General features: G+C 68.7%; 23 protein-coding genes across 32 annotated transcripts in view; 10 read left to right on the forward strand and 13 right to left on the reverse strand.

Moving 5' to 3' along the window:
* Positions 1-4,904: 4,904 nt before the first annotated feature.
* On the reverse strand, positions 4,905-13,316 carry MAP1S (microtubule associated protein 1S). The gene is made up of 7 exons (XM_062179448.1): positions 13,193-13,316; positions 12,231-12,332; positions 11,285-11,367; positions 10,170-10,310; positions 7,502-9,812; positions 5,354-5,589; positions 4,905-5,110 (listed from the first exon to the last, which is right to left on the reverse strand). The coding sequence occupies exons 1-7, from the start codon at positions 13,314-13,316 to the stop codon at positions 4,955-4,957; spliced, it is 3,153 nt and encodes a 1,050-aa protein (XP_062035432.1). The 3' UTR covers positions 4,905-4,954.
* A 4,018-nt stretch (positions 13,317-17,334) lies between these two features.
* Positions 17,335-54,498, forward strand: UNC13A (unc-13 homolog A). Of its 4 annotated transcripts, XM_062178050.1 has the most exons (44): positions 17,335-17,356; positions 26,686-26,715; positions 26,961-27,060; positions 27,968-28,085; positions 28,908-29,031; positions 29,398-29,471; positions 29,791-29,845; positions 30,442-30,477; positions 30,801-31,008; positions 33,140-33,634; positions 33,844-33,952; positions 34,317-34,363; positions 34,509-34,587; positions 35,024-35,029; positions 35,274-35,345; positions 35,434-35,653; positions 36,219-36,446; positions 36,655-36,796; positions 36,875-37,044; positions 37,712-37,827; positions 38,040-38,203; positions 38,541-38,691; positions 38,896-38,964; positions 39,204-39,293; positions 39,542-39,676; positions 41,415-41,548; positions 41,799-41,884; positions 42,420-42,546; positions 43,067-43,163; positions 43,339-43,482; positions 43,961-44,044; positions 44,451-44,528; positions 44,840-44,928; positions 45,255-45,407; positions 45,840-45,963; positions 46,933-46,938; positions 48,213-48,251; positions 48,767-48,796; positions 49,746-49,802; positions 50,079-50,159; positions 50,369-50,516; positions 52,835-52,927; positions 53,890-54,049; positions 54,198-54,498. In XM_062178050.1, exons 1-44 carry the CDS (start codon positions 17,335-17,337, stop codon positions 54,496-54,498), a joined length of 5,091 nt encoding a protein of 1,696 aa, XP_062034034.1. The 4 variants fall into 4 exon arrangements, with proteins under 4 accessions (XP_062034034.1, XP_062034032.1, XP_062034033.1 ...); XM_062178048.1 differs by lacking the exons at positions 35,024-35,029; positions 46,933-46,938; XM_062178049.1 differs by lacking the exons at positions 35,024-35,029; positions 46,933-46,938 and having other exon boundaries at positions 43,961-44,041.
* A 5,421-nt stretch (positions 54,499-59,919) lies between these two features.
* Positions 59,920-70,076, reverse strand: COLGALT1 (collagen beta(1-O)galactosyltransferase 1). Its single transcript, XM_062178659.1, has 12 exons — positions 69,783-70,076; positions 68,560-68,670; positions 67,757-67,874; positions 66,437-66,571; positions 65,873-66,077; positions 65,469-65,588; positions 64,717-64,793; positions 64,451-64,557; positions 63,655-63,787; positions 63,064-63,191; positions 61,713-61,919; positions 59,920-61,459 (listed from the first exon to the last, which is right to left on the reverse strand). Exons 1-12 carry the CDS (start codon positions 70,049-70,051, stop codon positions 61,192-61,194), a joined length of 1,878 nt encoding a protein of 625 aa, XP_062034643.1. The 5' UTR covers positions 70,052-70,076; the 3' UTR covers positions 59,920-61,191.
* Positions 70,077-72,711: 2,635 nt separating this feature from the next.
* Positions 72,712-76,415, reverse strand: PGLS (6-phosphogluconolactonase). The gene is made up of 5 exons (XM_062178240.1): positions 76,113-76,415; positions 74,664-74,771; positions 74,482-74,583; positions 74,136-74,276; positions 72,712-73,945 (listed from the first exon to the last, which is right to left on the reverse strand). The coding sequence occupies exons 1-5, from the start codon at positions 76,398-76,400 to the stop codon at positions 73,808-73,810; spliced, it is 777 nt and encodes a 258-aa protein (XP_062034224.1). The 5' UTR covers positions 76,401-76,415; the 3' UTR covers positions 72,712-73,807.
* Positions 76,416-77,621: 1,206 nt separating this feature from the next.
* Positions 77,622-89,403, reverse strand: SLC27A1 (solute carrier family 27 member 1). The gene is made up of 13 exons (XM_062179013.1): positions 89,305-89,403; positions 88,271-88,438; positions 83,067-83,461; positions 82,306-82,467; positions 82,143-82,212; positions 81,501-81,592; positions 81,190-81,299; positions 80,525-80,734; positions 79,982-80,108; positions 79,761-79,898; positions 79,390-79,554; positions 79,121-79,267; positions 77,622-78,783 (listed from the first exon to the last, which is right to left on the reverse strand). The coding sequence occupies exons 2-13, from the start codon at positions 88,435-88,437 to the stop codon at positions 78,626-78,628; spliced, it is 1,941 nt and encodes a 646-aa protein (XP_062034997.1). The 5' UTR covers position 88,438; positions 89,305-89,403; the 3' UTR covers positions 77,622-78,625.
* A 272-nt stretch (positions 89,404-89,675) lies between these two features.
* NXNL1 (nucleoredoxin like 1) lies at positions 89,676-91,468 on the forward strand. The gene is made up of 2 exons (XM_062179449.1): positions 89,676-90,520; positions 91,174-91,468. The coding sequence occupies exons 1-2, from the start codon at positions 90,195-90,197 to the stop codon at positions 91,466-91,468; spliced, it is 621 nt and encodes a 206-aa protein (XP_062035433.1). The 5' UTR covers positions 89,676-90,194.
* Positions 91,469-92,478: 1,010 nt separating this feature from the next.
* Positions 92,479-95,259, forward strand: TMEM221 (transmembrane protein 221). Its single transcript, XM_062179038.1, has 4 exons — positions 92,479-92,783; positions 93,309-93,394; positions 94,194-94,424; positions 94,837-95,259. The coding sequence occupies exons 1-4, from the start codon at positions 92,479-92,481 to the stop codon at positions 94,890-94,892; spliced, it is 678 nt and encodes a 225-aa protein (XP_062035022.1). The 3' UTR covers positions 94,893-95,259.
* Positions 95,260-96,443: 1,184 nt separating this feature from the next.
* Positions 96,444-99,351, reverse strand: MVB12A (multivesicular body subunit 12A). The gene is made up of 9 exons (XM_062179153.1): positions 99,211-99,351; positions 98,999-99,097; positions 98,816-98,912; positions 98,500-98,626; positions 98,051-98,170; positions 97,853-97,968; positions 97,670-97,731; positions 96,899-96,955; positions 96,444-96,698 (listed from the first exon to the last, which is right to left on the reverse strand). Exons 1-9 carry the CDS (start codon positions 99,301-99,303, stop codon positions 96,636-96,638), a joined length of 834 nt encoding a protein of 277 aa, XP_062035137.1. The 5' UTR covers positions 99,304-99,351; the 3' UTR covers positions 96,444-96,635.
* Positions 99,352-104,994: 5,643 nt separating this feature from the next.
* On the forward strand, positions 104,995-107,499 carry BST2 (bone marrow stromal cell antigen 2). The gene is made up of 5 exons (XM_062178297.1): positions 104,995-105,342; positions 106,308-106,383; positions 106,478-106,538; positions 106,817-106,951; positions 107,235-107,499. Exons 1-5 carry the CDS (start codon positions 105,043-105,045, stop codon positions 107,269-107,271), a joined length of 609 nt encoding a protein of 202 aa, XP_062034281.1. The 5' UTR covers positions 104,995-105,042; the 3' UTR covers positions 107,272-107,499.
* A 2,441-nt stretch (positions 107,500-109,940) lies between these two features.
* Positions 109,941-111,905, forward strand: CCDC194 (coiled-coil domain containing 194). Its single transcript, XM_062179450.1, has 3 exons — positions 109,941-110,246; positions 111,453-111,549; positions 111,769-111,905. Exons 1-3 carry the CDS (start codon positions 109,941-109,943, stop codon positions 111,903-111,905), a joined length of 540 nt encoding a protein of 179 aa, XP_062035434.1.
* A 7,914-nt stretch (positions 111,906-119,819) lies between these two features.
* Positions 119,820-128,284, forward strand: PLVAP (plasmalemma vesicle associated protein). Its single transcript, XM_062178468.1, has 6 exons — positions 119,820-120,233; positions 122,853-122,949; positions 123,046-123,758; positions 124,448-124,505; positions 124,620-124,704; positions 127,780-128,284. The coding sequence occupies exons 1-6, from the start codon at positions 119,877-119,879 to the stop codon at positions 127,784-127,786; spliced, it is 1,317 nt and encodes a 438-aa protein (XP_062034452.1). The 5' UTR covers positions 119,820-119,876; the 3' UTR covers positions 127,787-128,284.
* Positions 128,285-130,983: 2,699 nt separating this feature from the next.
* Positions 130,984-134,072, reverse strand: GTPBP3 (GTP binding protein 3, mitochondrial). 2 transcript variants are annotated; one of them, XM_062178270.1, is made up of 9 exons: positions 133,982-134,072; positions 133,540-133,781; positions 133,373-133,459; positions 133,078-133,280; positions 132,791-132,863; positions 132,559-132,702; positions 132,296-132,461; positions 131,476-131,754; positions 130,984-131,351 (listed from the first exon to the last, which is right to left on the reverse strand). In XM_062178270.1, exons 1-9 carry the CDS (start codon positions 134,032-134,034, stop codon positions 131,126-131,128), a joined length of 1,473 nt encoding a protein of 490 aa, XP_062034254.1. In that variant the 5' UTR covers positions 134,035-134,072; the 3' UTR covers positions 130,984-131,125. The 2 variants fall into 2 exon arrangements, with proteins under 2 accessions (XP_062034254.1, XP_062034256.1); XM_062178272.1 differs by lacking the exon at positions 133,078-133,280 and having other exon boundaries at positions 133,398-133,459.
* A 1,493-nt stretch (positions 134,073-135,565) lies between these two features.
* ANO8 (anoctamin 8) lies at positions 135,566-143,903 on the forward strand. Its single transcript, XM_062178888.1, has 18 exons — positions 135,566-135,662; positions 136,224-136,334; positions 136,457-136,589; positions 136,716-136,854; positions 136,943-137,039; positions 137,460-137,576; positions 137,689-137,816; positions 137,946-138,107; positions 138,276-138,428; positions 138,532-138,658; positions 138,749-138,804; positions 138,904-138,978; positions 139,573-140,382; positions 140,543-140,734; positions 140,833-140,964; positions 141,091-141,201; positions 141,661-142,384; positions 143,208-143,903. Exons 1-18 carry the CDS (start codon positions 135,566-135,568, stop codon positions 143,573-143,575), a joined length of 3,732 nt encoding a protein of 1,243 aa, XP_062034872.1. The 3' UTR covers positions 143,576-143,903.
* A 1,191-nt stretch (positions 143,904-145,094) lies between these two features.
* On the reverse strand, positions 145,095-151,023 carry DDA1 (DET1 and DDB1 associated 1). The gene is made up of 5 exons (XM_062178889.1): positions 150,931-151,023; positions 146,965-147,045; positions 146,797-146,848; positions 146,109-146,170; positions 145,095-145,712 (listed from the first exon to the last, which is right to left on the reverse strand). Exons 1-5 carry the CDS (start codon positions 150,931-150,933, stop codon positions 145,602-145,604), a joined length of 309 nt encoding a protein of 102 aa, XP_062034873.1. The 5' UTR covers positions 150,934-151,023; the 3' UTR covers positions 145,095-145,601.
* A 1,177-nt stretch (positions 151,024-152,200) lies between these two features.
* MRPL34 (mitochondrial ribosomal protein L34) lies at positions 152,201-152,983 on the reverse strand. Its single transcript, XM_062178708.1, has 2 exons — positions 152,850-152,983; positions 152,201-152,756 (listed from the first exon to the last, which is right to left on the reverse strand). The coding sequence occupies exons 1-2, from the start codon at positions 152,912-152,914 to the stop codon at positions 152,561-152,563; spliced, it is 261 nt and encodes an 86-aa protein (XP_062034692.1). The 5' UTR covers positions 152,915-152,983; the 3' UTR covers positions 152,201-152,560.
* A 1,360-nt stretch (positions 152,984-154,343) lies between these two features.
* ABHD8 (abhydrolase domain containing 8) lies at positions 154,344-160,460 on the forward strand. Its single transcript, XM_062179186.1, has 5 exons — positions 154,344-154,475; positions 155,437-156,175; positions 158,255-158,425; positions 158,926-159,142; positions 159,944-160,460. Exons 2-5 carry the CDS (start codon positions 155,445-155,447, stop codon positions 160,115-160,117), a joined length of 1,293 nt encoding a protein of 430 aa, XP_062035170.1. The 5' UTR covers positions 154,344-154,475; positions 155,437-155,444; the 3' UTR covers positions 160,118-160,460.
* Positions 160,461-160,633: 173 nt separating this feature from the next.
* ANKLE1 (ankyrin repeat and LEM domain containing 1) lies at positions 160,634-165,303 on the reverse strand. The gene is made up of 9 exons (XM_062179451.1): positions 165,242-165,303; positions 165,011-165,163; positions 164,572-164,677; positions 164,366-164,450; positions 163,681-164,316; positions 163,387-163,564; positions 163,035-163,194; positions 162,815-162,944; positions 160,634-162,582 (listed from the first exon to the last, which is right to left on the reverse strand). Exons 1-9 carry the CDS (start codon positions 165,301-165,303, stop codon positions 162,410-162,412), a joined length of 1,683 nt encoding a protein of 560 aa, XP_062035435.1. The 3' UTR covers positions 160,634-162,409.
* Positions 165,304-165,959: 656 nt separating this feature from the next.
* BABAM1 (BRISC and BRCA1 A complex member 1) lies at positions 165,960-169,495 on the reverse strand. The gene is made up of 9 exons (XM_062178268.1): positions 169,374-169,495; positions 168,929-169,271; positions 168,265-168,323; positions 167,983-168,103; positions 167,567-167,645; positions 167,251-167,275; positions 166,723-166,852; positions 166,550-166,636; positions 165,960-166,277 (listed from the first exon to the last, which is right to left on the reverse strand). The coding sequence occupies exons 2-9, from the start codon at positions 169,235-169,237 to the stop codon at positions 166,092-166,094; spliced, it is 996 nt and encodes a 331-aa protein (XP_062034252.1). The 5' UTR covers positions 169,238-169,271; positions 169,374-169,495; the 3' UTR covers positions 165,960-166,091.
* A 1,270-nt stretch (positions 169,496-170,765) lies between these two features.
* USHBP1 (USH1 protein network component harmonin binding protein 1) lies at positions 170,766-175,748 on the forward strand. Its single transcript, XM_062178865.1, has 13 exons — positions 170,766-170,835; positions 171,225-171,280; positions 171,400-171,527; positions 171,850-172,189; positions 172,521-172,646; positions 172,774-172,910; positions 173,075-173,215; positions 173,295-173,450; positions 173,601-173,850; positions 174,068-174,298; positions 174,909-175,006; positions 175,177-175,299; positions 175,553-175,748. The coding sequence occupies exons 2-13, from the start codon at positions 171,227-171,229 to the stop codon at positions 175,746-175,748; spliced, it is 1,980 nt and encodes a 659-aa protein (XP_062034849.1). The 5' UTR covers positions 170,766-170,835; positions 171,225-171,226.
* A 2,851-nt stretch (positions 175,749-178,599) lies between these two features.
* Positions 178,600-185,003, forward strand: NR2F6 (nuclear receptor subfamily 2 group F member 6). Its single transcript, XM_062178828.1, has 4 exons — positions 178,600-179,406; positions 181,487-181,581; positions 182,827-183,423; positions 184,235-185,003. The coding sequence occupies exons 1-4, from the start codon at positions 179,123-179,125 to the stop codon at positions 184,507-184,509; spliced, it is 1,251 nt and encodes a 416-aa protein (XP_062034812.1). The 5' UTR covers positions 178,600-179,122; the 3' UTR covers positions 184,510-185,003.
* Positions 185,004-186,212: 1,209 nt separating this feature from the next.
* On the reverse strand, positions 186,213-188,502 carry OCEL1 (occludin/ELL domain containing 1). Its single transcript, XM_062178986.1, has 5 exons — positions 188,038-188,502; positions 187,518-187,694; positions 187,200-187,399; positions 186,811-186,976; positions 186,213-186,678 (listed from the first exon to the last, which is right to left on the reverse strand). Exons 2-5 carry the CDS (start codon positions 187,593-187,595, stop codon positions 186,532-186,534), a joined length of 591 nt encoding a protein of 196 aa, XP_062034970.1. The 5' UTR covers positions 187,596-187,694; positions 188,038-188,502; the 3' UTR covers positions 186,213-186,531.
* An 8-nt stretch (positions 188,503-188,510) lies between these two features.
* Positions 188,511-191,105, reverse strand: USE1 (unconventional SNARE in the ER 1). Of its 2 annotated transcripts, XM_062178988.1 has the most exons (8): positions 190,946-191,104; positions 190,712-190,761; positions 190,376-190,454; positions 190,126-190,281; positions 190,012-190,021; positions 189,662-189,689; positions 189,111-189,267; positions 188,511-188,937 (listed from the first exon to the last, which is right to left on the reverse strand). In XM_062178988.1, the coding sequence occupies exons 1-8, from the start codon at positions 191,084-191,086 to the stop codon at positions 188,755-188,757; spliced, it is 804 nt and encodes a 267-aa protein (XP_062034972.1). In that variant the 5' UTR covers positions 191,087-191,104; the 3' UTR covers positions 188,511-188,754. The 2 variants fall into 2 exon arrangements, with proteins under 2 accessions (XP_062034972.1, XP_062034971.1); XM_062178987.1 differs by lacking the exon at positions 190,012-190,021 and having other exon boundaries at positions 189,662-189,710; positions 190,134-190,281; positions 190,946-191,105.
* A 1,088-nt stretch (positions 191,106-192,193) lies between these two features.
* The window catches only part of MYO9B (myosin IXB), a 64,481-nt gene continuing 33,405 nt past the window's right edge, over positions 192,194-223,269 (reverse strand). The window contains exons 3-39 of one of the 5 annotated variants that reach the window (XM_062178043.1): positions 221,230-221,292; positions 220,790-220,889; positions 219,818-219,918; positions 218,577-218,706; positions 218,059-218,148; positions 217,776-217,892; positions 217,283-217,417; positions 214,957-215,078; positions 213,090-213,231; positions 212,389-212,593; positions 211,552-211,630; positions 209,785-209,898; positions 208,384-208,423; positions 207,686-207,808; positions 206,059-206,139; positions 205,204-205,314; positions 204,058-204,180; positions 202,464-202,780; positions 201,010-201,873; positions 200,330-200,390; positions 200,076-200,200; positions 198,828-198,958; positions 198,569-198,729; positions 197,697-197,795; positions 197,439-197,615; positions 197,272-197,313; positions 196,432-196,543; positions 196,270-196,343; positions 195,975-196,167; positions 195,769-195,897; positions 195,569-195,674; positions 195,330-195,461; positions 194,732-194,855; positions 194,349-194,396; positions 194,019-194,158; positions 193,505-193,632; positions 192,194-193,427 (exon numbers count right to left, since the gene is read on the reverse strand). In XM_062178043.1, the coding sequence (XP_062034027.1) occupies positions 193,030-193,427; positions 193,505-193,632; positions 194,019-194,158; positions 194,349-194,396; positions 194,732-194,855; positions 195,330-195,461; positions 195,569-195,674; positions 195,769-195,897; positions 195,975-196,167; positions 196,270-196,343; positions 196,432-196,543; positions 197,272-197,313; positions 197,439-197,615; positions 197,697-197,795; positions 198,569-198,729; positions 198,828-198,958; positions 200,076-200,200; positions 200,330-200,390; positions 201,010-201,873; positions 202,464-202,780; positions 204,058-204,180; positions 205,204-205,314; positions 206,059-206,139; positions 207,686-207,808; positions 208,384-208,423; positions 209,785-209,898; positions 211,552-211,630; positions 212,389-212,593; positions 213,090-213,231; positions 214,957-215,078; positions 217,283-217,417; positions 217,776-217,892; positions 218,059-218,148; positions 218,577-218,706; positions 219,818-219,918; positions 220,790-220,889; positions 221,230-221,292 (5,437 nt within the window). In that variant the 3' untranslated portion in view covers positions 192,194-193,029. Of the gene's footprint in view, positions 193,428-193,504; positions 193,633-194,018; positions 194,159-194,348; positions 194,397-194,731; positions 194,856-195,329; positions 195,462-195,568; positions 195,675-195,768; positions 195,898-195,974; positions 196,168-196,269; positions 196,344-196,431; positions 196,544-197,271; positions 197,314-197,438; positions 197,616-197,696; positions 197,796-198,568; positions 198,730-198,827; positions 198,959-200,075; positions 200,201-200,329; positions 200,391-201,009; positions 201,874-202,463; positions 202,781-204,057; positions 204,181-205,203; positions 205,315-206,058; positions 206,140-207,685; positions 207,809-208,383; positions 208,424-209,784; positions 209,899-211,551; positions 211,634-212,388; positions 212,594-213,089; positions 213,232-214,956; positions 215,079-217,282; positions 217,418-217,775; positions 217,893-218,058; positions 218,149-218,576; positions 218,707-219,817; positions 219,919-220,789; positions 220,890-221,229; positions 221,293-223,269 lie in introns of all 5 variants that reach the window. The other 4 variants (XM_062178042.1, XM_062178046.1, XM_062178045.1 and 1 more) reach the window with 4 other exon arrangements.

Consider the following 223,269-nt stretch of genomic DNA (forward strand, 5'->3'; position numbering starts at 1 on the left):
CGCCCCCGCCCCGTCAGCCCACTCTCCAGGCCGACACACTGAGGCCCGAGGCCGGCCAGGCAGCGTCGAGGGTCCCCCAACCCCACGGCCCCAACCACCCCCAGCGTCACTGGTGTTTGGACAGAATGAGATCCCAGCGAGAGACGGGTGGGGGGTGGGCTCCCAGCTGTGCCGCGCACGCCGCAGCCCCCAGTCTCAGCACAGAGGAACCCAAGGCCCAGGGAAGGTGCCCTCCCCTGCCCAAGGTCACGGGCGAGCCAGGCCCCCAGGGCGGCCGGGGCAGGCAGCCCGGGGGGGGGGGTCTGAGGCTGGGGGGACTCCCGGTTCGCACCCCCACCCCGGCCCCCGGACCAGGCCCCCACCCCGGCCAGCACCCCCCACCCCGACCCCAGCCCGCACCCTGGTCCCTGGCCTGCATTCCGGCCCCCCCGCCCCCACCCCAGCAGAACGCCGGTTTCCCGCGTTTATCTCCATCCCCGCCAACCGATGCTCGCAGACCCCCTCCCCGATAACAGGGCTCCCCCACCCCCCAGTCCAGGCTTCTGGCTGGGCCTGGCGGCCGCCTGCCATACACAGGACCCCTCAGGGACCCTTCCCCCGGAATGCCAACCTCGGGGTCCGGCGCCGAGGGCCCCGCCCCAGCCCACCCTGGCAGCGCGGGCCTGGGAGTGCACGGCCTAGAGGCGGGGACCGGGGTCAGGGCGCGTGGGGTGCTCGTCGGGGTCCCTGGGGGTCTGAGGGCCGGAGACCGAACGCGGGACATTGAGAAGCTAGGGGCTCGGCTCGGACACGCAGGGCTACGGCCAGAAGCGAGCGGCGCCCCCATGTTTGCAGCACCCCCAGAAGCCAGGCTTAGAATAAAGGGATGTGGGAGGGGTCTCGCGTCACGGCCGTCCCCCGCCCTGAGCGCTGCGGGTCTCCGCCAGGAGGCGGGGGGCTTGGGAATGGACCCGCGCCGCACCCCCCTGGGGACCCCCCCCCCGTGGCCGGCGCCCCAGGCTGGGACGCCCCCTGCAAAGCCCCGCGCCCGCCGCCCCGCGCCCGCAGCCTCGGCTCCAGGCGCGGTGTGCGCGCGGGCCCGGCCCGGCCTGGGGCGCCGCGGGCCCCCGGGGCCGGCACTCACCTCCGAGCCCGCCCGGCCCCGCGCCCGCCGCCACCTGCGGCTCCGTCGCGGACACCCGAGCCCGCCCTCCCTCCCTGCGCGGCTGCGGCCGCCGTCTGGCTCCGCCCCCTGGGCGTGGCCCGCAGAGACCCCGCCCCGCGATGGCGCCCGGAGCCAGGGGCGGGCTCTGCCGGCCTCGCGCGCGGATTGGCTGAGCTGGAGACTGGCGCCTTTCAATCTCCCCCTGGACACCGACGTGCGCGCGCGCACCCCCCGCCACCCGCAGTTCATTTGCATAATTTAAAGAGACAGCAGCGCTCCTGCCAACCCGAGACCCGGTGGGAGAGTGGTGATGACTGGCAGTTCTCTGACCAAGGCCCACTGGGCGCCCCCTGTCGGCCTTTGCGGGGAGCAGCACGGGCCCCTCCGGGCCAGGAGCTCTGAGCCCCGGAGAAGGTCAGGGAGGCCGAACAATTTTTTTTTAATTATTATTAATTTTTGTTTACTTAAGACAGAGAAAGAGAGAGAGAACGTCCATCCGCTGGGTCGTTCCCCATGTGGTCACAACGGCCAGGGCTGGGCCAGGCCGGAGCCAGGAGCTCTATCCGGGTCTCCCACGCAGGTGCAGGGCCCCAGCGCTCGAGCCGTCACTGCTGCCTCGTGGGGTGCGCAAGCGCAGAGAGCTGGCGTCCAGCACAGAGGCAGGACTCGAACCCAGGCTCCTGATGTGTGATGCGGGTGTCCACGCGGCACCCAGGGAAGCCCCGGACCGCAAACACATCTTCCAGTTCCGTAGTTTTTCCCATGAGTGTCTGGAAGGGTCCTTACCCATACACACCTGTTGTTAACCGGATTCTCCCGGGACTCCAGAGCCACAGCCCTGGGCCCTGTCCTCACCCCTCCACTGCCTCCAGGGAGCCCTCCGTGTGCCGCCCACCACCCCTGCCCTCACCCCTCCGAGACCCCAGGGAGCCCCCTCTGCGCCGCTCACCGCCCCCTGGCAGGCTGGGCCTGGACAGTGACGGAGGCCCAGGCCGAGGCTGCTGGGCGAGGTCTCCCAGGCAGGGCCGGCAGCAGGTGCACCTGTGTCTGGCGCCCCTGGGGCCGAGCTGGGGGGCGGGGCCGGATAAACAGTCCGCGGGCGCCCCCTGGAGGCCGGCCGCCGTCCTTTTCCTGACGAGGTCTTAGGGCACAGGCCAGTCCCCGAGCACCTGCTGTGTGCCGCCGGGCGCCATGGTCCTCGGAGGCCCAGCCGCGAACCCCAGAGAGCAGGCGCGGCTCCCCGGGGCCCACCATGGGAGGGATAGAGACACCACACACACACACACACACACACACGCACACGATAACGCACACACGGTTGGGGGGGGCCGGCGGGGCCGCATCGAGGAAAGGCGTGCGCGAGCGCCACCTGCCGGTGGGCACAGCGATGTGTTCCAGGGGCTGCACCAGCAGGGCTGGGAGCGGTGCTAAGGAGGCGCGGAGGGCTTCCAAGCGCCCCACCTGGATCCCTCCGCCCTCAAGTCTCCCCCCAGGCTCACGCCCTGGCTCCTCAGCCCTTTAAGGGTCAAGTTTCCCGCCGCCGCCCCCGCGCAGCCGCACCGCCCGCCCTCCGCCTCCTCTGGAAGTTTCTATAGCATCGGGCTCCTCTCGGTTCCTCTTGCAGTGCAGACCGCTGCCCCCCGCCGCACCCCCCAGCAGGCTCTTGCCGGCGGCCCTGGCTGCGTCCGCCACGTGGTGGCCAACGGCGGCCCGCGGGCCCGGCAGGTGCTGGGCCAGGGACGGATGGAGGGAGGGCGGAGGTCGCGGCCAAGGTCGGGCGCGCACTGGGCTCCTGCACCTGCTCCAGGGCCCCCAGGTGCATCGCGGCCGCGGAGATATTTTTAGTACAAGCCCCAGCGGAGGGGGCAGAGGCTGGGCCGAGCAGCTGCCAGGAGGGACTTGGTGTGTGTGGGGGGAGACAGAGAGAAAGAGAGAGGGAGGGAGGGAGGGAGAGAGAGACAGAGGAGGGGGGAGAGAGAGAGAGAGAGAGACAGAGAGAGAGAGAGAGAGGGAGAGAGAGAGAGAGAGAGAGAGGTCTCCCATCTGCTAGCTCATTCCCGAAATGGCCCCAACAGCCAGCGCTGGGCTGGGCCACAGCCAGGAGCCAGGAGCTCCACCCGGGTCTCCCATGTGGGTGCAGGGGCCCAGGGACTTGGGCCGCCTTCCACTGCCTCCCCAGGCCACAGCAGAGAGCTGGACCGGAAGCGGACCGAGCGTGCGGCCAGGGGTGACAGGTGCTTCTGGGCCTCCTAGAGCGCAGCCCAGACGCCTGCTCCGCGAGCTGGCGACGCTCCCGTGATGCCAATTAAGACGGCCAAGGGCAGGCACTAGCGCAGCTGTTAGGATGCAGGGCGGCCCCTGAGCACTCGCACCCCGCGTGGGAGACCCGGGTGGGTCCCCCGGCTCCCGGCGCAGCCCTGGGGGCCACAGGCAGCTGCGGAGGACGGGGTGAGGTGAGCGGCCGCCCTCGGCTCCGGGACGGCCGGGGCCTGTGTGGCCAGAGCGAGCGGGAGCGGAGGCGACCCCAGGGCCTCCTCCTAGCACCTGAGTCCCAGGCGGGCAGAAGCGAAGGTGGTGGCGAGGAATGGGCGGCTAGAGCCGGGAGAGGGCGCTGGGACGGAGGGCGGAGCCCACGGGAACCAGACCCGGCCTCGGAGACGTGCGGGCCGGGCTGAAGGCATTCGGACAAGTCTACCGCTGACCGTGTCTCCAATTTTTAATACATTATGTGAGAGGGAGCTGCAACAGCCAGGGCCGGGCCAGGCGGGGCCAGCATGGCCGCCTCCTAGGCCCTCAGCAGGGAGCTGAGCCGGCAGCGGGGGTTGGGGGTGGGGCCCGGACTCCTCCGGACCTGGCCGGGGCTGCCCAGCAGGGCCTTGACCACCGCGCCACACGACCTGGCCCCGCCAGCTCGGATTTTGAGGATGAGGGCATCTGGCGCAGGCGCACCAGGAACGGGGAAGTGAAATCTGCGAGGGCGGGGCCTGGCCGTGGTGGCCACTGGGGGGGACCTGCTCCGGACTGGGCCAGGGGGCGGGGTCCCCGAGGCTTCCGACGGAGGGGCAGAGACCAGACAGATGGGGGGCCCAGGCAAGGGCCCAGCACTGTACCGCAAAGGGCCATACCGCAGCAAACTTCCCAAGATTTACTGGTTTGGGAGGCGGGGAAGCGGGGGGGGGGGGGGCGCGGGTCTTGCATCCCTCAACACTGCAACAGCCAGGGCTGGGCCAGGAGCTCCATCCGGGTCTCCCACGTGGGGGGGCGGGACCTGGCAGGACCCTCCCCACCCCTGCCCTCCCAGGGTTCGCACGTGCAGGGAGCCGGGTGGGACGTGGAGCAGTTGGATCTCGAACCCAGGTGCTCCAGTTCGGGCTGTGGGAGTCTGGGGGGGCACTGAGCCCACTGCGCCCCCCACAGCGCTGACTGGTTCCCCTGGGGTGCACCTGCCCTGTGGCCGTAAACCCCCCCAGACCTGCTCCCCCTCCTCTGGCTGCCCGCAGAGGTCCACGCCCGGCTGACCCCTGCTGTGTGCCCCCATCCCCACGCCCCACGCCCCAGTCTCCAGTGGAGCCTCTCCCAGCGCCGCTCGCCCGGGGCCCAGAACCCAGCTGGGCTGCCCCCTCCCAACCCCCTCTCGAGGGCCTTGGTCACCACCAAGGGGCGACGGCAGCCCCTCTGTTGTTACAAGGCCTGGGGAGGAGGCCGATGAGGCCTGGGGTCCCGCTGGAAGAAGCGAGTCCAGGCCGGGGTGGGGGTGCGCAGGGGCTTTATTTCCGGGGGCAGGGAGGGGGCGGGGCGTGCGGGGCGGGGCTAGAACTCGACCTTGCAGGCGGGGAAGGCCTCGTCCTGCATGGACACCATGCTGTTGCTGCCCAGCACCGTGACGCCCAGCGCCTGGTGCCGGCCGTGCGTGTCCTCGTACCAGCGGTGCATGGCCGCTGAGTCGAAGGTGGGGATCAGGGTCACCTGCGGGGGGACAGTACACGGTCAGGGCGCCCCCTCCCTCCCGGCCCCGCCCCTGCCGGGAACACAATGTCCGGACCCTGCGAGGCGGAGCAGAGGGGGGATGGGGAGGAGCCCGACCCTCAGGGGTCCCCTCCGCCAGGAAGCCGCCTGTTCCCGCCCCACGAGGGAGTGGCCAGGAGCCCAGGGCAGGGGCCCGGCCAGCTTGGCGTCCCCACGGGGGCCCAGGGCGGGGGCGGCGCGCACCTGCAGCTCGCGGTCCCACCGCTCCTTGCCGGCCAGCAGCGCGTCCAGCACGGCGCGCATCCCCTCCTCCCTGCGCTGGTCCTGGCCGCTGATGACGTAGCAGAGCGCGCGCACGCGCCGGAAGAACTCCTCGTCCACCAGGCGCGCGCCGCTCCCGCTGGGCAGGTAGGCCAGGTCCAGGTAGACTGGGGAGCCGGGTGCGGCGGCGGAGCCACCAGACCGGCTGCCGGCGGGGCCTGCGGGCAGGAAGCGGGTCGGCGGTGAGCGAGGGCGCCCGGGGCTCCAGACCCTCAGCGGGCTCAGCGGGCTCGCCGACCACAACGATCCTTTAGTCAGTCAGCAAATGCCAGGAGCTGAGCCTCAGGGGCCACTCACAGGGTCAGAGAAAGAGAGAAGTCAATCAGGGAGGGCTACCTGGGGGAGGCTGCCTCCCGGAAGTGGACACTGCTGTGTGGCGTCCACCCATCCACTCTGGGGGGAGCGCCAGGCCCGGGAGTCACACGGACCAGGGAGCAGCCCAGCCCCCCCACGCTGATGCGGAGCCGTGGCCTTGGCAGTCACACGGGAAGACCCTAGGAGGTTCCGCCCCTCCACCCCTGGACAAGGCCCTGAACTCCCGACCCCAGGCTGCACCCCCGCCCTGAGGGTGAATAGGCCAAAGGAGGGGCTGGCGCCGGGGCTCAGCGGGTGAAGCCGCTGCCTGCCGTGCGGCATCCCACAGGGGCGCGGGTTCGAGTCCTGGCTACTCCACTTCCAGTCCAGCTCTCTGCTGTGGCCTGGGAAAGCAGTGGAGGACAGCCCGCGTGCTTGAGCCCCTGCACCCTCGTGGGAGACCAGGAAGAAGCTCCTGGCTCCTGGCCTTGGCCTGGCACAGCTCTGGCAGTTGTGGCCATCTGGGGAGTGAACCAGTGGATGGAAGACCTCTCTCCCTCTAACTCTGCATTGCAAATAAATTAGTCTTAAAAAAATGCAAAAAGAGCGATTAAGGTTGGGCCCGCACGTGAGCCCACAGCGACGCACAGACCCGACCAACCCGGGGCGGCCCTGGAGACTGGAGCCTGGACTCACCAGCGGCTCAGGGGCAAAGCGGGGACGTCACTGCCCAGGCTCCTGAGCCACGCACGGCCAGGCCTGGAGCCAGGTCGGCAGGGGGTGGGGGTGGGGTGGGAACAAACACCCACAGGCACAAAGGTGCTGAGTGGAAGAGACACCCCAGAACACCAGCGTCCCGGGTGACGGACGCAGCGAGCCCTGACCCTGGCTGCGGGACGAGGAAGCGACCAGTACAGGGCCGGGACTGGCGCCGGCATCCCACGTGGGCGCCGGTTCAAGTCCCAGCCACTCCACTTCCAGGCCCACTCCCTGCTGTGTCCTGGGAAAGCAGTAGAAGATGGCCCTAGTCCTTGGGCCCCTGCACCTGCGCGAGAGACCCGGATGGAGCTCCTGGCTCCTGCCTGGTCCAATCCCAGCTCCTGTTTGGGTACCGAACCTCTATGCCTTGCAAATAAAAGAAAGCGCGGGAGAAGATGCCGGAAGTCAACACCGCAGTGAGCTGCCCCCGCCCCCTGAGCGTAGGGGCCGCTGTTTAACTAAATAAACAAACCAGAAAATGAACGCCGAGCAGGACACTGGGCGCCCACTGCCCCTGCCCAGCGCCGGTGGGAGCGCACAGCCCCAAGGCTGAGTGACACCTGCTCCGGCCCCGCCACTGGAGGACAGGCGCCCGGGGGTCCCCAGCAGGAGCGCAGCCTGGGCGGCAGGACCCGCACCCCGGGGCGGCACCCACCTTACAGAGAAGGCGGCGCCGACAGCCACGGGAGGACCAAGCCCAGGGCGATGGGTGTAGCTGCCGCATGGGGCGCCGGTCCGGTCCGGCCCAGCCACCGGACACCAGAGCCTCTAGGAGCCCCCGCGGGGCATGGTTTCAAGCGCCTGCCACTCACACGGGGACCGCTTGGGTCGAGACCTGGCGCACGGAGGTCCCGGCCAGGGCCCCCACTCCCGGGACTCTGCCTTTCATCCAAATACAGATTGCCGGGCACCCATGGCAGCCGCCTGTATGCACGAGGTATACAGTCGCTTTCTGGGGCTAACGCCGCGGGAGGACTGACTCTGCGGATGAGGGGCCGCGGGAACGGAGGTACTCACCGGTAGGGGCGCGGGTGGCCGTCTTGGGGGCCGAGGACTTCCTGGCCAGGGGCGCCCGACCTCCCTTGTCGCTGGGCTCGCTGCGGGCGCTGAGCGGCCGGCCGGCGCGCTCCCCGGCCGCCAGCCCCTTGCTCTTGGCGCCGGTCGCGGGTGTGGCCTTGGGCGCGGTGGTGCGGGAGGCTGGCCGGGCCGGGGCCTTGCGCGCGCGGGCCGCGTCCTCCGGCGGCCGGGCCGACCTGGGCGGCAGCGTCTCGGGGTCCACCATGCAGAGGCTGGGTGGGTTGGGCAGCGGCAGCGGCACCTTGAGCGGCTCGGGCAGAGGGTCGCGGCGAGGGCCCGCCCCCAGGCCCTCCGTGTCCTCGTCCGAGTCGGCGGCGCCGGGGGCGGCGGGCAGGGGGTCCGAGTCGGACAGCGTGGGCAGGGACTCGCTGACCGAGGTCGGCGGCGTCTCCTCGGCCCCGGGCGCGCCCGCACGCTCCTGGGAGCGCGCGCTGCTGTCGTTGGAGCTGCCCGGGGAGGGCGCCAGCGGCACAGCCTTGCGGTGCTCGAACTCGCAGGGCGACACGAGGCATAGGTCCACGTCGTGCGGGGAGGCCGAGCGGCGCGCGAGGGGCCCGCGCAGCGGGAGACTCAGCCCCGCCTCGCCCGGCGCGCTGGCCGGCGGCAGCGCCTGCTCAAAGGACACGGACAGCGACTCGTCCACCTCCGTGGAGTGCGGGGAGCCCACCTCCGCGGGCAGCGAGGGCGTGGTCAGCGTGGGCGTGGTCACGGTGGGCGAGGCGTCGGGCCCCGCCTCCCCAGGCCGCAGCGGGCTCAGCGACAGCCGCGCGCTGCCCTCGGCCGGGCTCGCGTGGGTCTCGGCGGGCGAGGGCGTGCGCGGCCGCGGGGAGCCGGCGCTCAAGGGCAGCTCCAGCGGCCTCTCCTCGGGGGCCGCGCTCAGCTCTAGCTCCAGGCTGCTGCTCTCCCGGCTGGGGACGGCGGACGGCGGCGGGGCCGGGGAGGGGCAGGCCGGTGCGGGCGGGGGGCTGCTGGCCTCGCCGCCGCCGCGGGCGCTGTGGGGTCCGTTCTGCAGTGGCTGGGGCGCGTGGGCGGCGCGGCGCGGCTTGGGAGCCGCCTGGGGTGTGGATTTCTTGAGGCCGGGCGCGGCGGAGGCGGCCCGGCGCACCTCCCGGGGCTGGGGCTGCGGCCTGGGGCCCGCGGCCTTGAGGTCCTTCTTGGCGTCTCGGGCGGGCCTGGCGTCCTTCTCCGCCCTGCGCGGGGCCGCCGCGGGGCGCTCCGGGCCGGGCCGGCCGTCGCGGGCGCCCAGGCTCTCCCTGCTGGCGGCGCGCGGCGGCCCGTCCAGGTCCTGAGGCGTCACCACAGGCTCGCGCAGGAAGCCCAGGTGCTGCAGGCGGCCCAGGCCGTCGAGCACGCGGGCGGGCGGCGTGCAGCCCGGGAAGAGCACGCGCACCAGCTTGTCGGCGGGCCCGGCCGGGTGCCACACGAGCAGGGCGCACACGGAGGCGGCGGCCGGCGCGGGCTCGGCGGCGGGCGGGTGCAGCACGTACAGGTCCAGGCGGCCCACGCCCATCTTCTCGAACAGCACCAGCGGCTTGGCCGGCAGCGGCCCGCGGCTCAGTGCCAGCGGCGTCACGCCCAGCTGCGCCAGCAGGCTCAGCGCCTGCTCCGCCTCGTCCACACCGCCCACCAGGCGCGAGGCGGCGGCGCGCGCGTTCAGGAAGACCACGCCCAGCGCGGGCGAGATGAGGCGGCGCAGGCGGTCGTCCCAGGAGCCCGCGGCGCCGCCCGCCGCCGCCCCCTCGCGCCGCTCGGCCAGCTTGCGGCGCAGCAGGCTGTTGAGGCCGGGCAGGCTGTCGGCGCCCGCGTGCGTCACCAGCACGGCGTCCACGCGGTCCAGGTGCCGCACCAGCTTCCAGAAGGTGGCTTTGGGGTTCGAGCCGCCGTTCACCAGCACGGTGAAGCCGTTCACGGCGAAGAAGGCGGCGTCGCCCAGGCCGCCGGGGAACACGTAGCAGCAGGGCCGCGCAAGCCGGAGGAAGCCCCCGGAGGACGGCGGCTCCAGCAGCTCGAAGGGGGACGGCGGCTCCAGCGACTCGGCCAGGTAGTCCAGGAACTCGCGCAGGCCCTCGGAGGCCGGCGGCGGCGGCGGCGGCCCCGGCAGCGGCGGGTTGAGCCGCAGACGCAGCCGCAGCGCCCCCTGGAGGCCCGGCAGCGCGGGGGCCAGCCGCACCCAGTCCCCGAAGGTCGGGCAGGTGACCGTGAGGGTGGCCGGGTCTACAGGCGGCGGCGTGGAGGCCAGGATGTCTTGGATCTGCCGCGGGCGGGGCGGGGGCAGGCGGGCACTGAGAGCCAGGCCTCCTGGGGCTGCTCACCCTCCAGCCAAAACCCGGCCCCATCAGGCCCAGGAAACCCAGGTCCGGCCTCACCAGCTCTGCCCCACCCCCACCCAATACCGCCCTGCTCCAGGGCCTCTGCACCTGCTGCCCCCCCTGTTGCCAAGAGCAGCTCCCACACCCCTCCCCCATCTCCCTGCAGTGCCCACCCGGCCTGGGGGTCCAGGAAGGGCCCCGCTGGGACCGGATTCGGGGCACCATCCCACCCAGGCCCGGTCTCCAGCACAGCACGGGGTAACCACGCCGGCCCAAGAGCTGAGAGGGGCGGGGCCTACCTCTTTGTCTTCCAGGACCTGGAGGAAGTGGTGGGGCGAGAAGCCCCCCGTCTGCAGCAGCAGCTCCCCGGTCTCCTCCAGGCAGGGCCCGGCCAGCACCAGCAGCTTGTGCGGGGCGGGGTCCAGCAGCAGGTTCCGGAGCTGGAGGGGGCGGAGCCGCTGAGGAACTTCTGGGGCGGGGCCTCCACGGAGGGAGCCACCCTCTGGGGGCTGCGCTGCTCAGGGCCTCAGAACTACACACCCGGCCCCCAGCCCCGCACCCGGCCCTGCACCCGGCCCACACTCAGGCCCCCTCCCCCCACCCCGCTGTGGCCCAGCCCCGTGGCCGTGGGGGGTCTGAGTCCGGCTCTGGCTCTGCAGCCCCGGAGGGAGTCGAGGGAGCACGTCAATGGAAGGTTTTTTTCCATGTTGGAAGGCCCAATGGCAGAGAGAGACCGGGGGGGGGGGGAAGGGGGAATCCTGCACCCACCGGGCGACTCCCCGAATGCCCGCAACAGCTGGGCGGGGCCGGGCCGAAGCCAGGAGCTCTGTCCGGTCCGGGTCTCCCCAGGGGTGCAGGACCCGGGCACCTGCATCTCCTGCCGTCCCCAGGGCGTGCTAGCAGGGAGCTGGACCAGAATGGGGGCGGGGCAGACACAGGAAAAGCCCCGGCCTGCCGAACCGGCAACCACACAGGCGCTGGTTTGAGTCCTGGCTGCTCCACTTCCCATCCAGCTCCCTGCCATGGCCTGGGAGATCAGTGGAGGATGGCCCAAGTGCTTGGGCCCCTGCACCCGTGTGGGAGACCCGGATGGAGCTCCTGCCTCCTGGCTTCGGATCGGCGCAGCCCCTGCCGTTGCAGCCACCTGGGGAGTGACCAGCGGATGGAAGACCTCTCTCTCTCTCTCTGTCTCTCCCTATGTAACTGCTTATCAAATAAATCAATCTTACAAAACAAGCAGCGTGTCGAAAGCCTCCCAGGAAGCAGCAGTGGTCTGAGCACGGCCCCAGGGCCCTGTGGTCCTCATCCTTCCGCACAAGCGAGGGCAACCTGAGCGCCCCCCACCACCGCCACCCCAAGGCAGGAGGAGACAGACAGGGCTGGGGGCGGTGTGAGTGCGGACGCCCCGCCCTACCTCATCGCACAGGGACTTGTCCGAGGGGTTCAGGAGCACCAGGGTCTCCAGGGCATCCCCGCGGTGATGCAGGCTGCGCTGGCCTGGGGGGGGGGAGCGAGGGTCAGCGCTTGCGCAAAGGGACCCGGCGCACGGGGGACACCAGGCACTGGTCCGCATACAGCAGAGTGGGCGGGCCAGCCCAAGGGGCGGGGCAGCACTACGAGGGGCGGGGCAGTGCGAGGGGCGGGGCAACGGGGGTTGGCCTGGCGAGGGGGGGTGGGGGGCCGGCCCAAGGGGCGGGACAGTGTGAGGGGCGTGGGAAAGGGGCGGGGCGGCAGAGATGAGCGAGGTGGCGCAAGGGGATGGGTCAGCCCAAGGGGCGGGGCACCACAAAGGGGCGTGGCAAGGGGCTGGGATAGGCCTAGGGATGAAGCATATGAGCCTGGCGAGGGGCGGGGTAGCGGAGTGGGCGGGCCAGTGGGTGGGGCAGCCCGAGAGTGGGCCAGCCCAGAGCCGCTGGTTTTGGGACCCCAGAGCCTGACCTGGCGGCGGGTGGCTGGACAGGCAATGGCCGCGCCCTGGCCGCTGCTGCCCGTGTCAGTCACCCCACCCGGCACGGGCCCCACGCAGGCGGGGTCAGGAAGCCACGGCCGAGACAATGAGACCAGCGGACACTTCCTTCCCCTTGGCTCCGGCCGGGAGCTGACTCAACGGTCTCGCGGCCAGGGGGGACGGGCACAGGAACACAAAGGCGCTCATCCCGGGCCGGCCCCGAATCCCCGAGGATGCTCTCCCAGACTCCCCATCTACCGAGCGCCTACTGTATACTCAGGAAGGACAAGACCCAGCGGGACCTGTGCGCGCTGACCCTCGCCCCGCCGCCCAGAAGCTGTCCCACTGCTGGGCCCGGGCCCCCCCAGGCCCCAGCAGGTTCGCCCGGCGCGCGCGGTGGAGGGCGCCTCACCCTTCACGATGCTGGAGAAGGTAGCCGAGTGCCGGGACACGAAGACCTTGAGCTCCTCGTCCAGGCTGCGGACGCCGCCATCGGCGCCCCAGGACCGGATGCCTGTGGGGCGGGGGGGGGGGGCATCCAGGCAGGAGTTCAGCCCCAGGGCCGGCCCTTCCCCAGCAACGAGCCGCCCACCCTCCCCATGCACCTGCGCCGGGCCTGGCTGGGGGCACTGTCGGGACCAGGGACCGCCCAGCGCTTCTCGGACAAGCGCGGGGGTCAGCCCCGGACCCCACCCCTCCCCCACCCCGAGGACTCAGCTCGGCGCCAGCTGTCGGCGCGGCCTCTCCACCTGTTCCCTGGGGCCGCCCCTCGGAGCGCTCCTGACCTTGGAGCCAGGTCCCCCCCTCAGCCGCGCTACAGCCTGGGAGCCCCCGGGGGCCGCCTGGCTGACCCCGCCCCGTCTTCGCAGCTGAGCCCCCCGCACTTGCCCAGGCCCCAGGCCCCAGGCCCGCGCTGAGGCCCACACGGAAACAAACGCCCTCGCGGTCCGACCCGCCGGTACCGTCGTGCCCCGCGGCCGCAGGTGAACCCCACAGGTGCACCTGTGACTCACCTGCGCTGTGCCAAATCCCCCGGGCGCGCCGCTCCCGCCCACGCCCCAATTAGCAGCTCGGGGTGCAGCGGCACAAAGCGGGCCCCGGGGCGTCCGGCGCGGCCGCGCCTCCTGGGAGCCCCGCCCTCCGCAGGGACGCGACCCCCGCCCGGCCCAGCATCCCGCGCGGGGTGGGGGCAGGGGCGCGCGGGCCCCGCACCCAGGCCCGGGCGGCAGAGCCGGGGCCCGGACACCTAACGGCGAGCGGAGAGCGAGGCCCGGGCCCCCGGAGCTCCCGCAGGGCCTCGGCCGCCCGCGCCGCGGACCCCACCCCCAGCCCGACCCCAGGCCCCGAGCGCGCGCGCCCCCGCGCCGGGCCCACCTCGCTCCAGCTCCTCCAGGACGTAGGCCAAGAGCCCCGGGGACCCGCACTCGCCGCCCACCACGAGCAGCAGCGAGCTGGGCGCCCCCGCCGCCGCGGACCCGGCCGCCGCCGCCGCCGCCATCTTCGCGCCGCCCGGACGCTGGGAGCCGCGCGCCCGGCCCCGCCCCCGGCCCCGCCCCTTAAAGGGGCCGCGCCGGAAGCGCCAAGACCCCTCCCGGAAGTCCCGCCCCGCGCTCGCGGGAGCCCCTCTCGGCCCTTTGGGCCCGCGCGGAGTTGGGTGATGCGGATGTCGAAGGGGTCGGCGGACGTCGGGGTGTCGGCTCTGGGCCGCCTCCGAGAGGAGCAATCATTCATTCATTCATTCAGCAAGCCCTGGCCACATGCCAATCAAAATCCCTGCCCCTGGGAGACACAGCCTGTCACGGGCCCGGCCAAAGCCAAGAGCTCCATCCGGGTCTCCCACGAGGGGGCAGGGGCCCAAGCACTTGGGCCATCTTCCGCTGCTTTCCCAGGCAACAACAGAGAGCTGGATGGGAACTGGAGCAGCCGGGACTCGAACCGGCGCCCGCACGGGACACGGGTGTCTCGACCGAGCAGCTTCACGGAGGCGCCACCAGGGGGCGCTCCCGGCGCCCTCACCGAGCGCTGGGGAGGAAGGCGGAGCCGCAGCGCCGGGTGTCAGTCACGGGGTGGGGGCGGGGCTGGGGTGGGGGTGGGCGTGGGCTCCAGGCTGCCCTGGCCGCCGGGGATGCAGGGCCGCCCGGCCGGCGACAGGGGGCGCCCTCGTCGCTCCATCCAAGCGCGGTCCCAGCAAATCCGATCAACTCCGAGTGGATGAAGGCCCCGGCCCCTCCCCATCCGTCCGCGCCAGATTTGGGGGGACCGGGCCTGGCCGCGGGCGCACACCCAGGCTGCTCCCCAAGCTGGAGCAGGTGCGGCGGCGAGGTTCGCGGAGGCTGAGGGGCGGGCGGGGCGTGGGCTCCAGGCTCTGCCGCACATCATTCATTCATTCACTCACTCAATCCTCCGGCGCCAGCAGCCGGTGGGGTCTCTGTCCTGGCCCCCAAGGAGCGATCCAATGCCCCCAGCCCTGTGGAGTCAGGGCTGGCCTCAAGGGTGACTCTGGGGCTTAGTGGCTTTGTCTGGGGAGCCCGGGAAGGTAGCCTGGACGAAGGGGCACGGGAGCTGGGGTTTTGAGGAGTGCCTAGGAGTCCAGCAGGCAGCGGATGCCTTCATTCACTCAATAAACACGCAGCCAGTTTCCTCTGCTGACATCACCCCAGGCTCAGAGACAGAACCACGGACAGACACTGAGAGGGGCGGAAGTGGAGTGGAGGGTGAAGCGGGATCTGGGGCGCCCCCAGAGCACAGGGAATCCGCACTCGGTGTCTGTGGCCGCCGCCGGCGACGCTGAGACCCGAGCGAGCTCCGCTTCCACTCAGCCCCCCATGGAGACGGCGCAGGTCCTGGGCGCTGCACCTGCGCGGGGACCCGGATGGAGCTCCTGTCCCCGCCCTGGCCCCCCAGCGCCCTCTGCCGCAGTCGTAGACCCCAGGAGCCGGGCTCTCCGCCGTCTCCCTAGGACCCTGGGTGCTTGTCTGACCCGGGCACAGTCGGGGGTGGGGGCTGGGGGCCTCCTGTCAGGGCTCGGAGGGGGGGCTGGGGCAGATCGGGGGCCTGGAGTGTTGCACAGACAGACAGACACGGACAGACACGGACTGACAGATGGACACGCACACGCACATGCGAGCCCCACTGCTTCCCGGATCCCAACCTCGTGCGCCCCCTGCTGGTCAGGCCCGGGACTGCTGTTTTGGAACCCCGCCCCTCGCTTTTGGCCAGGCCAATCCTGCTCCTCTGCCTCCGGTATGTCCCGCCCAGGCCTCGTCTGCTGGACCAATCCAATTGCTCCCTTTTCCCTCTCGGGCCAATCCGGCCCCTTGCCATCATGGGTTTTTTGGTCCCGCGCCCAGGGGCAGTGAGGTCCCCGGAGGCCGCTCTGGGCAGTCCTGTGGGCGAGGAACCCCGGGTGCCCCCAGGATCTCCGGCCCAGCCTCGGGCAGCCCCAGGACTTTTGCACCTGCGCTGCCTGCCGCTCCCGCCCCCGGGAGCCTTCCCCGCACCTGCTGGGGGGGGTCCCTAAGCAGACGCCCCACTCGGCATTTAAAAAATGCTTATTGATTTTTTCTACTTAAAAGGCAAAGTAGGCCGGCGCCGTGGCTTAACAGGCTAATCCTCCGCCTTGCGGCGCCGGCACACCAGGTTCTAGTCCCGGTTGGGGCGCCAGATTCTATCCTGGTTGCCCCTCTTCCAGGCCAGCTCTCTGCTGTGGCCCGGGAAGGCAGTGGAGGATGGCCCAAGTGCTTGGGCCCTGCACCCGCATGGGAGACCAGGAGAAGCACCTGGCTCCTGGCTTCGGATCAGCGAGATGCACCGGCCGCAGCGGCCATTGGAGGGTGAACCAATGGCAAAAAAAGGAAGACCTTTCTCTCTGTCTCTCTCTCACTATCCACTCTGCCTGTCAAAAAATAAAAAAAATTAAAAAAAAAAAAGGCAAAGTAGCAGAGACCCTCCCTGTGCTGGTTCACGCCCCAGTGCCGGCAGCAGCTGGGGGAGGGGCCCATCCGGGGCTCCTGCGTGAGTGGCAGGGCCCCAGCACCTGCTGCCTCCCAGCGTGCGCATGTGCAGTGAGCTGGCGTCGGGAGGCTGAGCCAGGACTCGAACCCGGGCCCCACAGTGCCCTCCCACCGGCACCCGGGGCCCCCACGGCCCCCTCCAGGACAAAGCCCAGGGGTCGCCACGCACGCACTAACGCGGCCACATTGAGAGAGCGCCTGCTGTATACCACCTCGGCCCTCAGCCCCGCGTGCTCACCCGGCCCAGTGCAGCTGCGGATACGGGGAGGGGGCGCCCAGGCCCACCTGCTGACACCCTAGGTGCTGTGCCCATCCCCCACGCCACCCTGCTCCGGTCTCAGGGCCTTTGCACCTGCTGTCGCTGACTTCCAAGCCCCCATTGCTTCTCCCCAAAAGCCCACAACAGCCCGGGCTGGGCCAGGCCGGAGCCAGGAGCTCCATTCGGGTCTCCCAGGCAGGTGCACGGGCCCGGGCACTGGGGCCCTCACTGCTGCCCCAGGGTGCGCATGCGCAGGGAGCTGGCGCCGGGCACCGCAGGCCCTCAGACATGGGCTGTGCACCCCCCATCGCCAGCCGGAATGAGGATGGGGAGCCGGCCCTGGCGGCCATTGCTGCCGGGCAGGGGGCGTGAAGAGCGCGGGGGAGGCGCACAGGGCCCCGGGCGGCTGCAGGGGAGCTGGCCATCGCCTCTCACTCGCCCTGCGCTCAACCCGAACCGGCAGCGGGAGCCCCGCAGCCCCTTGGATCCCCTCGGCTTCTGGATCCTAGGAGGGGCGGGTCTTGGTGTCCCCCCCCCCCAATTCTGCAGACGGGGAAACTGACGCCCGGAGCAGCGGGGGGACCTGCCCAGCGCCCAGGGTATCCAACAGCGGCCTTGCTCCCAGCGAACTCCCCACACACCCTGCGTTTGTTGTCCCGCGCCGGGGATCCGGGGCCCCGTGGGGTTCGGCCCCTGGGCTGTTTAAAGGCCCTGGCCGAACGTGGGGATCAGACTCGCAGGTGCACGTGCAGGGGTGGGGAGTCAGGGAAGACTTCCTGGAAGAGGAGGCGCTCAGACTGGGTGTTCCCGGATGGATAGGAGTTCACCAGTTCTATCCACGCACCCAGGCACCCAGCGTGTGCGCAGCGACCCTCGGGCCGCTCGGGAGGGGACAGGGCAGGGCGCAGACACGGAGAGGCGGGGGCCGACACCAGATCCGGAGCCGCTGCGGGGCCCTGCAGCCGGGGAGACCCCGCCCCGCGCCCGCCTGGCTCTTTAACGCCCCCCCCCCCGCCCGCAGCGCCCCCGCCCCTCCGGCGGCCCCGGCTCCGCCCGCCCGCGCGCCCCGCACCGCGTCAGGAGCTGTCCGCCCCGCCGGTGCTGAAGCAAGATGGCCGGCGGCCGGGCCCCGGCGTGAGCCCCGCGCTGCCGCCCGGCGATGCCCCGGCCCAGCGGCCGCTGACCGCCCGCCCGAGCCGGCCCGCCGCCCCCGGCCCGCCGGAGACCCCGGCCGCCCCGGCGACATGTCGCTGCTCTGCGTCGGAGGTGGGAGGCGCGGCCGCGGGTCGGGGTCCGCGTGGATGCGGCGGGGCGCTTGGGGGGGGATCCGCGTAGACGTGGCTCCTGCTTCGGAGCGGGGTGGGGGGTCCGTGTGGACGCGGCTGGCCGCGGAGGCCCGTGTGGACGAGGCGGGGCGGGAGCGTTCGATCGGGAAGCGGTCTGTGTAGACCGGGTGGTTGGGGAGGGGGCTCCGGGTGGCGGCGGCTGGGCTGGGGGCTGCAGGGCATAGGCGGGAGGGGTCCCGAGGTTTGGGGGGGCTCGGCTGTCCGGTCAGCGCCCCCCAGCCCAGGCGGGAGGCTAAGGACCCCTCCCCGCCCTCGGCCCGGCGGGGACGGCGGCTTGGGGTCTGGGGGCGCCTTTCCCCTTAACTCTCTGGCCTCGCGGTGAGGGCGGGGGGCCGGCCGGGGCCGCCTCTCCCCGCCCGGAGCGGCCGTGTCCACCCGGCCCGTCCTCGCCCGCTTGGGGCTGGAGGGGGGGAGGGGGAGCTATTTTGGGGACAGAAACGGGGCCCACGCCCAAGCCCACGTTTGACGTTGGGGTGGGGGCAGGGAGGGAGGAGCGAGCGGGGCCGACCCCCGCCATCGCCCCACGCAGGACCCGGGCATCCTGGGCACCGCAGCGAGACCTCAGGCTCCGGGAGACCTCGGGCGGCGGGGGTGCGGCAGACGCTCAACTCCTCGGTCTTAGGGACCCGGCCCCCCCACGGCTACTCGATTCCAGACGGCTGGGGTGGGGGGAGGGGGGCGCAGCCTGAGACCCCGGGCTCCGGGAGACCTCGGGCGGCGGGGATGTTAGCGCTGCCGGTGGGGCCCTGTGAGCCCCAGCAGCCGCCTGGACCCCCGGGGTGGGCAGGGCCGGGAGGGAGCCGGGCCCCGCCCCCGCCGCCCCTCCCCCGCCGCCGCCGCTCCATTCACAAACCCAGCCCCGCCCGCCCGCTCCCCGCCGCGCCTGGCCGGGCTGGCGTGGACCCGGGTGTTCTTAAAGGGGCAGGCCCTCCTTCTTCCTTGGAAGTGGGAAGGGGCCCTGAGGTGAAAGGTCAACGCATCCAGCCCCGGGTGTCCGGGCCTGTGGAGTTAGGGGGCCCCCAGATCCCCCCCAATCTAGGCCTCAGCAGGAGGCGGAGGTGGGGGTCCGGACCCCTGCTGACCCCTCCCCCTCTTGCCTAGGACCCGAGCGGGGGGCTCTGGGGCCTGGGGTCCCCCCACCATGGGCGTCCTGGCTCCCTCCCGACCCCCCCAGCCCCCTCGCACCGTTCCCAGTGAGACTTCCCAGCGAGTGGGGGGCGGGGCGGGATCTCGCCCTGGGCCGTGACGCAAGCAGGAGGCTCGGCTGCGGGGGCGGCGTGGGGGGGGCGGAGGTTTCCAGAAACCTGGCCCGGACGCGGGCGGGAGTCGCCGGAGTGGGAGGAGCCGCTGGGAGGGGCCGGCTGGGCGCTGGGCTCGGGGCTGGGGGTCCTGGGGGGGCCGGAGCCTGGGGGCTGGGGGGCTGGGGGCCGCCTGGGGGGCTGAGGAGGGCTGGGGTCCGGAGCCTGGGGGCTGGGGGGGCTGGGGGGGCTGGGGGCCGCCTGGGGGGCTGAGGAGGGCTGGGGGCCTGGAGGCTGGGCTGGGGGGCTGGGGGCGCTTGTGGGGATGGGTGCCGGGCCCGGGCAGTCTGGCAGGAGGGAGAGGGGACGCGTGGGCGGGGTGGGGCAGGAGTAAGGGCGGGGTTTCCGCGTGGGTCTGCCCCTCCCAGCCAGAAGCCCGCCCACGCGCGCCGGTTCCTACACACGCGGTCCAGATGGGTCCTCGAGCGCGCAGGGACGCTCCGCACACACCCCTGCCTGGGGCGGCCCACGCGGCGAGGTGCGCATGCGTGCACACGCGCGCGTCTGCCGCCGCCGCCTCAGGTGTGCGGTGTCAGCAGGTGCACGGCTGGACGGAGCCGCGTGGGTTTCCGCCTGGCCCCGACACCCAGGCCGCCCGAGGCTCCCCTCGCACCCTGACGTTCAGGCGTGGACGCAACGGGGACGGCCACAGCAGAGAGCTGTACCGGAAGTGGAGCAGCCGGGACTCGAGCCCGCTCTGATACAGGGCGCTGGTTGTGGCTTCGCCCACTGGGCCTCGGTCGGTCCTCTCCCCACCCCCAAGCCTTAATCCACTTCCCCATGTGCGTGACTTGAGCACTTCCTGCATGCCAGGCCCTGTGAATCCACAGCCCCCGAGGGGACAGAGTGGGAGGCTGGTGGAAGGGCAGCTGGACGGAGCCCTCCTCCTCCGGGAAGCCTGCCTTGACTTCCCCCGCCCCACTTGCTGCGTCTCGGAGCTGAGCAGAAGGGGTTCAGGGGCACAGCGGGGGCCATGGCGGGGGGGGGGCTCACTTCCCTACCTCCCATCTCCCTTCAGCCTGTCGCTGGCCCCACCCAGCACCGCTGACCCCCACCCCCACCCCAGGAGGTCTCACAGGTCCTCCACTCGAGGTCACTCAGTGCCCCTGCCCCCCTCCCCCCGTGTCGGCCTTTCTCACCTGAAACGCCTCGCCCTTGGCTCATCTTCCAGCTGCAGGCTGCCCAGCGCGTTCACTTCCCCTCCACACCCGGGCTCGAACCCCTAAACCCGCCACCTCCCGTTTCCCCCGCGTTCCCCGCTCATGCCCATCTGTAGAATGGGCACGTTCGCCCGTCTCCGAGCGGCCCCTGCTCCTGCCCCATCCGGCGAGGTGTTTGTCAGGGACTCGGCCCCAGTCCATCGTGGCAGGGGGGGGGGCTCTGAGGTTCCCTCTCCCGCCTCCAACACCACAGGAAACCGGGGCCCAGGAATCCAGTTCTGGACTCTGTGTGCCACACACCGCCCCCATGGCGAGGGCGGAGACACAGGGACTGGGTGGGGGAAGGGAGACGCTGCCCATCTGCTGGTTCCTCCCCCGGTGCCCAAACGGTCCCCGGCTGGGCGGGACAGGGGCCTCCCCTACTGCGACTGCCATCGGGGTGCCCCACGCCATCCGGGGTGCCCCACGTGGCTGCCTCCCCAGGGTGCACATTAGCAAGGCTGGGACTCCAGGAGGGGCCACGCGGTGAGTTGCGCATGCTCCTTCCGGCCCCTGGACCACGTGGAGCAGGGGCGCGCTCAGAGGCATCCCGGGGAGGGGGAGAAGCCTCTCCCCAGCTCCTCGCCCCCACCAGGCAGGTCCTGGCCCAGCGCCCCCCAGGCCAGGGTCCCCCGCAGTGGGAATCCTGGAACCAAGGCTGGGGCGCCCCCAGCACCCGGAGAGGTCATGGCAGCCAGGCCGCGGGCACTGACGCAGAACAGGACAGAGGAGAGGCCAGTCCCCCCTCCCCGCATTCCCCAGATGCAGAAGCTGAGCCCCACCCCCCAGCGCGACCCCTGCCCCAGCCTCCCCGCCTGCCCCTGCCCACTCTGCCACTGGCCGCCTGCACCCACTGGGCCCGGAGCCCTCACGGGATGAAGAGGGGACACCGGCGGCCCGGCACCCTGGGCACGCGTGGGACTCTACACCAGACCTGGTGTGGGGCCGAGGGAGGGGGCAGGAGGCGACGGCGGTGCTGACCACACACTGACCCGCGGGAGGGGACTGGGAGGACGCCTGGCCGCTCTCCCCCCGGGCCCCTACCCGTGGGTCCACCCCAGCCCAGCCCCGCCCCCTTCCTGACCCCGCCCCCGGCCCGTGGTCCCTGTCCTTCTTCTGCCCTGGCCCGTCCCCTGGGCCACGTGTCCACGTGGGGAGGGAGCTCAGACAACCGCGGGATAAGGGGCTGGGGGGGTGGGGACTCGGCTGAGAGCTGGAGGGGGCTGGAGGGAAGGGGCGCTGGCTGGGGCCGGGTCTGCATCCAAGGGAGGGGCCTTGGGGCAGCGAGGATGGAGGAGGCCTGGAAAAGCGGGAGAGAACCCCCGCTAGGTGGGGGTCACACAGCACTGGCCGGCCGCGCTTCCCCCACCACCAACCTGCACCTCAGGGCCCCCGCTCAGGGCTGCGCCTTCAGAGCCGGACCACGCACAGCCGACCTAATGCCTGGTTCACCACAGCCGAAGCTCAGGCCTTTAAGGCCGCTGCCCACGGGGTCACCCATGTGAGGGACAGACAGGACACAGACAGGGCACAGACAGGACACAGGACACAGGGCACAGACAGGACACAGGGCACAGACAGGGCACAGGACACAGACAGGGCACAGACAGGACACACACAGGACACAGACAGGGCACAGACAGGACACAGGACACAGACAGGACACAGACTGGACACAGGACACACACAGGACACACACAGGACACAGGACACACACAGGACACAGGACACACACAGGACACAGACAGGGCACAGACAGGACACAGGACACAGACAGGACACAGGACACACACAGGACACACACAGGGCACAGACAGGACACACACAGGGCACAGACAGGACACAGACAGGACACAGACAGGACACAGGACACAGACAGGGCACAGACAGGACACAGACAGGGCACAGGGCACAGACAGGACACAGACAGGACACAGACAGGGCACAGACAGGACACAGGACACAGGACACAGACAGGGCACAGACAGGACACAGGACACAGACAGGGCACAGAGAGGGCACAGACAGGACACAGACAGGACACAGGACACAGACAGGACACAGGGCACAGACAGGACACAGAGAGGGCACAGACAGGACACAGACAGGACACAGGGCACAGACAGGGCACAGGACACAGACAGGACACAGACAGGGCACAGGGCACAGACAGGGCACAGGACACAGACAGGACACAGGACACAGACAGGGCACAGACAGGGAAGAAACAGGGCATAGACAGGACACAGACAGGACACAGGACACAGGAACCCAGACAGGACACACACAGGACACAAGGCACAGAGAGGGCACAGACAGGACACAGACAGGACACAGACAGGAGACAGACAGGACATAGATAGGACACAGGGCACAGACAGGGCACAGGACACAGACAGGGCACAGACAGGGCACACACAGGACACAGACAGGGCACAGACAGGACACAGGGCACAGACAGGACACAGACAGGACACAGGACACACACAGGGCACAGACAGGACACACACAGGGCACAGACAGGACACAGGACACAGACAGGGCACAGACAGGACACAGACAGGACACAGACAGGACACAGGACACAGTCAGGACACAGACAGGGTACAGACAGGACACAGGGCACAGACAGGACACAGGACACACACAGGGCACAGACAGGACACACACAGGGCACAGACAGGACACAGGACACAGACAGGGCACAGACAGGACACAGACAGGACACAGACAGGGCACAGGGCACAGACAGGGCACAGACAGGACACAGACAGGACACAGACAGGACACAGACAGGGCACAGACAGGACACAGGACACAGGGCACAGACAGGGCACAGACAGGACACAGGACACAGGACACAGGACACAGGGCACAGACAGGGCACAGACAGGACACAGGACACAGACAGGGCACAGAGAGGGCACAGACAGGACACAGGACACAGGACACAGAGAGGGCACAGACAGGACACAGACAGGACACAGGGCACAGACAGGACACAGACAGGACACAGGACACAGACAGGACACAGAGAGGGCACAGACAGGGCACAGACAGGGCACAGGACACAGACAGGACACAGAGAGGGCACAGACAGGACACAGACAGGACACAGACAGGACACAGGGCACAGACAGGACACAGAGAGGTCACAGACAGGGCACAGGACACATACAGGACACAGGACACAGACAGGGCACAGACAGGACACAGGACACAGACAGGACACAGGCAGGGCACAGATAGGACACAGACAGGACACAGACAGGACACAGGGCACAGACAGGGCACAGGACACAGACAGGACACAGACAGGGCACAGGACACAGACAGGACACAGGACACAGACAGGACACAGACAGGACACAGACAGGACACAGGGTACAGACAGGGCACAGGACACAGACAGGACACAGACAGGGCACAGACAGGACACAGAGAGGGCACAGACAGGGCACAGGACACAGACAGGACACAGGACACAGACAGGACACAGACAGGACACAGACAGGGCACAGAGAGGGCACAGACAGGACACAGACAGGACACAGGACACAGACAGGGCACAGAGAGGGCACAGACAGGGCACAGGACACAGACAGGACACAGGACACAGACAGGGCACACACAGGACACAGACAGGGAAGAAACAGGGCATAGACAGGACACAGATAGGACACAGGACACAGACTGGGCACAGACAGGACACACACAGGACACACACAGGACACACACAGGACACAAGGCACAGAGAGGGCACAGACAGGACACAGGACACAGGACACAGACAGGGCACAGACAGGACACAGACAGGACACAGGACACAGACAGGACACAGAGAGGGCACAGACAGGACACAGACAGGACACAGGACACAGACAGGACACAGAGAGGGCACAGACAGGACACAGACAGGGCACAGACAGGGAAGAAACAGGGCATAGACAGGACACAGACAGGACACAGGACACAGACAAGGCACAGACAGGACACAGACAGGACACAGGACACAGGACACAGACAGGGCACAGGACACAGACAGGACACAGACAGGGCACAGACAGGACACAGGACACAGACAGGAGACAGACAGGACATAGATAGGACACAGGGCACACACAGGGCACAGACAGGGCACAGACAGCACACAGACAGGAGACAGACAGGACATAGATGGGACACAGGGCACACACAGGACACAGGACACAGACAGGACACAGGACACAGACAGGGCACAGACAGGACACAGAGAGGGCACAGGCAGGACACAGACAGGACACAGGACACAGACAGGACACAGGCAGGACACAGACAGGACACAGGCAGGACACAGGCAGGGCACAGACAGGACACAGGCAGGGCACAGACAGGACACAGGACACAGGGCACAGGACACAGGATACAGGGCACAGACAGGACACACACAGGACACAGACAGGACACACACAGGACACAGACAGGGCACAGGACACAGACAGGGCACAGACAGGACACAGGACACAGACAGGACACAGACAAGAGACAGACAGGACATAGATAGGACACAGGGCACACACAGGACACAGGGCACACACAGGACACAGGACATAGACAGGGCACAGACAGGACACAGACAGGACACAGGACACAGACAGGGCACAGACAGGACACAGGACACAGGCAGGGCACAGGACACAGGGCACAGACAGGACACAGGACACAGACAGGACACAGGGCACAGACAGGACACAGACAGGACACAGGCAGGGCACAGACAGGACACAGGACACAGACAGGGCACAGGACACAGACAGGACACAGGACACAGACAGGGCACACACAGGACACAGGACACAGACAGGGCACAGACAGGGCACAGGACACAGACAGGACACAGGACACAGACAGGGCACAGACAGGACACAGACTGGGCACAGGGTACAGACAGGGCACAGGACACAGACAGGGCACAGACAGGACACAGGACACAGACAGGACACAGGACACAGACTGGACACAGGACACAGACAGGGCACAGACAGGACACAGACTGGGCACAGGGTACAGACAGGGCACAGGACACAGACAGGGCACAGACAGGACACAGGACACAGACAGGACACAGGACACAGGCAGGGCACAGACAGGACACAGGACACAGACAGGACACAGGACACAGACAGGACACAGACAGGACACAGGACACAGACAGGGCACAGACAGGACACAGACTGGGCACAGGGTACAGACAGGGCACAGGACACAGACAGGGCACAGACAGGACACAGGACACAGGACACAGACTGGACACAGGACACAGACAGGGCACAGACAGGACACAGACTGGGCACAGGGTACAGACAGGGCACAGGACACAGACAGGGCACAGACAGGACACAGGACACAGGGCACAGACAGGGCACAGACAGGGCACAGGACACAAACAGGACACAGGCAGGGCACAGACAGGACACAGGACACACACAGGACACAGGACACAGACAGGGCACAGACAGGACACAGGACACAGACAGGGCACACACAGGACACAGGGCACAGACAGGGCACAGGGCACAGACAGGGCACAGACAGGACACAGGACACAGGGCACAAGGCTTCTGCTTTGCACCCACCTCATTGCTCTGGTTGACATCAAATAGCAGAGTGGTGGGGGTGTGGGCACAAGCAGGTTAAGCTCCTTCCCCTGCCGCCTGCTGCATGTACCACATCCCCTGTCAGCGCGCTGGTTCGAGTCCCGGCCCCGGCGCCTGCGCACGCGCACCCTGGGAGGCGCAGGTACAGGGCTCCTCTGCCCACGCGGGGACCCGTGTGGAGCTCCTGGCCTGGCCCCCGCCATTGCAGCCATTTTGGGGGTGACCCAGCAGATGGCAGCTCTGTCCCTGGCCCCCGCCCCCCCGCCCCAGGTCTCAAATACAAATTCAAATAAAAGGAGGGGTTTATTTCGGTGCGCGGATTTTGCATTTCTGTGGGTTTTTTTTGAAGACCCCCCTAATCATCTTTTGGCTGCGGTGCCTTTGTCAAATGTGCCTGCCGAGGTGGGGGCGGGGCTGGGAACAGGTGCAGGGGATGCGGGTGGGCGGGGCGGGGGCGAGGCCAGGAGCAGGGGGCGGGGCTTGGTCGAGGTGGGGGCGGGGCCGGGAACGGTGTGGGGCGTGGGAGGGGCCTCGGGCATGGCGGGGGGCGTGGGCGGGGCCGAGAGCAGGTGCAGGGGGCGGGGCGTGGGCGAGGCGATAGCGCTAGATGCAGAGTGGATCGCGGGGTGGGGGCTCTGAGGCCCAAGGCTCGGCCCTGGGGCCCTGGAAAGTATTCGGGTTCACCTCCCCGCCTTGGAGCGCCCTCCGGCCGCCCCGGGGACCCTTGGTGGGACGGACTCAGACCCTCAAGGACCGCGTCTCCTCCCCCTGACAGGGGACCACGGGAGAGCATCTCTCTTCCTCCTCGATGCTCCTCTTCCTCCTCCCTCGGGGGCAATCCTGAGGACTCCCTGGAGGAGGCCCAGGACTCCTGCTGAATGGTGTGGGGGGGAAGGCTGCAGGGGGGCTCGGCGGGCGGGGCAGCATCCCACCCCCTCCTGCCCCGGTGCTCGCTGTCTGATGGCCTGTGTCTCTCTCTCCCCTCCTCTCTGCCTCCGCCCCTCTCCCTGTCCTGTTGTTTCTGCCTCTCCCGGGGGTCTCGCGCCCCCTCTCCTGTCCGGATGTCGGGGTCTCCATCTCCCTCCCGCCTGCTCCCTTCCCTGCCTCTGTCCACAGTCAAAAAAGCCAAGTTTGACGGTGCCCAAGGTGAGTGCCGTCTTCTGTCCTGCGCTGTCCATCTGTCCGTCTGTCGGGGAGGCTGGGGGCGGGCCTGAGCGAAGACTGACAGCTGGCCGCTGCACCTGCTGCGCGCGCGGAGGGGAGGGCAATGGGGACCCAGATCGCCCTGAGCCAGGGTCCCAGCGGTGCCGGGTCGGTGCTGGCCAGGGCGGCCCGGATGTGCAGGAGCCCGCTCCCCAGGCCCGGCGCTGACCCCGCTCTCCCGGCCGCAGAGAAGTTCAACACCTACGTGACGCTCAAGGTGCAGAATGTGAAGAGCACGACTGTGGCGGTGCGCGGGAGCCAGCCCAGCTGGGAGCAGGACTTCATGTTGTGAGCGCCCGCCCCGCCAGACCACGCCCCTCCCCAGGCCACGCCCAGCCCTGCCTCCTGTGCCCTCCGCCCCCACAATCTGCTCTCTGGGCAGCCAGGGGCCTAATTTAAAACCTGCAGTCCTAGCCCACTGCTCCCGACCCAGGCCTGGCTGCAGCTCCTGGACCTCGGGCGGTGGCCAGAGCCCTCCGTACGCCCCACGCGCCTGCTCGCCTGGGGCCCCCTTGCCTCCTGCACCCGCCCAGCTTGAACCCGCCCCAGGGCTCCCGCACACCCTAGCTGGCTCCTCCCCAGGGAAGCCCACCCTGACTGCTGGCCCCAAAGTGTGATTTTTTAAAAAAGATTTATTTATTTGAGAGGCAGAGTTAGAGAGAGACAGAGACAGGCAGAGCCTCCGTCCACTGGTTCACTCCCCAGATGGCCGAAACGGCCGGAGCTGAGCTGATCCGAAGCCAGCAGCTAGGAGTTCCATCTGGGTCTCCCACGTGGGTGCAGGGGCCCAAGGGCTTGGGACATCTACTGCGCTCCCAGGCCACAGCAGAGAGCTGGATTGGACGTGGAGCAATCAGGACTCGAACCGGCGCCCCTGCGGGACACGAGCACTGCAGGCGGTGGCTTCACAGCCCGGCCCCAGCGCCGGGCCCTGCTGTGGGTCTCCGTGTTCTGAGTTCGCCCACCCTCGGGGTCTCCCACTCCCCAGGCCTCCACCTGGGCGTCATTCCAGGGAGAAGCCAGCAGGGGGAGTGCTCGAGCCACGGGCGCGCCTGGTGGCCCTGCTGGGGTGCTGGGGCCTCTTCCCGACCCGCCCAGCAGGGGGAGGCGCCCGCTGGGCTCTGCTGTCTTCGGGGACTGGGCTGACCTCTGAGCCTCTGTCCCCTCCCCTGGGGGGCCTCCCCTGTCCCCACAGCGAGATCAACCGGCTGGACCTGGGGCTGACGGTGGAGGTGTGGAACAAGGGCCTCATCTGGGACACCATGGTGGGCACCGTGTGGATCCCGCTGCGCACCATCCGCCAGTCCAACGAGGTGGGCACAGGGCCCGGGGGCTCCTGGCCTAAACCCTGCATTCCACTCAAGGGGCAAGGCCTCACGTTCTGGTCAAGGGTCCAATCGGCAAGCTCGCTCCTGGGGGCCGAAACGTACATACGTGGTCCCCCTCCGGCTGCAAGAGACTAGGGACACGCAGCCGCAGCTAGGCGGCCCTGGACCCTGCTCCGACGAGTTACGGCCCCAGGGGAGTAAGGGGCCACGTATCGCGGGCCCTGGCTGGGCAGCAGGTGTTGAGCCAGAACCTGTCAGTCACCTCCCCGCCCCCACAGGCCAGTCCCTGGGCCTCGGCCCTCCAAGCCCTCTTCACCCCGGCGGGGTCCCCCTTGTGAGATCCTGCACACACCTGGCCCCCTTGGCCACGCCCCCACTGCATCCCTCTGTGCCCTCTCCTCCAGGAAGCCCCCCAAACTCCCCCCTGGGTCCTCCAGCCCTCCCCCTGGCCTGGCCTGGACCTCCCAGGCCTGGGGGTTGCCTGTGTCCACTCTGGCTCCTCCCAGCTCAGGCTGGGGCGCACGGAGGAAGTGGGTGCGACACTCCAAGCGAAGCCTTCGCGGGGACCCGGGGTTCCTGGTACCCAGAGAGACAGAGATGCCGAGGGTCAGAGTGGCCCCGTCTGCTCAGTGCCTCGCTGGCCCTGAACCGGGAGGGGGGTCCTCCATGCACGGTGGGAGGAGCCAGGCTCCCCCACCCCCTCCTTTGAGGTGGGCGTGGTCATGCCGGGCTGGGGCCCCTGGGACTGAGTCCTGACCTGGGCCGCCAGGTGCAGCAGGTGCACACCCCCCACCCCGTGTCCCGCAGGAGGGCCCCGGGGAGTGGCTGACGCTCGACTCCCAGGTCATCATGGCCGACAGTGAGATCTGCGGCACCAAGGACCCCACCTTCCACCGCATCCTGCTGGACACGCGCTTCGAGCTGCCCCTGGGTCAGTGCCCGGGGCGCGGGAGCCCTGCCTCTCGGCTCACCTGCCGCTCTAGGGGGGCACCCAGGGTGCGGTGGGGGTTTAGGGTGAGCCCCAGAGCTGGGCCAGGTGGGGGCGGGGCCAGGATCGGGCGGGGCCAGGCCTGGGTGGGGCCAGGCCTGGGGGCAGGGGCAGGGCTTAGCCAAGCTGTGGTCAGGACTGGGGGCGGGGCCGGGGCTCAGTTGGGGTGGAGCCAGGCCTGAGGGCGGGGCCAAGGGCTCAGCTGTTGCAGGGCCAGGTGGGGTGGGGGTGCAGAGGCTCAGGTCGGTTGGGGCTTGGGCGGGGCCAGGCCAGGGGCGGGGCCGGGCTCACCAGTCACTTTGCTCGCAGACATCCCGGAGGAGGAGGCGCGCTACTGGGCCAAGAAGCTGGAGCAGCTGAACGCCATGCGCGACCAGGACGAGGTGGGCGCTGGCGGCCGGGCGGGGGTCCGCCGGGTCTCCCCGCCCCCTCCACTCGCTGGCCCTTGTCCCGGCTCGGCTCCGCGTCACCCTCTGCGGGCTCCCAGATCCGGCCACTGCGGCTCCTGGGCCCTCACCCACCACTTCCCCAGGCCACAGCAGGGCGCTGGGTCGGAAGTGGGGCAGCCGGGACTTGAACCAGCGCCCCCCGGCCCTACCCGCTGCACCTGCACCCTTGTCCGGAGGGGAGGCTGGGACAGGCCCCGGGGCCAGGAAGCCCGCAGCCTCCCGGCCGCCCCGCGACAGGCGCCCTCTCCCGCAGTATTCGTTCTCGGACGAGCAGGATAAGCCGCTGCCCGCGCCCAGCAACCAGTGCTGTGAGTGTGTAGGGCCCCGCCCCCTGGCCTCGCCCCGCCCCTGGCCCCGCCCCGCCCCACAGCAACTCGGGGGTGACACGTGGCCCCCTGGAGGGGCTCCCAGGGGGCCTCCCGCGCCCCCTCCCCAGCGCACAGGGCCGTGGGGAGGGGGAGACCCGGGCAGGTGCACTGGAGCCAGAGCCCCCGAGCCCAGTGTCCGCGCCGGGCAGGGTCCCTGGGCTGCCGCGGGGGCCCTGCCCACAGGGAGTGGGTCCTCTCCACGGTCCCTGCCTCCCACGCTGTGCACCTTCAGGCTGCTGGCCGCCCCTCGCTGGGCCCCAGGCGGAGGCTGGAGGCTGAGCGCTCCTAGGCTGGGGGGCGCTGGCCTCGGACCCCGAAGTCAGAAATCCACGCCCCCCCTTTGTGTCCACCCCGAGGCGCCTCGTGGCCTCATGGGAAATCGGGGATTCCCCCCCCCCCGCCTTCCTCCCCAGCTGCTAGCGAAGGGTCAGAGTGGAGGGGAGGGGTCAGGGTGGAGGGGAGGGGCTCGCGGCCGGCGGGGGGGGGGGCGCCCCTACGCCCCGCCCCGCCGTTCACCGCCCTCCCCTTCTCCCCAGGCAACTGGAATTACTTCGGCTGGGGCGAGCAGCAGAGTAAGTTAGGCTCGGGGGTCTCAGCGCCACCCCCACCCCGCGGGAGCCGGGGGCGAGGCCGGGCCGGGGCTTGTCCGGCAGCTCGGGTGGGGGCGTGGCTCTGCCTCTGGGGCCAGGCTGAGGGCTCAGCAGACCGCGCGACCCCTCCTTGGCCCCCTCCCCGTCCTCACCCCCCTCCCCATCCTCACCCCGCCCCTCTCCATCCTCACCCCCCTCTCTGTCCTCACTCCACCCCTCCCCGTCCTCACCCCTCCCCGTCCTCACCCCGCCCCTCCCCGCCCCCTCCCCGTCCTCACCCCGCCCCTCCCCGCCCCCGCCCCCAGACGACGACCCCGACAGCGCCGTGGACGACCGCGACAGCGACTACCGCAGCGAGACGAGCAACAGCATGCCGCCGCCCTACTACACCACGTCGCAGCCCAACGCCTCGGTGCACCAGTACGCCGTGCGCCCGCCGCCCCTGGGCTCGCGCGAGTCCTACAGCGACTCGGTGCCCAGCTACGACGACTTCTCCGAGCCGCGGGCGCTCAGGTAGCGGCGGCCCCGCCTCCCGCCGTGGGCGTGGTCCGGGCGGCCTCCCGGTGGGCGTGGCCTACAGTGTGGGCGTGGACCCGCACCCCACGGCCCTGGTCTTACAATGTGGGCGTGGCCTCCCTGCCCGGTGGGCGTGGTGTCCTCCAGGTGGGCGTGGCCTCCGCCGTTCTCGCCATGCACCACCGGACCTGGGTGACTCAGGGGCGGCCCCAGGTTTACCCAGCGACCGTCTCCACTCCCTTGAATCCGGGTCTTCTGGCCCGTGTGGGCCGGGCACTGCCCGGCGCTGGGCTGCTCCGTGAGCCTGGAGTCTGCTCCGGCCCCCCGCCCCCGCCCGCCCTGGCCGCATGGGCAGGTTGGACACTGAGCAACGCGGTCTCAGGCAGGCCGAGTGTTCGGAAGGCACCGGGCTGTGTCCCGCAGTGCTCGCAGGGGAACAGGTGGCGCCCGGAATGGGCTCCCTGTGCTGTCGTCGGCTTCTCTGTGGTTAGACAGAAGCCGAACGGGCGCCCAGAGAGGGCGGGGACGAGCCTTCGCAGGTGCTCAGCAGGGTGCGCTGTGGGGCTGGCGGTAGCGCAGACGCTGGGTGATTGACGTGTGTGGGCCCCCCGGGGGGAGTCTGCCCGCGCTAACATTTCCCGGGAAGGAGTGGGGGGCAGGAAGCAGGCCCTCAGCTGACCCTGGGCCGTGGCCATGGGTGAGGGAGACCGTCCAGGCTGCCCGGCACTGGACTTTGCTGGGGGAGACAGGCCAGACACGGACACGCTCCTCCCGCTCCGCGGGGCTCAGCTGGCGGGAGGCCTCCAGAGGGCTTCCTGGAGGAGGGTGCATGGAAGCCCACCAACGAGGCCTCCCCAGAGGGAAAGCGAGTTCCAGCGTGAGGCTGGGGGGCTGGATGGCGCTGGGTCATCCAGGAAGGACCTGGGGGGACCGAGGACCGAGGAGCCCGGGGGAGGCCCCGACTGGATCAGGTCCCCCAGTCTTGGAGACCGCTTGGTCTCAGGTCCAACCCCAGGGAAGCAGGCCCCGCCCAGCCCGGGGGCCGGTGACACGGCCGGTGTGCACTCTGAATTTTCACCAGCAGGGGGAGCTGCGTCCCTTCCTGCCTCCTAGCCTGTTCCAATGCGCTTTGAATTTTCACCAGCAGGGGGAGCTCTGGTCCGTTCCTGGCTCCCAGCTGTTCTTAGGGGCAGCCCAGGACCAGAGGGAGACCTCCGCCCCACCCCACCCCCGCCGGTCCCTATAGTATCCTGGCGGCCAGGGGACCGGGTCCACAGCCTGGGGAGGTTTTTTTTTTTTTTTAATTTTTATTTGAGTGGCAGAGTTATAGAGAGAGAGGGAGAGAGAGAGAGTGAGAGAGGGAGAGAGAGACAGAGAGGTCTTCCATCCACTGGCTCACTGCCCAAATGGTCTCCACGGCCAGAGCTGAGCCGATCTGAAGCCAGGAGCCAGGAGATTCCTCCGGGTCTCCCACACAGGTGCAGGGGCCCAAGGTCCTGGGCCATCTTCTCCTGCTTTCCCAGGCCACAGCAGAGAGCTGGATAGGAAGTGGAGCAGCCAGGACTCGAACTGGTGCCCGTGTGGGATGCTGGCACTGCAGGCTGGGGCTTTACCCGCTACGCCTCGTGGCCCCAGACGGGTGGTATTTTTAAGAGCGGTGGTGATAATGTTGGTTGAGTGACTGGAGGGTGGCCCCGGGTCACCCTGGCCGTGCTCGGGGGCGGGGCCTGAGCTGGTCGGGGGGGTGCAGGAGACCCCTGAGTACATGACGGTGCATCGGGTACAAAGCCTGTGTGGGAGGTCGGCAGGTGAAGCAGGGGCAAAGGCCCGGGGGTGGGCTCTGGGGGAGCGTCAAGGACACTGGAGGGGTGCGGTGAGGGCAGTTGTGGGGGGACGAGGGGGAGAGGCCGGTGGCGGCCTCCGAGGGGAGTGTGGGGACCCCCACCCCACTCCACTCATGATCGGCGCTCTGTCCACGGGGCGTGGGCGGGGCGTGGGCGAGGCTCGGGCGGCCTCACCCCCACTGCAGGATCGGTGCTGTGTCCACGTGCGTGGGCGGTGCTGGGCGCCGGTGGGGGGGCTTTAGCGGCCCTGCCCCCACCCCTGAGCCCCCGCCGCCTTCCCGCAGCCCCACGGGCAGCAGCCGCTACGCCTCCTCCGGGGAGCTGAGCCAGGGCAGCTCGCAGCTGAGCGAGGACTTCGACCCCGAGGAGCAGAGCCTGCGGGGCTCGGAGCTGGGCGACGAGCGGGACCCGGACTCCTACCACTCGTGCCACAGCTCGGTGAGCTGCAAAGACTCGCCGCGCTGGGACCAGGATGAGGAGCTGGACGAGGACCTGGAGGACTTCCTGGAGGAGGAGGAGCCGCTGCCCGAGGAGGAGGAGGAGGAGGAAGAGGAGGAGGAGGAGGAGGAAGAGGAGGAAGAGGTGCCGGACGACGTGGGCAGCTACGCCCAGCGCGCGGAGGCGGCCGTGACCGAGCCCAAGGACTTCAAACGAATCAGCTTCCCGGCGGCCGCCCCCTGCGAGGACACGGCCCCCGCCCCGCCCACCGAGGCCACGCCGGCCGCGCCCGAGGAGCTGCCTGGAGCCCAGCCGGCCGAGCCCCCCACAGCTGAGGAGAGGTAGCCGCGGGGGCTGGGGTCTGGGGAGGTCAGAGGTCAGGGACGGGTCCCAGGGCTGGGGCGGGAGGTGGGGTCAGGGCGGCAGGGCCAGCCAGGAGGGGGCCGCGGTCCCGGAGGGAGGGGAGCCGAGGGGCTGGGGGGGGAGGGGCGGGGGCCCAGGCCGGGAGGCGCGGAGAGCCAGCCCGGAGCTTGCGCGGCCCCTGCCTCAGTTTCAGGCCCCGAGAGGACGAGGAGGACCGGCAGGGCCAGGACTCCATGTCCAGGGCCAAGGCCAACTGGCTGCGGGCCTTCAACAAGGTGCGGCTGCAGCTGCAGGAGGTGAGCGAGCGCCCCGGCCCCGCCCCCGCCCCGCCCACTCCAGCCAGGCCCCGCCCAGACCAGCCCGGCCACACCCAACGTTCCTTCCACGGCAGCATGGCCACACGTATGCCCAACACCACACCCACCCAAGCTATGCCACGCCCAGTGGCCACCCTGGCCACGCCCAGTGCTCTGCGCACACCCTGCCTCTCCCAGCCTGGCCCTGCCCGGGGCTCCTTGCGCACGTGCCAGCCCCAGTCCCATCGATCCCTGGCCACGCCTACACCCCGCCCACACCGGGCCGGCCCCGCCCCCGCCCTGCCCCTCCTGCGCCCGGGCTGTGGCCACGCCGACCATGCCTGTCCGTCTGTCTGTCCCGCAGGCTCGGGGGGCAGGAGAGATGTCCAACTCCCTGTGGTTCAAAGGCGGGTGAGTGACGGCCCCCGGGCAAGGGTCGAGGGCAGCGCCCCGCCCACCCCGCGATGCCCGCCTCGAACCAGCGTGGGGTCCTGGTGCTGGTGCGCGGGGCAGTCGGGTGCGGCCGAGCCTCAGGCAGGGCCCTGGGTCTCCGCAGCCCCGGGGGCGGCCTGATCATCATCGACAGCATGCCGGACATCCGCAAGAGGAAGCCCATCCCGCTCGTGAGCGACCTGGTGAGCGCCGTCGGCCCGGGTGGGGCACAGGCCCCCCCACTGCAGGGGCGGGTCAGGGGTGGGGGGCCGGGCGCGAGGGGCTGACCTGGGGGCTGGGGGCAGGCCTGGGGGCGAGGGGCGGACCTGGAGGCTGGAATGGGTGGGGGCTGGGGGCCGGGGGTAGCCCTGGGGGCCGGGGGCAGGAGGCAAGGGTGAGCCTGTGGGCGAGGGGCAGACCTGGGGGCCGGGGTGGGGGGCTGGGGGCGGGGGCCGGGGTGGGGGGCTGGGGGCAGGGGCCAGGGGCGAGGGGCAGACTTGGGGGCTGGGGCTGGCTGGGGGCTGGGGTAGACTTGGGGCCTGGGGGCGGACCTGGGGGCCGCAGGCCTGGGCTGGCCAAGCCAATCTCCAGAGCTAATGCGGTCTGACTTCTGCCCCGTGTGCTGCGTGGACCCTTCAGGCCATGGTGAGTGACCTGGGCACCCAGGGTCTTCGCCCACCACAGACCCCTCCATGCAGCCCTGACCCACCCGTGGGCTCTGGGAGGACCCCGCGGGGAGGGGGCACCCAGGACCCCCTCTGACCAGGATCCTCTGTCGCCTCCTGTTCCGACGCTGCCCCCGGCGGGCGGTCGTGGCTGCGAATGCGTCCTGCGGCCTCGGCGGCCCCTTCGTTGCCCGGAACCCCCCGGGTGCCTGCGGCCCGCGCAGTCCCTGGTGCAGTCCCGGAAGGCGGGCATCACATCGGCCCTGGCGTCCAGCACGCTCAACAACGAGGAGCTGGTGCGTGGGCCGCGGCGGGGTCGGCGGGCTGGGACCCCTCCCCTCCCCCGGGAGCGCCCGGCACCAGCCCACCCTCCCTCCCCCGCAGAAGAACCACGTGTACAAGAAGACCCTGCAGGCCCTGATCTACCCCATCTCGTGCACCACGCCGCACAACTTCGAGGTGTGGACGGCGACCACGCCCACCTACTGCTACGAGTGCGAGGGGCTGCTGTGGGGCATCGCGCGGCAGGGCATGCGCTGCACCGAGTGCGGGGTCAAGTGCCATGAGAAGTGCCAGGACCTGCTCAACGCCGACTGCCTGCAGCGTGAGCGGGGCGGGGCCGCGGCGATGGGGCGGGGCCGGGGCAGGGTGGGGGTGGGGCCTGGGCGGGGCCCGAGGGTGGGGCGGGGTGGGGCGAGGCCGGCAGCTCGGGGCAGTGGCAGTGGGGCGGGGCAACAAGGCAGAATGGGGCTGGAGGGGCAGAGCGGGGCGACGGGGCGGGACCACTCAGAGGGGCGGGGCGGGCCTGGGGCAGGGCGGGGGTGGGGCCAGGATGGGGGCGAGCCCTGGGCGGGGCCATGGCCATGGGGCAGGGAAGGGCCAGGCCAGAGGGGCTGGGCAGTGTGAGTGGGACAGGGCGGGGCCTGCGGGGCTGGGGCAGTGGCAGTGGGCAGGGTTGGAGGGTGGCTAGGCGGGGTCCTCGGGGCGGGGCTGGTGGTGCCCGGGACAGTGAGGCCGTGTCCGCAGGTGCCTCGGAAAAGAGCTCCAAGCTTGTGGCCGAGGGGAGGGGCCGGAGAGGTGGGGGCGGGGCCTCGGTGGGGGGCCTTAGTGTGGGCGGGGCCCTCGGGGCGGGGCTGGCAGGGCCCGGGACAGTGAGTTCGCGTCCACAGGTGCCGCGGAGAAGAGCTCCAAGCACGGGGCGGAGGACCGCACACAGAACATCATCATGGTGCTCAAGGACCGCATGAAGATCCGCGAGCGCAACAAGCCTGAGATCTTCGCGCTCATCCAGGAGGTGTTCGCCGTGAGCAAGAGCGCGCACGCGCAGCAGATGAAGGCCGTGAAGCAGAGCGTGCTGGACGGCACGTCCAAGTGGTCGGCCAAGATCAGCATCACCGGTGCGCGCAGCGGCCAGCAGGGGGCGCGCCCGCCCAGCCCCGGTGTCCGCGGGCGGCGCTGAGCGTGATGGGGCCGGCAGGGGGCGCCCTGGGCAGCGGGGACTCGGACCTCTGGGGACCTCGGGCCCAGGGCATGCGGCGAGGGCTCCCCGCCCAGCAGGCCTCGTCCCCGTGCCTAGCCCCGGCCCCTGTCCTGTGTGTGTTCCAGTGGTCTGTGCCCAGGGCCTGCAGGCCAAGGACAAGACGGGGTCCAGTGACCCCTACGTCACGGTGCAGGTCGGGAAGACCAAGAAGCGCACGAAGACCATCTACGGGAACCTGAACCCTGTGTGGGAGGAGAATTTCCACTTGTGAGCGCCCGGCCGGGGAGGGGGTGGGGCGCCGGCGGCCCCGCCCCCGCCTGACCACGCCCCGCCCCGCCCCCGCAGCGAGTGCCACAACTCCTCCGACCGCATCAAGGTGCGGGTGTGGGACGAGGATGACGACATCAAGTCTCGCGTGAAGCAGCGGTTCAAGCGCGAGTCCGACGACTTCCTGGGGCAGACGATCATCGAGGTGCGCACCCTCAGCGGCGAGATGGACGTGTGGTACAACCTGGGTGAGCAGGGGGCGGGGCGGGCGGGGGCGGAGCCCGGGAGGGCGGGGCGGAGCCTAAGGAGCCAGCCAGAGGTCAAAGATCATGTGTGGTACAACCTGGGTGGGTAGGGCGGGGCCGGGAGTCAGGGCAGGGCGGGGCCCAAGGAGCCAGCAGAGGAGTCTGGCGGGGGAGTCGAATCGGAGGGTGGAGGCCAAGCCTGTGACTCCCAGCCCGAGGGAGGAGGCAGTCTCCGAGCCCCAGGCTGCTGTGGGCAGGAGGTGTCTGGGCTTAGGGAGCCCAGGACACTCTGAGTTCTGGTGGGGCAGGGGGGCTCACCGTGGTCTGAGGGGGGAGGCACGGACCCCGGTCTGAGGAGGGAGGCGCAGGCCCTGCACTGAGCCTGGTCTGAGGTGGGAAGCGAAGACCCCGGTCTGAGGAGGGAGGCCGAGACCCTGGCACTGACCCCGGTCTGAGGGCAGAGCGCCTAAGACGTTCTAGTCCGAGGGAGGAGGCACAAGGCTGGGAGCTCAGCGAGGTGAGGACTCAGAGTCTGATTCCAGGGATCGGAGGGGCCGTGGAGCTTCACACGCGCGTGCACGCAGACTCACGTGCACACACGCACGCACACACACGCACACGGAGGCCTCCGGGCCACAGACCTCACGTGCCCCCATGCCCTCGCCCTCAGACAAGCGCACGGACAAGTCGGCCGTGTCCGGCGCCATCCGGCTGCACATCAGCGTGGAGATCAAGGGCGAGGAGAAGGTGGCCCCGTACCATGTGCAGTACACCTGTCTGCACGAGGTGAGCCCCGCCGGCCGCCGCCCGGGCCTCCTGTCCACGCACAGGAAGCCCCCTCCGCCGGGCAGCCCGCCCCAGCTGCAGCCCTATCCCGGGACTCGGGTCGTTGATGGGTGGCTGGAGCATCCCGGGTGGACGCGAGGCTGCACGGACGTGAGCTGACGGACAGCAGCGCCGGCGCCCGTGGCCGTAACCGCCCTCCCCCGTGGCCGCAGAACCTGTTCCACTTCGTGACAGACGTGCAGAACAACGGCGTGGTGCGGATCCCGGACGCCAAGGGCGACGACGCCTGGAAGGTTTACTACGACGAGACGGCGCAGGAGATCGTGGACGAGTTCGCCATGCGCTACGGCGTGGAGTCCATCTACCAAGCCATGACGTAAGGGGCGGGGCCAGGGAGTGGGCGTGGCGGGGGTGAGTGACGGCTGTGAGGCAGGGCCAGGGGAAGTGGGCGTGGCGGGGAGTGAGTGACAGCAGTGAGAGAGGCGGGGCCCCGGAATGAGTCCATCTGCCAAGCCATGGCGTAAGGGGCGGGGCCAGGGAGTGGGCGTGGCGGGGTGAGTGACGGCTTGAGAGGCGTGGTCAGGGGCAGTGGGCGTGGCGGGGTGAGTGACAGCGGTGAGGACCTGTGCTGGGGGCGCTGCCCTGGGCGCCGTGCTGAGGCCGTCTCAGAGGCCCCGCCCCGGGCCCAGCGCCTGCCGCCCCCCCCCTTGCAGCCACTTCGCCTGCCTGTGCTCCAAGTACATGTGCCCCGGGGCGCCGGCCGTCATGAGCACGCTGCTGGCCAACATCAACGCCTACTACGCGCACACCACCGCCTCCACCAACGTGTCCGCCTCCGACCGCTTTGCCGCCTCCAACTTCGGGGTCAGTGTGGGGCGGGGGACGGCCTGGCCCGGCGCCGCGCTCCTGGGTCCCCCGACCTTGCTGTGTGGCTGCACCCGTCACCGCCCTGTGGACTGGGATTGGGATGTGGGGAGGGCCCAGTTCAGTCTGCAGTAAGCCCCGCCCAGCCACCGCGGCGGCCCCGCCCCCCAAGCCCGCGCCCACCACGTCCGCCTCCACCCGCAGAAAGAGCGCTTTGTGAAGCTCCTGGACCAGCTGCACAATTCGCTGCGGATCGATCTCTCCATGTACCGGGTGAGGACGGGCGCAGCCGCGTGCCCGGGTGCGCGAACGCAGGCGCGTGCACGCGTGTCCCTCTGCGCATGCGTGCGCACCTCTGCGCCACGCCAGCTCCCAGCGTGCGCCCTTGCAGCCAAGCGTGACCGCGCAGCTGGGGGAACTTGGGGGACCCTGGCAGCCCCCGACCACCGCCGAAGCCACGTCTCTACCCACTCTCAGCCTGTGTGATCCCAACTCCCCACCCCTCCCGACAGAACAACTTCCCCGCCAGCAGTCCCGAGAGGCTGCAGGACCTCAAGTCCACCGTGGACCTGCTCACCAGCATCACCTTCTTCCGGATGAAGGTAGGGGAGGGAAGGAGACCCCGGCCCATCGTCGCCCACCCCACCCCCACCCTCACGGAGGCGGCGCCGGGGCTCCCGGCACGGGTCATGGGCCCCATGGCTTTGGGACCCTCTGCCTGCCCCATGGAGGTGGCGCCAGAGCTTCCAGCCCGGGTCATGGGGGTCCCATGGCTTTGCAACTTTCTGCCCGCCCCCACCCCCGGAGGCCTGGGCCCCTGCCCACGCCCGCCTGTGCCGCCTCCCGGCAGGTGCAGGAGCTGCAGAGCCCGCCCCGGGCCAGCCAGGTGGTCAAGGACTGTGTGAAGGCTTGCCTCAACTCCACCTACGAGTACATCTTCAACAACTGCCATGAGCTCTACAGCCGGGAGTACCAGACGGACCCGGTGAGGGCCTCAGGGCTTCGTTCTGTACCGCGGGGCTGTGAGCCACAGCAGTGGGCGCGTGTGGCACTCTGCCTGGGATGGGGCACTTGTTCAGGGCTCGCCAGGGTAGACCTGCGGCGGCACTGAGGTCGGTTCCACAGGAGTCTGCGCCGTCCCACTCAATTCTGCTTGGTTGGTTTCAGTGCCGATTGTCCTGGACGTAGCCGCTAGCAGACGGCTGGGCTGAGACCTGGTTGTTGGTGTCTGGGTGGAGGTAGCTGGAACCAAGGGGACTGGGTGGGTGAAGTAATGCGATTCACTTCAGTTCTGCTGGGCTTGTTCCCTAAGTACACTGATGATCTAGGACTGGGTTCGATCCGCCTGAGTCGGTTGGGTTCAGTTGAGAAAGGTGGAGTTGGGTGGGATTGACTTGGATTGAGTTAAATTAAGTTGCACTGGGTTGAGTTGGGTTGGGCTGTGTTGGGTTGGACTGTGTTGTGTTGGGTTGAGTTGGGTTGAGTTGGTTTAGTTGGGCTGGGCTGGGCTGGGCTGGGTTGGGTTGAGCTGGGTTGAGTTGGGTCAGGTTGGGTTGGGTTGGGCCGGGTTGAGTCGGGTCGGGCTGGGTTGGGTTGAGTTGAGTTGGGTTGGGTTGGGGTTCAGTTGGGTTGTGTTGGAATGGGTTGAATTGGGTTGGGTTGGGTTGGGTGGGTTGGGTTGAGTTGGGTCAGGTTGGATTGAGCTGGGTTGGGGTGGAGTTGGGTTGGGTTGGGTTGGCCTGGGTTGGATTGGGTTGGGTTCAGCTCAGTTCACTTGGGCTGGGTTGGATGGGGTTGGGTTGGGTTGAGTTGGGTTGAATTGAGTTGGGTTTAGTTGGGTTGAGTTGGGTTGGGTTGGGTTCGGTTCAGTTGGGTTGGGTTGGGTTGGGCTGAGTTGGATTGGGCTGGGTTGAATCAGGTTGGGTTTTGTTGGGTTCAACTCAGTTCAGTTGGACTGGGTTGGGTTGAGTTGGGTTGGGTTGGGTGTAGTTGGGTTGAGTTGGGTTGGGTTGGGTTGAGTCGGGTTCAGCTGGGTTGAGTTAGGTTGGGTTCAATTCGGTTCAGTTCAGTTGGGTTGGAATGGGTTGGGGTGGAGTTGGGTTGGGCTTGGGTGGGCTGGGTGGAGTTGGGCTGGGTTGAATCGGGTTGGATTGGGTTGGGTCCAGCTCGGTTAAGTTGGGCTGGGTTGGGTGGAGTTGGGTTGGGTCGAGTCGGGTCGTGTTGGGTTCGGTTCGGTTGGGTTGGGTTGGGTTGAGCTGCGTTCCTTTGTGCTGGTTGAGTTCTGGTCGATTTATTTCCCTTGCTTCAACTGAGGCTGGTGCTGGCCTGGGGCAGTTGATTAGGTTCATGCCAGGCGAGTAGGTTGGGGTTGAACTCCGCCGCCTTCGTTGCGGTTGGCCCGAGTTGAGTTGCATGGAGTCACCGCTCCGGAGCTGGCTCCTGGGAGCCCAGCGAGCTTCATGTGCATTCACTTCCGGCCCGTTTGCTGAGTGACACTGGGTGTGCTCAGTGAAGTCTAGTCCCGTTCACTTCCATTCACTGCTCGGAGCTGAGCTGGGCCCGGGGAGTTGGGTTCGGGTTTTTCGCTCTGGCTCTTCCTACATGGACTCCGGCCTGGGCCACAGGACACGGGCATGTGGCCCTCCCTTGCCCAGCTACGAGCCAACCGAGACCCCCAGCCAGGGCTCCTCATAGCCAACATCTCCCCCCCCCCACCTCCCCAGGCCAAGAAGGGGGAGGTGCCCCCCGAGGAGCAGGGCCCCAGCATCAAGAACCTGGACTTCTGGTCCAAGCTGATCACCCTCATCGTGTCCATCATTGAAGAAGACAAGAATTCCTACACCCCCTGCCTCAACCAGTGAGTCTGCCTGTGTGGGCTCCCCCGTGGGGGGGCGGAGCTCTGTGGGCTGGGCGTGCAGGTGGTCACGGCTGATGGGATGGGGACATAGACTCCTGGGGTGGCCCGCACACGTGACCCCTGGTATTTCATCTGCGTGAGTGACTGCCTGGGCAGGGTTTTAGCAGGAAGCAGCTGCACTGCCCCCTGGCGGACAGGAGGACAGAGCCGCCTGCACCATCCGACTTTTGTCGCCCCCGACCTCTGCCAGGTTCCCGCAGGAGCTGAACGTGGGTAAAATCAGTGCCGAGGTGATGTGGAACCTGTTTGCCCAAGACATGAAGTACGCCATGGAGGGTGAGGCCCCACCTACCTCGGGCCTGGCTGCAGAGCCTCAGAGCTCCTCCCAGGCTGCGGGCGGCATGCTGGGCTTGCACCCTTGGCCCTCGATGGCCCTGGGCGGGGATGAGGCGGGACCACCGCGAGGGTGAGGCTGGAGGCAGGGCGGGGCTGGGGTGCGGGGCTGGGCTGGGACTGGAGGCGGGGCAGGGCGGGATGTGGGGCAGGGCCGGGTCAGAGGTGGGGCCACGGCCTTGTTTGGGACCAGGGTCGGGTGCAGGGTGGGGCCAGGGGCGGGGTGCGGGTGGGGCAGGGCTAGGGCCGCAGTGGGATTGGATGTGGGGCCAGGGTGGGGCTGGGCTGCGAGTGGGCCGGGGTGTAGGGCGAGGCCATGGCTGGGGCTGGGTGGGGCTGGGGCGGGGCCGGGGCGGGGCTATGGCGGGCAGGGGCAGGCCAGGGTGGGCCAGGGTGCAGGGCAGGGCGGAGCCTCTCCTCAGAGACCCGACTGTGGCCGATGCTCTGGCCGAGCCGCCCTCTCTTCCACCCCGCCCAGAGCACGACAAGCATCGCCTGTGCAAGAGCGCGGACTACATGAACCTGCACTTCAAGGTCAAGTGGCTGTACAACGAGTACGTGGCCGAGCTGCCCGCATTCCAGGACCGCGTGCCCGAGTACCCGGCGTGAGTACCGCGGCGCGGGCCGCACCTGCCAGCGCACGGAGACCGGCGACCTGGCTGGGGGGCGCGGGGACGGCTGCGGGTGTCGCCGGGGGGTCGATTCCTGGGCCCCGCCCCCCGCAGATACCGAAGTCCACGGGTGCGCAGGTTTCTCGATAGCGTTAATTAATTAGTCTCCCTGACTTCCAGCGCCTGAGCCGACGGGGGCGCTGTGTGCGTGACGCTGGGTTCTCTAGGGAATCAACCCCCACCATGCGCCTGGCCAGGACGAAGGCACCTCCCCCCGCAAAGAGTTCTAGTCCACGCTGGCTGGATCCGCGGAGAGGGTGCCGCTCAGGCACAGGAAGCGAGACCCCAAAGAATAAACCCGCTTCTCACGGGCGGTCATGCAAACCAGGGCTCCCGCCAGTCCTGCCCCGGCGCTGTGTGCCCGTTTCCCGGGAGGAGCAGCCGAGGCCCTGCGGGGGGCGGGTAGGGGAGCGAGCCCCAGGGCCGGGGTCACCCTGGCCGCACTCCGTTCCAGGTGGTTCGAGCCCTTCGTCATCCAGTGGTTGGACGAGAATGAGGAGGTGTCCCGGGATTTCCTGCACGGCGCCCTGGAGCGGGACAAGAAAGACGGGGTGAGGACTCGGCGGGGCGCGGCTGCCCCTCGGCTGCCCCCTAGCGGCGGTGGCGGCCGCGGCAGGGAGGGGCCGCTGAGCTCTGGCCTGGGCGGGGGTGGGGGGACCGGGCACATCCCCTGCCCCTGCCCTCGCCGCCAGAGGCTGACCCCGCTCCCTGGCCCGCGCCCCGCAGTTCCAGCAAACCTCGGAGCACGCGCTGTTCTCCTGCTCCGTGGTGGACGTGTTCTCCCAGCTCAACCAGAGCTTCGAGATCATCAAGAAACTCGAGTGCCCCGACCCCCAGATCGTGGGCCACTACATGAGGCGCTTCGCCAAGGTGCGGGGCGTGGCCGGCGACGTCATCGAGGGCGGGGCGGGACTGGGGGGATGTCGCCGAGGCTTGGGTTCAGGTTAGACCTGGGGTTACGGTGGAGGGCGGGCTGACGTCAGAGTGGGCGTGGATGACGTCACTGAGCGGAGGGCAGGGCGGAGTCGAGGCTGGGGGTGGGCGGGTTCCGGGTTGAGCTTTGGCCTGGCGCTGGGGATTTCTGTAGGCTGAGGCCGGGTCCGGCGTGAGTCTGCGGTGCGGGGGCCTTGGGTGGGGCTTGGAGTCCACGGTGCTCTGCTGGGTGACCCTCGGGCCCCTCGTGCGGGAGCTGACAGTGGACGGGGACCGGAAGGGCCGAGGCAGGATCTGGGTTAACCCGCGGCCGACACTGCGCTTCCTCTGCCCCTGGGGGTAACGGCCCTGGGCGGGGTCGAGGTTCATCCCGGGCCTCCCGCGGCCCCGCCCCTCACCCCCGTGTCGCCCCCAGACCATCAGCAACGTGCTCCTGCAGTACGCCGACATCATCTCCAAGGACTTCGCCTCCTACTGCTCCAAGGAGAAGGAGAAAGTGGTGACCTGCGGGGCCCCGCCCCAGATACAGACCCCGCCCCCAAGCCCTAGACCCGCCCCCGCCCCGCCTGGCCTGGGCCCTTACCCCTGGCCTGAGTCTGCCTCCGACCGTGGGGCCTCAGTCAGCGCGTCCTAGGGCAGGGGTGCGGCTGTGCGTGGTGCGCCTGCGCCGGCCGGGGTGCGTGTGCATGCATGGGGGTGCGTATCGGGCCGCACACTGTGCCAGTGTGCGTGTCTGGGGGTGCATGTTGGGCCGTGCACCCAGACGCTATATCCCATTCTCCCGTGTCACATGAGACCCCTGGTCACCCAGACCAGATCCTGAAGCCCTCCCGGGGGGCCCTGGTGGTGGGAGGGGGCGGAGCCCCTCATGGACGCCCTGGGCCTGACCCCGCCCTGCCCCCCAGCCCTGCATCCTCATGAACAACACCCAGCAGCTGCGCGTGCAGCTGGAGAAGATGTTCGAGGCCATGGGAGGGAAGGAGGTGAGGCAGGCGGGGGTGGGGCTCGGGGAGGGTGGGGCTGGAGGAGGGCGGGCGGGGGCGGGGCGGGGGCAGGTCGGGAGGAGAGTGGGGTAGAGCCGGGGCTGGACGGAGGGCAGGGCTGGATGGGGTCGGGGCTGGAGGAGGGCGGGGCAGGTCCAGGGCTGGAGGGAGGTCACGGCCCCAGCTGCCCACCCAGGGCTCACTCTCAGGCCCCGGGATGGAGGCCAGCTTTCAACGCCAGGCAGCAGCAGCACCGGCTGCGCCTCAGTTTCCCCTCCAGCCCCCGTCCCGCCGGTCCTCTCCCTCCTCAGCTGGACGCCGAGGCCAGCGACATCCTGAAAGAGCTGCAGGTGAAGCTCAACAATGTCCTGGACGAGCTCAGCCACGTGTTCGCCACCAGGTAGGGGGCGGAGCCTGAGGGGGGCCGCCCTGCCCCGCCCCGCCCCTCCCAGCCCTGTCCCGCCTGGCTCAGCCACGCCCTTCCCCACCCGGCCACGCCCAGGCCACGCCCATCCCAGCCCTGCCCCACCCGGCCCAGCCACACCTTGCCCCATCCCGCCCCCAGACCCACCCTGGGTCCTCTCCACCCCACCAGACCTGCCCCCAGACCCGGCCCCTGGGTCTGACCTGAGCCTCCCCTCCGCCCTGGGCTCCGTCTGACCTGAGCCCACCCGGCCCCGCCCCCTCCGCCCCGCCCCTCTATCTGACCTGAGCCTCCCCGCCCAGCTTCCAGCCGCACATCGAGCAGTGCGTGAAGCAGATGGGGGACATCCTGGGCCAGGTCAAGGGCACGGGCAACGTGCCGGCCAGCGCCTGCAGCAGCGTGGCCCAGGACGCCGACAACGTGCTGCAGCCCATCATGGACCTGCTGGACAGCAAGTGAGCGCGAGGGGAGGGGCGGGACCGGGGCCAAGCTGCAGGGGCCAGGGCGGGGTGGGGTGGAGGCGGTGCGGGCCCGCCGGGATCCGGGGCGGGGCGGGGGCATTCAGGGCAGGGCTGGGGTGGGATGGGGAGGGGTGGTGCAGGGCCGCCTGGACCCAGGGCGGGGCCGGGGCGGGGCTGTGGGGACACTAGGCGGGGCTGCGGGGGCTGGGGCGGTGCCAGGGGGACCCAGGGTGGATGGGGGCTTCCAGGGCGGGGCTGGGGTGGGGCCGGAGCGGGGCCTTGGGGACCCTTGGTAGGGCTGGTGAGGGGCTGCTGGGGGCTGGGGCGGGGCCGGGGCGAGGTCGTGGGAACTCAGGGCGGGGCAGGGCGGGGCCTGTTGCGGGGCTGCCCGGACCCTCTCTCCAGCCTGCCCCTGCCCGCCCCCAGCCTGACCCTCTTCGCGAAGATCTGCGAGAAGACAGTGTTGAAGCGGGTGCTGAAGGAGCTGTGGAAGCTGGTCATGAACACCATGGAGAAGACCATCGTCCTGCCGCCGCTCGCCGACCAGACGGTGGGCCGGGCGGGCGGGGGCAGACAGGGGGCTGGGCGGGCTGGGGCGTGGGAGGGGGCCAGGGCGGGCAGGGGGCCGGGCGGGGGGCCTGGGGTAGGGGCTGGGGGCTGGGGGAGCCCGGGGCTGGGGGAGCAGGGCTGGAGGGACTGGGGGGGCAGGGGCTGGGGGAGCCCAGGGCAGAGTGGCCAGGGCCTGGGGGTGGGGGCTGGGAGAGCCCCAGGGCAGGGCTGGGGCGGGGGGGAGCCCCGGGGTGCAGGAGACTTGGGGGAGCCCTCAGGGCAAAGGGGACTTGGGGAGCCTCCCTGGGGGAGCCCCCAGGGCAGAAAGGATGGGGGACCTCCCTGGGGGAGCCGAGTCCTTGGTGCCCAGAGCCTAGGGAAGGGACCAGCGCTCAGAGAGGCTCCAGGGCCACCCAAAGGTCACAGAAGTCACCCAAGGTCAGAGAGGTCACACATGGTCGAAGGTTATCGAAGGTCACACGGGGGCTAGTTGAGATTGTCCCAAGGACAAAGAGGTCAAGTGAAAGTCTGGAATCAAAGGACCCCCGAGGTTGCCGTGGGTTGAGGGGTCTATGCTGAGGTCACGCAGAATACAGGGGTCAGCTTGGGTCAAGGCCGTCCTCGGGTCACAGAGGTCATAGGGGTCAGCGGACTTGACCAGGGTGTTGGGGGTTGTCCAAGGAGGGAAAACGCTGGGGAAGTCCGAGCTCCCAGGGGTCAGCCAGGGGTCATGGAGGTTGTCTAGGAGAAGTCAAGGGTCATCGAGAACCCATGTCGCCTTTGGCGTCCCTGTCTGGGCGCCCTGAGTGGCTGGGGAGGACCAACCGCGGTGGGCTGAGCGCAGGGTGGGGGACTTCCCTGGTGGGCGGGGCTCCCTCGCCCTCTGGCCGCCCCCACCCCCACCTTCCCAGGAGACTCACGGTGCCTTGTTCCCCCTCCCCCGCCGCTCCGCCCCCACTGCGGCTGACAGATGATCGTAAGTAGCAGCCCGTCTGTGCGTCTGTCTGTCCATCCGTCCGTCCGCTCTGTGTCTGGACTCCAGCCCAGCGTGTGGCTGCACCCCTCCCCCTCCCCAGTGGCTCCCGACCTCTCTCCCCCCTAGATGTGCCTGTGTCTGTGTGGGGCGGGGCTCGCGTCGGGGGCGGGGTTCGGGAGGGAGGCCACGCACACAGACCGTCCCCCGCCCCCACTCTGCGGTCCCCCTTTGGCCTGCGCGGGAACCCCGCCAGGATACGTGGTCCGGCTCCACGCTGGGAAGAGGCTCAGAGCCTCTTCGGGATCCGAGCTCTTAGAGCGTCCATCTCCCGCCCAAGGCCGGCCCCTGCCGGCTGGGCCCCGACTAGGCACACCCCCGAGGTCCCCGGTGCCCACACCCCCCTCCCGCCTGCAGACCCCATGGAGTCCAGCCACGCCCTGGGGCCGGGCATGGGGCGGGGGAGCTGGTCCGATGGCTTCGGCGTGGGCAGCCTCGGTCGCTCTATCTCCGTGGCCTTGGGCAGTCACCGGGCCTCGGCGTCCGATCAGGGTCCGAGCTCCACGCGGGCTTGGGGCGCCGGGCGGGCGGGAGGAGCCCGAGGCAGTGCCCGCTGCCCGCAAGCACAGGGCAAGCGCAGCCCCAGACCGCTGGTGGCCTCCCGCCGGCGGACCCCGCCCTGCCGGAGACTCGGGGGCTGCAGCCGGGGTCTCTCGCGGTCCCCCCCGCCCGCCGCGGCCAGCGAGGCCTTCACACACCGGCTGCCCCAGCCCAGCCTCGGGCGCTGGACGCGTTGTTCCCACGCTGAGCGGCAGTGGGCAGAATCTCAGGGTCCCCCTGCCCAGGACCTGCGGGAAGCAGGATTTGAACTCAGGTCCGCTGGATTGGAGGCCTGGGTGCTGCCTGTTGGCACAGAGCCAAGAGCCCGGTGTACAATAAATACGAACGAGTTCTGTTTCTGCACGATCAACGCCCCTCCCACCCCTCCCCTCCCCCTCCCTCTGTCTCCCTCCTCCTTCCCTCTCTCTCCCTCTCTCTCCCTCTCTCTCTCCCTCTCTCCCTCTCTCTCTCCCTCTCTCTCCCTCTCTCTCTCCCTCTCTCCCTCTCTCTCTCTCTCAACCCCTCCCCATCCATCTCTGACTCACGCCTGTCCGAGTCCGCCTCCGAGGCCCCCCCTTCCATGCAGCCCCGCCCCCAGCCCCCCTGGCGTTCTCCACGACCACGCCCCAGCACCCCGGGCCGGCCGCGTCAATCACCCTGTGACGTTGTCTCTGCAGGGCACGCTCTTGAGAAAGCATGGCAAGGGATTAGAGAAGGTAATGGCCTGGCCTGGCTGTGGCCCGGGCTCGGCTCTCCGGACGTGCGTGCGTGTGCGCGTGTGCACCTGTGTGCGTGCGTGCGCACCTGTGTATGTGTGTGTGCGTGCGTGTGTGCGCGTGTGCAGGAAGCTCAGCGGGGGTCGCGGAGGTCCGAGGAGAGGCGATTGTGCAGGGAGAAGGGCGCGCAGTCGACGTGCCCAGCGCCACATGGGTGTGGGTGCACCCGCGTGTCCTGCACATGCGTGTCCGTGCCTCCTCGAGCAGGCGTGGGGTGGGTCTTGGCAGTGCGGGGGCGCACGTGTAGCTTAGCGTGTGAGTTCTGTGTTTCTGACCCGCCCACGCGTGTCTGTGTCGGAGGAGCCGAGCACTTCCTGCTCCTGCGTCTCCCGCGGGGTGCACCCCGCTGGGCGGGCGGGGGTGGGGCCGGCAGAGGGCCCCGCACGGAGGAGGGGCGCGCGTGAGTGTCCAGGGGCGGCGGCCCCCCCGTGACCCCCGCCTGGTTCTCTCCACAGGGCAGGGGGAAGCCGCTGAGCCACTCAGACGTAAGGCCGCGCGCTCGCTGTCTGGCTCCCTCCCCGCCCCGCCTCTGTGGTCCGCGCGCCGTGACCTTGTCTGTGGATCTCTGTTTCTTGTTTTGTCCGTCTGGCTTGCTCCCCGGGCCGGGGAGGGGCGGTGGGGTGGGGTGGAGCAGGCAGGGCAGAGAGGGCGCCCCCGCGCCGGGCTGCAGCCGGGTGCAGCGGGGGAGACTGAGGCCCGGCCAGGTGGCCCACAGGGCGACTGCGAGTGACCTCGGGGGTCACGGGGTAGTGCTAGGAGGGGCTGGGGGTGGAGGGACACAGGCGGGAGGCCTGCAGGGACTCAGGGTGGTGCCCGCGTCCCAGCTGACGCCCCGCCCCCACTTAGCCCCACCCACCAAATCTTCCTTAACACAGCCCCGCCCCTCGCGTGGCCCCACCCCCGGGCCCCAGACTCACTCAGGCCTCACCAGTCCTCGTACCTGCGTCCCCTGGGCGGAGTGGAGGCCCCGGGACAGATGGGACTGTGCCTGGGTTGCCCCCTTGGTGCGGGGGGGCCGAGACCCTGCGCCCCAGTGCCAATGCCTCGGACGCTGGGCAGACCCAGCTGGGTCACGGCTGAGCCCGGGGTGAACGGGCTTCCCGCAGGCCAGAAGAGGGAACCAGGCTCAGAGAGGCTGAGTGACTTGCTCAGGGACACATGGCAGAGCCGAGATTCGAACCCAGGCCCGGCCGGCTTCTCGGAGCCTGAGCCGCGCCGCCATCTTGCCGGCGTCTGTTTTTGGGGGGACAATGGAGGACAGAGGTCAGGGCCCCCCACTCCCTCCTCTACAGAACCATCCCCGAGCCCCCAGCCCTGCCCAGGGGCTCCTCCCACCTGCTGCCCCCCCAGCCCAGGACCTGCCCTCAGCTCTCTGAGGTCTCCGGGGAGACCCCTCCCCACCCTCACCCCTGCTGTGCCCGTTGTCACCTGCAGGGGACGCAGATGATATTCAACGCCGCCAAGGAGCTGGGGCAACTCTCCAAACTGAAGGTGAGGCCGGGATGGGGCCGCAGGGGCGCCTCGTGGGGGCAGGGTCCCGCCGGGAGACAGATCCCCGGTCGCTGCCACTTGCTGGCTTCAGCACCGGGTCTGTGTTGGAAAGATGCCTGTGGTCAGCTTCAGGTACAACTGGGTCAAGGCGCAGCCCGTCTATTCCAGACACGCACAGCGCACCTGCTGGGCGCCGACCCCAGGGCTGGGTGCCGACCCCAGGCACGAGACCCCCCGGGGAGGTCCTGAAGGCGAGGCCTCTCCCTCACCCCCCAGGACCACATGGTGCGGGAAGAAGCCAAGAGCCTGACGCCCAAGCAGTGCGCGGTTGTGGAGCTGGCCCTGGACACGATCAAGGTGAGAGAGGCCGCCTGGGCAGTGCGTGGGCGGCGTGGATGTGGCCCCGGCCCAGGCTTGTCCAGGCTGGCGGGGGGAGTGGGTAGTTGGCTGGACTGGACACGGAGAGGCTTGGCTCTCCGAGGCTGGGCCTGGGATAGGGGCCTGGGGAGCCCATGGCGAGTGGGTTTTGAGGCATGCATAGGAGCTCGCCAGCCATGTCCCCGCAGCAATACTTCCACGCGGGCGGCGTGGGCCTCAAGAAGGCTTTCCTGGAGAAGAGCCCGGACCTGCAGTCGCTGCGCTACGCGCTGTCCCTGTACACGCAGGCCACCGACCTGCTCATCAAGACCTTCGTGCAGACACAGTCGGCCCAGGGTGAGGCGCGCGGCCGCCCGGCCCCTCCGTGACGTCACGGGGGCGGGGACTCTGGGACGACAGCTCGTGGGGCCAGGGCGCCCTACAGCCAAGGGCCAGGAGGTGGGAAAATCGGTGACCTCAGGACGCCAAGGAGTGCCGGCTCCTAGGGGCAGGGACCCGGCGAGTGACTGACAGCTTTGCGGGAGGGGGCGGGAGAGCCAGTGATTGACAGCTAGGGATGCGCTGGACAGCTGGTGTCACGGGGCCGGGACATGATTGGCAGTTCCAGAGGCGGGACCTCTGATGCCATGGGCCCGGGGCGTGGTTGAACCCGCTGGGGGCGGGGCTCAGGGGTGATGGACAGCCCAGCGCCTGGCGCGACCCCGGCCTGGGGGTGCGGGGGGTGCGGGGCGGGGCGGCCGGGGAGGCAGCTCCCGGTCCCAGGTTTTTCTCTCTGTCTTTTGCTTCCGTCTCGCGTCCCTGTCTGAGCGCACACAGAGCAGCGGGGGGCCGGGGGCGGGGGCCGCCGAGGGCCCGCCCCGCCCCGCCCCCGCCGCCCTCAGCGGCCCCGTCTGTCCGTCCGTCCGTCCGTCCGTCAGTCTGCAGCTCACTTTTCTCTCTCTGTCTCTCCTCCCCCGCCACGCACACCCCCGCCCCGCCCCGCCCGCCCCTGCCCACGAGTAGTTCATGGTGGAAAGGGGACTAGGTTTACCCTTAGCGAAGACACTTATCCTGACAAGGGTACGTGCCTCTGCGCCCGCGCCTGGCCGGCCCCGGGCCGAGGGGCGCGAGGGGGGCGGGCGGCTTGCTGGTTCCACGGGGGTCCCGAGGGCGGGGGGCACCGACCCCAGCTCTGCGGGTGCGGGCGGGGCGCGAATGCACCTGCTGGACCTCAGGGTGTGCATCCGCAAAATGGGACGACCGCGGGCCCCCGGGAATTTCTGGGGGAGCCTGGGCCTCCCCTGGGTGGGGTGGGGGCCCTGGATTTCGGGGGGTGGGCAGGAGTGGGCTCGGGACAGAGAGTCCCTTCCCCGTGGAGCCAGCAAACCGCGGAGTAGGGGCGCCCAGCACGGCCCCCTCCCCCCCTCACTAGCTTTGGCCTTGGTCCGACCCCACACCTCCCCCACCACGGTCCCCCCCCGCGCCCCAGTCTGGCCTGGATTGAGCTTTGCTGTGAAGCATTGGCCTGAGGGAGGGGGCGGGAGGCTGAGCATGTGACTGGTGGGGGGGGAGGGAGCCTGAGACGGCCAGGCAGGCGGCCCGGGGCGGGCTGACGGGGAGGGGGCGCGGGGATCCTCTGCCGACCCCCCCCCCGGCCCAGTCACGTCCTGTGCAGCGGGAGGTGACCCGGATGCAGCCCTGAGCACCCCGGGTCCTCCACCCACACCTCCGACTTCCCCTCCTCCCTCCCCGCCATGCATGGGGTGCTCCAGGAGTGGGGGGCTGCCTGGGGGGGCTGGGGTGGGGCCTGGCAGAGTGCTGGCGGTCCCAGGTCCACACTGAGTCACCGGTGGGGGCCGCTGGACCGCAGCTCCGGCAGCAGCACGGGGCGGGGCTACAACAGACCAGGGGGTGCTGTGGCCTCTGGAAGCTGACAGGTTACTGAAGGGATCAGCATCAGGGATAGCTGGATCCAGGAGTCCCTGGGGGCGGGCTCTCCCCTCGGTGGGCAGAGACAGCGGTGAGTCTACTGACCACAGCCTAAGTCCCAGGGCCAGCTCCTATTGGCCCAGCTCAGGTCACATGGCCAGCACTGACCAATCCCTGCAGCCCTGGGCAGGGAAGCAGACTTCCCTAACAACCATAACCTAAGTCCCAGGGCCAGTTCCTATTGGCCCAGCTCAGGTCACATGGCCAGCGCCGACCAATCCCTGTGGCCCTGGGAGGGGAAGCAGACTCTACCCTATTAGTCACAGCCTAAGTCTCAGGGCCAGCTCCTATTGGCTCAGCTCAAGTCACATGGCCAGCCCCAACCAATCCCTGCAGCCCTGGGCGAGGAATCCCGGATGGGATGGTGGCGCTGAGCCTCGAGGTCCCAGCGAAGGGGCAGTGGGAAACTGAGACCCTGTAGGGTCTCCCGCGCCTGGGGAGGGAGGTCGGGGTCCGCCTAGAGACCCCCGGGGAGGAGAGGGTGACAGGTGCGTGGGATGAAAGTCAGAAAGGGACACAGGCACGGCGCTGAGGCAGGTGCACTCGAACCCAGAGCCTCAGGGCCCCCCCCCGGGAACCCCCGGCCCCCGCCCCGTTCCCCGCCGGCAGGGCCGCGGACCTGGTGCCGCCAGCGCGCAGTGGGCGGGGCGGGACGGAGCTCACGCCCAGCCCCGCCCTGCCCCCAGGCTCCGGCGTGGAGGATCCCGTAGGCGAGGTCTCCTTGCACGTGGAGCTCTTCACCCACCCAGGGACTGGGGAGCAGAAGGTCACGGTGAAAGGTGAGGGGCGGGGCTGGGGCTAGGGCGGGGTTGCGCCTCACGTGGGCGGGGCGGGGCTGGGGCAGGGTTGTGCCTCGGGTGGGCGGGTCTGGGGTGGGGCTGGGGAGCAGAAGGTCAGGATGAAAGGTGAGGGGCAGGGCTGGGCGTGGGTGGAGCCTCAGCTGGGTGGAGTGGGGCTGGGGGCTGGGGCGAGGCTGGGGGCACTGGGGCGTGGTTCGCGCCTCATCTGGGCAGGGCTAGGCAAGGCTGGGGGGGACTGGGCGAGGCTCAGCTGGGGGCTGGGCAGGGCTGGGGTGCTGGGGTGGGACTGGACTGGGGGGGTGCTGGGCGGGGCTGGAGCGCTGGGGCAGACCTAGATTGGGTGTGCTGGGGGGCTAGGCGAGGCAGGGCTGGGGCGGGGCTGGGGGCCTGGGGCTGGGCGGAGCAGGGCTGGGGCGGGGATGGGGGCCTGGGGCTGGGCTGGGAGTCTGGGCGAGGCTGGGCGTGGGTCGCGCCTCCACTGCGAGTCCCTGGAGCCGATCAGCGGCGGCTCCGCCTTCAGGCACGGCTGGATCCAGGAGCCAGGCCCGCTGCATCCAGCTCGCAGCTGTGCCCCCAGGTGTTGGCCGACGGAGAAGTACTTTTCCTACAGAAGCCGTCTCGAGAGCGGCCAGCCTGAAGCCGAGCATCCCAGCTGCGCGCTCAGGGCCGTACTTTGGCCCTTCGTGGGTTTTTGTCCTCCGTGGGGTCTTAAACACTCAAACCCCTCCGCCCCGCGCGGCTTCATCCGGACCCTGGCTGCCCCGACCCTGGAGTGGCCGCGTGACTTCCCCTCTCACCTCATTGGCCAGAGCTCAGTCACGTGTACTCATGGGCCCTGCTGCTGGGGCCTTGTGGGAAATGTAGTTTTTAACCTCAGCGCCTCGGGGGTCCCGGGCGGCCCCGCGCGCTCCCTCACGGTCTGTCCCCCGCCCCCCACCCAGTGGTGGCTGCCAATGACCTCAAGTGGCACACGTCCGGCATCTTCCGGCCGTTCATCGAGGTCAACATCATCGGGCCGCAGCTCAGCGACAAGAAGCGCAAGTTCGCGACCAAGTCCAAGAACAACAGCTGGGCCCCCAAGTACAACGAGAGCTTCCAGTTGTGAGTGGGGAGGGGGCGGGGCTATCAGTGTGGGCGGGGCCTCGCTGTGTGGGCGGGGCCTCGCTGTGTGGGCGGGGCCGGGCGGGGCGGGGCGGCGTGGGCGCGGCTCGGACGGGGCTCTCGGCCTCACGCCCCCGCCGCCCCGCAGCACGCTGAGCGCCGACGCGGGCCCCGAGTGCTACGAGCTGCAGGTGTGCGTCAAGGACTACTGCTTCGCGCGCGAGGACCGCACGGTGGGCCTGGCCGTGCTGCAGCTGCGCGAGCTGGCCCAGCGCGGGAGCGCCGCCTGCTGGCTGCCGCTGGGCCGCCGCATCCACATGGACGACACGGGCCTCACGGTGCTGCGCATCCTCTCGCAGCGCAGCAGCGACGAGGTGGCCAAGGAGTTCGTCAAGCTCAAGTCGGACACGCGCTCGGCCGAGGAGGGCGGCGCCGCGCCTGCGCCCTAGGGCGGGGCGGGTTGGGCGGCAGGGCGCCTGCTCGGAGAGGGGCGGGCTGCAGGGCGCCTGCGTGGAGAGCGGAGACGGGACGTCCGCCCCTAGGTGCGCGCATGCGCAGAAAGCGAGCAAGCATGCCCCCTGGAATGGGCGCCTGCTCATGGGCCACTGTGAGTGGGCAACGCCCCGCCCTCTCGGGAGGCCACGCCCCTCACCCGAGGCCACGCCCCAGCGTCTGGGGGCAGGAACCTTAGGTGCCGGGATGGGAGGAGGCCTCGCCCCTACGGAGAAGGCGAGATTCCCGGCCCCGCCTCCTGTCCCCCGGAAAAGCCATAGCGGGTCCCCAAGTCCCCGGGGCCCGGGACCCATTGCCAAGTCGGGAACGCAGCTCCTAGGCTGGGGGCTGGCTCCCGGGAGCGCCCCCTCCCCCAGGTGGTCCGCGGGCCGTGGGGACCCGGATGCGGGGGGGGGGCGGAGGGAGGGGTTTAGGCCCACCCCAGGCTCCTCTGATGTTTGCAAAAACTACACGTGGGCCAGGGGCAGAGCGGGACTTCCAAAGCACACGCGCCCTTGGGTGCCAAACACTCGCGGGGGCGGCTCCGGGGCTCCCCTGCACCCCCGCCCCCCACGGGGCAGGGCTTGCCTCCCCCCCTCCCCGGCACACCCAGTCCTCACAGCGCGGGAGCGTTACTCGCTCTTTGCACCGACAGCCAAGCGGGGGCTTGGGCTGGGGTCGGAGGCCCGGCCGCGGCGCCCCATTGCTGCTATCTCCTTCCCCGGGTGGGGGTCCCGGGCCTGCCCTCCCAACTCCGGCTGCCAGGCGAGACCCCTGCCTCACGCCTTCCTGGGGGCCGGGGGCGCCTGGCGTCGCTGGACCTCCCTCAGAGAGAGAGATCGAGGACTCGGGGATCTGGGGTCGCTGGGCGGACCCTGCCCCCTGCCCAGGGCCCCCGGGCGGGGAAGAACGGGAAGGGACCAGGAATGCTAGGGGTGTGTGTGCGCCTGCGCGCGGGTGCACCTGCGCGTCCGTGTGAGGCGAGGCTGGGCGGCCAGGTACAGTTGCCTCAGTCGCACACTGATCCAGGGCTTGGTCTGGCTTCCTGCCGTGTGGGCGTCCCCTCGGCTCGGGCCGGGTTGAGTGATAGCAGTGTGGACACGGGTTAGAATGCAGGGCCAAGGCGGAGCCTGGATTCTCCGTCCGAGGGACGGGAGTGGGAGCGCAAGTTTGGAATCCTATTTTCCAGAATATTCCTTGGGAGTCTTTTCAGCCAATCCTCCAAGAGCAGGTGTGTGCGTGCGTGAGTGGCGGGTACCCCAAGACTGACCCCGGGACCGAGGAGGGCCAGGGCTTTCCCCGCAGGCCCCAGCAGGTGGACGTGAGCCCAGCCAAGGGCGGGGGAGGGGGACCCCGCTGGATTCCCGCCGGCTTGGGCTCACCCGGTGGGCCCAGGTCCTGCCCACTTCCGGCACGAATCGGCCCGGGTTTCTGCGGCCGAGGGGGCGACACGGAGGGTCGGGGCGGCCCCGCCCGGGGGTGGGGGGGACGGGGAGAGACTCAGGGACAGAGGCCGGAGGACCAGGGACGCCAGGAGGAGGTGCCCCCCGCAGGCCCCGCCCCCGCCCCGTGCCCCGCCCCCATCAGACATGCAAAAAACTCAACACCGAACTAGAAATCCTCTCTCTCTCTCTCTCTCTCTCTCTCTCTCTCTCTCTCTGTCTCTCGGCTGGGATCTCAGCGCCCCCTGTTGCCCCCTCCCCTGCTGCCCGCGCCCGCGCTGTCCCCCCCCCAGCTCGGTGGGGAGGGGCGGGCTGGGCCCCCGACCCCGGCCGCGTCTCCCCTCCTCCCCCACCCCTCCTGAGAATCCCTAAGGACCAAAGTTGTGTTCGCGGGGCTCCTGTTGATTCTTGGCTGCGCCTTTTTATTTTAATTTAAAAGACGGAAGTCAAGGTGACAGGTGGCCAGGGAGACCCCTCGAACGCACCCCCCACGTCCCCTGCCCAGAAGGGGGCCCAGGACCACGCCCCATCCCAGCCAGGGGGCCCAGGACCCCACCCCATCCATACCCACCCCAGGACCCCGCCCTGTCGCCGCCCACTCCACAGGGGCCCGGCCCCGCCCACCCAGCGCCGGCCCCAGTCCCCGGAGGCCTTGCCCTCCGTGCGCCTGCTCCCAGCATGCGGTTGCAGGCGTAAAGTCAAACGTTGTTGGTTTTCTGATTTCGGGGGCTTTTGTTTGCTTGGATTCCGCCCGGGCTGCGCCTGCGCCGTGGCCGCGGGACCCGGCGCGCGGGAACCGCTCATGGGTGCATGGTGTGGACACGTTTTGCACTTCTCTCTCTTTTTGGTCTCTGTAAAAATATTTTATTAAAAGCAGACATTAAAAAAAAAGAAGAAAGGGCCTCGGACCTCTCGCGAACTCCTTCCCGTCTGGGCAAAAAGGAAAAAAATCAAGAAAATCCCCACGGAGCCCGGGCTGCGGGCAGACGCCTCTGCCGGGGAGGGGCGGGGTGGGATTCGAACTTGCGACCCTGGAAGACAAATTCCAGAGGAACACCACAGATTCAACCCGCACCCCGCTGGCCACTCCCCCAAGTGTCCACAGCAGCCAGGGTGGGGCCAGGCCGAAGCCGGGGCCCAGGGCCGCGCGGGGGGTGGGGCGGGAGGGGCGAGCACCCGGTCATCCCGGCTGCCTCCCCGGGTGCCAAGGCCGCCTTTGGGGAGCGAGCCAGCGCAGGGCAGCTAGGTCACTCCTTAACTTCAAATAAATGAATCACTCTTTGAGGGGGCAGGGGGACCGCCCCAGCCGGGGGCTCCGAGGTGGCCCAGGGGCGCCTTCCCACCGCTGGGGTTGATTTCGGCTCCGCAAAGGCCCCGGGATGGGGACCCCGGACCCTGACATCGGGCGGCGGAGCCAGGACGGCGCCTGGGCGGTCAGAGGCCGAGACGGGACAGAGCCAGCGGGCGGGGGCCAGGGCGGCTTCAGAGCCCACGCGGGGGACGGGAGGGGGCAGAGAGAGAGGAGAGAGGTGGGGCCGCCACGCAGGCGGGAACTCCAAGGACACGCCCCCAGCCAGAGGACACGCCCCTACTCAGAGAGCACGCCCCCAGCCAGAGGACACGCCTCTAATCAGAAAACTCGTCCCTACCCAGAGGACACGCCCCTACTCAGAGGGCACGCCCCTACTCAGAAAACACGCCACCAGCCAGGAGGCAGGCCCCCAATCAGAGGACATGCCCCTACTCAGAGGACACGCCCCTACTCAGGGAACACTCCCCCAGCGAGGAGGCAGGCCGCTAGACACACCCCCAGTCAGAGGACATGCCCCAACCAGATGCCACGCCTCTGGCCAGAGGGCCCGCCCAGCAGAGGCCACGCCCCTGACCGGAGGGCCCGCCCCCTCAGAGGCCACGCCCCTGAGCAGAGGCCACGCCCCGGCCCTCTAAGGCCCTCCCGCGGGCCCACCAGGACCCGGTGCGGGTGTGGGGATTTCGAAGCAGGCAGCTGAGGTGACGCGGGTGCCTTGCGGCCCCGCCCCGCAGGGGAGCCAGATGAGCGGCGGGGACAGCTGGGACAGGCTTCCCGTGTTGCGACACTCGGACACGAGACTTTCACTGCGTACAGCCCCGGCCCCCAAAGTTTTGGGAAAAGGAATAGAGACGAGCAGTTCCGGGCCGGTGCTGTGGCACAGTAGGTAAAGGCGCAGCCTGCGGGGCCGGAATCCGCACGGGCACCGGTTTGAGTCCCGGTTGCTCCACTTTTGATCCAGCTCTCTGCTGTGGCTTGGTGGAGGATGGCCCAGGTCCTTGGGCCCCTGCACCTGCGTGGGAGACCCGGATGGAGCTGCTGGCTCCAGCCCTCTCTGTTGCAGACATTTGGGGAGTGACCCAGCGGATGGGTCTCTCTCTCTCTCTCTCTGTCACTGCCTTTCAAATAAATAAGGCACACCGTGTGCGACTCCCTGGACGACACGTGCAGAACAGGCAAATCCCCAGAGATGGGAAGCAGTGGAGTGAGGGGCTGCGAGGGCTGGGGGGGGGGGGGCAGGGAGACGGCGTGGGGGGGCAGAATGTTCTGGAACTACACCAACGCGGCCGCCGGGCCACATCCTCTGCTGCTTCCCCCAGGGCGTCTCAGCGGGGAGCTGGACCAAAGGCTGAGTGCCCAGGACTTGAACCCGCGCTCTGATGTGGGGTGCCGTTGTCGCTGGCACAGCGCCAGCCCCTTCGGCCTCCACCCCATTTCCACTCCCCTAATCCGAACCCCGGTCCACCTGGGCCTCCAACCGCCAACCCAGCAGGCAGAGTTGCCCCCGGGACCTGGCCTGCGGGCCACCTGGAGGCCTCGGAGCCCGAGACCCAGCCTGCCCCTCCCCTGACTCCGCCCACCAGCCCTCCCGGCAGGTGCACCTGGGCCTCGCCCAGCGGCTTCCCCAGCCAGGCGCACCTGCGGGCGTGGGCGGGCTGGAGAGACTGGAGCTGTCTTCCGACGCCAGCAGCCAGCCTGGGAGCAGCTGCGAAGGGAAAAGCTTTATTTTTTAAAAAAAACCAAACTTATTTTACTTATTTGAGAGACTGAGTTACAGAGAGAGAGGTCTTCCACCTGCTGGTCCACTCCCCAGATGCCCGTATCCGGATCTCCCGTGGCCCCGGCTGCTGTGGTGAACCAGCAGATGGAAGGAAGATCTCTCTCCTTCCACGAACATAGTCTTTCAAATAAATAAATGTTTTCTAAAGATGTATTTTAAGCAATAGGTGGTTTTATCTCAAGTTTGTGAAATAAGTGTGTTTAAAAAAAAAAAAAAAGCAATTGCAGGCTGCCAGAGTTCGTGGAAGACAATGAAATATGTATATGCGAGGCCGGCTTCCCATAGGGGTGCTGGTTCAAGTCCTGGCTGCTCCACTTCCGGTCCAGCTCTCTGCTGTAGCTTGGAAAAGCAGTGGAGGATGGCCCAAGTCCTTGAGCCCCTGCACCCGCGTGGGGGACCCGGATGGAGCTCCTGGCTCCTGGCTTCGGATCAGCGCAGCTCCGGCCGTTGCAGCCGTTTGGGGAGCAGATGGAGGACCCCCGTCCTGTAACTCTGTCTTTCAAATAAGATAAATAAATTTGTCATAAATGTGTAGAAGCTGGAAGTCAGCAGCTTGGAGGGTCGGAAAGCGGCTGCACTGAATGGTTGAGAGCCGGGGTCTCCGTTTGCTTTCCTGGGCTCCATTCTCACATTTCCCGCTCTGACCATGGCCACCGTCCAGTCCGATGGCAGTGGCCACGACCCCTCGCAGCCTCCGGGGATTGGACCCTGACGACACACAGGCTGTCTGGGGCTAGCAATGCCCGCCCCCGCCGCCAGGGGGCGGCTCTGCAGCGCCGCTGGGCTTCTCTCCTACGGGCGCTGTCGGCTCGTTGGCGCCCCCTGCAGGGCTCTCCCCCAGCTGCATCGCATTTCCTCCCCTTCCCGGGGCTCACGCCCTGGACACGCCACAGCCCCCCTCCTGGGGTGTTTTGGGGGAACCCACACCAGGACAGCCTTCTCCTCGTTCAGTCATTGGACACCCCTCCCGTTGGCCCCACAAGGCAGAGCGGGCTCTGCGGTAGCCCCAGTTACATGGAGGGACGTTTATGGGGTGCGCGGGGACCTGGAACCCCGTGCAGCCCGCGGTGAGGGGCGAGGGGTGGAGAGGGGGCTTTGGCAGCCACGCAGACCACAGACTTTGGTTAAAACCAACCAGAAACATTTAATAAAAAAATAAGCAAGTTATCCAGGTCTGCCCAGCACACCGAGGTCTCCCAGAGCGGGTGGAGGCCGGGGCGTCGGGTCTGGGCTGGGCCCCTCGGACACGCGGCCGCGGCAGAGGCCGGCACGGAGGCACCGCGCCAAGCAGGCAGGGGCCACACCTGAGACCAGGGCGGGACAAGGGAGACCCGGCCTCCTGCCCCACCCCAGGCCCCCTCTGGCGCGGGCCCGCGGATGCCCCCTGCAGGGGAACAGCGACTCTCGGTGGGCACACAGCTCAGCTTGGGGAGGAGGGGGGGGCCCGTGAGGCCTGGCACACAGGGGGAGCCCAGGACATCCGGGGAGCCACCGCGCCCCTTTCCCCAACCCAGCACTGGGCGTGCAGCCCGGCGAGCAGGTGCCGATACTGGGGGACACCGGCCCCCGCCTCTGTGTCCCCGCGGCTCGCGACAGTGCTGGCGCGCAACAGGCACCTTGCTGTGCTCCAACCCGAGTGCCTCGTTCAGATCCGGCACACAGCAGGCGCTCAATCCATGCGCGAGTGTGCTGAGCACGCGTGGGTGCTCGAAAGCTTCAGGAAGTGAATGTAACCGCCCAGAGGCCCGCAGGGTGCCCTGCGGGGCAGCCACTCGCAAACCCTGGGCATGAGGTCATTCAAGTAAAGCGCTCGGCCCAGGGCCAGCGCTGCGCCCCTCCTTTGAATCCCGGTACACACAGGCGCCTAATGATTGCAGCTTGGCCCCGCCCAGCCCCCCCATGCTAAGCCCAGTCCCTGGTACACAGTAGGCGCTCCATTCATGCTGCCTGCGTGCAAGTGACTGCGTGGAGAGCCGTGTGCGGCCCGGCCCGGGGGGCAGCAGGTGGCCCCGCCGGATGCGGACGCCCCTGGGGGGGGCAGCAGGTGGCCCCGCCGGATGCGGACGTCCCGGGGGGCAGCAGGTGGCCCTGCTGGACGCGGAGGCCCCGGCCGGCGCCCTCACAGCTCGTCCCGGGCGGCGCTGTCCAGCGGGGACTGCAGCACGTCCGAGTTCTTGGCCTCGCGGCTCAGCGCCTGCTGCTCCCGCATCTTCTGGGACTTGGCGCGGTCCCAGTCGGTCTTCACGTGCTCATTGTTCCACACCACCGAGGTCTCCGTGTCGCTCACGTAGCCGTCGTCCCCCGTGTAGTGCGTGGGGTACACGAGCAGCGGCTCCACGGAGAAGGCGCGCAGGTCGCGGCGCGAGAAGTGGGCCTTGTACTCGGACCTGAGGGGGAGGGGCGGCAGTGAGTCGGGGGGTGGGGCAGTGAGTTGGGGCGGGGCAGTGAAGTCGGAGTCAGATGTGGGGACAGGGGCGGGGCAGTGAGTGGGGGCAGGGACAGAGGGAGCAGCCACTGTGCAGGCGCAACAGAGCTCAGGGAGGCAGAAGGGGCGGGCCCCCGATGTGGGCGGGGCCGGCATGGGGAGGAGGTGGAGATGCCCAGGGCCTGCCCCCCCCACCGCCGTCACAAGCCCCTCACACTGGGTGCTTGTCGAACATGACGGGCAGGAACTCGTCCACGGGCAGCATCTTGGAGAGCGGCTGGGCGGCCAGCAGCTTGCGGGCGCCTTGCAGGGAGATGACGTAGGCGAGGGTCCAGTAGGAGTAGTCGGCCTCCACCAGGTTCCTCACGCGGGGCACGGCCTTCTCGGGCTGCTCCACCTGCATCCGCTTACGGCCCACATAGCTGTGGCGTGAGACCGGGGCCGGGGACGTGAGCCCGGGACCCGGGGTGGGTGCCGCTTTGGTGCGCGCAGCAGCCACACGAGGCAGGTCTATAGCCAGGAGCTCTGGCCCCACCCCCACACTCAGGCCACGCCCATAGACTGCCAGCTCCGATCTCCCCCACGTCCCAGCTCCAGGAGCCCCAGTCAGGCCTGCAGGCTTCGCACCGGGTCTCTGGATTCCCGTCACCCCTACAGGGCACCGGCCCACAGGCCACGCCCCTGACGGTGCTCACAGGCCCAGGGACCCCGTGAGCCCTCTGCCCAGCTCCTGAGAGTTTGTGATGATACTCTAGGTCACGGCTGTGCCCCGGCCACGCCCCCATGTCTGACCACACCCCCCAGAGGCGGGGCTTCATGCTCAAGCCCCAGACCAAGCCTCTTGTCCGGGCCACACCCCTAGGTCCCACCATTGGCCATGGCCACACCCCCAGGCCCCTATTCTTGGCTTCAGCCAAACCCCAGGTCTCTCCTCCTGGTCTGGGACACACTTCCAGGTCCTATCTTGGCCCCAGCCACACCCCTAGGTCCCACCTCTTGGCCCTGACCACGCCCCCAGGTCCCACTTCTTGACCCTGCTCATGCCTCTTGGTCCTGACCAAGCCCCCAACGTTCCACCTCATAGTCCAGGCCACGTCCCCAGGCCCCACCTCCTGGCCCCAGCCATGACCCCTGGACACGGCCACGCCCCAGGTCCCTCCTCCTGGCCAAGCCACGCCCTTAAGTCCCACCCCCTGCCCCGGCCACGCCCCAGGTCCCTCCTCCTGGCCCCAGCCACACCTCCAGGCCCAGGTCACGGCCAGGGTAATGCCTCCTGGCCCTGGCCACGCCCCAGCCACACCCCAGGTCCCTCCTCCTGGCTCGGATCACGCCCCAAGTCCCACTTCCAGGTCCAGGCCACACCCACAGGTCCTATCTTGGCTCCAGGAATGCCCCAGCCATGCCTCAGGTCCCTCCTCCTGTCCCCAGCCATGCCTTTCAGTCCCTCCTCCTGGCCTGGGTCACTCCCCAGGTCCCGCCTCCTTCCTGGCCCCAGCCACACCTCCAGGCCCGGGCCACGCCCCCGGCCCCGCCTCATGCCCCCAGCCACGCCCCGACCGTGCTCACATGAGGTCCCAGTCCAGGCGCTCGCGCTCCACGTCGCGCATGAGGTTCATCAGGCGCCTCTTGAAGAAAATCTCGAAGCGCAGGTCGTCCTCGAACACCAGCGACTTCTGCAGCCCCCGCTCCACGACCTGCGGGGGCGCCCCAGAGCTCACGGCGAGGGGTCCGCGGGCGCCCAGAACACCCCGCCCCCCGCCCGCGCCCAGCCTGCGTGCCCCGCCTCCCCGCCATCCTGGCTCGCGGCCCCCAGGCGCCCCCAGCGCCCGCCCCGCCCCTCGCCCGCGCCCCAGCCTGTGTTCCCTGCAGTTCCCCGCCGTCCTGGCTCGCGGCCCCCAGGGGCACCCCGCCCCCCGCCCTTGCCCCAGCCTGCGTGCCCCGCCGTTCCCCGCTGTCCTGGCTCCCGGCCCCCAGGGGCACCCCGCCCCCCCGCCCGCGCCCCAGCCTGCGTGCCCCGCCGTCCTGGCTCGCGGCCCCCAGGGGCCCCCAGCGCCCGCCCCGCCCCTCGCCCGCGCCCCAGCCTGCGTGCCCCGCCTCCCCGCCGTCCTGGCTCGCGGCCCCCAGGCGCACCCAGCGCCCGCCCCGCCCCTCGCCCACCTCCGTCCAGATGCGGTAGTGGCTGAGGAAGCAGCCCAGCTCGCCCTTGGTGAGGGGCCGGCCGTGGTAGGGGTCCTTGTAGCCGGGCAGCATCTGGATGCCCAGAGCCTCCACCTGGCTGGCGTTCATGGCCCTGGGGGGGGGAGGGCGGCTCACGTGGCGCAGCGGCGGGGTCGGCCGCCCACGCGGGCGCCGGAACCAGTCCCGGCTGCTCCACTTCCCATCCAGCTCCCAGCTGTGGCCTGGGAAGGCAGTGGTGACGGGCCAAGTCCTTGGGCCCCTGCACCCACGTGGGAGACCCGGATGGAGCTCCTGGCTCCTCCTTTGGCTTGGCCCAGCCCTGGCCACTACAGCCACTTGGGGACTGAGCCAGCGGATGGAAGAGCTCTCTCTCCAGCCTCCCTCCCTCGCTCTAACTCCTTCAAATAAATAAATAAATCTTAAGTGAAAAATCTTTAAAAGCAGGAAGTGGAACGGGGTCCGAGGCACTGTCTACACCCGCGGGCAGCCCTGCCTCGCTCTGACCTACTTCCCCCTCCAGGGCCCCCCCAACTGCGTCCACACCAGCACCAAACCTGCCTGACTGCTCCAGACCACCCCCCCACGGCCGCCACCGGAACGGTCTCCACTCGCCTCCCCCACGCCCGAGTCACTTCTTCTCCACGCCCCCCCCCGCCCACACACACACAGGAGGACCAATCCCGGCTCCGACTCCCTGCGCCAGGACTCCCTTCCCAGCCGTGGCCCCGCCCCCAGCGCAGCCCCACCCGGCCCCGCCCCGGCCCCGCCCACTCACTTGCCGTCCACCGCCTCCAGCAGCCGCACTTGGATCTCCTGCTCCTGCAGCGCCCGCAGCATGCGCTCCCGCCGGTCCCGCCGCCGCTTCAGGTTGATCATGAACACCTGCGGGGGCGCTCAGTGGGACCCCGCCCCCCACCCTGTCCCTGCAGCCCCGCCAGGGAAGGCCCGGCCCCGGCCCCGCCCCCACACCTTCGCCATCCCTGCCAGGGAAGGCCTGGCCCTGACCCGGCCCCACCCCCAGGGAGGGAGGGCCCGGCCCACCTCGTCAAAGCCCATCTTGTCCGGGGTCTTGGCGGGCACGGAGACGTAGCGCGAGGGCTCGGGCGGCGGGTGCTTCACTGGGGGTGGGAGGGGCAGGGTAGCTGGGGCCCCTCCCCCTGCAACCCTCCCCGCACACCCCTCCCCCACCCCCACCCCCAGTGTCCCAGTGCCGCCTGCTGCAGCCCCAGGCCACCAGCATCAGCTGTCAGCTAGGACGCCTGGGGGGACCAGGCCGAGCCAGGCGCCTCCTCGGGCCCCCACCCCACACACACACACCCACATTGCAGCCCACCCCCATCCTGCTGGCCCAGGAAACACCCGGTGCGTGGGCTCACGTGGAGTCCCCAGAGCCAGCACGAGATCCACTGCCCCGCCTGGCTGAAGGCAGGTGCCGTGACCTTGCGGTGCCCTTGAACCCCTCATCCATGAGCTGGACTAAAGGTACCACCCGGGGGCAAGACGGTCCGGAGATTCGAAGGGAGCCGAAAAATCTCTTACAGCGCTGTGAGAGCTCATCCACCAGGGGGCAGCACTGCTCGCCAGTAGGGGTGGCAGTGGCGTGGGACAAACGCCAGGGTGCTGTCCATCTACCCAAGGACAGGAGGGGCCGGCGCTGGGGCGAGGCGGGTGAAGCCTCCACCTGCGGTGCCGGCTTCCCATGAGGGCGCCGGTTCGAGGCCCGGCTGTGCCACTTCCGGCCCCGCGCTCTGCTACAGCGCCTGCCTGGGGGGGGGGTGCGCGAGCACACTCACCCATGACCTCCAGGTGCACGTGCAGGAAGCTCTCGGCCTCGTCCTGCAGGGTGCTGTGGGCCCGCAGCGGCACGGGCAGGAAGCCGTACACCTCCTTGTTGCACACGAACATCTGCACCTCTGTGGCCCAGGAGAGAACGCGGATGGGGAGGGGGCAGTGCGGCCGCAGGCAGCCCAGCGCGGGCCGGGGGCTGCGGGGCCGCCTATGCTCCCGGCGTCCGGCAGGGGGCGCTCCGCAGCCGCGCCCACCTCTGCTCCCAGATGGAGCTCCTGGCTCCTGGCTCCGGATCAGCCAGCTCCGGCTGTTGCGGCCCATTGGGGAGTGACCAGCGGATGGGAGACCTCTCTCTCTCTCTCTCTCTCTCTCAACTCTCACTCCTCCCCACCCCGGCCCGGGCACGCACCTGCCCGCCGGCAGGAGGAGGCGAACACGATGATGTCGTCGAAGGCCCAGGTGTAGTCGCGGTGCGGCGGGTAGAAGGCCAGCTGCCGCGACGCCGCCTTGCGCAGGTCCACCAGGAAGGTGGAGTGCACCATGGGCACCGGGAAGCAGCCGCGGCGCTCGCGCTTGCGGATGGGGATGTAGGCAGGCGTGCGCCGGTAGTAGCCCTGTGGGGGGAGTGGTAGGGCTGGGGCACAGTGCGCACGCGCGGGGGGGGGCGGACACCGCCCTGAGCGACAGGTGTAGCCCTGCGGGGGGGAGTGGTGGGGCTGGGGCGCAGTGCGCATGCTCGGGGACACACACACACACACACACACACACACACACACTCTCTCTCTCTCTCTCTCTCTCTCTCTCTCTCTCTCCCCCCACCCCCCGCGCGCACCACTCTGAGCCTGCCCAGCCCTGGGCACAGCCCAGGCTTGGGCTGGGGTCACCCAAGGGTGGACAGGACGATCAGGGACGGCTGGATCAAGCCGCACCTGAGGCCGAGTCCTGCGCGCCCTCCCTCCGGGCCCCGCCCTACCTGCGCCGTCATCCCGCACCAGAAGTTGGAGTAGGCGGCGCGGGAGTCCAGCATGGGCGCCACCACCGTCTTGTTCTCGGCCATGAGCAGGCTCAGCGTGTCCGGGTTGAGCAGCAGGTTATCGGCGTCCACAAACTGCGGGACAGCAAGACGCGGCCATGTGCACCTGCGTCCCTCTGTGCCCCGGATGCTGGCGCCTCCCAGGCCGCAGGGGCAGGGCTGGACCGGCCGGGCGCTGAGGACCTGTGTGCCGGCCCCGCCCCGAGGCATCTCTGGGCCCACAGAACTGACCGCCGGGGGAGCCCCGGGCAGGTGCGTGGACTTGAACTTGAGAGTTCACAGCCGCCGAAGCGGCAATGGACGCACATGGCCGGGCCCACCAAGCCCGCGGCGCAGGTTTCAGCCCCGGGAAGGGAGGCAGTGACCGGTGCTATCACAGTGCCGAAGCCCCAGCCCGCGACCGAGGGCCCGGGTTCGAGTCCCGGCGCTGCTCCCGAGGCCAGCCCCCTGCGCATGCGCACCCTGGGAGCGCAGTGGAAGAGTGCTGGGGTCCCTGCCACCCACGTGGGAGACCCGGATGGAGATGCGGGCGCCTGGCCTCCGCCTGGCCAGGCTTTAGATATCGTGGGCATCTGGGGAGTGAGCCCGCGGATAGAGGACCTCTCCCCCCCCCCCCCTGTAATGAACAAGAAATAAAGAACTACAAGGAGAGAAGAGAAACAGCCAAGCGTTCTCGTCCCTGGAAGCGCACAGCGGAGGAAGCAGGAGCCCGGCCCGGCCAGCGGCCCCCACAGCGAATCGGCGCTGACCGTGGGACTGGGGCGGCACCAGCGCCTGCACCGCGCAGTGGCCCGAGCCGGGTGCCAGGCGCCGGGGACCGCTGGGGACAGGACTCAGAATCCGGACCCAGGACGCACGGACCCCAGCTTCTCCGCCAGCCGCGGCCCCCCCCCGCCCCCAGTCGTGCCCCTGACGCCCCCACAGCCGTCCAGCGCTGACCGTGGGACCAGGGGCAGCGCCGCGCAGTGGCCCGAGCCGGGTGCCAGGCGCCGGGGACCGCTGAGGACAGGACTCAGAATTGGGGCCCAGGACGCACGGACCCCAGCTTCTCCGCCAGCCGCGGCCCCCCCCCGCCCCCAGTCGTGCCCCTGACGCCCCCACAGCCGTCACAGCCATCCAGCGCTGACCGTGGGACCAGGGGCAGCGCCGCGCAGTGGCCCGAGCCGGGTGCCAGGCGCCGGGGACCGCTGGGGACAGGACTCAGAATCCGGACCCAGGACGCACGGGCCCCGGCTTCTCCGCCCCCGCCGAGACCCTCACCAGCACGTAATCCGCCCACATGTCCCGGGCCGACTTCAGGGCCGCCTGCCGCAGCTTCATGACGTGCTCGTAGCGCGAGTCCGACCAGTGTTTGGGGCCCTCCTCGTCCGGGTAGGACCTGCGAGAGGCAGCACGAGTCCCCAGGGGTGGTCCCCGAGGGCTTCCTGGAGGAGGGACCAATCCACTGACGGCTGGGGGGTGGGCATCACAGCAGGTGCAAAGGCCCGGGGGAGGGCCCAGTGTGCGGCCCAGTGGGTGAGTCGCAGCCTGCAGCCTGGCCTCCCCTAGGAGCTTGGGTTCGAGTCCAGGCTGCCCCACTTCTGGTCCAGCTCCCAGCTGTGGCCTGGGAGAGCGGCAGAGGACGGCCCAGTGCGTGGGCCCTTGCATCCTCGTGGGAGACCCGGAGGGAGCCCCCATCTCAAGTGGCCCAGCCTGGATGGACGGAAGCTCCGCCCCCTCTGTCTCTTGCCTTCCAGGGAGGGGCAACGGTGTGGGGCGGGGACTGGGCGGGCAGCCAATGGAAAGAAGAGGGAGGGTCTGGATGGGCGGGGTCAGGCAGGGCAGAAATTAGGCGGGCAGCCAATGGGAGGACGAGGGCAGGGCCGACTGGGCGGGGTCAGGCGGGGATTGGGCCCAGGCTTGGCGCTGGGGGCGCAGTCACGCGTGGGTGCGGGCGACGGGGCTAGATGGACCGGGTCAGGAGGCAGGGGAGGGTCGGGGCGGGGACTGGGCCCAGGTGTGGCGCTAGGGACACGCGTGGGTGCGGTCGCGCGTGGGTGCAGCGATGGGGCTGGGCCGCGCACCTGGGCTCCTCCGCCGGCCGCCACTCCACGGAATGGTACAGGCTCTGCACGGCCACCAGCCACTCGCGCAGCACTGCCGTCGTGTTGTCCGCATTGTGGTCCGTGGCCACCCTGCGGGCACAGGGACGCCCCGCACGGTTGGGGAGACTGAGGCAGGCCCATGCCACCCAGACCGGCCACAGCCAACCTCATGTCCGGCCTCTAGGGCCCCAGCCCAGGCCTGGTGTCAAGAACCCGGCGCCTCCGAACCCACACCCACAGCCCCATCCCTGCTCGCCATCACGCAGTCGGTCGGCAAACGCTCGCCGGGCACCAGCGGTGCGCCTGGACCCCGCGGGGCCCCCGCCGGCTCTGCCCACTCGGGGGCCGCTCAGCTGGGAAACCACGCCACGGACTGAGACCCCCGCCCTGTCCACGGAGGGAACCCCGCCCTCGGGGCTCGCACAAGCTCTGGAAAAGTCCAGCTAACGCGGGGCTGGCGGGTAAAGCTTCGGCCTGCAGTGCCCGCATCCCATAGGGGTGCGGGCTCGAGTCCCGGCTGCTCCTCTTCCAGGCCAGCTCTCTGCTGTGGCCCGGGAAGGCAGTGGAGGATGGCCCAAGTGGCTGGGCCCCTGCACCTGCGCGGGAGACCCGGATGGAGCCCCTGGCTCCTGGCTTCGGATCGCCCCCCTCCCCCGGCTGTCACTCTGCCTGGGTGGGAGGGAAGCCCCGGCTGCTGCATTCCGGGCCTCCGCCCTCGCGCTATTCTCCATTCAAGGAGCTGAGGCAGGGGCTTCCCCGCCCCGCCCACGGCCCCTCCCCCCTCCCAGCGCCGGGCGGGGGTTCAGCCCTCACGGGACCCCCCCACACCCCACGGAGCAGGCAGGCGGCCCGGGTCTGGCTGGACCGAAAGTATGGCGGCGAGGGGACCCAGGCCGCCCACGGGGGCGCGCGGACCCGCGTGGACCCGCAGGATCCGGGGCGTGGAACTGCGTGGACCTGCATACACCCGCGTGGACCCGGGACCGGAGCGTGGACCCCTTGGATCCTGGACATAGGACACGCGTGGACCCGTGGGGGCAGGAGACAGGGGGTGCGCGTGAACTCGCATAAACCCGCGCGGACCCCCGGATCCGGAACATAGGACCCGCGTGGCCCGCATACACCCGCGCGGACGCGCGGACCGGGACATACTACCCGCGTGGACCCGCACACACCCGCGTGCGTCCGCCGCCCACGCTCACCACAGCGCCGTGCGCTCCCGCGGGTGGCGCAGCCGCTCGAGCGCTCCCAGCGTGGACGGCAGCGCGTGGGCCGCGTTCCGCGCCAGCAGCGCGATGACCACGCGCGGCGCCTGCAGCGGCGACTCCGGGCTCCAGCGCTCCTCGGGGAAGTAGGCGGCGGCACCCGGCGGGCTGCCCGGAGGCGGCGCCAGCAGCAGCAGCAGCAGCAGCGGCAGCGGGCCCAGGAGCGGCCGCGCGCGCCGCCGGCACGCGCGTGGGGCCATCGCCATCGCGCCACGCGTCGCCTTTAAGCCGCTTTTCTGCCGGCGGACGCGAGCCGCGCCTTAAAGGGGAGGAGCTCGCGCAGCCGGAAGTCAGCCGCCAAGGCCCCGCCCCCGCCCGCCTTAAAGGCGCTGGCATCTCTCAGCCTCCGACAGCGCCTGCGCGGCCTCAGTGACGTCAGCGGCTACTCTCCGCTCCCCGCCTGCCTTAAAGGCACAGTACGCCCCGAATGCTGGGCCGCTCTGGAGCTGGGACCAGAGCCGCGGATCACTGGGTCATGCCACCCGGAGTCCCTGGGCGCGGAGGTCGCGTGGGGGCCGAGAGGGGGGACAGGGAGAGGGGTCGCTCGCTTAGTCCGGGGCGGCGCCGACGGCGACGGCGGGTAGCTCCTGGCTCCGGCCTGGCCTAGCCCTGGCCATTGCGGCCATCTGGGGAGTGACCCAGAAGATGGAAGATCTCTCTCCGTCTCATAAATCTTAAAAAAAAAAAAAAAAAAAAGTCAAGAAAAGTAGAAAGGAAAAAACCATGAACAGGAAACTCACTGCAAATCTAAATAAATAACGCAATAAACGCGACTTCCAGTCCTGCTGAGTTATCATAGCACCGCAAACCGACCAGACGCGGGTCCGGTTTTTATGCGGAGCCCGCGCAGCCTGGAGTCCGAGTCAGGGTCTGGCCCAGGAGTTTCCGGCGGCGCGGTGGGTCCGCGGTGGTCGAAGGGCGGTGGGCGGTTGTGCACCTGAGGCCATCGTCAGCCGCCGGAGATTCGCTCCGCCGCTCACCCCGGCCTCAGTTTGCCCCTCTGTAAGATGGGCAGACGCTCATCCGGCGGCGATGAGAGGAGCTGAGCACCAACCCCGGCTCCGGTCAGGAGGCTCGGGGCGGGCGGGGCCCCCAGTGGGCGCCGCTGGGGGGGCGGGGAAACCTGAGACCCCCACGGCGAGGCGGGGGAAGGGGGAGATCCGCCTCAGCTCCTGAGCCTGCACCTGCCATCTCCCAGGGTGCGCATGCGCAGGGAGCTGGGGCAGGGAGAGGGCGGGGGCGCCCGCGGACCCCCAACCCCTGATCCGGTGCCGCTTAGGGAAGCTCGCGAGGAGAATCCACGCCCGCCGCACTGCACACGGACGCAGCTGTATTTAAAGTCTTGGCGCCGGGGTGGCTGGAACCCGCAGGTGCACGGGCCGCAGTCAGCCGCGCGCGGGAGAGACCAGGGCCGGATCGCCAGTGGGTCACGGTCCCGTAGGCCCCGGGGTCCACCCCGTACCCCCCACCGCCCACCCCCGCCCTCTGTGACCGGAACCCGCAAGGTCCCGCCTGCCCCCTCAGCACAGAGGCCGCCAGCTGCCCGCGGGAGCAGGACAGGAAGTCCCCCAACAGGGCGTCCACCCGGGCTGCGGGACAAGGGGACAGTGCGGGCGTCCACTGAGCCGCAAACGACCCCACGCAGGCGGCAGAGACCTCGGTACCGTAGCCATCGCCAATGCTTCCCAGGCCGTGCCCGGACTTGAACCCAGGTGCTCTGACCCGCGAGCGCCTTGACCCCTGCACCCAGCGCCCACCCGGCACCACGTGGGCTGATGGGGGGTGTCCTGTATCCTGAGCCAGGAGAAACCCGCAAAGCTGTTTGTGTAAGGTTGTGCACGGGGCTGTGCAGACAACAGACTTCACGTTTTCCTGCCTGGAATGTCGGCCTAGCGGCTGGCGCTGTGGTAGCTGTTCTGCACCATTGTTGGGAGGGGCGGGGCTTCGGGCCTGCGGCAGAGCCACGGGTGGAAAGCAGCGGCCAGAATGCCCCAGCAGGGCCGGGCTAAGCCACTACAGTAACAAAATCAAAACGAGAAAAAAAAAAAAAAAAAACGGAGTGCCATCGGCTTCTCCAAGGCTGTTCCCCTGGCCCAGTGCGTCCCTGCGTCTCCTCGCGGACAGCCCCGGCAAGGCCGCCTTCTCGCCCTCCAACTCAGGGTGGAGGGAGGGAGGGAGAGAGAACTTCCATCCGCTGGTTCACTCCCCAATTGGCTGCAAAGGTTAAGGCTAAGCCAGGAGCCAGGAGCTCCATCTGGGTCTCCCACGCGGGTGCAGGGGCCCAAGGACTTGTCCCATCTTCCACGGCTTTCCCAGGCCACAGCAGGGAGCTGGATGGGAAGTGGAGCAGCCGGGACTCGAACCGGCGCCCCTGTGAAATGCCAGCGCCACAGGTGCAGTTCCCAGCAGCCCCGCGCCCCCCACTCACGGCTCTGCTGCTGCTTCTGCCACCTGTCCAGGGGCCCTGAGAGCCGCCCACCCATCCTGCGACTGCACGGAGCCCGGCGCTGCTTGGGAGCCCACCGGCTAGGCAGAGGCTAGGACGCCGCCTGGCCCCGGGTGGGGGACGCCCCGCCCCGCTGCCCCCAGCTGGGGGTTTCAGTGCGGGCCCCAGGAGGCAGGGGCATGGAAGCGAAACGGCCTTGGAGGAGTCACAGGGGGACCCCCGGCAGGAACTGGGGGCGATCAGGGAGGTCTTCCCCGCCCCTGCACTGGGCGACCCTTGCTCCATGGAGCTGGCCCCCCCCCTTAGGAGCCCCAGGTTGGGGAGACCGCCCCCCCCAAGGACTCCCGCCCTCCCTGGAGCCCAGCGTGCTCAGTGCATGGCCTGGGAGACCCCTGGCCCCCCAAGTCACCACCCCAATGCCACTTTTCCAAATTTTATTTGACAGGCAGAACGACAGTGACCGAGGTTTGCGGGGTCACCCCCAGGGGTCCCCGACAGCCACGGCCTCCATCCAGGGCCCCAGCCTGCAGGTGGCTTAGCCGAGACTTGAACCCAGGCACCCGGAGGGTAGCAGCTCCCCAAGGCCCCCTCCCCAAGTTTGTTGAGTGAATGACTGACTGGGGGCTGACCCCCGAGGCCCAGGGGAGGGGGCACCAGGCAAGACCCCGCTCTGGCCTGGGGTCACGTGGGGACCCTTTCTGGAGGAGGAAGGGCAACTCCCCAGAGCCTGGAATGTGCACACAAACGGCTGGACCACAAGCAGCCACGGTGGACCCCGAGGTAGGCCCACTTGGTGAGGCGGGGGCGGCCAGGTCCGTGAGGACGATGCCAGGTTCTTCGCCGAGCCCGGGTGGGGTCGCCCCGCAGGGATGGCACTCAGTGTCCCAGTCAGGCTGCCAGGACACAAGTGGGATTCTTGTTTCTTCTTCTCACGCAGCCGGTGAGCACTGGTCAGCCGGACCACTCGGAGGGCAGGGGAGGGGGCGCTGCCCCGGCCCGAGGCCAGGGCTTTCCTGCCCCTGGGAGGGCCCTGCCGTTCCCCGCCCTTGGGCCCAGCCAGCTGCTCCTCGCTGGCTCCGCCCCCCAGGGACCCCCAGGAAGCCGCGCGCTGTGGTTTCTGCTAGGAGCTACCCCGGCCCTGGGTTTCAATTCCCGCCTCACGCTCCTCGGCTCCTGCCCGGCAGAGGGGAGGGGGACCCTGGCGGCCTGGGGGAAGGGGGCAGCTGCAGGGCGGACGAAATGGGGAGGGGTCCCCCGCCCCCGCGGTGGGCACTGGGGGCGGCGCCCGGAAGCGAGGGCATGGGTCCGAGTCCCAGCTCCCGGCTAACGCGCCCGGGGCCCCGGCGTCCGTCTGTCCATCCGCCCCCTCCTCTGGCCGGGACCCCCTCCGATGGCCCGCAGCCGTCAGGGACCAGGACAGGGCGGCGGCCCCGGGCGATGCGCTTTACTGCGGGGTCCGGCCCGGCCCGGCGCGGGGATGGAGTGGTTCGGTTCGGTCCGGCCCGGCGCGCGGCCGCTACAGCGCGGAGTGCTTCTCCACGGGCACCGTGAGCAGCCGCGCCGCGGCCTCGTCCAGGAACCAGCGGAGCGCGCCGGCGCGGGGCTGCACCAGGGCGGCCGGCAGGGGGCGCGGCTCGCGGGCCTCCAGGATGCGCTGCGGGCGGGCGGAGCGTCAGGGACCCCCAAGGCCCGGGACCCCGACGCCGCCCCGCTCAGACTCCGGAATGCTCTGGAACATCCGCACTGGGCCATTCCTGGGGCGGGGTCAGCAGGTTCCGGCCCCGCCCCACCCCCACCATCCCATTCCCCACCCCCAGCTGCAGACCCAGGCCCCGCCCCCTCACCTTCAGCACGGCGGCCTTGCCTTCCCCGGTGGCCACGAAGACGACGCTGCGGGCCGCGTTCAGCACGGGCAGCGTGAGTGTCACGCGCTGCGGCGGCGGCTTAGGGGAGTCGCTGATGGGCGCCACGATCCTGTCCCGCTCCTGGGGAGGCCACAGGACACGTCACTTGCGCCGCCCGCGCCCCGCCCCTGGGCCGTCACGCCTCCGTGGTTGGCTGTGTAAAGCCCCGGGCCCCAGATGGGCAGGCGGCGCGTCCAATGGGCGGGCCGCCCCGCCCTGCCCCGCCCCGCCCCGCCAGGCCCTCCTCGCGCGCTGGCGCCGGGTCTCCTCCAGGGGGCGCGCTCACCTGCAGCAGGGGGTGGTCCGGGAAGAGCGAGCAGGTGTGGCCGTCGGGGCCCACGCCCAGGATCAGCAGGTCGAACACGGGGATGGGGTCTCCCTGCAGGGCCTGCGCGGCGGGTGGGGGGCGGCAGGTGAGAACGGGGCTGCGGCGGGGTCCCCGCCCTGCGGCCGCTCCCGGGGGCTCACCCGTCGCAGCTTCGCGGCATAGTCGTCGGCCGCGGCGTCCAGGGGCAGCCCGGGGTCGATGGTGAGCACCTGGCTGGCCGGGATGGGCAGACTGGGGAGCAGCTGCGCCTGCGCGGACGGAGGGGGCGCGGTCAGCGGCGCCGGCACAGAGCGGGGTGGCGGACGCGGGAGCTGACCACCCTGCACGCTGGCCCGAGGCCTGCGGGGAGCCAGGGAGGGCCCTAGGCCAGGGCTGCCCCTTTGTCCCTGTCTTGGTCAGTGCACAAGCCACACCACCGTCGCTCCTGCCCCCGCGCTCTCCCGTAGGACGCTGCTCCCACTCAGGGCGCTCGCCTCTGGGTTCAAGTCCTGGCTCCGGGCCCCAGCTCCCTGCGCATGCGCACTCTGGAAGGGAGCAGCAGTGAAGGCCCCAGCGCAGGGCCCCCACCCCCAGTGGAGAGACCCGATGGACAGGGGCTCAGACCCAGGCCACGGGCTCCCCGCCCTCCTCCCACTCCAGGACTCCCCAGGGACCATGGGCCAGCGTCAGGATCGCTGGTGCCTCTGGGGGCGTGGCTGCGGCGGTCCCAGCGGATCCTCCGCCGGCCCCCGTGCAGGCGCCCCTGAGTAGGAGCAAGTCCCGCGGAGGGCTCTGTCCCCGGGGAGGGGCCGGGGGAGAGGACACCTCTGAGAAGTTTGTTTATTTCCATCCAGAGAGAGAGAGAGAGGGACAGAGCCCCTCCACCCGCTGGTTCCCACCCCAGAAGCCAGCAGCCCCGAGCTCCATCCGGGTCTCCCACGCAGGTGGCGGGGGCCCAGTGCGGGAGCCCAAGCAGAGGGGCGGGGACGGACAGGGGGTGGCAGGGCCCCGCGGGGACGGACGGGGGGTGGCAGACCCCTGGGGGGATGGACAGGGGGTGGCAGGGCCCTGCGGGGACAGACGGGGGCGGACGGGGGTGGACGGGGGTGGCAGGGCCCCGCGGGGACTGACGGGGGACGGACGGGGAGTGGCAGGGCCCTGCGGGGACAGACAGGGGCGGACAGGGGGTGGCAGGGCCCCGCGGGGACGGACGGGGGGTGGCAGACCCCTGGGGGGACGGACGGGGGTGGCAGTGCCCGGGGGACCCCGCTGCCCCCCACGCCCAGCTGGTGCCCGGCCTCAGACGCGCAGGCTCCGAGCTCCGCACAGCGCTGCCCGTGCCGGCCACGGGGGTCGCGGCTCCCGGGGGAGAGGGGGCGGCACCAGGACCAAGTGTGGCCGCGACTTCCTCCCTCCCCCGGCCGCGCCCTTTCTGCGGTTCTGAAACCGGGGACCGACCCTGACTCCTGGGGACCGGGGGTCCCACGCCCGGGAGACCGGCGAGACCACTCTGACCCCCGGGCTTCGCAGTAGGCGTAGCCAATGGGCGTGGCCCGGCTGCCCCGTGGGCGTGGCCCCGCGCCCGACCCCGGCGGCCCCGTCGCGCTCACCCGGTACAGGCCGTACGTGCTCTCGGCGTGCTCGAAGGGCACCAGGCGCTCATCGCAGAAGCCCAGCGTCCAGCGCGCCAGGCTGTCCGGCCCGGCGGCGGCGGCGGCGGCGGGCAGGTCGCGGGCCAGCATGGACACGAGGCTGCCGCCCGACAGCCCGAGCGCGAAGCGGGCGCCGGCCCCCGCCAGGCAGCTCGCGGCCTGCTGCGCCACCAGCTGCGCGAGCGACGCGCCCAGCTCCTGCGGGCTGGAGAACACCGAGACGAGGCCCGGGGCCGGCGTGGCCATGGCGGCGGCGGCGAGGCGGAAGAAAGCCCGGCCGTCGCCAGTGCGCGTGCGCGAAGCCCGGCCTCGCTCCTGCGGGGCATGCGCAGTGCCGCCCGTGAAGCCACGCCAGGGCCCGGCCCGGTCCTGCTTTGCCCTATTGCGCCTGCGCGCCGTCTGAGCCGCCGGGTGTCTGAGCTCCCAATGGGGCCTTGTTGCAGGTGGAACTCGGGTGCTGAGCGGAGTCGGGAAGGCTTTTTGGAGGAGGAAGCGTTCAGAAATGGAAAGTAGGCGATGAGACTCAGTGAGCTTGCTGTGTAGACGGTGCCAGCCTCCAGATGCCCACGAATCCCACAACGGAGACCGCGCTGGCCCCAGCTGGGGCCGGGACCCCGCGGTGCTCACCGAGGAGGACCCCCGGGGGTAACGCCCAGGACCGCGGGCGCCCGCGGCGGGGAGGCAATGCGGGGCCTTAGCCGGTGGGCGTGGAGGCCGCAGAGCCCTCAGTCCCCGCCCCTCGGGACACGTTCCCTGGACACGCCCACTCCCTCACCGGGCCGCTGAGCGTCCTCAGGGACACGCCCACTCCCTAGCCTGGGCCACAGCCCTGACTCCCTGCCCCCTCAGGACACACCCCCATGGGACACGCCCACTCCTCCCCGGGGCCCCGCAGTCCTCAGTCCCCGCCCCCTCGGTAAACGCCCCCTCGATGACACGCCCCTGAACACGCCCACTCCCTAGCCCGGGACCGCAGTCCTCAGTCCCCGCCCCTCTGGACACGCCTACTCCCTCACCTGGCCCTCAGAGCATCCACAGTTCCTGCCCCTGTGGGACACGCCCCCTCGGTGACAGGCCCCTCCCTCGCCAGGCTGCAGTCCTCAGTCCCCGCCCATCGGGACACACGCCTCAATGACACGCCCCTGGGCACGCCCACTCCGCTCCTGGCCGCTGAGCCTGTGCAGAGCCCTGGTCTCCCGCGGGGCCCAGGCTGGGGAGGGGGCTTCACACAGAGGGTGCGGGGCGCTGGGGCTCACGCAGCTCCCGCTAACGGCCCGGGACAGCAGTAGACAGCAGCCCAGGTGCTCAGGCCTTGCACCCACCTGGGAGACCTGAGGAAGCTCCCGGGGCAGCTGCAGCCATCATGGGCTTGTGCGGAGCGACCCCGCGGATGGGAGACCCCGCGCTCTCCCCTATCTAATCTGCTTTACGAATAAACAGATCACACGCCAAATGAGCGTCCCCGCCGAGGGCCTGCCCGGGCCTGGCCCCTCTACGCCCTGCGGGCTGGACAACAGATCACGGGGCCGGCACTGGACGCTGTAGGTTTATTTCTGAAAACCAGCCAGGAGACCAAGACCTCACGGGTAGGCGGACTCCGCAGGGGACCGCGCGGCCACTCACTGCCGACCCTGTCCCGTGCCGGCCAGGCCAGGCCAGCGTCCGTGTCCGAGCCCGGATCCGTGTCCGAGCCCGGCATCCGTGTCCACTCTCAGATCCGTGTCCATGCCCGGCGTCTGTGTCCATGTCCGAGCCCGGATCCATGTCTGGGACCGGCGTCCGTGCCGTGCCCAGGGTGCATGTCTGAGCCTGGCGTCCATGTCCGAGCCCGGCATCCATGTCTGAACCCAGCGTCTGTGTCCATGTCCGAGCCTGGATCCGTGTCCGTGCCCGGCATCCGTGTCCCAGGTCGGCGTTCCTGTCCGAGCCCAGCATCCGTGACCGTGTCCGAGCCTAGCGGGGCCAGCGCCCGTGTTCAGGCACCGCCACAGGGGGGCGCTGCGGCAGCCGGAGCCCCTGGGTTCCTCCAGCCACCTCCAGCCGGGCGCGATGGGGCCGGACACCCAGGGGCTTCCGTCCACATGGGCGGACCACACGGGTGGCCAGGCTCCGTGGAGACCACAGTGCATTCTGGAAGCTTCCAGGGCATGGAGAAGGCGGGGCCCAGGACAGCACAGTGCAGAAGGCACCTGGCTCCGCCCAGGGGAGTTTCTGGTTGACCTCGGGGGGGGGGGGGGGTCCTCGCTGGGCCGGGCCGAGGGCACCGGGGACGGAGTGACAATGGCTGGCACCCAGCAGCCACGAGGGCCAGACTGGGGCTCTTAAGGCACCGCGTGGAGGGAGCTGGGGATGATAGGGTGACTGGGGAGGGACGAGGCCGGACAGGGCGGGAAGGGGGCAGATGGAGACTCCTGGGGGGAGTGCGCCTCGGCCAGGTGGGCGGGTGACCCCAGGGCGAGGCTCGGCCGGGCTCAGAGGCCCGAGGCCCCCGAGCAGATGCGAGCGTGGATGCCCTCATCCAGGGGCAGGTAGGCGCCCCGCTGCGGGTCCAGAAAGAAGAGGCGGTCCGAGGTCCGGCGCGGGTCGAAGCCCTCGTGCTGCAGTCTTGTCTTCTGGATCTTGAAGGTGCCTGCGGGAGGGGTAGGGGCACGGGCTGGGCAGGGGGCAGCCAGCACTGCTGGGCCTTTGCTGGGCAGCCCCTTCCTCCAGAGACTGCCACGTTAAGAGGCGGCTGGGCCTTTAAGAGGCGGGGACTAGCACATGGTAATAAGGTCGATCGTGCTGTGCTCCCATTGGCTGTGACTGGCCCCGCCCCATCTGCGACTTCCAGTCTCTCCCAGTGCACTGCAATGCTGTGCCTCCAGGGGGCGCTCGTGCAGAGTTCCACCTGGGCCCCCGCCACCCACGGGGGAAACCACACGGGACAGGAACCCGACAGGGCAGCGGGGGCGGGGCCGAAGCCTCACCTGTGGTGTCCACGCACGGCAGGAGACGCAGGAAGACGGGCCGGGCGTATGGAGCCAGCACCTTCTGCAGCTCCTGGTGCAGGGCGTTAGGGTCCAGCCGGGCCTGGGGGTCAGCGATGGCTGCCATGCCCGCTTTCCCTTCGACCCCTGGGGACGGAGAGGCAGCTGAGACCCCCTGCCCGCCCCAGGAGCCGCTGCCTGCCTTGTGCAGCTGCCCAGGTCGTGCACTGCTCCAACGCCTCCCCGCCCCCTCTGCAGTCCCAGCGTGCCTGGCACCGCCACCCCGTAGACGGCCACGTCCGTCTGGCCCAGCAGGCGGCTCAGCACAGCCTCCACCTCCGTGGTGGACACGTTCTCCCCTCGCCAGCGGAAGGTGTCCCCGCCGCGGTCCCGGAAGTACATGTAGCCCAGCTCATCCATCACCAGCACGTCACCTGGGGGGCGGGGGCGGGCGGGGCGCTGGGGCCGGGGCTCCTCTGCTCCAGCCCCGGGCGCACCTGACAAGTAGGTCCCCACCCCCACCCCACCCCCGCCCCGGGCGCACCTGACAGGTAGGTCCCCCACCCACCCCCACCCCCCGCCCAGGGTGCACCTCACAGGTAGGTCCCCCACCCACCCCCACCCCCCGCCCAGGGTGCACCTGACAGGTAGGCGCGGTCGCCCCTGCGGAACACGCTGTGCACGATCTTCTGGCGCGTGGCGCTCTCGCTGACGTAGCCGTCGAAGCGGCGCAGGGGGTCCTGCTGGTCGATTTGGCCCACGAGGAGGCCGGGCTCGCCTGGGGAGGGGGGCGGCGCTCGGGCTGAGCCGGCGGGGCGGGGTACGGGAGGGGAGGCCCCGGCCGCAGCTCCCTTGGCTCACCGGGCTCGCAGGGCACACAGAGGCCGCGCGCGTCCCGCAGCGGCTGCAAGGAGTCCTCGTCCACCCTCACCAGCCGGATCGGGTACACGCGCGGGAGGATGCGGCTGTTGAAGCCGCAGGCGCCGACCTGGGGGCGGGAGAGGGGCCTGGGGCGTGGCCGGGGGGCGTGGCCGGGGGCTGCCCGCAGCCCCTGTCCCCCCACCCCCGCCCCACTAGGAGACTCCATTTAGCTCCCAGCCCGCCCCGGCCAGGGCAGACGGGAGGGCGGAGGTCTCTCCCGGGCACCCGGGGACGGGGTCTCCCCGGGCCCCATCTTGCCGTCCATGGGGTCTCTCCCAGGCCCGGGCGGGAGGGCGGGTCGGGGGTGTCTCCCGGGGCCCCCGAAGGCGGGGGTCTCTCTGGCAGTCTCCCCAGGCCCCACTTGCCGTTGAGGGCGGGGGTCTCTCCCGGGCACCCAAGGACAGGGTCTCCCCGGGCCCCACCTTGCCGTTGAGGGCGGGGGTCTCCCTGGGTCCCTGGGGGCGGGGTCTCCCCGGGCCCCACCTTGCCGTCCATGTTGGCGATGCTGCAGTTACACTCCGTGGCGCCATAGAACTCCCCGATCTGCCGCACCCCGAAGCGCTGCGCGAACTCCTCCCAGAGGGCGGGGCGCAACCCGTTCCCCACGGCCAGGCGCACACGGTGGCGGCGCTCAGCCTCCCGCAGCGGCTGCCTGAGCAGGTAGCGGCAGATCTCACCGATGTACTGCACCACCTGGGGGCGTGGGCGGGGGCATGGTCGGGGGCGAGGTCTGGATGGGGTGTGGTCAGGGTGGGGCGTGGTCAGGGCCGGGCAGGCCCCAGACCATGCCCCGGGTAGCAACAGATCTCACGGATGTACTGCACCACCTGGGGGGGGGGGGGCAGGTGTGGATCGGGGCGGGGTCGGGGCGGGGCCTGGAGAGCCTGTCCCTGTGGGGGGCACGGTCCCAGCTCGCTCTGGGCTCCTCCCTCGGCCCACCTGCCCCTCCGCAGCCCCAGCTGGGGCTCAGGCGCCGCCCCCCCCAGCATCTGGACCCTACCTGGAAGCCCCTGGTCCCCGCGGTGGGCCTCACCGCGCAAGCCTCTGTGGCCCCGCCTGCAAAATGGGCGCGCGGCCCATGGGGATCTCGGCGAGTGGGTGCCGGCCTGGGCGGGGCCCAGAGCGAAGGACAAAGGACGGGGCCTCACCGTGCACTCGTACTGGACGCAGTCGTCCCAGAAGCGGCTGGCCGAGAACTTCTTGCGGAGGACCACGGTCATCCCGTAGAGCAGGCACTGGCCCACGCCCATGATGTTGCCTGCGGAGGCAGGTGAGTGGGCCGGGAACCGGACCGCCCCAGGCCCCGCCCGTGGCACTCCGGCCCCGCCCAGGCCATGCCCCACACACCCGCCCCTGGCTCCGCCCAGCCACTATGCAGCAGCCAGGCCCCGCCCCCGGACCCCACCCCGCCTCCAGCTCTGCCCTGACATCGCCCCTGCCAGGCCTCCCACTGCCCTACCTGCTGAGTGGTACAGTGGCAGGCAGTCGTACAAGACGTCGGTTGCCCGCATGTTGTAGGCGTGGTGGCCAAAGGCGGCGATACGGTAGTACCTGCGGGGGGGTGGGGGGCGGGGAGGCAGGGGCTGCGACCCGAGTCCCCTCCCCCCCCCCGAGATGGGTAGAGTGGTTGGGCCGTCGTCTTGGGTGCGGACCCAGGCACAGCGAAGCCCGCGGGGCTCCCAGGCTGGCCAGAGCAGGGCGGGCAGCAGGTACAATGCCTCCCACTGCCAGCTGGGTGCCCCCGCGGAGGGGGGGTCAAGATCTGAGACCCAGCAGGAGGGCGCTGGCGGGGCATAGCAGGTGCAAAGGCCCAGAGGCAGGTGTGCGGAGTTCGAGGGTTCAAAGGGGAGGGGGTGGGGGAGGAGGAAGATGACACTGCAGGGGTCGTGTGGCCCACAGCAGGTGTGGGGAGGGGCTTTCAGCTCTGCTGTGGTTTGCAGAGGGGGCCGGCGCTGTCAGGAGGCCGGATCGGGGGTCCGGGCCGTGGTGGAAACAGGAAGCGCCGACAGGCCCTGCTCACGGGCCGGAGGTGGGGACCCGGGGCGCGGGCTATGGGGATCACGGTGCTCAGGAGCATGGGGCAGGGCGGCCTGGGCCTCACCTGCTGTGCACGATGATGGCGGCCTTGGGCAGCCCCGTGGTCCCGGACGTGTAGATGTAGAACAGCCGGCCTGTAGGAGACCCGCGTGTTGGGGACCGGGGCCAGGGCTGGGGCGCGGGAAAGGCGCAAGGGTGGGGGTGGGGTGGGGGCGGCCTGGACTCACCGTCCATGCCCGCGCTGGGGGCTGGTGGCAGTGGGGCGGTGGAGGCCTCGGGCAGCAGCCGGTCCAGGAGCTGCGTGTCTGGCAGCACAGCGTCGGGCCCCGCGGCTCCCAAGCAGAACTTCACCAGGCTCTTGCCCAGCTGTGGGCTCACCTCGGCCACGGCTGCGGCTCCGTGGGAAAGGCCCGGTCACGGCCAGGGAGGGGTCCCTGCAGCCCCCGGCCCCACCCACGCACGGCTTCCCCGCCCAGGGCAGCCCCAGGCCTCACATCTCAGAGCACACCCCCAGGGCCACATCCCCAGCATACTATACTAGGCCCAGAGGGCCACACCCCAGCGAGCCACACCCCACATACTACAGTGGGCCACACTCACAGCATGCCACACCCACAGCTACTATACAAGGGCATGCCCCCAGCAGGCCATACACCCCCGCATACTACAGTGGACCACACCCACATTATACTATCCCAGGCCACACCCCCAGCAAGCCACACCCCCGCGTACGACAGTGGGCCACACCCCCAGCATACTATAGCAAGCCACATCCCTGCATACTGTGGGCCACACCCCCAGCAAGCCACACTCCTGCATACTACTGTGGGCCACACCGCCAGCATACTATAGCAGGCCACACCCAGCGGGCCACACCCCTAGCCGGCCACGCCCCGCATACTACAGTGGGCCACGCCCCCAGCAGGTTACCACTCAGCCAGTGCTCCCCGCCTCCGCCCCCCGCTGCCCGCCCCGGGCCCAGCCTCACCCGCCGCCAGCTCCCCGCCGTAGACCAGGGCCTTGGCGCCCGAGGTGCCCAGGCAGAAGGCCAGCGGCTCACGCCGGAGGTTCACGTTCAGCAGCGCGGCCACCACGCCCGCCTTGGCCAGGCCCAGCCACAGCCCCACGAACTCGGGCCGGCCCTCCACGAAGAGCGCCACCACGTCGCCCGGGCCGAAGCCGAGCTGGAGGAAGAGGTGGCCCACGGCGTTGGAGTAGGCGTCCAGCTGCGCGAAGGTCCAGCGCGCGCCGCTGCCCGCGTCCACCAGCGCCAGGCGCTCGGGCTGCTGCTGCGCTACAGCCTGGAAGATGAGTGGCACCGTGTGGCCGGCGCGCTGGTGGCGACGCAGCTCCAGGCGCACGCGGATCAGCACGGAGAGGCCACTGCGGGGAACGCAGAGGGTGCGGGTCAGGGGCCTGGCCACTGGGGGACCACGGGGGACGCAGAGGGGGCGGGTCAGGGGCTCCCTGTCCACCGGGGAACCGCGGGGCAGGCAGAGGGGCTGGTCAGCGGCGCCCTAGCCATCCCGGGACCCCCAGAGCTCCATCTTCCCTATGGGGGGGTCCCAGGGAAGCCAGGGGGCGCTGCCAGGTTGATGGTTAACCCTTGGGTGCCGGGGGGAGGCAGAACAGGGGCCAATCAGCCAAGGGATCCAGGGCTGCGAACCCCAGCAGCCCTGTGTGTCTGACTCTGCCGGGCTCGGCCCTCTGCAGGAGCCCCCCCACACACCGTGGGGCATCCCAGCGCCCAGCACGCGCCCTCTGCCCCCTCAGCCTCCCACCCGCGTTTCTGACCGCAGTGATGAAGAGGCAGAGACAGACAGGGCTTCCGGCTGCGGGACCGCCCCCCAAATGCCTGCAGCAGCTGTGGGGGTGGGGGCCGGGCCAGGCCGGTGCCAGATGGGCGGGGAACTGAGCCGCCGCCCGCGATGCTGGCTCCAAGTCCCCGCCGCTCCTGCGCATGCGCCTGGGAGGCGGCATTTGACGGCCCAGGTGCTCGGGCCCCTGCACCTCCACAGGAGACCCGGATGGAGCCCCCGGCCCCCGGCTTCAGCCCGGCCCCGCCCTGGGCTTGTCTCTGACCAGCAGCGGGCCCTGCCCTGACCCACAGCCCCCACGGCTCCCGCAGCCCCCGCCTGTGGCCTGCCCAGCCCTGGCTTCAGCAGCCTGAGGTCCCGGCGAAGGGAAAAAACCTTCATTCATGCATCATTCATCACTCAGCCACTCCATTCATAACTTCATTCATTCATCCATTCATTCATTCATGCAAGCGGCCATTGCACCCCGGGGCCTGTTGCTCTGGGCTCCCGCCTGGGAGGGACCCGCCTTGTGTGGCGGGAATCAGATGCGGGGAGCCGAGGTGGAGGGGCCCGCGGGGCTCAGCGAGGGAGACAGGAGCTCCATCTGGGTCTCCCCCGTGGGTGGCGGGGGCCCAGAGCCTTGAGCCCTCACCGCGGCTCCCAGGGAGCGCGTGCGCAGGGAGCTGGAGGCAGGCGCTGTGACTTGGGACGCGGGCTGGGGCGGAGCGGCCTCGCCCTGTCTCCCTTCGGCCTCTCGTGGGAAGCCCCTGCACACAGGGACAGGGCCGGGGTCCCCGCGCTCTGCGTCTGCCAAGGGGCCCGAGCCGGGCGTCCCTGGCCTCCCTGAGACCCAGCAGGGCTGGAGCGAGACCCTCCCCCTCCTCCTCCCTGCTCACCTCTCCAGCCACGCCCGCCCTGATGCTTCAACCATGCTCCCACCCCAGGGCCTTTGCACGGGCTCTGCAGCATCAGCATGACCCCCCCGCCGCAGGCCTTGGCCCCCTCCTGCCTCCCCACCGCAGGTGCAATCAACTGGTGCTCCATCTCCTCGCCTGTCCCCAGAGGGCAGGGACGCATGGCTGTGACGCTGGGAACATGCGGGTGGCGGCAGCGGCGGCAGACCAGGGCCTCACCCACCAGGGGTGTGGGGAGAGGAAGTTCTGGCTCCTGCAGCTGGGGCAGCCGCCCCGCCCCCAAGCCTGCTCCGTGGAGAGGGCGGGGCCTCAGCCGTGGGCGGGGTGTGGGGGGGCGACCTCGCTCTGCAGAGGTGCCAGGGCCAGCAATGGGGGAACAGGAAGGAAGGGGCCCGGCGGGTGCCTGCCCCGCGGCTCACAGGCAGCTGCGCACCCCCAGCTCCCGCGAGGGGAGAACATTCCAAAAAACATAAATGAGGCAGCCGGCCTTCACCCTGGTGCTTAAGAAGCTCAGGTTCTGGGGCCGGCCCTGGGGCCTAGCAGGTAAAGCCACCGCCTTTGGTGCCGGCATCCCCTGTGGACGCTGGTTCGAGTCCCAGCTGCTCCACTTCCCATCCAGCTCTCTGCTGTGGCCTGGGAAAGCAGTAAAAGATGGCCCAAGTCCTTGGGCCCCTGCACCCGCGTGGGAGACCCAGAGGAAGCTCCTGGCTCCTGGCTTCGGTATGGTGCAGCCCTGGTTGTTACCAACATTTGGGGAGTGAACCAGTGGGTGGAAGACCCTTCTCTCTCTCTCTCTCTCTCTCTCTCTCTCTCTGACCTCTCTGTAACTCTGCCTTTCAAGAAAATAAATCCATCTTAAAAAATAAAAATCCTGGCCGGCGCCGTGGCTCACTAGGCTAATCCTCCGCCTTGCAGCGCCGGCACACCGGGTTCTAGTCCCGGTCGGGGCACCGATCCTGTCCCGGTTGCCCCTCTTCCAGGCCAGCTCTCTGCTGTGGCCAGGGAGTGCAGTGGAGGATGGCCCAAGTGCTTGGGCCCTGCACCCCATGGGAGACCAGGAGAAGCACCTGGCTCCTGCCATCGGAACAGCGCGGTGCGCCGGACGCAGCGTGCTACCGCGGCGGCCATTAGAGGGTGAACCAACGGCAAAGGAAGACCTTTCTCTCTGTCTCTCTCTCTCACTGTCCACTCTGCCTGTAAAAAAAAAAAATAAAATAAAAAATAAAAACCCTGCTCATCCATCCGATGAATAAGCAGTCGCAAGGTGAGCGTGATCAGCAATTATTGAGCACTTGCTGAATACTGCGCCTTGCGCCCCCTATCGGTCAGCGGAGGACTCGGGACTCAGCGAGGGGAAGGAACTCGCGGAACAACCGCACCGGAGCCGCTCCCGGCCGCAGACGCCAGCCGTCGGCGCACACAGCAGGCACTCAATGCATGCACCGCCAACGGGGAGCGCTGCTCAGATGAAGGAAAGGAGCCTCGGACCCTAACCAAGCGCCAAAGCCACCAGGGCCAGGCCGGCCGATGGCGATCGGCTCCTCGCGTCTGAGCGCCTACTGTGTACCCCACTCGCCCCTGCGAGCAAACTCAGCCCAAGGCCCCCGGGAACGCGGGAGGGGGCCCTAGAGGGGGCGGTGAGGGCAGCAGGCCAGGAAGAAGCCCGGGTGGGTGTTGGTGCCCAGAGCAGGGGGCAGGAGCGGGGAGAGTGGTTCCCAGGACACCCTGGCCCCCCGGGACACCCTCGCCCACCCAGGACACCCTCACCCCCTGGGACACCCTTGCCCCCCGGGACACCCTCGCCCCCGGGTCCTGCCCTCGCCCCCAGGGCCTCCCCCGGGGCAGGCTCTGCACCCGCCGCTGTCCTCTAGCCGCATGCCCGGGCGGCCCCCGCTGGCCACGGCCCAGGCCACCCCCGGCCTGCACACAAAGAGCCCAGTGTGCGGCTCCGCGCCCTTCCTGGGGCCCCTCCTCGACCCTCCCCTCCCGACTGTGGGGCAGGAAGCGGTCACTGAGCACGGACTCTGGGCCAGGCGGGGCGGGTTAGGAGAACCGGGCCGGCGCTCGAATCTTTCCCGAACCTGGGGTCCAAACGATGCCCCTACTCCAGCGCTCAGACGGCGGACACCGTGGCCCCTCCCACTTGGGCCTCCATGCAGAGTGGGGACCTGTTAGGTGCCCTCCCCAGAGAAGCCGTGCGACTCTCTCAGAGGCCCCCCCACTCCCGGCTGGGAGCCACAAACACCGATCAGGTCGCAGCCTCGGGGCCCACACCGGGTAGGGTATAGGGGCACGTGGTTGGTGCAGCAGCGACGCCCGAATCCCAGGTTCGAGTCCCCGCTCTGCTTCTGGCCCAGCTCCCTGCGCATGCGCACCCTGGGAGGCGGCTGGCACTGGCTCCGTACTGGGGCCCTGCACCTGTGTGGAGGAGCTCCTGGCTCCCGGCTTCCGATTGGCTCAGCCCCGGCCGTTGAGGCCAATTGGGGAGTGAACCAGCGGATGGAAGACCTCTCTCTCTCTCTCTCTCTCTCTCTCTCGCTGTCTCCCACGGGGCAAACAGGTCCCCAAGCTCCTGAGGCCCTGCGCGGAGTGGGGGGCAGGTCCACACGAAGGCTGACCACAGACCACAGATGCGCCTATGTTCAGAGCCTGGGCTCCGGCCCCGCACCCTCTGTGTGTCCTGGGAGAAGCAACGCGGCCGCACTGCGCCTCCGTTTGCACATCTGTGAAATGGGCACAGGGGTTGTCTGGCTCACGGCCAAGAAATGCTCTGCAGCGGCGGAGGCGCTGAGAACCGCTGGCCAGCGTGGCCTTGGTCTCCTCACCCTTGCAATGGGCACACTCCCCCCTCCCAGGAGCCGGGGACAAGCCAGGGGCGCCCCCGTTCCTCAGCTCTGCCCCCAGCAACTCCACCTTCACCCCCCAGGCTGTCTAAGCCGCCCCCCTGAGCCGCGCTCGGGGCCCGGGATCGCCCCCCACCCAGGCCCCGAACAAACCCCAAACCCTCACAAAGCGGCCCGGCCACTGAAAGTCCGGCAAATGGCCCGGTAGGGACAGAAGCCCTGGATAAAGACCCTTAAAGTCCTCAACCCCTACCAGCCCCTCCACGGGCCCAGAGATCACTGGACCCCCCTCAGTCACCACGGCCCTCACGGAGAGTCCCCCAGCCCGGGGGTTCGCTGTGACGTCAACGCCACCCGGGACCCTCGGGCGGCCTCTCTGTCTCCTCGTCTCCCAAGCAACTCCTGGGCCCCCAATCACCTTGGAACCTCCCCCTCGCCCTCCAGGAGCCTCCAAGGTGTCCCCTGCGACCTCCCCTCAGGACCCCCCCATGCCCATGCAGACCCCGTCCCCGACCTCAGGCACCCCCGCATTCGGCCTCCGAGCCCCGAGCCCCCGCGCAGAGCTCAAACCCCGGCCCGGACCCGTGCAGACCCCGCCCCGCCCGCTGACCCCGCCCCCGCCCGGGCCCCACTCACAAAAGGTCGCGCCGCGCGGTCTTGCACACGATCCGGAGGAAGCGCCAGCCGCCGCCGCCCACGTAGACGCCGAGGGCCGCCGCCGCACTCCAGGTCCACGGCAGCCCCAGCAGCCAGAGCAGCGCCCAGGAGGCCACGGAGGCCGCGCCCGCACCCGGGGCCCGCATCCTGGGAAGCGCAGGAGCTCGGGTCGCGGACGCGGCCCCGGCCCCGCCCACCTCCGCCCCCAGGCTCCGGCCCCGCCCACCTCCGCCCCGCCGCGGCCGAGCTCCGCCCCCAGGGCCCGGCCCCGCCCACGCCGAGCTAGACCCCGCCTCTACCTCTCAGCGGCTGCCCCTCATCGGGGACCCCGCCCTCGCGGAGCCAGGCCCCACCCACTCCGAGCTAGGCCCCGCCCCCCGAGCGGGGCCCCCTGCAGCCTCGCGCCCGGATCCGGCCTGGTTGTTTCGCCCTCTTCCCCGCTTTCTGGCTCCAAAGACCATAGAGAACCGCCGGGCCAGAGAGGCGACGCCAACGAGACGTGCGGCCTAGAGCGGCCCGCCGGGCGGGGCTGTGAGACCGGTACTGTCCCCATGGCAACGCCTACTCGCCCCGCCCTCCTCCGGCGGGGGCGTGGCTCCGGGGGCGGCGGGCCGAGCTCTGGGTGGCGTCTGCGAGCCGTGGCCCTGGGGCCCGGAGGGCCCAGGTCACCTCCAGGGCCTGGTTAAGCGGGTCGCTGCCCTGCGGTTCAGGGCGTGCGCCTGGAGGGGCCGCGGGGAGTCCGAAACGCGAGCCCTCAGGGCCCCAGAAAGCGCCAGAGCGCGGCCTGCGCAGGCTCAGACGTGGGATCCGCGCGTCCTAGATGCACCTGCCCGGAGCTCCCGGCCCCGCCCCCAGAGCCCAGGCCCCGGCCGGGCCCCCACCCCGCTGACCTGCACCTGCTCAGAGCCCCCGGCCCCGCCCCCAGAGCCCAGGCCCCGGCCGGGCACCCACCTCACTGACCTGCACCTGCCCAGAGCCCCCGGCCCCGCCCCCAGAGCCCAGGCCCGGCTGACCTGCAGCTGCCCGCAGGCGCAGCCCTGTCCCGGGGTCCTGGAGCTCCTGCTAGTCTCCGGGGCTGTGCGTTTCTGTGGACCCCGGGGGGCTCTCCCCGCGCCGCGCCCGGTCCCGCCCGCCCGCTGGCTCGTCCCCTGCCCTGCTTGGCCGACCTCGGCGCTGTGCTGGGCGGCGGCCAGGGCCCACTTCCAGCGCCACTCGGAGCCCAGGGCCCGGCCAGCTCTCAGCGCCCGCCCTGCCAGGCCTGCTGGGGCGGGCGGGCGGGGAGGGAGACCCCGAGGGCGGGCACCAGCCAGCCGCTGGCTTGGATCCGCAGGGCCGGGCCGGGCAGAGAGGCTGCCCGGCTGCAACCAGAGCGCTACACCGGGCAACGAGCAGGACGGAGCTGAGGTTCATTCGTTCATTCCTTCCTTCATTCATTCAATCCTGAGCGGCTGATGCTGGAGATCAGTTACCCTTATTTTTTTTTTTTAAAGATTTATTGATTGATTTGAAAGAGAGAGAGAGGTCTTCCATCTGCTGGTTCACTCCCCAGATGGCCACAACGGTCAGAGCTGGGCCAATCTGAAGCCAGGAGCCAGGAGCTCCATCCGGGTCTCCCATGCAGGTGCAGGGGCTCAAGGACTTGGGCCATCTTCTACTGCTTTCCCAGGCCACAGCAGAGAGCTGGATGGGAAGTGGAGCAGCCGGGACTCGAACCCGCGCCCCATGGGATGCCGGCGCTGCAGGTGGCACAGTGCCCCCCCCCCACTGCCCTCTCTCCCGGGAAGCGCAAGGCCAACCCCCACCCTGACCTTGGCCGCCCTGCAGCCTTAGGCTGATTAGCGGGGGCCTTAAGCCGCCGTCCTAAAGGCCCCGCTTCGCCAGCCCCGGGTACCCAGAGCCGGCCATGGCCGCCTTGTTCTCCGGCCGCGTCTTGATCCGGAACAACAGCGAGCAGGACGAGCTGGAGACGGACGCGGAGCTGAGCCGCCGGCTGGACAACCGGCTGCTGCTGCTGTTCTTCGGCGCGGCCGCCTGCCCGCGCTGCCAGGCCTTTGCGCCCGTGCTCAAGGACTTCTTCGTGCGGCTCACCGACGAGTTCTACGTGCTGCGGGCGGCGCAGCTGGCGCTGGTGTACGTGTCCCAGGACCGCACGGAGGAGCAGCAGGGCCAGTTCCTCAAGGACATGCCCGAGAAGTGGCTCTTCCTGCCCTTCGAGGACGCCTGGCGGAGGTGAGCCCGGCGGGCTGCCTGGAGGAGGGGCCCTCTCCCGGGAGAGGAATCATCTTTAAAAAGATGTATTTATTGGGGCCGGCGCGGTGGCGCAGCGGGAAAAGCCACAGCCTTTGGTGCTGGCATCCCAGAGGGACCCTGGTTCGAATCCCGGCTGCTTCACTTCCGGTCCAGCTCCCTGCTATGGCCTGGGAAAGCAGTAGAAGATGGCCCCAGTCCTTGGGCCCCCGAACCCGCGTGGGAGACCTGAGTGGAGCTCCTGGCTCCTGGCTTTGGATTGGTGCAGCTCTGGCCGTTGAGGCCCCACCCTGACTTTGGCTGCCCCTGTAGCCTAAGCCCAGAGCTTGGAGCTCCATCCGGGTCTCCCCCGTGGGCGAAAGGACCCACAACACTTGGGCCGCCATTGCTGCCTCCCCTGGTCTGCGTTGTCGGGAATCCGGGCCTCTGCCACGCGGGATGCACCCATGGAACCGCTGGGCCCCACGCACAGCTGTCCATGCACAGCAGGTGCAAGGGTCCTGTGGCGAGAGCCCGCCCTGGGTGTCCCAGAACAAGACCTGCAGTGCACACAGCAGGCGCTCAGCAAGGTGCAGGGAGCGGGCTGGGGGCACTCCCCGCCCCGGGGCCCGCACTGAGCCGCGCCTGCCCCGCAGGGACCTGGGGCGCCAGTTCTGTGTGGAGCGCCTGCCGGCCGTGGTGGTGCTGAAGCCGGGCGGGGACGTGCTCACTCGGGACGCGGCCGCCGAGATCCAGCGTCTGGGCCCCGCCTGCTTCGCCAACTGGCAGGAGGCGTCCGAGGTGCTGGACCGCAGCTTCCTACCGCCCGAGGACCTGGACGACCCCGCGCCGCGGAGCCTCACCGAGCCCCTGCGCCGCTGCAAGTACCGCGTGGAGCGGCCGCGGCGGGGCGCGGAGGCCGCGGGGGGCGCGGCCTGGGGGCTGGACTGAAAGCGCCAGGGGTGGGGGCGTGGGGGGTGGGCAACGGCGGAGCAGGCGGGCGGCACCCGCGCTGAGACCCGCACCCTGGGTTCGAGCCCCGCCCCGGCCCAGCCCCTGGCCCTGCCGCTCCCCGCCCCCGCCCCTGGCTTCCCCTTAGCTCGGCCCCAGCTGCGGGCGGGGCGTGTGCGGGGGTGCGGGTGGGGTGCATCCGCGCGTGGGTGTCTGTCCCTCGAAGTAGTCAACACATCGTTTACAAATAAATTCGATTTCCTTCAAGCTTCTGTTCCTCTTCATCAACATCAGGTGCTCAGAGCCACACACAGGTTTAGCAAGGTCTGGGGGTGCTGGGTCCAAACTCCAGGCTCCGCCCTTCCCGCCAAAGGCCACGCCTCCACCCAGGCTTCACCACAACCCTGCGAAGATCACGCCCCTGCCGGGCCACGCCCCTCACAGGATTCACCCGCCCATCTGAAGGCCACGCCCCTCCCAGACCTCACCTCCGCCTGGCTGAGATCAGGCCTCTGCCCGGGCCACGCCCTCCCAGGATTAGCCACGCCCCTCCAAAGACCACGCCCGCCAACGGCCATGCCCTTTCCCAGGCTTAACCCCGCCCCTCTAAAGGCCACGCCCCTCCCAGACCTCACTCCAGCCCTGCTGGAGAGCGCACCTCCCCAGGGACACGCCCCTCTCAAGCTTCATCCCGCCCCACCAAATGCCAGGCCACGCCCCTCCTAAGACCACGCCTCTGCCCGGGCCACGCCCCCTCTAGCCCCCACGACCTGAGCTGTTGCGCGGGCCCCGGAGAAAAAGGACTTCTCCCAGGCTTCAGGGAGCTCAGGCCGGCTCCCCGGACCCCCGGACCCCCGGTCCCGCGACCCCACCCCAGACCCCTGCCCCCCGTCCCGCGACCCCACCCCGCGGCAGCCCTCCACCCAGCCCCGGGCCCGCCCTCCGGGGGTCCCGCCGACGCCCCCATCTCCTTCCCACCCCCCCGGGACCCCTGGACGGCGTCCCCGGCCATGGCCCGGTCGTACGGCGGCCGGGTACTGGCCGCGATGACTCTGCTGGGCATCCCGGCCGCCGTGCTGGCGGCGCTGGGCGCGCAGCTGCTGTTCCAGCTGCAGGCGGGGCGCGCCGAGCTGCGGGGGCCGGACCCCGAGCCGGCCGCCGGCCGCGGGCTGCCCGAGGACGCGGCGGGCGCGCTGCTGCCGCTGGCCGGGGCGCTGGCCGCGCTGGCCCTGGCTCTCGGCCTCGCCTGCCTGCTACTGGCCGCGCTCTGCGGGCACCTGGGCGCCGAGCTGGCCCGGACGTCCGGCTCCCGCAGGTAGGGGCAGGGGCGAGTCTGGGCCCCTCCGCACGTCGGTGGATTCGGCAGCAGGTGCGAGCCCTGCCCGCCGGCGCCGGGGCCCCGGGCGGCCCCTGTGTCGCTGGCCGCTGGCCCTGGAACCTGACACAGGGCCACGTCCTCGGGTTCTCCCAGCGGGAGGGGGCATGGTAGGACTTGAACTTGATCCGGCCAGCACCCGGCCTGGGCTGCCGGCCCGTCCGTCCTCAGCAGCGTCAGGGGCTCTAGCATGGACTCCACCCAGACCGAGCTGCCACCCTCCAGGGGCCACAGCGATGCGAGCAGGGAGCTGGGCTGGGACTGGGCGGGGGTCTCGCTGGACCCTGGCCGCCCTTAGCTCCTGGGGCCGCCGGGAACGGAGAAGCAGAGTAGACCTAGGGCACAGGGCACCGGGACGGCCCGGCTGGAGGCGGGAGTGGCAGTGCAAAGGCCCTGGGGCAGGTCAGGCTGGGGGTTCAGAGGGGACTGGATGCCCGGCTGACATCCGGGTCCTCCCCGGCCCAGGTCCGACGGCTTCCTGTACGACTGCCGCGGCCTCCGACACGCGGCGCTCGGGCTCCTGTGCTGCGGGGTCTCTGTCTACCTGGCAGGTATGTGGTGCGGGGCCGGGGCGGGGCCAGGGGCAGGGCCCTGAGACAGTCACGGGCTGGGCGTGGGGGCGTACTGGGGCGGGGCCCGGGCACGGGGGGGGGAGGGGCGGGGCTCAGGACCGAGGGCGGAGCCCTGACAGTCAGGGGCGGGGCGAGGGAGGAGCTAGCCCAGACCGGGGCAGGGTCTCCCTCTCCCACCCACAGAACCCCAGCCCGGCCGTCCCAATGGCCGAAGCGACAGTCCCAGGGCCGACTCTGATAGGCTGAGCTCGGGGCACGGGACATGCCTCCACCAATCACAGCCAGGGGCAGCAATGCTGCGATTGGCCGAAGCCTAGCAGTATTAGCATAGCGCTGACGTCAAGGAGGCGGGGCCTGGAGGCTGCGGTAGTGCACCGGCTCCTTGTGCAGATGGGTACACTGAGGGCGGGGGAGGCTGTGCGTCCGCCCAGGGGCAGAGCCACCCTCCGCCGGGGCAGACAGGTCCCGCATGAGCGAGCGGTCTCCTGGCCTCAGCCCTGCCTCCCTTAGCCACGCCCTCCTGGCTCCTGCCCCAGGACCTTTGCACAGACCGTGTCCACGGGCTCCCGGGTTCCCCTCTCCAAGCCTCCTCTGCGGCAGGGTCCCTGCTGGCTGTCCCCTGAGGACAGCACCCAGCGGCTCTGAGAGCAGCCTCCAGGCCCAGCCCCTTGGGTTCAGGCCACGCTCCGCCATGGCATGGCATCGAAAACACATTTGTTGATTGAATCAATGACAGCTGCTTGTTGACAGAACAAGTGACAACCATCTCCTCTCCCAGCGCTGTCCATCTATGCACTGCTGCTTTTTGAGATCGAGACGGGCGTGGCCACTGCCTCCATCCTCGGCGTGGGGGCCCTGGTTCCAGCGGCCGCGCTGACCCACACCCTGCTCCGGGCCTCTCGGGCTGCCCGCCGCGGCCTCCGGGATCCGGGCCCAGCCTCCTTCGAAGAGGACCCTGCCCACCCGGCTGAAGCCTCCAAACACGGCCACAGGACGCAGCCCCGGCAGGGTACCTGCCGCCGAGCGCCCCATGCACCCCGAGCTTGGGCCCTACTTCCCCCAGGGGAGGCCGGGAGAGCAGCCTGCCTGGGTCCCACGGCCACCGGGGGGCCCTGGGCCGGGGCGGCCTCTGAGACGCGCAGCATGCTGGGCCATGAGGGCAACAGTAGGATCTGACTTCTCCCCCACTTCCCAGCCTCCTTGGGTGCTGTCCTTAATGGTGCAGCGTGGTTGCCAGGGCTCCAGCCTTTACCAGAATCTCTCAAAAGGAAAGGCAGAGGCCAGGGCTGGAGCCCCGGGGACCCTCCTCCCAATGTCCCGGTGGCCAGAGTAGCGCCCCATACCCCCCCCCCGGGAGCGGGGACTGTGCTAGATGAGTGTCGGACCCGCGGCGGCTCTAAGCCTCTCCCTCCATTTCACAGATGAGAACACGGAGGCCCCCGGAGAGGCCGGGGCTCGGCCGGGGCCCCAGTGCTAAACGGGGATCCCACCTGGGTCCCGCAGGCCGCCTGCTGCGACCCCCGGCTGCGACCCTCAGCAGCGACCCCCAGCGGGGCTGCGCCCTTGACCGCGGCTGCGACCCTCGCCTTCCCCTGGGGCCCACCTGTCAATCATTTCCGGGCCGGGGGCGCCGGGAGGATTCTGGGGCTCACAGGAGGGGGCCCCGGGGGTTCTGGGTGAGGGTTGGGGTCGGGGTCAGGGTCGGGGTCAGGGCCGGGGCTCCCGGGGAAGGAGGCCGGGATGGGTCCTCACCCCCCTACCTGGAGCCACCCTGGAACCCGAGCCCCGCGCCCGCAGTCGGGGTGACCCGAGAACAAAGGGGCTTTGTAGGCGGTGGCGCCGGAATCTGGGGCGTGGGGGTTCGGGACGGCCAGCTGGGGGCGGGGGCGGGGAGGGACAGTGGGGGGGCGGTTTCGGATTCCCGGGCAGGAGCCAGGGGCGGTGGGGGGGGACCAGCAGGTGCAGGCGGGGCGGGAGAGGGAGGGGCACGGCCGGGCAGGTGCTGGGGGCGGGGCGTGTGGGGTGGGGGCGGGGCCTGGCAGGTGCAGTCGGGGCGGGGCGGGGCGGGTTCACCTCGCAGGGCCTCCCCTCCCCCACCCCCGGACCACCTGGCGCGGCCACCGCCGCAGCGCCCGCAGGACCCCGGCCCGGAGCCCGCCCCGTCTCGGCCCCGCGCAGCACAGTCTTACCCAGAATCCCCCTGACCCCCGCTTGCCAATCATCCGGGGCCCGGAGGGGTTGGGCTTCCGCAAGGCCCCGCCCACCTGGGCGTGTCCCCCATTTCCCAACCCTGACCCCACCCCCCGGCTCTGTACCGAGCGTCCCCCGTGTTCAATAAACCAGGATTCATCAGACTCGGCGCCTGAACCGCGTCGGGGCGTCTACACCGCGAAGGCCCCGCCCCCGGCGCCCCGCCCATTGCGGCCAGCCAATGAGGCGATGCGTGGGCGGGGCCTGCCGTGGCACCCGCACTGGCCAATGAGCGGCGATCCCAGCGGCCCGTCTGGGTACTTCGGGTCGCGGCCGCCCCCTGACCCGGAAGTGAAGACCCTGCACCGGGTGTCATGGTGGCCGGCGTCTGTGGCGACGGCGGCCCAGGCACGGGTGCACAGCGCCCCCTGGCGGCCGTAGGCGGGGGGACGCCAGGCGCTGGGTGCCCGGATCCGGGAGCCGGGGTTCGAGTCCCCGGTCCGCTACCCGTGCAGCTCCCTGTGGGGTGGGGGCAACACGCGGTGGGCCGAGTCGTTGGGGCCCTGCCGCCCGCGTGGGAGACGTGGATGGAGCTCCGGGCCCCTGGCTTCAGCCCTGGGGACACAGCAGAGCACGTGGGACAGGCAGAGCCCCCCGCCGACCAGCTGGGGGGGGGCAATGCGGGTGGATGGCCGGGCTGCGTGCACTGAGGCCGCGGCTTGCAGACACCTCTCCTGCACCTGCGACCCCGCTCTGCCACTCTGAGCCTCAGCCTCAGCTTCCCGCGCCGCGCAGTGCACGCCCCGGCCCGGCCCGGCCCCGGCCACGCAAGCACAGCCCGAGTCGTAGTGTTTATTACACGGGGCTGCGCTGCCGCCGCCAGGCACCCGGCGGTTTTGACACAAAAGTCGAGAAGGCACTGATTTCCGTATGGGGGGCTCGGCCCGCCCCCTCCGCCCCCGCCCTGCAGGGCCCCGGGCTGGGAGACCCCACGCCGAGCCCCGGCCCCAGGGCAGGAGCGGGGAGGGGGCTAGGAGACGCTGGGCGGCAGGCGGGCGGCCGCCGTCTTCTCCACCACGAAGCCGTAATTGTACTGGGGGGGGAAGAGTGGCGGTCAGGGAGGGGCGAGGCGGGCGCGGCCCCGGGACTGGGGGAGCCACGCCAGGAGGGAGCGACCCCGGCCTGGGGAAGCTGGGGCGAGGGCGCGCGGGGGAGGAGAGTTGGGGGGGGACTGGGGCAGCCCCGAGCGGGCAGCGGGGGAGTCCCGTGACCGCACCCCCACCCCGTACCCACCTCCTCCTCGATTTCCGCCAGCGACTTGATGGTCAGGTCCGCGAAGGCGGAGAAGGCCTGGAGGCGGGCGGATCCGGGCCTCATTCTCAGGGTTTGTAGGGCCCCGCCCCCTGCCCCGGCCCCGCCCCCGCCGGCCCCGCCCAGCTCTGGGCGTGGCCAGGGTGTCCTGGCTCCCTTGGAGCTTGCCCCACTGAGTCATGCCCCGCCCCGCCCCCAGCTCCACCCAGACCCCTGGACGGCCCCACCTCAGGTCCACCTAGGGCATGGCCTGCATGTCCCCACCCCTTCTAGCTGCCACCCCCCGCCGAGTCCCTGCCCCCCCATCCCCACCCAGTCCAGGGTGTGGCCCCTTCTAGCTGCACCCCCCGAGTCCCCGCCCCCGGCCCCGCCCTCACCACGCCCAGGGCATGGTCTGGATGCCCCCCTTCTAGCTGCCCCCGCCCAGGCCCCGCCCCCCGCTACGCCAAGCCCCCGCCCAACCATGCCCAGGGCGTGGCCTAGATGTACCCCCACCCCTTCTAGCTGCACCCCCCCCCGCCGAGTCCCTGCCCCCCATCCCCGCCCAGTCCAGGGTGTGGCCCCTTCTAGCTGCACCCCCCGAGTCCCCGCCCAGTCCAGGGTGTGGCCTGGATGCTCTTCCCCTTCTAGCTGACAACCCCGCCCAGTCCAGGGCGTGGCCTAGATTCCCCCACCCCTTCTAGCTGCCCCCCCCCCCCCCGCCGAGTCCCCATCCCCAGCTCCGCCCAGGCCCCCTCCAGCGCCCCGACTCACCAGGGGGCCGCAGCTCTTGCCTTCGAACCGGGGGTGCAGCGTGAAGGGCACCCCGTCCATGGCTGGAAGATCAGACGCGGGGTTCAGCCGCCACCGTGGCTCTGCCCCATCCGCGCGCCTAGGTTCAAGCCCCGGCTCCCGCTGTGACCAGCCACCCACGGGTGCCTCAGTTTCCCCGCTCACCTGAGATGCCATAGAGGCTGGACGCCTCGTAGATGGAGTCCTTTCTCCCCAGGGTGGACGCCCGCGAGCCCAGCCTGGACAGCGTACGCTCGGGGGGGCCGCCCTTGCCGGCAGGACTGGAGGGGACACAGCTGGGTTAGGCGCCCTGAAGTCCCCCCACCCCCGCCACCCGCCCCGCCCGCGGGCCCTGCCGCTCACCTGGGCTGGCTCCGCGCCTCCAGGGAGAGGCCCTGCAGGTCCCGGCTGAGCCCGCGGGGCTTGGGCACTGGCCTGGGCACCTTGGCTTTCTTGCACCAGACGGCGAAGCCGCCCATGTCCCTGCGGGCGGAGGGAGGAGACAGCATCTGGGCCCGGGTGGGGCCGACCCCGTGGCTGGGGGAGCCGGCAGTGGCGAGGCGCAGAGGGGCTGGGCCTAAGGGCTAGTGGCTAGAGGCTGGGGGCTGGGACCCGAAGGCTGAGGGCTGGGGGCTGGGAGCTGTGGGCTGGGACCCGAGGACTGGGGGCCGGGGGCTGGGGGCTGGGGGCTGGAGGCTGGAGGCTAGGGCTGTGGGCTGGGGTCCGAGGGCCGGGGAATGGGGACTGGGGGCTGGGAACCGGGACTGGTGCCGGGGGCTGGGCCCGAGGCCAGGACGGCGGCGCGCTCCTACCCCACGCGCAGGTATCCGGGCACAGACTTGGACTTGCCGCTCAGGCGGACGTCCACCACGGCCGTGTCAGCCGCCCCCAGGGGCGCCAGCCTCACGCACAGGCGCTTCTTCTTGGACACGGAGGCCTCTGGGCGTGGGGAGGGGGCGTGAGAGAGGCCAGCGGGGAGGGGGCCGGGGTGGCTGAGGGGGCGGCCCCCGCCCCACCCCAGGGGCTCCATCCCGGGAGGGGGTTCCCCGCGGCCGGGGTGGGGTGGGGGGACAGGGGCGAGCTGTGCGGGACCCCGCCGGCCCGAGGTCAGACCCCAGCCCCACTCACTGCTGTCCTGGGGGTCGCAGACGGCGACGAACCCGGGGGGCGGGGAGCTCTTGTCCACCACGATCTGCACGTCGACCACCACGTTGTCCTGCGGGTTCTGCGGGGTAGGGGGGCAGCGGAGAGGGTCAGCCCCCCACCACCCTCACCCCCAGCAGGGGACCCCAGAATGGGGGCGCCGCACACCTCCAGGCCGCCCAGGGCGTTCAGGCACAGGAAGTAGCCCGACTTCTGCGCGAAGCTCTTGCCGAAGCTGGCGGGGGCGCCCTCCACGGTGCAGGAGATCTAAGGCGGGGAGAGGCGCGCGGGTCAGCGCGGTCAACGCCGGGACCCCCCCGCCCCCCCGCCGCCGCCGCCGCCGCCGGTATCGTCCACCCCCGCCCCGCCGGCCGGCTCACCGCGCTGAACCCGCGCGGCGGCGGCGCCGAGGCCGCCGACCACGCCAGGCCGGCCAGCGGCAGCGCCGCGTCCGCGCCGGGCCCCGGATCCATGCCGCAGAGCCGCCCGCCGAACGCTGGCCGCGGCCTGGGCACCCCGGAGCTGGCCGCGGCGCCCCGGAGCGAGGACGGGAATGCGGACTACAACTCCCAGCAGGCGCCGCGAGGGCGACGGCGGGGACCCGGAAGCACTGCTGGCCAATCGGGTGTGGAGGCGGGGCCACGCCCCCTCGCCTCGCCCTGGGAGTGACGTTTGCGGAAGGAGGTCTCGCGGAGTGTCCCGCCCAGCCACTTCCGCCAGCGATGGGGGCCAGGACTACGTTTCCCAGAATTCCTTGCAGCCTCGGCCTCGCCTGCGGAGGAAAAAATTGTGCGTTTCCTGGCCGGATGGTAGAAATAAAGAGGCACGGCGCATTTGCAAAAGTAAAGGATCCTGAAAAAAATTACGGAGAGAGGACCTGGGAGAGGCGTTGGCAAAAAGACCGCTGGGCAGGGTCCGATTAGAGCGGCTGACCTGGGGCCACTCGCTCCCGGCCAGCGCCTCCCAGCGAGTGTGTTCCCGGTAAAGGCGAGAGCGCTGGGCTCTGAGCGGGTGGCAGCCACCAGGGTCGCGTCCGAGGTTGGTTTGCACAGAGCAGTGCTGAGAGAGGGCCACAGGCGCGCTGGCCCTGAGCACGGGCGCCTCTTCTGCTTCCCTGCAAAACATTTCGCCATTCTTTAAATAAATAAATAAATAAATAACCTACGGGGAGAGGCACAGTGCTGTGGCGGGTAAAGCCACCTCCTGCAGCGCCGGCATCCCATAGGGGCGTTGGTTCGAGTCCTGGCTGCTCCACTTAGGATCCAGCTCTCTGCTGTGGCCTGGGAAAGCAGTAGAAGATGGCCCAGGTCCTTGGGCTCCTGCACCCACATGGGAGACCCGGAGGAAGCTCCCGGCTCCTGGCTTCAGCCTGGCCCAGCCCCGGCTGCTGCAGCCACTTAGGGGGTGAACCAGCGGATGGAAGATTCCTGTCGCTCTGTATCTCTCTCTCTCTCTCTCTCTCTCTCTGTAACTCTTCCTTTCAAATAAATAAATATTTAAAATACAGTGAACCTATGGGGACATCAAAGGCTGAGGGCGGGCGGCGCTCTGAGCGCCAATGAGGCCCAGACAGGAGCGGGGGATGGGTGCTTTGTTCTCGCCGACAGGGGCTGCCTGCCCACCAGCCCCGCGGGAAGCTGGCCTGACACTCGGACACCAGCGGCCGCCGGTGCCCCCACCACGGCGGGCACAGGAGCTCCCAGCGCGATCGCTCAGGCCCGACACGGCCAGGCTGCACCTGCGTCAGCGCTGCGGCTGGGATTTGTTTATTGTGAAGCTCGTAGCCAGATCAGCTTTGCCCAGGCCTTGGGTCAGCTTGACCCGGCAACAACACCGCAGATTCGCCCTCCGCTCCCTGTGGCTTTGAGCTTCGGGGTTGAGAGAGAGAGAGAGAGAGAGAGAGAGAGAGAGAGAGGTCTCCATCTGCTGTTCACTCCCCCAAATACCCGCAATGACCAGGGCTGGGCCAGGCTGAAGCCAGGAGCTCCATCCGGGTCTCCCACGCAGGTGCAGGACTTGGGCCATCTTCCACTGCTTTCCCAGGCCATAGCAGAGAGCTGGATTGGAAGTGGAGCAGGCGGGACTCGAACTGGCATCCCTATGCGATGCTGGCCCTGCTGGCCCGGGCTTTAACCCACTGCGCCGCAGCAGCGCCCGCCCCAGCTCCCAAGGTTTCACCCCCATTGTTTTCAGACTGGGGCGCCCACCTGGGGGTGGAAGATGGTGGGGGAGGGGCTGGGACCACCCCTAAAGCTATGGCGGCGCAGGCAGGACTGTGCTGTGTAAAGCCGCCCACGTCCTGCGCAGGCTTCCCGCATCCCCGTCTCACTCACAAGCCCAGCAGGACCTGCGCAGGCTCCCCGCAGCCCCGAGACCCCAGGCTGGGGGCTGTGCAGGGCAGCGGGTGCGGAGCTCCGGCCTGCGTCTGATTGGTCCCCAGGGCAGGTGGCTGTCCTGGGAATGGTCGGGGCGGGGCGTGTGTTTATTGGGAACGGGAATGCGGGCTCCCGAGTGTCTGGGTCGAAGAGTAGCCAGGCTTTACGACCTTGTTTTCCAAGGCGCTGAGTTCCTGGAAAACATCTCCAGGATGGCGACACCGGAGCGCCGGCTGTGAAGGGGCGGGGGGGGGGGGGACCCCAGGCTGGCCTGGGAGCTCCCGGGACCAAGAGCTCCCAGGGGCTTGACGTAGGGTGCAGCGGGCTGAGCCTAAGTCCCTGTAGGCGCTGAGTCCCGGCCGCTCCAATTCGGATCCAGCTCTCTGCTTTGGCCTGGGAAAGCAATGGAAGATGGCCCAAGTGCTTGGGCTCCTGCACCCGCGTGGGAGACCCGGATGGAGCCCCTGGCTCCTAGGTTTGGCCTGGCCCAGCCCCGGGCTTTTGTGGCCAAAACCAGTGACCCATCGCATGGAGGATGGAAGAGCTCTCTCTCTTTTTCAAGTAAACAAATAAGCACATTTTAAAAAATAAAGCGTCGTGCCCGAACGGCCGATCAGCCCAGTTAAGAACCAGAAGCCGCGGCTGACGCAGACGCCCAAGTTTTAGTTCAAACTCAAGTTTGGCCCGAGTGCGCACCAGGCGCTGCGGGCCAGGTCGGCGGCCCCCACAGTGAGGTCATCCGGGTTTTTACACAGTGAAGCAGACAAGTTCGGCTACACAGCATCTGCTAGGCTTGTGTTCGCAGTTCACACTCCCCCTACGGTTGGCTGCCATCCGAGCAAGCAGCAGTTGGTTTTTGTTTCTGATGCACAGGGTCCGTTCTGCCTGGCAAGCACTTAGCCAGTGAGTTCAGTACAGGGTCAGGGATGTTGGGGTTCTCTTATGGAAGCATCCTCTAGGCCCGGCCACCTGGTCTTTTTTTTTACAGGCAGAGTGGACAGTGAGAGAGAGAGACAGAGAGAAAGGTCTTCCTTTTTGCCGTTGGTTCACCCTCCAATGGCCGCTGCGGCTGGTGCACTGTGCTGATCCGAAGGCAGGAGCCAGGTGCTCCTCCTGGTCTCCCATGCGGGTGCAGGGCCCAAGCACTTGGGCCATCCTCCACTGCACTCCTGGGCTACAGCAGAGAGCTGGCCTGGAAGAGGGGCAACCGGGACAGAATCCGGTGCCCCGACCGGGACTAGAACCCGGTGTGCCGGCGCCGCTAGGCGGAGGATTAGCCTGTTGAGCCACGGCGCCGGCCTACCTGGTCTTTACCTTGTTGGCTGGGCCCATGCGGGGCCCAAGCACTTGGGGCATCTTCTGCTGCTTTCCCAGGCCTTTAGCAGGGAGCTGTGGTCAGGAGCCGGAGCCGGGACTCAAACTCAGGCACTCTGACTGTGGGGCCAGAGCTCCCCCTACAGGAGGCTCAGGGCACTGCGCCACCGCTGATTGCTGGTTGTCCACCAGTTCCGGGCGCTGCAGCCTCGCCTACTGCTATGGCTGTGCGAGCCTGGCCGGGGTCCTGTGTCGTTTTCTCGTGCCCTGTCCAAGAGTTCGCATCCCCAGGCACTGGCTCAACACCAGGGCCCCTTTTTGGCCTCCCACTCCACGTTGAATTGTGGTTCCGAAGTTGTCCTTTGTGGCGTAGAAGGTTAAGCTTCCGCCTGCAGGGCCGGCATACCATACAGGTGCTGGTTCGAGTCCCAGCTGCCCCACTTCCAACACAGCTCTCTGCTATGGCCTGGGAAGACAACAGAAGATGGCCCAAGTGCTTGGGCCCCTGCACCCGCGTGGGAGACCCGGAAGGAGCTCCTGGCTCCTGGCTTCAATCTGGCCCAGCCCTGGCCGTTGTGGCCATTTGGGGAGTGAACCAGCAGATGAAGAAATTGTTCTCTGTCTCTCTCTCTCTCTCTCTCTCTCTCTCTGTAACTCTGCCTTTAAAATAAACTAATAAATCTTTAAAAAGAATGGAATAAGGACACCAGGGGTCTGAGTCGGCCGGACGCTGCTCTGTGAATGCCCTGGGGTCAGTGCCCAGGACCCTGCACCCAGGAGAGGAGCTGTCTGCTACAGGACACGAGGGCAGCGTAGGAACATGACCAACGAGCCCAGGGTCTGCGTGATTGATGGATCCATTGTTTGCTTCTTCCTGCATGAAGACGGGGGGAGGGGCCGGGAGGCACAGGAGCCGGGCCCAGACCCCCCCACCCATGCAGCCTGCACCTCTGCGGCGTCCCCACCCCAGGTAGGACAAAGCCAGTCAGGTTGCTGGCCGTGGCCCGTGGTGAACGTTAGTGAGCGCACCATCGGCCCTGGCTGCCTCACTCTGCGGAGGAAGCTCTCTCCTCCCCAGCGGGGAGGTGGGCGGGGAGAAAACCCCAGTCGTCAATCACTTGAGAGACAGCAAGGATTTTCGGGGACGGGGACCCTGAGCATGAGCCGCTCGACCTCTGCCCCGGCACCAAGGGGGCCGCCGGGGCTGTGCCTCTGCATCGGTCAGTCCGCGCGGCTCCAGCAGGGCTGGGATGGGTGACCGCAGGCCTGGAGGCGCTCACCCTGCCTCCGCTCTGGCCCAGAGGAACACAAACACTGGAAGTGACCAGCCCAGTGGAAGCCGGGCTGTGGTCAGGGTCAGGGTCGTGGCTGCGGGAGCCGCGGGATAAACACGCAGTTGCCTTCTGGCTGTCACTCCCAGGAGCCGGCGCCAGGAACAAGGCCCACTCCCCCCCCCCCCCGCAGGAAGCGCTGCCCGACGCCCGCACCCCCCACCCCGTCTCCCCCCGTCTCCCCCCGTCCCCCCGCCCCGGGGCCCCCTGCCCCCCCACCCCGGGGTCCAGCCCCCTCCTGGGCCTCCCCGGCCCCCCGGACGTCTCCGCAGGCCCTTTGCGTCCAACTGGAACCCGAGCGTCTCATCCCCAAACGTGCATCTTCCCTGGTCGCCACTTTTCTCCTGCTACCCATGTGCCCTGGGCGCATCCATTGAGCGCCTGCTGAATACCCAAGCACTGACGCTTCGCAGGGGCCACTCTTGGAGAGCCCGGTCTTCTTACTGGCCCCCTCCTTACCGATGGGGCTCCTGGTGAGGGCGGGGGTCGCAGCTGTCCATTCTGGTAGCAGGAGCTGGTGCCCCTACTGGGCGCCCAGGCAGGGGCCTGGGAGTCCCGGGTTGTAGCCCAGGCGGCCCCTGGTGGCCAGGTAGTGAACTGCAGCCTGGGCCACGAGGGCCCATCGAGGCTGGCCGCCCGCCGGTCACACGACCATTTCCCATGCTCCCCTCCGTGGGGGGCGGGAGGTGCTAGATGAACCCTTGCGGGGTCAGCATGACAACCCTGAGACACATAACTCGGCCTCGGGCTTCAGCCCCGCCCCCCAGTCCCCTAGCTCAAGCTGGTCACCTGGGGTGGTGGCCTCTGCCCCTCCGGTGGGCGCCAAGTGACCTCCGGGCTGGCAGGCACAGGCGCTTAGGCACCTGCAGGAGCGAGGCAGGGGGGCTGGGGCCGGAAGTCCCAGGCAGCCTGCGTTCCCCTCCCCCATGCCCAGCCCGGGTCTGGTGGGACAGCTCCTGGCCGAGGAGGGAGTGACCTCTCAAACCACACTTTTTCCGGGAAACCGAAACCAAATACTCGCAACTGGCAAATGACCAGAGCAGTCTGTAAGCTGCAGGTCAGGGGACTTCCTGCACGCTGTGATTGGCGGAGGAGCCTCTGAATATTCACGAGGGGGCGGGGCCTCGGGAGACAGTAGTTCCTCTTAACTCCCGTCCAAAGCCCCGCCACCCAGAGGGAGAGGGCGCTCCGCATGGCACCCACGTTTTACCACTACCTGCCAGTGCCTATGGACCTGAAGGTACAGCAAGACCCGGAGCGCTGCCGCTGGTGGCTCCCGGCCCTGGTGCTGGCGCTGCTGGCGGCGGTGGTGGCTCTCTCGGCCGCTCTGGGCATCTTCGTCCACAAAGCCCACAGCCCTGCCTGTCTGGAGGGGCTCCGGGCAGAGCAGGAGTGTCACAGCGCCACCAGTGTCCTGCAGCGCCAGCTGAGCCGGGCCCAGGAGGGCATGAGGCAGACTGAGACCCAGGCCGCCAGGTGCAACCACACGGTGGTAAGGAGGCACCGTGGCACCGGCTAGGGGGAGGCTTGAAACTCCCACTGTGGGGGTGGGGGGAGGCCTTGAAACTGCCCGGGGGTTGCTTGCGTGTATGTGGGGACTTTTTTATTTTTTTTATTTTTTTTTATAAATGAGTGGACAGTGAGAGAGAGAGACAGAGAGAAAGGTCTTCCTTTTTGCCGTTGGTTCACCCTCCAATGGCCGCCACAGCCGGCACGCTGCTGCCTGTGCACCGCGTTGATCCGAAGCCAGGAGCCAGGTGCTTCTCCTGGTCTCCCATGGGGTGCAGGGCCCAAGCACTTGGGCCATCCTCCACTGCCTTCCCGGGCCATAGCAGAGAGCTGGCCTGGAAGAGGGGCAACCGGGACAGAATCCAGCGCCCCGACCGGGACTAGAACCCGGTGTGCCAGCGCCGCAAGGCAGAGGATTAGCCTAGTGAGCCGCGGCGCCGGCCGACTTTATTTTTTAAAGATTGATTTATTTATATGAAAGGCAGAGAGGGATAAATCTTCCACCCGCTGGTTCGCTCCCCAAATGGCCACAATGGCCAGAGTTGGGACATTCCAAAGCCAGGAGCCAGGAGCTCCATCCGGGTCTTCCACGCGGGTGCAGGGGCCCAGGCACTTGGGCCATCTTCCACTGCTCTCCCAGGCCATAGCAGGGAGCTGGATCGGAAGTGGAGCAGCCGGGACTCGAACCGGCACCCATGTGGGATGCTGGCACTGCAGGCAGTGGCTTCACCCAGTTCCGGCCCAACACCGGCCCCAATCTGGGAATTTCTAGCAGGGTTTGAGTACAGACAGCCCCTAAGTCCCCTACACGGGGGACCTCAAAACTCACATTGTGGGGGTCGCACCCTGATGGGGGCCCTGGGAGGGGCGCGAGATTGGTTTCCAGGTTGGAGTCGGAGGTGCAGGGAGGGGGCCAGCGCCCGGCCCTGAGCCTGCTCTCTGCCCCAGGCGAACCTGACGGCCTTGTTGGAGGCGGCCAAGGCTAAGGACCTGCAGAAGCAGGTGGAGGTGAAGGAGCTGCAAGGTGAGAAGTGCGGGGGGGCCAGGGCTGGGGCCGGGGCGGGGCGCCGCCACGTGGAGACACGCCCCCCAGCCCTGTCCTCCCCGCCCCCCCCCAGGCGAGATCCTGCAACTGAACGTGAAGCTGCAGGACTCCTGGGCGCAGGTGGAGCGCCTGAGGTCAGAGCGCCTCCCCCATCACCCAAGGCCACGCCCGCCGCCCTTCCCCCCAAACCCAGGACCCCCTCCTTGGCTCCCCACTGTCCCGAGGGAGAAGCATGGGTGGTCCCGAGGGTCGCGCAGCCCCGCATAGCCCCCTCCCCCACCCCGCCCCGGTCGCTGCCCTCCCCGGTGGCTCGGGCGTGGGCCCGGGGTGACGGACCCTCACCGGGGGCTTGGGCGGGGGCTCGCGGTGACGGACGCGGGCGGCAGCAGCCTGAGCCGCCCCCTCTCCCCAGGAAGGAGAACAGCGCCCTGAGGGACCAGCACAGCGGGGCCCAAGCCGGGGCCGCCTCCAGCCGCGGGGCGGCCGCCCCTCTCCTCTTGGGCCTGGGCCTGGCCGCCGCGCTGCTCGGAGCTCCGGGGGGCAGCTGGTGAGGAGCGGGCGCCCCGGGGGTGGGGCCTGGGGTGCCGGGCCTGGGAACCGGGCTGCGGGCGGAGGCGGGGTCGGGGGCGTGGCTAGTGAAGGGCGGGGTTTAGTAGAGGCGTTAGGCGGGCGGGGTTGGTGTGGGCGGGGCTCAGTGGGAGACGTGGTTTGCAGAGGGCCGGGCTTTGGCGGCTCTTATGGGGCGGGGCTTTTTAGAAGGCGGGGCTCTGGAGGGGCGTGGCCTGTTCCCTCTGCCTCCTCTCTATCCTGAGTCGGTCTTATTGTCTCAGCTGGCAGGTGCACCTGGCCGGTACCAGCGGCTGCTGACGCATTGGGAGGGGACCGCGGGGGCGGCACGACTGCGAGGGGGGCGGGGAGCGGGGATAGGAACAGTGCGGGTGGGGGAACTCCGTGCTGCCTCCCCCACCCCACCCGCCACACTGGTGGGGCCCTCTCCTCCCCACTGCACCTACTTTTTGCTGTAACGGTTTCTGTCGCTTTGTCCTTGAGTCTTTGAGCTCTAAAATAATAAAGGTTTTACTCAAGTTCCTGGAATATCTTCTTACTTTTAATGTTTAATTATTTGAAAAGCCCGGTCACAGAGAAAGTCTTCCATCCACGGGTTCACTCCCCAGATGGGCAGGGCCAAGCAGAAACCCAGAGCCAGGAGCCTCATCCGGGTCTCCCACACAGGTGCAGGGGCCCAAGCACTTGGGCCATCTTCCACTGCTTTCCCAGGCCACAGCAGAGAGCTGGATCGGAAGTGGAGCAGCCGGGACTCGAACCGGTGCCCATGTGGGATGCCAGCGCTGCAGGCAGGGGCTTCACCCGCTGCGCCACAGCACCGCCCAGGGCTGAGATTTGCACTCTGTTGTGCAGACGCCCACGGGAAGGTTCTCTACTCCCCTGTTTCTCCGAGTGTCTGGGCGCCCGTCCAAAGCCAGGGCTCCGCCCCACAGACCCTTCACCCAGATCTGTCAGCCGCGCAGGACCATCACTGGCTTCCTCTCCGTTATCTGCTTTCTGGGACCCATCTATTGTCTGCAGTTTCCTGCCGGTGGCCCTGGGGCCAGGAGTCTTTTTTTAAAAAAAGATTATATTTATCTGAGAGGCAGAGTTACAGACAGAGAGAGGTCCCCCCAAATGGCCACAACTGCCGGGGCTGCGCCGATACAAAGCCAGGAGCCAGGAGCTTCTTCTGGGTCACCCACATGGGTGTAGGGGCCCAAGGACTTGGGCCATCTTCCACTGCTTTCCCAGGCCACAGCAGAGAACTGGATTGGAAGTGGAGCAGGCGGGACTCGAACTCGCGCACATGTGGGATGCCGGCGCTGCAGGCGGTGGTTTTACCCTCTGTGCCTGGGGACTCTGCATTGTCCTCAGGTCCCTGATGGTCAGCAGAGTGAAGAGCGCCCCTCCCTCCTGGGGACACCCGGCCTCCCGGGGCTCCTCTCGCCTCCCTTCCGCCTGCTCACCCCACAGCACAGCGGTCCTCTGCCTACCAAACCCACCAAGCGCTTCCTGCCCCAGGACCTTTGCCCATGCTCTGCCTGGAGCACCTGTTCTCCGCTTTCAAGGTCAAAGGCAGGGCCCCCTGCACTGCTGACTCCTCAGGGCACGGGCTCTGGTCTGCCATGGCCCATGGCCGTGGACCGTGGCCGTGGCGTCCGCCCCAGAGGTGCCCGGAGCCTCCCTGTCTCCAGGTTGTCAAAGCAACAACAAATGCCTTCAGCCAGTTGACAGCGCCCTCCGCCAATGAGCATGGCTGCTCCACTGGGTGGGCCCGCCTCCTCCTCCTCCCCCAACCTTGGGCTACTGGGTGCCCCACCACCTCCTGCCTCTACTGCTGCCGCTCTGCCCAGTGCGTGACCTTGACCTCGGCCCACAGCCAGGCTCCCTCCACCCAGGGGCTGGAGGCCCCAACCCCAGGCCCCACAGGGATAAAAACCTTGACCGTGGCCGGAAGGGGTTGCAGCACCGCTGGTTGTAGGACCCTGCGTGGCACACTCACATCCCACTCCTCTTGTTAGAGTCCTGGCTGCGCCACTTCCGGTCCAGCTCCCTGCTGTGGCCTGGGAGAGCAGTGGAAGATGGCCCAAGTCCTTGGGCCCCTGCACCCACGTGGGAGACCCGGATGGAGCTCCTGGCTCCTGGCTCTGGCCTTTCTCTCCCCATCTCTCTGTTGCTCTGCCTTTCAAAAAAAAAAAAAAGCAGTAACCATCAACCCACTGACAACTTTGCCATCCACAGTCGCAAACGAGCGCTGTATCGCCGACCAATCGTAGAAGGGGCCACAAGCTCTGCAGACCAATCAGGGCCGTGCGCGCGAGATGACCACGCCCCCTCTCCCACGCGAGTTCCCTCCGTGAGGAGGGAGGAGGGAGGAGGAGCCTGGACCCTGCTCCTGGGCGTCAGCCCCCGGCAGGGTCACTCTCGGCTCCCTTCGGCCTGGGCAGGGGCGGCGGCGAAGGTTGGAAACCAGGGTGCTAGCGATTCGCGTTGTGCTGTCGCCCCCTAGCGGCCGCATGGAAAATGTCCAGGGAGCTGGAGGTCGCTCCCCGACCCGGGCCTCCATCCTCGCGCCCCACGGCCATTCACAGGGAATGGGGGAGGGGGCAGCCGGAGCCAGGCCGGCATCGGCTGACTGACAGGTCTCGCATCTCCCCGCCTTGGTTTTCCCATCCACAGAATGGGCCCAACAAAACCCCAGCCCTAACTGGAACACCCTGGGGGTCCCCACCACCCTCTGCAGTGGCGGCTGCTGTCCCCATTTCACAGAGTGGGGAAGCTGAGGCTCCGAAGGGCACCGGGCGGTCGCAGAGGCACCGCTGGAACCCAGGGCCATCCCCCACCCCGGCCCGCCCCAGTCCCTTGGGGCCCAACAGCCTGGGCTGGGCCCTGGAGCCGATCCATGGCCGGGCGGGGCGGAACCGTGGGTGTCTCTGCAGCCCCAAGATGCCAATTAAACACTCGTGGCCGGAGCTGCGGACGGCGGCATGGCCGAGCCGGGGCTGGAGCCCGGGCGCGCCTGGCGGGGGCTCGCCCTGTGCGGGGCCGCCGTGTTCCTGGCCGCCGCCGCGGCCGGCGGGGCCCTGGTGGCTTGGAACCTGGCCGCCTCGGCCAACCGGGGGCCTGGCTGCCCAGAGCCGGGGCTCAACGCCACGGCGCCGCCGCCGGGGGACCCGGGGCCCGAGCTCCAGGATCTGCAGCGCCGGCTGGCCAAGGCCATCGAGCAGCGGGACCGGGCCGAGCGCGGCCGTCGCACCTTGGAGAGTGAGCTGAAGACCTGCCAGACCCAACAGGTGCGTGGGCGGGGCTGGGGGCGGGGCTCCGGAAAGCCCAGGGCTCCAGTGTGCCTCAGTTTCCCGGCCTTCCAACACCCAAAAGGTCGGGTCACCCTGGACTCTGCCTTTGGATGGCCCAGGTACCCTGCTCTGTGCCAGGTCATTGGTGGCGGTAGGAACCCCAGCCCCGCCCTGAGCCGACCCCGGGAGACCCTAGGCTAACCCTGGCCAGGCGTCCACTCAGCCCCTCCCCCAGCCGGCCCCCGCGGCCCTATTTGGAGACAGGGACCAGGGATGCTCCTGTCACCTGTAATTAGGCAGCTAAATAAAGTGGCCTCCCTCGTGGGAGAGGTCCCAGCCAGGTCCTCCGGCTTTCTCCGCTCTTTCTTAACCCTTTCTAGCCCCGAGCCTCAGAGAGAGAGTATCCTCAAAATCCCGGGCTTGTGCATTCATTGAGTGACTGCTGTGTACCTCTGGATACCCTATCCAGGAGAGGTTGGGCAGTGTCGACATTTTTTTTTAAATTTTTTTTTTTTTAATGGAAGATCACTCTGCTGGGTAAGACAGGACCAGGTAGAGCAGAATCGTGGGTTTTGTTTTTATGTTTATTTATTTTCATCTACTTGAAAGGCATCCGCTGATTCACTCCCCCAAAGCCTGCACCAGTCAGGGCTGGGCCAGGCTGAGCCAGGAGCCTGGAGCTCCCTCCGGGGCTCCCACTGGGGCCACGCCTGCTGCTTTCCCAGGGCCATTAGCAGGGAGCACTCTGAGCCGGGACTCCATCACCCTCGCAGCATCTGAACTTTTAAAATCCCAAGGGGCCCCTCCCGCTCTGTCCACGGAGAAGGGCCTGGGGCAGGCCAGGTCCCGAGCACCTGCTCCGGGTTCGAGCGCTGGCTCTGCCCGCCCCCCCCCCCCGCCTGGAAGCTGCTCTGAGGGATTCTGCGGAATTCTCCCCAGGGACCCGCACAAACCCCAGCGGCCATCAGCCACACGGAGCACGGAGCCCGCTTGCCGCTGGTGGCCTGGGGTCGGGGAAGAGTGGGTGTGAGCAGAGACGGCCCTCCAGGGAGGCAGCTGGTATCCCAGGCCCCAGAGGTCGCCGCCACTAGCTCCCAAAGGGACAGAGGAGCCCGTGTTCTCCCTCCCCCCGCAGAGGGCCAGTTCACCCCCTCCCTTCTCTCCCCTCCCTCCCCGGCCCGCCCCCTCCTCTCCACTCCACAGAGCCAGCTTCGGACTGAGCTAAAGACGCTGAAGGCGGAGCTGGACGAGGTCAAGGCGCAGCGGACCCAGATGGGGGCCAAGAACGGGGCGCTGGCAGGTGTGTATGGGGGGGTGCGAGGAGATGGGCGGGGCTCATCGGTTCCTGGCTATGCAAATGCAAGGCACAGGTGCAGACATAACGCCCTAGGAGCGGAAGGCGCGCGTGTGGGTGGCACCTGTGCCTAGGGCCTGGGACAGGGATGCAACCCCGTGCAAAGAGCGCGCGGGGCAGGCGGACTCGCGGGCTGCCCCCTAACCCCACCCCCTGCGCCCGCAGAAGCCGTGGCGCGCTGGGAGGCCGTGGCCGCAGACTCCGCCCGACGGCTGGACGAGGCGCAGCTGCGCGCAGGCGCGGCCGAGGCCCAGAGCGGAGCCTGCGCCGCCCGCGAGGCGGCGCTGCGGGAGCGCGTGTGAGCGAGGGGCGAGCCCGGGGGAGACGGGGCGGGTGCGCGGCCAATGGCTGCGCAGGGTTTCGTTCTTGGGGCCAATCAGCGCTCGGGGCGCAACTGGAAAGGGGAGGGCGAGGCTAGATGGCAGGGAGGTGCGAGGGGCGGGTCCCGGAGTGAGACCCTACAGGTGGGAGGCAGTGGCTGGGGGGTGCCTGGGTCGGACGCAGGTGGGAACTCCGGGGCGGGACAAGGGTGTGAGCCGGTCTGGGGGTCCCTTGGAGGGGTCCTGAGGATGGCCATGGCGGGGCAAAGATGGGGTTCCTGAGGGGCGGGAGACCCGGGGGGTGGGGGCGCTGGGAGTGGGGGACCAAGGGGATGGGTGACCCTGGGGGAGGGGCGACCCTGGGGGAGGGGGGGACCCTGGGGGCTGGGAGACCCTGGGGAATAGGGGACCCTGGGGAGTAGGGGACCCTGGGGGAGGGGCGACCCTGGGGGATGGGGGGACTCTGGGTGATAGGAGACCCTGAGGAGTAGGGGACCCTGGGGGTAGGAGACCCTGGGGGAGGGGCAACCCTGGGGGATGGGGGACCCTGGGGGGTGGGGGGGCCCTGGGGGAAGGAGGCTTTGGGGGATCGGGGATCCTGGGCATGGGGTCAGGGATTGGAATCCTGGGGGTAGAATTCTCGGGAAAGGGCGCCTGGGCGGATGAGGACCGGGGGTCTCTAGGGACGGGGGTCCAAGTGCTGACGGTGTGCCCCCTTCCCGGCAGGAAATCTCTGGAAACCGGAACAGGTCCCCAGCGCCAAGCACCACGGCCCCGCACGCGCTCCAAGTCCCAGACACGTTCAGGATCCCGGGGCCGCCCCAAACAATCGGGGGGCTGCCGGCGGCCCTTGCATACCAGGGCGAGTGAGCCCCCGGCAGGGTGGGAAGTTGGGGCAGCGCGGACAGATCCCGCGGAGACGCCCAGGGGACCCCCGTCCTGAGCTGAAGCTGTACGCAAAGGAGACTCAGCCCTGCCCCCTGTGACCCATTCCACAGATGGGGAGACTGAGGCCCCGTGGGTCGCACAGGGAGACAGCGCTGAGCAGGGCACCTCAGTTCCCCTAGGGTGACAAACACAGGACTGGAGAGCCAGCCCCGGCCGGGAGTGGCCTTGGAGGGGTCTGGGTTGACCTCGGCGTGTAGAATGGGTGATTGGAGAGTTGGTGGCAACAGGAAGTGACACAGACAGGACAGACCTGGGGGGAGGGTGCAGGGCCCCCGGCTGGGGTTTTAACAAAGAGAACAAAGTACCAGGCTTTTAACCAACGCTGCAACCTAAGGGAATTATCCGAGATGGGGTGGGGTGGGGTGGGGGGCGCTTTATTCCCACGGGCGGGAACGCCAGCCGGGCTCCGGCATTGCTGTTGCGGGAGCAGGCGCCGTGAGATCAGACAGCCACGAGCGCGAGCCACAGCGCGGAGAGCGAAGGCCCCCCAGGAGGCGCTGTTGGCCCGGGTCAGCCGCGACGGAGCGGCGACAGTGGCACAGAGCTCAGCTTCGCAATGTTTTTATGTTTCTTTTTGACTTTAAAAAAAAGTCTCCCTTTCAGGGCGGGCGCTGTGGCGTGGGGGGGGGGGTGAGGCCTGCGGTGCAGGTGCACAGGTGGAGTCAGGATGGAGTGGGTGTGGCTAGGAGCTAAGGGCGTGGTTTGTGAGTGAATGGGTGTGGCTAGGACCAAGGGCGTGGTTTGTGAGTGGGTGTGGCTAGAAGCTAAGGGTGTGGTTTGTGAGTGGGTGTGGCTAGAAGCTAAGGGTGTGGTTTGTGAGTGGGTGTGGCTAGAAGATAAGGGCGTGGTTTGTGAGTAGGTGTGGCTAGGAGCTAAGGCGTGGTTTGTGAGTAGGTGTGGCTGGGAGATAAGAGCGTGGTTTGTGAGTGGGTGGGTGTGGCTAGGAGATATGGGCGTGGTTTGTGAGTGGGTGTGGCTGGAAGCTAAGGGTGTGGTTTGTGAGTGGGTGTGGCTGGGGGCTAAGGGCGTGGTTTGTGAGTAGGTGTGGCTGGGAGATAAGAGCGTGGTTTGTGAGTGAGTGGGTGTGGCTAGGAGCCAAGGGCGTGGTTTCCCACCTCTGTGAGCTCCAGTCCTGCCCGTCCTGCGAGGCTGTGTGGGGCCACGTCCGGCCCAGCCCGGTGCTCTGCCGGAGACTAGAGAAGGGGCCTGCACGTCTCCCACACTACACCCTGGGCCTGCTGACCGCATAGCAAGGCTTTCAGACCTGTGAGCCCCCCTGTGAGCTGGGTAACTCGGGTGGGGCCGCACTCTGCCTCTCGAATAAAATGTTAGCGCGTGGCTGTCACTGGGCTCTGTCGCTTCGTGTTCTAGGGAACGCGTGGGTGCGGCGTCGGCATCCCATAGGGGCACGGGTGCAAGTCCCGGCGGCTCCACTTCCGGTCTCTTTTCCTACCCCGTCCCGCTGTTGCGCCCAGGGCCCCCCGTGTGTCTCTGAACCTTTGAGAGGCCGCACCTCTGTCCCGCTAAGTCCTCCAGCCATGTTCCCCTACAGAGCCAGGCTGTGACACCATCAGGAAACGCGCTGATAAGGCTGCTGTCTAATCTGCAGCCGATGGCCCCGGGACGTCCATCACCACCCGAGGATCTCGGCTCCCTGGTGGCCTTGTGGCCTTGTCCTGCATCTCCTCTGTTCTGGAATGTTCTGGAACCTCCTCCGGTCCGTGTTTGCCTCTCACGTGGCCAGCATTTCTTCCAGCCTCCAGCTGATGACTTTGTGAATGGCTCCCCATTGTGGGCTCACATCCCACTGCTTCCTGGTGGCATCGAGGTTGGCATTTAAAGATTGATTTATGTATTTGAAATTCAGAGTTACAGAGAGAGGAGAGGCAGAGAGAGAGAGTCTTCCATCTGCTGGTTCACTCCCCAGCTGGCCACAATGGCCGGAGCTGCGCCGATCCGAAGCCAGGAGCCAGGAGCTCCATCCGGGTCTCCCACGTAGGTGCAGGGGCCCAAGCACTTGGGCCATCTTCCAGTGCTGTCCCAGGTCACAGCAGAGAGCTGGATGGGAAATGGAGCAGCCGGGACTTGAACCCGCGCCCCTATGGGATGCTGGCACTGCAGGCTGCGGCTTCACCCGCTCCAGCGCGCTCCAGCCCCTGAAGTCTGCACTTTTAAAACCACGCGCACACATTGCGATGCAAATCATTAAGAACCACAGTTTGCTTTTTAAAGTTTCTAGAGTCCGGTGCTGGAGGGAGAGGGGACGCCCTTGGAACTCGGCTCCCTTATCGGGGCCTGGGGCGCCTGGCCGCACCCCCGCCTGGCCGGGGCTCCGCTAGCCCAGCTCTGCCAGCGCACACCCTGGAGGCAGCGCGGTCTAGGTGCTGAGTTCCTGGGTCCCGCCACCCTGCTGGGACACCCAGATGGAGTTCCGGGCTCCCGGCTTTGGCCTGGCGCAGCCCCAGAGCGCGCCTGGGTGCTGCGTTCCGCAGGCGGCCAGCAGGGGGCGCCGAAGCTTGCAGCTCCAACTGTCGCCCCCTGAAGACCCCAAGGTTTGCCTGGCTGAAAGAGGGGGTTTGTGACCCCCAAAATCCTGACGCCAGCAGCAAACGGCTGCTCGGCCGGAGTCAGCCGGAGCTGGAGGCGGGGACACTGCCCTGGCCCCTGCTGTAGCCCCAGGGACCTGAGGCCCCTCCCAGGGCAACTGCGGGGGTCCAGGGCCTGATCCGTGTCAAGGGCGGCACGTGGGACCGAAAACATCCCCGCTGTCAGCATTGTTCATCTTATTCCCTCCCCCGCGCAGCTTCAAGATCCTTGAAAAGCGTTTATGGGGGTGCAGGGCAACAGGGAGCCATGGCAGGTTCAGGAGAGAGAGGGTGCGGCTGGACCCGAGGGTGTTGGGGAGGGAGGGAGGCAGGGCAGGGGCTTGGTCCCCAGGGGTTTCCTGGAGCCCCCCAGAACCTTTCGGGGGGACCTGCGCCCCAGTGCCCACCTGCCCCCCACAGGCCCACCGCTGGCCTGTCCTCCCTCCGCCTCTCCTATCTGCACACCCTGTGGGTCATCTCCAGTGTCGTCTGTGTGCCCCACCTGTCCCCACACCGGCCACAGCCGGTCCCCCTGGAGCCCCCCATCCCTGCCCCCCCTTAAGGCTGCAAGGACAGAGAGAGTAGGGGGACAGCCACGGGGTCCCAGGGGATGCACAGGCAGGGAGCGGGTGGGACAGCAGCGCCCCCTGGTCCCAGGCCAGGAAGCGCACGCCCATTCTGCAGCCCGGAATACCGAGGTCTGTGAGCAGCGGCTGCCCCATCACCTCCGAAAGCCCCAGGGGAACCCAGCCGATGCAAAAGCCGAGGGTTCTGCTTGTTTATTTGTTTGTTTGTTGCTTTAACTTCTCTGAAACCTTGGGCAATGTAAAACAAACCCCAGGCTCAGACCTCAGGGACCACCCCCAAATTCCCTTCCTGGGGCGGGCAGGGCTCCCTCCTCCAGCTCCCCGGTGGTTAGCAGGGGCTGAGGAGCCCAGGGCACTTTGGTGACGAGCCCTAAGGCGGCTCGGGCCGTGGCAGAACTATTTCCTGTGAAGATGACAAATGGTTTTCAGGAAAAACACAAAGGCTCACCTCAGCCCCGGGGGCCGGCGGCGGCTGACCTCGTGTGAATTCTCCCTCCTCCCTCCTGGACAATCCGGCCAGAGCCAGGGCAGGCGCGGAATGTTTGCAGAATGTCTATTTTTAGGGAGTTTTAGCCACTGCAGGGACAATCTCTCGGCAGCGGCCACCGAAACGTGCAATGTGCCTTTCACTTCTGGACGGTTGATTTGATTTATTTTTTAGATTTATTTATTTGAAAAGTAGAATTACGGGGATGGGGGGGGGGAATCTTCCATCTGCTGCTTCAGCCCCTCCCCCAGTGCCCATAGCAGCTGGAGATGGGCCAGGCTGAAGCCAGGAGCCAGGAGCTCCATCCGGGTCTCCCACGTGGGTGCAGGGACCCAAGCTGGTGGGCCCTCAGAGCTGCCTCCCAGGGTGCGTTAGCAGGGAGCTGGATGGGAAGTGGAGCAGCTGGGACTTGAACCGGCGCCCCTATGGGATGCAGCGCTGCAGGCGGTGGCTGTAACCTGCTGTGCCACGGAGCTGCCTCCTCAAAATTCGATTTCCAATTTTCATTCGCTCATGAAAACCAAAACCTCAGAGCCGACCTACAAGCCCGTTGGTAATGATTAGAGCAGAGGGATCCGCAGATCTCCGACACCACGTGGAGAGGCGGTTCCAGGATTGCAATTCTGTAGAAAAAAAAAAAAAAAAGCCTGGCACGTAAATCAAACTGTTCCTAAAAGAACCATCGGCAAGAAGGGATCAGAACAGGAACGCTGCTAAGGTTGAGGCAAAGACGTGAGAACGTGAGAACCGATCCTGTCAGCGTTCTGTTGCTACATTGTAACAGTTGCTCAGAACTGTAGCACAGCAGAAGAGCAGCCGGGATTCGATCCAGCGCTGCAGAGGGAGGTCTGCCCTCTCAATAGCTAGGAACAGCCAAGACTTCCCAGCAAGCTCATCCCCTCCCCTGGCAGGGACCCAGGCACCGTCCCCTGCCGGAGCCCCTTCGCTGACTCTCGTTGCCCGCACTCCACCCCTGTCAAGCCCAGGGCACCGGGACTTGGCAGTGCCGGCCCCTGTGTCTCACTTCTGCTGGCACATGACCCCCACCCCCTCCCACCTCAAACCAACCCTGTGAGTGACCAACCGAGCACAGGGGCCGGGGCTGTAGTACAGCAGCTTAAGGCTCTGCCTGCCTGCATCCCTCAGGGGCGCCGGTTCGAGTCCTGGCTGCTCCACTTCTGATCCAGCTCCCTGCTATGGCCTGGGAAAGCTGCGGAAGGTGGCCCACGTGCTTGGGCCCCTGCACCCATGTGGGAGACCCGGATGGAGCTCCTGGTTCCTGGCTTTGGCCTGGCCCAGCCCTGGTCGTTTGGAGCAGCCATTTGGAGCATGAACCACGGATGGAAGACCTCTCTCTGCCTCTCCTCTTTCTGTAACTCTGTCTTTCAAATAAACAAAACATTTTTTTTTTTAAGCCTGAGCCTGTGTGGTTGGAAGCAAACCCAACAGACCATCAAGACAAAGAGTGGTGGGACATGGAGTTAAAGGTCGGCTTCTTTTTGGTGCAAACACAAGATGCGACATCCAGGGAGGCGGGAGGTCACTTCCCCTGGGGTCACACAGCTGTTGGATGCCACGGCCAGGGAGCAAAGCCAACACCCCAAGTGTTGGAGCCCCGCCCCTTAAGGGAAGACACCCCCCTGCCCTCCCTGGGGGGCTCTTGGGGGGCCCTGGCCAACCTGGAGGCGTAGCTGGTTGGGCACGGGCTCCAGCCCCCAGCCCCGGCTTGTTGCAAAGGCCAAAGGTCAGACGGGGTTTCCTGCCCGCCCCTGGGCACTTCCTCCTCCCAGTGCACAGCCAGGAGGACCCCACCCCACACGGGAGGCGGCAGGTCCCTGGCGCCCGCATTCTACCCCAGGAAGGTGGCGAAACAGGAAATTAAAAGATGCCTTCATTTTGGGGTGAAACTGTGCAGGATCCACGCATCAGAGCGGCTTTCCGAATGTTCCCCTTTTGAAAGAACCGTGCGTGGACTTGCGAAAAAAATTCCTTTTTTTTTTGCACCCAAATAAAGGCGCCTTTTCTTCTTTTTTTTTAATTAATTAATTAATTAATTTTATTTTTGACAGGCAGAGTGGACAGTGAGAGAGAGAGAGAAAGGTCTTCCTTTTGCCGTTGGTTCACCCTCCAATGGCCGCCGCGGTTGGCGCGCTGCGGCCGGCGCACCGCGCTGATCCGATGGCAGGAGCCAGGGGCTTCTCCTGGTCTCCCATGGGGTGCAGGGCCCAAGCACTTAGGCCATCCTCCACTGCCTTCCCGGGCCACAGCAGAGAGCTGGCCTGGAAGAGGGGAAACCGGGACAGAATCGGTGCCCCGACCGGGACTAGAACCCGGTGTGCCGGCGCCGCAAGGCAGAGGATTAGCCTAGTGAGCCCCGGCGCCTGCTAAGGCGCCTTTTCATTGCACGTTCTATAGACGCCCTCTCAGGGGTCACTCCGGCCCCTCCCTCCTGCCAGCCCGGGGCCTCTAGATCTGCTGTCTGTGGCAATGTGGTTGATGTCTCCTGGGGTCCTGGTGCCACCCAGCATGGACCAAGCCAGCCGGGCACCCCAGGGGAGCTCCTGATGGTGGGGGGGTGGCGGAAGAGCAGGGAGACATCACCCAGAACCACCCCCCCCAGCACCCACCAAGGAGCTCCATGGGCTTTGTGGGCTCAGACATAGGAAACCCAGCCCCCCGGCGGGGGACCCACTCTCCCCATTCGGCACCCACGGGGGCCCCGAAATGTCGTGAGCACGCCGAGTCCCAGATCCACAGCTCCAAGCATGGGGTGGGGGCGGTTGGGGAGCTGGGGGGGCATCTCACGGTGCGCAGGGAGGCCCAGGCAGCCTCTGCCCTCCTCCCAGCTCACCTGGGGATGGGGGCGGGGTCAGGCTCATGGTTTTCTGGTACAGCTGTGGGCCCTGCTGTGCAATTACTGAGTGCCTACTGTTTGCAGGTGAGAGGCCAAGGAGGAGGGGGACCTTGGGCCACCTCCTGCCTCAGTGTCCTCTCCGATCCCCTCCAGGCCTGGCCGAGTCGATTCAGTGAGATTCCAGGTCACCGGGGCGGGGAGTGGGGGGCAGGGGGGTGGCAGGGAGATGGGGGGGGTGCCGGTTGCAAACGGAGACTCCTGGAGCCCGCGGAGGGGGGCGAGGGAGCGCAGCCAGGGCCCCGCCCAGCCCTTGTCGCCCGCCACATCCCCACCCCCACCCCCACCGCCACCCCACGCCCCGCCCGGCCCCCAGTGGGAGTGTTGTGATAACCCGCAGTCCCGCTTCCTCCCGGGCCAGGAAGGAGCCTGGCCGAAGGAAGTACTAAGAGGAGTCATCCAAACAGAGCCCCCGCAGCCGCAGCCGCAGCGAGCATGGAGCGCGAGCGGCCGTACCTGCGCGCGGGGGGCCGCCCGCACGGCTGCTGGTACTACCTGCGCTACTTCTTCCTCTTCGTGTCGCTCATCCAGTTCCTCATCATCCTGGGGCTCGTGCTCTTCATGGTGTACGGCAACGTGCACGTGAGCACCGAGTCCGACCTGCAGGCCACCAAGCGGCTCGCCGACGACCTGTACCGCCGCGTGGTCGAGCTCACGGCCACGAGCGGCAACCTCAGCAAGGATCTCAACGTGACGACGCGCGCCAAGGACGCCATCATGCAGATGCTGCTGGGCGCGCGGCGCGAACAGGACCGCATCAACTCCAGCTTCCGCCAGTGTCAGAGCGAGCGGGTGAGGCCCTCCCCCGCCCCGACTCCGGGCCTCGGTTTCCCCCTGGAGGAGACAGGGGCAGCCCCAGCCCCTCTCGTTCTAGGCCACGGCGATTTCGCTGCCTTTCTCTTAGGGGTCATCTATGGGCAAGGCACAGAGAGAGAGGGAGAGGGAGAGGGAGACAGAGACAGAGACAGAGAGAGAGGGGTGGGAGAGAGGGAGGGATAGGGAGGGGGGAGAGAGAGAGGAGACAGAGAGAGAGAGACAGAGAGAGAGAGAGGGAGGGAGAGGGAGAGACGGAGGGATAGGGAGGGGGGAGAGAGAGAGGGAGAGAGAGAGACAGAGAGAGAGAGAGGGAGGGAGAGGGAGAGGGAGAGAGAGAGGGAGGGAGAGGGAGAGGGAGACAGAGACAGAGACAGAGAGAGAGGGAGGGGGGGAGAGAGGGAGGGATAGGGAGGGGGGAGAGAAAGAGGAGACAGAGAGAGAGAGACAGAGAGAGAGAGAGGGAGGGAGAGGGAGAGACGGAGGGATAGGGAGGGGGGAGAGAGAGAGAGGGAGAGAGAGAGACAGAGAGAGAGGGAGGGAGAGGGAGAGGGAGAGGGAGAGAGAGAGAGGGAGGGAGAGGGAGAGGGAGAGGGAGACAGAGACAGAGAGAGAGGGAGGGGGGGAGAGAGGGAGGGATAGGGAGGGGGGAGAGAAAGAGGAGACAGAGAGAGAGACAGAGAGAGAGAGGGAGGGAGAGGGAGAGAGGGAGGGATAGGGAGGGGGGAGAGAAAGAGAGGAGACAGAGAGAGAGAGAGAGAGAGAGAGAGAGAACACGCGTCCATCCTCTGGGTCACTCCCAGATGGCCACAGCAGCCAGGGCTGGGCCAGGCTGGAGCCAGGAGCCAGCAGCTCCGTCCAGGTCTCCCCCATGGGTGGTGGGGACCCCAGCACCTGAGCCGTCTCTACTGCCTCCCAGAGCGCGCATGCGCAGGGAGCTGGGGCCAGGAGCCAGGCTGGGACTCGAACCCGGACCCTCCCGTGTGGGTCAGCTACCTTCACTGCTACGCCGAGTGCCTGGCCCAGAGCTACCTCTGAATTCACTTGCTCTCCCCCGCCCCCCATGGATCTCTGAGGCTCCCTCGTGGACCCCGCGCCGTATTTGGGATGTCCTTAATCATTTTTCAAAAATGTCTCCTTGCCTGGGCCTGGCTGGTTTCTGTTCCGATAACAGAAGCTTCCAGCCCAGGTGTATAAAGTATACGGGGAGAGCAGGGCTTCAGGACACAGAGGCTCAGGGCGAGGCACCGCTGGCCCCGGGAGAGCTTGACTGGCAGTCACCAGCCGATCCTTGAACCTGGGGCAGCGGAGGGGGTGGGGGTGGGGTGGGGGTTAGCCCTTCCCAAGGGTGGACATTCTGCCCCCCGCCCCCTGCCCAAGGCCCCACCTCCTCACCCCGCTGCCTCCTTCTTTCCCACGGCAGCTGCGAAGGCTGTTTGGTTGGTTTCTCAAATCCCAGGAGGTAGGGGTCCCCCAGGGGGGCAGAGACAGGAGGCCTCAGGGGCAGCGGATGGGGGCCGCAGGGGGGACTGGGGAGCCTTAGCTTGTGTCCCACGCGCTCGGCTGTCACCCGTGTCCCGCCCCACCCCACAAAGTGGACCCGAGTCCCCTTCCACCAGGCGCCCAGGGCGGGGCAGGGCAGGGCTGGGTCTCCTCCCTCCTGAACCTCAGCCTGGGAGCCTTCCTGCCCCCACCGTTGGGCAGGGCTGCGTCTATGCCTCCGAGCCCCCCAAGCAGGGCCCCCCAAGACTCCCAGGTGGGACAGGTCCTCTCCCAGACCCCTGTCATGGGATCCATCTCCCTTCAGAACCCTAAAACAAAGTCAGTGCCCAGCTCCAAGGATAAGTCCCGACCTCCGCCCTCAGACTACAGGAGGGCCGTGCCTCAGCCCTCAGACCTCCAGGGTGGGTCTCTGCCCCCTCAGACCCTCTGCAAAATGAGGTGATTCCTCCACAAGACCCCAAATCAGACCAAGCCTCCACCCTCAGACTCCGGATACGACTGTCTCCTCCCCCCCCAAAGCCTGAAGGTGGGGCTATGTCTCCCACCCTGGAGCCCCGGATGAAGCCCTGACTCAGAGCAGAGTCTTGTCCCCCCGAATGGGTGACCCCCATCTCCCCAGCTCGGACGGGGCCCCTCTGCCTTCCCATTTTCCCAAAAGCGTGGGAGCCGACCCCTGCCAGGGGCTGGAGTCAGGGGCAGAGAGCTGGCGGGGGGTCCCGGCCGTCCCATCCGGGGTGGGAGCCTCTAAGCAATATCTTAGCTACTGTGCCCAACGGCCCCCACCCCGAAAATTCTGCAGTCCTGGGGTTGGTGCAGAGCTACATTGGGTACAGCTGCCGCCTGCAGCGCCGGCATCCCATACAGGTGCTGGTTCGAGTCCCGGCTGCTCCACTTCCCATCCTGCTCCCTGCTATGGCCTGGGAAAGCAGTGGAGGACAGGCCAAGTGCCTGGGCCCCTGCCACCCCCGTGGGAGCCCCGGAGGAAGCTCCTGGCTCCAGCCTGGCCCAGCCCCGGCCGTTGCAGGCTTCTGGGGAGTGAACCAGTGCCAGGGGCCGGGCGGTCACCTCTGTCCTGTGTCCCCGTCCCGCAAACAGCTCATCTACATCAACAACCTGCGCTACATGGCCGCCATCATCCTGAGTGAGCAGCAGTGCCAAGACCAACTGAAAGAGCTTAATAAGAGCTGCAACAGTGAGTGGCTGCGGCCGGCGGGGTGGACTCCTTGTCCAGTGCTCCCGGCGCCGTCCAACCTGCCTGGGTTCCCTTCCCCTTGTCCTGTCGCTACAGCTTTGATGGCTGAACTGCGCCAGAAAGCCAACCTGCTGGAGCTGGAGCTGACCAAGAAGAACAACTTGTTCACCACGGACAAGCAGAACCTGGAGAAGGACAAGCGGATGAAGGAGGAGCGGCTGGGAGAGTGTGTGAAACTGCAGGAGCAGCAGCAGCTGGAGCGGCAGCTGGCGGAGCAGCGGCTGCAGAAAGTGCAAGACATGTGCCTTCAGTTCGACAAGGAGACGTTCGCGACGGAGGTGCAGAACCTCTGGAGAGACTCCATCATCTCCCGCGCCCTGGGCAACCTCAACTACAACTTCTACAACCCGCTGGGCCTGGACCTGGCCACCATCCACAGGACTTGCGAGCAGCTGCCGGCCATCGTGGCATCCAAGGTGGAGGAGCTGGTCCGGAGCCTGCGGCTGCGCATCGAACACGTGGCCCGTGAGAACACGGAGCTGCAGCGCCAGAAGGCGGAGGTGGAGCAGGCCCTGAAGGCCGCTCAGGCGGCCGGGGAGAAAGCAGAGAAGGAGGCGCAGGGCCGGGAGGCCAAGCTGCAGGCGGAGAGCACCCGGCAGACCCAGCTGGCCCTGGAGGAGAAGGCGGCCCTGCGCAAGGAGCGAGACGGCTTGGCCAAGGAGCTGGAGCAGAAGAAGCGCGAGGCGGAGCAGCTCAAGGTGCAGTGGGACGTCAGCAACACGGCCCTGGACACCTGCATCAAGGCCAAGGTAGCCGGCAGGGCCGGGCGGGGCCCAGACCCGGGACTCGGGCTCAGCAGGGGCGCGTGGGGCTGGGGGCCGGGGCGGAGGGCCCAGGGGCCTGTCTGGAATCCACGTTGGAGCGCACGGCGCAGTCAGGGCCTGGCGTTTGGAGCAGTGGCTAAGACCCCCCCCCCCCACTTCTCACGGGGGGGGCCTGGGTCAGGTCTCAGCTCCGCTCCCCGGGGAGGCAGCCGCGATGGCCACCCCACCTCCATGGGGAGACCTGGATGCAGCTCCCAGCTTCAGGCTTTGACCCCGCCCAGCCCCGGGTGAGGGGCACCCCAGCGGACGGCGGCTCTCTCGGCCTGGGTCTTGGCGACTTCCGAACCCATGAAGATGTTTAAATGACAGGTGGATAAGGACGCAGTCGTCTGGGGTCCAGGATTGGCGGTGGGCTCAGGGTTGTGAGTGGTGGGCGTCTGGGGGCTGGGGGGGCTCCCCTCGGCTTCCAGAACAGGTTGGCTTCGGTCAGTGGGGGTGGGGGAGGGGCCTGGGCTGGCACCCGGGGCCTGTGGGGGGTGCTGGGGTGCTACAGCCATCACCACGCGCGTCCTGCCCCACGGGGGTCTGTTACAGAGGGGCGCACCCTCCCCTCAAGGCTGCCCGAAGTCAAGGGCGGGGGCTCTGCCCATCTCCCTCCACCCTTCTTCCCACAGTCCCAGGTGGTGCTTCCGCCGAGACCCCCGGGTCCCTCCTCCAACATCCAGCCCATCGGTGAGTGACAGAGGGCACCCCCGGACCCGGGCCGTGGTGGGGGTGGGGCTTGTCTACCTGGGACCCCGCCCCTGCCCGGCTGGAGGTCAAGCCGCCCCCTCCCTCTCCCTGCAGACAAAGCCAGCCTGGAGGAGTTTAAGAAGAAGATCCTGGAGTCCCATGGGTCCTCTGTGGGCAGCGTCATCGTCGTCCCGTCCAAGTAAGGCTCAGGGCCGGCTGAGGGAGGCAGCTCCCGCGAGTGGCTGCTGCCTTCATTGAGCGCCTGCTGTATACCAGACCTTGGGGGCGGGGGTGGGCATGGAAGGAACCAAGACAGGGCGAGCGATGGATGAACGGGTGGGCCGTGACCAGAGGAACCCAGAGCCTGCAATTGTTAGGCACCTACTGGGAGCCCCGCACGGTTCTAAGGATTGTGCGCGGGTCACTCATTTCATGGTGACAAGCCCGAGAGGCGGGTGAGCTCCTTGGAGCCCCGCCCACCTCCCAGAGCGCCAGGCGGTGTTGGGGAGACCATGGGCGGCCGGGCTCTGAGCCCATGTCACCCCCGCCTGGGGCCTGGGCTTCCGCTGGACGTCGCCCTGTGCGTGCGTCATAGGAGAAGTGACTCAGGCCAGGGCCCCGAGGGAGCCCTGTGCTCCTTCCAGGGTGGGGTCGGGGGGGGGTGGCATTTCACACACACCCCTCCCCCCGACCCCGTGACCATTCACCTGGTGCCAGGCAGCCTGGGGTCATCACCGATTCCAGGGTCAACACAGGTTCTGCTTGCATACCCCCTCTGACGGGGAGCTCACTCCCTCGCAAAGCGGCCCTTTCTCCTCCTCTGCCCTGGGAAGCTGTGCCTGGGAGAGAGCCCACGGCACCTGAGAGAGGGACACAGAAGGGTGTGGCGGGGACCCCGCCCCCTGCCAGCAAACACGACTTTTCCTCCCCACCTGCATCTTGGCCCACGGCCCTGGTGGCAAGGAAGACGGATCTATTCTTATCCCCATTTCACAGAGGGAGGAAACTGAGGCCCTGGGGAAGTGTCCAGCCCCCCCGGGGTCACGCAGCGGGGAAGCCTGGGCTGCCCGGGCCGCGGCTGAGAACCGGGGAAGCTCTTGACATTGTGAACCCCGCTGACGTCCGCGCGCCAGGGGAACAATGCGCACTTCTGCCTGGGTGCCTCCTGCGTCGCAGGAAGGGGCCCTGGGCCTCCGGACGCTGCCCTTGACCCGGCCCCGCCGCCCTCCCCCCCGCGAGCGGCGGGCGCCCTTGTGCGCATGCGCGGGCCGCTGGGGTGGGGGCCACTCTGGCTGCTCTCTTAGATGGGTTTTATATCTGAGAAAGGCGTGGCGGGGGGCTATAGCGCAGGAGTGAGTCCGCGCTGCTCTGCTTCTGCGCCCGCTCCCTGCTGATGGGCGCCCCCGGGGAGACAGCAGGTACCTGGGCCCCTGCACCTGCCTGGGAGACCCGGATGGAGCTCCTGGCTCCTGCCTGGCCCAGCCCGGGGCCGTCGTGGGCATTTGGGGAGTGACCCAGCGGACGGCAGCTGTCTGTCTGTCCATCTCTGCCTCTGTACCTGTCCAAGAAGTGAATCTCCATAAAAGTTCACAGAATGGAATTAAAGGGTTTATGTCCCAAGCCCCCCCAAAATACCGAAATGCCTATTCTGGAAAAAAAAAGGATGTGTGTATTTCCAAAGATTTCGGCCCCAAGTAAACCTGCCCTGGAACTCTGGGAAGCGCTCCGTGGGCAGGGAGACGCCGCGCTGTGGACAGCGGCCCCCACGGCGCCCATGGCCCCCACGGCGCCCACGGTGCCCACGGCTCCGACACTCGGACGCCGCTGACAACATCTGCAGTTTGGCCTAAACATGTGATGTGAAAGCCGCTCGCCCAGGCACTTCATGACTTATTATTTTATTTATTTGAAAGGCAGAATTAGAGACAGGGAGAGAGGTCTTCCATTGGCTGGGTCACTCCCCAAATGGCTTGGCCAAGAGCTCCATCCAGGTCTCCCATGCGGGTGCAGGGGCCCAAGGACTTGGGCCATCTTCCACTGCTTTCCCAGGCCACAGCAGAGAGCTGGATCAGAAGTGGAGCAGCCGGGACTTGAACCGGCGCCCATATGGGATGCCAATGTTGCAGGCTGGGGCTTTACCCTCCGCACCACAGCGCTGGCTCCTAAACCCGAACTTCTTGAGCAGCAGCTGGAAGCTGGGTGCCCCGGACACAGCCGGCAATAGAACCCAGAGCCCGGACCCCGTGGGGCTCCCGTCTAGTCGGGGGTGGAAGACCAAGTGACTGCTTGTATCTGGGGCCTCCTTGGCCAGATGCAGGACGGAGAGGAGGGCGTGAGTCCAGAATGTTCCCCCAGCGCCCAGGCTCTGAGGAGTGACCAGGGACGGATCCCAGGAAAGGTGTGGGGTGGCGGGCACAGCCCATGCAAAGGCCCTGGGGCAGGGCCGTGCGGGGCAGGTGCAGTTGGAGCAGAGGGGACCCAGGTAGTGGGGTGGTCTGGGCACCTGTGGCTGCCGTGGGCGGGATGCAGCCCAGCCGTCCACAGCAGGACCAGACGGGAGCCTGGGCCGACACCGAGCCGGGCAGGCCACCCTGGGGCCACGCCGGGCCTCCACCTCTGGAACATGGCCCTGTGGGGCCTGCGCCCGGCTAAGGAGGAGGAGGAGGAGGAGGAGGAGGAACTCAGGCAGCTGGGCCCCCAGGGAAGAGCGGGGGCAGGGGGGAAGGAAGGGAGGGGGCCGGGGGAAGTGAGACTTGGCTGCGGCCCCCTGGTCCCCCACCAGGAAACAGCCCTGCGCCAACCCCTGACCCCCAGGGAAGCTCTGCCGGGCAAGGCGGGGTGGGGGAGGGGCGGCCATTCCAGGCCCGGGCGGAAGCCGCCGGCAGGTTCTTGGAATGGCTGGGGCTCCAGGGGGAAGACCTGGCCGAGGCTTGGTCATTGGCCCCAGAGCACTGGGGAGCCATGGAGGGCGCGTGAGCGGGGCAGCGGCTCCTTGGACAAAGTCTCTCTGTGGATGCAGCGGGGGCACGGAGGCGCTGTCTCAGGGTCGCGGTGGGGAGGGGAAGGGTGTGGACAGGCTTTGGGGCAGGGTCTGTGTCCCCGGAACCTGGGGAGGCATCCGAGTCGAGGGCGGGGCTTCCGAGGGGGCCCCTCGGACCCTCGTGATCCCGGGCGGGGTGGGGGCTTGGGGACCAGCTGGGGCCAGGGTAGGAGGAGGCACCCCCCCCCCCCCAGTCCAGCTAACCTGCTCTGTCCCATTCCCTTCCTGCTCCAGCGGCTGAGAAGGCCTCGGCCCCCAAGACGGACGACCGGGGCAGCCGCGGCATTGGATGCGTCCACCCTCCCGCTGGGCCTGTGCTCGGCATTGGATGCGTCCACCCTCCCGCTGGGCCTGTGCTCGGGGCCTCCGCACGCGCACACACACGCTGTCACAGCCCCCTCCCCCACGCCGCCCCTCCCCCCTAGCCCTGGCACTGACGTCACAGGGGCGCAGGGGGGCGGGGGCCGGCGCTGTCCAGCAGCCACTGTCCCACGCACAGGCTCCCACGCGCGCCGGCCGCCCCGCCCTGTGCCCTGCTCGCCTTATCTCTGCCCGCCCAGGCCTGGGAGGTGCGAACCGGAAGCCATCGCTTCTGCCGGTCTCCAGGCTCCCCCCGCGGCGGGACTTGGCGCTCGGGCTGCAGACTGCACGGGAAGCCGCCTCCTTCCTCCCTCTCCCCCACACCCAGCGGCCCATAAATATACTCCCGACACTTAATAAATACATGTAGTGCACCCACCCCCCACCTGACGCCTGGGCCCTGGTTTCTGCCAAGAGGGAGAAGACCGGAAAGCCGGGAAGAGCCCGGGAGCATCTCCCCCACTCCGCGTCCCCCGCCCCACCAGGGACAGACACAGCGATGTCAGAATCCCCCAACCCACAGGCGACAGAAGGGTTCCCCGAGGTTGCTCTAGTGCTGCCTGGGGCGGGCGGTTAGCGGTGAAGCCTTGGCCGGTTCGAATCCCAGCTGCTTCACTTCCCATCCAGCTCCCTGCTGATGCGCCTGGGAAAGCAGCAAGTGCTTGGGCCCCTGTGTCCACATGGGAGACCTGGATGGAGCTCCTGGCTCCTGGCTTCAGCCTGGTCTGGCCCTGGCCATTGTGGCTATTTGGGGACTGAACCAGCAGATGTCACTCCCCAAATGGCTACAACGGCCAGAGCTGAGCCGATCAGGAGCCAGGCGCTCCATCCGGGTCTCCCACACAGGTGCAGGGGCCCAAGGACTTGGACCATCTTCTACTGCTTTTCCAGGCCACAGCAGAGAGCTGGATCGGAAGTGGAGCAGCCGGGACTAGAACCGGCGCCCGTATGGGATGCTGGCGCCGTAGGCAGAGGCTCGATCCACTAAGCCACAACTCGGCCCCCCGGAGATTTGTTTTAATTATGCAGTTATCATTTGTGGCTTTGGCTTCACGGAGTTTGCAAACAGTTCCCCAGGAGCTGGAGGCGGCGGGAGCCGAGGTATCAACTCCTGGGCTGAGTCGGGTTGTAGGAGCAGCCGGGCCCACACATCAGCTCACAGCCAGGGCCAAGCAGATCGTAGGAAGCCGGGGAGACAGGCTGAACGCAGCGAGAGGGGAAAAAAAATGATGAAAAAAGCCGTAGCGCCCTCTGCTGGTGAGAATGTTGAGAACAAGAGCATCTTGTCCCTCCTGGGCTGGTGGAAGTGCAGCTGCTCTCCTCGCCCTTCCAGGAGTGAATCTGGTGATATGGAGTAAAGAGGGAAGCTGCTGGGGCCGGCGCTGTGGCGGAGAGGGAAAGCGGCCGCCCGCAGCGCCCGCATCCCACATGGGCGCCGGTTCGAGTCCTGGCTGCTCCACTTCCCATCCAGCTCTCTGCTAGTGCATCCTGGGATGGCCCAAGTGCTTGGGCCGTGCACCTGCCTGGGAGACCCGGATGGATCTCCAGGCTCCTGGCAGTTGGAGATGCACAAACCCCCTTGCCCGAGTGGGGGAGGGTGAGTCACCCTGGCACAATGACAAAGGAGCCAGAGATTTCCGGCGCTGCAGGAAACACTCGGCTGGGGCCTGGGGCGGGGGTCAGCCCAGACGCTGGTCTGGAGGCCCCCAAGGAAGCCAGGGACCACCACGTCCCTGACCCCCGGCGGATGCCATGGGGAGGGGGAGGGGCAGCCAGCCGTAGGGCTCCCACGCGAGGCCTGACCACTCGCCCAGGTCTCTGGCCCTACGGGGGTCTCTGCCACCTAAGAGCATTGCAGGATAGACCAGCTGCCCTCTGACCTCCGACCTCCGAGTCTTTCCAGCTCACAAGCTGACCAAGCCCCTCCCCGGCTCCCCATGTCCCAGGGACAAAGTCCACCTGCTCAGCCCTGTTGTACACCCACCCGCCCACTGACACGCACACTCACCCTGGACATTCCAACCCTCTGGTCAGACACCCCAAGTTTCATGGGGCCCTCAGATCAAATGCCTTTCTCTTGGTGTCCCCCCCACTCTTTCTGCCAGGCCTGGCTCTAGAGACCCCCTCCTCTAGGCAGCCCTCCCTGATGTCCCCAAAGCATCATTACTCCTCCTCTCCAGCCCTGACCCTGGAGGTCTGTGTCTCCCAGGCGCTGGGGGCTCCTGGCTGGGCAGGAGTTGCTGGGGGGGGGGGCGGCGAGCCATTGGCAGAATCCAACGCCTCCCTGGTGCTGAGGTCCAGCCGCAGGGTGAGGCGCTACCTCTTGGGATTTCCTGCAGCCTCTAAAAATAGCCCCCACAGCAGGCGGCTTCCCACAAACCATCTCTCCCTTCTTGGAAAAAAGGGACGGTCGCCAAGGGCCTCCGTGCAGAGGGGGCAGAGGCAGGCACGGCCCCGGCAGCACCCAAGCCTGTTCTCTCTTCCGGGAAGCCCTCCTGGCATTCGCCACTCAGACCCCACTCCTGTTGCCCCCCCATTCTTGCCTCCCTGGGTATCAGTTTGTTGCTCTGAAAAATGGGTTGCAACGGTCATCGGGGGCCCCCTTTTCTCCCAGGAGCTCCCCGGTGTGGGGGGGTGGGGGCCGGCCCGGGTGCTGGACAACCCGGACTTGTAGCCCTGGAGGTTCCCGGAAAAGCGCGTGGCTCCCGGGCGCCACCTCGGTGGAGCGGGGCGCCCTCTGCCGGCTGGTCGGCGGTACTTCAGGCGCGGCCCTCCGCCCTCTGCCCCGGCCACGCCGGCCCCCTGGCCGGCCCCCTGACCACGGAGAGCTCCCACCCGCTTCCAGGCTGAAGCCAGGAGCCAGGGTCTCCCTCCGTGAGTGGCAGGGACCCCAGCACTTGAGCCGCACCTGCTGCGCCCCAGCCCCAGAGCAGCCAGGATTCGAACCCAGGCGCTCCCATAGGGGCTCTAAGTGTTCAGTACGGAACCAGCGGATGGAAGACCCCTCTCTCTCTTTCAAATAAATACATGCATCTTTAAGAAACATAAATAAATAAGTGAAAACTTGCAAAAGGGAAGCAAAATTTATATACAAAACTCACACTGGGAAGTTGCACCTGGCACCACACATGCGCACATGCGCGCACGCAGTCAAAGGGATTTTCGGGGCAGGGGCCTGGTAGCAGCGGCCCCTCGGCTCGGAGCCGCCCCCAGGCGCCCCTCACTTGCCCACGCAGAAGTCCCGGAAAATGACATCCAGGATCTCCTCGGTGCCCCCTCCACCGGCGAGGTGCGACAGGTGGCCTCGGGCGACCCGCAGCGCCTCGGCTGCCAGCGCCAGGTCGCTCGTCCCCTTGTACCGGCCCAGGGCGTCCAGGCAGCCCTGCAGGTGGTGCTGGTGTCGGGCCCGCGTCAGGAGTGGGGGGCCTGTGGCGGGGTCCCCACACCTGCGAGAGACGAGAGGCACCATGGCCACCGCGCTTCGCTCAGCAGGGCGGGGGCTGTGCCCATGCTGCAGATGCGCACACAGAGGCTGGGCTCCCTGTTGGGGGGGAGGGTCGGGGCGCTCACACGGCAGCCAGCTCCGCCTTCAGCGCCTCCAGGAGCCGGTCCAGGCCGGCTCCAGTCAGGCAGGACAGCAGCAGGTGCGGGGGCAGCTCCGGCCGGGGCCCTGGGCCCGCGGCGGGCAGCAGGTCCGACTTGTTCAGCACCAGTAGGAGGCGCTGCCCGCTCCCCCCGGGGCTCTGGGCTGCCCTGGGGGCCACGACGGCGTCCAGGAAGTCGCGGCTGGCGGCGGAGGCCAGGTCAGAGGCGTCCAGCAGGGCCAGGATGAGGTCGGCCTGCTCCAGCCTGGGGGAGGAGGGAGAGGCCGCGGCTGTGACCTCAGGGCGGGCGGACGGAGGGCCTGGGTGGGGCCGGGGCAGCGGGGGTGTGGCCGGTGCGAGGGGCGGGACAGACCATGAGGGGTGTGACAGTGAAGGGGTGGGGCGTGGCAGACAGTGAAGGGGTGGAGCGGAAGACGAGGGGGAGGGGCCAGCACGAGGGGCGTGGCAGTGGGGGCGGGGCTGGCGCGAGGGGCGGGGCAGACAGTGGAGGGATGGGCGTGGCAGGCAGTGAAGGGGTGGGGTGGAACATAAGGGGGCGAGGCAGACCTCAGGGGCGTGACACTGAAGGGGGGCGGGGCACTGGGGGCGGGGCCGGCGCGAGGGGCGGGGCAGACAGCTAAGGGATGGGCGTGGCAGGCAGTGAAGCTGTGAGGTGGAACATGAGGGGGCGGGGCAAGACTACAGAGCCGCCCACCTCTCCCGGGAATGAGGATTCCGGGCAGGACTGCAGGGGACCCCCACCTTCCCGACCTCTGGGAACCCCAGGACCTGGAGCGGAGCCCCACCTCTCGCGGGCGCGCCGCACGCCCTCCTGCTCCACGAGCCCCGCGCCCTCCCGCAGCCCCGCCGTGTCGCTCAGCAAGGCCGGGAAGCCGGCCAAGTCCACGGGGGTCTCCAGCACGTCGCGGGTGGTCCCCGGCTCAGGGGACACGATGGACACGGGCTTCCGGCCTGGGGGAGGTGGGGGCCGGAGAGGTCTGAGACAGGGGCGGGGCTCGGGCCGGGGCGCTCCACCAGCCCCCACGCCCCCTGCCCGCCCGCCCCTTACTGAGCAGGTTCACCAGGCTGCTCTTGCCGGCGTTCGGGGGGCCGGCGACCACCACGTGCGCCCCCGAGCGGAGCCTCTGCCCGCGCCTCGCGTCTCGCAGATGTGCGCCCAGGGCGCCCTCCAGCGCCCGCACTGCCTGGTCCGCTGCGGCGAAGCAGAGGGGAGCGAGTGAGGGGGGGTTGAGGGCTGGGAGGTGCTGGGGTCCTGACCTCCCCCCCCCAGGGGGACCCACCTCGCTCCAGGACACCCTCTTCCAAGTGGTCATCCTCGCCGAAGTCGATATAGGCCTCCACGTGCGCCAGGGCCTGCAGGCGGTCAAGGCGGGGGTCGGGGGTCCAGGAACTAAGAGGCCACCCGCAAGCGGCCCATGGCCAGCCCAGCTTAAAGGGTCCGCGCGGGTGGCTCAGGTGCGGGAGCGGGGAAGACAGGTGCGGGGCGCCCAGGTGGGGGACGGCCGGGCCCGGCCGGGCCGGGGTGGTCTCAGACGCAGAGAATGGGCAGGCAGGGGAGGGGACTCGCCTGGGTGAGGGTCTCAGCCCAGCCGCGGCACAGCTGGCCCAGCTCCCCCTCCAGCTGTCTGAGCGCCTGGCGCCGCTGCGCCTCGGTCTCCGCGTGGATCAGGTCCCCCAGCCCCTCCACCTCGGTCAGGGTCAGCTTCCCGTGGGCAAAGGCGCGCCGCGTGAACTCCCCGGCCTCCGCGGGCCGCAGCCCCGGCACCCTGCCTGCGGGGAGGCCCCGGGGGTCCTCAGCTCCCTGGATGCCCCCCTCCCCAGGCCCTGACCCCGCCCCAGGCGCCCCGGGGCGCGCGGCTCACCCAGGGCCTGCAGGACGCCGCTCACCACCGCAGGGCCTCCGTGCACGTGGAACTCGGCGCAGTCCTCCCCCGTGAAACTCTGGGGACCTGACGTGGCCGGGAGAGGGGGGTCAGGAGGCGGGGGGGAGGCAGCGGCGGCGGCTTCAGGATCTGGGACCCCTCCTCACCTGGGAGCCACAGCACGAGCGCGCGGTCCAGCGGCTCCCCGGAGCGGGGGTCGCGGAGCAGACGCAGGCTGGCGCGGCGGGCCGGGGGCAGGCCCCGGGGAGCCGTGAGGCTGCGGAGGGCGTGGGCGCTGGCGGGGCCGCTGGTGCGGATCACGGCGAGGGCGCAGCGGCCCTGGCCGGAGCTCAGCGCGAAGATGGTGGCTCCGGACGCCGGGGCGCCGCTGCCCCGGCGGGCGCACGCCCTGGGAAAGGGGAGGAGGCGACTGAGCCCACGCATTCGGCCTCCACGGAGCAGGTGCACCCGGGGCTGGGCGGCTGCGGTTCTGAGGCCGGAAGGTGACCCTCTGCGTGGGCTCTGCGGCAGGGGGATGGACAGATTGGGCCTCCTAGATCTCGTGAGCGAGCTCGAGGCTCTCACGCCCCCTCCCCCGGGTCGCCCAACCTGGGAGGCCCACGTGCCGCCCGCGCCGCCAGGGTCCACAGCCCCTGCCACATGGATTTAGAACCCGCGACCGTCCTGCCCGGCCCTCCGGCGCAGCTTCAACTTCGGGCAGGAGGCCCCGCCTGCTCCGCAACCCGATTGGGAAAGTGCTCAGCGCTTCTGGACTACCATTGGGCAATTTGTGAGACGTCCCGCCCTCCCGCTGGACGTCTTTGCTCTCATTGGCTGATTGAAGGGCGCGATGGAACGAGTTCACGGGGGGGGGGGTGAGTGCAGCAAAATGGTGTCCCCCCGGCAACATTGGACCGAATCTATGGGTCCTAGCGCGGCGGGGACCTGAGACAATAGATGGAAGATGGAAGCGATGGGTTTGGGAGAGCCCGCGCCTCGGCAGCACCTGCTGGGAAGATGCCTGCTGGCTGCTCCCAGGACACTGCGGCTTCTCTCCCTGCCCCAACGCTGTCTCACCTGCAGCCGCGAGGGACCCCTCCCCTAAGCCCGGCTCCAAGGCCCCCTCCTCCAGGAAGACTTCCTGGAGCCCCCCCATCCCCGCATCACCTTCACTCCCCGCCCCCCCAGGCCTCCCTGGCCCCGGTTCGGACCCAGGTGTGCACCTGCTCAGAGCCAGATGTCCATTCTCTCCCTGGCTCCTGACAGCTTGGTGGGGGGGAGTAACTTTCGGGTTAACCCAGGGCGAAGCCGCCGCCCAGGATGGGGACCCCCGCCGGGGCTCCTCCGCGCGACGGATTCTCTGGTTCTTGACCAGAGCCGGGAGGGAGGTGCACCTGCGCCTTGCGGGAAACCTGGACAGGCTGGAGTCCCAGCTCCTTCACGCCGCACCCCGCTCAGCCTTTTTCAAAAACAGGAACGAATGGTGCCGTTCCTCACCTCTGCTTGTATACACCAAGCGCTTACTGTATGCAGGGCATCAAGAACCAGTGCAGGCCCCTGGGCTCTCAATCTAGGGCAGTGGGCCATTGGGGAGCCAGGGGTTGGGTACGGATGGGAGTATGTGCAAAGGCCCGGGGGCAGGCCCGGCTACACGTAAAGGCATTGGCATCGCGCTGTGATGAGTAGGGTTATTGTTACCAGGGATCTGCCCTCCACCCACATCCTGCTGTGGCCACCCCAGATTCCAAACCGCGCCTCCGGACTTCGGATTGAGGCTGGGAGGCGGAAACCCCCCCGCACCCCGCCCCAAACCCGCACCTCCAGGCCGTGGGGACGAAATTTGAAGAATGCATCATGGATCGGTGCGGGCGGGACGAGCACCGGAGAGCGAAGCGGGCGGGCGAGAACGAAACGCAAGAAAACCACGCGGGCGGGGACTAGAAGCAGCGAGCGCGGCGCGCGGGCTGGGACGAGACCCAGACGGTGACGCGCGCCCGGCCGGTTCGGCTCGGGCGGGGACGAGAAGCGGCGCTCGGGCGGGCGCGGACGGCGGCCGGCGCGGGCGGGCGGGCGCGGCCTTTGTCTCCCTCCTCCTCCTCCCGCGCGCGCTCGGCCGCGGCACGGGCCCCATGAGCCCGCCGCCCCCCGGCGCCCGGGCCGCCCGCAGCCCCTGACCCGACCTCGGTGGTAGCCATGGCCGAGGCTGCGGGGGGCGCGTCCCCGGAGGGCGAGCGAGGCAAGAGGCCCCCGCCGGAGGGAGAGCCCGCAGCCCCGGCGTCCGGAGTCCTGGGTAGGTGTCCGGCGGCTGCGGGCCCTGGGTGCGCGCAGGGGCCGGATGGACAGCCAGGGGACTTGGGGTGTGTGCATGGGGGGAGGCGGGCCAAGTGTCCCAGGCCCGGTGAGCCAGCACTGCGGCGGCGGCCCAGCGGGTGGGGCTGGGGCGGCGCAGCGGGTGAGGGTCGCAGGCCCGAGCCGAGGAGGACCCCGATGGGGGCTGCGGGATCGCTCCCTCCGCGCACGTGACGGAGCCCCACGGCCCCGAGTTCGAGTCCCAGCTCGGTGTTTTTTGGTGACCTTGGGCGCGGGACTCGATGGGGCTTTGGCGCCTCAGTTTCTCCATCTGTGAAATGGGGGCGAGAGCCGCACCCAGCCCCTGCCTGGGGGGGAGGAGGCGGGTTGGGGGAGGGCTCTACCAGTTGTGGTTTGGGGCCTCCAGGGTGAGGAAGTTTGGCACGTGAGGGCCTGCGTGGGCGGGGGAGGTGCGCCCGGCTGGACGGGAGGGACACGCAGCGAGGCCGGGCCTGGGTCTCCGAGAGCGACCCAGCCGGGTCCTGCCCTGCCGCCGCCCTAGATAAGCTTTTCGGGAAGCGGCTCCTGCAAGCCGGCCGCTACCTGGTGTCGCACAAGGCGTGGATGAAGACGGTGCCCACAGAGAACTGCGACGTGCTCATGACCTTCCCAGGTACCCCCCCCCCCCGCATGCGCACCCGCACCGCCTGCCCGGCCTCCCAGAGGGTCAGGCGGCGCCCGGCCCGGGCCCGCTTGGTGGCGGGAGCCATCGGGTGCCCCTGTGCCCCCCGGCAGACACGACCGACGACCACACGCTGCTGTGGCTGCTGAACCACATCCGCGTGGGGATCCCCGAGCTCATCGTGCAAGTGCGCCATCACCGCCACACGCGCGCCTACGCCTTCTTCGTCACCGCCACCTACGAGAGGCGAGTCCCGCCCGCCGGCCTCCCGCTGACCGGGACCCTGCCCCTGCCCTGCACCTGCCCGCCCGCCCCCGCCCCTCCCGGCCGGGCCGCCCCTGGAGCCCACGCCCGCCCTGCGCTCCCCCGCAGCCTGCTGCGCGGCGCCGACGAGCTGGGGCTGCGCAAGGCCGTGAAGGCCGAGTTCGGCGGGGGCACGCGCGGCTTCTCCTGCGACGAGGACTTCATCTACGAGAACGTGGAGAGCGAGCTGCGCTTCTTCAGCTCCCAGGTGGGCCCGGCCCCGGGGGTCTGGGCGGGGAGGCCGCCCCCTCGACCCCCACCCCAGAGCTCACGGCCGCTTCTCCCCGCACCCCCAGGAGCGGCAGAGCATCATCCGCTTCTGGCTGCAGAACCTGCGGGCTAAGCAGGGCGAGGCGTTGCACAACGTGCGCTTCTTGGAAGACCAGCCAATCAGTGAGCGAGGCGGGGCCACAGGCGGCCAATGGGGTGGGGTTCTTCAAGACAGCCAGTTTCATGGGGGTAGGAGGGCGTGGTCTAGAATCAACCAATCAGGGGTGCAAGGGAAACTCGGACAGCCAATGAAATGAAGGGGTCGTGGTCTCAGCCAGGTGGGTGGGGCCTCGCCCCTGGGGAGGCGGGTTCAGGACCACGGACAGCGCTCCCGCGTCCTGTGTGGCCGGAGCCCTGGGCATTTCCCAGAGGTCCAGGGCCACGAACCCAAGCCAGACGGCTTTATTTGAAAAGTTCCCCGTTGGGCCCCTGCACCCTTTCTCCCCCCTGGGAAAGGCCTCCGTGGGTTTGACGGCAGAAACGGGAGGTGGCGCCCGGGGCTGGTGGGGCTGACCTGGGCTCCTCCACCCCTCGCCCCCGCAGTCCCGGAGCTGGCGGCCCGCGGGATCATCCAGCAGGTGTTCCCCGTCCACGAGCAGCGCATCTTGAACCGCCTCATGAAGTCGTGGGTGCAGGCCGTGTGTGAAAACCAGCCTCTAGGTGCGGCCGGGCTGGGGGCTCGGGGCTGGGGGCAGGGGTCGGCGGGTGAGCAGGGCTCCCAGGAGGCCAGCCAGGCTGACGGGGACCCCCGCCCCCCCGCGTCCTGGGGCAGATGACATCTGTGAGTACTTCGGTGTGAAGATCGCCATGTATTTCGCCTGGCTGGGTTTCTACACGTCGGCCATGGTGTACCCGGCCGTCTTCGGCTCGGTCCTGTATACGTTCACCGAGGCTGACCAGGTACTGGGCAGGGGGCGGGGCAGAGGCTGTCTCCGCCCACCCCCCAACACACACCCAATCCCGGCGAGGCTTCTTCCCGGACCAGCCCGGCCGACGGCCGCCCTGTGCCCCCCTCGCTGCCCCCCACAGACGAGCCGGGACGTGTCCTGCGTGGTCTTCGCTCTTTTCAACGTGATCTGGTCGACGCTGTTCTTGGAGGAGTGGAAGCGGAGAGGGGCGGAGCTGGCCTACAAGTGGGGGACGCTGGACTCGCCCGGGGAAGCCATAGAGGAGCCACGCCCACAGTTCCGGGTCGGTCTGGGTGGGGGGCGAGGTGGGGCCTGTGCGGGGCGTGGGGAGCCGGGATTCTATGGGCGGGCGCTGGCTGGGAAGGCTGTGCGTGGCGGGGCCGCGCAGGGCTCAGACGCGGCCCCTGTGGTCTCACGCCGGCCCGGCCCCCTGCCCCCTGCCCCCTGCCAGGGCGTGCGACGCATCAGCCCGGTGACGCACGCCGAGGAGTTCTACTACCCGCCCTGGAAGCGGCTGCTTTTCCAGCTGCTCGTGAGCCTCCCGCTCTGCCTGGCCTGCCTCGTCTCCGTGTTCCTGCTCATGCTGGGCTGCTTCCAGCTGCAGGTGAACCCTGGCCGCCGCCGCCTGTCCCAGCCCTGGGCTCCTGCAGCCCTTCCCTCTGCCTCTGGGGGGAGCCACCGACCCAGCCACCCCCTCGCCCCAGCAGGAGCTGGTGCTGAGCCTGAAGGGGCTGCCCCGACTGGCCCGCTTCCTGCCCAAGATCGTGCTGGCCCTGCTGGTCAGCCTGAGCGCCGAGGGCTACAAGAAGCTGGCCATCTGGCTCAATGACATGGGTATGCGCCCCCTCCCCGGGCGCGGCAGCGGCGGCGGGGAGCGGGGATGGGGGGCTGGGTGGGCCCTCACATGCCCCCTCGGCCCCTTAGAGAATTACCGGCTAGAGAGCGCCTACGAGAAGCACCTCACCATCAAGATTGTCCTGGTGAGTGGGCAGGTGGCAGGTGCACCGAGGGGGGTTCTGGAGGGGGCGGGGTGCTCAGGGACGGTGAGGCGAACCCCCCCCCACTCCTGCTTCCTGCAGTTCCAGTTTGTCAACTCCTATCTGAGCCTCTTCTACATCGGCTTCTACCTCAAGGACATGGAACGCCTGAAAGAGGTGGGGTTCCCGGCGGTCGGCGGGGGGCGGCCCTGACGCTAGGGGTCCACAGGCTCTCAGCCCCTCCCCGCCTCCTCCATCCTTCTCTCCTCTCTATCTGTCCGTGTGTCCTCTCATCTGTCGGTCCACCTGTCCGTCGGTCGCTCCACAGCTCCTGCTCTTCCTCTCCCTGTCCCAGAGCCTCGAGCGGCAGCCGCAGGCGGCGCTGGTCCCGCTCGCGGCCCTGTGGTTCTGCCTGCTCCTTCTGCTAGTGGCGCGGGGCAAAGTACGGGCAGGTGACCAGCCTGCGGGCCCCGCCCCCTGGGGTGGGCAGAGCAGTGAGGCTTGTGCTGGGGGCGCAGCTGGGGCCCCGCGCGGCCGGCAGGTGCTAAGTGAGCCCGTGGCAGGAATGCCCCCTGCCCGCCTGGGCCAGCCGCGCTCCAAGCGCCTGCAAGGTGGCCGGCGGCTGAGCCACCGGGGGCCTCCGTGTCCTGGGTCCCGCAGGCGGCCGGCAGGGGGCGTGCCCGGGCACGGGGCGGCGGTGGGCGCCCGGCCCGGTGCCCAGAGCCCTGCCTGCCCCCCACGTGGCTTCTCTCGCCCCCTCCCCGCCCCCAGATGCTGGCCACGCTCTTGATCACCCGCCAGTTCCTTCAGAACGTGCGCGAGGTCCTGCAGCCGCACCTGTACCGGCGGCTGGGCCGCGGCGAGCTGGGCCTGCGCGCTGTCTGGGAGCTGGCCCGCGCCCTGCTTGGCCTGCTGAGCCTCCGGCGCCCGGCGCCCCGCCGCCTCGAACCCCAGGCCGACGAGGGCGGCGGCGGGGGAGGGCGCAGATGCCCGGGCGGGGGCTGCGGGGCGCCCGAGGACGAGGAGGAGGCGGCGGCGACGGTGGAGCGGCGGCCTGCGGGCGAAGGGGGGGAGGTGGGGGACGGGCCTCGGGGAGGCGAGGAGGAAGAGGAGGAGGAGGAAGAGGAGGAGGAAGAGGAGGAGGAGGAGGAGGAGGGCGAGGAAGGTGGCCTCCTGGACTGTGGGCTCCGGCTGAAGAAAGTCAGCTTTGCCGAACGCGGCGCCGGGCGGCGGCGGCCTGGGCCAAGCCCGGAGGCCTTCCTGGAGGAGGGGAGCCCCACCCTGGTGGAGAAGGGGCTGGAGCCCGGCGTGTTCACGCTGGCCGAGGAGGACGACGAGGAGGCGGAGGGGGCGCCCAGCAGCCCTGAACGGGAGCCCCCAGCCATCTTGCTTCGCCGGGCCGGGGGCGAGGGGCGCGACCAGGGGCCGGACGGGGGCCCAGACCCGGAGCCTGGCTCGGGCGAGTCGGCGGCGGGGAGGCAGAGGCGGCAGAACCGGTCATCGTGGATCGACCCGCCCGAGGAGGAGAGCTCGCCCCAGCTCACCCAGGCGGAGCTGGAGAGCTGCATGAAGAAATACGAGGTGGGCGCGGGCGCACAGCCCGGGGGAGGAGGCTACAGTCAGACGGCGGAGGGCCGCGAGGCTGGCAGGGGTGCCCTGGGCGGCCCCGACAGCACAGCCCGAGGGCGGAGCGGGGCTGAGGGAGGAGGCGCCCTGAGCCCCGCCCCCCCCCCCCCCCCAGGACACCTTCCAGGACTACCAGGAGATGTTCGTGCAGTTCGGCTACGTCGTGCTCTTCTCGTCCGCCTTCCCCCTGGCCGCGCTGTGCGCCCTGGTCAACAACCTCATCGAGATCCGCAGCGACGCCTTCCGGCTGTGCACGGGACTCCAGCGGCCCTTCGGCCAGCGCGTCGAGAGCATCGGCCAGTGGCAGGTAGGCGGTGGCCGGTGGCTGGGAGCGGGAGGGGCTCGGGGCCCCCAGGGGATCCCCCATGCCGCCTGAACCTCCCACCTGCCGCCCCCCCCACGCAGAAAGTCATGGAGGCCATGGGCGTGCTGGCCATCGTGGTCAACTGCTACCTCATCGGCCAGTGCGGGCAGCTGCAGCGCCTCTTCCCCTGGCTGAGCCCGGAGGCGGCCATCGTGTCCGTGGTGGTGCTTGAGGTAGGCTGGCTGTCCTCCCTCGACCACCACCGCCGCCACAACCACCATCCCCTGCCACCGGTGCCGGCGAGCCTCAGGGCACCAAAGAGCAGCCTGGAGCCTGCAGCCTCTTCTCTGTCCCCACAGCACTTCGCTCTGCTTCTCAAGTACCTCATCCACGCGGCCATCCCCGACATCCCCGGCTGGGTGGCCGAGGAAATGGCCAAACTCGAGTACCAGCGGCGGGAAGCCTTCAAGGTGGGCGCGGCTGTGGGCGGGGCGGGGCGGGGCGGGGCTGCTCAGTGGGGCTGTGATGGGGACAGGTCCCAGGTGATGGGGTGCCCAGGCCCAGGTTCTCGGCAGGAGGTCGAATTTCAGACAGCATAGAATCCGGTGGAAGGAAATTGGTTCTCCGTGTCCATGGGTTTTTATTTTTTTAAGTAACCACTCCCTAAATGACCGCAGCTCCCCCCGGGCTGCGGGTCCGCGGCACTCCCGGCTCCATCTCTGGCTGGTGCACCCTCCTGGGAGGCCACGTTGGCCCGTGGCCACGGACAGAGCTGGTGGCCAGCGAATTCCCAGAAAGCACCGGCTGGGGTCCAGGGATACAGCTGGTGCCTAATAAGCGTTTGGAGCGCTTCCCGCCGCCGCAGGGAGCCCCGAGCGCGCGCGCCCCCTCCCCCAGGCCCCCTCACGGCCGCCCCTCCTGCCCCGCAGAGACACGAGCGCCAGGCCCAGCACCGCTACCAGCAGCAGCAGCGGCGGCGGCGCGAGGAGGAGGAACGCCAACGCCACGCCGAGCACCACGCCCGGCGAGAGCGCGAGGCCGGCAGCCGCGAGGAGGCGCGGGCCGAGGGCTCCGGGCTGGACCCCGCCGCCGCCGCCGCCGCCGCCTCCGCCGCCGCCTCCGCCTCCGCCTCCGAGAAGTCCTCCGCCAAGGCCAAGGGCAGCGGGCCGGGCGGCCACAGCGCCGAGCGCCCCAAGCGCCCGGGGTCCCTGCTGGCCCCCAACAACGTCATGAAGCTCAAACAGATCATCCCGCTGCAGGGCAAGTTCCTGTCGTCGGCAGCTGCGGCGGCCACGTCCTCCCTGGCGGGCTCCGGCGCTGGCCAGGCCGCGCGGCCGCCCCCCGCCCAGTCGCCCACGGGTGGGGACACGCGCCTGCCAGCCTTCCTCAGCTTCAAGTTCCTCAAATCGCCCGAGACGCGGCGAGACCCCGAGCGCAGCCACTCCCCGCCCAAGGCCTTCCACGCCGGCAAGCTCTTCCCCTTTGGGGGCGCCCGGGCAGACGCCGGGGCCAACGGGGCCGGAGGGCAGCAGGCGCGGTCGGAGGGGACCCCGGGCAGCGGCGGCGGCGGCGGCCGGGCACAGAGGAGTGGGCAGGCGGAGGAGGCCTCGGCGGAGGAGCTGGAAGCCCCGCGGCCCGAGGACGAAGGCTCAGGTCACAAGCTTTAACTCGGGGGCGGGGACGCCGGGCTGGCTTTGGGGGGTGGGGTGGGGGCTGGGCCGGTGGCCAGGCCCCACGAAAGGGGCTGAAAGGGACAGAGACAGCCCGGTCTCTGGCACCGATTGGGGAAGTGGGTCCGTGGTGCGTGCGTGGAGTCCCGGTGGAAAAAACCTGCTCGGTCTCTCTCTCTCTCTCTGTCTCTCTCTGTCTCTCTTTCTCTCTTTCTCCGGGCCCCTGGAGAGCCTGGAGCCCTGTGCCTGACCCTCCTCACCGCCCCCTCCTCCCACTCCGGGAGGGATCCCCAAAACCCAGCCTCAGCCCCCTCCCAGGGTGCCAGGAGAGGTGAGGGGGCCCCATCAGACCCCACACCCAGCTCACTCTGGGGGGACTCGACCCCTGCCCCCCAGGCCTCTATGCAAACCCCACCCCCTGCAGCCCAGGTGTTCCCGGAGGCGTTCCTGGAGGCGGAGGCTGTGGCCGCCCAGCCAGGGAGCCCACCGGGCGACTCAGAGACAGGCCCCTGGCCCCAACCTCAGCCCAGGGCGCCCCAGAGGGCAGCCGGGGCCAGGCACGTAGGTCGGATGCGGGAGGGGCTTCCTCAACCTCCCGCCCTGCGCTCCCGGGGCTGGGAGGGGCCAGTGCCCAGGGGCTGCCCCGACGCCCCCTCCCCACCCCTCCCTGCCCGCCCCGGTCTCTGATCAGAAGCAATAAGGCCTTCCATGTGCCTGCAGGGCCGGGAGGGGGCGCGGGCAGGGCGGCCAGCCCGGCGGGGGCGGCGGCGGCAGCCTCCCCGGAACGGCCCCTCTCGCCTCCGCAGGGACAGCGCTGGCCTCTGCCCTGCGCGCCCGCCGCAGCCGGAGCCCCGCGCAGCCGCCGCCGCCAGTGCCGCTGCCCCGGCCCCCGACGCCGCCCGCCGGCTGCTGGCAGTGGGACGGGCCGTGGGGCTGCGGGGGCGAGGGCGCCGCCTCCCGCCCGGCCCCGCCGGCCGCCGAGTGCCCGCCCTGCGCCCTGGCCGGGCCCCCGCCCGCCCCGCAGCCCCTGCCGGGGGACGCCAGCTTCTACAGCCTCCCGCCCCCGCCGCCGCCGCCGCCGCTGCCCACCTCGGAGCCCCCCGCGTCCCCGGCGCTCTCGCCCAGCCCCAGCCCCAGCCCCCAAGCCGTGTGCTGGCCCAGCGGCTGGCATTAGCTCCCCGGCCGCCGCCCTCTCTCCCGTCAGATGCAGTAGCGGGCACTGAAGGCGGCGGCGGGAAGACGCGCCTGGCCGCGGCCCCCAGGACAGCCCCGGTGTTGGCCGAGCCCTCCCCGGGCTGTGGGGAGGGGGAGGCAGGGGAGCCCGGCCCCCCATCTGCCGTTTCCTTTAAGACCAGGAGGTGGGGGAGGGGGAGACCAAAGGCGACCCCTCCCCTAAACACCAATAGGAAAACACACTGACGAAGAGTAGGCGGTTATTTATTTGTTTTTAATTTATTTTGTCATATTTTTGTAAAACGGCAGAAATGCAATAAAAAGTCTATTTCAACAGTGCCGGAGGTTGGAGCAGTGGAAAGCGGGCTTGGGGGCGCCCCCCGGGGGGTCCCCGCCGCTGGTCTCTGATGGCCCAGACCGGGGGCCCCAAAGCCTCCGCGGGGAAGGAGCTGCAGGGCCCCCGGCCTCCGCTTGGGGCGCCCGAGACAAAGGAAGAGACGGCAAAGTCTGGGGACGGCGACCCAGAGGCGGGGCGGCCCGCGGCGGCTGCCCTGGGGAGGGGGGCACAGGAAGGAGGTGGGAGTGCGGAACCCGCCGCCCACCCTGGCAGTCCGCAGAGCCCCCATCCTGAGGACAACAGGGGGCAGACAGGACGGGCCACGGCTGGGCTGTGTGGCGGGGACAGAGCCTGGTGTCAGCGGAGGGGCGGGCGGGCGGGGACTCAGGGGGCCCTGGGTGAGCTGCCGGTCCCTGGAGGCCACCCCGGCGGCCTGTGAAGAACGTCGGGGGGCCCAGGAGACCCCTCCCCCTGGCTGTCTGTGTCTGAACAGGGCGGGGACACGACAGACCCTGGGTGCCGGGATGGGGGGCCACAGCCGTGAGACCCTCACCTGGCTGGACCGAGGCAGGGGGTGGGGAGAAGCGGCCGGCAGGCACCGGTGGCCCAGCCGTGGGCAGACCACGGGGCCAGGAGCTTCCTCAAAGGGGGGCCGGGGGACCCAGGTCCCCCGCGGAAGGGCAAGGGGAGGGCGGGGCTGCCACCTTCTCCCCCTCTACCCCTGTGCCTGCATCCCAGTGGCCTGTGAGCCCCGGGGCCCTCAGCCGACCCCCTGCCCCGTGACCACAGGGTCCCTGAGACACGCTGTGCCCAGTGCTGCCGCCGCCGGGCGAGAAGCCGGCCAGGACAGGGCCCGAGAGGGGTCATCTGGGGTGGGACCCCCCAAATCTACAGCTATCGAAACCAGGTCCAGGACCACAGACCTGCCCAAGCCCCCAACAGCCCGGCCCCTCCGCTCCCTGGGCAGCCACACCAGCGCTGCCGTGGCTGGGGCCTCCGGGCCGTGGGGCTCCACGCTGGGCGCTGTCCTGGGGGACACCGGAGCGAGGCGCCGCTCTCAGCCTGGACGGCAGCCGCGCAGGCGCACGGAGGGGTCCTCGGCCTCCTCAGGCGCGCTTGGGGGGGCTCCGTCGTCCGGGGTGGGGGTGGGGTGCCGAGGCGTGCGCAGCAAAGACGCCCGGGCGAGTAGCAAACATCCTTTTATTGGGGTGGACACGGAGCACGCACGAGTCCATGATAAAATGACTTTAAGAGAAGAATCCGGAGGGGCCGACTTTGCCCCGCGCGCGCGCATGCTCAGAGTGAGGTCTGGGCACCGTCCCAGCGGGGGCCCGGCCCGGCGGGCGGGAGGGGGGAGGAGGCTGCTCAGATGTCCAGGGGGCGCCGCGGCCCCCAGCCCAGCCTCCAGGCCCCCGCGAGCCCCCGGCCTGCTCTCCGGTTCTCCGGGTGGGAAGCGGGGTGGGCGGGGCGGGGGCGGGGACAGTTGTCTGGAAGAAGCATCTACCGACATCACACTACCGGGTCTCAGGGCCCCTTTAACCAATGCTCCATACCGTACGGGTTACAGCATAAATAAAAACTCAAGGAAAATAAATACATCAGCTCCTATGAGGTTGAAGGGGTGCGGGCGGCGGGCGGGGGTGGGCGCGGGCGGGAGGCCGGGGAGCAGCGGGGGCGGGGGCCGCGCACCCTAAGTGTCCTCGTGCATGTCCGGGCTGTCGGTCCGCGCCACCTTGCGGGGCGGCGCGGAGCTCTCCCCCTCCAGCTCCACTTGCTCCTGGTCTCTCTTCTTGGCGGCGTTCTGCGGGGTTGGGACAGGGGGCTGAGCCGTGGCGGCGGGGGTCCCTCCCGGGGCGCCAGGGGGCAGGGGGACAGGACAGTGGGCGGGCCTGTGGGGCTGGCACGTGGGGAGGGGTTGCTCCGGCCCGGGGTTCCCCTTCCAACCTGGCCCATTGCCCATGTTCACGGCCAAGGGCAGAAGCAGGGCGACCCCCAAGCGGACCATGAAATATTTTAATTCAAAAGGGGGACGGGAGGGGTCTCTGGACTGCGAGCACCCCCTGCCGCTGCCTGCGGCTCTCACCGCGCACACGGTTCATCAAATTGTCAGTCACCACCATCAAGTCCACCTCATGCCACCCTGCGCACTCCTACTCAGCCGTCAAAGCCCCGCGCCCGCCCCACCCCGCGGGCTCACCTTTTTGTCCCATTGCTGATGTAGGTAGCGGAGAAGGATGTTGGTCTTTTCTGTCACAATGACTGCGGAGGGAAGACGCAGTGAGTCTCAGGGCTGGAGCAGGGGCCGCCCCGGCTGTGTGGCCCAGCCCGGCCCGGCTGGACTTCTGGGACTGGGGCGCTGGGGGAGTCAGCACCCCCAACCCAGGACGCCGCCGCTAGCTGGGACCCCAAAGGCCACACATGCGGGATCCCTGCTTCCCCGGTGCCCAGCGCCACCTGCAGGCGGGGCAGTGGCCCCACAAGCACGCACAGATGCGCACCAGGAGCGCACAGCCCGACGCACCGAGAGCACAGGTTCAGGTCCGGCTCCACAGGCCTGGGCCCCACCCCAGGCCCCGGCCTCCCTCGGGTCCTCCCAGCCCCTGTGTGCGCGTCCTGCGCACTGAGACCGCGCACGTGGACCACCGGGGCCGGCGGGGGCCGGGCAACCTGACCCAAGCCCAAGGGGACAGGACCAGCTCCCGACACCCGCGTGGGGGCTCAGGGGGCGCCCAGAGCGCGCCAGCTTTCCGCGGCTCCCAGGGGCAGGCACGTGCCGAGCCCCAGAGCCGCGGGCTCCTCCCCACCTGAGCCTGCACGAGGTGAGCGGAGGACGCGACCCCAGCCCAGTCTGGCCGGGCAGGTGCACGAGGGCGCGGGCTACTTACTCTGTTCAGAGGGGTACTCGCGAGTGGGCAGGTAGACTGAGGGACGTCGGTTCTGCGGAGGGAGAGTCAGGGGCGAGGGAGAGTCAGGGGCGTGGGCTCTCGCCCCAGCACCCACCCTTCCACGCTGCCCCGCCCCTCCCCGGGCCCCCGGGGGACGCCCACGCTCACAGAGGCTTTGCACACGGAGTCGGCATGGAATCGACTAAAGTTGCTTTTGTTGTACACAGGCAATCCTTTCAAAAAATCTGCCTGGAAGACACAAAGGGGGGCGGGTGAGAGCCCAGCCAGCAGCCGCCGCACGGGTCCCCCCTCGGCAAGCGGGTTGGCGGTGGGCCCTGCCCTCCACCCTCCAGCCCCCTCCAAACTTCTCAGCCCCAGCGCTCCGGCAGTCGGCGAGGCGCACGCACGCACGGAGCTGCTCCCCTGGGCGCTGTGCACCGTAACCCACTAAGTGCGCCTAGGACGCAGGGCGCTGGCCGCATTCCGGCTGGGCCGCCTGGGAGAGCCTGGGGGCGGGGAACAGGGGCCCCAGAGCTCCCGCGGCCCAGGGAGCCCCAGAAACCCGAGTTGGGGCGTTGGTAGCCCCAGCCTTTTTGTTTTGTTTTTAAAAGGAGACTTTTTCTTAAGACTTTATTTACCGGAAAGGCAGTTAGAGAGAGAGGCGGCGGGGGGGGGGTGGAGACAGAGAGAGATCAGCCATCTGCTGGTTCACTCCCCAAATGCCCACAGCAGCCAGGGCTGCCAAAGCCAGGAGTCTGGAGCCTCATCCAGGTCTCCCACAGGGTTCAGGGGCCCAAGGACCTGGGCCATCTCCCACTGCTTTCCCAGGCCACAGCAGGGAGCTGGATGGGAAGAGGTGCAGCCGGGACTTGAACCCATGCCCACATGGGATGCCGCACTGCAGTGCCGGCTCCCGGCCCCAGGTTTTTTTAAAGCTGACAGCTTTTCAGAAAACGCTGTGTGGACTGGAGGGCCCCCACACGTGCCAGGCCAGCCCCCTGCCGGGGTGGGGGTGCGGGGCCCAGGGGACGCCGGGAAGACAGCAGGTGAATCGCTGACCCTTGGAACGGCCTTCTGGCCCCTGACCCTGTCCCTCGGGCCTGTGCCTCCTCCTGTCTTCTCTCCCGACCCCACACACGGCAAATGGACAAGGGGTCTGGGGCGGGGTCGGCCAGCACCCTGGACGCCGCCTACAGGTTCAAGTCCCGGCTGCTCTAGTCCTGACCCGGCTCCCTGCGCATGCACACCCAGGGAAGCAGCGGCTGTTGGCTCAAATGCCTGGGCCCCTGCCACCCACACGGGAGACCCAGACCAAGTTCCTGGGCTCCCGGCTTCAGCCGGCTGGGAGCATCTGGGGGCAAAGCCCTCGGTGGAAAAGCTCCATCACTCTGCTTTTCAAAATAGGAAATCTTAAAAAACTACAGTGGTGCAGCGGGTAAAGCCACCATCTGCGGTGCCCACATCCCATAGGGGCGCCAGTTCAAGTCCCGGCTGCTCCTTCTGATCCAGCTCCCTGCTGTGGCCTGGGAAAGCAGTGGAGGATGGCGCAAGTCCTTGGGCCCCTGCACCCGCGTGGGAGACCTGGAGGAGGCTCCTGGCTTTGGATCGGCGCAGCTCCGGCTGTTGCAGCCAATTGGAGAGTGAACCAGCAGATGGAAGACTCTCTTTCTCTGCAGCTCTGCCATTCAAATAAATCTTAAATCAATGAACAGACAGACTCCAGGGCACAGAGGCACCTGTCTCCAGCGAGAACAGTGAGGAAGCCACTGGAACCCCCCCCACCTCTCGCACAAGCTCTCCCTTGCCTGAGGACCACGGGCTGGAGCCCCCAGGCCCCCGGCACCCTCTGGGCTTGGCTGGAGCAGCAGGGTCCTCCCCTCCCTAAGGCCCAAGCCCTCTCTGCAGGGCCCCAGCCAGCCCAGGGAGCTGAATGTCACCGGGCAGGCGCCCCCTCCCCCACAGGAGGTGCCCTCACATCCGGGTGACCCAGAGCTCCGTCCCCATCCCAAGACCCCTGCCCCAGCTCAGTCCAGGACCTTGGGGCCAGCCTCACCCATTAAGCAAGGTTTCTTTTGAAAATTAAAGACGTATTTATCGATTCAACAGGCAGAGAGAGAGAGGTCTCCCATTCGCTCCGTCACTCCCCCAGTGGCTACACTGGCAGGGGCTGAGCCAGGCTGAAGCCAGGAGCCAGGAGCTCCATCTGGGTCTCCCGCCTGGGCGGCAGTGGCCCCAGCCCGTGGGCCGTCCTCTGCTGCTTTCCCAGGCCACCAGTGGGGAGCTGGATTCGGATCCGGATCCAGCGATGTGCGTTTGGCACTTGGGTGAGCACGGGGCACACGGGCAGGGACCAGGCGCTCGGCCCATGAGGTGCCTGGGTTCAGCTCCCGGCTCCATCCCTGCCTCCTGCCAGGGGGCGACCCTGGGAGGCAGTGGGGACCCATCATGGGCTCTGGGCCCCGCCCCCATCCACGTGACAGCGCCAGGTGCAGCCCGGTCCCACCCCCAGCCACCACAGTTGGGACAGGGGGACCTTGCAGACCCTGTGTGGGGCCTGGGGCCGTGCTGGGGGCAGTGATCTGGCCAGTGTGAGACCTGCAGGGTGAGAAAGGGGCCCTGTCGCTCCTCTGCTGACCTCCTCCATCCCCTGCCACGCCCACCTCAGCGCCCCCACCGCGTCTCCCCCACACCCCTACACATCCTCTCACCTCCCTCACTGGACTGGCACCTCGCAGGGGCTCGACAGCCCCACGGTGAGAGGTGCAGGGACCCTGAGCTGGCCGGGCACCTCCCAGCCACCTCCCCACGACCCACGGAGGTCTGCGCCACCCGGGAAGGGGCTGCGCCCAGGAGCAGCCGTTAGCACCAGCGCGTTTGTGCTGAGTGCAGGAAGCTCCCAGGACGGGCCCCGGCCGCTGCTGCCCGTCGGCCGTGCTGCAGGACGAGGCCTCACAGACAACGGGGAGAAAGCCCCCCGCCACTGCACGTGTCCGGCCACAGCGGCAGCCCGAAGCCACCCCCTCCACGCCGGCAAGGGGCGATGCTCACAGAAGTGCGTTCCAGGCAGCAGGAGCAACAGGTGCAAAGGCCCTGGGGTGTTAGGAAGCGCAAGCAAGGCGCGCGGGGGGGTGTGTGTGCTGAGGTCACACAGGTGGGCAGGGGCCGTCGGGGGGAGGGGTCCCGGGACTGGGGGAGGCTGGGCGGAACAAGGCCTTAGTGCCAGAGAGTGGTAGACGGTGCGGTGCGTCTTCCAAAGCCGTTTCTGGTCACCAGCGGGGTGAGACCCGGGAGGGGGCTGGGCCGGGCACCCAGGCGGCCCCAGACCCAGGATGGGTTCCGGACGCTGCAGGACTGCAGCCAGGAGCCGAGAAAAATCCGGAAGCCAGGGGGCCCGCCTTCGCTCACCCCCTCCCCTCCCCCGGCCTGGGGTCTGGGGGCAGCGGGGGCTCGCGAGGGAGCCAGCGGCGGTGCGGCTGGGCCGCCGCCCCCGCTTTCTCAAAGAACCCCCAGCCCCCAAGAGCGGAGCCGGTGGGCATCGTCCCCACGTCGGTGCGCGGGGACAGCGGGCCGGGGGTGTCACCAGCCCCTGCGCCCCCTCCCCAGAGCTCCCCGCGACGTCAGCGCGCTCGATTGTCACAAAGTGTCACAGGCCGGGGAGCCCGGCGGGGGCGGGCCTGGGGGTCGGGGCGGCGGCGATGTCGCACTTCCTCCGGCGACAAAGCACCGCATGGTGCGCCGCAGACCCCTCCCCCGCCCCGGCGCCCAGGCCGGCCTCCCGACCCCTGCAGAGCCCCAAGGGGCTGCGGGGAGGCGCGCGCGCCGACGGCCCGGCCGGACCTGGGGGTCTCGGGGGACCCCCGTCCCCACCCCCAGGCGATTTCCGGGGGGCAAAGGCGACCCGGAAATGAATGAGTTGTCAGGGCCTGGAAGCCCAGATGGGGTCACGGGTTGGGAGAGGGAGCTGAGGCGGGGTCCGGGGGTCGAGGGTCACAGGTCAGAGGGAGGGGCGGGGCCGGGCCAGAGTGGGGCCGGGGGCCGGGCGGTGAGGAGCCTCGGGGGATGCGCGAGGTGGGTGGGCCCGCGACACCATTTTGTCGGGCGGAGAGGGAATTCGGGCCCAGCGGCCGCCCTCACCATCTTCTGTCTCCTCCGTCGCCGCCCCGGCCGCCGCCGCCGCCGCCGCCACCACCGCCGCCACAGCCGCCGTCTTCGCCGCCGCCGCACAGTAACTTCCAGCCACGGCACAGCTCACACTGATGGCGCCACCGCCGCCCGTCATTGGCCCGCACCCCGGCCCCGCCCCTCTGCTATAGGGCCCCCGCGCGTTCCCATTGGCTAGGTCCGGCGGCCTCGCGCGCCCATTGGCCGCCACGCCTCCTCCCTTGATGATCAAGTTAGGCTGAGACGGCAAAACCCCGCCCGGGACTGAGAAGCAGAGGGAAGCGATATCCGGAAGTGGGCGGGGGCGCGCCGCAACGCCTCCTGGGAGTTGTAGTTCGCCGCCATCGGGCGCCTGGCAGCTGTAGTTCTCGCCGCCAGGCAGTCTGCAGGTGTCCACTAAAGTGGATCGCGCTTTTTTTCCTACGGTGGCTCAGGAGGTTTCCACGGCAGCCCCCTCCCCCACGTCCTAACCCTGGAATTCAGGACACCCAGTGGGTGTGACACCCTAGAACTGACATCTCGGGCTCAGCCCACGCACCTGTGGGTCACCCCTAGGATTCAGCCCCAGACTCAGGCCCCTCTGGGCTCCTCAGCCTCCCTGTATCCTGACCTCCGGCCCAATCCTCGGTCCCAGGCTCTGCCACTTTCTCCAAGAAGCCCTCCCCGACTGCACGCTGCCCAAGCCCAAGTCAGATGCCAGCTCTGAGCTGCAGTGTTGCACCTGCCCGCGTGCGAAAGTGCTCCCGACGGCCGCTGCAGGGCCCAGCACAGGACAAGCAAGAAGAAGCCAGGGAGGCCGACGCCGTGGCCTATCAGGCTAATCCTCTGCCTAGCGGCACCGGAACACCGGGTTCTAGTCCCGGTCGGGGCGCCGGATTCTATCCCAGTTGCCCCTCTTCCAGGCCAGCTCTCTGCTGTGGCCCGGGAAGGCAGTGGAGGATGGCCCAAGTGCTTGGGCCCTGCACCCGCATGGGAGACCAGGAGAAGCACCTGGCTCCTGCCTTCGGATCAGCACCATGCGCCGGCCACAGCGGCCATTGGAGGGTGAACCAATGTTAAAGGAAGACCTTTCTCTCTGTCTCTCTCTCTCACTATCCACTCTGCCTGTCAAAAAAAAAAAAAAAAAAAAAAAAAGGAGCCAGGGAGCCTCTGGGGGCTGCAAGGCCAGGCCCAGCGGGTCGGAACCGACCCCCGCCCCCCACTTTCCCACCAGCCTTCCGCACACAAGACAAGCGGCAGCGGCGACACGGAGGAGACGTTTAATGGTGTTCAGAACGGTTGGCACCTGTCGTGTCCGACCCCTTATCTGGGGACTGGGATCCACTTCGAGATGACATGGTAGGGGGCGGGCGGGGCTCGTGGGTGGCCAGGGCCGTTCTGGGTGCAGCAGGCCAGGGACGCTGTGGGGCCTGGGATCCGCTCCGAGATGACACGGTGGGGGAGGGCGGGGTTCGTGCGTGGCCAGGGCCGTTCTGGGTGCAGGGAGCCCACAGTCTGGTGGGGGAGCCCCCAACAAGCCCGCAGTCTGGGGGAACCCCCTGGCACGCCCACAGTCTGGGGGAGGCCCCCACAAGCCCGCAGTCTGGGGGAGCCCTCGCCGTCCTCAGTGGCTCAGAGACCGGCGCCCCTTGAGCAGGCGCCGCAGCACCACCTGCACGCCGGCCGCCGAGCTCAGCCGCCGCACCCAGCCGTGCTTGTGCTTCCGCTTCAGGTTGCTCGGCTGGTACTCGTTCCCGCGCGCCCGGCCCCGCGCTTGCGGCGGCCCGAGCAGCCCCCACCAGGCCCGAGGCTGGAGCCACCTGCGGGAGAGGTCAGAAGGCGCGCTGAGGGACCCCGCGCAAAAGCCGCCGCGCCCCGCCCCGGCGCCCGGGCCCGCACCCCCGACGGCTCACCTGCCGCCCAGCACGGCCGCCGACCTCCCGGCGGGGCCCACGAGGGACCCGAGCAAGACAGCCATGTTCAGCCGCCGGTACCAGTCGGTAGCCTGGAGGATCCCCTCCCGCCACGGAGGCTTCTGGGAAGTGTAGTTTCTCCCGAGGCGGAACCTAACTTGCCGCGCGGGCCGCCGGGAGTTGTAGTCCACGCATGCGCAGCACAGGTGCGGTGCTTGGTGCGGACCGGCAGGGGGCGCACGCGGCAGCGCCGCCTTCGCGAGCGTGGGCGTGCAAGGCCTCACGCTGGGAGTTGTAGTCCTTTCCCAGGTCGGCCTGCAGGGGGTGCCCCGCCGGGGGCCGTGTCGCTGCCCAGCGGGAGGCGGGCAGATGGCACGCAGCTGGCTGGCAGCTCGGGTCCGGCCGCAGCCAAGTCCCCGCCCCTCGGCGGCGAGCCCGGGAGCCCTCCGTGGGCAGCCGTCTGGGCGTCCTTGGCCAGTGCCTGCGCCTCGCTGCATTAGGATGTGCGTGCCCGCCTCCTCCCAGGTCCCTGGCCCGGGACGTGGCTCGCTCTGCAGCGCAGGGACCCGAGGCCAGGCGGCGGATGGGGGCTCCAGGGCTGAGGTCCCGCATCGCCCCAGCAAGGGGAGCCGGTGGGTGGGGACTGTTTGCTGAATGCATAAATTATGCAGTCGCTAGGAAGAGTGGGTGGCTGGGCCTGCTCTGGCCTCTGCAGCCAGATCCAGCGGTTAACCCCTTGTCCTCCAGATGCCACCCCACAGCCCCCCGAAACAGGTTGAGCGCTTGCAGCGTGCAAGGCAGCGTGCCCCAGCCCCACAGCAAACCCATGGAAGAGTTCATTGCACGGGGAAGCGACCTGCCCAAGGTCATACAGGGCCTCAGTGGGACCGCCTAGCGGGGGTGTCTACTGCTGGCCGCTGGTCTTCTGCAGGCCGGTCTACAGCCAGCAGGTCAATAGGCTGTGAAATTCCGGTTTCCCCGATTCCCCACAACTTCAAGGCTGTTTAAGTGCTTGGCGGACACACCACGGTCAGGATTGAGAATCGCACGGCTGTGGGTTCGAATCCCGGCCTTCCCTTCCCCGCCCCCCGGCTTGCCTTGGGCCTTTGTGGAAATTCGTGGGCCTCGGTTTACCCACCTGCGATCAGAGAGAGCTAAGTGTTTCTATTTCTGGACCAGAGAGGTCAGCACAGTGGAGGGGCACGGGGACAGGCGGGTGACCCAGCGGCAGGGGCCGGCGGGGGAGACCCGCGGGCAGCCTGCGCACCCCGGCCGCGAACACCTTCCCTCAAAGGGGCGTGGCCGTGGCTGCAAGTGCCCGCCCCCACCCAGGGGCTGCCGCCTCTGATTGGGCTTCTAACTAGGCCAGGTAAGCCCGCGACTGTAATAGGTCGGATGGCCCGCTCGTCGGCGCGCGGCCCCGCCCTCTCGGGGGAGGGACTTAAAGGGCCGGCTCGGTCGGCGGCCGCGGGATGCCCCTGCGCTGACCGCCGGGGCCCCGCGCTCGCCCGCGTAGACGCGCCCGGCCCGACCCCGCGCCACCATGTAAACGGCGCGGCGAGTGGACGCTGGCCTCTCCGCCCGGGACCCCTCCGCCCCGCCCCGGGCCCCGGGGCCCTCGATGAGGTGAGCGAACCCCCGGGAGGGGGCACGGAGGCCCCCCCACAGGGCCCGCAAAGCCCGCCCCTTTGGGCTCCTAGGGAGCCGCGGGGCCCCGTGCGCTCGGCCTCGCCGCAGAGGCGACGGGCACCCGCGGGAAGCGGGCTCAGGGGAGGGGGCTGGCGCGGTGCACCTGCGCCGCCCGGCGCCGCCATCGGGCTCCTCCAGGAGGGGGGTGCTGCCCGCCTTCCCCCGCGGTAGCTCTGGGGCCACTGCGGGTCCGGACTTGGGGTGTACGTTACCCCCCTCCCACGGCGCCCACGCTGCAGGGGGAAGGGACCGATCCCACCACCAGGCCCCAGACAATGGGGGTGCGAGGCACGGCTGTCCCCCTGGAGTTATGTAACCGCCTGTGGTTGCCATGGACACCGGGGGGGGCTGGCCCGTGGAGCAGCGGGGTGCAGGCCTGGAAGCCCCCCGGCCGGGGCCTTCATCTCCATCCGCATCTCCAGGGTGGTGGGAGCGGGGGCGTGTGTAGCAGACCCCAGACCCCAGGGTACCAGGCTGCAGAGAGAGAGGCTCCCTCCCACAGTGCCCCAGCCCTGGCTCGCTCCTCCGGGCAAAGGCCCAAGCTCACTTAGGTCTGGGAGAGCCCGGGGCAAGGCCTCGCTGGGGGATTTGCTGCCTTTGTAAGCCCATTAGGACGCTCTCCGGATGTGTGTGAGTTAATGAAAGAAGATGTGGATAAATGAATGAATGAACTGGAGCTAGTGGGGAGGGTGGGGTGTCCCCTCCTCTAGGAAGTCCTCCTGCTCGCTCCGCGAACATGCCGTGGCCAGGTCCCTACACGGGGCACAACACCAAGGTACCCAGGCTCGGTACTCACGCGGGGGCCGAGGGGCAGTTCCCGGGGCTCAGGTGCAAGGGGGCGGGCCCTGTGGTCTCTGTCCCCGCTGAGCCTGCCGTCCCCCCACCCCCACACTCCCAGGACACGCCATGCTGACCGGGGTGACGGAGGGCATCTTCTGCTGCCTCCTGGGCACGCCCCCCAACGCCGTGGGGCCCCTGGACAGCGTGGAATCCAGCGACGGCTACACCTTCGTGGAGGTCAAGCCGGGCCGCGTGCTCCGCGTGAAACATGCGGGGCCCACGCCGGCGCCCTCGGCGCCCCCGCCGCCCGACACAGCCCAGGGGGACCGCTCCGGCCTGGTGCATTGCCAACGCCGGATCACCGTGTACCGCAACGGGCGCCTGCTGGTGGAGAACCTGGCCCGCGCCCCCCGCGCCGACCTCCTGCACGGGCAGAACGGCTCCGGGGAGCCGCCGGCCGCCGTGGAGGTGGAGCTGGCTGACCCGGCCAGCAGCGACAGCCGCTCGAACCCGGGCAGCGCGGGCAGCGGCGGCCGGCGGCGGCGAGCCCGGCGCCCCAAGCGAACCATTCACATCGACTGCGAGAAACGCATCACCAGCTGCAAGGGCGCCCAGGGCGACGTGGTGCTGTTCTTCATCCACGGGGTCGGCGGCTCCCTGGCCATCTGGAAGGAGCAGTTGGACTTCTTCGTCCGCCTAGGCTACGAGGTGGTGGCCCCCGACCTGGCGGGCCACGGAGCCAGCTCGGCGCCCCAGGTGGCTGCCGCCTACACCTTCTACGCGCTGGCTGAAGACATGCGTGCCATCTTCAAGCGCTACGCCAAGAAACGCAACATTCTCATCGGCCACTCCTACGGGTAAGGATCCGAGCGGTGGCGAGCAGGGCTGGGGGGGGGGGGGGTGGAGGGGGGGGGTGGAGAGAGAGAGAGAGAGAGAGAGAGAGAGAGAGAGGTCTTCCATCGCTGGTTCACTCCCTGATTGCCTGCCACGGCCGGAGCTGCGCTGATCCAAAGCCAGGAGCTCCATCCGGGTCTCCCACGCAGGTGCAGGGGCCCCAACACTTGGGCCATCCTCTACTGCTATCCCAGGTGCATTAGCGGGGAGCTGGATCGGAAGTGGGGGGGGGGGCTCGGCCACTGTTCAAGGAAGAGGGGCTCCCAGCTTCAGTGGCAACAGCCCACGCAATGACACAAGAAAAAGAAATGTTTTATAAAAATTCTGACCCCCTCCCCCGAAAAAAAAATCCAAGCACAGAGTTAAAACAGTTGGTTTGCATTGACACTCAAAGGTCTGGATTTCAAAACAACAAAAAAATTTTTTTTGCACCAAAAATTGTTAATTGCACGATGCACAAGGTGTTCGAAGGAGCTGCTGGGAGCGCGTCCCCCAGGCTGAGGCTGGGAGGAACGCGGCCCCTTTCGGGATGCCCACGCCGTTGCAATGAGGTCGGCCGGCAGCAGCTTCCCCAGGTGGAGGCTCAGAGCTCAGAGAGGTCAAGCGAGCCGCCCACAGGCACACAGCGCGGCACCGGCTTGGTCCTGCCTGGGTCCTCTTCCCAGCTCAGATCTGCAAGACCATTTTTCCTTTTTAAAAGATTTATTCATATATTTGAAAGGCAGAGTTTCGGAGAGGCAGAGAGAGAGAGAGAGAGAGAGGTCTTCCACCCACTGGTTCACTCCACAATTGGCTGCAACAGCAAGAGCTGCGCCGATCCACAGCCAAGAGCTTCCTCCTGGTCTCCCACGTGGGTGCAGGGGCCCAAGCACTTGGGCCATCCTCCACTGCTTTCCCAGGCCACAGCAGAGAGCTGGATCAGAAGTGGAGCAGCCGGGACTTGAACTGGCGCCCATATGGGATGCAGGCAGTGGCTTAACCCCCTAAGCCACAGTGCCAGACGCAACATTTTTCTTAAAGGGCCAGGCAGGTATTTCCCACGTGCAGGGTGTCTGGCCGCTGATGAAATTGCACAGGAAAACCGCTTGTTTCGCATCCCCCAAAGTCACTCACAAACCAAGCAGCCGGCCCCGCGGCCCGATTCCACCACTGCTGCTTTGGGGGGGGGGGGCAGGAGGAGCGTGACGTGGGGGGCTCGCTCCAGGCGGGCACCGGATGAAGTAGTAGGAGATCCTTGGAGGCACCCAGGAAACAGTCCCCGCCTCCAGGCAGCCACAGGTGGTTTCAGCTCGCTTCCGCAGCACCTTCCACCCTGGGGACCCCACGGTGCCGCGGGTTCAGCCTGGCTCCACTGCCCCGGGGGGGCTTCTGCCGCTGCCCGCCTGGAGGTGCCAAGTCCCAGATGGCGCTCCGGGCTCCTGGCTTCGGCCTGGCCCAGCCCTGGCTGCTGTGTGCATTTGGGGAGGGGCCCAGCCAACGGGAGGCCCTTCTCTCTCTCTCTCTCTCTCTCTCATTTAATTGAGTGTTAATAGAAATAGAAATAAAAATGATGCTTAGGATGGCTTAGGATGCTGCCCTCAGCTCCCAGCCTCACGGCCCCCAGCCCCCGTCCGCCACCCTCAGCTCCCAGCCTCACGGCCCCCGGCCCCCGTCCGCCACCCTCAGCTCCCAGCCTCACGGCCCCCGGCCCCCGTCCGCCACCCTCAGCTCCCAGCCTCACGGCCCCCGGCCCCCGTCCGCCACCCTCAGCTCCCAGCCTCACGGCCCCCGGCCCCCGTCCGCCACCCTCAGCTCCCAGCCTCACGGCCCCCGGCCCCCGTCCGCCACCCTCAGCTCCCAGCCTCACGGCCCCCGGCCCCCCGTCCGCCACCCTCAGCTCCCAGCCTCACGGCCCCCGTCCGCCACCCTCAGCTCCCAGCCTCACGGCTCCCGTAAGCCGCCCTCAGCTCCCAGCCTCACGGCCTAATCCGATCGCGCTGGGGCGGGCAGGGGTGGAGGGAGCAGGGGCGCTCATGCCGTCGCTGACCGCGGCCGCCCGGCAGCGTCTCCTTCTGCACGTTCCTGGCGCACGAGTACCCGGACCTGGTGCACAAGGTGGTCATGATCAACGGCGGCGGCCCCACGGCGCTGGAGCCCAGCATCTGCTCCATCTTCAACATGCCCACCTGCGTCCTGCGCTGCCTGTCGCCCTGCCTGGCCTGGAGCTTCCTCAAGTGAGCGCGGGGCCAGGAGCGTCCTCAGTGATTGGTGGGAGCCCTGGGGGCAGGGCCGGGAGCGTCATCAGTGATTGGTGGGAACCCTGGGGGCGGGGTCTGGGGGCGGGGCTGATGCCTGGCCTGGGGCTTCCTCTACAGTGGCGGACCCCTTGGGGTGGGCCGGGAAGTCCTCAGTGATTGGTGAGAGCCCTGGGGGGGCGGAGCCGGGAGTGTCCTCAGTGATTGGTGGGAGCCCTGGGGGCGTGGCTGACGCCTGGCCTGGAGCTTCCAAAGTGAGCGTGGGGTGGGGGGCGGGCTGGGAGCATCCTTAGTGATTGGTGGGAGCCGTGAGCGTCCTCAGTGATTGGTGGGCAACCTAGGGGTGGGGCCTGGACTTCCTCAGTGAGTGGTGGACTCCCTGGGAGGGGCCTGGGCTGCCTCAGTGATTGGTGGGCGCCCTGGGAGGGGTGGGGCTGGCCGCCGGCGCGGGCGGGGCTCCAGAGGCGCCCTCTCCCCAGGGCCGGCTTCGCCCGCCAAGGCGCCAAGGAGAAGCAGCTGCTGAAGGAGGGCAACGCCTTCCACGTGTCTTCCTTCGTGCTGCGCGCCATGATGAGCGGCCAGTACTGGCCCGAGGGCGACGAGGTCTACCACGCCGAGCTCACCGTGCCCGTGCTGCTGGTCCACGGCATGCACGACAAGTTCGTGCCGGTGGAGGAGGACCAGCGCATGGCCGAGGTAGGCGGGGCTGCGGGGCGGGGCGCGGAGGCGTGGCCTGCGCATAGCTGCCCCAGGGGTGTGGCTACCTGGTGGGTGTGACTACGATGGGCGTGGCCTGAACTTCGCGGTCCCCAGGAGGTTGGCCTACCTGGTAGGCGTGGCTTCTGCCTAGCAGCCCCTGCGAGGTACAGCCTCAGTGGGTGTGGTCTAAGTGGTTGAGCTTGGCCTAACTGGGTGCCCATGACTTCTGTGCAGCAGTTCGGCAGGGGCATGGCCTATCTGGGTGGGCAGGTTCACAGCTGGGGACCTGGTAGTCCGCTCTGTAATTCCGGGGGATCTTGGGAGGCCCCATACATGGTCTTAGGGGCCTGGGCAGGGGCGACTCCGCCCCCAGACGCGGCAGTGTCTGCAGGCGGGGGTGGGGCCGATGATCACCCCCACCCCGGGCGTGGAGGCCAGGGGCGCTGCTGTTACAATCTTATATAGAGAGTTTCGGGCCAGAGTCTCCGGGAGGTGGCGAGGGGGAGGGGAGATGGGAGAGGGGGTGTTTTCCCAAGATGGAGCCCCAGGTGCCCCAAATGTAGCCCGGACTGTCCAGGTGCTGCCACTGCCGAGTCCCCAGCGCCAAGGGCCACGTAGGCCCAGAGGCCGGCCATGCCGAGGCTGAGACGTCTTCCTCCGCGCATACTATAGGCGCTTAATAAATGCTGAACGGATGTTAACCGGGGTGGGCTCCCAGCGTCCCCGGGGGGCTGAGGGCGGCTGGCCGGAGGGGCCTGGGCCGCCGTCCGAGCCCGCGCCCACCCCCGCGCCCCGCAGATCCTGCTCTTGGCCTTCCTGAAGTTCATTGATGAGGGTAGCCACATGGTGATGCTGGAGTGCCCGGACACGGTCAACACGCTGCTGCACGAGTTCCTGCTCTGGGAGCCGGAGCCCTCGCCCAGGGCTCTGCCCGAGCCCCTGCCCCCGCCGCCGGACGACGAGAAGAAGTAGCCGCCGGGGCCGGCGGGGCTCAGCCTAGGAACAGAACGGCCCGAGAGAGCCGGGCCGCGGTGGCCGGCAAGCGGTCAGCAGTGCGGGGGGCGTGGTCAGGCCAGGGAGACGCCCCCAGGCCGGTGGGGCGGGGCGTCCGGGCCAGCAGGTGCACCCTTCGCGTTCTCTGCTTGTGCGCGCACAGAGGATGGCGACCTTGTACAGGAGACCCCTTCCCCACACACGCCAAGGCCGCGGCAGGCCCTCACACCCGGCTCTGTCCTCCGTGTCGGCCATGCTTGACCCCGGGACCCTCGCGGGGGGGCCCATTGCCTGAGAACCTCTCCAACCCCCATTCCTCGGCGCTGGGGGGGGGGGGGCGGGCGGGATGGGGGAGGGGCTAGCGCCACCAAACCTGCACATCTCAACTTGTAACTCAATAAAAAGGAGCGACAATTGGAGTCTCCGGACATGCGCTGGGCAGCGAGAGCGATTTGCCCACCTGCAGCTTGGGCTGGTGCTGGCGCAGCCCCTAGCGGTTGGCCTTGAGAACACGGGGTGGGGTGACGGCTGGCCCTCTGTGTTCGCCCCTCCATCCCCAGTGTATCCTGTTTTTTATTTTATTTTTTAAAAATTTTTTGACAGGCAGAGTGGACAGTGAGAGAGACAGAGAGAAAGGTCTTCCCTTGCCGTTGGTTCACCCTCCAATGGCCGCCGCGGCCGGCGCGCTGCGGCCGGTGCACCGCGCTGATCCGAAGGCAGGAGCCAGGTGCTTCTCCTGGTCTCCCATGAGGTGCAGGGCCCAAGCACTGGGCCATCCTCCACTGCACTCCCTGGCCACAGCAGAGAGCTGGCCTGGAAGAGAGGCAACCGGGACAGAATCCGGCGCCCCGACCGGGACTAGAACCCGGTGTGCCGGCGCCGCAAGGCGGAGGATTAGCCTGTTGAGCCACGGCGCCGGCCTCCTCTGTAACTTTTTAAAAAATATTTATTTATCTGAAAGGCAGAATGACAGAAAGAGAGGTCTTCCATCCACTGGTTCACTCCCCAAATGGCCACAATGGCCGGGGCTGGGCCAGGCTGAAGCCGGGAGCCGGGAGCTCCATCCGGGTCTCCTATGGGAACGGCCATGACCCAGCTCCTGAGCCGTCACCTGCTGCCTCCCAGATGCATTAGCAGGACCCTGGGCTGGAAGCAGAGGAGCTGGGACTTGAACCAGGCCCTCGGCTAGGGGATGCCGGTATCCCAAGTCCCGGCTAAGAGCTGTGCCAAGTCCCCCCCGGCCCTGGGGACACTTTTGATTGCCACGACTGAGGGAGGAGACTGCTGCTGGCATCTGGGGCGGGGGTGGCGGCCAGGGGCACGGAGCCTACGACGACGCCCAGGATAGAGCCAGTCCCAGGTCATGAGTGCTGAGGCTGGGAGACCCTGGGTCTTCTGGGGGCATCTTGACTCTTTCCCTGATTGTGCATCCTGAGGGCCCCTGGCACGTTGCTGTCATCATTTTCGTTCTATCAAATTTGCTGCCTGCGAGGCCGCCCTAACACAGCCGGAAACCCAGCTCAGTGGCACAACCACCAGCCATTCAGCCCTGCAGCCGCCAGGGGGCGCCGCGGCGCAGGCTTCCTACGTGGGTGGGACCCAGGTGACAGCCCGCCCCCTGTGCGATCTGGCTCGCTAGGCCGTGGTGATAGGCAGGTCCGGTAGCCAACAAGATCGCAGATCTCTCAGGTTTTTTTTGTTTTTGTTTTTTCTTTTTTGGCACACGTAATTTGAAAACGATAATGGGTGGTGAGGGTTGCTAATTCTGCCTCCAGTGGAAGCAGCAGGTTCAGAGGGGCAGGGCTGGCCTCTCATTCTGACACCCCGAAGACCACCTGTCTGTGACCCCCACCCACCACCCCACCCCGATGGTGCACCTGGGGTCCACTCCCTGGTTCTGAGCCACTCAGCTTTAACAGAGTGGCCGCAGTGACCCTTCGAGGTAGGCATTCCCGCTGTCCCTGAGAAAGCTTACTGGCCTGAGCTGGGCAGATCCGGAAGCCCCCCGGGTCCAGCCCCCTGTGCCAGAGATCAAAGTGGGCTCCAGCCACACACACAGAGCCCACGTCCAGAAAGCACCTGGTGTCGGCCCAGCACGGGGGAGCTCACTGCCTCTCCAGCGGTCCCGGCGGCCCCTGTGAGAGCAGCCCGAGCCGGGATCGGCCCCGGTGTGCACACACGCACACGCACTCGCACACACGCACACCCCTCCTCTGAAGCCGCAGCTGGGGTCTCCTGGACGCTGCAGACACCCTGCTCCCTTTGTGTGACTCAGCCTCGGGCCTGGATGTCCTGGGGCCTCAGCTCTCGCTGGCCCTCAGCCAGGAAGACGAGCAGGGCGCGATGCAGCAGGTGCACCCCCAAGCGCCGGCGCCGGGCTGCCGGCCAGCCGGCCACCACGCCGTAGCAGTGCCCTTGTTTCTGGTTGGTCAGCGTCTGGATCCCTGGAGAGATCAGGGGGCGGGGTTAGGGGACAGCCGACCCAGCTGGGTGTCCTCTTTGAAGGAGGTAAACCCATGGAGCATGATCTATGCATATTTGCTTATACAGTTGGTGCTCAATAATTGCTTGGCGAACGAATGGACAGTTCTTAGAGGGAAGGGGTGATGGGATTGGTGGATCAAACGCCCATCATCTGACCCTCCACACACACACACACACACACACGGCACCCACCTAGGGCATCCACAAGACACGCCTCCCGGGTATACGCCTCCACGGCGACCACGTGCTGGAAGCAATGCAGGGAGACCACGCCACGGCCACTGGCCCAGATGTCCAAGATGTGGCGCACCTTGGGGCAGGCCTGGGGGTGGGGCCGCACAGGGGTCAGGGGCCAGCCCCGCCCCGCTCCCTCTGCCCCTGTACCTGCTCTGCGCCAGGCCGCCCCTCGCACCTGCCTTCCTGGTCGCCCACGGTGGCCGAGGGCCTCCCAGAGGTGGGCATTGGGCCGGGCTCGGGTCCCCTTGCCCACGTAGAAGACGGCACGGACAAAGACCCGGAGGCGCTGGGCTGGGGTCAGCGAGGCCGCTCGGTCTGGCAGGTTCTGAGTCTCCCTGGAGGGGGACAGAGAAGTGACCCCCCAAAAAAAAGACAGCCCCCCCTTAAAGCCGCACAGGACAAGCTGGGCACCAAGGAGAAACCAACGGCTGATTTTGGGCAAAGAAGCGGATGACCAGAGAGGGCGCTGAGGACACACAGCAGGCAGAGGCCAACCTCGCCGCCTGGCCCTCTCCCGCGGGGACTACCTGGGGTCCAGCAACAGGTACGTGAAGCTGGACTTGAGGACCCCCTCGCGCCACCTGCTGGCGGGGTCGGGCCGCTCAAACTGCCGGATGAGGGCGTCTTCGTCCGCCCGGGCGTCGGGGATCCGCCCAGTGCGCAGGGCCTCGGCCAGTTCCGGGCTGCGCCCCGGAAAGGCGGGGCCTGGGGGGCAGGGGAAACTGAGTCAGGGGAAGGCGGGTGCAGGCGGGCAGCGCTAAAAGAGGACCGGGGGCTGGCGGGGGTTTCCGGTAGCTTCTGGACGCACGGCAGGGACTAACCCGGAACAGCGTGCGCCTCCCGCTGCCGTGGTAGGCCAGGCGCGGTGGGGCCGGGACGCTCGGGGGTCCGCAGCAGCTCCGGGTCGGAGCCGGCAGGCACGGGGTCCGCGCAGCCCGTGGTGCTCGCCTCATCCTCGGTCAGCCAGAGAGCGGCCGTGGCACTGTCCAGGGCAGCCTGATCGCCTGCTGGGCGGGGGCGCTCCGGGGCTCCGGGCGGCAGGGGCGAGCAGGCGAGGGAGGAGAGAGCCAAGGCCCGCATAGGGACGCACAGTCCCAGGTCCCCATCTGCAAAGACGTCCCGGGGTGGCCCTGGGGAACTCGGGGCGGGGGGCGGCGGCCCCACTCTGGGGGAGGGGTCTGGGGCGGCCTCTACCGCGGTGACAAAGGAGGCATCAGAACACGAGTCCCCGCTCCCCGGGGGGGATCCTGAGCGCCCCTCGGGGTCTGACACCTGGAGGGCCCTGCGCAGGCCGGGGGGGCCCGGGCCCGTGTTCCCCCCGCTGGCAGCCCCGCCCGGCGGCGTCTGGAGGGCGCGAGGTCCCGGGGCGCCTGCGGGAGGAGGGTCGGGGTCAGAGGCACAGCCGTGGGAAACAGAGAAATGGAGGCAGAGCCGCCGCTCCGGGTGACGCCTACTCACTGGCCGGCTCCGCCCAGGGCTCCCGGGGCTCCGCCTCGCCGCGGGGGCGGGGCTGGGGGCGGAGCTCCCGCAGCAGGCGCGCGCAGTCCGAGTGTCCCTGCTGCACGGCCAGGTCCAGCGGCCGCAGCCCGTCCTGCGGCGGGGCGGACAGCAGGGGGCGCTGTGGACACGTTTCCCCCCCAAACACACACACACCTCTGCCCGCTCCCCCTGCCTCCCCCGCCCGGGCTCCCCCTGCGGCAGGGTCCCCCAACCTGGTCGCGCAGCTCGGGGTCGGCTCCTTGGCTCAGCAGCAGCTCCAGGCCGCGGCGACAGCCCCAGGCGGCGGCCACGTGCAGCGGCGTCAGCGCCTCGGCCGACCTGGGGAGGGGGCGGCAGCGCGGGATGGGGATTGGGGGGGGGGTGTCGAGGTGGGAGTGGGGCCACTGCAGACTCCGCTCCCCCGACAGGGACCCCGATCTCCGATCTTGCTCCTGGGTCCTGGGGATCCGCGCTTGCGCCGGGGCCAGCGCCCTGGGCGGGAACACGCACCCTGCGCGGTCGGGACGGGACGCAAGGTGGCCCTCCCCTACCCGTCACCCCCCAAGACCACCCCCACCCCCAGCCTCAGCCCTCGGCCAGCGGTGCGCCCGGCCCTGGATCCCCAAGCCCCCGCCTCTGCAGACTCCGGGCCGAGCCCGGGCCCCGCCTCACCGGACATTGGGGTCCCCGCCTCGTCCCAGCAGGACCCCGAGGCAGCGCAGGCCCCGCGGGTGTCGGGCGCCGGCCGCCAGGTGCAGGGCGGCCGCGCCGTCGGGGAGAACCAGGTTGGGGTCGGCGCCACGGACCAGCAACTCCTCCACGGCGCTGCGGGCGAGGCGGGGGTCAGGGAGGACCCCGCCCGCAGCCCCCCGGCCCCGCCGCCCGCCCCGGGCCCGCCCTCACCGCGGCTCCTCCTCCCGCAGCGCGTCCCGCAGCCGCCGCGCCAGCCCGGCCGCCGCGCCCATGCCCGGGCCGAGCCCCAGCGCCGGCCCCGCGGCCCGGGCCGCCGATCGCGAGCTTCCCGCGTCGGCCTCGTGCGCAGGCGCCGCCCCGCCCCCGGGCCCCGCAGGGCGCGGGGTCCCCAGTGCCGGGGGCCGGCGCCGCATCGGCGTGCGGGGGGCTGCGGGGCGCGCGCGGCCAGGGGCTGGGGCCGCCGATAAGGACGGGTCCGGGGAGGCTCCCGCCGGGCGCGCGACTATCGCGGCTCCAAGGGGGAAAGGCGGGCGCGCCCTTCGGCGGAGGGTGGAGCCCGGCCCGGGCGCCCCCGGATCCCGCGCCTCGCCGCTGCATTGCACCCGGTGTGGACGGATTGTTTCAGCCCGGAGCAGGTGCCCAGTGAATGCTGGCGGGGAGCTAAGGCTTAGTAAAGCTGTTTCCATCTCAGCGCGTGGAGTCTGCTCGGGGGGTGTGCTCCGGGGGACCCAAGCCCAGCCCAGAAGCGGGGCCCAGAGCCGGCTGCGGCGCAGGGGCTGGGGGTCTGGGGAGCAGGCAGGGCCGGCGGAGGCCGCGGCACGGAGCACCTGGGTGCAGCCGAGCCTGAGGCTGCGCGGCCAGCGCGGGTCCGGGGAGAAGGGGCGCTGCTCAGGGCGGTGGGGGTCCCCGAGAACAGAATGCGACGTGGTGGATTGAGGGATTCCCGCTTTTATTTTAAAGACCAGAAAAAATAACAACAAAGGCACACCCCCCGGGGGGTTCCATCCGGGAGACACGGGGCGGGGCGGGGGGTCGGGGCCGGTTTCGGGGTGCTCCCGGGTCACACGGCCGCCTCCTCCTCCTCCAGCAGGCTGTAGGAGGCGTGGCTCTGGCAGGGCCGCTGCAGGGGGTGGGCCAGCAGCTTGGCCATGCAGTTGTGCAGCTCCAGGGCCGGCCCGGCCAGCGCCACCTCGTACTTGTAGCTGGTGCCCTTGGTGTCCAGGCTGCCCATGAAGGTGAACATGTCCTAGGGGCGGGGCGTGGCGGGTCAGGCCCCGGGGGGCTTCCCAGAGGAGGAGACCATCGGCAAGGTCTCGGCAACATAGCTGGGCGCCGACCCACCCCCGGCCCCACGCGGCTCTCTCGAGACTCTGGGGGGGTGGGAGGACTCTTGATTTGGGTATTGACGGGTGAGTAGGAGCTCGCCTCAGCTCCTGGTGTTCCGCAGCGCAGAGGGAGGCAGGACAGGGAGGCCCCGCCCCCAGGCCACCTAGGACAGGAGGCCCCGGCCCCGCCCACCTGCCAGCTGGCCTCCTCGGCCTTCTCCTCCCCACCGTTGTGGATGTAGACGACGTCGAAGAAGAAATACGGGCACTGGAACATCTTCTGCGGGGGGAGCAGAGGCGCCGCCCTGGTTTCAGGCACTGAGACCCCGCGCGGGAAGACCCCAGCCCCCGGCCCGCCCTTCCCACCTTCATGGGCTCTGACAGCGCGAACTGCGGCTGGCGCGGCGGCCGGCTGTACACCAGGATGGCGCGCACCACGTACGGCGGTGGGATTGTCTGCACGTTCTCCGTGACCGGCAGCTCCGTCTTCTGCTGGCTGCACGGGCGGGGGGCTGGGCCGGGGGCTCCACTGCTGTCCCCTCCCGCGGGGCTCCCCCAAAGCTGCCACCCCACTGCTGTCCCCCCCAAGGAGCTCCCCCACTCCTGTCCCCCGCGGGGCCGCCCCCCCCCCAGGGGGCCCTGATTGTCCTGCGCCGCGGCCCCAGGAGGCACCAGACCCCACCCCGGTTGGCCACCAGGAACGGCCTCGGGTCCTCCATATGTAAAAAGCAGGTACAGAAAAAGGGAGGGCGCCTCACATGGAGACATCGCTGCAGGACTATGGACGGGCTAGGGACGAGCAAGCCCCGGGCCCCCCCTTTCACACACACAGGAGGGGAAGCGACTATGCAGCTGCGGGACAAGGCCGGGGGCGGGGCTCCCGCAGGCACTCACATGAGGCTGAAGAGCGCGTCCAGGTCTGCAGGTGCCGCTAAGGAGGAGGCCCAGGGCAAAGCGGGGGCGCCCGGGGACCCCGAATTCCCGCAGCGCCCCCAGTGCACGGCACCACGCGCCCCGAGGACGCTCTGGGGCTCACGGCTCCCCTGGCGCTGCCCTGACCCACGGGGCTCTGGGCCGGGCGGCGTCACTCATGGCCACGGACTGAGCACCGACTTGTGCCTGGCCCTGCACTCGGTGAGCGCCCAGCAGGTGCACTTTGGCGCCCCGCCCGCGCCCCAGCACCCCCAGCCCAGCCACCGGGGGAGGATACTGAAGGTGGAGCAGGGCGCCGCCTCCAGGTCGTACAGGCAGCTGCACAGCTCGCGAGGGTCGGAAGTCAGGCCGGACAGCTGCGTGAGAGCGGGGTCAGTCACCCGGCCCCGGCCCACCCAACCTCTCCCACCCAGGCCCCGCCCCAGGCGCCCGGCCACGCCTATCTCTCCCACCCAGGCCCCGCCTCCAGGCACCCAGGCCTGGCCCCCACCCAGACTCTCCCACCCAGGCCCCGCCTCCAGGCCCCCAGGCCCGGTCCCCGCCCAGACTCTCCCACCCAGGCCCTGCCCCAGGCGCCTGGCCCTGACCCTCACCCAGAGGCTCCTGTCCTGGCCCCGCCCCCAGCCCCACCCCTCACCGAGCCTCCCGCCCAGTTCCTCACCCAGGGACTCCCACCCCGGCCCCGCCCCGCACCCAGGCCGTGTCGTCGTTGACCACGACGAGCGCGAACTCGTGCCTCTTGTCGATCTTGTGCTTGGTGCGCACGAACATTTCGATCATCTTCTGGGACACGTTCAGGGCGTTGGTCTTGGAGCTGGGGGACACGGAGGGGGGGCTGAGCTCCCGGCTCCCACGCAGCCCAGGAGGCCGCCCCGGGGAAGAGGCGGCGGGGCCTGCTGACCCCTGCGCCCCTCGGCCCGTCCCGCCTGGGCCTCCCGCAGCTCCGCCCTCACAGAGGCCCTGCCCCAGCCTCACCCGTTGAACGACTCCAAGTTCGGCAGCGCCATCTCCTCGGCCAGGTCCAGACAGATGATCTGGGGGCAGGGCGGGCAGTGAGGGGCCGGGGCGCGCACCCCCATCCCCGCCGAGCCCCGCACGGAGCAAGGCCACGGCCATGGTGCGAGGGCAGCGGCCTGGGACGGATCAGGACGCAAGGAGCAGGTACAGAGGGAGCGGGACCAGAAGTGGAGAAGCTGGGACTCAAACCCACGCCCGAACGACACGCCGACGCCGCAGGCTGGGGCTTTACCCGCTGCTGCGCCACAGCGCCGGCCCCCCCTCCAAATACATAAACTGTTTCAAAGCCCACCGAGACCCCGCGACAGGGAAAAGGCAGAGGGGCAAGGCTGCGCGCAGCTCGCCCCGGCCGCCAGGGGGCGCCCGCGGTCCAGCCCCGCTCCGCACCCGCGCAGCCCGCCCCGGCCGCCAGGGGGCGCCCGCGGTCCAGCCCCGCCCCGCACCCGCCCCGGCCGCCAGGGGGCGTGACGGTCCAGCCTCGCCCCGCACCCACGCAGCTCATCCAGGCCGCCAGGGGGCGCCCGCGGTCCAGCCCCGCCCCGCGCAGCCCGCCCGGCCGCCAGGGGGCGCCCGCGGTCAGCCCCGCCCCGCACCCGCGCGGCCCGCCCCGCCCGGCACCTACCACCCTCTCGGGGCAGTTGACCCGCGGCGTGCGGATCTGCAGCTCCGGAGCCGGCGGCGGCACCTGCCACGGCTTCGGGCCGGCCCCGGCGGCGTGGGCGGCGCCGTCCTCGGCGCTGGCCGCCTCGCCCTCGCCCTCGCTGCGGCTGCCCACGCTCGCCTGCGCCCCGAGAGCCCGGTCCTCGGCGCCCTCGGGGTTGGAGCGCGTCCGGGGCCGGGGGTCGGCCGCCTGCCCCTCCTCCTCCTCCTCCTCTTCCTCCTCCTCCTCCTCCTCCTCCTCGGTCGGGCTGTGCGGCTCGGCCACCTCCATGGCTCTCGGAAAGCCGGGCGACGCCGGGTCCTCTCTGGAGGGGATTCAAAACACGCCGAGGCTGCAGGGCCGCGCCGGGCAGCCGGTCTCCGGCTGCAGTGCCTGCGCACGCTCTCACCGTCCGACTTCTCCTCACCTTAGCCTAAACACCCGCTCCAAATCAGCCGCCGAGTCGCCAGGAAGCCGCCATCTTCCCAGGCGGAAGTTGCCCCGCGCGGCCCCGATGCCTGCTGGGAAATGTAGTTCAGCGAGCCGCAGAGGACTCGGAAGCTGATAGACTGGGCTTGCTCCAGGGGGTGGGGTTTGGAATGTGATCAGGAAGTGGGCTGGGCAGGAGGGCGGGACCTGAAGTGCGATTGGGTGGAGGAAGGGCGAAGTGTGAATCGCGATTGGCTGCAGTGAGAGGCTGTTTTAGGTCGAAGCAGACGGCATTGGCCAGTGCTTTCTACCGCGCTAGGCCGGGACCCGGCGCGGGCATGGAAAACACCCAGCCTGCAATGGAGTTGGGCGGGATTTGAAAGAAGAGGTGGGATTGGCGGAGCTCTCAAAGTGGGGCGGGCCTTCCCAGACAGAGGTGGGCGTGGCCTGGCCCCCCAGCCCTTCCCCATTGCTTAATTCGGCTCTTATTTACATATATTTGCATAAACGACAGGTGCCCGGGGACTGCAGGGCAGGCACGGGTTCGGTCCGGGGTTTAAGCGGCGGCCCACAGCCCTGCCCGGGAGCCTCGCTGCAGGGTCCGGCTCCCTACCTCCCTCCCGGCCCCTGCGGAGGCTCCAGGGGTGGAGGCCTGGCTCCCGAGCCAGGGACGGGAATGGCAGGGTCGCTGTCCCTGAGGGCCAGAGCCGGGCGCTGGGGAGCAGGTGCAGGGTTTGAGCCGCCACATGGGACACCCCCATCCTGGTTCGAGTCCCGGCTGCTCCACTTAGAACCTAGCTTCGCGCTAATGCGCCCGGGAGGCAGCAGACACTGGGACTTGTCACCCCTGGGGGAGAACCTGATGGGGCTCCTGGCGTCTGGACGTGGCCTGGCCCAGTCCCCGGCTGTTGCGGTTAAGATGCCTTGGTGTCTGGCTCCAGCTCCCTGCGCACGCGTGCCCTGGGAGGTAGCAGTGATGGTCCAGGAGCCTGGGTCCCTGCCATCCACGTGGGAGACCCGGATGGAGCTCCTGGCTCCTGGCTTTGGCCATTGCAGGCATTTGGGGGTGGAGAGGGGGTGAACCAACAAATGGAGTCTCCCCCCCAACACCTCTCAAATAAAATTAAGGAAAAAAGTTGTCATATTTATCTGCATTTTAGAGATAAAGAAATCGGAACAGTGCTTGGTGCAAATGACCCAGCCCAGATCAGCCAGGGTCTAAGGGAGGCGCCAGGGGGGTACAATCCGCAGGTGGGCGGTGGGCAGTGGGCAGGCGGTGGGCGTGGACTGAGCGGGGCTGCAGGAAGCCATTGTCTTGGGAAAGGAAATGCCACAGTTCCAAGTCAGGTGACCAGGGAACAGCGCTTCCTGCCTCCCGGCCCCTCCCGGGCCAGGCCTGAGCCGCGGGCAGTGGCCAGAGTGACCCCGAGAGTGTCCAGGGACCCGGGGCTCCGATCCAGGTAGAGGGAGCAGCCTGGGCTGAGCCCCAGAGAGTTGGGTTTGGCGGCGAGGGGGGTACCCTGGCGAGCAGGACGGGACCCCCAAGGGCCACCACCCCATGGCCGGGAGCCGAGGGAGGGGCATGTGCAGAATAAAGACAACCGAGAAGAGGAGGTGTGGGGCAGAGTTGAGAGGTAGTGAGCTGCCCGTCAAGGGAGGCATTCAAGCGGACCAAACCAACATGGCTCCCTGGAGAGCCCTCCCCCCCGGGGGGGGGCAGTGCATACAAGAGGGAAGGGGGCTGCGATTCGCTCAGGATGACGGAGGCAAGGGCGGGGGGCCGGCTGTGGTTTCGGGGGGCTGGGCAGGGAGGCCGTGTCAGGGGGCTGTGTCTCGTTCCACCGCTCAGCAATGAGTTCCCGGGCGACGAGGCCACGCAGCCGGCGAGGGAGGCAAGCCCCGCCCGTAAGTGTCCCCTCCTGTCCCCGCTCTGGCCCCGGCCCCGGCCCTGCCACCCCAGCTCCGTGGGACCCCAGGGCCGGGCGCTCCCTGGTTCACAGCCGGGCCCTGCGGCTCCTCGCCAGGGCGAACTGGACCCGGTGGCCGAGAGCTCTGAGGAAGCAGAAGCGGCCGGGGGCAACGCCAAGCCCCGGGCTGCGGCCCCGCGGGAGAGCAGCAGGTGGGCGGCGGCTGGGCCGCACCTGGCCGGCAGGTAAGGGCCGCTGGCCCGGGCGCGGCTGCGCTCCCCCCTCCGTGGGCTCCTGTCACTCTGCCGCCCACGCACCTACCAGAGAGAGCAGCCCTCTGAGTGCAAGCGTTTTGCATCACCCAGGCCCCCTGGGTACCAACTCCCTGTTTCTAGAACCTTCTACGTCTCACCTCCAGGCCTTCCACTTGCCCAACCACCTTGCAAACTTCGGCTCCTTCCTCCCTCTGCGTCCCCAGCCCCCCCCAGTCCCCTCCCAGTGTCGCCCGGGAGTGGGGGCACACCAGCTCCCCCCCCCCATCCCCAAGCCTGGCCTTGGTGTTCGCAGGACGGCCAAGGAGGCCGATGGAGCGGCTTCAGCGCCCGCGGCGGATGCACCTGCGGGGACGGCGGACCTCAGTGTATTTCAGAGCCTGCAACGCGCTCTGAGCTCCCTGGAGGCGGCTGCAGCCGCCTGGCGCCGCCGGCCGGCAGAGGGCGCAGGCGCTGGGGGCCCGGGCCCCTCCGCAGAGCAGGAAGGGGCCGAGGGCGGCGCGCGGGAGGCGGCGCGGCTGGCCGAGAAGAACGCCTGGCTGCGGCTGGCCCTGGAGAGCCGCGAGGACGAGCTGGGCCACACGCGGGCCGCCCTGCGGGCCCTCGAGGCCGATAAGGAGACGCTGCAGAGAGAGGTGAGCGGGGCCGCGGAGGCAGGTGCAGCGTGGGACCCACGTGCTCCGTTAGTCATTCAACAAACCTCGAGGGAGCCCTGGCCTAGGGCGCCCATCAGACGCGGGTCCCTTGCAGCCTCTGTGAAGGCGACAGCGGAATAAAGACCAGAACGCAGGGGCGGGCGCTTGGCCCATGTCCATAGAGGAGAGGGCGGGGCTCCGGAGATTTGGGGCTCTCATCACCACCCCAGAAGTGGCTTTGGGCATGGCTGGTGCATGGGTGGAGCCCCCAGGCCTGAAACCTCCCCTCCCCCACCCACGGCCAACCCAGCATTGTCCTCATCCCTCGCAGGTCCAGGAGCTACAGGACGCTCTGATGAGGCTGGAACCCCTGTCTCCGCGTGCCCACAGCCACGCCGGAGGCTCAGGGAGCGGTTCTAGCAGCTCTGGGGCGGACGGGGAGCCCTGGGGGGGTCAGGTGAGTGCGAGAGGCGCAACCCGCGGCATCCAGGCAGGGGAGACCCGGATCCTGGCTCTGGGGGTTTGCACGACCCTAGGTTCTTGGTGGCCATCTGGCTGGCTCAGGGCACACGTCCTCCCGGCAGGACTCCCTCTCCCTGGCTCACCCACTGCTCCGGCGCATCCGGAGTGACTCCAGCATGCACATCCTGGGCTCTCTCCCTGTGCGACCCCTGGCCCCTGAGATGCAGATCCTGGAGGCCCAGATGGAACAGCTCCGCGGGTGAGCGCCATCTGTGCTGAGCTTTTAAGGGCACCGGCCGCTGGCTTGCCACCCCGGGGAGGGGCGTCTAAATGGGGTAGGAGCGGGGTGAAAACTGGCCCCTGGCTGCTCCTCCCCACTCCAAAGTGTCCCCTTGTTTTCCCTCCCCCCCCACCCCGAGACAGAAATATCGAGAAGCTCAAATGCTTCAACCGGCTGCTGCTAGCCGTGCTGCAAGGGCGCAAGGGCCGGTGTGAGAGCCTCAGCATGCAGCTGAGCCAGCGGGAAGCTGAGGCTACAGCCCTGCGACTGGCCCTGCAGGACAGGTCAGGGAGGGGGTCCCAGCCGGGGGAGGGGCTGCGAGCCACGGCGTTGGGGGGGGCGCTCAGTACCTGCGTCCTGCAGTGAGCACCGTGAGGCCGTGTGCGCGGCTCTCCTGGCCCTGCGTGAGGCCTGCTCTGGAGCGGGGGACTTGGAGGCCGCCGAGAGGGAGGCGTGGTGGCTGCTGGCCCAGGAGGAGGGTGGCACAGACGCCGCGGCCCCGCGGAAGGCACAGCCAAGGTAGGTGCCCCGAGGACCGCACTGGGCCATGGGGCTCCCTGGGGCTGGTCTCCCGGTGCTGGGGTTTGTGTCACGGCGCCCGCTCTGCGGGTGTGGTCCCCGGGGAGTCCGTGATGGCCCTCGAGACACGCCCCTCCTCTCCTCCCGCAGCCCAGAGGGCAGCAGTGTGGATAAACCCACGCCACAGGAAGTGGCCGCCCTGCTGCAGGGCTATGCCCGGCGTCTGCGGCAGCGCCAGGCTCTGGTGAAGACCCCCCCAGAGCCGGGCCCCACCGTGGAGCCCACGCCCACCATGCCACACGCAGAAGCCATGGTGCAGGCCATGCTGGAAACCCAGCCCGGCCTGGCCCTGCCGCGCTTGGAGAAGATGGAGATACAGAGGGAACTGGTGGCCACACGGGTACACAGTGACTGTGGTCCCTGGGGGGTCAGAACCGACAGAGGTGTGGTTGGGACAGGGAGGGGGAAAAGTTCTGCTGGGCTGGGAAGGGCTTCCTGGAGGAAGAATTGAAGCTGGGGTTTTGAGGGATGAATAGGAGTTTTGTTACTCATGAACCTCTCTCCAGTTTTTCCCAAAAGCGCTCGCCAGCCTCTGTTTCCCCTCCCCGACCCCTCAGGAGACCCTGGCGGACCTCATGTTGCAGCTGCAGCTGGTGCGGCGGGAGAAGCGGGGCCTGGAGCTGCGGGAGGCCGCGCTGCGCGCCCAGGGCCCCGCCCACGCACTGCTGCTGGAGCAGCTGCAGTGGGAGCGCGCGCAGCTGGGAGCCGCGGGGCCCCACAGCGGCGCGGGGGAGAGCAGTGGGGCGGGCAGCGAGGAGGAGGAGGAGGAGGAGGAGGAGCGGCCCCAGGTGAGTGGCCCTTCGGGGGTCGCCTCCCTTGGCCCCTAGGGGTTCAGTGGATGAGAGAGAGAGAGGTCTTCCATCTGCTGGTTCACTCCCCACACGGCTGCAAAGGCCGGGTCTGGGCCAGGAGCCGGGAGCTCCATCCGGGTCTCCCACGCGGGCGGCAGGGACCCAAGCCCTGGAGCCGTGGGCCCCTGCCTCCCAGGGGGTGCAGGCGCAGGGAGCTGGGGCGTGCGCAGAACAGCTGGGACGCCACCAACACTGATACGGCCACAGCTGTCCCAAGCAGCAGCCTGCCCCGCGGTGCCACCACACCACCCCTGCCCCAGGCTTCTTAATGGGGCTCTTTGAATCACTCCTCCCACCTGCAAGCCGGTGCTGCCACCAGGAATGTCCACCGTCTCCAGGAAGCCCTCCTGGGCTGCCCTCAAAGGAGTAACACTCCCCACCCCGGCCCTGTTACTTATCTCCCTTGTCAGGGACTTGGGGTCTCTTACCAGACTGGGGGCTCTGGGAAGCGAGAGGCTCTGGCTGCCCCCCCAGGGCAGCTTCTATGCCCAGCCTGGGCTGAACACTTCTAGACAGAGGTCACCTCCCTCCTTTCTGTCTCCTACAGGGTCCTCCTGCTGTCCCCAACGCCACCAAGGGAGGCCAGGTGGGCAGGGCGTGGGACCCGGAGAGGTTAGCCCAGGAGCTGGCCGCGTCGCTCGCCAGGTGTGTGCCTGGGTGGGTTCTTCGGAGGAGGCGGTGGGGGTGGGGACGTGTGTGTGTGTGTGTGTGTGTGTGGTGTGGCAGCGTGCGTCTGCGCGCAGGGGCGTGGGGAGCAGGGAGAAGGACCGGGTCGGGCCGCGGCCGGAGCCCCGCTGTCTCCACTCCCGTGCCAGGGCCACGGATCTTCGTGCTCAGCTGCGGGCTTTGTGGCGGGAGCTGGAGCAGGTGGCTCAGAAGGGGCGCGTCCGGCGAGCTCAGAGCGCCGAGCTGAACAGCGATCTGTGCAAGGCGCACAGGTGGGCCGCCGCCCTCCGCAGCCCACCCCTGCTGGCCGCGGGTGTGTCCCTGGGCCTCATTCCCCCCACTTGGAAGATAGCCAGCAGGTGCAGTGCAGGCCACGCCTTCCCTGATGGATGCCCGGAGCCAGCTAGGACGTAGCCCCGCCCCCGCGGCGCCCCGCCCCGCCCCTGCCGCTGCCCTGGGTGGGGTGGGGGTGCTGTTCCCTGGGGTGGGGCGCTGTTCCCCGGCTCAGCCGCCCACACCCTGCAGCGCCCTGGTCCTGGCGTTCAGAGGCGCCCACCGGAAGCAGGAGGAGCAGCGGCGCAAGTTGGAGCAGCAGGTGGCAATCCTGGAGGCCCGGCAGGCGGAGGAGTTGGCAGCGCTGGAAGCCACGGCCCGGGCGCTGGGACAGCCCGGGTGCCCCCGCCCGCCTCCTCCCCCCCAGCTTGGGGAGACCTTGCTGTAGGCTCCACCCCCAGCCGCGTGTCATAAACCGGCCTGGAGTGACTTGGCACCCTGGGGTGCGTGTGTCCTCATGGGTGGGGGCTTGTTGCCTGGGCCACTGGGGTCAGGCTGTGAAGGTCACGGTCTGCCCCCTCCCCCCACGCCCCCTGGGACCCGGAGTAATCAATCCTGGGGACAGGGAAGGTGGCAGAGCCCGAGCTGACGTCCCCAAGTCCTTTCTTTGTCCAGAACCCAGGGCGGGCCCCTGGGGACAGGACACTCGTCCCCTGCCCATCTGCTTCCCAGGGAACAACCCAGAACAAATGGAGGCCCCCAAGGTTGGGGTTCAGGTTCAGGTTCAAGGCGTGGATGGTCGGCTGGAGGAGGAATCAGGGTTTGTGGAGGCTGAGGGCAGGCATCAGAGAAAAGTCTGGAACTCGGGATGCTTGTCCTTCCGGGGAGGGGGTGGGGGCACAGGCCTGCCCTGCCCTGGGCAGAATGGGAGCTTCAGATATCCTGCGGAGGTTGGGGGCAGTGGGAGGCGTTCCTGCCAGGTTAATTGCAGGCGACTGATTAGCATGTCATTTGCATAGGCCACACCCCCGGCCCCTCCGCAGCAGGCTGGCTGGCCCTAGGGGGCTGGGATTAGTAACCCTAGACGGGGTGGGGGGATTAGGAAGGTTGTGGGCCCCTACCTGGGGTGGGGGTGGGCGCCCCAGACCGCACCTGTGCAGGTGGTGCGGGGCCCCAAGGCCTCTCCCTGGGGGAGGGGCCAGGCCGGCCTGAGGTCAGGGGCAGCCGGACCCTGGATCGCAGGGACGGGTGACTTTTGGGGCCCCAGCGCTCACTCTGCGCCCGCGTCGGCTTTGAGTGTAGGCGGGAAACTGAGGCAGTGCCCCCTTCTTGCCCTGGTCTATCTCCCAGTCTGCACCCCCTCCCACGAGGCTGCCCGGGGGCAGGGCGGAGGGAGCCAAGGTCATCTGCGGGCGGGGGCGGGGGCGGCCTGCCGCCGCGGGGTCTGGCTGTTCCCACGGGCGTCCCCCGCTGCAGATGCTCCCGGGGTTCTTTGTCCCACCCGTCCGCGGCCGCTGCAAGGTCAAATGTCACCGCGGGGTCGCGGGCAGGGGTCATGGGGGCGGGGTCGAGCCTCGGGCCATGCCTCTCCCCAGCCGGGCCTCACAGGGGCGGGGCAGCAGCCCGGAGGTCCCCCTCCGTTTCTACCTCTCCTTCTAACCCCCCTCTTTGGACCCCTTCCCGGCCACCCCCCCCCAGCACTCAAGAGCTTCCAGCTAAGGCTCCTGGCAGGTCCGGGCGAGGGTCCTAGGACCCCGCGGTACCCCCCATTCCAAGGAGCCCACGAGCCGAAGGGTCCTCTCTGCCCACCCAGGCCCCCTGCCCGGCAGGGTTTATGGAAAGGGAGAAAGAACCCACGCCATGTGACTGGCGGGAAGTCCACGCTACATCTACCCTTAGCCCCCAGCCTCAGTTTCCCTCTAAGCGTTACACAGTGCGCCGACATCCCCCGCCCCAGGGTGGGGGGCGGCACTGGGACTGCAGGTCTAGGAGCACTGCTGTCCCCTCACCCCCCAGCCGCGTGCCCTAGGGTCCAGCTCCAGCCTCGAGGCTGGGGGCGGTGGAGGGGGCGGGGCAGAGCCTGTGGGACTGCGGGGTGAAAGGTCATCCCAGAGTGGGCTTTTCTGGTCTGTTAAACGTTAACAGAGGCCCAGAGCCGGAGAAACACCGAGCCTACCCCTCCCTGCAGCCCCCTGCCACCCCCCCCCCCTTGCTTCATGCATGCAAAGGGTGCTTAATAAATGCCGGTTGGCCAGGGTCTGCTGCGAGGGGAGGGGGGATGGAGGCGGGGCGGCAGCTGGGAGCCTGCTGGGGACATCTGCAGTCCAGCCGGCTGCGGGTGGACATTCCTGCCTGCTGGGCCTGGGATTCTGGGAGGGGGTCTCCCACCCTCCGCCCCGCCCCGCTGACCTTGCGGCCGGACCACAACATCCTCCCCGCCCCCCGCCCCGCGCCCAGATTCCCGGCACCAGGTGTTAACCCCAGCGGAGGGAGGCTGGGGTGGGGGTGGGGGGTCGGAAGCGGCGACTCTTCTGGAAGCAGCAGCGAACACAATCTATCAGGCAACTGTGCAAAAGACATGCCCCCGGGGGTGTGTGTGTGCGCGCGCGCGCGCGGCGCGGGGTCGTGCCCCAGCCCTCCCCCCAGCCCCGTGCCACTGGCCCCCCGCGACTGCTGCTCCGCGGGGAGTTGCGAGGGCGAGCCAGCGACCCAGCGTCCGAGGCCAGGCCGGAGGTGGAGGGGAGGGCCCCGGGCAAGGACATCTGGGCCGGGCGCTGGAGCCAGGGCAGAGGGCAGGCGCGCGGCCGGGCAGGGGTTAAGGTTGGAGCCCGGCGAGGGCGGGGGCGCGGGGGGAGGGGCGGGGGCAGGGGAGGGGGGTGAGGGTCAGGCCCGGCCGCCTCGCGCTCCGCCCCCGTCCCTCCCGCCGGCCCGGGCGCCCGGCGCCGCGCGCGGCCACCCATGCCCTTATAAGGGCGGCCGTCGCCGGGGCAACGAGCGCCCGCCCCCAGCCCGCGGCGCGCGCCCCTGCCCCCGCGCCCGCCCCCCGCCCGCCCCGCGGATGGAACGTTGTGTGTCAAACCGGCCGCAGCGCGCGAGGCCGGCGCGCGGGGTCGGCGGCGGCGGCGCGGCGCGGGTGGCGAGAGCGTGGCGCAGGCCCAGGCGCAGGCCCAGGCCGGGCGGGCGCGGCCGCAGCGGGGGCCGCAGCCGGGGAGGCGCCGGCCCGCGCTCCTGAGAGCCCCGATCGGGCCGGCCGCGGGCGCCGGGGGCGGCTGGGGGGGGAGGGCGGGCCTGGGGCGGGGACCCCGGGCGCCCCCGGCGCGCGCCCGCCGCCCCTCCCCCTCGCCACGGGCGGCCGCGCAACTTGGCGGCCAAACTTTCGCCCCGGCCTCCCGCGCTCGGATGGCGACCCGCTAAGTTGGGCCCCCAGCCCCAGCGGCCGAACGGCGGCCAGGCCCGAGCGAGGGCGCCCCCAGCGCAGCCGGGGCCGGGCCATGGCCCGCGCGCCCCCGTCGGGGCCCCAGGGCGGCGGGGCGCGAGTCCTCGGGGCCCCTGGCCCACGCCTCTAGCGCGCCCCCTCCGGCCCCGCGCACGCGTGGGAAAGTTGGCCTGGAACCCGCCCGACCAGTTCCGCCCGGGCGCGCGGACCGGCCGCAGGAAGTTGCTGCAAAACTTTTTTGGGGGGTGCAGCCGGTGCCCCCCTCCCCGTGCGCCGGGGCCGGATGCGCGCCGGGTAGGGTCCCCCTCCCGGGGAGGGGGCCGAGAGAGGGGCTGCCCGGAGGGAGGAGCGCGGAGGGGGCGCCCCGGCCCCGCTGCCCTGGGGCTATGGCCATGGTGACCGGCGGCTGGGGCGGCCCCGGCGGCGGCGGCGACACGAACGGCGTGGACAAGGCGGGCGGCTACCCGCGCCCGGCCGAGGACGACTCGGCCTCGCCCCCCGGCGCGTCCAGCGACGCGGAGCCGGGCGACGAGGAGCGGCCGGGGCTGCAGGTGGACTGCGTGGTGTGCGGGGACAAATCGAGCGGCAAGCACTACGGCGTGTTCACCTGCGAGGGCTGCAAGAGTTTCTTCAAACGCAGCATCCGCCGGAACCTGAGCTACACCTGCCGGTGAGCCCCCCGCGCCGGCCCCGCTGGGTCACCTTGGGCCTAGCGCCGACCTGCCCTGGGCGTCCACTCCGCCTCCTCCCTCCTTTCCCGGAACCGGGTATACAGTAGGCGCCGCATCGCTGCACCATCAGGTGGCCCCTAGGCGGCTTCCGCCCCAGCTACTCGCTCCCTCTCCCCCCCACTCCTTTCTTTTCTCCGGGGAGGGGTCATCGGCGCGCGCGGGGACGGGTTGGAGGTGCACCCAAGGGGGCGCGACCCTAACCCCAGGACGCCCCCTTCTCCTCTTGGGGATCGGGATCGGGCGCGCGCGCGCGCGATCCGCGGCGGGAATCGAACGTGGAACTTGGACGGTGGCGGCCGCAGCGTCCAGGGGCCATTGTCTGCGGCCGCGCGCGCCGATCGATACGGCGCGCCCTTGGGGTCAAATATCACTTCCAAAGTCGCCGCAGCTGGACGGAGGCCGGGCGGGCTCAGGGCGGCTTCCTGAGCCGGGGTGGGGGTGGGGGGCTGCTGTGCGCGCGGGCGGGTGCGGGTGCGCAGCGCGGGAGCTGGGCCTGGCGATCCGCAGGGACACCCCCCCCCCCGCCGCACCCTCTCCCGCCCCAGGCCTTGGGTCACCGGAAGTGGCCACTGGAGGGCCACCGGAATTGACCGCACCCCCACACACCCAGGGGTGGGTGCAGGCTTGGAGCGCGCCTGGGAAGGGAAAAAAAACGTAAAAGGCTTTTCAACTTGGGGGCTGTCCCAGCCAGGGTGGGGGGCTCGCAGCCAGGGTGGGGGGGCGGCTGCTTCCTGGGGGGGGCCGCCCCGGGCTGTCCCAGGTAGGTGGTGGCCCTGGGGCCAGGACGTCGCGGGCTGGCTCTTTGGTGGTACTGGGAACAGCAGGACCCAGACAGAAGGGGCCGGGTGTGTGACGCCCCCACCCCCAGCGGGGGGGGGGGCGGGGGGGCGGTTGTTCCCGCCGTGCCTCGGGCAGCATCCTATCCCGGCCTTGGGAACCTCTGGCCGCGCCGTACACAGCCCCATTTCCCGGATGGGCAATACTGAGGCCCCGAGGTTCTGGACCCGGCACCAGGGACCCTACTGCCCCAGTTGGCCGCTGTGGAGGGGGGGCTTCGAAGGGGGTGGGGGTGTGCCCAAGACCCACAGGGACCCCGACGGCTGCAGTTCGGCCGCAGGCCTGGGGTCCCGGCCGCGCCCGAAGTGGCCAGCTGTGGGGCAGCCGGCCGGCTCCCTCCTCCGCCACGAATTGGGCCACTAGACTGTGGCCTCATTAATACAGGCTCCCAGGCTCGGTCTTTGGGGACAGTGGGCGGGGAGGGGCCTCTTCCTGCTGAGCCATGGGGCCCCGCCCCCTGCAGAGGAGGGCAGTAGGGAGCCATGGAGGGTGTGTGAGTGAGGGAGGGCTGGAGGCCCCAGGTCCAGGGAGACGCGAGCTCTCGGGGGAGGACGACGAGGAGCCCTTGCTGTTTTGTCTGGGGGGGGGGCGGGAGCTGGTGTTGCAGGGAGGGGGCAGGTCTGCCCTAGCTCCACAGCTGTGCCCAGGGAGGCCGAGGTCAGGAGGCCCCCCCCCCCGAGCCAGGCCCGGCCGGTTCCACCCGGCTGCCCGGGGCCCTCCCACCACCTGCCGGCTTTGTTCGGGTTCTGCCTGAGCTCCCTTCCCAGGGGCCGCTGGGCTGCCCCTGCCCTCCCTGGGGCTCAGCCTTTTAACCCTGCCCTGGGATTCTGCCTGGGATCCGGCGGCTCAGGCCGGCCCATGGCGACAGTGCTGGGCCCCGGTCCCAGGCAGCCCCGTGGAGGCCCCCACATGCTTGCCCTTCAGGCCCTCAGCTCTGCTGCGGCTCTGTGCACCTGCCACGCTCCTATTCATCCCTCAGAACCCAGTTCCGAATGCCCCCCACCCCGGTTGTGCCCATCCAACTTCTCTGCCTCTCTCACCACCACTCCCCCCCTACTCCACGCACACCCAGGCTTGTCCAGCCCTCTGCCTGCCCCTCCTTGAAGCCCCTCCCCTTTTCCCCGTGGTGGGGAGGCGGCTGTGGTGTCACAGGGAAACCCCCCCCCCCATCCGCCACCCCAGGTCCAACCGGGACTGTCAGATTGACCAGCATCACCGTAACCAGTGCCAGTACTGCCGGCTCAAGAAGTGCTTCCGGGTGGGCATGCGGAAGGAGGGTGAGTGACCACCCCCCTGCCCCCGCTGCAGCCTGCTGGGGGCGGAGCCAGGGCTGGGGGCGGGGCCGGCACCTGCTCACCGCCTGACCGGGCCTGGTGTAGGGCTCCGGAATCCAATTATGGCCATGGCCAGGGCTGGGTCCCCCTGTCCAGGCGCGGCCACTGTGTTCTGAACAGAGAGGCGCGCACGCGCATACACGCACGCGCATTTATGTCTGGTTTCCGCCGCCTCCACCCCTGCCTGTGTTTGCCTAAGGCCGGGACCAGGCGGCTGGAGCCCCCACCCCACCCTTGTCCGCTCCCAGCCCAGAACGCGGGTGTCCTGCACTTCCTCCAAGCTCCACACGGGGGCGCTGGAGAGGTCCGGGGGGGTTCCAGCCTCCTGGATGCACACGCCTCATGCCCCCCCAGCTGTCTGCCAGTTCCTTTTTTTTTTTTGGCCTCGCAGGGTCTCTGGGGGGAGCTAAGTCGGCTCAGAACCCCCTGGAAAAGCTCCTCCCTTCAGCGTGGGGGGGCTCACCTGTGCCCCTGCTTCTCACGTGGCTGGTCTGAAGCCCCCTCGGCCCGGCCCTGGGGTGGGCGCGCCTGCAGCCACGTGCTGCGCCCCCATGCACGGCCCCCACCCTCACCACTCACAACCCCGCACCTTACTGTGGGCCCCGGTGACTCCCCCAGGGACTCCTTTTGTGCACTGCTGTGCCCCGGGGTCCCTGCATACACTCAATAAGCAGCCCTTGGCTTCAGTGGCCACCCGGTCGGCCCTTCCTCCGTGGCCGATGCTGTTCTAGAGCCGGGTTGCTCATTGGGGGTTGGGGTCACAGGAGGGAGTGGTGGGTGGGATTCGAACCCCGCGCCCCAGCCTGAGCTGCAGGAGGAGTTGGGTATAGGGGTTTGAAGAAGTGGGGTGCGGGTGAGCACGTGAGAAGGCCCTGGGGTAGGATGGTAAGGGGGAGGGGGAATGGTGAGGGCGGGGCTTATAAGCAGGGCAGCACTTTGGGGCCCCATTTGGCCACTCCTACTGGACAGCTGGCCGCAGCCCCGGGGGCTGCTGGGAGTGCGCCCTCCGGGGCTGGAGTTCTTGGGTGAGCCCGGCTCATTAAGACTCATTAATCAGCCCTGCGTGCCTCGGTTTCCCCTCCCACCTCCACGCCGGGCTCTCCAGCTGGGGTGGGGTCCCCCGAGAGCGCCTCTCTCTGACCGTGTCTCCTCCTCTCTCTGCTTCTCCCCTCTCCCGGCACCCCGCAGCGGTGCAGCGCGGCCGCATCCCGCACTCCCTGCCCGGCGGCGCCGCGGCCGCCTCCTCCGGCAGCCCTCCAGGCTCGGCGCTGGCGGCAGCGGCGGCGGCGGCGGCGGCGGCGGCGGGCGGCGGCGACCTGTTCCCGGGGCAGCCGGTGTCCGAGCTGATCGCGCAGCTGCTGCGCGCCGAGCCCTACCCGGCGGCGGCCGGGCGCCTGGGCGCGGGGGCGGCGGCGGGCGCGGGGGGCGCGGCGCTGGGCATCGACAACGTGTGCGAGCTGGCGGCGCGGCTGCTCTTCAGCACCGTGGAGTGGGCGCGCCACGCGCCCTTCTTCCCCGAGCTGCCCGTGGCCGACCAGGTGGCGCTGCTGCGGCTCAGCTGGAGCGAGCTGTTCGTGCTGAACGCCGCGCAGGCCGCGCTGCCCCTGCACACGGCGCCGCTGCTGGCCGCCGCCGGCCTGCACGCCGCGCCCATGGCCGCCGAGCGCGCCGTGGCCTTCATGGACCAGGTGCGCGCCTTCCAGGAGCAGGTGGACAAGCTGGGCCGCCTGCAGGTGGACTCGGCCGAGTACGGCTGCCTCAAGGCCATCGCGCTCTTCACGCCGGGTGAGCGGGCGCCGCGGACCGCGGGGAGCGCGGGCGGGCGGGGGAGGGGAGGGCGTGGCTGGGCCCAGATCCGCCCCAGCCCCATCCCAGGTGTAGGGAAAGGGCCTGGCCTGGACCCAGAGCCCCCATCCTGGCTTGGGGGGAAGAGGGCGTGGCCTGGACCCAGACTGCCCCAGCCTCCATCCCCGGCTTGGGGAGGGCGTGGCCAGGACCCAGACTCCGCCCCTGAGCCCCCCCCCCCCCAGACCTGGGGCCCTGAATGCGTGGCCAGCAATGCTCCCAGCCCCCCACCCCCCAGCCCGCCCCTTCTCCAGAACCAATTCAGGCCCCCTGCCCACGCCCCCTCGCGCTCCCTGGGAACTGGCGGCGGCGGAGAGGTGCGGGTGGACCCTGGGCAGCTGCTTCCGGCCCTGTGTGGCCCCCGCCCCCACCCCGTCACCCTGATCCTGGGCCCAGACCTGTGACCCCGGGCCTCAAGAGTGGCCTCCGGGCAGCGCAGGCCAAAGGGCTGGGGGCGTGGCCAGTAGCTCCTCCCACCCGGGGGCGGGGCTGCCGTCCTGGCTGTTGGGTCTTTACCATATTGTTGAGAGTAGCAGCGCCGCTGGTGGCATGCTAGGGACAAAAGCCACCCCCTCCTATCCTGTGGGGACGGGGGTCTTCCCTCACCGCCTCTAGCTTTCTCGCACACCCCCGGCGCCCCTAGGCTGCCTCAACGCTGGGCTTAGCTTCCGCCCACCCCACAGCTGCCCCGCTAAAGGCCACTCCTGCCCCCACCCCCACCCTGACTCTGGCTGTCCCTCTCCCACCCCAGATGCCTGCGGCCTCTCGGACCCCGCGCACGTGGAGAGCCTGCAGGAGAAGGCGCAGGTGGCGCTCACCGAGTATGTGCGCGCCCAGTACCCGTCCCAGCCCCAGCGCTTCGGGCGCCTGCTGCTGCGGCTCCCGGCCCTGCGCGCTGTGCCCGCCTCCCTCATCTCGCAGCTCTTCTTCATGCGCCTGGTGGGCAAGACGCCCATCGAGACGCTCATCCGGGACATGCTGCTGTCCGGCAGCACCTTCAGCTGGCCCTACGGCTCCGGCCAGTGACCACCGCGCTCATCCGGCACCTGCTGTGCCGGGCAGCACCTGCAGCTGGCCCTACGGCTCCGGCCAGTGGCCGCTGCGCGGTGATAGCCGGCCGCGATAACGAGCTCCTTTGAGGACTGGGAGGGCGGAGTCCCAGGGGCGGAGGACCTGGGCTCTGCACCCCTGCTGACGGACTCCTCTTTTTTTAAAGACTGTGAAATGTTTGTCTTTTCTGTTTTTTAAATGATTGCGAAACCAAAAAAAAAAAAAAAAAAAGACCGACCCCGGAGCCCCTGTCTTCCTCCATCTGGGAGGGGGAGGGGCGCAGGGTTCAATGCGGGGGGGCCGCTGCCCTTCAAGTCCCACCCCCCCAACAGTTTTGGGGGCTGCTTTCCTGGGGTGATGGACAGCAAACGGCCTGCGTGCCCGGGGACGGGGCTCTGGGTGCGGGATCCGCGTTAGACACTACAGGACGAGTGAATCAAAGACGATAATAAAGACGCTTCCTACCAGCGCATGTGGCCTTGTGTTTGGTCAGGGAAGAGCCTTTGCCTGTAGGGGAGCCCGCCCACCCCTAGCCTGGTGGAACATTCCATGTTGCAGCTCAGTTATGGGGGGGGGGCTGCAGTGGCCAGGGCTGAGCCAGGCCAAAGCCAGGGGCCTTGAACCCTGGGTCTCCCACGTGGGTACAGGGGCCCCAGGCGCTTGGGCCATTGTCCAACTGCTTTCCCAGGTGCACTAGCGGGAGCTGGATGGGAAGTGGAGCAGCTGGGACTCGAACCGGCGCTCTGATAAGGGATGGCAGCTTCCTTCACTGTGCCATAACGCTGACCCCGGTCGCCTGGGCTCCAGTGTCCTCACTAGAAACCCAGGCCCAGTTCTGCCCAGCCCAGAGCAGGAAGACTCCCAGACATCCGGACCCCACGGGTATCCCTGCCCCCCAGCCTGGACGCTGACCTGGCTTTGGGGGAGGGGGCTGGTGGTGGAGGTGGGCTCACGAGGGCCACGTGACCCAAGGATGGCTGGGAACCGGGCAGGGGGGCAGCTTTAAATTCAAGGCAGAGCTATGAAAAAGAACCATTTCCCAACAGTTGGAGCCCCTGGATCAAGCCATACCTGGAACTGACATCCACGGGCAGAGACGGGCTGTCCGCCAAAGGTGCCCCAAGGGGCAGGCATTTGGTGGAGCAGTTAAGACACAGCTCGGGGCACCTGCATCCCGGGGCCTGGGTTCCAATCCCAGCCCTGGTCCTGATCCTGGGTCCCTGCCACCCATGTGGGAAGGCCGCTTGGAGTTCCTTTGTTCAGGCCTCTGGCCCCCCAGCTGGACCTGAGAGAGGGCAGCCGGTGACCCATTGTCACCAGACCCCACAGGAGCCCGGCCCCACCTGTGCTAGCTCCCTCTACTCAGGGTGCCACGGGACCCACCCTCCAGGCCCGGCACCATCAATGCACAGATGGGTGCTGAGCGCGCCCCCTTCTGGCGGGCCCCAGCATTGCAGCTTGTGAGTTCCCCACTGGGGTGCCCCGGCAGGATTCAGGGGTCCTCCGTGCCCGGATCCCCGGACCCTGCTGCAGCTCTGCCAGCTTGGGCCAGGGGCCAGCGTCCGAGCAAGCGACTGTTGGCCGGCGACGGAGGTTGCACCCCTACAGGAGACCCCGGAGACGTCCCAAAGACAATTTGTGTGTGACAACTTAGGAGTGCCGAGCAGCCGCACACAGTAGGCGTCTACTACATGTTTATTCCACTGGGATGGAGAGCAAGCCCTACTTCCTGGGGCGGGGGAGTCCTGCCGGGTTCCGGGCTGCAGGGAAGTCCCTGGAAGGCTTCCTGGAGGAGGAGGCGGCCGAAGCAGAGCCCCCAGGCCGTGGCCAGAATCAGAAGTACACGGAGCCCTCGCTGTCTACTTGCTCATGGTATTTCTGGATCTGCCCCTTGAGGTGCCTCAGTTTACCCTGGAGGTAGCGGCAGCGGGCCTGCTTGTCCAGGAAGCCGGGGGTCCTGGGCGGGGTGAGAGGCGGGACGTGCTGGCCGGGGCGAGCTCACCCTTCCTTGCCCAGCCTCGGTTTTCCCCTCCTTGGAAATGGGTATGTGCGGGGGAACCGGGTGGCGCGGGGGCTGGGGCCGGGGCTCACCGTCCGCTTCTTCTCCAGCTCCCTCCACACGCGGTCAGCGGCCTGGGCCTCCCTCTGCCGGACCAGGGCGGAGACAGGGAGACGGAGGCTCAGCCAGACAGGCACGGGGTGGGGGGAGGGCTGGGGGGACTGAGGCCCAGAGGGACCCCAGCGCTCACCCCGGGAGGCCCCGCCCCGGAGGCTGACCTGGCTCCGCGGAGGGGGCACCGAGGCCAGCAGGGCCTCCAGCTGCCGGAGTCTCGCCTGCGCGCACACCAGCTCCTGCTGGAGCTGCACGAACTCCCCGTACTGATCCTGGAACACGGCGGCGTAGCGGCTCCTGTCTCTCTCACTGCTCACCCGCGGGTACTTACTAGGGGGCGGAAGGGGGGCAGGGAGCGAAAGAAAGGGTAGAACCCCTCCCTTTCCTCCCCACTCCCACCCCCACCTCCAACTCTGCACCTGCTGGGCTCCCTCTTAGAATGGCTTTTTTTAATTTTTCACTGCTAGGTGAACTCCTATTCACCGGTCAAAACCCCAGACTCAGTGCCCCACCCCTGATCCCAGGCATCCGGGAGCACCTGCGGGGCACTCACAGCTCATAGTCGGGTACCGGGTCAGGCCTGGGCAGGGGCTGGGTGGCGGCGGCTCCGACAGGTCGCTTGGTGCCCCGGGAGGCCCGCGAAGGCAGCTCATCCTCGAACACGATCTTCCTGGGCTTCGCCCCATGGGCCGCGGGCTGTGGCTGGCACCGAGGATGGGGGGCGCTGGTTTTGGGGGCGCGAGGCGCCAGTTGCTGCAGACGCCGCAGGTGTAGCGTTAGTGGGGGGTGGGGGGCAGGTCCTGGGAAGCCAGAGCGCCTCACCTAGGGGCGGCTTGGCCCAGCCTGGGGAGCCCCTGCCGCCCAGACTCACAGGGGGTCCTGGGCCAGGGGGGCGGGCCTGCGGGCGTCGCCGGGAGCTGCGGGCCTTGGTGCGTTCCCGGGCGGGCATCGGCCTCGGGTGGGCGCCGCTCGGGGGTCCCCGGGCCGGGGGGCGGGCCCTGCGGGGGACGTCGTGGCCCGCGCGCGGCGGGATTGGTCTCCGGGCGGCCTGCAGACACGCGGGGAGGACACGCCTGGAGCCGAGAGCGGACCCCGCCCGCCCCGCCGGCGCGCGCTCCGCCTCCGCCGCTATTTGCATAGGCGCACACGATTGGCCCTCGGCGAGCCCTCGGCCCCGCCCCCAGCCGCGGAACCCGGAAAGGCGCTATGCAAACGAGCCGTGACGTCAGAGCGCGGCCTGGGGCGGAGTCGAGTTAACCCGCGCGCTGCCAGAGCCGCGCCCTCCGAAGGCGCCAGGAGCCCTTGGACCTAGCCCCCCGACGGAGCGCCCCGCCGGTCCCGGACCTCCGTCCCGCCCGCGGCCACCACCCAGCGCCGCTGCCCGGCGTCACCTGTCCCAGCGTCCAGCGGTCCGAGCCTGCGTCGGCCGGAAGGGCACCTGTTCCGGGTTGTGCAAAGGCCGCGCTGGACGCGACTGGCGGGGTCAGACCGTAGGGAGAAGGCGGAGCCTGGAGCCCCGGGGCGGGGCTTGATGAGACCGGGAGAGGCCTGGGGGGCGGAGCCTGGTGATATGGGGAAGGCCCTGGAGCCCTGGGGGCGGGGCTTGGTGAACCGGGAGGGCTCTGGCGCCCTGGGGGCGGGGCTTGGTGAAGTAGGCGGGGCCCGGGCAGGCCCCTCTGCACCCTGGCCCGCTGCGTGCCTGGAGCGCGTTCACCCTTCGTTTTCTGGAAGTCAGTGCACAGGTGCAGTGAGCGAGTCGACTGCCTGGGGCTCGGTGCCACCCCGCGGGCCAAGGTGTGCACACCGCGGGGTCCCACGGGGGTGCTGGGCCGGCCGAGCTGGGAGTGGACGCGGCCTCATAGGCTTAGGATATCCTGAGCGTTTATTTTCCTGGACTGAGAGGTGACAGCCCCGTCTGCGGTCCCTCCCCGAGGCCCACACGGCCAGGCTGGGCCTGGGCCCGGGGTTCAGTCGGGTGGGGGGAACACGGCGGCCTCCCAGGGTGCACGAGCGGGGCCGGGAGAGGTGGCGCGGTGGGCGGGGCCGGCGGCGAGGGGCGGGGCCGACAGTGGCGAGTGCAGAGGGCGCGGTGGGCGGGGCCGGCGGCCCTATTTGAGCTTGGGCATGACCCGGATGAAGAGGATCATGCTGATGAAGATGGAGCAGACGACGATGAGCATGGCCCAGAGCAGCCAGTTCACCGACTTCTGCGCGTGCTGCTCCAGCCGCTCCGACTCCACCTTCAGCTTCTCCAGGTTCTGGTCGGCCATCTTGATCGAGTAGGACAGCGTCTGGGGGAGGGAGGGGTACTCAGGGGGCGGGGCCTGGGAGGGGTCCGCAGGAGGTGGGTCTGGGGAGGGGCGTCAGCAGGAGGTGGAGCCTGGAGAGGGACATCTGCTGGGGGCGGGGCCCGGGTGGAGGCTCCTCCCCGCCCCGCCCTGGGCCCGCCCGGCCCGCGCCCCACCTGGTTGTCCCTCTTGATGATGCCCTGGGCGGCGAGCGTGTTGGACTTGAGGCTCCGGGCCAGGTCCAGCATCTCCTCCGACAGCTGCTCCTGCAGCTCCTGCTGCCGCTGCAGCGCCAGGTCCAGCTCGGCCGCCGGCCGGGGCCCCGCCGCCGCCCTGCCCGCGGAGTAGGGGGAGAGACCACCATGGGCCGGGGTCCCGCGCCCGCCCCACGCCGCCCCAGCCCTACCTCTGCGTCCCCCCCCCCCCCAGCATGACCTCTGTGTCGCCCCAGCCCGACCGCCGCGTCCCCCCCTCGCCCCAGCCCGACCTCCGCGTCCCCCCCCCTCCCCAGCCTGACCTCCGCGTCCCCTCCTCGCCCCAGCCTGACCTCCGCGTCCCCCCCTCGCCCCAGCCCGACCTCCGCGTCCCCCCCTCGCCCCAGCCCGACCTCCGCGTCCCCCCCTCCCCAGCCCGACCTCCGCGTCCCCCCCTCGCCCCAGCCCGACCTCCGCGTCCCCCCCTCGCCCCAGCCCGACCTCCGCGTCCCCCCTCCTGCCACCCCACTCACGTGCGCTTCCTCACGTCCGGCCCCGGTGCTGCAAGCAGAGGGCTGGTTCCTGACAGCTGCCGGCGGACTCCTGGCAGTACCTCAAAGCCCCGGCCCCAACCCCCTCTCCTCTCCCAGCCCCCCCCCCCCGCGACCCTCTCTCTGCACTGAGGAAGATCCCGAGGGAGATGGGCTGGGCTTGCGCATCCTGTGTGTCCGGGAGACTCACCCGCAGGGTCCTGTGGGGGAGCGAGAGGCAGGGGTCAGCACCCGGCCCAGCCCTGCCCACACCTGTGCTGTGTGCACCTGCGCCTCGGCTTTGCCCACTTTCTTTAACAGCTGTTCCAAACGCTTGCCCCTGGCCCAAATGCCCTCGGTGCCCTGTGCCAGCCTCCTACAAATCCCGCAAAGCCCTGGCCACGATGCCCCCCCCCCCCATGGCGCAGAGCAAAGCCTGGCGGGCGTCCTGGGGAGGGGGGCCGCACCGAGTTGCCCAGCAGCTCGCTCCGCATCTCGCTGGTGTAGCGCGCCCGTGACTGCAGGTGCACGGTCTTGGTGGCCGGCACTCGCTCCCTGGCCGTGGTGGGCACGCGGCCTGGCGTCAGGAACTGGTTGGCCAGCGCCTTCTCTGCCGAGGAGGTCTGCGGGGGATCCGGGGGCGGCGGACTCAGCGGGGGTGGGGGCGGGGGCGCCCAGGGGAGCCCAAGGTGGGCGGAGGGGGCGCCCCGCGCTCACCAGCTTCTCGGCCTGCAGCATCCCCTTGAGAAAATCCACCTTGCGCGAGTATTCGCCGAGCACCTCGGACGCCGGCTTGCTGGGCGGCGAGGACGGGAGAGAGGGACCTGCCCGCCGGGCCCAGCTGGACCCTGGGGCCCTGGGGTGCCCCTATCCCGGCCTGGAGCCCCCGCAGGCCCTGGGGCTCCCCCCATCACCTGGCTGGAGACCCCCGCGGGCCCTGGGGGTCCCCCACCATCCCGGGCTGAAGCCTCCGCAGGGCCCTGGAGTCCCCCCATCACCCAGCCTGGCTGGAGCGCCCTGGGGGGTCCCACCACCACCCCCGCCCAGACTTACCACGTCTGGGCCTTCAGCGCCTGCAGCATGTCCTCCAGCGCCCCCACGTACTGGGGAGAGAGGGGCGGGGGCGTGGGGGCGTGGTCCGGGAGGGGCGGGGCCCAGCTCCGGGGGCGGGGTCCGATGGCGGGGAGGGGCGGGAGCTCCGGGTGGACGTGGCAGAGCGGCCGCAAGGGGCGTGGCCAGCGTGGCTGTTGTGGCGCGGGAGAACCCCACTCTGCGGGCTCCTCTTACCTTCTCCAGACGCCACTCCTCGGGATCCCGCTTTTCCGCCGCCATGGCCTCGCAGCGGCAGAGCAGCCGCACCAGGTTCAGCTCCAGCCGCGACGCTGCCATCCCCGCCGGGCGGTACGCGGCCCCTTCCGCCGGCGCCATCTTGGAAGAGGGCGGAAGTGCCGGGCTCTGGCTTCCTTCCGGGCGGATGTGCCCGAACGATCTTTAGGGCGGAAGTGATGGCTTTTTTTTTTTAATAAAGAAAAACAGTGGTATTTTTATAATAGACAAGTGTGTGTTGTAAGAGTTCCATTAGACACAGGAACCTCAGGTTTTCTTTTTTCAGGGAGCGCGGCCGTTCCAGACATGTTTACTCCTGGCGACCTTAAACGCTTCGTCGAGCATTGGAAGCGCCGGGTCCTTTGGTGTCAGTCCCGCCGTCCCCGTGGCCTCTAGATTTTCTGTTCCGCTTGCCCAAGGTTCCGCCCTCACTCCCACCCCGGCCGCCGCCTTCCCGCCTCGGCCTTCCGCATCCCGGCAGCCGGCCCCGGGTTTGCCTCGGGCCTCGGGCTCCAGGCGTTTCCCTTCGGTCCCAGCCCGACCCCCACTGCACGCCTGGCCGTGGCCTTGGTCCCTTCCCCGCCTCGGGTCTGCTGCACGGCCAGGCTTGCACCTCTCTCGGAGCGCCCTCGCCAGGACCTCACAGAGACCAAGCCAGGGCTCTGGGTCTGTCCCGACCCTGGCCAGTTCCCGCCGCCTGCAGCCCGGGAGGCCGCCCCTCACCCATGGGACATGCCTGGGCCGGCCGCACCTCGGGGTTCGGACCCTGGGACTTTCGCACATACAGGACTTTATTTGAAAAGCGGAGTGGAAGAGATCTTCCATTCACTGGTTCACTCCCGGAATGGCTGCAACAGCCAGGGCTGGGGCCTGGAGCCTGGAGCTCCACCCGGGTCTCCCGCGTGGGTGGCAGGGGCTGCAGCACCTGAGCCAGCCCCTGCTGCTCTCCCAGGCGCATTAGCGGGGAGTGGGGTCGGAAGCAGAGCGGCCGGGACGTGAACCGGCGTCCATGTGGGATGCCCATGTCCTAGGCTGTGGCTTATTAACGAGCAGTGACACAATGGGGGGGGAGGGGCTGCACCTGGCCTCTTGGCGGCCCTGTGCAGAGGCCAGCTGCGCCACGCCGGCTTCACAAGGGTTTGGGGCTTGGAGCAGTGCAGACTTTGTGGAAAACACACACACACAAAGGTTTGTTTTAAAGACATTTATTTGAAAGGCAGAGTTGGAGAGAGAGAGGTCTTCCGTCCGCTGGTCCGCTCCCCAAATAGCCACAGTGGCTGGAGCTGGCCCAGCCAGGAGCTCTCCCATCTCCCACGTGGGTGCAGGGGCCCCGCTACCTAAGCCCCCACCGCTGCCTCGGGGAGCTGGAGTGGGGTGTGGACGGCCCAGTGCCCCCTCCCCGCACCAGCTCCACGGGGCACCCCCACGGAGCTCCCACAGCGCCCCTGCCTGGGACCCGAGCAGGAACCTCACACTGGGTGTCTCAGACACGTTTTATTTCACACCTTGGTCCCAGCCCTGCAGCCACGTGTCCGAGTGCCTCCGGCACCCCTGGCTGGGGTGGGGGTCCTGCAGGGCCCTGCCCACCGTGCCCACCCCAGCGTCCGAGTCCCTGGCTCCTGCTGTCCAGAGGGCGCGGGGGCCACTTCCCGGGCCTGTCTGCCCCTGGCCCGAGCCCTGGTGCCACCGGCCCCTGGAGTGCACGCCCGTGGGTGCCCAGGAGCCCCGGGCCCGGGCCTCACATAGGAGTTTGTACACGCGCGCGTATAAAAAAGTTTGGTCTTCGGTCCGGCTGTTACAGCTGAGTTATGTAAACCACGTACAAAGAGTTACTAGAAACGTACAAAAAGGGGTGGGGGAGACACAAGGCCGCCCAGGGCCCAGGACTGGAGCTCAGGGCCGGGCCAGGGGCACCAGCGCCCGCCCCCTCCCTGCCCGGCCGGGCCTTGGCTCCACCCACCGCGGGGTGCTCCCGGAGCAGCTCCTTCTGGATCCTTGCGGGGCCGACGCCCCGGCTTCGCAGCTCTGTCCCCGGGCCACAGGGCTCAGCCGTGGGCCTGGCCCGAGGCGGGCGGCACGCAGTACATTGGGGGGTCCGAGTACCTCCGCTGGGCCCCGGGAGGCCGGGCGTCCTCCGAGGGCGCCCCGAGGGCGCCCTGGGCCGGCGTGTGCGCCCCGGGCGCGCCGTACACCGAGTGCACCAGGTCCGGGCGGCGGGCCGGCGGCTCGCGGCGCCGCACGGCCCCCGGCCCCTGGCCTGGCAGGTGCGCAGCCAGGCCGGGCGGGAGCTTGATGTTGGCCGTGGGCATGACGGGGGTCCGCCGGGGGGTCTTCACTCGGACCGTGACGAAGGATGACGGCCTTCGCCGCGCAGGGGCGGCCGCCGGGGGGAGGGGGCTCGGGGCGCGCGCCCCGGGGCAGGGGAGAGCAGGCGCGGGGGGCCCTTGTGAGAGAGACGCGGGGTTACTGCGGCTTCGGGGCCCCGGGGCCCGCCGGGGCAGCCGCGACCTCAATACTGACCTTCCGCGGCCCCGCGCCCAGCCCGCTCCTCCAGTAGGCTCTCGGTGCTGGCCGACGTCTCCGAGTCCAGGTTCTCCTCGTCCGAGCCCCTGGGGTCCAGCTCGGGCAGCCGGTAGGCGATGTCCTCCCTGGGGACGAGACGGCCCTGCTGTTGGCCCGAACACCCCTGGGCCAGGGGCGCCCCCATTAGGGAGGATGGGGTGGCCACGGTCGAGGCCAAGCCCCCCAGCGGGGAGGGAACCTGCTGGTCAGAGGACCACGCCCTTCGCGTGCAGAGTGGGCGGGACTCGGCAGCACCGGCCAGCGGGAGGGATGAGGTGGGGCCCAGTGGGTGGAGCTGGCAACCCTGACTGAAGGATGAGGGCCGGGGCGGGGCCGGCCAATGGGAGGGACAGGGCGGGGCCCAGTGGGAGGGGCTTGGCAGCACTGGCCAATGGAACAGATGGGGCGGGGCCCAGCAGAGCCGGCCAATGAGATGGGAGGGGAGGGGCAGGGCGGGGCGGGCGGCACTTGCTTCTCCTCCTTGATGGACTGGATGCGCTCCATCAGGATCTCCTTCTCGCGGTCCTCATCGCCGCCGGCCGCCGTCTCCTCCGGCAGCGCCTCCAGCTCCTCCAGGCCGCCCTGGCTGCCCGGCTCCTGGGGGCTCTTGCTCTGTGGCAAGGGGGCGGCGGGGCTGAGCGGCGCCTGCGCGCGGGCCGGGGGCGCGCGGTCCTGGGGCAGGGGCGTTAGTGGCGGTGCGGGGGCCACGCGGCCGGAGGGTTAGGCAGGCCATGCTTGGGCTCCCCTACGAGCGGCATGCAGGCCCCGGACGTGCTCCGCGCACCGCCGCGCCGGTACATACCAGGACCCCCGCATAGGGAGACGAGAACCCCAGTGTGAGAGGCCATGGCTGGGGGAGAGACGAGCTTGGCGTGACCACCACAGCGGCCAGGGGGGGAGTGGGCCAGGGCAGCAGGGGACGAGACCAAGACTGTGTCCCACAGTCAAGGCGGGAAGCTGCCCTGCCCACGGGGCTGCGGCCAGCCTGGGCCGCCTGTGGCCAGCGGCACACTGGGAGTCGGTGGGAGACAGCTGGACTCCAGAGGAGAGCACACCCCTCTGCCCAGCCTGGGCTCCAGCCACCCACCAAGCCCCGCCCACAAGGCCCCACCCCTCCCAGGTCCCCGCCCACCCACTCCAAGCCCCGCCCCTTCCGGTTCCGCCCACTCAAACCCCGCCCCTCACCCCACTCTGCTGTAGCAGAGAGAGCCGGCGGAAGGCGATGCTCTCCTCGGCCTCGAGCTGGGTGATGTTGTCCATCTTCTCCTTGTACTTCCTCACCTGCTCCGTGATCAGCATCTCCACACACCTGCGGAGGCGGCCCGGGGTGACCGGCCCGCCAGGTCTGCCGACACGCGGCTCCTCCGGCCGTGGCCCCCAACACCGGCTCCGACGGACTGTCCCTGCCAGGCCAGCTCCGGGCCCCCAACACCGGCTCCGACTGAGGCCGCGGCCCCCAGGTGTCTGCTGTGCCCCCACCCCTCCCAGGCCGGCAGCCCACAGCCTCTCTAACGGAGTCTCTCACCACTTTCTTCCCAGATTTTTTTTCATTTTCATTTCAGAGAAACTCCGGACTGCTCACTCACTCCCCAATGGCCTGCAACGGCCAGGGCTGGGCTGGGTTGAAGCCAGGAGCCGGGAGAAGTCCATCCGGGTCTCCCAGGTGGGTGGTAGGGGCCCCTGCCGGGCGCTCACGTGGGCCTGCCGTCCCTGGCAGGGAGTGCACCCCCCCCAGGCGCGGCCTCCCAGCCCTGGGCTCGCGCGCCCCCTGCCGGGCGCTCACGTGGTGATCTTGAGCACGTCCTTCATGCTGGTCAGCGGGTCGGCGGTGTCGGGGCAGCGCAGCAGGCAGGGCGCGAAGATGATGGCCAGCGCCCCCGGCGACATGCGGTTCACGTGCTCCAGCAGGGCCACCCTGCACGGCCACGGGCAGTTAGGGCTGGGCCACGGGCAGTTCGGGCTGCCCACCGCCCCGCGGGCCCTAGGGCTGCCTCCCGGGACCCCCGCGGGCGGGCCACTTGCTTGACAAGGTGGAAGATGAGCCGCTCCAGCGAGTTGTGGTTGGCCGCGGGCAGGTGCTCCAGCACGGCGTAGATGGCGGCCAGCTGCTCCTGCTTCTCGGGCAGCTCTGGGGGGCGGGGGCGGGGCCGGGGGGGTCAGCAGCGCAGCGGGGGGGGGGGTCTCGCCCGCCCCCTGCTCCCCCGGCAGGCCCCGCGGCTCACCCACAGCGCGCAGGAAGTCGCCGTACTGGGCGAAGGTCATGAGCGGCTCGGGCAGCTCGCGCAGCCACTGCTTCAGCACGCCCGTGACGGCGTGGATGGGGAACTTCTCCAGCTTCACGGCCGCGGGGTCTGCGGGCCGGCGGGGGCGGGGCGTGAGCACCAGGGCCGCGCCCCCCGCCCCCGCCCCGCCCCGAGCGCGCGCGCACCTGTCTGCAGAGCCTGGCGCAGCTCCCGCGTGCGGTTGGCGGCGCCCGACTTGCGGTAGAGGCCCTCCGTGTACAGCCCGTACATCTCCACGTGCTCCAGCAGCTTCTCCAGGACCACGGGCACCGAGGCCTTGTCGCTGGTCAGGCTGCCCACGCACACGCCGAAGTGGCCCGGCTCGGCGCCCGGCTCGCTCTGCGGGGAGAGGGCCGGGGTGGGCGGGGCTTCCTCCCTGCCCCGCCCACCCTGCTGGGGGTACCGGGCTGAGGCCCGGGGCGGGGGCTCCGGAAAGCTCACCTTCCTGCCGCACGTGTAGGAGCAGTAGCTCTGGACCTTGTGCAGGCACTTCTTGTGACAAGTCATCTTGCACACTAGGGGGGCACAGGGCGGGGCTCAGGGACAGATGCCCCGGGATGCAGGGGGGGGCGGGGGGGGAGGGGAGGGGGCGCGGGCACTCACCGCTGCACAGTAGGGCCTTGTCCATGAGCCAGATGTAGGAGAGGCACTGCTCGCAGGACTGCGGGATGCTCACCTGGTAGCTGGCGAACACGTGCCCGTGGTGCTCCTGCACCTGCGGGGGGCGGGGCTGAGCGGGGCTGAGCAGGGGCCACTCCCTCCACGCCCGGCCACGGGGCTGCCCAGCCCCCACAGGCCAGCACTCAAGAGACGCCCCTACTCACAGAGCCCTCTGCCCACAGATCCCCCACCCACAGAGCCCTCTACCCACAGAGCCCCCTACCCACAGAGCCCCCACCCACAGAGCCCCTACTCAGACCCCCTACTCACAGAGCCCCTACCCACAGAGCCCCCACTGAGCCCCTACCCACAGAGCCCCCACTCACAGAGCCCCTACCCACAGACCCCCTACTCACAGAGCCCATACCCACAGAGCCCCCTACTCACAGAGCCCCTACTCACAGTCCCCCACTCACAGCCCCCCACTCACAGAGCCCCTACCCACAGCCCCCCACTCACAGGCCCCCACTCACAGAGCCCCTACCCACAGCCCCCCACTCACAGCCCCCACCCACAGCCCCCCACTCACACCCCCCCACCCACAGCCCCCACTCACACCCCCCCACCCACAGCCCCCCACTCACACCCCCCTACCCACACCCCCCCACCCACAGCCCCCACTCACAGCCCCCCCACACCCCCCACTCACACCCCCCCACCCACACCCCCACACCCCCCCACAGCCCCCACTCCCAGCCCCCCACCCACACCCCCCCACCCACAGCCCCCCCACAGCCCCCACTCACAGAGCCCCCACACACTCCCCCCCCAGCCCCCACTCACAGAGCGCTCCTGCTTCCGCTTCTTCTTCTGAGCTTTGCTGTGCTGCGGGGACAAGAGGATGAAGCTGGGGGCACCGCGGGCCAAGCGTGGGCTCCCCACGCTCACAGCCCCCAGGAACACCCCGTCCCCAGCCCAAGGCCCACCCCCAGGAGCTCCCGGCACCACACCTTGGCCGGCTCCGCGTCGCCCTTGGCGGTGTAGCCGCGCGTGAACTCGTCCAGCAGCGACTGGAAGAGGTTGAGGACCAGGTTGGTGTCCTTCTGGCCGCGCTCGGCCGCCAGGTTGCCCACCACGATCTGGTAGTTCTCCATCAGGTCCTTGTAGCCCACGTGGATCTTGCCGTTCTGCGGGGGGCGGGAGGCACGGGGCGTGAGCCGCGGGGCCGGGCGGCGCGGGGCGGGCGGGGGCGGGGGGCGGCCACGTACGGGCACGGAGTACATGGTCTTGATGCTGCTCCTGAACCTCTCGGTGGCTTCGATGAACAAGCTCTCGATGGGGGTCTTCTGGGAACGCAGGTCGTTTATCTGGAAGCAGAGAGCACGGCTGACGGCGCGCGGGGCCTGGTCTCCCGTAGCTGCAGCCCCCGACACTCCCGACCGGGGGCCTGCGCCCCTGAAGCCAGCGGTGCCCCCACGCCCAGTCCGGACAACCCCCGATGTCCCTGGATGACAGGCACAGGGCTGCTGCAATGGCCGGGGCGGGGCCAGGCTGAAGCTGGCAGCAGGAGCTCCCTCCAGGTCACCCACGTGGGCGGCAGGGGCCCCAACGCCTGGGGCCTGTTTTGCTGCTTTTCCCAGGCCGTAGCAGGGAACTGGACCAGAAGTGGAGCAGCCGGGACTCGAACCGGTGCCCACTGGAGATGCCGGCACTGCAGGAGGCGCCCTTATCTGGTACGCTACAAGGCCGGCCCCATAAGAAAGCAAGAAAGAAACAGAGCATGGAGGAGATTCCTCTCTGCTGGCTCACTCCCCAGACATAACCCAATGGCTGATCTGGACCAGGCCAGGACCTCCATCTGTGGGTGGCCGGCACCCACGCACTGTGCATGAGCAGGGAGCTGGGATGGGGAGCAGAGCTGGGACTTGAACCCACGCACGCACCCCATGTGGGGCACAGGTTTCCCAAGCGGCGTCGGAACCCCTGCGCCAAACACCAGCCCCAGGGTGAACTTCAGGGACCAAGCAGCTGAGGGGCGTCCTGCCCAGGCCCCAGCTGAGTGACGCCGCAGGCCCAGGCCCAGCCCAGCCCCAGCGATGTCCCAGGTGGTCCGTGGCCCCACCCCCGCGGCCCCGCCCACCTTGTTGAGCAGGAACTCGTCCAGGTACTTGAGCTCGTTGGCGTTGGTGATCTTGCGGAACACCGACTCCCGCCACTTCTCAGACACGGTGATCTTGCCCACCTTCAGGTTCCGGCTCTTCTTCCCTTTGCCCCCGGGCTCCTTGGCATGCTTGTCGGCCGCTGTGGGGGCAGACGGGGCGGCCGGTCAGGGTCACGGCCCGGCCCCCTCCTCGGAGCCCGGGGCTCAGCGCTCTGGGCTCGGCCTCGGGGCGACCGACCTTCGGGACCCCTCTTGCTGGCGGCTTCCGGCGCCCCGTGGCCCAGCGCTGTCGGCTCGGTCTCGTCCACGCCCTCCAGGCTGTATTTCTTGTCCTTGGTCTTATGCAGGAACAGTCTCTTAAAAGTGGACCTGCGGAAGTCAACAGTTCCCTGTGAGCCTCACTGCAGGAGAAGGGGCGGGAGGCCCGGCACCCAGCCAACGTTCTAGAACATTCCTGGAAGAAAAAGGAAAAAAAAAAGAAAAAGGCCAGCTTCTAAGGAGAAAGAGCCTCTTCCTTGGTTAGGGCCAGAATGGGAGGCCGGAGTGAGGCGCCAGGGGCGCCAGGGGAGACACGCAGGATGCCGGCGTCCCGGTGCAGCAGTTGGGCCGCCCGCGGCGCCGGCGTCTCATGGCAGAGTCCCCACTGCTCTGCTCCCGACCCAGCTCCCAGCCGCTGTGCCTGGGAAAGCAGCGGGCACCAGCCTACAGGCTCAGGCCCCCGCCAGCCGCCATCCGCGTGGTTCTTGGCTTTGGCCCGGCCCAGTGGATGGAAGATCCCTCTCTCTCATTCTCGACAACTCTGCCTTTCAAATAAACAAGATACAAGACCAGAGCCGTGGTGGGTGTTTGGGGTAGTGGTTAAGACACTGCCCGGGACGCCTACACCCGCAGCAGAGGGCCCAAGTTCGAGCCCTGTCTTCCCCCAGAACCCCGGCTTCCTGGAGGCAGCGGGTGACGACCCAAGGACTGGGCTCCCTGTCATCCACACGGGAGACCCGCCCGGAACGCCCAGCTCCCGGCTTCAGCCTGGTCCAGTCTTGGCCAATTGTAGGCATTTTATATGAAGCACGAACCAGCCACAGTAATAAAAACATGGCCAGAGCAGGAACCCCGGCTGTGGTGCATCTTGGGGCAAATGTAAAAATTAGAAGAGGGGAGAGGCGCGGTGGCTGCAGGGGTGCAGGCAGGGGCCCCAGCCTTCTGGGCCGTGGGGCTCGGTCTGTCCTCTGCCTAACACAGCGGTGCTCTGGGGACGCGGCTGTGACCCAGTTTTCTTCCATCTGGGGCCAGGAGCCGTAGAAAGTCAAATGGAAACCGTCTGCGTGGACCCAGGGGAGGCGACCCAGACTGGCTCCCAGCTTCCCCGGCGATGGTCCCCGTCCCAGCACCCCAGCACCCAGGGCCACCGAGCATGCGCCTGCTAGGCTGCGGCGGGAGACCTGGGGCCCTTCCCTGGCAGTCTGGTCCCCGCGAGCCCCATACGTACTTAGAGTCGACCTGGGACCCGGGGGACAGCCCTGCATCCGGGCCGGAGGACACGTCGCCTGACTTCTTCTTCTGCACGGCCGGCTTCTTGCTGCTCGGCTCCCCGTCGGCGCTGTCCGCTGGGGGCTGCGAGGGACCGAGTGGGCAGGGCTGGGCAGGCAAGGTGGGGGGCCCCCCACGAGCTCCACCCCGCAGCTCCTCTGGGTGCGGGCGGGCTTGGAGTTGGAGGGGCGAGACCGCATCCTGCAGCTTTACCTGGGCCTTGGCCGGGGACAGCCCGGAGATGTCGCTGGCCGACAAGCACACGCGCTTCTCCCTGTGGGGCCGAGACACACGGTGTGGGCTGACCAGGGCACGCTCCTCTGGGGCTCCTGCTCTGGCCAACCCTGCCCTGGGGGACGCTGGGTAGTCCTGAGTTGGGTGGAGGAGGGAATGGATGCTTCTGGCCTCTGTGGCCTGCATGGGAATGTGTGGGGCAGCCCCAGGCTGTCTTGACAGGTCTGTGCACCCCCGTCCACCCGCCCATCCATCAGTGACCCATTCATTTGCCCATCCCTCTGTGACTCACCCACCTGCCCACCCCTCAGTTTGTCCATCCATCCATCTTCCCATGACCCGCCCACTCCCCAGCCCTGCCTCCTACTATCCATTTGCCTGCCCATGAGGCCACCGCTCTACCCCGCCCCCCATGGCTGCCCATGTCCAGTGGGCTGTCCTTGACGCTGAGGGTTTGTGTGTGAGCGCGGCTCCTTCTGGGAGGTCGCCAGGGCATGGGGCCCAGCCCAGGCCCCAGCTGGCCATCCTTGGGCAGTGCCTTGTCTTTGGGCTGGCCGTCACGTGTCCCCCTCACCTGGCGGGCAGGGCTGCACACGGGTTCTGGGGATTTGAGCTGGTACCCTGCCCAGGTGTCCAGACAGGGGCGAGGTGGCACTCACTCTGAGGGCGTGAGGGCAGGCTGCCTCTCGGTCAGGTCCAGAGAGTGGCTCAGCATGGTGCTGGGGCCGGCAGCCATCAGTTTCTTGCCCCGCCACAGCTCCACGGCGTTGGCCAGCCGCTCGGCGTCCGGGTCCCGGTACCGCTGGATCTGGGTGGGACCCCCGGGGCTCTCGAGCTTGTCCTGAGCCTTGGGGGTTTCAGGGGTGCTGCGGGGGGCCGGCGGGCAGATCCTACTGTCCAGGGCCAGGCTGGTGGGCCGCTCTGCACGGCTGGGCCTCGGGCTGCCGCCGGGGGGCGCCTTCTCGGTCTCCCCAGAGACTCTGGTGCCAGCCACAGCCTGAGGCGGCTCCGCGGGTTGTTCAGGAGCCGCGGCCTGGGTTTCGGGCCCTGTCCCTGCGGGGGTCTCGTCTCCCTGCGCCGGTGCGCTTCCCGGGGGGCTCTGGCCTGGCTCGCGGGTGGCCCTTCCGGAAGGTTCCTTGAGGCCCCTCTCGTCCCTGCAGGCCTGGCTGTGCCTGTTCTGCAGCTCCACGTGCTCCAGCCCCCTCTGCCGCCGTGACTCGCGCTTCTCCCGGCCCCTGGGGACCTTCTCCGGGCCCTCGGCTGCCACATGCTTCTGGGCCGGGAGAGGCTTCTCGGTGCCCCTGGCCTCCGTGCCTGGTGGGGAGGGCCCGGCCGGGGGCTCATCCCTGGGCTGTGCCTCAGGCCCTGGAGCCGGGTGCCCACTGTCCTCTGCCGCCTCCGTGCCCTGCTCAGCCGCCTGCCCCGTGCTGGCGGCCGGGCCCTCCGAGGTTCCCGGCTCCGCGGCCTGAGCCGCCCGCGCCTGCTCCTCCGCCCTCCGCTGCTCCGCCAGCATCAGCCTGAAGCTGTTGTGGGCAAAAGGGGGCTGGTTCAGAAGCCCCCCACGGCCTCCCGCGTCAGCCCAGCCTCCGCCTCCCAGCATCCCTGCCCCCCAGGGCTGAGAGGTGCTCCCGGGAGCAGGGCCTGCTCCATCAGCGCGGGGTCCAGGCGGGGCCCTGATGCCCAGCCCTGGTGGACCCTCGCTGGGGCAGCCATGATTGGTTTCAGAGGCCCTTCGAATTCCTCTGGGGTTCACGGACTTGAGCCTGGCAGTTTAGGGGGTGTGGCCGGGGCCACAGAGTCCACGCCCTGGGAGCTGGCCCCAAGGCTCGAAGCCACGGGCTGGCTCTGCGGGGGGGTGGTGGTGGTGGTGGTGTGTGCCCAGGCCAGGAGCAGGTGGTCTAAGTAGACACCCGAGTTTCACCACGGGGGCCAGGAGCCTGCTGTGGGCTGGTCCAGGCAGCCCCTCGTACAGCCCTAAGTCCAGGCGTCCGGGGAACTCCTGACGGAGGCAACAACGTGAGACCCCTGGAACAGCCAAGCCCCCTCAGCACCCCTGCGGCCACACACACGTCCCCCAGGGACCTCCTGGTTCGGGACCATCCCGGGCACTCGCCTCCGGCGCTGCAGGTGGCCCCGGCACAGGCTCTGCAGGCGGATGATGCTCTGGCGCTGGCGCCGGTAGGCTGCACGCTGCCGGTAGCCCCTCCAGGCGGCCTGGAGGAACACGGCGGCCTGCGTGCGCTCCAGCGCCCGGCGGACACGGTAGGACCTCCAGCAGGCCTGGATGGTGACGGCCGCCCGCTTGGTGTGCAGGAAGTGCCGGCGCTCCAGTGCCATGCGGAACCAGCTCTGCAGCAGCAGGATCCGGCGCACCACCTCCCGGTGCAGCGTCTCCTGCAGGGCCTGGCGCTCCGTCTCCTTGAGGAAGACCTGGCGGGCAGGGGGCGGGGTCAGCCCGGCCGCACCCCCACGGCCCACCCCGCTGCGAGACCCAGAGGCCGTGCTGGTCCGTGCCCAGGAGGAGGTCACGTAGCCCGAAACCTGCCACCATCACCTGTTTCCAGAACACTCCAAAGGAGCCCCCCCGCCCCTCCCCCAGCAGCCCTGTCTGCAGACTGCCGGTTCTGGACACTTCCTGTCCACGGATCCTGCACCGCGTGGCCTCTGCCTGGCCTCTCTCAGCATCAAGTCCTCAGGTTCATGTACACTGTACCATCTCATTTTCTCCCATTTTAATTTATAAGGCAGACAGACAGGCAGGCAGAAATCCTCTATCTCTGGTTCACTCCCCCAGGGCTGAAGCCAGGAGCCAGGGGCTCCATTCACATCTCCCATGTGGCTGGCGGGGACCCAGTACTCGCGTTGTCACTGCTGCCTCCCGGGGTGCGTGTAAGCAGGGAACTGGAACCGGGAGTGGGGCCAGGACTGGCACCGGGCGCCATGTTGGGAGGGGGGTGCCCACGCAGGGCCTGTACCAGCCCCACTCCTTGTCACGACTGAACAGTATTCCGCTGTACGGCCAGCCCCCTGCAGTGTCTACGTAGTCAGCTGACGGGCACGTGGGCCGCGTCCACCTCTTGGCTGCAGGGGGCACCTCTATCCATGTGCTTGTGTACAACCCCCCTCAGGTCTCCTGGGCACAGATTCGGGGTCACTCGATGGACCTTTTGCTCAGGGAGCTGAGCACAGCACTTTTGTCAGAAACAAGGGAGGGGCCGGTGCTGGGGCGCAGCAGGTTAACGCTCTGGCTTGCAGCACCGGCAATCCATAGGGGTGCGGGTTCGAATCCTGGCTGCTCCACTTCTGGTCCAGCTCTCTGCTATGGCCTGGGAAAGCAGTGGAAGATGGCCCAAGTCCTTGGGCCCCTGCACCCACGTGGGAGACCTGGATGGAGCTCCTGGCTCCTGGCTTTGGCTCGTCTCAGCTCCGGCCATTGCAGCCATCTGGGGTGGGGAACCAGCAGATGGAAGACCTCTCTTTCTCTTTCCTTCTCTCTCTCTCTGTATCTCTGTAATTCTGCCTTTCAAATAAATAAATAAATCTAAAAAAAAAAAAAAAAAAAAAGAAACAAGGGCAGCTGCACAGTGCCCTGTGTGGGACTGCCCTGAACAGCAGTGGGCGGAGCTTGGGCTGGGGTGCCCCGCCCCTCAGCTTCATCACTCCGCCCTCCGCTGGGCTGGGCGGCTGGAGACGGGGCGGACACTGACCTTGGTCTTCCCGATCTGGTAGCTCCTCTTGTCTATGGCCATCTTCTCCAGCAGGGCCGAGATGACCTCCCGGCACGGCTGGGCGTCCTTGGGCAGCAGAACCTGGAACTGCTCCGTGAAATCCTGGGGCGGGGTGGGGATTTGGGGGTAGGAAGAAGGGCCCCTGTGAGCACTCCCACCTGCAACAGGGAGACAGGGCCCTGACCCCTCCCTGGCCAGACCTGGCTCCCCAGGCCCAAAGTGGACATCCCGAGAGGCTCAAGCTTGAGAGACCACGGCAGGGCTGGTGCTGTGGCACAGCAGGATAAGCCACCGCCTGCAGTGCCGGCATCCCATATATGCGCCGGTTCAAGTCCCAGTTGCTCCAATTCCAATCCAGCTCCCTGCTAACGTGCCTGGGAAAGCAGTGGAAGATGGCCCAAGTGCTTGGGCCCCTGCACCAAGTGGGAGACCCAGAAGCAGCTCAGGGCCTCTGGCTTTGGCCTGGAATAGCCCCAGCTGTTGAGGCCATCTGGGGAGTGAACCAGCAGATGGGAGGCTTCTCTCTCTGTCTCTCCCTCTCTCTGCAATTCTTCCAAATAAGTGAATACATCTTTAAATAAATGTATCTTTATCAGTTTATCTGAGATGGAGGAAACTCCTGTTTTCTGGTTCACACTCCTCAAAAGCCCACAGCGGCTGCAGCTGCGGCTGGGCCAGGCCAATGCCAGCCGGGAGCCGGGAGCTCCACCCAGGCCGCTCACGCGGGTGGCAGGGACCCAACTCCTTGAGCCCTCCCTGCTGCCTCCCAGGGAGCGCCGTAGCCAGAAGCTGGAGTCACAGGCCATGCCAGGAGACCGAGCACCAGTCCTGCTGCGTGGAAGGTGGGCGTCAGCTGCTGGGCCGCCCGCCCACCCCCAAATCCATAGCTCTCTGAGCATACCACAGCAGGCGTCCCATGGCACCCGTGGCAAGGACATCGCCACCCCACTTTCTGGAACAGGGACGTGGGAATGGGGCCAGAGCTCCTGCTGCCGGCTGGCAGGGTAAGAGAGCTGGGTATAAAAGCGTCCACTAGGGGAAGCTGCCCGGTAGGCATCGGGGCTCTGAGGGGCTCTGTGTCCACTGTCCCCGTCCTGCCTGCAGCCTGTCTGGAGGGTGTGCTACCTGGAAGGTGTACTTGGCGCTGTAGCCAGAGCGCCGGATGCGCACGGTCTCCAGCATGCCCGTGTAGCGCAGCTGCTGCAGCACCAGCTCCTCGTCGAAGCTAAGCTCCTTCTGCAACGGGCGTGGGAGCCATCAGGGGAGGAGGCAGGGGCAGGGTCACGGCACACACGCAGGCGCCGCCAGCCTGGGGAGCAGGGGGAGGATCCCGCCTGTCCTGGAGCTGGGAGACGGCCCCGCCCCGTGGCACTGACTCTAGGAAGCCTGGCGCCAGCTCTGTCGCGGCCCCTGGCACTGCTGAAGCTGCCTCACTTTGAGTGACCGTAATCGGCTGTGACGAGGAGTTTTGGAGAAAAGGACAAACCCAGCCCTGTGTGGACCCCGGGCTGGACACTGGGGGTCAGGGGCGAGACCTGGCGGATGCCATGGTCCCCTGGGGATGTGTCGGGGGCGTCCGGGGCAGAAGGAGGCAGCCCAGGGGCCAGAGTGGGGGCCGGAGGGGCAGGAAAGGAGACCTCCTCAGTGAGCCCCCAGCCTGCACCCCGGTGGTCAGGGCCTGAGGGAAGGGAGGGCGAACGCAGGTGGAGCAAGACACGGGGGCGGGGCCTGCGGCTGGGCGGGGCGGAGCCTGGCTCTGGCTGCCCGTGGAGGAGCAGACACAGGGACAGCCGGCGTCTCCCGGGGCTCCTGCTCCAGCTGAGGGCCTCCTGGCCCTGCATGGCCCCGGGGGTCCCTGAGCTGCCCTGGGGAACTCAGCATCCTGGTAACGAGGGCCAGGCCTGGGGCTAGGGTCCCCCGAGCAGCGAGCTGTGTCCCCGGGCCTGGCCCTGCTCCTGGGGTGCGGGGCCCCGCACCCACCTTCTCGGCGTTGGAGCGGATGCAGCGGATGAAGAAAGGCTCGGCCTGGCCCAGCGCCTCCAGGAGCTTGTTGAGTGACGTCTGGGGAAGGAGAAGCACACCGAGTGGAGTGGGGACCCAGCACGGGGGGCTGAGCTGGGGGCGGGGACCCAGGCACTGGGGGCTGAGCTGGGGGCGGGGACCCAGCACGGGGGGCTGAGATGGGGGGACCCGGCACGGGGGGCTGAGCTGGGGGGACCCAGGCACTGGGGGGGCTGAGCTGGGGGCAGGGACCCAGGCACTGGGGGCTGAGCTGGGGGGACCCGGCACGGGGGGGCTGAGCTGGGGGCGGGGACCCAGGCACTGGGGGCTGAGCTGGGGGCGGGGACCCGGCACGGGGGGGGGCTGAGCAGGGGGGACCCGGCACGGGGGGCTGAGCTGGGGGCGGGGACCCGGCACGGGGGGCTGAGCAGGGGGGACCCGGCACGGGGGGCTGAGCTGGGGGGACCCAGGCACTGGGGGGGCTGAGCTGGGGGCGGGGACCCGGCACGGGGGGGCTGAGCTGGGGGCGGGGACCCAGGCACTGGGGGCTGAGCTGGGGGCGGGGACCCGGGCACTGGGGGGGCTGAGCTGGGGGTGGGGACCCGGGCACTGGGGGGGCTGTGCCTGAGCTGGGGGTGGGGACCTGGGCACTGGGGGGGGCTGTGCCTGAGCTGGGGGCGGGGACCTGGGCACTGGGGGCTGAGGTGGGGACGGGGACCTGGGCACTGGGGAGGGGCTGTGCCTGAGCTGGGGGTGGGGACTTGGGCACTGGGGGCGGGCTGTGCCTGAGGTGGGGGCAGGGACCCAGGCACTGGGGGCTGAGCTGGGGGCGGGGACCCGGGCACTGGGGGGGCTGAGGTGGGGGCGGGGACCCGGGCACTGGGGGGGGCTGTGCCTGAGGTGGGGGCGGGGACCCGGGCACTGGGGCGGGCTGTGCCTGAGCTGGGGGCGGGGACCCGGGCACTGGGGGGGGCTGTGCCTGAGGTGGGGGCGGGGACCCGGGCACTGGGGCGGGCTGTGCCTGAGCTGGGGGCGGGGACCCGGGCACTGGGGGGGCTGAGGTGGGGGCGGGGACCCAGGCACTGGGTGGGGCTGTGCCTGAGGTGGGGGCAGTGCAGAAACTCCTGGGAATCTGAAAGTCACGCCAGACTCAGAAGGGGCCTTGGCCACGGGGCTGGGTCTCTGGACTGCGGTCTCCCTCCCACAGGAAGTCACGGCCACAGAACGCCCAGAGACTCAGGTTCAGGCAAAGGAGAGGGAACAAGAAGTGCTGAAGGGAGAGTCAGCAGCCGGTGACACAAGAAAAAATAGAAAAAGAAGAAAGAAATGTCCTGAGCTTCCCGGCAGCCAAGGAGAGCAGGGAAACACGACCCGAGGGCACGGCCTGGGGGTCACGCTGACCCCAACGCCAAGTCCTGGGTCCTCAGCCAGGAGCAGTGATGCTTCCCAGGCAGCGTCCGGCCACAGGGGCCAGGCTGGTGGGGGTGACACTCCTGCCGCCTACGGGGCCCAGGCGGGAGAGTCGGCCGGACGGCTGCAGCCTGCGGGGCGGCCTCCACGCTGGCGAACAGCCGGGCAGCTGGAGGCCCCGGGCCCCCGCCCTCACCTGGAACTGGGCGCTGATGCTGGGCGGCTTCTTCTTCTTGTGCAGGTGCAACAGCGACTTGGTGGTGCGGTCGTGCAGGGTCATGCTGATGACCAGCTTCAGGGACTTGGAGTCCAGCAGGTTCTGCAAAGGACGCAGGGGTCGGCCGCTCTCCCGCGGCCTGCGTGGGGGGGGCGGCGCCATTCTTCTCTAGGCCCCTCCCTCGGCACCCCGCTCGGGCACGCCCCCGACACGCCTGTGGGAGGCCCTGGCAGAAGCAGGTCCCAGGCGCTCCAGGAGGGAGCGGAGGGTTTTAGAGGGAGGGGAGGTGGTGGGGCGAGGAAGGAGGGAGGGAGGCCGCAGAGAGAGAGACAAAGAGAGAGACAGCGTGAGCACAAGCCCCCATCCGCTGGGTCACTCCCCAAATGCCCACAACAGCCAGAGCTGGGCCAGGCGGAAGCCCGGGGCTCCATCCGGGTCTCCCACGCGGGTGCAGGGGCCCCAGCACCTGCGCCGTCACTGCGGCCTCCAGGGGTGCGCATGCGCAGGGAGCTGGAGCCAGAGCAGAGCCGGGACTAGGACCCAGGCCCTGGGACGTGGGATGCGGGACTCTGCTGCCGGCCCCTCCCTCCCCACCTGCCACCTGGTGCTGGGGGTCGTGGAGGGAGGGGAGCGGAGAGCGAGCGAAGGACGCGTGGGGGCAGGGCGTGGGGCTTTACCTTAGGGATGATCTGCTTTGGTTTGATACCTTTACTCTTCCTGTCAAAATATTAAAAACGGTTTTGTGAACACAAGGACACACGCTGTCCAGGTCTGGGTTAGTGCAGCAAGCCACGCCTTGCGGGTTAGAGAGAGAAAGAGAGGGGGAGAGAGAGCGCGGAGAGCAGTCAGTGGACAGACACAAGTGGAACAAGGTGGCCGCTGCCACCCCTCCTGGATGCCGCGGGCTCCCGCCTGCTGGGGGGGGGGGGGGGGACGGGGGCGGTGCCACGGTCGCCAGCCAGCGGCAGCCACACCCCCCCTGCACCATCTGGGGAGTGGGAAGGTGGCAACAGCCACGGGCGCTGGTGGAACTCAAAACACAGCCTAGGGCAAGAGTGGGGCCTGGAGAGCCGGGGGCGGGGGCGGGGGGGGGGTGCGGCTCTGCGGGGTGCTTCATAAAGGGCTTGGGAAAGAATCACCCCGCTCACGCTGAAATAAACACCTTTTAAAAAAATCACAGAATTTCCCCCCTAATTAATCCTTTACTTAAAAAAAGTTTTAGTTTTTATTTGAAAGGCAGAGTGAGAGAGAGGTGGGGGGATCTCCCCTCTGCGGGTTCACTCCCCAAATGGCCACAACTGCCAGGGCTGGGCTGGGCTGGGCTGGCCGAAGCCCGGAGCCGGGAGCTCCCTCAGGGGCTCCCAAGCACTCAGGCCACCACCTGCTGCCTCCCAGGCGCTGGCCGGCAGCTGGAAACATGGAAGCCCAGTTCTTGGCCGGGGCCGTCTTGCAGCCAACAGTGTGTGTGGGCGCCCCTCCCCTCCATCCTCACGGGGGCTGCTCTAGGCTCTTGATTTAGAGACCCTGGACATTCCGGCTGCCTGCTGGGGTCTGGACGTGGCCGCCCAGGGCTTCCCGTGCGGGAGGCTTTGATCCCCGGGTGGTGGGGGGGCTTTAAAAGGGCTGGGGTGGAGAGGGAGGGATGAATGGATGTCGGTCTCTGCCGTGAGCATGAGCCTGGAGCTGTACCTCAGCTTCCTGTCTGGCCCGCAGGCCCCCACCAGAGGTGGGAGAGATGGGGCCGCCCTACTCTGCCCCTCCAGCCTGGTTACTTGTGACAACCACGGGAAAACGGGCCGAGACACGGGGTCTGAGTGCTGCCACTCCTGGGTTTTGGGAGCCGAGGTCACACACCCACGCTGAGGGCACTCGGGGGGCTCATCTGGGGGGGTGAGTCACCGGGAGGGAGGGGCTCAGATCCAAACGGGCTTTGTGCGATGCTTCTGTCAACCTGGGACCTGGCACGTGGGGCCGTGCTGGGAGCTGGGGGGCGCAGCTGGGGGCGGGGCACGAGTGCCCGGTGGCGGCAGTGGCGGCGCTCGTGGGCGGGGCCTGGAGGGCGAGGGTGGGGGACTCACAGGACGGAGGTGCAGGGCTTCGGGAGCCGACCCAGGGCCTGGAGGAGCCTCCGCGGGTCCTCGCCCTGCCACGGCAGCCCCTTGATGCTCTTGATGATTTGGTTATGCAAATCGCTGGGGGAGGGGGAAGGGGGGCGCAGTGACAGAGAAGAGAGAGTTAGAGCCGGGGGCCCACCACCCTGGGTTCCCATGGGTCCCCAGGCTCCGGAGCTGAAACACGTGCCTGGACGAGCCACCCCCACCCCTGGGCTGGGGAGGGGGACCAGGCGCAACCGGCCGCCCTTTCCAGGCCCTGGCCTCGGCGGCGGCAGTGTAGGGGAGCAATGGTGCTTTGGGTAAAATCTGTCACCGTGGCAACCTGCTCCGTGCCCCCCCCCCCCCCGGCTTCTGGAGCTGCAGGAAGCCGTGCAGAGACCTGGTCTGCGGTCCACGCCCACCTCCTCACGGACTGCACAAGTCTTGTTGGGGGGAGGGGACCAGACTCCAGCGCTTGCAAGAGTGAGCTAAACGTGGTGGCATCAGCGTGGGTGCTGTCCGCCAGGGGTCCACTATGTCCTCAGACATGTCGCCCCCGCTCCTGGCCTCTGGGGGTGGAGGCAGGGACGTTGCTCGGCACCCCGAGGGCGCAGGGTGGCCAGCGTAGGCTCACATGCTAGGCCACAAACCTTGGCACCACCATGGGGGAACAGGAGCAGCTCAGAGCAGAAAACTGAGACGCCATGGCCACGAATGCTAAGGGCGACCAGCGTCTGGGACAGGGCTGCGGGCACCGCGTGTTTCAGCTCTGGGCAGGTGGCCTGGGAGGACCCCCATCAGCAGCCCGCCCTCGCACCCCATGCACCATGCGCTGTGCCAGGGGACGCACTTACCTCCGCTCCCTCGCCCTCCAGGGAGGCACAGAGCAAGCAGAGACAACATGGGGGTCACGGTGCACCTGCTTACCCCGAGGGCCACGGCCATGGCTGGCCACGGGGGCAAACAGGCCCACGGCTCCTGCCCTGCCCCAGCCAAATCTGGCAGCAGCGTGCCCCGAAAGGTGCTGGCGTGTCCTGGACAGCCGAGCCCCTCTCTCCCAGCCCTGGGTGCCGCGCTGCGGCGGCTCCTCTCGGCCGTGCCTCCCTGGTCTCGGGTTCCTCAAAAGCGTTATTATGGAACTGTCAGAGCCGTCGAGTGAGAAATGTAGCACTGAGCAGCTGCGAGAGAGGAGCCGTGAGAACCATGGCGGCCCTAGGGGCTCGGGGGTCGCACTCTGTCCCCACGGGCGAAAACAGAACAAAAAAAATCCAAAAAACCAAAAACCCCAACACACAAGCAAACGCAGGGACGCCTTCGCCTTTCTCGCGCCCTGCCGGGTGAAATGTCCATTTGTAGGAACACACAGGAGACCAGGTGCCGGTATGGCAGGCTGGAGGACACTCACCCGGCTGCCAGCCCCACCTCCACGCATGTGCCTGTGGGACACGCCCAAGGAGGCTGCAAGGGGCTCAAAGAAATAAAACGACCGTTTCCAGCGCCAAGACTGGAAACGGAGGGCTTAGGAATCCTTCATGACAGCGTGCCTCTGCGGGGTCAGCATGCGGGGGGACGGAACCCACGCCCGAGGCCACCGCCCCCGTGGGCAGAACAGCAGCCAGACACCGCGCGGTGTGGGGTCCCGTGGGCTCACACGGAGCGGCCCCACCCTGCCTGGATCCCCAACCTCGCATTGTTTGTGAACAGCGCCGCTGGCTCGCGCCTTCAGCTCGGGCAGACCGAGGCCTCGCTCACCGGTACAGCTTTTCCGACGGCGTGCAGGCTCCTTTCGGTGGCTCCCCCGCGTGGCTTCGGCTGCCAGGACTGCCCATGTCTGCTGGGGACACAGAGTGGACAGGGATCTACTTAACTTCTGCAGAGGCTTGGAGCAATATTTTTTTAAAGCTACTTTATTGAGGGCTGGCTTTGCGGTGTAGTGGATTGAAGCCTCTACCTGTGACGCCCGCACCCCCTATCGGAGTGCAGGGTTCGAGTCCCGGCTGCTCCACCCCCCAGCCCGCTCCCTGCGGATGCGCCTGGGAAAGCAGTGGGAGGTGCGTGCAAACACGCCTCATGAAGCTGCAAGGTTTTCTCCTGCAGCAACACCAGCTTCCCTAACTCCCCTGTCCTACGGCTTTCGCACATGCGACCTGTGTGCACTGTGTGTGGACGTCGGTCTTGCTGCCGTGTGTCTCACTACATGCGTGCGGACATTACAGCATCTGAAACACCTCTGGTCCCGGGCGTTTTCAGATCAGGGCTGTGCAACCTGTACTAAGCATGGATGAACTGTTCACTCTGAGGTGGACTCCGGGGTGGGCTTCCGGCTACGATGTCAGACTGCCCGGGTGTAAGTCCCGGCTCCGGCTTCCTGCTGACACACCCTGGGAGGCAGCAGCGATGGCCCCAGTGCCTGGGCCCCTGCCGCTGCCCCCGGCTCCGGCCTGGCCCGGCCCGGCCCTGGCTGTCGTGGCCGCCTGGGGAGTGACCCAGATGGGATCTCTCACTGTCTTTCAGTCTCGCTCCGTCCCCCCCGCCCACAATGGACGGAGCACATGAAGCGCTCGGCCTCCTCTCCACCGCGCCCCCTACCTGCGGCCTTCTCGGCCCTCTCGGCCCGCAGGCGCCCGGCCTCGCGGAGCACGGCCATGGCGCGGATGGCGGCGCGCAGCACGGCCCAGCGGAAGACGGCCACTGGGTCCATGCCGATGAGCTCGCGCACGTAGGAGCTGTCGCTGCCCCGCAGCAGGGCCACGATGTCGGGCCGCATGTAGTCCATGTTCTTCTCCCGGAAGTCCTGCTCGGGGAGGGGGCGGGCAGCCGGTCAGGGGGGCCTGGGGGGCCATCTCCACAGCCCCCGGCAGCCCCCGGCCTGTCCTCTCAGCCCAGTGCTTTGGTCCTCAGTCTCGTGCTGAGGGTGCTGAGAGGTGGGCCCTTGGACCAGTCCTGCTGTTGGGAGGTGGGGCCTTTGGGACTGGATGGGGTCATCGGTGGGGGGGTTGGGTGTCCCCAGGATTCAATCCTGGTGCTACTTCCTGCCCCGGCACGGCCTGCGCCACCCCCACGACTGCAGGCAGGAAGGCGCCCACCAGAGCCCAAACAGGAGGGCCCCGTGTTCCGGAACCTTCCCACGTCACGCTCCACGGCAGGCAGCCATGAAGACCTGACAGATGCTCTGCCTGCAGGCCCTGGACGCTGCAGCCGGGGAGCTGGGCCGGGCTGAGCGGGCGCCCGAGGGAAGGGGCGGCCCTGCGGCCCCGCTCCCGTGGCGGGGCCGGCACGGGCGTGCGCACCTTGATCTGGTATTTCACTTTCCCGGCGAAATGCTGGATGATGAACGCCGGCTCCAGGACCGGGGTGCCCAGGAAGTACTTGTTGTCCTCATGCTGCTGCTTGAACTTGGCCAGCAGCGTCTGACTGGTGGCGTGGGGGAAGCTGGAAGGCAAGTGGGCACCTTCAGGGCTGGGGACGGGCTCGCGGCTTCACGCTGTGGGCGGGTGGGTGCAGGGAACAGCTCTGGGCAGTGCAGTGGGTCTGTGGGGGGCTCCGTGGGCGGGGGCACGGGCAGACGAACGCTGGAAAGACCAGTAGGTGCGTGTGCCCGCCTGCGTGCACCCCAGGGCCCACGGCATCAGAGCAGGTCATCGCTCTCTCCTCCCCCACCCTGCCGTTGGCCTGGGGCTGCAGATGGGCCTTGGGGTGCCGTCTGCACGCTTTCGGCCCAGCGAGGCCTGCGCCTGGGCCCGCCGTGGACAGCCCGGGAATCACCCCGGGCCAGGGTGCACCGGGAGCGGCTGGCCTCGTGGATGAAGTGGGGCTCTGTCCAGCCCTGGGGAGGGGCGTGGGGCAGAAGAAGGGACTCCTTGTACCTGGCTATTTCTGCCTCCGGGAGGGAGATGCCACAGGGCCCCCAGCATGCCCCTGCCCCACGCCCGGCCTCACCGCAGACACAGGCAGGGCCGTGTGTGTGCCCAGATCCCCGGCACTGGGGCTGCGCGGCTCACGGCGGGCAGCAGGGGGAGGGCTCTGAATGCCGTGTTTGCAGGGCTGTGATCGGGACAGGGAGGGGGCGGCATTGCCCCCCAACCCAGCAACACAGCCGGGGGCAGAAAACATTCAAATCAACGTGCAAAAAGAAATTTTCCATGATGGACAAAAATAGCAAGACTTTTAAATAAAAACACAGCGGGCCTCCCCTGCCGGGCCCTGGGAGTTTCCTGGCTGGGAGGACAGAGTTTCCCCTGGGCCTGGGCCCTGTCTGGACATCACCTGGGTCCTGGCTGGGGCAGCGAGAGCATCTTTCTGCCCCTTTCGTGTGTGTGTGTGTGTGTGTGGTTCTTTTTGGTTTAAAGACGTGTTTATATATTTGAAAGGCAGAGTCATGGTTGGTGGGGGTAGGGAGACAAATGGCGCTGAAGCCAGGAGCCAGGAGCTTCATCTGGGTCTCCCACACAGGTGCAGGGGCCTAAGCACTTGGGCCATCTTCTACTGCTTTCCTGGGCTCCTTAGCAGGGAGCTGGATCGGAAGTGGAGCAGCCAGGACTTGAACCAGTGCCCACATGGGACGCTGGCTGCACCTGCTACGCCACAGCACCAGCCCCTCTTGCGTTTGGTTTAAGATGGGTTGCACCCGTCACTCATGTGGCCCTGCCCACCCGCACACAGGGACAACAGAGGCGAAGGAGGGCTGGAGGCACTGGTGGGGCCTCAACCTCCCAACAGGAGGGTCTTTGCGGCTACCATCATGAGGAGGCCGGGAGTGGACCCCACTCCAGGGTGACAGGGAAAAGGGGAGGGGAGAGTGAGCTAGAGGCAGGCAGAGAGAAGTGGGAGGGAGGGGCCAGGGAACACTGCAGTCCCCAGGAGCCGGGAGAGGCAGGAGGGAGCCTGCCGGGAGCGAGCGCCGCCCCGCTGACCGCTTTGTTTTGGACGGCTGGCTTCACACACGGTCAGAGTCAACTCTGGGTGTTACAGGCCACCTGGTCTGCGGTCGCCCGTTAGGGCAGTGGTGGGAAACGAGCCGGGCAACTGAGACCCAGGCCACTCGGACACTGTGGGGCGGGAGGCTCAGCCCCGAGTCCGCACCCTGCGCAAGAAGCCAGCGCCTCCTCCCCGGGTCCCAGGCACAGGCCCCGCGTGGGCCTGCCCACGGCCACTCACTTGCTCTCCTCGTCCAGCAGGTAGAAGAGGCCTGTGGGCTTCTTGCTGATGAGGTGGATACAGCCCACGTTGTCAGTGTAGTCAATGTTGTGCCACGTGATCCCCTCGGCCTGGTACTCCTCCTGCAGGGGCGGGGCAGGCGGCACACACAGGTGTCCCTCAGAACCCGCGGGGCTGGCCACCAGGAGCCCCCGTGGACCCCGCCATCCACGGAGGCTCAGGCCCCCTCACGCGGGTGGCGTGAGGCACACCGCACAGAACCCGGGCGCATCCCCGGATGCCGTGGACGCGGTGTCAATGGCTGGTTCCACTGCAGCGCTGTGGGGACGGGAAAGCTGTGTGTGCTCACTACAGTGCAGGTCTTTCCCCAGCTATTTTGAATTAAACATTAATATGAGCGAGTGAGCAAGAGAGAGAGAGACAGACAGGGCTCTCATCTGCTGGTTCACTCCCCGAATGCTTACAACAGCCTGAACCAGGCCAGGCTCCATCTGGGAGCCAGGAGCTCCATCCGGGTCTCCCACACGGGTGCACCTGCAGCCGTCGGCTGGATTCGAAGTGCAGGGGCTGGGACTCCAGCCCTGGTGCTCTGACGTGGGATGTGACCCTGCCCCACAAGAACACCCTGGATTGAAGCCCAGGTCTCCCAAACCCGATCACGTCAACACAGCAAGGCGAGCGTGACTTTTTCCCTCGTCTGCACTAAGTCTTCGCCGTGTTGTATGCGTCTCCCCCTATCCTACGCAATTTGGTCTGGACCAGTGCCGGGCAGCCAGGAGGCCCCGGGGTAAAAGCAGCTAACACCAGCCACGAAACCGCCAGCTGCCCCACCAGAATCAGCATGGAGACAATGTTGGTGGCTGGCGACTGAGCGGTGGAGAGATGGTCAGACACACCACGGCCGCCGACCGAAGCAACAGGGCGACGCCACCTCTCACAGCTGAAAGACGTTCCTAGCCCGGTGAAGAGGGCTCCCAAAGTCCCCAGGCATCCCACAACCGCCTTGTCTGGGGGCGGGGCGGTGGGGGGCTTCCCGGACTTTCCCCCGGGTGGAGGAAAATTCTGGGGCAAGTTTGCCATGGGTCTGGGCTGCGAGGGAGATCCCGGTTCCAGGCGGCCACATTTCCCCTGGGGCTGGCTGGCGGGTGACAAGGTGGGACTTCCTCGCACGCAGGCCCAGCTGCGGTGGCAGTGCATCCACACATTCAACAGAGACCACCGTGGGAACCGGCAGTCCCACTTCTAGGGGTCACTGTGGACCCACGTCCCAGCAGCACCCAGGTGGGAGCGACCCAGGTAGCAGCGTGGTGCAAAGCCACACTCCTTGGTCAGAAAAAGGAACAGGCAGCCGTGCTAAATGGAATAGATTGGGCAAAAAAGACAGATACTCGCCGATTCCACTCCCTGGCGCCATCCATTCACTGAGACACAAAGCACAACGGTGGGGCGGGCGCTGTGGTGCAGCGGCTAAAGCCCCATCCCCCAAGGGCACCAGTTCGAGTCCCGGCTGCTCCCTTTCCGATCCAGCTCCCTGCTGATGCAGTGGAAGATGGGACAAGTGCTTGGGCCTCTGCACCCATGTGGGAGACCCCAAAAGAAACTCCTGGTTCCTGGCTTCAGCCCTGCCCAGCCCTGGCCGTTGCAGCCATCTGGGGAGTGAACCAGCAGGTGGAAGATCTCTCTCTCTCTCTCTCTCTCTCTGCCTTTCTATCTCTTTCAAGTAAATAAATACATTAAAAAAAAAAAAAAAAAAGAAGTAAGAAGTACCAGGGTGTATGTGGGGGGGGGGGGGCGGGGGCTGCTTTGTGGGGACAGAGGCTGAGTGTTCTGGAGATGGGCGGGGGCGACGGGCACACAGTAAATCGGGAAGAGCCCGGCCGCAACATCCCCCAAGTTCCCATCCAGAGTCAGTTGGCCTTGGGTCAAGCAGTGCCCTGCTCCTGCCCCAAACACGCGGCCCCTTCCCTCAGCAGCCCAGACATTCGCACTGCACGGGGCGCCGGACGGGAGTCTGGCAGGTTCTCTGTGGACGCTGCTGCCCTGGGTACCTGGGCGCCCTTGCAGTCTGGTGCAGATGGGGGATCCTGACACCGGGCCCCCGCATGTGTGGAGGGCTGGCCGATACTTACTGCCAGTGACACGCAGGCTCAGCGACAGTGACGCTGCCATAGCAGGCGGCGTGTACTTTACCGTACACACACACGACTGGCACACACATATACAAAGCAGGCACACACCATGCACACACACACACGACGTGCATACAGACCCTGCAGGCACACGCACCCATGTGCACACACGCACACAGCCCCACGTGCCCGCACACCTGCTCCAGCTTGAAGATGTGCTGGTTGAAGTAGTACTGCAGCTGCTCGTTGGCGTAGTTGATGCAGAACTGCTCGAAGCTGTTCCTCTCGAAGTCTTCGAAGCCGAAGATGTCCAGGACCCCGATGGACAGGCACTGGGGAGGCAGGGGTAGGGGGCGGTCACCGGCACTCCTCAAATGCCCGCAACAGCCAGGGCTGGGCCAGGCTGAAGCCAGGAGCCGGGAGCGCCACCCAGGTTCCCCGTGGGTGCAGGGGCCCCAGCACTTGGGCCATCAACAGCTGCCCCCCCAGGTGCAGCAGCAGGGAGCTGGACCCGACGTGGAGGAGCTGGGACTCGATCGCGGGTGCCCCGAAACGTCACACAGGTGACAGGCGGCGGCTTGACCTGCCGTGCCAGCACCGGCCCCAACCACCTGCCCAGTGCTGGCTCTGGGCACTGAGGACACTGGGCGCTGGGCCTGCTGCCTCCCCGGCCCGGCGGCGGCCGCTCACCGAGACCGACTCCTCCACGTCTCTCTTGTTGAGGAGCGCGTGGTTGATGCGCAGCACGATCCAGTCGAACAGGGCGCTGTACAGCGACTTGGCCATGGAGTCGCGGGCGGTGACGGCCTGCGGACACACGGGGGGCGTCTCAGCTCGGGGTGCCCGCGTTTGCTGAGTCTCCGGTGAGCCGGTCAGGGCCACGGCTGAGCCAGGGCTGGGCAGCGGAGACCAGGCCGCGCCGGCCCTTTCGGAAGGACCCCTGCCCACGGCCTGTGTCTGGGGCGGGGCCCACCTCGCTGAGGCTGTAGGGCAGGATGAGCTTGTCATTGACCGTCACCGTTTTCCTCTTGGTCAGGACCTCCACCAGGATTTCGCGCTTCACCTGTTCCAAGGAGGGCGAGACGGAGCGGGGAGGTGAGCATGTGGGGCCGGGCCGTCCTCGCGCCACTGAGAAGGTGGGAGACGGACCCCTGGCCACAGCCTGGCAACCCGCACACGGAGCTGTGTCTGCGGGAACCGGCTGCCTTCCCAGCTCGGCCTGGTGCCGGAGGCACCCCAAGACAACAGAACAAGGACCCCCACAGGCCTGCCCCAAGAAAAGCCACAGCTGCACGGGCACGGGGGGCCAGCGGGACGGGGGCAGGGTCACGGCAGAGACCAAGAGGGAGAAGGCAGCCAGCAGCTCCCGGCTGACGAAACCCTGGCCAAGTCCAGAGGTTCCGGCACCGCCAGGAGACGGGCCGGGCCGCCCAGCTGTGGCCGAGGGCGGGGCTGGCGTGGCCCGGGGAGGGGCGCAGGCAGCAGGGGTACCTTCAGGAGCTGGGACAGCGTGTCCAGGACCTCTGGGGGCCCGACCTCCAGGCCTTCGTCGCGGCCTGTGGCTCTCTTCTTGTACGTGACATTGCCCAGGTCCAGGATGGCCGAGAGCATGGAGAAGATCCTGGGGGGGGGGGTGGTGTCAGAGGGTGGGAGATGAGCCCAGCGCAGCCGGGACGCGGGAGGGCCGGACCGCTGCTCTGCGGACGGCCACTGCGACTTTCAGGAGCTGTGTTTCTTTAGGGAGGGGGGATTTTTCAAGATATCTGCTTGAATGTTTATTTTTATTTGAAAGGCAGAGATGGGGAAAGAGAGAGAGGGAGAGAGCGAGCGAGCTTTCCTGTCCTTGGCTGGTTCACACCCCAAACGTCGGCAACAGCTGTGGCCCCCACCGTCTGGCTCGGGCGGGTGTGCCAGGCACCCCAGGTTGGTTTTTCAACTTGGTTTTAAAGAAGTGTCCCACTGTGGTTACGCCTGCCTGGGATGGGCGGTTGGCACGCTCGCCGCCCGCGCCGAGTGCCTGGGCGCGAGTCCCAGCACTGCTCCCGACCAGGCTCATGTGCACGCCAGGTGGTGGTCCAAGGCTTTGCTTCATGACCGCATGCTGTGGCCAGCATCTGGGGGAGCGAACCAGCAGATGGAAGATCTCTTTCAAATAAATAAGTAAAGCTTAAAAAGCATCACATGAAAGGTGCCAGCTTGGCCGCCATCGGGCGCCATGTGGGAGTGCTTGGCGTATGCTTGTCTGTTTTCCTCAGTGCCTCCCGGCGGCTCTCGGCCAGAGCCCCTTCTCACGTGCTCGCCGGCGCTGGGCCCTGCTCCTCAGGGCAGTGCCATCTGGGATGCTTGCTTTTTTCTGGGGCAAGTCTCAGAGTGTGTGGGTGCCGGTGCCGTGGCGTGGTAGTTAAGCCACTGCCTGCCATGCCGGTGTCCCAGATGGGCCCCAGGACGTGTCCTGGCTGTCTCACTTAACTCCATCCAGCTCCCTGCTGCTGCTCCCAGGAGAAGCAGGGGAAGACGGTCCAGGTGCTCGGGCCCTGCCCACGGACATGGGAGACCTGGATGGAGCTCCCGGCCCTGGCTTTGGCCTGGCCCAGCTTTCGTTGTTGCAATCGTTTGGGGAGTGAACCAGCAGATGGACGATCTCTCTCTCTCTCTCTCTAACTCTGCCTTTCAAATCACAAAAAAACAACCAATCTGCGAGTGGCCGGTGGGAGCGAGGGCGCCGCACTCACTGCTTCTTGGTGGCGGGCAGGAAGCCCACCATCTCCATGGCCTGCTGGAGTCTCTCAAAGTCGTGCTTCAGGTCCTCCCCGTCTTCAATCTTCAAGTTATGCTGGAAAACAAAGGCTGCACTGGCAGGTGCCGGGGCGTCTCTGGGCAGGCTGGGGAGGCCGGGAGCCAGTGTGTGTGGTGGGTGTGGCTAGCAGGTGGGGTGGAGCTGATGTGTGGTGGGTGTGGCTAGCAGGTGGGGTGGAGCTGATGTGTGGGTGGGCGTGGCTAGCAGGTGGGGTGGAGCCGATGTGTGAGTGGGCGTGGCTAGCAGATGGGGCGGAGCCGATTGTGGGTGGGCATGGCTCAGAGTATGGGGGATGGAGCCCATGTGTGGGTGGGCATGGCTAGCAGATGGGGCGGAGCCGATGTGTGGGTGGGCGTGGCTCAGAGTATGGGGGATGGAGCCCATGTGTGGGTGGGCGTGGCGCAGGCACGGCCCAGCCCTGTGGAGTAAGTGGACTGTGGGGTGGGCGTGGCTAGCGGATGGGGCAGAGCTGATGTGTGGGTGGGCGTGGCTAGCAGGTGGGGTGGAGCCGATGTGTGAGTGGGCGTGGCTAGCAGATGGGGCGGAGCCAATTGTGGGTGGGCCTGGCTCAGAGTATGGGGGATGGAGCCCATGTGTCGGTGGGCATGGCGCAGGCATGGCCCAGCCCTGTGGAGTAAGTGGACTGTGGGGTGGGCGTGGCTCATGTTGGGGGCAGAGCCGATTGTGGGTGGGCGTGGCTCAGAGTATGGGGGATGGAGCTAATGTGTGGGTGGGCGTGGCTCAGGCGGCCCTGGTGGCAGAGCAGCTGTGCGGAGTGGTCATGGCTCGGGCAAGGGGGTGGTCCGAGGGCAGAGCCAATGTGTGTGGGTGGGCGTGGCTCAGGTATGGGGTTGTGCAGGGGGTGGAGCCGGCGTGTAGGGGGGGCGTGTGGGCGGGGACCAGTTACCTGGTTGAGGTAGAAATAATCTTCGGGCTGCTTGAGCTGGAATTCTTGGCGCTCCTCCTCGCTGACACCGAGCAACAAATAATAAAACACGTGGTAGTTCCTGCGGGTTGGCGGGGGGGGGAGAAGGTCACTGTTTTGCAGGGTTCCCTGATTCCGGAAGCAGCATCCGTGCTGCTGGGGGAGACCCCGCCCAGGAGGGGAAGCCCCTGAACACCTATAGATTCTGAACCACTGAGTCGGCTCTTATTAGGTCTTTTAAAAATAAAGAAAGAAGGAAAGAGAGAACTTGTCAGCCTGGCGACCTGGGGGTGGGGGCTGGGCGTCCGTCCTCCTTGTCAGCCACAGAGGTTTCTAATCACACATTTCAGGTAGAAATCTGAGCGACACCCCTCTCCCGGGACCCTGGGATGCGGGCGTCTTCCCAGGAAACACCTCCTCACCGCTCATCCTTCTCCTGGGACACCAGGCGAGACTTCTCCAGCAGGTATTTTTCCACGACAGCTCTGTTGCCAGGAGAGAGGGAGCCATCGGTTACATCGAGGGCTACAGTTTCCCCACGGTACTTGGTTACGAAGGTGCTACAGATTCACGAGGCAAACACGTACCCCATAAATGCAACCTCGTCCTCTGAGAACATGCAACCCTGCGGGGACCACTCACACACCCCCAGATCCCCGTGGGTCACGGATGGCCATGGACAGCCTGTGCGGCACCATGCATCGGGACCCGTGACCCGCAGGCAAAGGGTGCCCGCTCCCAACACCGCCCCAGCCGTGGAATTTTTTTCCGTCTTTGAAAAAAAATTATGATTATTTTTTTTTTTGGTGGTTTTGATTCATTTGCTGGTGTGGGCCCTGGCTGGCAACGGAGAGCTAAGATGCTTGTGTTCTTTCTTACAGCTTTTCTGGATAATCAGTGGCACATATTTAAAACGCCCAGCTGGGGTGGGGGTTTGGTGCGGGGACGCCCTGAGGGAGTCGGTCCTATCACTAAGCCATCAACGCTCTTTGTATACTACAGACACAAGTCAGATTTATCCACCAACTTGAAAGGCAGAAAGAGGAGGGAGAGGGAGAGGGAGAGGGAGAGGGAGATGGAGAGAGCACTATCTTCCATCTGCCGGCTGACTCCACAGAGAGCTCCAACGGCTGGGGCTGGGCCAGGCAGAAGCTGGGAGCCAGGAGCTCCATCCGGGGCTCCCACATTGAACCATCACGTGCTGCCTCCGCAGGCGCACTCGCAGGGGGCTGGGTTGGCAGTGGCATTGCAGGACATCAAACAGCGCTCTGCCATGGGATGCAGGCACCACGGGCGGCAGCCTAACCCACTGCACCACAGAGCACTTTGCTGGATCTATGACCAGCAGGCGCCTTCTTGGAATCTGGGGTTTGCCTTTTCATTTTTTATTCATTCAAGGTAGAGAGACATCAAGACAGGAACAGAGCTCTCGTTTGCTGGTTCCCTCCTCAAATGTCTGCAACAGCTGGGGCCGGGGCTGCACCCAGGTCTCCCACGTGGGCGGCAGGGACTCGGCTCCTTGAGCTGTCACCTGCTGCTTCCGAGGGCGTGCCTGAGCAGGGAGCTGGGGCCAGGAGCCAGGGGGGCACTGAACCCAGGCCTTCTGATGTGGGCGCAGGCATCCCAGGAGGCCAAACACCTGGGCCCTTGCCTTCTTTTAAAATATTTGTTTGAAAACCAGAGTTATGAGGAGTTGGGGAGGAAGAGGAGAGAGGGAGAGAAAGACTCTTCCATCTGCTGGTTCACTCCCCAAATGGTTGCAATAGTCACGACTGGGCCAGGCCAAAGCCAGGAGCCTAGAACTCCAACTGGGGTGGGGGGGGGAGGTCTCCCAGGTGGCAGCAAGCACTCGGGCCACCTTCTGCTGCTTTCCCAGGTGCGTTAGCAGGGAGCTGGATCGGAAGTGGGATTGGGCCTTGACCCTGTCCATCTTGGGCTGTTTCCACATGGTCTGAACCTTTGCTGTGTGTCAGCTGAGTGCCACGTCCCCGGAGGGAGGCATGGGGAGTCAGAGCTGGCCTTGGGGTGTGAGGCTGTGTGTGTGCTGGAGCAGGGACCAGGGCGGCCCTCAGGCACACGCTCAGCACTGCGCCCGGAGGCTTGCACAGCATCTGCGGGGCGGCAGGCATCGGGCCGTCTTGCGTCGGCGAGTCGGGGCTGGAGTGGAGTCCTGGCTCCGGCTCCTGATGCGTTCCCTGCTCAAGTGCACCCTGGGAGGCAGCAGGTGACGGCCCAAGCAGTCGGGTCCTTCCCACCCCTGTGGGAGACCTACTGGGTTCCCAGCTTCCATCGTCTGGGCTGACGATCTGTCATCCAGAACCCCGGGAAACCACAAGTCTTCCAGCTCTGGGCTGTGGAAGATTCTAGAACATTTGCATACATGCCATGAGGAACCCCGAGGACAGGACCCAAGTCTAAAGACGAAATTCATTTCTTTCACAGACACTTGCTACCCACAACCA

The sequence above is a fragment of the Lepus europaeus genome, chromosome 20 (genome assembly GCF_033115175.1).
Source record: "Lepus europaeus isolate LE1 chromosome 20, mLepTim1.pri, whole genome shotgun sequence".
Lineage (NCBI taxonomy): Eukaryota > Metazoa > Chordata > Mammalia > Lagomorpha > Leporidae > Lepus > Lepus europaeus.

Excerpts from the sequence above, each read along its gene's own strand:
- MAP1S (XM_062179448.1), bottom strand. The coding sequence starts at position 13,316 with ATGGCGGCGGCGGCGGCGGCCGGGTCCGCGGCGGCGGGGGCGCCCAGC. Across the intron at positions 12,333-13,192 it reads CCTGGAGGAGCTGGAGCGAG|GCATCCGGTCCTGGGGCGCC; the intron begins GTGGGCCCGGCG and ends CCCGCCCCACAG. Across the intron at positions 5,111-5,353 it reads GGTGGGACCGCGAGCTGCAG|GTGACCCTGATCCCCACCTT; the intron begins GTGCGCGCCGCC and ends GTCCCCCCGCAG.
- UNC13A (XM_062178050.1), top strand. The coding sequence starts at position 17,335 with ATGTCGCTGCTCTGCGTCGGAG. Across the intron at positions 29,032-29,397 it reads GCGCTTCGAGCTGCCCCTGG|ACATCCCGGAGGAGGAGGCG; the intron begins GTCAGTGCCCGG and ends CTTTGCTCGCAG. Across the intron at positions 30,478-30,800 it reads CGGCTGGGGCGAGCAGCAGA|ACGACGACCCCGACAGCGCC; the intron begins GTAAGTTAGGCT and ends CCCCGCCCCCAG.
- COLGALT1 (XM_062178659.1), bottom strand. The coding sequence starts at position 70,051 with ATGGCGATGGCCCCACGCGCGTGCCGGCGGCGCGCGCGGCCGCTCCTG. Across the intron at positions 66,078-66,436 it reads GGTGCGGGATGACGGCGCAG|GGCTACTACCGGCGCACGCC; the intron begins GTAGGGCGGGGC and ends CTCCCCCCACAG. Across the intron at positions 63,788-64,450 it reads CTGGAGGCGGTGGACGGCAA|GGCCATGAACGCCAGCCAGG; the intron begins GTGAGTGGGCGG and ends TCCCCCCCCCAG.
- PGLS (XM_062178240.1), bottom strand. The coding sequence starts at position 76,400 with ATGGCCACGCCGGCCCCGGGCCTCGTCTCGGTGTTCTCCAGCCCGCAG. Across the intron at positions 74,772-76,112 it reads GCACGTACGGCCTGTACCGG|GCGCAGCTGCTCCCCAGTCT; the intron begins GTGAGCGCGACG and ends CCGTCCGCGCAG. Across the intron at positions 74,277-74,481 it reads CGGACCACCCCCTGCTGCAG|GAGCGGGACAGGATCGTGGC; the intron begins GTGAGCGCGCCC and ends TGGCCTCCCCAG.
- SLC27A1 (XM_062179013.1), bottom strand. The coding sequence starts at position 88,437 with ATGCGGGCCCCGGGTGCGGGCGCGGCCTCCGTGGCCTCCTGGGCGCTG. Across the intron at positions 81,593-82,142 it reads GCCATCATCGTGCACAGCAG|GTACTACCGTATCGCCGCCT; the intron begins GTGAGGCCCAGG and ends ACCCCCCCGCAG. Across the intron at positions 81,300-81,500 it reads GCCACTGTACCACTCAGCAG|GCAACATCATGGGCGTGGGC; the intron begins GTAGGGCAGTGG and ends CTGCCTCCGCAG.
- NXNL1 (XM_062179449.1), top strand. The coding sequence starts at position 90,195 with ATGGCCGCCTTGTTCTCCGGCCGCGTCTTGATCCGGAACAACAGCGAG. Across the intron at positions 90,521-91,173 it reads TTCGAGGACGCCTGGCGGAG|GGACCTGGGGCGCCAGTTCT; the intron begins GTGAGCCCGGCG and ends CCTGCCCCGCAG.
- TMEM221 (XM_062179038.1), top strand. The coding sequence starts at position 92,479 with ATGGCCCGGTCGTACGGCGGCCGGGTACTGGCCGCGATGACTCTGCTG. Across the intron at positions 93,395-94,193 it reads GGTCTCTGTCTACCTGGCAG|CGCTGTCCATCTATGCACTG; the intron begins GTATGTGGTGCG and ends CTCCTCTCCCAG. Across the intron at positions 94,425-94,836 it reads CAGGACGCAGCCCCGGCAGG|ATGAGAACACGGAGGCCCCC; the intron begins GTACCTGCCGCC and ends TCCATTTCACAG.
- MVB12A (XM_062179153.1), bottom strand. The coding sequence starts at position 99,303 with ATGGATCCGGGGCCCGGCGCGGACGCGGCGCTGCCGCTGGCCGGCCTG. Across the intron at positions 98,171-98,499 it reads CCCGGATACCTGCGCGTGGG|GGACATGGGCGGCTTCGCCG; the intron begins GTAGGAGCGCGC and ends CTCCGCCCGCAG. Across the intron at positions 96,956-97,669 it reads GCAAGAGCTGCGGCCCCCTG|GCCTTCTCCGCCTTCGCGGA; the intron begins GTGAGTCGGGGC and ends GCCCGCCTCCAG.
- BST2 (XM_062178297.1), top strand. The coding sequence starts at position 105,043 with ATGGCACCCACGTTTTACCACTACCTGCCAGTGCCTATGGACCTGAAG. Across the intron at positions 105,343-106,307 it reads CCAGGTGCAACCACACGGTG|GCGAACCTGACGGCCTTGTT; the intron begins GTAAGGAGGCAC and ends TCTCTGCCCCAG. Across the intron at positions 106,384-106,477 it reads GGAGGTGAAGGAGCTGCAAG|GCGAGATCCTGCAACTGAAC; the intron begins GTGAGAAGTGCG and ends GCCCCCCCCCAG.
- CCDC194 (XM_062179450.1), top strand. The coding sequence starts at position 109,941 with ATGGCCGAGCCGGGGCTGGAGCCCGGGCGCGCCTGGCGGGGGCTCGCC. Across the intron at positions 110,247-111,452 it reads AGACCTGCCAGACCCAACAG|AGCCAGCTTCGGACTGAGCT; the intron begins GTGCGTGGGCGG and ends TCCACTCCACAG. Across the intron at positions 111,550-111,768 it reads CAAGAACGGGGCGCTGGCAG|AAGCCGTGGCGCGCTGGGAG; the intron begins GTGTGTATGGGG and ends CTGCGCCCGCAG.
- PLVAP (XM_062178468.1), top strand. The coding sequence starts at position 119,877 with ATGGAGCGCGAGCGGCCGTACCTGCGCGCGGGGGGCCGCCCGCACGGC. Across the intron at positions 120,234-122,852 it reads GCCAGTGTCAGAGCGAGCGG|CTCATCTACATCAACAACCT; the intron begins GTGAGGCCCTCC and ends TCCCGCAAACAG. Across the intron at positions 123,759-124,447 it reads ACACCTGCATCAAGGCCAAG|TCCCAGGTGGTGCTTCCGCC; the intron begins GTAGCCGGCAGG and ends TTCTTCCCACAG.
- GTPBP3 (XM_062178270.1), bottom strand. The coding sequence starts at position 134,034 with ATGTGGCAGGGGCTGTGGACCCTGGCGGCGCGGGCGGCACGTGGGCCT. Across the intron at positions 132,864-133,077 it reads GGGCTGAGACCCTCACCCAG|GCCCTGGCGCACGTGGAGGC; the intron begins GCGAGTCCCCTC and ends GACCGCCTGCAG. Across the intron at positions 132,462-132,558 it reads CAGCCTGGTGAACCTGCTCA|GCCGGAAGCCCGTGTCCATC; the intron begins GTAAGGGGCGGG and ends CACCTCCCCCAG.
- ANO8 (XM_062178888.1), top strand. The coding sequence starts at position 135,566 with ATGGCCGAGGCTGCGGGGGGCGCGTCCCCGGAGGGCGAGCGAGGCAAG. Across the intron at positions 137,817-137,945 it reads CGTTCACCGAGGCTGACCAG|ACGAGCCGGGACGTGTCCTG; the intron begins GTACTGGGCAGG and ends TGCCCCCCACAG. Across the intron at positions 138,108-138,275 it reads AGCCACGCCCACAGTTCCGG|GGCGTGCGACGCATCAGCCC; the intron begins GTCGGTCTGGGT and ends GCCCCCTGCCAG.
- DDA1 (XM_062178889.1), bottom strand. Across the intron at positions 146,849-146,964 it reads ACTCCGTGTGCAAAGCCTCT|AACCGACGTCCCTCAGTCTA; the intron begins GTGAGCGTGGGC and ends CTCCCTCCGCAG. Across the intron at positions 145,713-146,108 it reads ATCAGCAATGGGACAAAAAG|AACGCCGCCAAGAAGAGAGA; the intron begins GTGAGCCCGCGG and ends CCAACCCCGCAG.
- MRPL34 (XM_062178708.1), bottom strand. The coding sequence starts at position 152,914 with ATGGCTGTCTTGCTCGGGTCCCTCGTGGGCCCCGCCGGGAGGTCGGCG. Across the intron at positions 152,757-152,849 it reads GCGGCCGTGCTGGGCGGCAG|GTGGCTCCAGCCTCGGGCCT; the intron begins GTGAGCCGTCGG and ends CCTCTCCCGCAG.
- ABHD8 (XM_062179186.1), top strand. The coding sequence starts at position 155,445 with ATGCTGACCGGGGTGACGGAGGGCATCTTCTGCTGCCTCCTGGGCACG. Across the intron at positions 156,176-158,254 it reads CTCATCGGCCACTCCTACGG|CGTCTCCTTCTGCACGTTCC; the intron begins GTAAGGATCCGA and ends GCCGCCCGGCAG. Across the intron at positions 158,426-158,925 it reads CTGGCCTGGAGCTTCCTCAA|GGCCGGCTTCGCCCGCCAAG; the intron begins GTGAGCGCGGGG and ends CCCTCTCCCCAG.
- ANKLE1 (XM_062179451.1), bottom strand. The coding sequence starts at position 165,303 with ATGGGCGCGGCGGCCGGGCTGGCGCGGCGGCTGCGGGACGCGCTGCGG. Across the intron at positions 163,565-163,680 it reads GGAGGCGCACGCTGTTCCGG|GCCCCGCCTTTCCGGGGCGC; the intron begins GTTAGTCCCTGC and ends CCTGCCCCCCAG. Across the intron at positions 162,583-162,814 it reads GTGTCTTGTGGATGCCCTAG|GGATCCAGACGCTGACCAAC; the intron begins GTGGGTGCCGTG and ends TGATCTCTCCAG.
- BABAM1 (XM_062178268.1), bottom strand. The coding sequence starts at position 169,237 with ATGGAGGTGGCCGAGCCGCACAGCCCGACCGAGGAGGAGGAGGAGGAG. Across the intron at positions 168,104-168,264 it reads AACTTGGAGTCGTTCAACGG|CTCCAAGACCAACGCCCTGA; the intron begins GTGAGGCTGGGG and ends CGTGTCCCCCAG. Across the intron at positions 166,637-166,722 it reads CGCTGTCAGAGCCCATGAAG|AAGATGTTCCAGTGCCCGTA; the intron begins GTGGGAAGGGCG and ends CTCCCCCCGCAG.
- USHBP1 (XM_062178865.1), top strand. The coding sequence starts at position 171,227 with ATGAGTTCCCGGGCGACGAGGCCACGCAGCCGGCGAGGGAGGCAAGCC. Across the intron at positions 172,647-172,773 it reads GGGAGCCCTGGGGGGGTCAG|GACTCCCTCTCCCTGGCTCA; the intron begins GTGAGTGCGAGA and ends TCCTCCCGGCAG. Across the intron at positions 175,007-175,176 it reads CTGGCCGCGTCGCTCGCCAG|GGCCACGGATCTTCGTGCTC; the intron begins GTGTGTGCCTGG and ends CTCCCGTGCCAG.
- NR2F6 (XM_062178828.1), top strand. The coding sequence starts at position 179,123 with ATGGCCATGGTGACCGGCGGCTGGGGCGGCCCCGGCGGCGGCGGCGAC. Across the intron at positions 181,582-182,826 it reads GGTGGGCATGCGGAAGGAGG|CGGTGCAGCGCGGCCGCATC; the intron begins GTGAGTGACCAC and ends GGCACCCCGCAG. Across the intron at positions 183,424-184,234 it reads CATCGCGCTCTTCACGCCGG|ATGCCTGCGGCCTCTCGGAC; the intron begins GTGAGCGGGCGC and ends CTCCCACCCCAG.
- OCEL1 (XM_062178986.1), bottom strand. The coding sequence starts at position 187,595 with ATGCCCGCCCGGGAACGCACCAAGGCCCGCAGCTCCCGGCGACGCCCG. Across the intron at positions 187,400-187,517 it reads CCCCTGGCCCAGGACCCCCT|CAACTGGCGCCTCGCGCCCC; the intron begins GTGAGTCTGGGC and ends CGGCGTCTGCAG. Across the intron at positions 186,977-187,199 it reads CCGGTACCCGACTATGAGCT|TAAGTACCCGCGGGTGAGCA; the intron begins GTGAGTGCCCCG and ends TCCGCCCCCTAG.
- USE1 (XM_062178987.1), bottom strand. The coding sequence starts at position 191,086 with ATGGCGCCGGCGGAAGGGGCCGCGTACCGCCCGGCGGGGATGGCAGCG. Across the intron at positions 189,711-190,133 it reads GATGCGGAGCGAGCTGCTGG|GAACCAGCCCTCTGCTTGCA; the intron begins GCAACTCGGTGC and ends GGCAGCTGTCAG. Across the intron at positions 188,938-189,110 it reads TCATCAAGAGGGACAACCAG|ACGCTGTCCTACTCGATCAA; the intron begins GTGGGGCGCGGG and ends TCCCTCCCCCAG.